We start from the raw sequence: 288,358 nt of genomic DNA, 5'->3' as shown, positions 1-288,358 counted from the left end.
GTGGATTTCATACCAGGGATGCAGGGGTGATCTAACATATGCAAGTCAATCAATATGATACACCACAGAAACAGAATTAAAAACAAAAATCACATGATCATCTCAATAGATGCAGAAAAAGCATTCCAAAAAATCCAGCACCACTTTATGATTAAAATTCTCAGCAAAATCAGCATACTGAATTGGCATACATACCTCAGTGTAATAAGAGCCATCTATGACAAACCCACAGCCAACATAATACTGGATGGGGAAAAGTTGAAAGCATTCCCTCCGAGAATTGGAACAAGACAAGGATGCCTACTGTCACCACTTCTCTTCAACATAAAGTATTGGAAGTCCTAGCCAGAGTAATCAGACAAGAGAGAAAACAAATAAAGGGAATCCAAATTGGTAAAGAGGAAGTCAAACTGTCACTGTTTGTGATGATGTGACTGTTTACCTAGAAAACCCTAAAAACTCACCAAAAAGCTCCTAGAATGGATAGATAAATTCATCAAAGTTTCTGGATACAAAATTAATGTACATAAATCAGTAGCTATTCTATATACCAACAGTGACCAAACTGAGAATCAAATCAAGAACTCAACCCTTTTTACAACAACTGCAAAAAAAAAAAATAAAATAAAATACTTAGGAATATACCTAACCAAGGAGTCGAAAAACTTCTTCAAGGAAAACTACAAAACACTGCTGAAAGAAATCAGAGACGGGCCAGGCACAGTGGCTCATGCCTGTAATCCCAGCACTTTGGGAGGCCAAGGCGGGCAGATCACGAGGTGAGGTGATTGAGACCATCCTGGCTAACACAGTGAAACCCCCTCTCTACTAAAAATACAAAAAAATTAGCCAGGCGTGGTGGCAGGTGCCTGTAGTCCCAGCTACTTGGGAGGTTGAAGCAGGATAATGGCGTGATTCCAGGAGGCAGAACTTGCAGTGAGCCAATATCGTGCCACTACACTCCAGCCTGGGTGACAGAGTGAGACTGTGTCAAGAAAAGAAGAGAAGAGAAGAGAAGAGAAGAGAAGAGAAGAGAAGAGAAGAGAAGAGAAGAGAAGAGAAGAGAAGAGAAGGGAAGGGAAGAGAAAAAGGAAGGAAAGAAGGAAGGAAGGAAGGAAGGAAGGAAGGAAGGAAGGAAGGAAGGAAGGAAGGAAGGAAGGAGGGAAGGAAGGGAAAAGAAAAGAGAGAGAGAGAGAAAGAAAGAAAAGAAGAAGGAGGAGGAGGAGGAGGGAAGGAAGGAAGAAGGGAAGAAAGGAAGAAAGCAAGAAAGAAAGGAAGAAAGAAAAAAGGAGGAAAGGAGGGAGGGAAGGAAGGAAGGAGGGAGGGAGAAAGGAAGGAAATCAGAGACAACAGAAACAAACGGGAACCCCTCCCATGCTCACAGATGGGTAGAATCAATATTGTGAAAATTACTATACTACCAAAAGCAATCTACAAATTCAACACAATTCCCATCAAAATACCACCATCATTCTTCACAGAATTAGAAAAAACAATCCTAAAATTCATATGGAACTAAAAAAAGAACCTGCATAGCCAAAGGAATAATAAGCAAAAAGAACAAATCAGGAGGCATCGCACTACCTGATTTCAAACTGTACTATAAGGTCATATTCACCAAAACAGTATGGTACTGGTATATAAATAGGTGCACAGACCAATGAAGCAGAATAGAGAACCCAGAAATAAACCCAAGTACTTAAGCCAATTGATCTTTTACAAAGCAAACTAAAACATAAAGTGGGGAAAGGGTATCCTTTTCAACAAATGGTGCTGGGATAATTGGCTAGCCACATGTAGGAGAATGAAACTGGATCCTCATCTCTCGCCTTATACAAAAATCAACTCAAGATAGATTAGGGACTTAAACCTAAGACCTGAAACTATAAACATTCTAGAAGGTAACATTGGAAAAACCCTTCTAGACATTGGCTTAGGCAAGGATTTCATGACCAAGAACCCAAAAGCAAATGCAATAAAAACAAAGATAAATAGTTGGGACCTGATTAAACTAAAGAGCTTTTGCACAGCAAAAGGAACAGCCAACAGATTAAACAGACAATCCACAGAGTTGGAGAAGATCTACACAATCTATCCATCTGACGAAGGACTAATATCCAGCATCTACAACAAACTCAAACAAATTCTCAAGGAAAAACCAAACAATCCACAAACTCAAACAAATTAGCAAGAAAAACGCAAACAATCCCAACAAAAAGTGGGTTAAGAATGTGAATAGACAATTCTCAAAAGAAGATAGGCTGGGTGCAATGGCTTGTGCCTGTAATCCCAGCACTTTGGGAGCCTGAAGTGGATGAATCACTTGAGGTCAGGAGTTCAAGGCCAGCCTTACCAACGTGGTGAAACCCTGTCTCTACTAAATAATACAAAAATTAGCCGGGCATGGTGAATGGGCACCTGTAATCCCAGCTACTTGGGAGATTGAGGCAGGAGAATCACTTGAACCTGGGAAGCGAAGGATGCAGTGAGCCGAGATCATGCCACTGCCCTCCAGCCTGGGTGACAAAGCGAGACTCTGTCTCAAAAAAATAAATAAGTAAAATGATAAATAAATAAATAAATAAATAAATAAATAAATATACAAACACAAATGGCCAACAAACATTTGAAAAAAATGCTCAACATCACTAATGGTTAGGGAGATGCAAATCAAAACCACAAGACAATACCACCTTACTCCTGCAAGAATGTCCATAATCAAAAAATAATACATGTTGGAGTGGATGCATTCAACAGGGACCAATTCTCCACTGCTGGTGGGAATGTAAACTAGTACAACCACTATGGAAAACAGTGTGGAGATTCCTCCCTTAAAGAACTAAAAATAGAACTACCATTTGATCCAGCAATCCCACAACTGGGTATATACCCAGAGGAAAAGAAGCCATTGTACAAAAAATATACTTGCACACACATTTTTATAGCAGCACAATTCTCAATGGCAAAAATGTGGAACCAACCCAAATACCCATCAATCAATGGGTGCATAAAAAAACCGTGGTGCACATATATATATATGATGGAATACTACTTGGCCATAAAAAGGAGTGAATTAATGGCATTCACAGTGACCTGGATGAGATTGGAGACTATTATTCTAAGTGAAATAACTCAGGAATGGAAAACCAAATATCATATGTTCTCACTCATAAGTGGGAGCTAAGCTATGAGGACACAAAGGCATAAGAATGACCACAATGGATTTTGGGGACTCAGGGGGAAAGGATATAAAGTGGGTGAGGAATAAAAGACTACAAATTGTGTGCAGTGTATACTGCTTGGGTGATGGCTGCACCAAAATCTTGCAAATCACTGCTAAAGAACTTACTAATGTAACCAAACACCACTTGTTTCCCAATAACTTATGGAAATAAAATTTTTTTTAAAAAAAATTACAGTAGATGTTTTACTTACTTATTAAAATTAGTTTTAATCCTGAACTGAAAGTTTCTGACAGGAAGGGTGAGTGAGGCAGTGAGTTGGAAGAGCATGAACTGGAAGTAGGCGATATTGATTTCCAGTGTTGGTTCTGCCTTGGACAAGACTTAAGGCTTCCCTGAGACCAAGAGAGGGACTATAAACCCTGCCCCTGTGCCATGACTTTAATCCTCATAAATTTACGTTTTCAAAAGTTTCACTATTCAATCATATATAGTTAGATGACCATAATCCTAGAACTTTATATTTTATGTTACCGTTACCAGTGTCACTCCATGTGTGCACATGTGTGTTTGTACGAGTATGTTTCCTCATACATGGTTAGGAGGAAATAAGATTGTTTAGGGCCTGAGAGCAGATGTGTTACTGGAATTTAGGCACCAAAATTTTTCTGAGCTTTCTGAGGGTCAAAACCAAAATATATTAAGCCATAATTGTTTATAATTATTATTTTCATTTCAAGGAATATTAACACACAGCATTTTCTTCTTACAAAGGAACTGGTTCTGTGGGACGTGTTACTCCATTCTGCAATCTTTCCTGACCAAATGTTTGAGCTTATTTAATTGAGAACCTGGATCATCCATCAGTCACTTTGCAGCGCAAGTCTGAATTCATAACACACACGAGTGTAGGAGTGTAGAGGAAATCAGCCATGTTAGGGGTTTTGAAACTGTCAAAGACTGATGTCCACAGAACACTATCATTAGCATTTTATTCATGTAAGCTCATCCAATACTTGATAAAAAGAAAATGTGAATGTGAGTGTACACAATATAATTATTTCAGAATCAATATGCTTTTTCTATTAGCTTTTAAAATCTGTTTGTATAAAAAGTTTCTTTTCCAATCCAGCTCCTCTGAGGGTTCTTGTGGAGAGAAGTGACTGGGGACATGATCTTTGCAATATTTAATTTTGTTATCTCTTATTATTACATGGTGGCCCAGAGCATGGCATGAATAAAGCTGTCTTGTCATCAAACTGCATTCATTCATTTAACAAGTTTCTGAAAATAATGGAACGGTTGCTAAGCAATGGGGAAATTATACATTCCCAGGGATCTGTGAAGATTCTAAAAGCAAAAGTAGTTCTGGGAATTGGTATTAATGTCTGTGGAACTCATCTAAACAAAACCAAGAAAGTGACATGCTCTACCCCATAGCCAGGAGGCAGCATCTTTTTATTTTTTTTCCTCGTTCTGACCTAGATTTTCAAAGTAATTATATAGGGAGAAAGTTTCCTATCAAACAGGAATCTGTGACCCTTTATGAACTGCTGATACCTGGAAAGTCTATCTCACATTTATCTTACATGAATTGTGGTATGAAAGAACATATTCTTTTAACTAGAAAGTACATTTTATTTTAGATAAAATAATATGCTAGTTGCAAAAATACATGCTTAATGTGAAATACTTAAATAACACATAGACATGCGTTAAAAAAATTAATTTTTTTTTAAAAACTAAATCACCCATATTCCTACCCTTCCCAAAATAGCCAATATTAATATTTGGGATATGTTTATCTTCCACATTTCTAGAGATATGTAAAGTTACTATTTATTATTATTTAACACATTTTACACGCACACTACACATATACACTCACTATAAATGATACAGATGTATTATCTTTTAAAAGATTTTTGAAAATTTAGGTTGTTCCTAGTAGATCACTATTATAAATAACTCCTAATTATCCTGCACACACATTAAAAAATTTAAGAGCTTTTGTATTGCAAAATTAATGCATGTAGAGAAGCATTTCTGAAATGGCAAAGTAAGAAACTGAAAATCTAATTCTCCAATCAACAAAAACATGGGGAAAAAATGTCCAAAAAAATACGTTTTTAAAGTTCTGGAAATTAACCAAAAACTTGGAACAATACAAGTGATCATTCAAGAAAAAAGGATGAATCTCAGTGAGGATCTCAGCAAATTTTGTGGAATTTTAACTTGCACTATTCCTATCTCCTCCTGAGATCTATGGTGAACTTGAAAACTAGCAGTCTCACAACCACAGATGCTGAAAACCAGCATCATAGCAGCCACTGGAGAGAGAAAAATGGTTTTGGAGCTCTCCAAAAACCATGTTTACAAAGATTGTCACTATTTGACCTATCTGGCAGTTCATTAAAAAGTCACCCATTCATAGTGTTTGTCCTTATTTGAACTTACTCAGGGCTTGCTCAATAAGGAAAGGCCTGTCCCCAAGGTATTTGTAAAAACAATTAGTAGAAATTATTTAGCACCACTGCTGTCTCAGTCAGCAATATCATTTGGAGCAAAGAAAATCTGTCCAAAGAATTTAAAAGAAAATCTGGAAATAAGATGTTCATAGTGCATTTTGAAAAGATCAAATATGTTCCTGGGGACCTAAAAGGCCATGCACATTTGCTGGGTTGTACAAATGCCTAGGAAACAACAGAGAAGGTCCCAACAGTTCACCTCTAGGTAACCTTGAAGCTCTATGCAAGCAGAAAGTAAAGGCTAAGACAGAATTGTAAGCTGTTAGAGCATTAAAGGTGTTCCTCATAACAAATACAGAGCCTACCAGAAGAGGGTGGGAGACTCACTAGTTCAAGTCATATAAAGAAATTTCTGTCAAATCCTTAGCAGTAAGCTAGCAAATCAGAGACTTCAGTGGCTATACAGGGTGATTACAAATTTTACAAAATTAGTACAGGAAAGCCACTAAACAAACTAACAAAATAACAGCAACAAATATCAACAACATCAAACTCAGGGAAGGAAAAAAATCTGATTTTCAAAATAGCCATATATTGTTATTTAAAATGTAGAGTTTTAACAAAAAATGTAAGACATGAAAAAATGGCAAAGTATGGCCCATACATAGGAAAAAATTGTGTCAATAGAACCTGTCTTGGAGGAAGCCCTAACATTGAACTTCCTAGGCAAAGTCTTTAAATAAACAATTATAAGTATATTCAAAGCACTAAAGAAAACAATGTCTACGTAACTAAAGGAAAGTATGAGAACAATGTCATATGAAATAGAGAATATCGATGAAGAAAGAAAGTATAAAGATAGCTAAATTAAAATTCTAGAGTTGAAAAGTAAAAAAACAAAAATTTTACTAGAGTGACTCAACAGCATCTTTGAACATGGTGAAGAAATAATCAACAAACTCAAAGATAGGTCAATTGAGACTATCCATTCTGATAAACAGAAAGAAAAATTAAAGGAAAATAGATACTCTAGAACACCATCAAACGAAACAACATATACATGGTGGGAGTCACAGAAGAAGAAGAAAAAGAGGAAGGGGAATTGAAAAAAATACTTGATGAAACAATGTCTGGAAACATTGATCTCCTTAGCCAAGAAGCTCAACAAACTCCATGTAGGATAAACTCAGAGATCCATACCTAACTATATCATAGCCTATTAGTCAAAAGACAAAACAAATAATTTTGAAGGCAATGAGAGAGAAATGACTCATTACATACAAAGGATCCTCAATAAAATTAATAGCTAAATTCTCCTCAAAAACCATGGAGACCAGAAGGCAGTGGGATGATATATTTAAAGTACTGTGTGTGTGTGTTGGCAGGGGGGTGAGGGGGAAGTTAACTGATAATTCCATACCCTGTATTTTTTTTTCAAAAAATTAACAAGAAATTAAGATACAACAGGGAATTCATCAATAGCAAATTCACTCTACAAGAAATACTATGGGAAATTCTTCAGACTGAAATGTAAGGACACTACATAGCAACTCAAATTCACACGAAGAACTAAAGAACACTAGTAACTATATTGGTAAATATAAAAGATAGTATAAATGTATTTTGGTTCTATTTGATTGAAAAAAAATGACCACATTAAAAAAATCATAAAGATGTTTTAATGGGCTTAATATATAATAATATAATTCATGTTAAATTAATAGCATAAAAAAGGGTAAGAGTATAGAGCTTTATAGAAGCAGAGTTTTTGTATACTATTAAAATTAAATTGGTATTAACACAAACTAGATTGTTTTAAGTTAAGATATTAAGTACAATCATATGTCACATAACATTTCAGTCAACAACAGATGGCATACATAGTGGTGGTTCCATAAGACTATAATACCATATTTTTTACTGTACTTTTTCTATATTTAAATGTGTTTAGATATACAAATACTTACCATTGTATCACAATTGGCTACAGTATTCAGAAAAGTAAGATGTTGTACAGTTTTGTACCATAGAAATAACCAGCTGTACCATAGAAATAACTTTTGTACCATAGAAAAACACCAGCCTAGGTGTGTAGTGAGCTATACCATCTAGGTTTATGAAAGTACACTCTTTCACCCTGAAGTTAACCTAAGCCCTATCATAAAATTTCATATGCATTTGGGACATTTTATATTTTACCTATGGATATATGTGTTAATTAACAATATACATTTTATGTAAAGCATACAATATACATGGTATTTAGCATTTGTTTTTTAAAGCCAATATTGTTTTTGAGATCTACTACTTATATTAATCAAATACATCCATTTTTTCTCTTTTGCTGCATCATGAATATGCCACAGCTAACTTCTCCTGCCCTCTGCTGAAGAACATTTGGGTCATTATCAGCTTTTTCCTGAAACAAACAATTTTCCAATGAATAGTTCCTCATCCTGTTCTCTTGGTGCATATGTGGAAGAACCTCTTTGTGATATATACCCACAAGTGGAGTGGCTAGCTTGTAGGCTTTGCTGGCCTTTAATTTTACTACCTATTGCCAAATTGCTTGTACAAATTCACAGTCCCACTTGAACAGATGAGGCCCCTGACCTTATGGAGTTTGCATTCTGGTATGTGTCCAGCGGAGGATGAGAGATTGATAAGCCCTATCTCGCATCCTTGACCACCTTAGCATTTTCAGACTCTTTAAGCCATTTTGTTATTGTTTTAATTTATTTTGTAATTACTAGTAAGATTAAAGGTCTCTTCACTTATTTACCCGTGAATTTTATTGATTTTAAAACATAACTCCCACTTTTAAACATATATCTTTATGATTTGACACCATTCTAAATGAGCCAGATGCATGGATCCAACTACAGGATAAATATATATTTTATAATAGTATGAAATAATATTAAATACTTTGTCATAAACCAAGAGTAATTTTTTAAATATCTGACCTTATGAAATAGTAACAACTGATTAAAAATAAAGAACCGAAATTTTTGATTAGGAAGACAATTTAGGAAATTGATTTCCAAAGAGTGGCCTACCCTTTGGTTCCTCTTTCACTGAGTGGATTTTTTTAATCAAATAAATTAGCCTATTTAATTCTGAAAAATGTTCTTCCAGAGGACTTTCTGCATTAAAAATTCTTGTTATTGAGAATTGGAGTAGCCTGGGTAAGAGTTACTTGGGTACAACTGGGGATGTGTAATGCACAGTCTACATAATGCAAGCACCACTGAGCATGTCCTGGATCCTCATGTCTTTTACAGGGGATGGAGAAGATAAAAATTTCCAGATAAAACCCCTCAGACTCAATTTCACCTAGAAAGTATTTTCTCATTTGAGCACTAAACAGAATTCTGCCCAAAGCCACTTAACTAGCATTCAGAAAGATCTTTAATTTTAATCTATTTCAAATAAATGGACTAATAAATTAGTGGGACTCAGTGCATAGCCCAGGACACTATTCACATCTTATCAATTGTGACTTAGTCATGATTTATTAGAATTTTTATGACAAAATTAAACTGATGGATTATAGCAATTATAAAGCAGTGATCACAAAACATAGCACTATGTTTTAAATGAATACCTGCAAACTTCTTCAGTGTGGCTTCATTATGTCTGGCTATTACATTCTGATAGGTGATATACACACTCCACTGAAGTTTTCAATATTAAACCCACATTACAGCTGTTGTACAATTGCCTTGGACCATGTAGATATTGCCATTGGACTTTGACCTGTGGCTCTTCCATTATAAAATAATAGATACTCTGAATTTCCTCAACCAGCACTTCCAGACCTTTGCAGGCATTGCTTTCTGCTCCTTCTTGCTTAAAGACTTGCTCCCAAAAGCTCTGCTGAAACTATTTCTTTTCCCCCTAGGCTGTCAACTGCCTGTTTGAAGATCAAGGCTCTCAGAGGATAGAAATCACTTCTTTTGTTCCTCCCAAGAAGCACATACAGAGAGCAATTTATTCTATCTCTCAAAAAAACTAGGTGTTTTTTTATTTTTCCTTAACCCTTGGTATGATTGGAATCTCTCATTCTCACTTTGTGACTTGCCCAGGAGTCCTAACTATTCCACAGCTTGCTGCCAGTCAGGAACATTTTTGCACTGAAGGCAACCAAACTCCCCTACCGATATGGATGGCCAGGTCTCTGGAATCTCAGCCTAGTTCTGCTGTAGTGGATGCTTTTGGAGCCACCCAAATCTCCTCAGATGCCCTTACTGGTTGGGTGGAACCATTCCTCAGCTTCTGTAGTGTTTGCTTCTAGCAGCTCATACCTTCTGGAAACCTCATCAGAGAACCACCTGCTGGTTACTGGAACTGCTTCACCCAGCTACTGAGAGCCTAAAATCCTGGGAGTTAACATGTTCCTGGGGTAAACCCTAGCACATGGCTGACTTGTTGCAGGAGGATGAGAGCCCAGGTCCATGCAGGAGGGAGAGACTGCTCCTGATCTCCTAAGGGGATCAGGCTTGGCTGAGTCTCAACCTGGAATTTCCCCCCTTGCTTGGTTTCTTTCTCTCCTTCCCTTACTTGTTCATCTTGGAAGAACTTCCTTTAAAAAATTATACGCATGAAAATCCTCATCTTCGGGTCTGCAATTGAAGGGCCCAACTTAAGAAACCTGCTTTCAAGAATGATTATCTTTACTTACCAGGATTAATTCACTTAAATATGTACAGAAATCCTACCTTCTGCCAGGCGCTGCTCTACATGCTGCGGATATGTTTTTGGGTAAGGCAGGTACTGCCAGAAACCTCATGAAGTTTGCTTTCTTTGGGAAGGAGGTGATACATTTACTAAAGCATATAAATAAACAAGACAATTTGAGCAGTAAAAGATGTTATAAAGAAAATAAAAGAATGCGATAGAAAGTAACCAATGAGGAGTGATGGCAGCTATCTTAGACTGAGTTGTCAAGGAAGGAGTCTCTGATGGGATATGTGAGCAGTGACCACAGAAATTGAGGGAACAGGTCATACAAACTTTGGAGGAAGAGCACTCCAGGTGGAGGAACAGCAGATGCAAATGGGTAGTGGCAAGCTTGTCCTGCTCTGAGAACAATGAGAAGTTACTGTAGCCGGAATGAGAGTCATGGGGAAAGGGACAGAGAATCAGTAAGGCAAGGCAGAGCCAGGTCAGGTGAGGGTTTATAAACCACATGGATACCTCTTTAAATTTTGATAGAAATCCACTAAAGAGTTTTAAGGGGAAGAGTGGCATAATTTGATGTATGTTTTTGAACGATCATTGAGGTCGCTGATTGAGACTAATTTGTGTATCGCAAACTTGGAAGCTGGAGGATCCAGTAAAAGGCTCTATTGCAGTGACCAAGCCACCTGCCTTGAGCAGAGACACTTTGAGCACATGAGCATAGCGGTGAAGATCTAACAGCGGACTGTATCACAGAGTCTTGCTATTGGGCTTGATGTAGGGGGTCGAAGTAAGTAGTTGCCAGGTAAAGTATAGGACACTCAGTTACATTTGAATTTCAGATAAACAACAAATAATTTTTTGATATAACTATGTTCCAAATGTTGCATGGAGGAAAATAACATGAGACATTCTCATATTTAAAAAAAATATTCATTGCTTATCTGAAATTAAAATTCAACTGGGCATCCTGCTGTTATTTCCTAAGTCTGGCACTCTACAAGTACGGGTTTCCATATAAATGGCCTGAGTTAGCTAACAAGAAAATAGTTGGAATGTGCAGACATCTTTTAAATCTCAGCATCTGTTTTTGTTTTTGTTTTTGTTTGTGGTCTGAGTCTGTAGGCTAAAGTCAAAATGAAAGTATCATGTAGCTAAAATTAGGCATAATTTACAATCATACTGCTTTATGCTAAGATTTCAGCTGCTAAATTAAAACAAAACAACACCACACACACACACACATACACATGCACACACACATACACACACACAAGAAAAGCCCTGATGATCCAGATTCTATACTATCCAAATACGTTTCCTCCCTGACTTTCTGTCCAACAGAAAGTTTCATCATATTTTCTTTATTCTACAAAACGTGATGAGCTGAAAACAAGGGTAGTCCTTTAAAGGGAACTTGTGGAGATGTGAAAATGATCAAACACAGCCTTGGCTGGCCAGTGCACATGAACCTTAGAATGTGCCCAGGAATGCCCAGGTCTCCCGAGAAGGCTGTGTGTCCAGAACAGTTTCTGAATCTGCCACAGGAATCATTCAGCCTCTTCTGGGGCAGGATAGCATTGTGGTTACAGAGCTTGAGCTCTAGGGTCTCCTAGCCTTGGATTTAAATTCCATTTCAGCCATTGAGAATCTATGTGAACCTAAACAAATTAAGCTTAGTTTCCTCATCAGAGAAAAATCAGATTCTCTATAATTTGTAGATGAGATGAAATGTCACATGAGAAAGTGCTTAGCATAGTGTCAGATTCATAGTACAAACTCAAAATTGTTAATTACTGTAGATATTATTAGCCTTTAGCATTTACAATATGAAGGGAACTTTCCTGACATAAAACTCTGAGTTCTACATATTTATATATGTGCCTTAGGGCACATTCCCCAGGAGCAAACCCAACAACGAGGATTTGCATGAAAGTGAGAAAGGGAGGGTGGGAGTGGTGAAGAAAAGAGGTCAAGCTAGGATGTGATGTCAAGCAAAGTTCCACGGAGGATGACTGTTACTTGGTCCCACAGGAGCTCCAAAGACAAGACAGGTCACAACTCAGAGTTGTCCATCTCAGAACAAGGGGGGTGTGCAGTCAGTCACTGTTTATTAAGGGATTCCCCTAGGGGGACATAAGGTCCCATCAGGGAAAGTGGGTTATGGCAGTGCAAGGGCAGCCCTTCCACAAAGAAGCAGGTGCTGGAGTTGGGAGTGAAAATGCATTGGGAGCTATTGTCCAACAGCAACAACACAAAAAGATAAAAGCATCTTCGTGGGAGAAGCACTGACAGCATCCAACACTCATCCCCCCATTCAGCTTCAAAGTAAAGTCCTATATGGGAGAGGAAGAAAAAAGATCTACAGTTCTCCTTCACTTTAGTACAGTATGTGTGCTAAAAAAAAAAGATGAGAAGGCCCAGATATTTTCTGGGATGTTAAGCTGTGCAGGACTATTTGCAAACTTGCATAATAAATAGTAGTTATTAAAATGTAAGTATTAATATAAGCATCTTTGATGCTTATTAACTATGAGACCGAGATGGCTGCCCACATTGTTTCTTCTTTATAATTTATCTCAACTACTAAAAAAAATTACATAGAACACCACCCTGTTATTGACAGCCCCCTAAATCATGACCATTTCAATAAGAAAAAGAGAAATACACCAATTTTTAAAAATTGACGAAGGGCATGAACAGTCAATTTACAGAAGAACAAGCAAAAATGGCCAGTAAACACAGAAGTATTGCTAAAACCCACCAGTAAAAAAAAAAAAAAAAAAAAAAAAAAAAAAAAATTAAATTATGAAATACTAGTTTTAGTCTATCAGATTGGCAAGGATTTTTTAAGTAAGACTCTTACCCAATGCTAAGTTACTATGAGCATAAATTGATATAAATTTCCTAGAAGACAATTTGATAGTATGTACCAAAATACATAAAATATGTGTACCTTTTGACAAAGCAATTGAATTTTAAGAAATATTTTATTTAAGCAATAAGAGAGGGAGGATGGAAGGAGAGTTCGAAATGAAAAATTATTTAATGGATACAATGTACACTATTTGGGTGATGGTTACACTAAAAGCCCAGACTTCACCATTGTGAAATATGTCAGTGTAACAAAACTATACTTTTATTTCCTAAATTTATACACATTTTTTAAATCCTCAGAAAAAGAAATAATCACTAAAGTGCATACAAATTAGTTTCAATAATGTTTACTTCAACTTATAATATTTAATTTATCATATTTAAAATTAGAAATACTACAAATGTTTACCAGTAGAGTATCTGATTAAATGAACAGGGGTATATAAATTACTGTAACCACATAGCAATTTTTAAATGTTACAAAGTTATATTTATTGACAGACGATGACTTTATTTGTATATAATTAAGTCAAAAAAGTTATATTCTAAAGTATTAACACTGTGATCCAACCTAAACAATTAACATATTTGCATATAAACAAGTCTGAAAGGAAATATACTAAACTGTTCCTAATGGCTATCTTTAGGTATCAAAGATGACTTTTAATTTCTTCTTTTTGCTTATCTGTACTTTTCTAATTTTTATACAGTAAACATATGTTGTTTGTGTAATTAAAAATGTTATAAAACAATAAAATATTCCCTCTTTGTGCTTAGTTAAAAGTGAAGTACTCTCAGAGATTGAGCAACAGCAGATATTTTTCCATTTTATTAATTTCCCGGTCCATTAAGTGTATGTAATGAACAGTCTGCCATGACTCCAGCTGGTTGGAGGACAGCCAAGTACTGTCCAACAGGCAAGGCAATAGAAATCATCCATCCCTAGCTCTCACCTTAGCTGACAAACCATGGTCCCAGTATTGAATCCATCAGGCTTCATGTTTAGAAAAATACCTTTGGTCATGTAAAGGATTTATGCCACCTAAAGCAATCCAAAGAGAGGCACTTTTTCTAGTAGTTGCTTCCTCACTGAATTTGGAATGTAAGCAGCGACTTCGCAGTTGTTAAAACCTAGCAAAATGCCCCACATGTGGTAGATGCTAAAGAAATGTTTGGACTGCAACATAATGACCTTTGTTTTAGGAGTGACAGGGTTGAATGTAAAACTAAGACGATAAAATATTTGGCATGTGCCACCAAGGAAGCCATGAAGTAGTCATATTAGTAATGGTTTTATTTTTGCCTAGATTCAAAACGTGTAAGGCAGGCCCTGACTTACAAACTCCTGACTGTCCATTGCTACTGGTTCCCCACTCATGACTGCTTTACTTAAACCAACAACACCAACAAAACCTTAGTGCAGTTGAAAAGCTTTAGGCTGAGAAGCAAAGCAAGAAAAAAGGCCTTGAAGGTCAGAAACAACCACAAACCAAATCCCACGGGCAGAGTCTGAATTGGTCTGTCTATGTGATCGCCTCCTTTGTCCAAAGTTCCCATCTTCCCATCCCCAACATGACACGTGGAGATAGACTGGACACTTAGCCATCTCAGAGTCTTTTTTGTCTGCTATTTTTCTCTTTATTAAATAGGTGACCTTTCATCACTTTCCCTGCCAGGGCCTTTGTAAAATTTATATGTAGAATAAATTGGAGTTGTATTTTGCCCAGTAAGTAGTGGATATCAAAAATAACATCCTCTCCAGCCTATGTGTAATTACATAAGTTGCTTTGAAAAGTGTTTTGTTTACCTAGGGAATCATAATGGAATCCATTAGAGAAAATTTGTATTCCTCCGTAGTGGCTTAACTAATAAATCCCACCACAGAAATATTCTGTAAATGAGGCATCTCATTTTAGCCCCCCCCTTTTCCATTTCAATAACCTGCAGCAGTGAAATAGTCCATTAGCAGGGTGTCTATATGTGGGTGGCTCAGAATGAGTTTTGAGATTTCAGTGACCAATTTTCAAATGGAAAAGCAAACAGAGGTAGACTGTATTACCACCTACGATGCAATTCAGCTGTGACTGTCCAGAAATCTAGGTTAGCAGCCTGACGTGACACTGTGGACACACACTTACAAAATAAATAACACGCATGGTCCATCCCCAAAAATATGAGTGGGGAAATGTAGATGACAGGGGAACCCACCACCAAAAACACTAAATGAGAGAGTATGTGGAAATGTGTCCATAAGCATATAGAATTTTTGAAAGTACATGAAATCAACTTTGGATACTATGTGGCATTGGTTCGAGTTTCATTTGATCTGTGGCAATGCAAAACTGCTCCTCCTTCCTCTTCCATAACCACCTCTTCTCTTACCTGGTTCAAGATCTGTTAGAGAGACTGAACAGGAATCAAAAGATCCCAGAGTGAAGAGGTGCTTCAGAGGCAGAGACAGGCACACACCTGCCTCAAGAAATTTTAGCCATGCCAAGCTGCAGTCTACTAGTGCTATCGCCTCCAGTTTATGAATTTGGTTCACTTACGTTCTCCTGTCTAACTGTCACTTTTTAAAGGAATTGCACATATTTATAAAGTCTGACTATCTGCAGTGAATACTTTACCCTCCATGGCTGAGTTAGCTTTTCCTGCTAGAAAAGGGATATAAATCTGTTGGTAGAAATGTAAATTGGTGCAGCCAGTGTGGAAAACTATGGAAGCTCCTGAAAAAATTGAAAATAGAACTACCATATGACTCAGCAGTTTCACTTTAAGGTATATATCCAAAGGAATTGAAATCAGAATCTCAAAGAGATATCTTCACTTTCATATTTACTACAGTATTATTCATAATAGCCAAGACATGAAAGCAACATAAATGTCCACTGATGAATGAACAATGAATAAAAACGATGTGGTATTTACATACAATGGGATATTATTTAGCCTTTACCAAGAAGAAAATCCTACCATTTGCAACAACATGGATGAACCTGGACATTGTTACCGTAAGTGATATAAGTCAAACACAGAAGGACAAACACTACGTGACACCACTTATATAAGGAATCTAAAATAGTCAAACTCATAGGAGTAGAGAGTGTAATGATGGCTGCCAGGTGTTTGGTGAGGGGTGGGAGGGAAGTGGAGGTATTAGTCAAAAGTGCAGTTTCATTTATGCAAGAAGAATAAATCCTAGAGATCCACTATACAGTATAGTGCCTATAGTTAACAATACTGTATTGTCTACTTAAATTTTGCTAAGAGGGTAGATCTTACGTTAAGTGTTCTTGTCACAAAAATAACAATAAATAAAGACAGGAAACTTTGGAGGCGATGAATGTGTGTATGGCATAGACTGTGATGTTTTCATGGGGGTACACTTGTCTCCAACTCATCAGATTGTATTCTTTAAATATTTAGAGGGGTTTTTTTTGTATGCCAATCATACCTCAAGGTGGTCAAAAAATAAAACAAAATCGCACCAAACATTTCAGCAGAAAAAAATAGTGCTGTCAATTAAGATCTTTCATTCTGTAACATGTCCGTTTATCACATAAAACAGTGGAATATGTAGAAACTCAGTAAACAACAATCTCTTTAAATTAAAACAATCCCCTCTCCTCAATACCACATCAACCTTCTTCATTGTAGATGTCAAATGGTCTGTCTGCCTTCAGGCTCCAAATCACTTGCTCAAATTCAGTTCCACCAAATTTAGGGCCTGGTTTCCAGTACAATATTCTCTAGAAACATGCATAGAGGCTACTCTCACTTTAATCCCACCAAGAGGCTCAGGAACAACTGCTGCTTGGTAGAGTCTCAGCGATAGGAACCGGAGTCTGGCTGATACACCATGCAGAAAGGCGGCTCCCTCATTGGCTCCCACCTCACTTCCTCCAGGAACCTTCCTCTCGGGCAGGTATCTCAGAAGTCCCTGCCTCATACATCATTTACTTTATTAGTGTGAATATCTAGAAACTTCAACTCCCTGGAGAAAGAAAATAGAGTCTGTGTTATCAGGAGTGGACCCTTTTATACCTGATTATCATGTAACTGTCTTCTTGTTCTAGGCAGGACTCCTTTTTTCTACCAGAACTATTTGGCTTATTTAAAGTTCCTTATCTCTGGGCTTTGTGTTTCCAAAAATAGAGAGAAATGAATACTACAACTTAGAAATTGAGATTTCTTTAATTAAGGAAACCATTCTTTCTTATATCTTCATGCAGGGAACCACAAAAAAGAATGACATTAGCAAGCAATATAGAATATTCTTCACACTGTATTATGCCTAGCTTATTTTTTAGATATGTAACTAAGTATTTTATGTATTCTGGTACTTTTGTTAATGGTAGGGTTTATTAAATTTTTCAGTTATTCATTGCTGATAAATATAAAATTTATTTTTGTATATTGACCTTGTATCTTGTGAATTTGTAAACTCACAATGAGTTCTAGGAGATGTTTTGTAGATTCCTTGGGATTATCTCGGTATGCATTTATGCCATCCATGAATACGGATAATTTTGTTTTCTTCTTTCTATTCAAAATGCTTTTTAGTTCTTTTTCTTGCCTTTTGTGTGGACTACAACTTCCAGTACAATGTTAAGTAGAAGAGGCAAGGGAAGACACACTCGCTTTGTTCCAGATTGAAAGGTGAAACTATTCAATCTTTCACCGTGAGGTGTGGTAGATGTGCTTTATCACACCACGAAGGAGTGCCTTTCTATTCCTAGTTTGTTAAGAGTTTTTATAAGAATTTAGTGTTAAAACTTATCGAATGCTTGTTCTGTATCTGCTTCTATGACTATAAGCTTTTTGTTTTGTTTGCTGATATGATGAATTAATTTATTGATTTTTAAGTGCTAATCCAGGCCATCATCCATGGTAAAAAAAAAAAAAAAAAATCCATCTGGTCATTTGGTTTTATTTTTTCATTTGTTCCGAAAACCTCACTCTGTATTGGTATGTTTAGATGACTTTTATTTTATTCAGTTTTATAATTTCAACTTTTATTTTAGATTCATGGGGAACATGTGCACATTTGTTACGTGGGTGTATTGTATGATGCTGAGGTTTGCAGTATGAATGATCCCACCACACATGTAGTGAAAATAGTACCCAATAAGTAGTTTTTCAGCTCTTGCTCCCCTCCCTCTTTCTATCCTTTAGTAGGCCCCATTGTCTATTGTTCTCATCTTTATGTATATGTATACACAATGTTTAGCTCCCACTTATAAGCGAGAACATGTGGCATTTGTTTTTCTGTTCCTGCATTTATTCATTTAGGATAATGACCTCTAGCTGCATCCTTGTTGCTGGAAAGAACATGCTTTCATTCTTTTTTATGGCTGTATAGTATTTCCTAGTGCATATGTTCCAAACTTTCTTTATCCAGTCCACCACTGATGGATACCTAGGTTGATTCTATGTCTAATATTGATATTGTGAATAGTGCTGTAATGAACATACAAGTGCATGTATCTCTTTGGCAGAATAAATGCTTTTCCTTTGGGTATATAAGTAGTAAAATCTCCAAATTGCTTTCCACAGTGGCTGAACAAATTTACATTCCCACTAACAGTGTATAAATGTTCCCCTTTCTCTGTAGCCTTGCCATCTTCTGTTATTATTTTACTCTTTTTTAGATATTGCCAAGAAAATTTTAGTTTTTTTTTTATTTCAATAGGTTTTTGGAGAACAGGTTGTGTTTGGTTACATAAATAAGTTATTTAACGGTGATTTCTGAGATTTTGGTCCATCCATCACTCAAGCAGTGTACACTGTACCCAATATGTAGTCTTTTATCCTTCACCCCCTCCCACTCTTTCCCTCAAGTCCCCAAAGTCCATTCTATCATTCTTACACCTTTGCATCCTCATAGCTTAATTCCCATTTATGAGTGATAACATATGATGTTTGCTTTTCCATTCCTGAGTTACTTCACTTAGAATAATGGTCTCCAACTCCATCCAGGTTGTTGTGAATGCCATTATTTCATTCCTTTCTATGGCTAACATTCCATGGTGTGTGTGCGTGTGTGTGTGTGTGTATGTGTATCCCACAACTCCTTTATCTACTCTGATTGATGTGCATTTGGACTGGTTCCATATTTTTGCAATTGCGAATTGTGCTGCTATAAACATGCATATGCAAGTGTCTTTTCTGTATAATGACTTATTTTCCTCTGGATAGATACCCAGCAGTGGGATTGCTGGATCAAATGGTCTACTTTTAGTTCTTTAAGGAATCTCCACACTGTTTTCCATAGTGGTTGTACTAGTTTACATTCCCATCAGCAGTGTAAAAGTGTTCTCTTTTCACCACATCCATGCCAACATCTATTTTTTTTAAAATTATGGCCATGCTTGCAGGAGAAAGATGGTATTGCTTTGTGGTTTTCATTTTGTTTTTCCTGATCCTTAGTGATGCTGAGCATGTTTTCATCTTTGTTGGCCATATGTATAGCTTCTTTTGAGAATTAGCTATTCATTTCCTTACCGCTTTTTGATGGGATTGTTTGTTTTTGTTTTTTCCTGCTGATTTGTTTGATGGATGAACAGCTGAACTCTATCAGACATTCAAAGAGAATTTGTACCAATCCCATTGGCATGATTCCATAAGATAGAGAAAGAAGGAGTCCTCCCTAAATCATTTTATGAAGCCAGTATCACCCTAATACCAGAACCAGGAAAAGACATTACAAAAAAGGAAAACTACAGACCAATATCCCTGATGAATAAACAAATATCCCGAATAAAATACTAGCTAACTGAATCCAACAGCATATCAAAAAGATAATCTACTATGATCAAGTGGATTTCATAAGAGGGATGCAGGGATGATTTGACATATGAAAGTCAATAAATAAGATACACCACATAAATAGAATTAAAAACAAAAATCACATGATTATTTCAAAAGATGCAGAAAAGGCATTCAAGAAAATCCAGCATCCATTTATGATTAAAACCCTCAGCAAAATCAGCATAGAAGTGACATAGCTTAATGTAATAAAAGCCTTCTACATCAAATCCACAGCCAACATAATACTGAACGGGAAAAAGTTTAAAGCATTCCCCCTGAGAGCTGGAACAAGGCAAGGATGCCCACTCTCACCACTTCTACTCAACATGGTACTATAAGTCCTAGCCAGAGCAATCAGACAAGCAAACAAAATAAAGGGCATCCAAATCAGTAAAGAGGAAGTCAAACTGTCACTGTTTGCCAATTATATAATTGTATACCTAGAAAACCCTAAAGACTCATCCAAAAAGCTCTTTGGACTGATAGATGAATTCAGTGATGTTCCAGGATACAAAATTAATGTATAAATCAATAGCTCTGCTACACACTAACGGCGACCAAGCTGAGAATCAAATCAAGAACTCAACCTGTTTTACAATAGCTGCAAAAAAAATAAAATTAAATACTTGGGAATATGCCTAACCAGAGAGGTGAAAGACCTCTACAAATAAAACTACAAAACATTGCTGAAAGAAATCATAGATGACACAAACTGGATGTGTAAAATGAATGTTGTGAAAATGATCATACTGCCAAAAGTAATCTTCAAATTCAATGCAATTCCCATCAAAATACCATCATTATTCTTCAAAGAATTAGAAAAAAATTCTAAAATTCATATGGAACCAAAAAGAGACCACATCACCAGAGCAAAACTAAGCAAAAAGGACAAGTCTGGAGGGATCTCATCACATGACTTCAAATTATATTATAAGGCCATAGTCACCAAAACAGCATGGTGCTGGTATAAAAATAGGCACATAGACCAATGCAACAGCATAGAGAACCCAGAATTAAACCCAAATACTTACAACCAACTGATCTGCAACAAAGCAAACGAAAACATAAAGTGGGAAAAGGACACCCTATTCAACAAATGGTGATGGGATAATTGGCAAGCCACATGCAGGAGAATGTAACTGGATCCTAATCTGACCTTGTACAAAAATCAACTCAAGATGGGTCAAGGACTTAAATCTAAGACCTGAATCCATAAAAATTCTAGAGGATAACATTGGAAAAAAACCCTTCTAGACATTGTCTTAGGCAAAGACTTCATGATCAAGAACCCAGAAGCAAATGCAACAAAAGCAAAGATAAATAGATGGAACTTAGTTAAACTAAAAAGCTTCTGTACAGCAAAAGAAACAATTAGCAGAGTAAATAGACAACCCATAGAGTGGGAGAAAATCTTCGCAATCTATACATCTAACAAAGGACTGTTATTTCTTTACTTTTTAATAATAACCATTCTGACTTGTGTGAGAGGGTATCCCATGGCTTTGATTTGTGTTTTTCTGCTGATTAGTGATGTGGAACATTTTTTCATGTTTTTTGGTTGCTTGGATATCTTCTTTTAAGAAGTGCCTGCTCTTGTCCCTTGCCCATTTTAAATGGGTTTATTTATTTTGTGCTTGTTCAATTGCTTAAGCTCCTTAAAGATTCTGGATATTAGATCTCTGTTGGATGCATAGATTTTAAATATTTTTTTCTATTCTGGAGGCTGCCTATTGATAGTTTCTTTTGATGTGCAGAGCTCTTTAGTTTACTTTGGTTCCACTTGTCAATTTTGGGTTTTGTTGCAATTGTTTTTGAGGACTTGGTCATAAATTCTTTGCCAAGGCTGATGGGAATTTTCTAGGTTTTCTTCTAGGATTTTATAGTTTACATTTAAATCTTTAATCCATCTTAATTTTTTGTATGGTGAATGAAAGCGTTCCAGTTTCATTCTTCTGCATATAGCTAGTCAATTATCTCAGCATCATTTGTTGAATAGGGAGTCCTTTCCCCATTGCTTATTTTTGTCAACTTTGTCAAAGATCAGATAATTGTAGGTGTGTGGCTTTATTTCTGTGTTCTCTTTTCTGTTTCATTGGTTCATGTGTCTGTTTTTTTCCCAGTATCATGCTATTTTGGTTATTGTGGCCTTATAGTATAGTTTTAAGTCAAGCAGCATGATACCTCTGGCTTTATTCTTTTTTGTTAGGATTTCTTTAGCTATTTGGGCTCCTTTTTGGTTCTGTATGAATTTTAGGATAGCTTTTTCTTATTCTGTGAAAAATGACATTGGTAGTTTGATAGGAATAGCCTTGAATCTATAGATTGTTTTGGGTAGTATGGCCATTTTAACAGTATTGATTCTTTCAGTCCATGAGCATGGAATTTTTTTCCCATTTCTTTGTGTTGTCTATGATTTCTTTCAGCAATGATACATTTCATATAAATATTGATATGATTAGATTTAGGCATAACATTTTATTATTTGTTTCTGTTTTGTCCTGCCTGCCTTTTGTTTCTATGTTCCGCACTTTCTGACTTGCTTTGGATTTTTGTATATTTTGTATTACATTTTTATATTAATTTTGTGTTAAACTTGTAAAATGTTGTAAATTTTGTATTAATTTTTGTATTGGCTCTTCAACTATATATCTTTCCATTATTTTTATTTTTAGTGTTTTTGCCAGAAATTAAATACATACACTTAGACTTACACAGTTCTACTTAGGGTTTATATTTTACCACTGTAAGTAATCTGTGGAAGACTTTCAACCTTGTAGGTTCCTTTATTCTTTTCCCTTATCTTATGGAAGCCAGATACATTGCATTATCAAAACCCTCACTAGACAATATTACACTTTGAATTTTCCGTAGACATATTATTTTAAAGAACTTATGAAGATAAAAATAATATTTTATATTTACCAGATATTTGCTATTTCTTTTGCTATTTCTTTGTTCCTGAAGTTTCAAGCTTCCTTCTGATATAATTTTTCTTCAGCTTGAAGAAGTTCGTTTAGTGTTTCTTTAAGAAAAAAAAATATGACAACAAATTATCTTAGTGTTTTTCCATCTGAGAATGCCTTTACTTTTCATTGATTTCTGCTAGATATTTTTATTGTGTATAGAATTCTAGGTCAACAGTTCTTTGCTTTCAACATTTTAAAGATGTTCCACTGTCTTCTTGCTTCCATGGTTTCTCATGAAAAATTTGTATTCATTCCAATAATTGTTTCTCTATATGCAATGGGTCGTTTTCTCTAGCTGCTTTCAAGATCTTTGATTTTCAGAAACTCTATTACAATTCTGCAGAAACCTTACAAGCCAGAAGGGATTGGGGTCTTATCTTTAACCTCCTTCAACAGAACAACTGTCAGCCAATACTTTTGTATCCAGCAAAACTAAGTTTCATAAATCAAGGACAAATGAAGTCTTTTTTAGACAAGCAAATGCTGCAGGAATTTGTTACTACCAGACCAGTCCTGCAAGAATGCTAAAAAAAAAGAGTTCTAAATCTTGAAACAGAAGGTTGATATGCACCAGAATAGAACCTCTTGAAAGCATAAAACTCACAGGGCCTATAAAACGATAACACAATGAAGGAAACAAAATATCTAGGTAACAATAAACATAATCACTAGAACAACACCACACATCTCAATATTAACATAAAATGCAAATGGTCTAAATGCTCCACTTAAAAGAGAAAGATTGCCAGAAAGGATAAAAAAAAAAAAAAGAAAGAAAGAAAAGAAAGAAAAAGAAAAATCAAAAACAAAAAAAACAAGCCAAATATCTGCTGTTTTCAAGGGATCCACTTCACACATAAGGATTCATATAAACTCAAGATAAAGGGATAGGAAAAGATATTCCATGCCAATGGAAGCCAAAAGCAAGAAAGATTAGCTATTCTTATATCAGATAAAAGAGACTTTAAAGCAACAATAGTAAAAAGAGACAAAGAAGGTCATTATATAATGATAAAAGGATCAATCCAACAAGAATCTATTACAATCCTAAATATATATGCACCTAACTCTGGAGCTCCCAGATTCATGAAACAATTACTGCTGGTCCTATGGAAAGAGATAGATAGACACAGTAATAGTGGAGGACTTCAAGACTCCACTGACAACACTAGACAGTCCATCAAGGCAGAAAGTCAAACAAATAAACACTGAACTTAAGCTGCACTCTAGAACAAATGGACCTAACAGATATTTACAGAATATTCTTCCCCAAGAACTGCAGAATATACATTCTTCTAATCAGCCCATGATACTTAGAGATAGTCCATATGATGGGCTACAAAACAAATCTCAACACATTTTTAAAAATTGAAATTATGTAAAGTATCTTCTCAAAAACAGTGGAATAAAACTAGAAATCAAGTACAAAAGGAACTATCAAAACCATACAAATATATAGAAATTAAAAATCTGCTCCTCAACGATTTGCGGGTTAACAATGAAATCAAGATGGAAATTAAAACATTCTTCAAAATAAATGACTATAGTGACACAAGTTATAAAACCTCTGGAACACAGCAAAAGCAGTGCTAAGAGGAAGGTTTATAGCTCGAAAGGCTTACGTTTGAAAATTCTAAAAGACCATAAATTGATAACATCACACCTCAAGGAACTAGAGAAATAAGAACAAACCAAACCCAAGGCTAGTGGAAGAAAAGAAGTAACAAAGATCAGAGTAGAACTGAGTGAAAATGAAATGAAAAACAAAATGCAAAAGATCAGTGAAACAAAAAGTTGATTCTTTAAAAAAATAAACAAACTTGATAGACCATTAGCTAGATTAACAAAGAAAAGAGAAGATTCAAATTAACTCAATTAGAAATGAAAATAGAAATATTACAATGGATGTCACAGAAACACAAAACGTCATTTGAGACTACTCTGAATACCTCTATGCCTACAAGCTATAACATTCAGAGGAAATGATGAATTCCTGGAAACATACAACCTTCCTAGCTTAAATCAGGAAGAAATAGAAATCCCAAACAGATCAATAACAAAACAGTGATACTGAATCAGCAATTTTAAAAACTTACCAAGACAAAAAAAAGCTCAGGGCCAAATTCACAACTCAATCTTACCAGATATTCAAAGAAGAATTGATACCAATCCTACTGAAACTAATCCAAAAGATTGAAAATGAAGGCCTCCTCCCTAACTCATTCTATGAAGCCAGTATCACCTTAACACCAAAACCAGAAAAGAATGTAACAACAACAACAACAACAACAACAACAAAACAGACCAATATATCTAATGAGCACAGATGCAAAAATCCTCAACAAAATACTAGCAAACCAAAGTCAACAGCACATCAAAAAGAAAATTCACCATAATCAAATGGGTTTCAACCCAGGGATGCAGGAGGGTTCAACCCAGGGATGCAAGTCAAATAAATGTTATTCATCACATAAACAGAATTAAAAACAAAACCCATATGATTATCTCAATAGATACAGAAAAAGCCTTTGAAAGAAATCCAACACCTCTTCATGATAAAAACTCTCAAGAGATTAGGTGTTAAAAGAACATATTTCAAAATAATAACAGCCATCTACGACAAACCCACATCCAACATCCTATTGAATGGGCAAAAGCTGAAACAATTCCCCTTAGGAATTGAAACACAGCAAAGCTGTCCACTCTCACCACTCCTATTCAAGGTAGTACTAAAAGTCCCAACCAAAGCAACCAGGCAAGAGAAAGAAATTAAAAGCATCCAAACAGGAAAAAAAAAAAAAAAAGTTAAATTATCTCTCTTTGCCGATGATAAAATTTTGTACATAGAAAACTCCAAAAACTCCACCAAAGGGCTCCTGGAACTGATGCATCATTTTTGATGAGCAACACCTATTGCCCAAATAGATAGCGGGTCTCAGAGAGATAACCACAAGAAAATATATCCTGACAAGATATCAACAAAGAAGGAATTAAGTATTACAGAGTATATATTCATATATACACATATAAATGTCATATGAAGCCCTTGTTCTCATTCTCTTTGGTTGCCCCTGTGCTGTTTTAGACTTGTGTTGGGTTGTTTTTATTCTTGAATTGGAAAATCTGGGTGTGTGCATTTTGCTTAATAATTGCCCATTGTCTCTTTCTCCTTTATTTTACTTAATGAGTTTACAATGGTATAATTTGTCTGACAGTCTCCTAACAATGTCCAGCATAATAACATTCTTTTAATAATTACCTAGACAGCTTATCTTGTAGCACCTGAGAGTAATAGTGCCTTTCCCATATTTATGACCTGCCAGGAGCATCCAGTGAGCTATGGTTTTTCTAGAAAAAAAGAAAATCAATATGGTTGACCCAATGCCTTTGCTCTTCTTCTCTGGGCTCATGACTCTGTAATTTGTTTGTTCTCCCTTTTACCTTACTACCAAAGTAAGAAGTACATTGGTTAACTATAAAATAATAACAATTTAGAGTGATTGATTTAATAAACACATATGGTGCCCCTGAATCCTTTCCTGAGCTCTTGGGATATATCTGTCAGTGAAAGCCGCCACAGTCCCTGCTTTCATAGGCCTTAGACAACTGGGGGACACAGAGAGTCATCAAATATTGATATAAGTAAATGTGTTATTACTGAAGGAGATGAGAGGTTTGAAGGAAGTGAAAAGAGTCCTGAAAAAAAGAAAAGCCTTCAGGGAAGACTTCCCTGAAGAAGTGATGCTTTAGGTGAGAAGGCTTTAAGAAGGCAAAGAGAGAAGAAAAGATGTTTCAGTGAAAGAGAAGTGTACACTTTTATAAAGGCTTATGATAAGGGAAGGTATACTGAAGGAAGGAAAGCCCAGTGTGTCTAGAACACAGAAAGAGAGAAAGAGGTGTGAAATGAGACCAGATAAGTGAGCAAGGGTCAGACAATTCCCAGCCTTGCAAAGCTTGAGTTCCAGCTCTGCCATTTACCACCAATTTGAGAAGGCCAAATTACTTTAATGTCCATGAGGCTCAGTTTCCTTATGTGTGAAGTAAGAATAATAACAATATTCATCCCACTGGTGGTGTGAGGAAGCCTAGGTGAAACATATGTAAAAATACATGAACATTCAATCATAGCAGCTTAATAATTAAACAACAGAACTACTAGAGGTTATGCCAAACTGGTCTTCCTATTCCTTTTATCCTCTACCATTAATCTTCTGGCCATCAAGATCCTTCTAAAACACAGTTAATTATATACCAGCATTACCTGAAAAGCAATAATCATCCCTTTTTGTCTACAGCAGGAATGCTAAATAGGCTTCAGCTCAAGTGCCAATTCCAAGTCATTAACAGTAGATTTCTGGGTTGAAATGTCTGGGCTCAGAAGTAAGTATTTCTGTAATTGGTTAGTAATATCTGCCATGGGCACTGAGTGGAAAAAATGCACTAGGTGTTTTCATCCTCAGCCTAGAATGTAGGTACTTCCTTGATCTACTGCTTTCCTGTTATTCCAAGCTCCTATCCACCTACCTTCTGTCTTCTCTCCCAATTGCTAACTAAAAACTATGTGCCCAGAACGCACCCTTCACTCCATCTCACCCTGGTGCATGCGGTTTATTTTGTTTAGAATATTATTTACAACTAAGGAGATTCTTAATCATCCATAAAATCCTTAGGTATTCTGTTGGAGAGTCTATGCCTCCATTTCGTTGGACTCTCCGCCAAAAGTAATTGTTCATTCTGTGCATCAAAGCACCCACAATGCTGAGGAAAACTCATTGCACTGTGAGGCTATTGCTTTTAGAATCAGTCTTCCTCATCCTTGCAGTCCCAATCTCTAGTACAATGCCTCATACATGATTGACACTCAGTAAGCACGCGTTCAATTCATTGAAAGAATAAGTGAATTCATGATATGCTATCAGGGCAAAAATATCTTTTTTAGACAAATCAGATTTTCAAAAAAACTATTTCTATGTTGTGACGGTTAATTTTATGTGTCAACTCTGATGGGCCATGGAAGGCCAGACAGTCAAACATTATTCTGGGTGTATCAACTACAGGAATTCTCAGAGTCTTTGATAGTAGATGATGAACCTCTCCAAAAAAAGAAAACGCAGTGAACAGTTTCCTAGTCAGAACCGTTTTGCAAAGATTGTTCCTCAGGACCATGTTTGTTGAAAAGCGTTAAACAAGAAATGCTGCTTTAGCTCACATTTAAAGGGATTACTTCAAGAGAAAGCTGGGAACTGGAAAAGGGAAAGACAGTCAAATTAATTGAGCCTTTGAAGAGACTAAGTAGCAAGGCAAGATGAAAATAAATAGAAACATTCAGGGAGCCTTGAGGCCAAAAGAGAGAAACCCCACTGTGTTGATGGAAGTGTTTCTTTAGTAATGAGGGCATTACTCCTTGGTTCACCTACACAGGCCATGCCCTGAGGTCAAGCAAATAGCTTTCCTTCGTAGGGACTTGTACCTACCTGTTCTGCTCTACCCCCAAAAACGAATGGAACCCAAATATAAAGTTGAATGATAATTGGACTCCTCTTAATATCCCTTCACAAGGGATGTAAAATGGAGAAGAGGAACGTTTGAGGTAATTGCATTCTGCCTAAATCAATTCTGCCTTTGGTTACAATTGGATACTCCTGCCTAAAATTGTTGTCTAATGTATCCATGAATTGTTAAATAGCAAGTGACTTTCATTTCACAGGAAATGGCTTTTGACTATATAAAGCAATCTTTGTGGGAAGTTTATATTTCTCTTTATGTTTCTGAAGTGCTTTGGAACAAAGGTCAGTATAAAATCCAAATTTATTATGACTATTAGCAATAGTAAAAGTGTTATGAAGCCATTTATTCTGCCTTTAATATTGATAGCTGAAAAAAGCTGATTCTCCAGTGTGGAATGGGAGTGCAGTCTCAAATTATAAACATTCATCTTCTCCATGTGCCACTGGCTCCCAACTTCAGGTATGTGCAGGGGGCTCGTCAAGAGTTTTGGTAACTGAGCTCTAGGGTGTGGACTCTGTGCAGCTGACACCCCTGAAGTTGAGCAGGGCTGAAGGTCACAACTTCCTACATGGGGAGCTATGGATATATGTAGAAACTGACAAACACAGTATATCTAATGCTTGTCTCAAGCCATCAGAAGCAGTTTTGATTTGGTGCTCAGATTTACTCTTCTCTCTATACAGATTTAATTTATGTGTCTTCACTAGAACTATCTTAATAAAATTAGCTATAAGCTTTTAACATAGTCCAGAGAAAGAGAGCAAAGAGTGATTTCACTGGCCCACTGGAAATCAGTTTTGGACCATTCTATTCCTCAGGTCTTTTGGGTCCATACCAGCCCCACCATGCACTCTGACAATGGTTTTCTTACCCATTTCTTAGCTTAAATTTTTACCTTTTCCCCATGATCAAATGAGTACTTTCTATTCAGACATACACCATTGAGGAGAAATGGTAAAAGCTAAGCCTTGCAGGAAGGTTGACTTTCCAGAGCCTTTAATTATTCAATTTGTTAAGCTCGTTAATATCAGATATAGGAATAGAAGGATTGCTTCAGTAAATATTAACAAACATGTAAATCTCTGTCCAAGACATCCTAGAGCTCTTAACCGGAGTTAAATAAGTTTGAAAGACACATGTTTTCCTCAAAGTAGAGCATACATTAGCTATTTCAACAAAATAATTGTCCATTATTTGTTGTTGTAGTAAACTAGAGGAAATATCACAAGCCCGGGGGGCATTCAGGGAGACTTGTTTTTAATATGGGAGAAACCAGGATTTTGGGGGGAGTTTTTATGGCAAAGATAAAATTCAGTGTTTTGTTTTGTTTTGTTTTTTCTGGGTAAAGATGAAAGGAAGGAAGAAAGAAGATAAGGAAGAACCAAAAGGAGATGGGGGAAAGGAGGAAGAAAGAGAGGAGAAAGGAAAGAAGTGTGGGAGGGAGGGAGGGAGGGAGGGAGGGAGGAAGGAAGGAAGGAAGGAAGGAAGGAAGGAAGGAAGGAAGGGAGGGAGGGAGGGAGGGAGGGAGAGAGGAAGGAAGGGAGGGAGGGAGGGAAGGAGGGAAGGAAGGAAGTAGGAAGAAAGGAAGGAAGGAAGACAGACAGAAAGGGAGAGAGGGAAGGAGGAAGGGAAAGAAAGGCAACTTCTACATGTTTTGAAATATGCCTAAGAAAATGACTAATAAAGTGGTTAAATGAATTTTTAAGTAATTCAAGAACTCAAACTGCCATGATTTATTATGGTTTTTTACTCATTTTAAAGCTCATATAAAGCTCATACTTGGCCTTATTACTTCTCTTTATGCATCACATTTGTCTGACAATATAGCTTTTTTTACACAGTAGACTATGTCATATATTATTATAGCTTTGTTTCATATGGCTTTTAAAAGATTTCGAGCCATAGGCACTTTGGTGGAAAGATGATGGTCCAAAAACTAAAGCCTATTAAATCATTAAAGAAGAGTCATATTTTGTTAATTAAATTATAATATGTTAGCATGTGGGGGGTTTTTAGTGTCAGAGTCACTTCTTTTTCCCTGGTCCTATATTAGGCATAGGATAAAGGGTAATTAGATATTTAAGTTCTTAACCATAATTCAATACACTGTAATTTTAAAATATAAATGAGCATATTTTTACTCTCCTAACTATAAGGACCTTTTACTTTGGCATGCTTTTATTAAGGAAGTATTTCAGGTTATAGTGATGAGCAAATCACAACAGCTTTGGGAGGTACCTGGGATGGCTGTCATGAAAGCCATCAAAGCAATGAGAAATCTGAGTCCTGGAACTGAAGGACTAGCTTAGAATCCCAAAGCTGAGTGGCAGGGCCAGGGTCCAATCTCAAGATTCCCAAAGATAAGTTTTCTAATTTCTTGTACACTGCCTCTCTGCTCTTGCACTTTAATCTTAAGTAAACATTTTGGCCAGCGGTTTTCAGATTTGGAGTTGTACAGGGTCACCTGGGAAGCCTCTGAAAATGCAGTTTCACAATGCCTACTTTCAAAGGTTCAGATTCACTAATTCTGGAGTGAGGCCTGGAAATGTGTAATTCTGATGTGGCACCCCACGTGGGGAAACTTTGAATTCTTAGAACTCTCTCTTGTTCTCTAAGGTATGTTATCACTCCTCCGAGAAGACCAGACTGTTTTCTCAATACCCTTCACAAATCTGAAAACAATATCGGTCAACTGAGAATAAGTTATGCAAGAGCAACAAAAGACTCCCAAAATTAGTGTCTTGCAAAAGCAGTGTGATTCACTGACTCACGTTTATGTCTGCATGAATGGGCTATGACTCTACTACGTATACTTTTCATTTTGGGACCTGGGCTGAAGAATAGTCCCTATCTAGAATATGCTGGTCTCGTAGCAGAGGGAAAAGAAAGATGGCAGAATCACATGATGCTTCTTCAAGCTTTTCCTAGGAATTGCCGTATGTCACTTCCACTAATATTTTATTGACCAAAGAAAATCACAGGCACACCCTTGCCATCAAGGGAGCAGGAAGCAGTCTCTCTTAGAAATGTACTGAGAGGTAATGCTAATGATTAATATGATTACCTTCACATTAATACAATGAAACACAAAAGCCTTACCTGCAGTCTGGAATAGGATTAATTGTCCATTTTTCCCATACTAACCTCGAGATTTCTCCTTCCAAGTAATTATTTGCTGGGCTAAGTTTAATAGTTTGCCACCATAATTGCCTACCACTCTTTATTTTACTAGGTTTTTCAGGTAATTTTGTTTTCTACCTTATACTGTGTTTTAAAACCTGAACAATTCCGGTTACTTAAACATAGAAGAGCCCAAGTTCTAAATTCCAAGCTTTTATAGTGTTGTTATTATTTCTCCATGTTCAAAAATGTGCTCTAAAATATTTAAAGGGAACTCTGGGTCACACAATGATCCTCTGTGTCTTGTAATGTCTATTTCTGCTTTTGGAGCATGCTGGTGGCTGCTGGCCACATGCTTCAATCAAAGGCAATTTTCCTGTCTCTGTTTAGCTCTGGTTCCCAACCAGCAGAAAGAATAACTTTGAAGCTTTCTCATTTTTTGTGATAAACAAAAATTTCAAATGTCAATGTCCTGCTCATGATTAAAATTCATCTTACATTTCGCCCCCTTCTTGCTCCCTCCCAGGTGATGGTTGGTTCGTGGTGGAACTGAAGTTTCTGTTTTGTCTCTGGATCTACAAAGAATGAATTCGCCAAGTGTAACCTTATTTTCTCTGCCAAGTAAATGGTTGTTAGATTACGTGTGAATCCAATATGTCTACAGAGAGGAGAACATGATTAATACAGCCAGGACTTATGAGACACGGCATCAAATGCGTTCTCTCACCGCAGAGGGACTGATACCAAACTAGAAAGGCAGCTGATGGGGAGTTGATATGACTTTTCAAGATAAGCTACCTTTATTCACAATTTTCTCTTCTTTTTGGGAGGAACTGCAAATTTTATAGTAGCTTTATCATAATAAGCTACATGTAAACTCTGTGAAATCAGTGTGAAATGGGAGTGAGCTGTGAAATATCAATACTTGTTCCCTCTCATTCTTTCTCTCTTTCTTCCTTTCCTCTCTTCTCTTTAAAAACCTATTTTCTTAATAGTTTTATTTTATTTTATTTAATTTTATTTCTAGACAGAGTTTCACTCTTGTCGCCCAGGCTGGAGTGCAATGGGGTGATCTCAGCTCACTGCAACTTCCACCTCCTGGGCTCAAGCAATTCTTGTGTCTCAGCCTCCCTAGTAGCTGAGATTACAGGCACGTGCCACCACACCCAGCTAATTTTTGTATTTTTAGTAGAGACAGGGTTTCGCCACATTGGCCAGGCTGGTCTCAACTCCTGACCTCAGGTGATCTGCCCACCTCAGCCTCCCAAAGTGCTGGGATTACAAGCATGAGCCACCACACCCAGCCTTCAATAGTTTTATTAATGAGCACTGATCTATCCATTCAATCCATAAATATACATTGAATGTCTATGACATAACAAGCCCTCTCCAGGACACGAGGGACACTGAGAGAGACAAAATTCAGTCCTTGACTCCACAGAAAACACTTCTAATGAGTATATTTGTCCTTGGGATTTTCTATTGATAATATATATTTATTTATAATATATTTAATGAACGTTGACTGAACACTTACTGTGTGCCAGGCACGGTTCCAGATGCTGGAATATAGTGATAAATAAAACCAATAAAACTTCTATGTTCATGAAGCTTACATTTAATGAGAAAAACTGATAATAAACAAATTAATAAAACATAAAATATGCCAAAGGTATGTAAGTGCTGTGGAGATAAGTAAACCATAGAAAAATAAATATCAAGTGCTGGGGGTTACAATTTTAATAAGATGCCTGATGGTGATGAGGCGGGGAGTTATGCACGTATCTGGGATGAGAGCATTTCAGGGAGAGGCAGCAGCAAGTGCAAAGACCCTGAAGCAGGAGAGGGCTTGCTATTTTCAAAGGGCAACAAGAGAGTCCTGATAAAGGTAAGAACTTACGTATATAGCAATGACATGTCTAACCCAGCCTCTATTTGTGGTCTAATAAACACTGGATCATCAGCTGGAGTAAAGCAGAAGTGGGCCGACAGCATAGGATTGTAACTGAAATGGTCTTGGTATTATTCCTACCACCTAAAGTAGATACCTGATGATGATAAGGAGATTAAAAGAACGTGACATCATATTTGCATGTCATATATTTGCAAACCATATATATAATAAAGGGTTAATTTCCAAACCATATTAGGAATCAAAACTGAGTAGCAATAAAAATAAATGACTCAATTTTAAAAATGGGCAAAAGACCTGAATAAATGTTTCTCAAAAGAAGACATATGAATGGCCAAGAGGTATAAGAAAAAGGACTCAATATCACTAATTATCAGGGAAATGCAAATCATAACCAAAGTGAGATGTCATCTCACTCCTGTTAGAATGGCTACGACCATTCTTATACCAAGTCAAAAGATAATAAGTGTTGGCAAGAATGTGGAGAAGAGGAAACCCTTCTACACTGTTGGTGGGAATGTAAATTGATATAGGCATTATGACATTTTAAAATAATATTTCATAAAATTTTACATTCCCACCAACAGTATACAATATGGAAGTTTCTCAAAAAATTAAAAATAGACCTACCTTGTTATACAACAATCTCACTTCTGGGAATGTAGACAAAGGAAATGAAAACAGTGTCTTAAAGAGATATCTGCAAGCCCCATGTTCATTGCAGCATTATTCATAAGAGTCAAGATATGTAAATAACCTAGGTGTCCATCAGTGAATCAGTGGATAAAGAAACTTTGCTATATATACACAATAGAATTATTCAGCCATAAAAGAAGAAAATCCTGCTATTTGCAACAACATAGATGAACCTGGAAGACATTATGCTAAGTGAAATAAGCCAGACATAGAAAGACAGAAATTGCATGATATTACTTACATGTGGCGTCTAAAAAAGCCAAACTCACAGAGGCAGAAAGAATAATGGTGGTTGCCAGGGGTTGCAGCATGTGGGAAAATAGATGTTAATCAAAGGGCACAAACTTTCAGTTATGAGATGAATAAGTTCTGGGCATTTAACTTATAGCATAGTTTATATTAATCTATTATTTACTTAAAATTTTGCTAAGAGAGTTGATCTTGTGTCCTTACCACATTCACACACACATACATCTCACACACACACACACAAGCAACAATGTGTGAAGAGTGTGTTCGTTAATTTGATTGTGGTGATCACACAATGAATGCATACATTAAATCATGATGCTGTACACCTTGAATATATAGAATTTTTATTTGTCAGTTATACTTCAATAAAGCTGAGGGGGGAAAAGTAGAAGAAAATGACATAAAGAAATGTGTTTACAACCTGTCTTTCCCTGAATAGCATCCTCTTTTTTAAAAATCTTGCATCCAGATGTTGAATTACAAGATAATTGAAAGCTTTGCCTATTTCAATCCAGATGTTGAAAGTATTTAGCTTAAGAAAGACAAGCACCCTATTTCTGGAAACAGCCAACTTATGTGTTCAGTATTGAAAAAGTACAATGAGTTGACTCTCTTTTCTTTCTTTTTACAAAAGCTATAATTCTCAACAAGCTCTGTAATTTCCTAGGTGGCTTATTCCTAAACTTCTCCCTGTTTTTCTCCATCATTTGTGAAATGATAGAAACAATTTCTTGCAACAATATCCTGAAAGAGAGCTGATTTTATAGCAAATGCTATAATTTCAAATATTATAAAATCATAACTGTGAATATAATTTCTAGCCCTAACAATGACCAGACATTATCATTTCAGTGCTGGAATTCTATATCAGTGCTTTGTGCTGTCTTGTAATAAATATACAGTTTTCATCATGAAGTTGTTAGGAACCCAAGTCTTGCATTAAATAAACTCCTTTCTACTGTCTTCTTAAAAAGACTATTTTCTCTCAGGTCTTTTAGGACTGAGGATAAGCAATAGAATTCTTATAGTTTTTGCAAAGAAGCTAATACAAAAATCAGGAGACCACATTAAATTGTTAAGTGTGTACTTTGAAGATGGACTAGTATTTCGGTGTGGATACTCACACTTACTAGCTGAAGTTTAACCGTGAGCAAGTTACTAAACCCCTCTGATCACGTATAAAACAAGAAAAATAATTATACCTGCTTCATAGAGCTATTTAGAGGAAAAGGCAACATCACCTGTGAGATCCTTCACACTGTCCCCATGCTCAATGATTGTTAGCTAACATTATGAATAAACAATTGGTACATATCTGTACATTTATATAAAAATCTGTCCAAAAGTCATATATGATGGATATTCTTTTTACATATTTGCCTTCTTGATTCTCATCAGGGCCAGAAGGCAAGGAAGCCTTCTGGGTTTCACAAACAGGACATTGAGCCCTGTATTAATTTCACCTTGGGCTGTGATCACGTGAGTCCCGGCCGCCATGTCTGTCTCTTGGTTTTGTCCTCCCAGTAGGAAAACTTGGGAAAAATGAGATTTGCCCTGTTAATAAAAATCTACTTTATCTCAAATCAGAATTCTAAAGTGTATTAGTTTTAAAATAGTTAAATAATTTCTTCAATAGTTTAACTTCTTTTATGCAGAGAGCATCCAAGAGAAGAATCATTATTAAACACTCAAAAGAAAATAAAAGTATCTCAAAGGACCAGCTGTTTAATAAATAATCCATTGAATTCTTGCAGCCCTTTCTTTCAGATAAAAAGCAATAGCAAGGCCTGTAAAAGAAACCCATCACAGCAAAATCCACACCCCACAGAAAATGTCTAATAGAGTGAGATGACAGCACAAAGCGGTAAAAGAAGCTTGTCTTTGTAGAGTGAACAAAGAGGTCTCTGGTAATTAGAAGCATGTTCATCTGTTTTAGCAAAGCTGAAAGGAAAGCCTGGGGAAACTGTAGCATTTGGGGTACCTCTGGGGTGCCCTTCCTCTAAGACATGTGACAGGAACACCTTAGTGGTTACACAAAATAACAATCAAGCCCATTGATTTGATATGGGACTAGTTTAAATACCTAATAGCATCATTGCAGTCTCACTATTTTTATTACCCACCTGCCCTAACGTGATGTCTATTACAAGCATATGTATGGTCATGTGGAGATAAGCCACATTATAAGTAGAAGTCACAGCAAATCCATCTCCCAGGGGTCATCATTTACCTGGCAGGCAAGGCCCTTCAGATCTGAGACTTATCGCTCATTTTAGAGCCACCAGTCTCTGCTTTCACATCTGTACCCTCTGCTGTGGCCAGACTGACCGATTTGGGGAATTCAACGAAGATTAGCAGCTGTTTCCTCCTGCTCACCCACCAAGGTGACTTCTGGCCTGGTGCACTTCTACTACCGGGAGGCCATTCTTACCTCCTCACATGAAGCTTCTTGCTCTCTGTTTTGTCCCCATGTTGCCCAATGCCACACTCTCTTCAGAGCTCAGAACCCTGCACAGCCCCATAACCATTTGCTCGTGTGTCTCCCCGTTAGACTGAAGACAGTCAGCTCCATGTGCAAGATTCAGCACAACCCTTGACACAGAGAGGGCCTCGATCAATAGTTAAATGGATGAATAGAAATGAGTGGATGAAATCCATCTTCATAAAATAATAGGGTGCTTTTGGTTTGTCTTTAGCTTTCCTTAAACTAGCTTTTACCCTAGAATTTCTTAGAGGTAAAAATATATTAGGCTGCTGAGTTTGGGCTATTAAAAATGTTGACAATTCCACTGTATCTGACCAACCTCCTGGGGACAAGCCAGACCATGTTAGAAGCTGCTCTCAGGGGAGTTCTGTGACAGCAGGGGCAAAGCTAATCCTTTCATTTCTGAATAGGATTGAAAAAGGTCATTTGTAAAACAGAATGGAAATCAATCTGGGGTAACTGAGTAATCCCATTTGGTTTGCTGGAAAAGGTGGGGTGGTATATTCAAGTCTTCAATAAATTGATACAAATTACCAAATACACACACACACACACAAAAAAACAGAATTTTAAATATTGCACTGTTACAGTGAATAATTCTGAAGTTATTTTATTTCAAGAATAAAGTCATGAAAAACAAATGATAAAGGCATTCATCCATCCCATCTGTACCTCCCAAGCCCCAGCCTCTGAGAGCATGTGGCGGCTGGTAATCAGACACTGGGCACAGTGATTGGAGGTCAGAGGGAACCCATCCTAAGAACCTGCACTAAAACTGGGAAAGCCATAGATTGCTGTGGTAAAGAGGGACTTTCTTCACATAATCCTTCTTAATTCCAGAGAAAATTATCAGAAAAAGGGACAAGGCTTAAGATGTTAGATCTATGACCATTCTGTTCTTCAGTCCACACAAGCAACTTAATGGTCTGGTATTTCACATTAAAAATACTTATCAGCTATTTAGTCAATATTTGTCCAAATCCAAGGCCTTGTGATGCCACCACCCATGTGAGTTGTCCTCTGCCCAGGAGGGATAGTCATCTAATAAGGAGCGACTGACCAGTAAACAAATAAATGCAGTCATGTGCCCTGGAAATCAATATAGAGTGGGTTTCGATCGCTGTGGGGCTACTAGCGAAAACTCAGATAGTCAGTGGGGGTGGCCGAGAGCATCAGGAAAGGGTTCAAAGAGGAGGTAGCTCTAGAATTGAGGTCTGAGAAATGATAATGATGGTTGCGATGGAACAGGGTTCAGGTGGGAGTACAGAGTGGATGAGGGGTCCCAAGAGGGTAAGCTGTGTTCTCCAGGAGAATATGTTTGGGAGACTTCTTACAGTGGATGCAGCTATAGCACAGAGCAGTGGAAAGGTCCTTGGAGAGTTGGGGCTGGTAGGGTCCTTGGTAGGTAAATGGGGCCTGATTGATAATGCTTTGACATGCGAGACTGGGGGAGTCTGAATTTTATCCCATAGGTGATGGAAGCCTTAAAAGGGCTCAGAAAGGGCAAGATGACCCAGAAATGAAGCAATTTCTTTATGCTTTAATTCACATGTGTTATCTATCAGCCCTCAGACTCTCTTTTGTAACAAGAATTCTAAGCACCAAAATATTTTAATACCTGTAATTCATTACCCATGCACTTGCTCCTGTCATATTTAACCTACTAGAGATTTGTATATTTTCAATTGTCTGAGATATTCGGTTAGCTCAGAACCAAAAGTGTCCCTTTCTGCATGATGAGATGCTCCCCCACGAAAAATTAAGGTCATGGAATATGGAGGTTTATTACCCTTGTTTTGCCTGAGCACTCACATAACCACATGACTTAAGGATCGTTATGCTGAAATCCTACATGATTTCCAAACCCTCACATTTCACCAAATGTAAGTCTAACTTTCTCTATAACGTATCCGAAGCCGTGCACCAGGCCCAGACATTTTATCTCTAGAGAGCACCTGCATCAGAATTACCTAGGCCCCAGTCCAGACCTCCTGAATGAAGTTGATGGATAAGTAGGACCTGGGATTCTGTATTTCCACAAGGTTCCTAGGAAGTTTTTAACCTCATTCATGTATACAACATACTGGTTCAAATTTAGGCAACCTCATGGGAAAACATCACCTCAGGAGTATTTTGAAGGATATTGTCTCTAATTTAATTAAAAGTGATTTAGAGGTTTAAGGAAAATAAATGTTTACAGTTCCCCACAATATAAGGCTCCTAAGCTGAGAACATATTTTAGTGGCTGCTCTACAGGTTTGTGTCATTTTTCTAAATTAAATGATCCTTTGGCATAGTACTTCCGCCTGTCTCACTATTACCACTTCTGATGCTGAGGTTACTGACTTCACACCTCTTCTTTCCAAGGTCAAATCTTTTGCCCAAAGCCTTACTTGAAAGCATCAGGAAAATATGTTGGTCTCTATTCTCTCACCACAAAAGCCATATTCAGAACACTGCCGTGAACTCAATCCTGTCCTCTTGGCACCTTTAAATAAGCATGGATGGGTATTAAAGCGTGGTTAGGATCTGTGAGAGACTGGAGGAGAGAAGAAAAGACCTGGATCTTAGGATAATGAGCTGGAGTTACCCAAGAATGATGAACAGGAATATCAAAGGACTCAGAGCTAGTGCAGTGAGAGGCCCTGTGGCCAGGGATGAATTTGGCAGAGGCAGGGAGAAATACTGACCTTAAAATAGAATCTGGCATAACTGGAGTTAACAGCAAATTTAATATTGCTCAGTGTTCAAGGGAGCCTTTTTCTTTGTGGAGTAAAAATGAAGCAATTTTACTGGCTATAAAAAAAATGGCAATATTTCTGACTGTCCTTGTGTATTTTTAGCTGCTGAGATGAGATGACTATCTTATAACCATAGTTAATGCATGATTTTCAATGGTTCAGATTTTCCATGTTGCAGATTTGAGTATGACATTTTGGGATCTCTTTGTGTTGAGGGAAGATAGATTTCTTCTTTGTTAATGATTTTGAATAATTTTTATCTGAGTTCTGACAGATTTTGTTATTTTAGAAGACCCTTTTTTCTTTTTAAAATGACAAAGGAGGAGAAAAAAGTAAGGCTAGAAGGCATTTCAGAGCCATCTTGTCCAGTCCCCTGGCCCATGTGGGAATGTATTTTCATTTGAGCCATTTCAGACACTAATTTGTTTGGACACAAATGCAGTGACATTCAGACAGAACAAGTCTGGACTGCTCCAGACACCATAGATGCTAAAACGAGGAACACATGAGGTTTTGAGCATAAAACATATGTTAAGTTGAGGCATAAAATCACAAGTTCATTGATTTTAAGGAGTCCATGATTACTTTCAAGAACTTGGGTAAAAGGTATCATTTTGAAAGTATCCATCCAAATGCACTGATCATAATTCGTTACTGCATTTTACAAAAAAAAAAAAAAAAAGATGTTAAAACATTGGGAACGTTTTTATTTTGCAATACGACAAATGTAAAAATTCACACTTTTGACGGCATTTTGGAAGGAGCCAATTCATAGTAGGTATACCCTCACAGGTGAAGGACGCTCATTCTCGGTTGGCAGGAGAATCAAAGGAACAACCTCATGAGACTGTAAGCCTAGCAAAGGTGGAGGCTGTGTGCCTTTTTCACATGATTTTTCTCCAGTGGCTACTACTGCCTAAAAAATACTAGGTGCTTAAGATATTGTTAAATGAATACATGAATCTATAAGAAATTGGTTGTATCATTGGACCCATCATTTTACTGTTAGAAAGTTATTCTAAAGAAATAAAAAGGATGAGATCAAAGTTGTAGCCACTTAGCTTCTCATCGTAATGTTGTTAGTGATGGCCAAAAATGTGTGGAAATAAATCTAAAAATGAGGCTGGGAGAGAGTGGTTGGTTAAATTATGGTAATCCATATAACAGCCTATTGTGAAGCTATTAAAATGTTATATAAAATATCTAATGACAAGGGGAAGTGAAATAGATTGATAAGGAAGTAGGTTACCAATCTTTAATAACTATAATATTTCTCAAAAGTGACTATGACCTTTATCACAGGGTCTTGAAATTAGAAACTATTTTATTTCCTTATTTTTACTGTCTGTTTTCTATCATGAGCATGTATTATATGTTGCATTTGTAGCAATAAGACATTATTAAAAATATAATACAAGAAAAACTCCTATCACCTGAAAGCTACACAATGATACCTGAAATTCTCAGAAAGTTTTATTCTGTATAATCCTCTATTGATTAAGCTGCTCAGGAGGTCATTAGTAAATTTCTTGGTCATTGTTAGTTTTTGTTTAGTTTAGACAAAAATTCAAAGAAGGAAAAAAACTGTAAACAAAGCCTCAGAGTATTAAAAAGGTATGAAGGGGTAGATGTTTTAATTTATATGAAAAAATGATATTTCAGAAGCGAGTTAGAATTTTGGGTGCCATTAGAAAAACATAATAATTAACCACAGCATAATCAAACAGAAGGAAGTTTGACAGTAGCAGAGAACTCTGGGAAGGAAAAACTTCACTTTGTGTGGCATGACCTGAGAGCACTGTCTGTGGTCTTCTGGGGCTTTCAATCCCTACCCACTGAGAGATGCCTTCAGATGTGAGACGTGGCTGTGGAGATTCCTGAAAAGATGCCAAGCGATTATCAGGGAGGAACTCTGTGCTCAAACCATCAAAATGATGCCTCAGCACCAATGGCCATCCTTTCTTTTCAGTTGATGTCAAACTCACTGATCCCATAAACTGAGTGGCTTAAACAGCAGACATTGCTCTCTCACAGTTCTGGAGGTTGGAAAGACCAGAAGCAAAGTGCTGACAGATTTGGTGTCTGGCAAAGCCCTCTTCCTAGTTATCCACATAACCTTTTAGCCTTTTAGCCATTATCCTCATATGGCTAAAGAGAGGGGCTCTGATATCTTCTTTTTATAAGGGAACAAATCCCAGCATGGGGGACCCACCTTCATGAGTTCATCTAAAACTAATTACCTCCCAAAGGCCCCACCTTCTAATACCAGTACAGTGGGGATTAGGGCCTCAACATATGAGTGGGGCGAGAGGCAGCAGGGGTGCCCATACATTCAGTCCAAAGCATTCGCCCTTGATATTTGCTAGATTCTGGTCAACTGTAGCTAGAAATACGACTCTAAGGACAGACTGGATGCATTTTGATGGCACAGCAGGCACAGGACAAAGCCCATGGTGTGTAGCTGGCCTGTGTCCAGCAAGGAATATGGCTATGTGTTGGGGAGGAAACCACTGCCAAGAAAAAGCAGAAAGAGGTGGTATTTACTTAGAACCTTTCAGGTTCCGAGCACTGCTTCCCCCATTATTTGTCCCAAACCTCACAGGATTTCTGTGAGCTGGAATTGTGGTCCACATTTTACCCATGAGAAAAGAGAAGCTCAGCCAAATTAAGTCATGTGGCTAAGAAGTGGGGCAGTTGACTTTAGAGCCCAGAGCTGTCTGGCTCCAAAACTAGTGCCCTTTCCACTTAATTATGTAGATTGCTGGAATTTCATTTCTATAAGAGCAGGGATCTTTGTTTCGTTCACTGATGTATCTCAAGGAATCTATAAGAGTTATATACATGTAACAAGCATTCAGAAAATATTTGTTGAATGAATGAATAAATGAATTAATCAAGATGAAACTACAAGGTGCATGGAAACCTCTAAAGTCTTATGTCTTTTTTCTTGAGCTGAGTCTTCACAGACATTACAGACTGAACTAATTAAAATTGGGTTGGCTGTGTCTTAGTTTGCAGGGTGTTCAGAGTGGCAAATCACATGTCTCAATATTGTTCACAAATGTAATTAATTGCTAAAAGATGACATTACTAAGAAATATTTACTCTGGTTGGTGGGGTCATTTCCAACCGGCAACAATAAATTGCCACCTTTGCAGGATCTTTGTCTCCTGAGGCTGCCCATTCAGACTTTCACCTGTCCTCACTGTAGCTGCCCATTGGGACTGGAGAGCTGCCAAGTTGAGTCGAGACCAGGGCAAGCTGCCATCAGCTGATGCAGGCAACCTGATGTCTTTCTCCTTTGCAGCTGGCTTTACAATTTTTATTTCAGCCCTGTCCTTGAACATAGTTCAAGTGAAGTGGTTTAACATTTTAGTCAGTCCCCAATTCAGCACATTCCCAATTCAATTTAAATGATGCCAAACAGCATTTATAGTCATTGCACATAGGCATTCCTCAGAGTAGTTTCACTGGAAATCCTCCCCTATGCAATTTCTGTTACAGACTTTATTTCAAAACACCACCCAAGGCCTGTAGAAATGATCAGAATTGACTGGACTCTGATAGATTTGTTCTTACATGTGGGTGTCTAGGACAGGGTTAGACCTTTCAGCCTGTGTACGTTTGGTTTTTGGTGCCCGAAATCAACACCAAGAGCCAATTTTCTTTATGCTTATGGGTGCAAAACTACAACATAATTTTGAACAAAGCATTTGAACTCTGTAAGCTTCAGTTCCCTATTCTGTAAAATGTGACCAACGTATCCTATAAAATTATTGTATTAAATAAAATAAAGCAGTGCCTGGAGACCCTTTGTTTACAGGGACAGGCATCAAGACCCTGAAAAGCCATGTCACTTCCTCCATTCACACGACTAGTGCAAGGCACCTCTGGAATCAGTACCCAAGTCTCCCAATTCTGTGCTCATTAGTCAGGCTGTCACACCTGCTGTATACTTCCCAATTTAGACAGGAATTGAAGCACATTTGGTATCATAACCGAGCAACGATTTTAAGTCCAAAAAGACAACCTGGTATTTTTTTAAAGGGAAGAACATTATATAAATTACATTTAAAATGATTTCTAGTTCTTCACTCTTAGGTTTTTGAGATACTTTATTCTCCATTTGAATCATTTTGTTGGTCTTAATATGAGCTTGGAGTACAATTATTACTAGTTATTTATGGACTAGAAACTTCCCCTTAACTCAAAAAGTAGGTGTATAGAATTTTTTAAAATTTTTCTACAGAAAAACTAAGCTGTGATTAAAAAAAATTTTAAATAAACGATTCCCAAATTTGATCCTGCATCAAGGTGAATTTGTACTGCCAGACACTTTAGTAAATATTTAGCTTCAGTTAAAATATTACTCTAATACATTCACAGGAAATGCATAATAGTTAATAATAAAAATAATCTATTGACGGTTATTCAATCTCGTTGATGTCCAACTTCATTGCATAATTCCCAAATGGAGTACCCAGTCACTTGATGTTTGAAATCACCGGGAGATCTCAAGTAACACAGAAACAAGACAACCATGAAGGCAGTTGCCAAGGAGCCTTGTACCTTATATCACCTATCCTGACCCCTTAATACTGCTCACAGTTCAGCTGAGTGTCTAAATACGAGATTAACTAAGCATTTGACTCTCTAAATAGTGTCTTCTATGACATTTCTTCATCCTTAAACGAATGTCAATCTTTGAACCAGCAATGGAGTATAAGCATCATGACTCTCTCATTCTGACTTTTGTCACAATATTAGGTATAAAGAATGTGTTGCCTCCTCATTTTGTACATAAGAAGTGCATCATTATTGTATTATACCTGACAACTAGCCTATTCTGAACACGCTGGAGAGGGGCTGTCAGAGTCTCCGGTACTTTCAGAATCAGTTTAGCACCAGGATGCGTCCCTCACAGTGTAGGGACTGAGGACTGGCTGAACTCATCAGAAATGGTACTTGCAAGAAGCAAATGCAATCATTTTCTAGGGCTCTGGAAATCAGCCAAACTTCCTCTCAAAATTGTTTAGCATTTAGAAAAAATAATAATAACAAAAAGGAAAGATCTTCATTCTACTGTGCAAAAATGCTATTATCTATCCCTGTTGAGGAATGGTAAGGCCTTACGCTACATAAAAGATGTTCCAGTGGGTAGCCTGCTTCAATTTGGAGCCCAGCAGTGTCTAGTTTGACCACAGGAGTCTTCCCCATCTCTTCTCCCCAGGAAAAAGGTAAAGATATTTGAAAAAACATATTGTGTTGAGATTTTTCTTGATACATCAGACTGAAATGTCTTACTGAATTTTACAACTCCATAAAACCTGAATTAAAGTGTGAGTACTACATGCTCACTATGTGATCCATCTTCCTGGAGAAGCACAATATTTTATCTGGTGATTTTAAAAGTCTGGTGTTTCGCCTGCAATCTAATTTGGAAGCAGTGATTGTAAACAATCAGTAAGAATTAGACCTTTGTGATTCTGGGTCCAGCCACACAGCCATTGCTCACTCTGGCAGCTCAGCATCCATCAAACAGAAGCTTGTGGAAGGGTGACCATTAATCCCCACAGGGCTTCCTTTTCCATAAACTTTCAGTCCTGGCGCTAATGTCTTAGCTCAGGATATGGTATGCAGCCAGCTGGAACTACCAGACTAACCCCTGCAGGGTGAGTTCATAGTATGTCTTTGTAAAATACACTCCCCATTAAGGTCGAATAAAATATTACAAAGCAGAGCTGTAATTTTATGAAATTTAACAAATATTTGATTGTTTCTTTCTAGCTCTACTCTGTTACCTATTGGATGTGAGAGCATTTGGGAAAGTTACCCAAATATCTAACAAATATTTGATTGTTTCTTTCTAGCTCTACTCTGTTACCTATTGGATGTGAGAGCATTTGGGAAAGTTCCCCAAATATCCAAAGCCTCAGTTTCCTTATCTACAAAACAGAGACTATAATAGATATCTTCATAAGGTTCTTGTGTGGTTTAAATAAGATAATACATGTATATGGATCAATATTTATTAGTGCTTAGAATAATGCTTGGCACAGGGTAAATGACACATAAATGTTTATTCATTAAATAAAATGCTTTCGCCCAGCGCCTGGTGCATAGAAAGTACTCAATAAGTGCTTGATGTAATTGCTGATATCACTGTTGCCATCATCATCATCACATCAGGCACTATGCTAGCCACAATGGCGGGGAAACAAAGATCTAAAATGTGTAGTCTTTTATTTCAAGGAGCTTACCTTAGTGGAGGAGAAAAACATGCACTATGTGGGAAAGTGTCCTGCTGGTCTCTGATCTTGAGAGCAGACCCAGAAACTCCAATAGTCTCTCCTTAATCCTGTCACTCCAGAAAACACCAGCTTTTAAGTGTAATACAATGATGGCATCCTTGAAAGCACCAGTCCAAGGGGCAGGAATATCATTCATAGCTCATTGTGATAAAAGAAATACAAAATGTATTAGACATGGAAGGGAGAAAGAGATTAATTCTGGCTGCAATTATCAAGAAGTACTTTATAGAAGAGATAGCATTTAAAAGGGTCCTTGAAAAATAAGAAAGTTTAACACAAAAAAGAAAATACTGGGACTTCTATTTCTAGCTATGATGGAGTAATTGGCCCTGGATTAGACCTTTCACTAAAAACTACCAAAATATATGAGGTAATTGTTTTCAGACACTGGTTAAAAGGCAGTACAATTCTGTGAACCATTAGGGAAGGGAAACTCATGAGGTGAGTCTCATGATTATCCCAGACATCTGCTTGGGGACAATTTCCTGACCACAACACAGTGAGCTAGAGTCCAAGCAGAGCATGGCAATCCCACTGAGCTGTTAAGAAAGAAATCACAGTTCCTAGAGGTACAGGAACCAACCCCCTCTGATCGCCAGAAGCCTGTTTGAGAATTTCCAGCAAGTCTTTGCCTGAGGATGGGGCTGCAACTGGGTAGCATCGACAATATGATGAGGCTTACTAGCTGTCACAGAGTTGAGATCAGAACAAAGGTAAGAGAGGATCCAGCAGTGTTGGGGGACATTGGAGTTTCAGGCTAGCCAGAGAGGATGAAACTCATTAACACCTCATTAACATCCCAGACATCCAGCTGAGATACCAGAAAGTCTGAGCCAGAAGAATAGAGACCACTCCATAAAATAAGGCATAAGCCTACTACAATAACAAAGCCTAATGCCAATCCCTGAAAGATCAGGAAGCAGGAGACAAAGGGAGGGGAGACAAAGTTTGGAAGCTGAGTGCCACCATGTTAGAGTGGCCAGGGAAATAACTGGACTTTCCGTGGATCCGCCCTAAATAAATCATAAAACCAAGTCTACCCAGGGTGAAAGTGGTTCATCAATAAGTGAGCTGCCTAGTAGAAAAAAATTCACAGTCTTCAGAAGAAGGTAATAGATTCCTGAGTTTCTTAAATGTATATTTGACAATATCTAATATGCAATCAAAAATTACTGAAGAGACAGAGAGAGAAGAAAAAAATGAAAATGTGTGACCCATACTCAAGAAAATGTGTGACACATAGTCAACTCTAGATGTTGGATTTACTAAAGATATTAAAGCATTTATGATAAATATGTTTGAAGAATTAAGTGAAAATATGTTTAGAAAAATTAAAGAAATAGTATTTTCATGAGTGAACAGGTAGGAAATCTACTTAAAGAAATAAAACTTACACCAAAAAAAAAAAAAATCTAGAACGAAAGAGTGTATTAATCAAATGAATTTTTGACTGGGTGAACTTAGCAGTACATTAAAGATGGCAAGAAAGAAAAATACTCAGTGAACTTGAAGACAGCACAATCAAAATTACCCAATTAGTTTTTGTCTTTCGTTTTTCGCTTTTTTTTTTTTTTTTTTTTTTGTCACTACTGCACTCAGTATTTTTCATCTCCTTTACTTTGTTCTTCCTGGTGAATGTGTAGTAGCATCCCACTGTGGTTTTAACATGCATTTTCCTACAGACTAATGATGTTGAGCACCTTTTCATGTTTGTTGGCCACTTGGTTATTCATTTTCAAGTAATGTACAAGGCTTTTCTTCACTTTTCTCTTGAATTGTCTTTCTTATTAATACACTGTAATACAAACACAAGGGCCTAGTGACCCTCTACCCACTCACCCCCACACACCCCAATCTACTTAACAAGCGAGTATGAAAACAAGTCCAAGGTGAGCAAAGAATGCTCTGTAGATGTAGGGTGCTTCCAGTAGGGGCTGAAGTCCCCTACTCTTCTCAAAGCCAGACTCTTCTCACTGAGACAGAGTGAGAAGAGGTGTTGTTTCCACACAGTGAGTCAAGTCTACACTATGTTCTGAGCAGTGTTCTGGGGGTTGGAAATTCTGCAGTGAACAAGACAAGACAGACCAGTTGTTGGGAGCCCAGATGGTCACTTGAACATGATAATGGCGCTCCACCCTTTCTCTTCTGGAGCTGGGCTGAACTTCCTCACGCAAGACTCTAGAAGTGATGAGTGCCCTGGCTAATAACAACAATAATAAGCTACGGACACTTACTGAACACTTCTATGTCCCAGGTGTTATGCTAAGTACTTCCATGTGTTAAGCCCATGGTTCTCAAACTTCAATGCACATCAGCATTGTTGCATTGTCTAGGGGGTGTATTAAACACAGACTGATGCTGGGCCTGCCAGTTTCTGACTCAGGGATCCTGGAAATTTTCTTTTCTAGCAGATTCCCAGATAATGCTAATAGTACGACCATTTAAGTCATTATTGCAGAGCAACCCTTTGGGGTGGGGACTGTCATAATCTCTGTTACCCTATGATGCCACTGAGGCACAAACAAGCTAAGCAATATCTGTGCCTCTGGCCACACTGCTAATAATTGGTGGAACTGGTATTAGAACCAAAGCAGCATGACTTCACAGTGTGCATACTTGTCTATTAACTACACCACACTACGCCCCAAGGAGCTTGCTTTTAAAGGCGCTCATAAACAGTCTAGCTTAACAGCTGAAATAACAGCCAGGTATAGCCTGTAGCCTTTATTCCCATTAAATAAATCTGTCATTCTTTTTTTTAACTCTTCCATAAGTTGTTGGGGTACAGGTGGTATTTGTTATATGAGGAAGTTCTTTATTGGTGATTTGAGAGATTTTTGTGCACTCATCACCCAAGTAATATACACTGCACCATTTGTAGTCTTCTATCCCTCACCTGCCACCCACTCTTCCCCCCAAGTCCCCAAAGTCCATTTTGTTATTATTATGCCTTTGAAACCTCATAGCTTAGTTCCCAGTTATCAGTGAGAACGTATGATGTTTGGTTTTTCATTCCTGAGTTACTTCACCTAGAATAATAGTCTCCAGCCGGGCTCAGTGGCTCACACCTGTTATCCCAGCACTTTGGGAGGCTGAGGCGGGTGGATTACCTGAGGTCAGGAGTTCGAGACCAGCCTGGCCAACATGGTGAAACCCTGCCTCTACTACACGCCTGTAATCCCAGCTACTCGCGAGGCTGAGGCAAGAGAATTGCTTGAGCCTGGGAGGCAGAGGTTGCAGTGAGCTGAGATCATGCCACTGCACTCCAGCCTGGCCGACAGAGCAAGACTCTGTCTCAAAAAAAAAGAATAATAATATTTCCAATCTCATCCAAGTCACCGCAAATGCTGTTAATTCATTTCTTTTTTTATGGCTGCATAGTATCCCATCATCTATCCATCTATCTATCTATCTATCTATCTATCTATCTATCTATCTATCTATATAAATAATATACCACAGTTTATTTTTCCACTCATTAATTGATGGGCATTTGGGTTGATTCCATGATTTTGCAATTGTGAATTGTGCTGCTATAAACATGCGTGTGCAAGTATCTTTTCGAATAATGACTTCTTTTCCTCCGGGTAGATACCCAGCAGTGAGATTGCTGGATCAAATGTTAGTTCTACTTTTAGTTCTTTAGGGAATCTCCACACTGTTTTCCATAGTGCCTGTACTACTTTACAGTCCCACCAGCAGTGTAGAAGTGTCCCCTGTTCACCTCATCCACACCAACATCTATGATTTTTTGATTATGGCCATTCTTGCAAGGGTGAGGTGGTATCACATTTGTGGTTTTGATTTGTATTTCCCTGATTATTAGTGATGTTGAGCACTTTCTCATATGTTTGTTGGCCATTTGTATATCTTCTTCTGAGAGTTGTCTATTCATGTCCTTAGCCCACTTTTTGATGGGATTGTTTGGTTTTTTTCCTTACTGATTTGAGTTTGTTGTAGATTCTAGATATTAGTCCTTTGTCAGATATATAGATTATGAAGATTTTTTCCCACTCTGTGGGTTGTCTGTTTACTCTGCTGACTGTTCCTTTTGCTGTGAAAAAGCTCTTTAGTTTAATCAGGCCCCAGATATTTTTCTTTGTTTTTATTGCATTTGCTTTTGGGTTCTTGGTCATGAAATCCTTGCCTAAGCCAATGTCTAGAAGGGTTTTTCAAATGTTATCTTCCAGAATTTTTATAGTTTCAGGTCTTAGGTTTAAGTGCTTAATCCATCTTGAGTTGATTTTTGTATAAGACAAAAGATGAGGGTCCAGTTTCATTCTCCTACATGTGGCTAGCCAATTATCCCAGCACCATTTGTTGAAAGGGGTGTCCTTTCCCCACTTTATGTTTTTGTTTGCTTTGTCAAAGATCAGTTGGCTGTAAATATTTAGGTTTATTTCTGGGTTCTCTATTCTGTTCCATTAGTCTATGTGCCTGTTTTTGTACCAGTACCACACTGTTTTGGTGACTATGGTCTTACAGTATAGTCCTAATTGAAATTAGGTAGTGTGATGCCTCTGGATTTCTTCTTTTTGCTTAGTCTTTCTTGCTTTGGCTATGCAGCCTCTTTTTGGATTTAGAATTTTTTTTCTAATTCTGTGAAGAATGATGGTGGTATTTTGTTGGGAATTGCAATGAGTTTGTAGATCGCTTTTGGCAGTATAGTCACTTTCAAAATGTTTATTCTACCCGTCCGTGAGCATGGAATGCATTTCCATTTGTTTGTGTCATCTATGATTTCTTTCAGGAGTGTTTTGTAGTTTTCCTTGAAGAGGTCTTTTGACCCCTTGGTTAGGTATGTTTCTAAATATATTTCTTTGCAGCTATTATAAAAGGGATTGAGTTCTTGATTTGATTCTCCACTTGGTCGCTGTTGGTGTATAGAAGAGTTGCTGATTTGTGTACATTAATCTTGGATCTGGAAACTTTGCTGAATTCTTTTATTAGTCCTAGGAGATTTCTGGAGGAGTCCTTAGGGTTTTCAAGATAAACAATCATATCGTCAGCAAACAGTGACAGTTTGACTTCTTCTTTACTGATTTGGATGCCCTTTATTTCTTTCTGTTCCCTGATTGCTCTGGCTATGATGTCCAGTACTATGTTGAAGAGGAGTGGTGAGAGTGAGCATCCTTGTCTTGTTCTGGTTGTCAGAGGGAATGCTTTCAACTTTTTCCCATTCAGTATTATATAGGCTGTGGGCTTGTCATAGATGGTTTTTATTACAATAAGGTATGTATCGCGAGTGGTATGCCAATTTTGCTGAGAGTTTTAATCATAAAGGGATGCTGGATTTTGTCAAATGCTTTTTTTGCATCTATTGAAATGATCATGTGATTTTTGTTTTTAATTCTGTTTATGTGGTGTATCACATTTATCGACTTGCATACGTTAAACCATCCTTGCATTCCTGGTATGAAACCCACTTGATCATGGTGAATTATCTTTCTGATATGTTGTTGGATTTGCTTAGTTAGTATTTTGTTAAGGATTTTAGCATCTATGTTCATCAAGGATATTAGTCTGTAGTTTTCTTTTTTGGTTATGTCCTTCCCTGGCTTTTGGTATTAGGGTGATGCTGGCTTCATAGAATGAATTAGGGAGGGTTCCTTCTTTCTCTATCTTGTGGAAGAGTGTCAAAAGTATTGCTACCAATTCTTCTTTGAATGTCTAATAGAATTCTGCTGTGAATACATCTGGTCCTGGACTTTTTTTGTTGGTAATTTTTTAATTACCATTTCAATCTACTGCTTGTTATTGGTCTGTTCAGGGTGTCTAATTCTTCCTGGTTTAAGCTAGGAAGGTTGTATTTTTTCAGGAATTTATCCATCTCTTCTAGGTTTTCTAGTTTCTGTAAAGGTGTTGATAGTTGAATGATCTTTTGTATTTCGGTGGTGTCGGTTGTAATATCTCCTGTTTCATTTCTTACTAAGGTTATTGGATTTTCTTTCTTCTTTTCTTGGTTAATTTTGCCAGTGGTCTATCAATTTCATTTATCTTTTCAAAGAACCAGCTTTTTGTTTAATTTATCTTTTGTATTTTTTTGTTTGTTTGTTTCATTTAGTTCGCTCTGGTCTTTGTTATTTCCTTTCTTCTGTTGGGTTTGGGTTTGGTTTGTTCTTGTTTCTCTAGTTCCTTGAGGTGTGACCTTAGAGTGTCAGTTTGTGCTCATTTAGTCTTTTTGATGTAGGTATTTAGGGCTATAAACTCTCCTTTTAGCACCACCTTAGCTGTATCCCAGAGGTTTTGATAGGTTGTGTCACTATTGTCATTCAGTTGGAAGAATTTTTAAATTTCCATCTTGATTTCATTTTTGACCCAATGTTTATTCGGAGCAGATTATTTATTTTCCATGTATTTGCATGATTTGGAGTGGATTTTCAGTTTTATTTCACTGTGGTCTGAGTGCTTGATATCATTTCAATTTTCTTAAATTTGTTGAACCAGTCTGTCATGGAGAAAGTTTCATATGATGTTGAATAGAATGTGTATTCTGTGGTTGTTGCATGAAATGTTCTGTATATATCTGTTAAGTCCATTTGTTCCAAAGTATAGTTTAAATCCATTCTTTGTTGACTTTCTGTCTTGATGACCTGTCTAGTGCTGTCAGTGGAGTATTGAAATCCTCCACTATTATTGCATTGCTGTCTATCGCATTTCTTAGTTCTATTAGTAATTGTTTTATAAAATTGGGAGCTCCAGTGTTAGTTGTATACATGTTTAGAAGTGTGATATTTTCCTGTTGGACAAGGTCTTTTACCATTATATAGTGTTCCTCTTCATCTCATTTAACAGCTTTTGTTTTAAAGTTTGTTTTGCCTGACATAAAAATAGCTACCCCTGCTCACTTGGTGTCCATTTGCATGAAATGCCTTTTTCCACTCCTTCACTTTAAGTTTATGTGGGTCCTTATGTGCTAGGTGAGTCTCCTGAAGGCAGCAGATAGTTGGTTGGTAAGTTCTTATCCATTTTGCAGTTCTGTATTTTCTAAGTGGCACATTTAGCCCATTTACATTCAATGTTACTATTGAAATGTGAGGTACCATTGCATTCATTGTGTTCTTTGTTGCCTATGTACTTTGTTTTTGTTTGGTTTTTGTTTTTGCTTTTTAACTTGTATTTTTGTTTTATAGGTCCTGTGTGATTTATGCTTTGAAGACGCTCTGTTTTGATGTGTTTTCAGGGTTTGTTTCAAGATTTAGAAACAGTTCTTGTAGTGGTGGCTTGGTAATAGCAAATTCTCTCAGCATTTGTTTGTCTGAAAAAGACTGTGTATTTCCTTCACATATGATGCTTAATTTTGTTAGATACAAAATTCTTGGCTGATAATTGTTTTGTTTGAGGAGGTTGAAGATAGGGCATCAATCCCTTCTAGCTTCTGGAGTTTCGGCTGAGAAATCTGCCATTAATCTCTTTTCCTTTATAGGTTTTACTTTATAGGTTGCCTGGTGTTTTTGCCTCACAGGTCTTAAGATTCTTTCCTTTGTCTTAACTTTGGATAGCCTGATAACAATGTGCCCAGGCGAAGATCTTTTTGCAATGAATTTCCCGGGTGTTCTTTGTTCTTCTTATATTTGGATGTTAAGGTCTCTAGCATGGCTGTGAAAGTTTTCCTCAATTATTCCCCCAAATATGTTTTCCAAGCTTTTAGAATTCTATTCTTCCTCAGGAATACCAATTATTCTTAGGTTTGGTCATTTAATATAATCCTAGACTTCTTGGAGGCTTTGCTCATATTTTCTTATTCTTTTTTCTTTGTTTTTGTTGAATTGAGTTAATTCAAAGACCTTGCCTTCGAGCTCTGAATTTCTTTCTTCAACTTGTTTAATTCTATTGCTGAGACTTTCCAGAGCATCTAGCATTTCTAAAAGCGTGTCAAAAGTTTCCTGAATTTTTTATTGTTTTTATTTAAGCTATCAACTTCCTTGAATATTTCTCCCTTCACTTCTTGTATCATATTTTGAATTCCCTTGCATTGGACTTCACCTTTCTCTGGTCCTTCCCTGATTAGCTAACTAACTAACTTCCTGAATTCTTTTTCAGGTACATCAGGAATTTCTCCTTGGTTTGGATCCATTGCTGGTGAACTAGTGTGATTTTTGGGGGGTGTTGAAGAGCTTTGTTTTGTCATATTACTAGGGTTGTTTTTCTGGTTCTTTCTCATTTGGGCAGACTCTGTCAGAGGGGAGGTCTAGGGCTGAAGGCTCTTCAGATTCTTTTGTCCCACAGAATGTTCTCCCTGATGTAGTACTCTCCCCCTTTTCCTTTGGATGTGGCTTTCTGTGAGCCAAACTGCAGTGATTGTTGTCTCTTCTGGGCCTAGCCACCCAGCAACTCTACTTGGCTCTGGGCTGGTACTGGGGGTTGTCTGCACTGAGTGCTGTGATGTGAACCATCTATGGGTCTCTCAGCTGTGGATTCCAGTGCCTGTTCCAGTGGAGGTGGCAGGGAATACAATGAACTACATGAGGGTTCTTAGCTTTGGTGGTTTAACGTTTTATTTTTGTGCTAGTTGTCCTACTGCCAGGAGGTGGCACTTTCCAGAGGGCATCAGCTGTGGTAAATGGGGAGGAACCAGCAGTGGGCAGGGCCCTAGAACTCCCAAGATTATATGCCCTTTGTTTTCTGCTACCAGGGTGGGTAGGAAAGACCATCAGGTGGGGGCAGGGCTAGGCATATCTGATCTCAGACTCTCCTTCGGCTGGTCTTGCTGCAGATTCTGTGGTGGATAAGGGTGAGATTCCCAGGTCACTGAAGTTGTGTACCTAAAAGGATTATGTCTGCCTCTGCTGAGTCATGCAGGTTGTCAGGGAAGTGGGGGAAAGCTGGCAGTCATAGGCCTCATCTGGCTCCCACACAAACCAAAGGGCTGGTCTCACTCCCACTGTCCCCTGCCAACAGCCCCCAGATGGTTTCCAGGTGGAGAGGTATACTAAGGGGCTTGAAAACCTGCCCCAGGCTATCCGCCTCCCAGTGGTGAAAGAAAAGGGCTTGGTTCTTCTACCGCCTGTGGAGTCTGCACACTGGAATTGTGCCCTACCCTGAGTTCTGATCAGCAGGCTTCTCACCCTATTCAAATTGTTACAAAGTTCAGCTAGAGATTTGCTCCTCCTTGTGTAATTTTACCCCCTGCTCCTCTCCTGTTTTCCTGTGTTGCCAGGCAGAGATGGCCTGCTAGGGGGCCCAGTGACCTCCCAGGGCCTTTCTGTTGCTTCCTCTACCCCTATATTTCACTGGCTCTCCAAATTGACTCAGCTCCAGGTAATGTCAGAAACATCTCCCGCACACAGACCTTCATCTTCTCCAGTGGGGGGTGTGTTCGGGAGAGGAGGAAGGTCTCCCTTTCCCACTTCCCGAGTTGGAGCACTCACAGTTTTGTGGGGGGTCTCCTGGGTTCTGCAAGAGCAGTCCACTTCCATCAGAGGGTCTGTGGGTCCTCTCAGGATTGCTGGTTTGTTCTTGCAGTTGATCTGGAGCTAAAATTCACAATGTGAGCCTCCACCCACTGCTCCCTATGGAGCTGCAATCTAGTCCTGCCTCCTGTCCACCATGATCTCTGTTCAATCCATCTCAAAATTACCCAATTTGAAGAACAAAGGGGTAAAACTTAGGGAAAAGTAATCATAGACCAAGGGACTTGCGAGAAATCATCTAACTTATTAGTAATAGGGGTCCAAAAGTAGATGAGAGTAAAAAATGGTGCAGAAAAAATATTTTTAAAAGTAATAACTGAAATATCCTCAAATGTGATTTTTAAAGTAAACGTACAGATCTGAGAAGTTTAACCAACCCCAAGAGGTATAAACACAAAAACAAATCACATCTAAGTACATTATGTAGAAATACCAGAAACAAAAAATAGGAGAAAGTTTGAAAACAGCCAGAGAGAGGGAATAAAAACAGGCATAAAGGAAAAAATCAAAATGTGAATGATCACTAACTTCTCAGAAACAGTGGAGACCAGGAGTCAAAGAACAACATCATTAAAGTAATTTTTTTAAAATGGCAACTCAGAATTCTATATCCAGTTAAAATAGCCTGTCAAACAAGAGTAAAATAAAGATTTTTCAGGGAAACGGACATTTATCATTCAGCACCAGCAAAGCTGTACTATGGGAAACACTAAAGGATGTTCTTCAGGCTATAAGGAAAGGATACTAGATGGGAACTTGAAATTGCAGGAAAGAAAGAACACCACAAGTTGTGGATAAGTGTGTAAATATAAAAGCTATGACTGCTTTTCCTCTAAAAATTTTTCCACAAAAGAACTAAGTGTCTAAAGCAAAAATAAAAATAAAAAATGAAACACTGCAAAGTGAGGTTTATAACCTATATAGAAGTAAACAATGTGAGAATAGTAGCAAAAAGGACAGCGGCAGTAGTAAATGGAATTATACTATTGTAAGGTTATTACACTTATAAAGCAGGAAGTGGGAAATCAGAAGTGTCTGGTCAAGTAGGAAGTACAAAGTATAAAGAAAAAAATGTTAGACATCAGGTTTAAGTTGCGAAGTAGTTCTATGGTGATTTAAAATTAGTAATATATTAAGCATCTATATTATAATCCTAAAATCAACTACTAAAAGCTGAAAGTAAAAATAAAAAGAGATGCAATTAATCAAATAGAAAAAAATACAATGGAATTTAAAGAATATTCAAAAGAAAGGAATAAAGGAGAAACAGAAGAACAAAAAACAGAAGAAACAAGTGAGGAAAAATGGCACGATGCTAAACTTAAACCAACTATACCAGTAACAATATTTACATAGAAGGTAAGCAAACTAAACTCTTTAAATTAAAGGTAGAAAATGTCAGACTGACTCAAAAATTATGGCCCATGCATTATAAATAAAAAAATACATATAGATTGAAAATGAAAGGATGGGAAAAGATATGGCATGCAAATAGTAATCACAAGAAAACTAGAGCACCTATAAAGACAAAAATTTCAATATCAAGAGTATATTTCAAAAGCTATGATACATTTATGCAAAATAGATTATCAATCACAACAGATATCAAAACAATAAAAGGGGACAATTTATCAGAAAGAAAAACAATCCTAAACATATACATATCATTAGATAATAATAGAACATCAAAGTTTGTGAAACACAAATGAATAGAACTAAAGGGGGAAAAAGAGAAATTGACAATTATAGAGATTTTAGCACCCTGCCAATAATTGATAACAATAGGTATACAAAAATATCAGTAAAGATATAAAAGACATGAAAAACATTATTAACCAATTTGACTTAATATAGAACACTTCTCCCAACCACTTGAAAATACAAATTTTTCAGGTGCACACATGGAATATTCACCAAGACAGACTATCACCTGGACCAAAAAGAAATATTAATGAATTTCAAAAGACAGTACACAATATGGCCTCAAACCACAATAGTACTAAATTAAAAATTAGGAACCTTAATCTGATAAAGAGCATCTACTAAAATCTCATGGCTAACTTCATACTTAATGGTGAAACACTGAAAGCTTTTCCCTTAGAATTAGGAAAAGGACAAAGCTGTAGTCTCTTGTCTTTTGTATTCAACATTGTAATTAATGGGAGTTCTGGCCAGGACATTTAGGCAAGAAAAATAAATTAAAGACCCCCAGATCATAAGGAAAAAGTAAAATAATTTTATGTAGGGGGAAACCCTAAAGAAATCACCAAAAAAAGCAAAACTATTAGAGCTAGTAAATGAGTTCAGCAAAGTTATAGGATATAAGATTAATATACAAAATCAGTTGTACTTTTACACACTAACATTAAACAATGCAAAAAGTAAAATAAGAAAATTTAATTTACCATAGCATCAAAAAGAATAAAATGCTTAGAAATAAATTTAACCAAGACAGTGCAAGACATGTCCACAGAAAACTACAAAGCACTGCTGAAATTAAAGACCCAAATAAGTGAAAAGATAACCTGTATTTATGGGTTGGAAGACTTAATATTTTTAAGATGGTAATATTTCCCAAAATGGTCTACCAATTCAGTGTAAACTCTATTAAAATTCCAACTGCCCTTTTTGCAGAAATAGAAAAACTGATTCTCAAATTCATATGGAATTACATGGGGCCCTGAATATTGAAAAAGAAGAACAAAGTTGAAAGATGCACATTTCCAAATTTAAAACTTACTACCAAACTACCATAATCAAAGCAGTGTGATATTGGCATTGGCATAATGATAAAAATATAAATCAGCGGAGTAAAATTGAGAGTGTAGAAATAAACCCATATCGTCATATTTATGGCCAATTCATTTTACATAAGAGTGTCAAGACCCTGCAGTGGGGAAAGAATAGTACCTTCAACAAATGGTGTTGGGACAACTGGATATCCACATCAAAATAATAAAACCTCTACTTTACATGATATACAAAAATTAAGTAAAAATGAATTATAGACCTAAATGTAAAATTTTTAGGAGAAAATATAGAGGTAAATTGTTATGACTTAGATTTGTCAATGGTGTCTTACGATATCATTGTAAGAACAGAATCATATAGAACAAAAGAAAAAATAGATAAGTCCAACTTTATCAAAATTAAAAACTTTGCTCATCAGAAAGCAAAACAATATCAAACAAGTTAAAAGAAAATATTTGAAAATTATATATCTGATAAGGGTCTAGTATCTAGCAAGATTTTTAAAATCTTAAACTCTACAACAAAAGACAGAGAATTCAATTCTTTTAAAAATAAACAAAAGCCTTAAATAGACATTTCTCCAAGGAAGATGTACAAATGGCCAAAAAGCATATTATAAAAATGTTTAACATCATTAGTCATTAGGAAAATGCAAATCAAAAACCACAATTGAAACAGTGTGGTATTGGCAAAAGAATAAACACAAAGACCAAGCAATTAGAATAGAGAGCCTAGAAATAGACCCACACAAATATAGTCAACTGATCTTTGATAAAGGAACAGAGGTAAGTCAGTGGAGAAAGTACAGTCTTTTCAGTAAATGGTGGGGGAACAACTGGATATCCATATGTAAACAAATGAACCTAGAAACAGAGTTTATATTTTCCACAAAAATTAACTCGAAATAAATCATAGACCTAAATTGCAAAACTATAAAATATCTACCAGAAAACAGGAGAAAATCTAGATAACCTTGAGCTTAGTCACGAGTTTTTAGAGATAACACCAAAAGCATGATTCATTAAAGAAAAAAAGTCAGTAAGTTGGACTTCATTAGAATTAAATTTTTTGTTTGCTGTGAAAGTCACTATCAAGAGAATCAAGACCATGTCCAGTGGCTCAAGCCTATAATCCCAGCTACTTGGGAGGCTAAAGTGAGATGATTGTTTGAGGTCAGGAGTTTGATGTTGCAGTGAGCTATGATTATGTCAGTGCACTCCATCCTGAGCAACAGAGTGAAACCTTATCAAAAGAGAGAGAGAGACAGAGAGAGAGAGAGAGAGAGAGAGAAAATTAAAAGACAAAGTAAAAATTAGGGGGAAATTTTTCAAAATACAAAATTTGATAAAGGATTTTTATCCAAAGTGTACAAAAGACCCTTAAAACCAAAAGACCCTTAAAATAAGAAAACAAACAACCAAATTAAAAAGTGGGCAAAAGATCTGAACAAACACCTCACCAAAAGAGATATACAGATAGGAAATAACCATAAAAAAGATGTTTGGTATTGTATGTCATTAAGGAATTGAAAATTAAAACAACAATGGGATACCACTACACACTTACTAGAATGGCAAGAATCCAAGAAACAAAACAAAACAAAACAAAAAACAACAACAAAACCCTGACTATACCAATGCCTGCCAAGAATGTGGAATAAAAGGAATTCTCATCTAATGTACAGCATGGTAACTATGTTAAATAACGATGTATTGTATACTTGAAATTTGCTAACAGTGTAGATACTAAATGTTCCCACAATAACAACCAAAAAATAACTATGTGAGATATGGATATGTTAGTTAGCTTGATTGGGATTATCGTTTCATAATGTATACTTACATGAAAACATCACATTGTACACTGTAAAGATATACAATGTTTATTGTCAGTTATACATCAATGAAGCTGGGAGGAAAATGGACCATAATGTAGCTCTGAAAGTGATCTTTTTTTAATTGAATTAAAATTTGGAAGTTCTGGTTTAAAGAAAAAGGAACCCTTATTCATTATCAGTGAGAAATCTAAATGACACAGCACTTTAGAAGACAGTTTGGCAGTTTCTTACACAACTTAACATAGTTTTATGTACAACCTAGCAATTGTACTTTTAAGAGTTTACCAAACTAATTTGGAAACTTATATCCACACAAAAATTGTGCACAAATGTTTATAGTAACTTTATTTGTAATCAGACAAAATTGGAAGCAACCAAAATGTCCTTCAATATGTGAATATACCCCCATACAATGGAATGTTATTCAACAATAAAAACAAATGAGTTATCAAGTCATAAGAAGACATAAATGAATCTTAAGTGGATATTGATAAGTGAAAGGAGCCAATCTGAAAAGGCACATACACAATGATTTCAATCACAGTGGATGACATTCTGAATAAGGCAAAACTACAGAGATAATAACCCTATCAGTGGTTGTGGGGGTTCAAGAGTAGGGGTTAGGGCTAAACAGGTGAAGCACAGGGGACATTTATGAGGTAGTGAAATGATTCTATATAACACTGTTATGGTGAATATAGGACACTATACTTTTGTCAAAACAAATGTTACAGCCCAAAGAGTGAATCTTAATGTATGCAAATTGTTTAATTATCTAGGAAATTGGGAGATCCCAAGATAAAATGTAGAATATAAAAAAATAATTAACTGTATTACAAATGTATGAAACAACCTTGCTGCAGGAGTTGGGGGTAAAAGGTGCTGACCTAAGCAACTTTGAAATGAGTTAAATCTATAAGACTAAAGGCAAAAAAATATTGTACATAAGGACTGTGCTGTAGTTGATAAAGTCATTTCTAATGGGAGTATAGGCCAGTTCTGATAGGGTTATACAAGTATACTGGAATTTAATAATTAAGTAAATGGTTTGGTGGATGGTGGGATCCAGGTTTCTTATTGCTGGAGTGAGAAGTTACAGATGAGCAAGGGGAAGAGGCTAGAAGGATTCGTGTGGTAAAGACTTAGAGTTGGAGACATCAGCGTAAACTCATGTTTGCTTCATATAATTACAGATGGCTACACACAAAAAATAATAATAGATAGGTTACACAAGTTAGTCAGTTAGTATACACACATAATATTTCTTTGTTCTGCCTGCTGAGATATAGGAACAGCGCCTTGTAGTACCAACAAGCACACCTAGCATTCAGATCTTAGTTTTTAACTTTATTCTCCATTAAAAGGAGCCAGTGTTCTTTGGAGAAATGACTGATCCTATGTCTTAGTCAGAAAATACACAAGATGAACCTTGAGCATCTTGTAGTGCCAGAATGTAAGAACATGCTTTTTTTAAAAAAACAACAAAAAAGTATACAATGATGGAGGTATTTCAAAAGGTCAAAGAAACCAAATGAAAGAGCTCCCAATGCCCAAGGCTGGAAATTTTGAGCAGCGAGATAAATGAAGAAGTATTGGATTATAACCCAAAGTATAAAATAAATATCTATGAGTACTTACTGGAATAAAATAAAAACATAAGCAAATAAATCAATGGGACAAGAGACAAATCTTCTGTGCAATCGAATTCCACATAACGCATACAAATACTTCACTTTCAAGGAGGGGCAGCATACATTCCCACCTCTTAAGTGTGGGCTGCACATAGTGACTTAATTTCAGAAAGTACAGCTTGGAAATAGGAAAAAAATAATAATTTTATAGTAAAGAATCCCGACACACTCTGCCTCAGCCAGGTGATCAGGATGAACACCAACAGTGATAAATCATGTCGCTGGTATATACCCTTGAAAAGATGTGATTAATATGGCAGTTTACCTCTGTGATCTTCCTTCCAAGAACACATAATCCCAGTCTAATCTTTAGTAAAACAGCAGACAAATCCCAATTGAAGGACATTCTACAAACTATTTGACCAATACTCATGAACACTGTCAAAGGTGCTAAAAATGAGGTAAGTCTGAGAAACTGTGACAGACATGAGGAGTTAAGGAGACACGACTACTAAATGTACTAAATGTAATATGGCTTCCTGTATTGGATCTTGGACAAAGGACATTAGATAAAACAAACGAAATCTGAATAATGTGTGGACTTTAGTTAATAATAATGTATCAAAATTCCTTTATCAGTTGTAACAAAAGTATCACACTAATGTAAGATGTTAATAGAGGAAATTGGGTGTAAGGTACGTGGAAACTCTTTGTACTATTTTTGTCGTATTTCTGTAAATCTAAAACTGTTCTAAAATAAAATGTTTATTTTTAAAATGTAGTACAATTTATAATCACATCAAAACTGTAAGATTCTTAGAAATAACAAAAGATGTGTAAGACCTATACGCTAAAAACTAAAACTCATTTCTGACAGAATTTGGCCTGTACAATCAATATAATCCCAATCAAAATCTTAGCAGGATTTTTAAAAATAGAAATGGTCTATCTCTTTTGTCTAAAGTTTATGTGCAAATTTAAAGAACACAGGATTCTATAACTATTTTGAAAAGGAAGAAAAAAATTAGAGGACTTTTATAATCAGATTTTAAGACTTATTAATTATGAGAATGCGGCATTGGTGTAAATACAGACACATAGATCAGTGGAGCTGAGTACAAAGTTCAGAAATAGACCTACATATATGATAAATTACTTTTTAACACAAATGCCAAGGTAATTCAATAGGTAAGTGATAGTCTTTTTGTAAAACGGTGCTGGAGTATTTATATATTCATATGGAAAAAATGAATTTCAATTCTTACCTTATGCCATACACAAAAACTAATTTAAAATGAATTGTATACCTAAACATACAAGCCAAATCTGTAAAACTTCTGGAAGAAAACAAGAGAAAAAGTATTCATGACTTTGACATAGTCAAAAATATTGTATACAGGACACAAAACAATAAGACGACAAACAATCCAATATGGGTAAATGGTTTGAAGAATACACATCAAAAAAGAAGATATACAAATGGACAATAAATACATAAAAAGATTTTCAACGACATGGGCAAAAGCAAACTACAATCACAAAGAGATACCATGACACATCCACTTGCGTGACTACAATTAAGACCAAGGCCTGATGGAGTGGCTCACTCCTGTAACTTCAGTGCTTTCAGAGGCCAAGGTGGGAGGATCACTTGAGGCCAGGAGTTCAAGACTGCAGCGAGTTATGAATGCACCACTGCACTTCAGCCTGGGTAACAGAATAAGACCCTGCCTCTATAAAAAAGAAGAAGACTGATAGTTGCAAGTGTCGGCAAAATTATGGAGCAAATGGACCTCTCATATATTTCTGGTGGACATGTAAAATAAAACCATCACTTAAGGGAACAATTAAATTGCTTCTTAGAAAGTTAAACATACGTTTACTCTATGACCCAGCCATTCTTCTCCAAGGTATTTTGTCTAAGAAACACAAAAATATGTTCGCCAAAAGACTTTCGCAATATTATAGCAGCTTCATTTGTAATAGTTCCAAACAAGAAGTCACCCAAATGTCTATCAACAGGTGGATGAATAAACAAACTGCAAAATACAGGCTGAAAATCTGAAATCCAAAATGTTCCAACATCTGAAACCCTTTGAGCACCAGTATGACACCACAAGTGGAAAATGACACATCTGACCTCATGTCTGTGCTGCTTAGTTGTACTGAACACATTGTTTTTCGCTCTATGAATGGTATATTATATTTCTACTGTTAAATACTTATGTGGAAATAAGTGTAAAAAAATAACTGCTTATTGATAGCATATAAATTCAGAGCCAGGTAGCATATAAATTAATAAATGATAATGATGCCAAACACCACCAACTGTCCACATAAGTGGCTGAGATAGTGATACCTTTGCTTTCTGATGATTCAACATACGTGAACTTTGTTTCATGCACAAAATTATTTAAAATATTTTACAAAATTACCTTCAGGCTATGTGTGTAAGATGCATATGAAACATAAATGAATTCCATGTGTAGACATGGGTCCCATCTCCAAGATATCACATGTGTTTGCAAATATTCCAGAATCTGAAATCTGAAACACTTATGGAACCAAGCATTTCAGCTAAGGGATACTCAACCTATATTTATGCAATGGAATACTACTCAGCAAAAAAATAAAAATAAAAAACTATTGACATACACAGCATAGATGACCTCACAAATATTCTGAACATAAGAAGATAGACACAAAAAGTATATACTGTGTCATTTCGTTTCTACCAAGTTCCAGAACTGGCAAAACTAACTCCTTATGCTAAATAACAGATGTATGTTTGTCTGAAAAGGGGAACAACCTGTTGGCTGGAAAGGATCTGAGGAAACTTTCCGGAATTATTATAATGTCCTATGTCTTAATCAGAGTGATGGTTACATTGGTGTGTGCATTTTTCAAAACTTGTACACTTACAATACTACACTTTATTGTATGTCAGTTATACCTACAACACTAACACATAAATGTTTAGAAGTTTCACATGGTGTTAGGAGAGGGATGTCAGTGGCACACCAGCAGGTGAAGGGAAATGCATGGAGACAGCAGTCTTTATCTCTCTTTATGTTCCATGTCCTCTGGCAGGAAAGGAGAATCCTGTGTCAGGCAATCAAATCCGGGGTCTGCCCTCATGGACACACTTGGTAGCGAAGGGTGCAAATAATTAAATACAATGAAAAATATACTCTGATAGGACTTATGTAAGTGTTAGGGGAACACAAGAGGGGCGACCAACTCTGCCAATAGGAGGACTTCCACGGGAAGGTGCCAACCAGAGCTGTGGAGGGAAAATCAGATATGCTAGAGGAAGGAATCCTAAGTGGTGGTAATGAAGAAAAGATAGGCAGAGGCAAAGGAGCAGAGATGAGCAGAGCTAGGTTCGGGAATAAGTTCAGAATGGATGAAGGATGCAGCACCATGGAAGGAAAATGTGGATGAGGGTGTGTGACGTCAGGCCCCATACATCAGGGAATTCCGATGTTTCCTCTGGAGGTGATTGGAAGGCATTAACCTGAGAAGACCGTGGCCAGATTTTGATCTCAGAAAGCTCACTGTGGGAACCATGGGGCATAGAATAGAGGAGAAACAGGAAGAGATGCTAGAGATCATAGGAGTCTAAGACACAGAGGAGGTGTCACTCTAGCTGGGCTCAAAGAATGGGGAGGATTCTGGAGGCATTGTGTGTATAAAATATATATACATGGGCCAGTCACAGCATGATGTCTTGAAAGGGTGAATGCAGTCAGTCACTTATTCACTCACTCACTCATTCATTCTATGTATATTGTTGAATTCTGACAAGGTGCCAGGTCAGTGCTTAGTGGTGAGAATCTGACTGGTACTCTGGTAGACCTGGTCCAGGCCTGCACAGAGAGGTAGGTTAGTGAGCAAGTGTTAAGTGTTAGTCTCTCTCTCATGTGAATACACACACTTGCTTTCAAAAACTGATCTGCTGCACTGACAACTGCAGCCTCTGTGTTGTCCTGACCTGCTGGTTGGTCTCAGGGAGAGTTGGGAGTTTATAGCAGATTAATAGCAAAATGCTACAGAGATTTGCATACGGAAGAGAGAACCACAATCTTCATTCAATTTTTAAATACGAATAAGGCTTTTTCTTTTTCTATTCTTGCTATAACCTGGGCAAGAATCTTCTTAGAAATTGTATATCTCTGAGGCTAATAGCAGGATGTATTTTTCTGGATTTTTTCCATTTATTTCCCAACAGAAAGAAATATGTGTTTCTAAATGTAAAGAAGATCTTCTGATCAGTTATGTATCCTCTGGAAATAAAAATGAACTAGATTATTCTAAGTTGAATGCCATAGTATTTACCACAGTAGAAGAAAAAAATGGTATATAATTTCTCTTTGAGAACCAGTCAGAAAACTCAAAGGGATTTTCATATACTCATACCAATTCTTGGGGCTATATTCCCTCAAATTTGGGTGGTTTTGATCTCAGCCTGATTTTTGTTATAATTATGTTCAACCTCCTGTTCAATGAGTTATAAATGAATTAAATGGTTTATTACTCTTCAAATAAGTGAGCTAAATGAAGTTTTATTTGGAAGGAATGTATGATACGTTTTGAAATAACAGGTGGTTCACCAGAGGGTCAGAGATGGTCAGAGGGTCAGGGGATGTGGGTTTATGGGCCCAGAAGCCCAACCTTGCACCACTGTTAAGGGTAGAATTCAGCAACCACTGCCAGTCACCAGGTCAGGCTCAGGTTGTAGAGGAACCAGCAAGAGACTCTCAGCCTTCATTCATCCAACAAACCCATTCTGAGAGGTCCAGGTAGCCTTTAGTCCAAACGGGGAACAAAAAAGTACCCTGCAGGAAAGAACCTGGAGAAACTCCAAAGGGCAGGAAGCCATGAGAGAAATGATGATGGAGGACAGAGGAGAAGAGCACCTCCCCCAGCCCCAGGGAGGAGGGAGAGGTGTGATGAAAGGAAGAAGGAAAAGGTGATACATAAAGAAAACTCGAAGGGCAGCTAGAAGTAAGCCAGGTGAACAGGGTTTATGACATGCCAGAGAGAAGCAGCAGCATGTGCAAAAATATGGCTGTGAAGTGTGACCAGACATGTTGCAAACTGCAGGTCACTTCATTTGGCTGGAGTAGAAAGGGCATGAAAAATATGGGGAGGAAAGGGGCCTGACTGTATTGTGGACACCTGTTAAATACTATGTTTAACCGTTACTAGGATCCAACCTACAACCAATTCTAGAGTCTTTCTGGGGGAGCCTAAGCAAGTTACTTCAACTCCCTGAGCCTTGGTTTTCTCATCTGTAAAATGGGGATAATAGCAGCACTTCCATATAGAGCTGTAAATGAAATAGTAATCAACACAATGTACATCGTTTTGCCTTCATGGACTTCACATTCTGGTAAGTAACACATGTAATATGCTTGGCCCAAAAAAAGTATAGTGTAAGTACTTAAAATATTCTAACTGACCCATCTTTTACTTTTGGACACTAACCTCATTATTATTACTCTTTGGTTTATCTCAAGAGAGAATGTTCTTCCTACCAATCTGCATTCCCTGGAGATCTCACCCCCACAAACTCCATGTAAAAGCCAATCAGATGATTCTCGCTTTCCTAATTTTCACACTTCATGCCCCAATGTGAAATATTGCCTTATGTGACTATTTCAGTGATAAATAGAAAACACATTTATTTATCTTTTTTATTACTTTGTTCAAGAGGATAAATCATTACACGTGACAATAGATGATACACATACTTCATTCCCATCTATAATTTTATTTGGTACCATTAATCAATTTAGATCTATTCCTTAGGATGTGCCAACAATCATCTTTATAACCAATAATTCCATGATTTCCCTTTTAATGGCAAACTTCAGGTCACAACAGTAACCATCAGTTCAACTACACCAAGGTTTCTGAAGACAATGGCTTTTCTACCCAGAAGATTGTAAATAAATTCCAAATAGAATCTGGCATCATCCTGAAGGAATCTAACTTCATGCTGTTGGGGAAGTTTACCGGGATGGCTTCAGAGTAGACTAACTTTACAGAGAACATTTTTTTTAAAGACACATTTATTCAGCGTCATGTCAGACTATTACATTTAGCAATCAATAGCTTGGGTACAAAAACAAAAAATCTACATTAAAACCCTTTGTTGGAATGCTTTATACTTTTCGCAGAACAGAAACTAAAATCACTGGTTATCTGATTAGTCACAAATGCAGTCCTTGAGATTTTTGCCCATACACATGAGTATTTGTCTAAAACATGTCTTATTTGTAGCAACTAGGCCCTGCCACCACGGTGCTTGGCTGAGCTCACAAATCTGTTGTAACCTATAGCTTCCCTGTCGCTTCTCTGACTCTCCTCTCCTGCTAAGCTGTTTCCTGGCAGTAATGAAAATATTCAGACACTGCCACAGCTACTGCTGCTATTGGAACTGGCATAGTCACCTTGGTTTTGTAGTTTGGCAAAGTATTGGCATCTACCACCATAGGGGCCAGACCTTCTTCCTCCAAAGTTTCCTCTCTTTATGGCTCTAAAATTTGAAGACTGATCGTTGTAATTGCCAAAATCATTGTAGCTTCCGCCACCTCCAAAATTGCTTCCATCATTACCAAATCTATTACAGCCATCCCCACTGCCACCATATCCACCACCACCATGGCTACCACCAAAGCCACCACAACCACTGAAGTTCCCTCCATGATCAAAGTTGTCATTCCTGCCAAAACCACCTCCACGACCACCACCAAAGTTTCCATATACACTTTGACCTCTTTGGCTGGACAAAGCACTAACCATTTCTTGCTTTGACAGGGCTTTTCTTACTTCAAAGTTGCAGCCATTCACACAAGATGGTATTTCTGAATGACAATCTTATCCAGAGTCATGGTCATCAGAGGTTACAAAGGCAAAACCCCTTTTTTTGCCTCTGCTTCTGTCAATCATGATTTTAATCACTTCAATTTTCTCATACTGTTCAAAATAATCTCTTAGGTGATGTTCTTCAGTGTCGTCTTTAAAGCCACCAGCAAGTGTCTTTTTTACAGTTAAGAGGGCACCTGGTCTTTGAGAACCTTCCCTTGAGACAGCTCTCTTTGGCTCTGTGTTTCTTCCACCCACCTTTTGTGGCCTTGCATTCATGGCTGTATCCACTCCTCCTCCACAGTGGCATATATGACTAACCCAAAGTCCCTAAAGCACTTGGTGTTTGGATCCCTCATTACCACACAGTCCGTGAGCATTCCCCATTGCTCAGAATGGCTCCTCATATGTTCATCAGTTGTTTCAAAGCTCAACTCTTTGATGGAGAGCTTCTGCAGCTGTCAGCCTCTTTAGGAGACAATGACAGTGGGAAGAGGGACTTTAACAATATTTCCTCAGTGGCATCCACAGGCAGAAAGCTGTTTCCCTTTTAAATGGTAAATGGTAGACATCCCATGGGGAGAGACATTAATTACATACAGAGTAAAACCATTTGTACAAGGAAACTGACCCCTATAAATTAACAAGGAAACTAAATGAACTAGAAAGAACTTCCTATGTTTCCCCTGAGTTTCAAAAAGGAGTCTGTCCATCTGATACTAACCAGTAATAAATAAAATATTAGCAAATGGAGTCCAGCACTTAGTTTAAATAATGAAAACTGATGTTAATGGCAGAATGGTTCCATATTAGGAAATGCATTAATATAATTAATCACATCAATATATGGAGAGATAAAAGGAAATGACAGTTTTGATCATGGCAGAGTAGCTTCCATTGAGTGACTGAGATACAAGCTCTGACTGCAGTGAGCCCAAGGGTGAATTAGATGAGGAAATGAGACAGCAGTTATAGAAGAATCTTTCCAGGCTTGTAGGAAATAGCATAGGAAAGAGAGAGATGGGGTAGGAGCTGAAGACAGGGCACGGGGACAAAGGATAAGTTAGGGTATATGCCTTTTGAAGGTTTAAATATTAGAACACATTTATAGCCTGAAAGATAGGTGTCAATGTTGGGGGAATGTGTCAATATTAAAAAAGGGGAAGAGAGGGGAGGGGAAAGGAGGAGAGAGGAGGGGAGGGAAGGGAAGGGAAGGGAAGGGGGTGAACTTTCCAACTCTCAGGGAGTCTGATAAGAGGTTAAGAGCACAGACTCCAGAGCCAGACTGATGGGTTTGCATCCTATCTCCATCATTTACTAGCTGTGTGACCTTGGGCAAAATACTTAACTTCTCTGTGCCTCATATCCTCCTCTGTAAGGTAAAAATACTAATGATGCCTTCCTCATAGAGTTGTTACAGTATTAAATGAATTAATATTTTATAAAGTGCTTAGAACAGTGTCTGGCCATATCTGTCAAATAAAACAAATAAAATATCTGTCTTCTACTAAGTAACTCTTTGTACTACTTGTTATTAGTACCACCGGGTATAGAAAATGTATTATTATATCAATTGTAGAATAGAAATTATTTCTGACTGGGCACAAAGAAAAGGATGGCAACAGGAATTGAAAAGAGGCCAATCAGATCATTAGAGGAAGAGCTGAGATCAAGTGTTGCCCATGCCACCTACACTCGTCATGGAAGAGAGGCTGGGTTCCCCAGAGTGCTGAAGGCCATGAGTCAGTCAGAAATCCCCAGATCCCACTCTGCCCCAGGATCATGTTGGCCATTGTAACAAGACAGGGAAGGAGCATGAAGGAAGAAGGAGGCAGAGCAGAATAAAGTGGCATCCGGAGTGAAGAGAGAGCCCAGGAGAAGAGCCAGGTGGTTAAAGAAGGACCTCCATGTTTGCTCCTTTATGCTTCCATATTATTTGAATCTTTGATAATGAAAATGTGTCAATGTAATATTTAGTCAGCTAAAAGAATTAATAAAGTACAAGATGTAACTATCCAGGGAAAGCGAGAAAGGGCACACAGGAAGATCTCCCTGTATTGTTTGGTACAACTGCATGTGAATCTATAAGTGCCTCAATAGAAATTTCAATTTAAAAAAATGATAAGGAAGAGTGTGCTTGGGGGAAAAAAAAATCCCCACACTGTCCTCCTCACTGTGATCCCAGCCACCACATCGGAGGGACAGATGAGTATATATTTTATATGTAGAAATTAAAATTATGACAAAAGGCACATTTCTGTCTGTGCGTAATACATCATGGACCAGGCAAAGAGACCAAAGCAAAGGATATTCTGACAGGCCCTTGACAGGGAAAGGCGGGCAATCAGCCCCTCAAGGGCCTGTGAGAATATCTTTTGCTTTGGCCTCTTTGCCTGATTCATGTTTTTGTTTGTTTGTTTCTTTCTTTTGTTTTGTTTTTTAGCTCAAAATATTGGTGTTGTCAGTGTGCTAAGAACTGAGCAGGCTGCAAAGGTGGACAAAAAAGAGCCCAGTTCACAGTATCAACAGATGAACACATTTGTCATGTGTTCATGACAGCGCAACCTAGTCACAAAGAACAGAGGTTTTATTAAAAGGCAACCTTTAGATTCAAATCTCTGTACTGCCACTTACTACCTGTGTGGCTTTGGCAATCTTCTAAACCTCTCTGGGCCTCTGTTTCCTAATCTGTAATAATTAGACTATTACTGTATCACCTTACTTGGAAGAAGAAATATCAGGAGACTTCATGATAAGCATGGCGATTAACATGTATGTCGATACTGACTACTTTCAAAACTTTTTGAAGGCAATAGTTAAGGAACAAAGGATGTATTACATGCAAGCCCAAAGAAAACAGAGTAAGCAAAAGGGGAGAGTGGCATCAACAATATTTTTAGAATACAGAAAATTGCTGAAGGAAAGTAGCAGACCAGACTGAACAGAGGAAGTTGAAACCTAAAAGTGTCTACTTAGCCTTTCTTGTAAAATCCAAGTATAAAAGAATTAAAAGGTATTTTGGTAACCAAGTTTCTCCCTTTAAAATGGGACCTAAGACTCAAAGAACAGCCACTTGCTCAGGGAGACGTGGTAGCAAGAAGCAGAGCTGGAACTAGACCAGATTAGATCATGACGCGTCAGAGAGAAGCAGCAGTATGTGCAGAAATGTGGGAGCAAAGTGTAACCAGTCATATTGCAAACTGCAAGTCACTTCATTTGGCTGGAGTAGCAAGGGCATGAAAAGTACGAAGAGCAAAGGGGCCTGACTGTACTGTGGACACCTGTTAAACACTGTGTTTAACCATTACTAGAACCCAACCAACAACCAAGTCTGGAGTCTTTCTGGGGGAGCCTGAGCAAGTTACTTCAACTCCCTGAGCTTTCTTCCTGGTCTGGCTGCTGATGACCTAAATCAAATCCTAATGCTTTAACTTTAGGCATTTCTTCTTCCTTGATTTGGTATCTAAGCAGGAAAGTCCAGTGCACTGACCAAAGTCAGGATCTTCTGTTTTTCCTAGTCTGGGGCTGTAGAAGTCTGCAAGAAGTTTACTGAGTTGGGAAGAAATGAAGAGGGAAGAAAGGAACCAGCAGGAGCCCTTCAGCATCTCCACAGCCAAACAACCTTGGCAGACTGATTTTTCCAGAAAGTGTCTGCAAGGGCAGAGATGCACTACAGAAGACAGCGACATGAAGGAGGCCACTTTTTATATCTTGAAACTAGTGGAGGTTCAGAATGAATTTGCTGCTTCTCTGGCCCCAGGTGACAGCGCTGTTGGAAGCCTGAATGGAGTTCAGCAAATTAATCTTGCATATTTTATGGGTCCTGAATGCTGCATTCCTGATGTTGATTACCGACTCCACCAGTGCAGGGGGGATTTGTTTTATGGTGATTTCAATTACAGATAACGGTTACACCCAGAATCACACAGCAGCTGCTTGTAAACCAGAACTTGATATGAACGCAGGCTGTTGAAGGCCAAAGGCTGCCCAGAACATGCTTTTAATTTAAAGCTGATGAGAAATAGCTGTTTCTAGAGAAAGAAGTTCTGTTCTTTTCATGTTTTGTGTGCTTTGAATTCAGCATAACACAGAAATGAAATATGACAGCATTCATGCTTAATGCGCCTTTCTGGTTTTCTATTGGAGATAACCGGGATTTTAATATTGTTATCTGGTGGTCAGAGAGAAATGACCTGGCAATCCTGACACCCCCAGCGTGGATTCTCTGCGTTGTAGAATAGGTTCTCGACTTGCTGCAAGGGACTCGGGAGGATGCCTATGCGTGACACCCGGAAACACCAGGGGGCGCTGCAGGGTGGCAAAGGGCCGTGAGGCATGCAGGCTGTCTAGGCAATGAAGGCCTTTTTCCTTGTCATGCTTGGCGACTGAAAGACAGCCGTCCTCTGCTTAAGCCACCAATGTGTGCATAGCCAAGAGCAGCAGGCTGAGCATCTCCATTTGAGAGACCAAGTCTTAGGCAAGTGGTAGCCCCATCGCGGAGGCCTAGAACATCACAACTGCAAAGGAGCAGGCACTTAGTATAACCTGGCATTTCACTGAGGGAAAACTGAGGTTGTGGGGGCAGGTCAAGGTAATAGGAAATTGGAATCTCACCTTGCACTAAAATCAGACTTCAGTGCTAAGTTCAGAAACCCATTATTTTCATTTTCTTACTGATTCGTCATATACCAGTGTCTGAAAAGGCAAAATGTTTGAACCTTCTATCTCTTACATTTTCCATCAAATCCCATCTTGAAGAATGCCACCCTGTTGGGTTCTCTTTTCTGTTTTAAAAACCTGGTCGTCAGCCCTGTAGCTATCCCGCCCCAGAAACAATGGTTTACAGTAAAGGAGAGTGACAGAAGAGACTCAGCCCTGTCACCCTCCAGTGTGTGTAAGTGTACAGAACAAATTTGTTTCCCTGCGTCTACACTTGCATAGGTTTGACCCTGTGCACATAAGTCCTAACCCCTCCCAGCCTTCTTCTTTCTGGTACAAAGAGTACTCCCTGCATTTTCCATTCCACAGGCCTGGCATGAATCCCACACACTAATGTAATTAATTTTAATTTTTGTAAAGAAAAACAATGTATTGTTGAGATTTGTGGGGATCCCCATGGAAACCAGGAATCCATATCCTCACAATCCCATGACACAAATCAAAGTAACTATTTTTTTATACCTAAATGATTAGCACATAAGCCCCATTTATAGAAATCTCTCTAGCAAATTTCCAGTAATTGCTCCAGGCTCTTCCTCTCAGACTTCCTTGTCTGGCCAGACACAGCTACTTCTTCTTCCTGGTCTGGCTGCTGATGACCACATCATCCCAACTTTGGGATGAGGACATTTTGCTTTTCAATTCCTCATTGCACAGCTGTGATGTTAACAAGATGGCACAGATTTAGGGAAGCATAAGTCTTCCCAAAAGGCAACCCTGTTCTCCTGGAGCTGGCCATTCCAAAGGCCCATGGGCTCTGCCTCATGCAGAGTGTGTAGAGAGGCTGGTCCTTGTGCACCTCTCAGCCTGCCCCCGATGGCAGGACCTGACTCATCGCCTCCACCAGGATGCTCCAGACGTCTTCATGTGCATCATCTCCCAAGCCCCACTGCACTCTTGGCTCCAGATTAGGAACATAGTCCTTCTATACCCCCTATCCAATGCCAGCAACTCTCCTGCTCTAGAATTAACTTCTTCCCAAGTTGACAGTGGAAACCTCTACTTCCTCAGAAAGCCACCCACAAGTGCACCCTGGAAAAGAAAATCATAAAACTCAACAGTATCTGGCTTTTTACTATAGCAATAACAGTCCAAAGCTGGGCATAGTGGCTCACGCCTATAATCCCAGTAATTTGGAAGGCCAAGGCAGGCTGATGGCCTGAGCTCAGGAGTTCGAGACCAGCTGAGCAACATGGTGAAACCCTGTTTCTACAAAAAATTAACCGGGCATGGTGGTGCACACCTGTAGTCCAGCTACTTAGGAGGTTGAGGTGGGAGGATGGTTTGAGCTTGGACGGCAGAGGTTGCAATGAGCAGAGATCGTGCCACTGCACTCCAGCCAAGGTGACAGAGCCAGACCCTGTCTCAAAAAATTAAATAAAATAACAGCCCAAGAACTATACCAATGGTCCAATCTACCCTGTCTGAGCTTGACCCTGGTCCTGTTCATACTCTTTCCTCACCAGAAAGAGATGAGTTCAGGCAGGTGCCCCTCTTGCCCTTATCTGGTCCTAGCTCCCTTCTTCTGTCTGCAGATGCCAGAGTGAGAACATGCATGTGTATTCTAACACTGGGTATGAGCAGGTCAAACACAGAGGTAAGAGCAAAACAGAATGAAACTGAACCGGCTCCATCTCAGAGAGGACACCCTGCCAGCATTACCAGCTTTCTTTTCAGAACAGAACACTCAGAATCTCGGTGTGTAGGACTTCCATTTTGTTGTCTGGTACATGTGGGAGCTTCCCCAAGAAAAACGAGGTGGTTTTTATTTACCAAACATCTTCATGACTGAAAGGCCCCCCACCCCCCCCCCCCACAGAGAGAGTGCTTGTGGAAACGTAGGAGGATCTACCCCCAAAGACAAATTGCAGTGTTCATTCAAAAATGTGGAAATTGCCTTCAACTCCCCAAATGGCAGCATCTCCAACTTCTAAAAAATACATAGCACCTGCCAGACGTCCTGATGGATTCAGAGGACCCCTCAGTGCAGACACCAACATGGATGTTTCTGGGCTTCTTAATCCACAAGGGGTTCTCTGCAAATGCAGCTATGTAAAAAAAAAAAAAAAAAAAAAAAAAAAAAAAAAAAAAAAGACAGGGACACAGCATGATCAAGTATTAAAGCACAGTTTTTGGTAAATTGAAGCCTTTAGAGGAAAATGATATAACATGATGGCCCAACTTAGCACATCACTTCTTTGAAAATACTTCAACTTTTTTCTTCCCAAATGAAGAAATGGACTTCCGCACCCAAATTAGTAAGAGATAAAAACCTAATATTCTATTATGAACATCAAAAAAAAAAGGGTGAGTTCTGCATTCAACAATGCTCAAACTATTAAAAGGGCGCTTACTTAGTTTCTGACATAGGAGAGTAGAATCTCACCACTGAGACCACACTACCCTGTGATTTGAGCCAAGGCCACCCTGTGAGCTCCACCTCTACTTCCCCCAGTGCCACCATTTCTCTGGGCAGCGCCGTACTACTGGACATATCAGTGGCTCTGAAGGCCCCAGTGCCAAGCCCAGATCCTGCTGCTCTCTGAGAGGTCCCTGGGTGTTCAAAATGACAAAAGATCATGAAGAGGTGTGTGGGGAGTGGCATGGTTTATATGCTCTTGGAGGCGGGGTTCATATGCTCTCAGAGAGGCCCAGAAACAATGCTCCTTGGTCACCTCCCTTAGAGCCCCCTCCAGCAGCCTGCTCACCACAGACCTCAGTCGTCCATCAAACAGAGCCCAAGATCAGTGATAAACAAGGAAAAAGGCCTTTTCATTGGATAACACTTGATGCTTCTCAAGTTTGCCCTGCCTGGTTCCTCTGCCATTAGGATAAGCTCTCCAGGAGGCTCCTTAACCCCTGGTGCAATGAGAATTTTGGCTGGCTCACTTCTTGATCTAATAGATACACCAACTTGTGCCTGATGCCCAGTGGGCATTAAGCTCCATGCCCCCCAGACATAGATGACACACCAGCCTGGAGGGTAGAGTTACTAGTCTGCCCTGTGCAGTCCTCCAAAATGTGCCCACACTCACTGGCATCCTACTTCTCATTTTGGTACCCATTTCTATCTCAAGGCAAGACATCTGTTGGTGGAATTGACTGTTGTTTAATGATAAGGTTCAGAACTCAGCAACGAGGATGGCCAAGAAGATGCCAGGCTACTGGGACATCAGCCAGCTGTTGGGACTGCATGCCTTCGGACCCTCTTCAAAGGGAGGACGAGAGCTGCTCATTCTCTTACTCCTCTCTACTGATTCTCTGTGAGCCACAACTTAAATTGGTGGCTGCCTTGGGAAGAGCTGAGATCCTACATGGATCACACATCCTATATGGATCCTCACCTATATGGTGAACTGAGCACAGTGCCTGGCACACAACAAGCCCTGACCCAAGCATGTCCACTTTCCAACGTGTCCATTCATCCAGAGAGCTCTTGAATTTCTTAAGCCCTCACAGGTAACATATACGTGCAGTTCCAGGCTCAAGGAACTTAGAATATAACAGATACGCAGACAAAGCTGCAGAAACCCTTATTGAGATAAATATCAAGAAGACATCTTCAAGGAAAGCAACTTCCAGTGCAGTCAGAATATTCTCCTTAGTGCAAGCATAGCCGAGATCCTGGGCATGTGCTTTCAGACCCTGCTTCATCCATTTCTTTGATGAATTTAATTTTGCCCCTTTTATTGATGGGACCTGGGTGCACTTTAGTTTCTGCCTGGGCTGACAAGGAAATGAGTCAATGAGGTATAATCTTCCAATAAAAAAAGTACATATGGCAGCATATGTTAGCTCCATAAACCAACAATCTCCATTGTAACCATTGAATGATTATTTCCTATCTTTCCTCAAATGCTCCATGGGGAAGCTCCCAGCAGGAGGGACAGAGTGAGAGGATGGAAATCAGCCCTGAGTCAAAGCAAACACTGTCTTTCTTTGCTTCTCTTGTCAATGTCACTAAATTTATAGATGGCATAATTGGAAAGTTTGGCTTCTAGCCAAGTGTTTTCTGAAGGGGCCAGGGGTGGGGGAGCCATAAAAATGTTAATTGTTCTACATGTAAGCTCAAGGCCAGCTGCCCTCTGCTCCTATGCCACATCAATCATTGCAGCCCCTAGTTCTACCCGGAGATGAGGCTTCCCTAGTAGAACTCCCAGTAAGAGGAATAATCCACACTGACCTCCTCAGGGGCCTGCAGCTCCCGACTGCATGATTAACATTTACAATGTGGGCCTTATATTATTTCCAAGGCTCTGGAAACTCCATTCTCCAACTCTGAAACTTAGGGTCACTCTTTTTCTGAGAGTGCAGAATGAAACAGTGTCGGACCTACTAAAGCAACAGTCCCACAAAGACAGAGACTCCCACCTGTCACTGCTGGATCCTGAGCCCCAGGCACTGAGCAGAAGCACAGTAAATATTCATGGTCTCTCCCCTCTGGCTACTGCCTTCACTTCTTCCCTCATCCCTCTACCCTCAGACAAATACAGAGAAACACAGATACACACAAAGATTCAGCCAGACACCTAACAGCACACATGCACACAACATAATACAGGCACACACACACATACACGTTCACACATACCCCCTCCCCTCACTTCCCCATGCACACACACACAGAGACAACTTAACCTTAATAACAAAATGCAGGGCTAGAATCACCATTACTTATCTCATCAGTTCGACGCTCCACTTTGCTAGTGAAAATACAGCAATTTATACCGCGTAGGAGGTTGAGTATTTTGTTTCATTTATCTCTCAGCTGCATTGGCCTTTAGAGTTTTCTAAGGCCAATCTCTTCATTTTAAAAATGGGAAATCAGAGGCCCATGTGGGGAGGGAGGCTCCTTAAGTTGAATTAGAGATGGTCAGGAATGAATATGGTTCTTTGTTTCTTAAGCTAAGTGGTCCCGAGTTCCTTCTCGTGATGTCTCAGCCTTTGTGCCCACCTTGGTCAACCTGATAACAAAAGGGACTACCATTTATTGTGTCCCCCAATTGCCAGACATGGGACTAGGCCCTTGGCATGTGTTATCTCTAATCTCAATGTCAACACTTCAGGTGACATGTTATCATCTCCATCTCAGCACTAAAGAAACCAAGGTTCAAGGAGGCAAAATATTCAGATGAACCACATGAATCTGTCAATATTCATCATCATCCAACAGAAATGGCAAATTAGTAATTTCCCACAAGCCTCAGAGCAGGTAAGTGGCTGAGCCACATTGTGCCTCCAGAACCCTTTCCCCTCTCTTGCAGCCTCCCTGGTATACAGACCAGACTCCAGCTCCTCTGACCCCGACGCTGGCCTGTGAGCCAGGCCTGCACACTCTACCTCCTCACCTTGGCAGACCCTGCTCATGGACCACTCCATCACAGCTGTCTCCTGTCTTTCCTGTTTTGTTTTGTTTTGTTTTGTTTCTTTTTTGGAGACAGAGTCTTGCTCTGTCACCCAGGCTGCCGTACAATAGTGCAATCTCTGCTCACTGCAGCCTCGACCTCCTGGTCTCAGATGATTCTGCCACCTCAGCCTCCTGAGTAGCTGGGACCTACAGGCATGAGCCACCATGCCTGGTTAACGTTTTAAAATTTTTTGTAGAGATTAAGTTTCACTATGGTGCCTATGCTTGTCTCAAACTCCTGGCCTTTAGTGATCCTCCCTCTTTGGCCTCCCAAAGTGCTGGGATCACAGGCATGAGCCACCGTGCCTGGACTTCCCTGCCTTTTCTGATCTCAGCTTCCTCTGCTTTGGAACTTTTCCTCTCTCATCAAGACTCTGACTGTTGCTTTGACTCTTCTTTTATCCATGAGGACAGCTTGTGCCCACACCGACCCTCCCCTATCTACGCAGGTCAGACAGCTTCTCTCCTTTCCTGGACTGTCTCTCCTGGACTGTCAGAGCCTCTTAAACACTAATGCTTCACATTTTTGAAGTTTACTTTAAGCATGGACACTGCCTTGGCTTTAAAAATATGTCCAAGTGATTTGATATTCCAGCTTTCAAGAGGTGAAGTTTAACTCCCCTCCTTCTGACTGTAAGCTAAACCAAGTGACTCGCAGGCCCACATAGTGAGAAACTGAAGGTTCTTGCAAAGTCACATAAATGAGCTTGGAAAAGGAGCCTCCAGCCTAGTCAAGCCCCAGAGACTGCAGCCCCGGTCAACAGCTTGACTTGAGAGATTCCAAGTCAGAACCACCCAGCTAAGTTGCTCTTAGATTCTTGACCCACAAAAACTGTGACTATTAAATGTGTGTTGTCATATATTACAAGTGCACTCCTTCACCAATTTTCCGTAATTACTCTCCACACAGCCTCCTGAATTAAAACGTGGCATTTATGTGCTCCCTTCCTGGTGTCCTTTCTTGCCAGGTGCCCGTTACTTCCAAGACATAAGCTAATGGGTATTTTCAGACTAACTTGCTTTTAGTTCCACTTAGCCAAAAAGCAAACAAACTAATGAAAAGTGAAACTACAACAACAAAATTTCCAAAGATATGATATCCCTGTCTGAGATGAGTATAAGAGCGCCTTCAAAATTATTTACATAGCTGCAGCCCCACTCAAATAAATCACTGCATTGTTCTTGATCTCTGATGTTGAGCTATAAAATGAGAATTTTCCAGTCCACTGAAATACATGCTGACATTAAAAACATGTCAGAGTGGAGACAAAGACAAAAGACTTCAATGTCTGAAAATTAAGTTCAATTCTCAGGAATGTACAACTTACCCTGTGTGGACAAATTATTTAGAACATTTATGATGGGATAAAATCCCACAATTGTGAACACTTAATGTTCTCATGGGTTATTTGGTGGGCATGGAATTCTACTGAATAGAAGTTGATTTAATGGAATTGAACTTTAAAATCCTGTTGGGAATTCAGAGGCTTTTTACCAGAAGAGTGCTACTGTGATAAGGCAGCTTGTGTTTTCTTTAGACCACTTAGTGGATGGACATGGCATTTTCTCTCTCATTCCCTCTGCTCCTTCATCTCATCCCTGGCTCACACTCTCTCTTCTGAGTGTTAAGCCACTCCAGTCTTTTCAGAACAGTTAGGGACAAGTGTTATTACTTGTGTCAGGTCAACCACTCTGGGACCCAAGGCATTATCCTTTCCTTGTTTGTAGTATGCTTGCCACGTCTTTAAATTGACTTGGAACAATATCATTTCTAACCTTTAGAACATGGACAAAGAAATCAAGTGGAACTTTCCAGCTATTTTGCAAATATCTCATAGCAAACGGCTTTGGTTGTGGATTCCATCGCCCCTCATTCTTGCTTGATTGTATGCCCCAGCTCTGCCTGCTCCCAAGTGAGCACCTTATAGTTTTATGCATCTTCAGGAGTCCAGGATGCTGAGTGGAAGTATGTGTTAAAGATCTGCTCATCCTTGGAGCTGTTAGGCCTAAACATTTTCTTACAATAGGAGCACACTGAGTACACTGCCTGGCCCCAGAGTTTAGCCTCTATAGTTTGACAGACCCAAGATCCATGGCTACCAAGATGGAAGGTTGTCCTATAAAAGAGGTGACATCATCTAAGGTGAGACAGAGCTAAAGGAAGTCATGTGAAGTAGATAAAAGCATACCTTAATTAGAGACAAAAATAAGCCTGTTAGATTTGCTTTTGGAATTACAAATAAGGGATTTCAAAATACAGCCTGTATGGGCTTCCTCCACTCGTCAATTCCACTGACTAAATGGATTTCTGAAGCAGCCAACTGGAAATGTAATCTGTATTTCAAGAAAGCAAAATCTGCTTTCACCACTCAAATTTGGCGGTTTAGTGTCAGCACACAGGCTAAAGCATGAAAAAGAGGAAAGCAATTTGAGATCAAAGCCTTAAAGCACATGGATGAGAGAAAATGCAACTGGGCCCCTATCAGGGGCTCCCTACAGTGTCCCAATTGTTAATAAACTCTGGAATCCAGCTGCGGGGTTTCAGTTTTGTTACATAACCTTTCTGGGCCTCAGTTTCATCACCTGTAAAATGGAGCTGTTAATAGAATCTTCCTTGTAGAGTTATTATAAGGATTAAATAAGACCATATGTTAGAACAGTTCCTGGCACATAGAAAGCACTCAACAAATATCAGCTATTGTTGTTGACATTCCTTTTATGATCATCCCTTACTACCTCTGTAGGCAGAACCACCTGGGAGAGCCACATCATCAGAGTAGTGTTGTTGGGTGAGCGTGGGGTCTGCACATGGGAATTAATCCAATGTTTAAAGACACAGCCAAGAAAGCCTGTTGCCCCATTTCTATGGTATGGGGCAGGTTTTACCATGGGGCCAGGATAGCCTGAGTCTGGTGAGGAAAGTTTCTTTCATTCTAATCAGATGAACACTGTTTGTGCATCTTTTTGCCTTTCTACTCTGCTTTTCTTTCCTTTTTAATAAATCAAACATTCAAGACAGTCTTTCTGAATGGAAAATCATTGTTTCTCCTTCAGGTCTCAATCTTTCTCTGTTATGACCAGGCTGCATTGATTGTAACATTTTCCTCTGGAGGGACTCTCTTACCTCCTTCCCTCCCTAGTTCATGGTGGGCACTATTGCCCCCTGACATTCACTATCTTTCATACTGACAAATCTTTTGCCTGCAAAAAAAATTTTTGAAAATCTGTAGAATTATCCAAAGAATTCAACTGAGATATTTCACAGGTTCTTCATAGTCTGGTTCAATATCCATCTTCAGAATTTGGTGAAGACAGTTTGCCCTGAGGTTTAGTATTACTGTTAATTCCTACTTAAAATGGAATGAGGGAGAGATCATCCATAATGATTTATTTCTAAGGAGACTTGGAAATATATGGTCATTATTATGTACAATTCCGCTAGAGCTTAGGCTGATCATGGGGCATTACAGCACAATTGCTCAAGGAATCATAGTTGAGATTAGCAAAACCAATGGAGCAGCACCAATCGTAAGAGCTTTATTTTTCTACTGGCATTTTTCATCATTTTTTAAAACTTTCCTTATAAATAAATAGAATGACCCAGTTAATTGTATCCAATGGACACTTCAAGCCATTTCAGATTCCCATACCAATTGCAGACAACGAATCCACTTTCTCTGAAATGACATCCCAACATAAATATAGTTGATCAGGCCAAAGATTCCTGGCTAATACTGGAAGAAACCTTTCTATGTGCCAAATACTTTATATGTACTGCATCATTAAGTTTGTACAACAAACCTTTGAGCTAGGTATTATGTGAATGAGGCAAAGGTCCATTAACTTACTCAAGTACCAGAACTAGGAAGAAACAGATTTGGTGTTTAGGGATTTTCTTGAGCCCATAATTTAATCTTAAAGGCAGAAACCACTCTAGACACTTCAAGTAGAGAGAGATTTAGTACACAGAATTAAGTTACAAAATCGTCAAGAGGGCTGGAGAAGCAAAGGAGAGGTCATGGTATGATCCATAGATGAAGACTACAGGAAATCACTGCCCACCCCAGAGCCTGCACTTTTCTGATCCATGCCCCTCAGCCCCTGTGCTGCCCAGGTGGCTGCTGCAGGAGACCATAAGCCTCCACTGCTGCCTTCACGGGTGTGCAGCCATCTGCTGGTGCCACTGCTGCCAGGGCTGAATGAAGAAGTCCATTCCTCCTTGTCTGCCCCTAAGTGCCCAAGCATTGTCCCATGGGAAGAGCCCAAACCAGATCTCTGCTGACAAAGTCTGGAAAATGTAGTTTACACACTTTCAACCCCTGTGGTACAGAGGACTATGGGGATGATGGATAGAATTCAGGGGACTCATGATCTGAGATGCGGAAAACAATAACATCATCATTTTCACTAACATCTTGCTGAAATTTAGCATATATTTCAATTACAGTATAGGTCACTATTCACAGAAGAATTAACAATAATTGTGACTTTTTTTACCCATAGAAGTTACAGGTAGGCATTAATAAACATATACATTATTATATCACAAATTTATTACTTTATACGTTTTCATAGCCAAGATCATTGGTTTCCTAAGAAATCTATTTTATTTTAGCCTTTTAAAAACATTACTCTCAAAGGGGTCTATGGGCTTCGCCAGATGCCAGAAGGTCTGTGGCACAGAAACATGAATTACCCTGGGTCTAGTAGGACAGGGCTGATTCTGAGAGCCAGTACACAGAATCTGAGATCTGAACCCCTTGCTGTCAGACTTCAGAATCTGTGCTTTAATCATCCCACTCTACTGGGCTTAGAGAGTTAGAGTTATCCTTTTAGGTTTTCTGGATGCCATACGAGAAAAAACAAAACAAACAAACAAACAAACAAAAACCCAGAATATTCCCAGCTTGCTTAGCATTGACTCAGCCTTGGGAATTCTCAGTGAACACCACAGAAGTAGTGTTTTCCATCCAGATCAGTCTTTTTGCAAGGGGTGGGGTGATTATTATCTTTCATCATCTTTGAAGATTTTCACTCTACATTCCCACACGTTGCCTTTTCATTTGCAAGGTGCCTATTGCAGTGACTTCATTAAGCCATCTCAGAACAGCATAACTGACTCCTTTTTTCATCAGACACAATAATGGCATACATAAAGATTAAATATTAGATGTGCTTGGAAGAAGAAATAAAGGTGTTTTTCCAAGACTTTTTACATTAAATATCCAACTCAAAATGTGTGTGTGTTGTATTTTATTTTCTGACAGGGCTCCCATCATCTGTGAGTATGGCTAAAAATTTGGATAATCATTTTGTCCTCGTGCATCTAAGAATGACAGTGCTGGAAGAAACCTCATTTAACAGACAAAGAAACCAAGAGAAATATTGTGTAGTCATCAAGAGTTCAACTGTAGATGCAAATGGACCTGAGTTTGAACCCTTATCTTTTTATACTATTTGTGTGACAATGGGCCCAAACCCTGGTTGGAGAGTCACTTAACCATGGGTTCCTCATCTGTGAAGTAGGGGGATGTTACTTGTCAATATATTTTCTTTTTAAACAATAAATAAGATAAAATATGCAAGATGACTAGCACACACAATGAATATTATTAGCACAAACAGAGACAAGACTACTCAAGGTCATGGGATGCTACAGAGCCAGGTCTAAAACTCATGGATTCTGGCTCTTTCTGAAGGTTCTTTTCTGCCCAAAGACCTTCTACGTGACTGCTTTTTTTTTTCTTCTAGGACATAGCTGAATAGCTGGTAAACTCCTTGGACCCTTTTCATCTTGTGCTAAAAGAAGGAAATAAAAATAGCATGTTTATATAATAAGCAGAGGCCCCATAAGCAACACTTGGTTTTTCCATCACCAGAAAATGAAAGAATAATACTGGACCAGCCAAAGACAGATGTCAACGGAGCTTTTAATCTTGTACCTGCTAGTAATCTGAATTTCGGACTCTAAGTTCCCTATGATAAATTGGCTGTTCTCTTTTCACATCTCTGTCATCCATTTGCAGCACATGCTCAGCCAAGTCTTCTGTTCAAAACGTAATCATCTTTGGGAAACTCATTTCCAGGAGATTCAATAGACTTCTGAGAGATGACATGTTCCAAAGTTGTCCTGTCATTCACACAGGGCACTCTACTCCTCCCACTGTGCTACACTGACTCAGAGGAGAGCATCTCAGAAAAGGTCCATGTCCACAAGAATCTCACAGTACAGAGAATAGTACATGCAGTGTGCAGGCAAACAGGTTGCCACAGGATAAACACAGGATTCTAGTGGAATATATTGCAGCAGGTCTAATCTTAATGGAAGAGGCAGTCAGAGAAGGCTACCTGGAGGAAGCCACTTACACCGAGGAGTAGTCTAACAGGTAAAGAAAAGGAAGAGGACACTTAACTCGGGAGGCGGAGGTTACAGTTAACCAAGATCGCGCCACTGCACTCCAGCCTGGGTGACAGAGTGAGACTGTCGAAAAGAAAAGAAAAGGAAAGGAAAGGAAAGGAAAGGAAAGGAAAGGAAAGGAAAGGAAAGGAAAGGAAAGGAAAGGAAAGGAAAGGAAGAAAGGAAGAAGGAAGGAAGGAAGGAAGGAAGAAGGAAGGAAGGAAGGAAGGAAGAAAGGAAGGAAGGAAGGAAGGAAAGAGAGAGAAAGGAAGGAAGGAAGGAAGGGAGGGAAAAAGAAAGGAAGGAAGGAAGGAAGGAAGGAAGGAAGGAAGGAAGAAAGAAAGAAAGAAAGAAAGAAAGAAAGAAAGAAAGAAAGAAAGAAAGAAAGAAAGAAAGAAAGAAAGAGGGAGGGAGGAAATTCCAGACCAGGAAACAGCATATTCCAAGGCCCAGAGGTTAAAGAAGCAGAGGGTTTGAGAAACTAAAAATACTGCTTCAAAAAATCAACAATGGCAAAAGCATAGAGACTGATAAGAAATTGCCAGAAATGAGGTGCAGAAGTAGGTAGAAGTGAGGTCCAAAAGATGTTAGTGAAGGAATGTGGATTTTTTCCTGAGGGAAAAGGAGTGCTATCATTAGGCTTCATGCAAATAAAAATGTCAGCCTTAAGAGGAATAGAGTGCTGGGGAGAAGAGGAGCTTCAAACTTGGGCCAGTTTGGATTGGAAGGCCAACCCAACAGAGCATTTGGATATTCATGATGGAGTCAGTCTCCCCTCCCTCTTAACTCTTAATTCTCTTCTTCCATCTACTGAGCTCTAATAGTTTCAAATGGTTAACTAAGGTCCTCAGCACATCAGCTCCCTCTCCTCCCTCTTCAATGATTCTCTGCCACATGCCAAATGCCTTGGCATGCTTGGCAGATAAGACCTTCATCTACCTGGTCCCACCTCTTTTTGAGCCTCATTTTGGCTCATGAATCCTATGCTCTTACTGAACTTGTCCCCTGTTATTTTCTTGCCTCCATGACTTTATTCCTGTACTACCTCGCCTAGAATAAACTCCAATGCTCCCAACTCTACGTGGGCCATTCTTATCCATCCTTCAAGACTAGCTCAGTGTCCATCTTCCATGAAAACTGTATCTATCTTTCTCTGAACCTTCATAAGCATACATCTGAACCTCTCCTGTAGCATGTATCTCATCTTATCTTGTATATTTATTTACATCCTGATTTTCTGCCCCCTGGTAAATAGTTAATTCCTTTATACAAAGGTGATGTCCTTTGGCTCAGGGCCATTTGGGATTCTCCCCAAGACTTTGGACAGACAAGCTACCCCACCAATTTGAAATTTGAGTTCTGTGAGGTTCTGCGACTGGTGGACATTCAATAAAATCTTTCATCTTGGATTTTAAGTTTTTTTCTTTTTCCTTTAATGTCCTGATACCCCCAAAAAAGTTGTTTACTGTTACACTGAGATGGAGCCATTTTTCTCCAGAACAAAAGGGCCATCCTTGTGGGCCTCTGGCATAGTTGAGAAAGCAGTGATGAGCACCCACTAGCTGCTGGGGTCTGTGTGAAATATAGTGAGGGCCTTTCAAGAAATTGCTGAGCTGGGCCTTGAGCTGGAATGGCCTCACTACAAATTTATTATCCAGTGAGATTGAGCCATACAGGAAAACAACAGCATTCCCACTGATGGTGCCTCCAGTAGACTCCCTGCTGGAGGCTTTGACCAGAGGTGGGGCTAGATTTCGACTGAGCCATCCACTTAGTCTTGCAAAAGCTCTTGCTCGCTAAAGGCAAGAAAGCAAGTCAGGATTTGTTGATTCATCCTAGGGTGTCAACTATTCCAGTTTGCCTGGGCCTTAGGACTTTGAGGAACACGGAACTTTCAGTGCTAAATCCAGTAAAATGACGGACAAACCAAGATGAATTGATCACCCTAGCTCCATCTAATACAAATGCACCACTCTGTGCTGGGCCCTAGTCTAGGCATCAAAGACATGAAGATGGAAAGGACAAAGTTACTGCCCTTGAGAATTTTACAACATAGTGGAAAAGAGAAACATGTAACCAAAATAAATCCTGGGACCCCCATGCAGCCCTGTCTTGATTAAGTGGTGAGTTCAAAGAAATAAGTCCAATGACTAAAAGTAATTAAAACGGAATTCTAATCTCCATTTATGTCTTTCAGAAAATATCAAATGTTCTGAAAATTTGAATGTGGAATTCAGTTCATTACCCACATTCTTTTATTTCTTTAAATCTCCTTTTCTTATATATCTCTCTCCCAACTTGTGCCCAAGGCTCTAGGGCTGTCCTTGTACTCAACTCTGTCCCCAAGGCTTCTCTGCCACCCTACCTATAAAAGATCTTCTTCCTTCTCTCGTCCTTGAACATGCAACATTATTTTCCTACCCCAAGTGCCTGCTAGAACCAAACCTACTCCTGGGCCATTCTGGGAAGGCTGGGGAGCCCAGCAAGTCCATGGCCCAGTCCTCCCTCTCTGCCCAGAGAGGAGCCCCTGGGAAGCATAGTCCTTTTCTCACTGTGACTGAGTTTCTTGCAAGAGATTTTTTTGCAAGAAACACCTTATTTCACCACACAAGCAGATCATTTCAAACTGCTCTGCTAAGTGCTGTGACAAGGATAATGTCCCATGCCCAGGGAGGTGTATAGCCACAGAGGTGGGCACTTAGCTCAGGAACAAGCAGACACTTGATTGCAGCAGTCAAAGTGGTCTCTGTTGTATAGACTTGGGCTTTCTCACTGTCCCAGGCCCACAGGAGCTCTAACTGTGGAGGAGGGGACTTTTAAGGCTCCATCCATGCAACCCACAAGCAAATGAGTTTGAAAACAAAGTGAAATGCATAAACCAAGCCCGTGGTGTTCTCTTTTCTGAATCACCACTCAAGAAAAATAGTCTCTTAAAAAGAAATCAGGGGCAGGGGTAGTTAGGTCGGCAGGGGATCATGTATTTCATCACAGAAATGTGGATTAATTCTGTCCCTAAAGGAACATAAGACCTTGCCATAAGGGAGGAGACCACCCCTCATATTGTCTTATGCCCAATTTCTGCCGCCAAAGAAAGAAGAAGTAAAAACTAAAAGGCAGAAATGGAATCCACAGGCAGACTGCCCAGCACCACTCCTGGGCCTAGTAGTTAAAAATCAACCCCTGACCTAACTGCTTGTGTTTTCTATAGATTTCAGACATTGTATGGAAAAGCATCATGAAAATCCTTGTCCTGTTCTGTTCCGTTCTGATTACTGATGCATGCAGCCCCCAGTCACATACCCCCTGCTTGCTCAATTGATCACGACCCTTTCACGTGGACCCCCTTAGAGTTGTGAGCCCTTAAAAGGGGCAGGAATTGCTCATTCAGGGAGCTCAGTTTTTGGAGACGTGAGTCTGCTGATGCTCTCGTGAATAAACCCCTTTCCTTCTACAACTCGGTGTCTGAGGGATTCTTGTCTGTGGCTTGTCCTGCTACAGCCACAGTAAATGCTAGCAACATTTCGGCTAGGGGTGTGGGCCCTTCTGCATTATATTTATACCTCCTCATAGCCTTTGCCATTGTCATTTATGGAACATCATTATGATCATGAGGCTGCACAGACTAATACAGAGCCAGACTGCCTGGGTTTGAATCCACTTGCTAGCTGTGGGGATCTTGAACAAATTATTTCACCTCTCTGTGCCTCAGTTTATACCTACAGAAAACAAAGAATCCAATTACCTACCTCATAAGGCTGCTTTGAAGATTAAATGAGGTAATATCTGCAAAGTGCTTAGAAAAGTGCCTGATACATAGTAAGCATCACATAAGTGTTTGTTAGATGACAGTATCATGTTAGGTACTGTTTAATTTGCACTTACTTTATACCAAGCACTATTCTCACCAAAGTTTCAAAAAGCAGGCAGTTTAAAATCATTTCTGGCCTATAGCCAGGGAAACTGAGACTCAGGAAAGTAACTCACCAGATCACATGGTTGATAAATGGCAGAGTCAGGAGCTAAATCCAGGTCTGTCTGGTGTCAAAGCTCATACCCTTGGCTCTTTTGCCATCCTGGCCTGCCAACCCAAGTTTTGGAGAACTGTATCTTGGAAAGTTTGTCTAAGACCTCACTTAGTACCTACCTTCCCATAAAGTCCCTCAGACATCTGGGACTGTGTCTTGTAAGAACCTCTGGTGCCGCAGATGGTCTGAATTGGCCCCAGACATGGGGCTGACTAACCTCCACCTGGTTCCTTGCAGGCAGGGTCTCAGGCCAGATCCTTATAAACCAAAAATAAAATTCAAAGTGTCCCTACAGTCATCTGAATGGCCACCCTCCTTGGCCAGGGCACTCTAAAATTTAACCTGAAAGACTGGTTCAAGCCACGACAGGAAGTGGGGGTCGGACATGCCTCGTTCTACCCCTCCAACTCGAACATCAACACAGACTGACAGGAAACATTTACAATCTATTCTCTCTGAATCTTGCTACCTGGAGGCTTCATCTGCATGATAAAACTGGTCTCCACAACCTCTTTTCACAACCCAGATTTTCTTTCTATTGATAACTCTTTCAACCAGTTGTCAATTAGAAAAATTTTAAATCTACCTATAACCTGGATACCTTTTCCCCCTTGCACCCCCACGCAACTACTTCAAGTTGTCCCACCTTTCTGGACTGAACCAATGTATACTTAAATGTATTTGATTGATGTCTCATGTCTCCCTAAAATGTATAAAACCAAGCTACACCCTGACCACTGTGGGCACATGTTCTCAGGGTCTCTTGAGGGCTGTGTCATGGGCCATGGTCACTGATATTTGTCTCAGAATAAGTCTCTTTAAATGTTTTACAGAGTTTGGCTCTTTTCTATGACACCTTGTTGCCTAATAATCAGCCTAAGCCCTCAGTGGAGTATCCACAGGGAGCCAGCAGTGTCATGTCCACTGAGGCAGTCTGCTGCCTTCCAGTCACACTTCCAATTGCTCACAAGAGGCCTCCCTGGTAAAGTGCTCTCTGTCCTTATTGCAAAGTGACCAGGAAAGTCTTAGGTCCCCAGAGCCTGTCCTCCATCTGGCCAGCCCTCCTCCCAAGAGGAGGGATGCCACCTTTCACTCTAAGGGTAACTCCAAGGAGAGGCTCAGGCCCAAATAGAGGACAAGGTGATGCCCCAACCTAATCCCACAGCTGTGTCTGATCCACAAAAAGAATAGTAAATGTAAAAATGAATGTAATGTCATTTTAATGGAAATAGGAAGTCACATAAATTGTAGGAATAACGGAATATAGGGTGCCATTCTAAGCAATTTACACACATATATACTCCAGTCCAGATACCTGTTGCCACTCCCCCTATGTGTCTGGATAAACAAAGGAATTGTTTTCTTCTCAGGCTCCACCCAGAAAGTTAAGTGCAGATATCCTCTGCTCCAGGTGGTCCCCAAACCTACCTGGATATGCTATCCATTGCCTCATACATCCTTCCTAGAACTCAGCCTTGAGAGCCATGGGACCGTTTCTAAGGTGATCATTTCTACTGCCTTCCCTCCAACTCTTTTCCACCAGCCCAGGAAGCATTTTATGGAGCAAAAAAATTTGGAAAATAAAATACTTAAATGTAAAATAAAATATTTTTTAATGCGCCAAATTTTCCAAAGTTTTATGGGGGTGGAAAAAAATCTCTGACTGATCTTATATTCTCTAGATCCTATTCCCTCAAGGCAAAGACTTTTGGAGTCCCGAAGTCCTAACCTCATAGAATCCTGAAGCCTTTTCTTTCAAACTATTGTCTACAGGTTGAGTTTTCAAACATATTTTGAAACTTAAAAGCCAAGACCTGACTCTTACGTCTTTCTGTGTTCTGCTGTAACAACACGTCCCTGAGGCAAAGAATACCTAAAGGTCTGGTTTGAACAGGGAATGTGCCACAGGACAAAGAAAAGAAAAAAGTAGGAACTCAGAGTAGTAAACACATAGAAAGCGTATCCCACTTCCTCTGTTAACTTGTCTGATTTTCCAACAGACCCAGCTCTCTGAAAGCAATTATTTTGTTTCAGTAATGCTTGCTATGTGTACAATGAACGTAAGCTGGAAATGTAAACTGAAAAAAGTTACAAAATCTATAAATTTAGAAAGGAGAGCTTTATTTCTGACGGAGGATACCACAACCTGCAGGTGGGAAATGGACCCTCTGGTTGAAGCACAAAAGAAAGAGCCTCGAGGGAGGGAAGGAAGAGGCAGGAATGTATGCTTAATGTGTTGGCTAAGTATATATATTTCAGCAGGTTATGGGGGAGCTATGAATATTCATCATGGGGAGGCACACAAATGCATAATAAGCTAACATGTATGTTACATGCATCCCATGTTTGCTTTGGGGTGGAGACTGAACATTTCAATGTATTACAATTAGACCCTATACATTAAAAGGTGAAGCCGAAGATGTGAAGACCCTCAGTGCACAGCCTCCATAGACTGGCCAGAACTACTCTGCCGCCGGTGGCCTTCTATCAGGAAGAAATGTGGTCAGTTGCTGTTTTGAAACGGCAAAAGGGAGAGGCATTGTCAGGCAATTGGTTGAAATCAGTGGTGGAACAAGTCTTTCAAAAAGGCTAGTTTCTGTTTAATCTTAGGAAAGAAAGTTTGATGGCAGTTAGCTTAATGGCAGTTAACGAGGCGTGTCCGACCTCCCAATCAGTCGTGGCCAAGAACTCAGTTTTTTAAGGTTTCTCTGGAATCCCCTAGGTGGAGAGGAGGGGTATTCAGTTGGTTGAGGGGCTTGGGATTTTATTTTTATTTCTTGGAAATAAATGAAATGATTGACTTCTGCTCACAGTGTTTTGAATTTCAAGGAATAAACAATACAGTGGATGATTAAATGGAGTTTTAGTCAATATTATGAAGGGCGCAAAACTCCCTGGAAAAGCTGTCAGAATGCTGGAGCCAATAGAATGACTATCCTGGATTCTTCTGCATAACGTTTTTTTAAAAAGCATTTATCAAGCAGTTACTATGGGTCAGGCACTGTCCAGTGATTTCCATACATTATCTCATTTAACTCCCACCTTAGAAAGGAAAAAAATGGAATGGTTCAGCTATAATAGCGCTAGTATTTGGGGCTCACTTTTCCCATTATGAGATTGGAGGACTCTCCTTCTCCACAGACTGGCCGCCACACTCAAAGACTTGTCAGGTCAGGTAGCACAAGACATAGGACATGGGAAGTCAGAGTAGCTGAGCATCTTTCCTGGCATCTGTGGCACTGACCCCTTTAAATCTGCAAGCGAAAAAATCTGGGAACATATTTATCATTTTATTTCATGTTTCGTATGATCAACTCTTGCACTGAGATCAATTCATGGAAGTTAATTTGGGGAAACTGGTAATAATTTCAGGGAGGCTCTTGGAAACTTCATATTACATTTGCCCTGAGGCTCATAATTTGACTTTCAATCAACACAGCTGAAATATGTGGCATGAAAATTTTATAGCAAAAGAAAAGTGTGTGTACCAGGAGATAACCTTCTTTATGAGTTAACTATTTACTTTCAGATAGAAATATTGCAACATAAATCACAGGTCCATCATTCCTAGATTCTGGTTGGAGTATGGAGATGACTATGCTCTCTAAAGCCAAATGTAGTCATTTATTCAGATTCATACTGAAGTGATTGCTGTCCAGCTATCATGACAAATTGGAAAGTAAGGAAGAGGCAATTTGGTGCAAGGAAGTAACTACTAGATTTAGTCAAAAACCTCAAGCTCAAGCCAGGACTCTCTCCCTCCTTACTTGCAAAGTCAAACCTGTCTTCTCAATTCTCCCGTCAACCCTACCTTGGTCCTCACATGGTTGCTGTGAGGATCAAATCCACTGGTGCATGTGAAAGAGTGTTGTGAGCTATAAAACACTATGTCCATGTGAAAGGAGAGAAGGCACTCCGACTCCCAGGCATATGCTTCCTGCCCCTCCTGCAGAAATGATGAGATTAACAGCCAGCACTTCCACATACCAGCACTGCTCTGAGTGGTTACAAGTGGTAACTCTCTGAAGCCTCAAACAACCCATTGTAGAAGGTACTATTATATTCCCATCTTAAAGATAAGGAAACTGAATCATGGAGGCACTAAGTAATTTGCCCAAAATACTAAACTGTAAAGCTGGGATTCTAACCCAGGCCCTCTGCTACAGAATATTGGCTCTTCATGTCGTTGGCAAGGATGTCTTCCATCCACCTCCAGCCTCCCCTCAGACATCTGTAACCTCTGATCTGTTGTAAAGCCATACTGCTTTGAGTCATTAAACAGCTGAAAGAAGTACATTACTCCAAAACCGGTCTCCCTTGGGATTTGGCGCCACTACCCCACTTAGAACTTTATTTCCAGGTCCTATAGAGATATAACTTCTGCTACTGGTCCACTCTGTGCTCTCTGGGGTCATGCAGAGCAAGATGAGTCCCATCCACATGGGGACAGTTCAAATGCTGAAGATAATCCTCAAATCCTCTGTGAGCCTTTCAAAGACTCAACTTTTTACCTCATGGGATGTTCCTAGAATTGTTCCAGATGTTCACTAACCACCTCTGTGTTTCCTTGATTTTGTCACCTGGGAATGGGCTGTCTATGATTAGACGTACAACCACAAAGGCAGTCTATCTAGGACAGAGTCCAGGACTGCCATTTCCTGTAGCCATGGTGCATGTACACCATGCACCACCAGCACAGCTAACAATCATGCTTAATTTCACATACTGCTGTATCCATTTGAGTTTAACTTTCTTCGGACCTGGTGTTTGAAAGCTGTAAGATATGGATGCCCAATTAGGAAAGTAGAGAACAACCTTCCTAATAGAGAAAGGCTCAGCTAACTTCCATCACCGAGAGGTTGATGATTATTTTTTAAATTACTCTCCCTCCTCATCCCCTATAACCTCCTTGATTCTTCTCTTCTCCTTCCTTTAGACCCCGTTTTATCAGCGTCTCTAGTCGTTTAATCAATTCATTTATTCAACAAATATTTATGGAGACTTCACTAAATAACTGGACACCCAGCTGGTCCACTCCAGAAATGGATGTCAGAAGATGTTAGAAATGTTTAAGAGTTCTGAAGAAGGTGAAAATTCACTATATGTTATTGAATGCTTTGGAGAATTTGCATAGATCTAATTTATCCAGGCATATCTTGTGCTTATCACAGGTGTGATACTACTTTCACCTATAGTAAGAGCTCAATAAGTACTTGCTAAATTTAAATAAAGGTACATATATGTATGATGTATATGTATATAATGATTTGTAATGTTTCCAAACTCTTGTTTCAAAGACAGTAATGGAGACATTTACCCACCTTACTTTGTGGATCCTGTATTTATGTTTTCATCTTGAACTGCTCTAAGAGAGAAACGAATAGTTTATTTTCAAAGAAATGTTTAAGTAATTAAAGTTATTTGCCAATTTTCTCAAGAATATCTTTTATTCTGGCTTAGTTGTTGACTTTAGGAAAATGTTGGGTACAAATGGATTTGTTTTAATAATAATTTCTTTAGATTAAGGGGTTTCTTCAATTTCCTTTGCATTCATAACATAGTTTCCTTTGTTAACAAATTATTTGACCCTCAGCCAAGAAAAAAAGTGGAGTTGTTAAGTCAATCTATACTCTTAAAAAGTTATTAAAAAGTAAATCATTCTTTTAGATTTTAGCACAGCTTTCCTCTCCTTTGATGTACTGTATCGCTTATCTATCACTGCATCACACACCATCCTAAAACTAATGACTTAAAACAACAGCCATTGCTCCCAATTACGTAAGTTGTCTGGGCTCAGTGTGGATGGCTTGTGTTTGCTCCACACGGGGTTGGTTGAGACAAACAAAGTTGACAATAGAAGATCCAAAGGAACCTCATTCACAGGTCTGGAAGCTTGCTGCTGACAGCCGACTGGGGTGCTTCAGTTCTCCTCCAAATGGTCTCCCTCTCCAAGTGGTCTTTTTGAAGCAGGATTGCCTAGATTTCTTTACATAGTGGATGAGTTTTGAGAGCAAGGGCTGAACCCGCAAGGCCTCCTAAGGCCTGGTCTGACAATTTCAGAACATCACTTCTACTCCATTCTCTTGGTCAAAGCAAGTCCCAGGATCAGTCCAGATTCAGGCGGTAGGGAAATAGACTTTACCCCTCAATGGGTGAACAGCAAAGTCACACTGGAAAGGGTTATAGACAAAAGAAGGCATAATTCATTCTGTGCTATCCCCAATGGATGTAATTACTCGGATGAGGAAAAGAGGCATTCTCTCCTCCAAATCCAGGTGAAAGGTGATCTGGAGAACTTCACAAGCCAGAGTCTGGGTATCAGAACTCAAAGATCCAGTCAATTACATCAATGGATGTAATTACTTAAATGAGAATAAGAGGCACCCCACCCCTCCAATTCCTGGTGAAAGGTGATCTACACAGCTTCACAAGCCAGAGTCTGCCTATCAGAACTCAAGAATCCAGGCAAGGAGGACTGGAGAAGGCACTCCTTGAGGGACACCCTGCATCTAGTGAGCAATGCTGGTGAAAGGAAGGACTTTCATTCAAAGCCCAGTGCATGGGCTTGGCAGCCTGACACACCTGGATACAAATCCCAGTTTTTCTACTTCTAGTCTTGGGCAAGTTCTCAACCTCTATGAGCCTTTTGTTCTCAAGCCCAAAATGGGTGAAATACTATTAACACCATTAGTGAAATACTATTAGCCTTACCAAGGCTTTGGTGAGAATTAACAAAGCATTTCAGGTAAAGTGCTCAGCACCATACCTGATCAGGAGTGAGTGCTCCCTGTTTCATCTGGAGTGGAGGTTTCTTCCTCTGATGAAAATCCTCCTCGTATCTCGAAGAAACCTGTTGTTAGAAGACAGGCTGGGCACTTCTTGGTGTAGAGAAAGCAAGAGTGAGATTCCAAATATGTAATAGCCTTTGTAGCTCTGGACCAGCCACTCAGAACTGAAGGCAGTAGTAGGGCTGGTGGCAAGGGGGGAACCTGAGCCCTCTTGCCATGTTAAGCATTAACCCTTGAGTTGCTGATTTTGGGGAAGCCCAGGAGATCCCAGAGGACAGGTCGGGGCAGGCTGGGTGGCAGAGAGCCTGTGAAAGGTTTGGAGCAATATCTATTTACCAATAGAGATATTTCAGTTTTATAATCCCAAATATGGCCATACATGTGTGGACCAGCGAGAATAATAACCCTACCTGGGAGCAAGAAGTAACAAGGCCTTGTGCAGGTAATTTAATTAGTGCAGCCAACCTGGAAGGGAGGAGCCAAAGCCTCAACCCTCCTGTCTGAAAGAGTGATGTTTAAAGAGCAATTGATAAACAATGATTATTCAAACCAGGGAAAAAGAATACAATCCTGCAATTTTGTAAGCTCCCCACACCCTGCTTATAATAGCCTAAAAGCTAGCATTTATGCCACTAGAATGGCATAAAACTAGCAGTCAAGAAACAAGTGAAAACAGGCATCAAAGGGAGCTGGTGAGGAGTATCCAAAGGCTCTCATATGGATAAAACTTAGGAAGTGCAAACACAAAGTACCAGAAGCCAGGTCAAGCTGAGGAGCTAGAGTTCTTTAAACTGCATAAATGAACAGGGAAGGAAGATTCCTTGGGAAACATTCACACAATCACTTCCTAGTCCAAAGGTCTGCGCTTACATATGTGGGGGCCCAGACAAGCGAAACCTGAAACCACTCCTGCCTTTGAGGAGCTCTGGTGCAGAAAACTGGCTGCTCCCAGCCTTAAGTTGGGGTGTCCAGGAAGGCTGAAGGGTGGCCTCCAGTTAGGAAGGGCAGGATGGAGGACATGAAGGTGCTCTTGGAAAGAATATAGGAAGTGCATGAGGAGTCTGCCTTGGCTAGACCTTGACACCCTGGGTAATCAGGGCAGCTTGTCCAGGAATTAATTCACTGAGTGGCAGGGGTGAAAGTGTCCTAAACCTACCCCATAAAGTTTATTCCCCAAGCCTAGCAGTGAAGGCCTTCCACAATTCGGCTTCCATTTATTTTTACCAGCAGCATCCCCCCCAAAGTGGAAATTCATGGAATAGAGAAAGGAATAGTACATAATCTAGGGAGTACTTATGAAGAGTAAGAAAGTTAGTATCTGTGTGAAGCACTAACATAGCCTGGTCCATAGTCTGCACTTGATAAATGTGACAGTTTCTACTGTCATGTGCAGTTGGGCAGTTGTACACGGCTCAAAGTTGCTCAGTCCCTCCAAGCCATGTTCCTATGAGGTGTGTCTGCCCCTGGAGGTACCATTTTCTGATTTCCCAAAACCACTGTATAGGCTAGCAGAGCTCTAATTACATCATAAAGTTTTGTAAGAATTAACTGAGATTATGATTATTATGTACTAAGTACAGTGTTTGACAAGGATGGTGTTCAATAAATGTCCATCATCATTACTTTACTGTTGTTATTGTTCATGATGTTTGATCTCTAACCTTCCCCCACTAAAAAAAAAACCCTTCTTGTCAAACCAGTTTGCCCATTGCCTACTAAACATGGAGTGCACATTGCCCCTCTAAGTTTTTGCTCAGCCTGTCTAGTGCCTCCTCTGACTTCCTTTTGGAGTAGCTAAAGCTTTCCCATGCTCCAGATCTCTCCTCAGTTCCTGCATGCTCTGTAAATCCTTCTCTGACAACACTTGCCTTCCTCTTTTGAACCCGAGAGTATTGACTGTCAGCATAATTCACCTGGAAATTAATCAGGCTGTGCCTCATCACAGTTCCCTTATTGTAGTTGAACTGATTATGTCCACCTGTGTGTGCACCTGCCTTGCTGTTTTTGTATGACCCTCCCCCCAGCACCTAGCCCAGTATCTGGCACCTGGGAGCAGTGAGGTGGATTCATTTGGAGAATCACGAGATGTGTTAGTGACTTCCAATTAAGAGCAAAGTGCCTATGGAAAGTTCTGGGGTGATTATGAAGAAACCTGGAGTAAAAAGAGAATTCGCACATTAGTTGATTAAAATATCCCCTTCGGGGTGCTTGCATGGGCAGAGTCTGAGTGGCTCATGCCTATGTGTTGCTCACTTTCCAGGCTGCTGCAAAATGAAATGCAGCGTCCCATTGAGCCCCTGTGAACTTCACAGTGCAGCTCTGAGGAGCTGTTTGTGAGCCAAGGGACCACAGGAGCCTGAGGCCTGACTTAGTGATCCTTTTGAAATTGGAGAGAGATGAACTCTTGCTTTGCGCTTTGTGTCCCCTCCCTCCCATGGAATAAGCCTCTGCTGACTTCTGACAAAGTACAGAAGAGAACATAGGGCCAAGATAAATGAGTTCCAGACCCCGACCTGCAGGGAAGATGTGTGCACGTGAGTAGATTTTTGCTCAGCCAGCGCAAAGCGCCAGAGCCCCACCTACATCAGCTGCCAAATGTCAATGAGGGCAACGAGGAGAAAGATGGTCCAGGTGGACCCCCTTCTCCACACCTATCCCTTTCACCAAGAAATTGTTCTCCACCTCCAAACTCAATTGCAACTCCCTCTGAAGCTTTTTCTGGATTTTCCAACCTCAGGAACCACTCCCTTGTTCAGATCATTCAGCCCTTTCTGTCAATTCCAAACTGTCTCACAACGTATTGTGCAAGGAGGTGGCAAAAATCCCACCAAGGTTTGCTTCTAGTTTCATAAGATGCTGGAGTGAATGTGAGCCTGAGCATGCCACCAGACCTTCCAATTTCAAATATTTATGTTCACAGAAGTAGCCACGTGGATCAACTCTATCATTATAAGTGAGTAGTATAAATAGAAACGTAAGATCCATCTGTATCAACACATGGTCACTTTTGTAATTGTTTTAAAATGTGTGAGCTCTGGTTTGGAAATGAGTCCCACTGCTAAAAACAAAACAAAATACAAGTTTGAAAAAGACTGTTTTCTATCACGCATCTGATAATTAACTCTAATGTCCTCAAGAACTGCTGGCATTCTTGTCTAGTATTTTCAATATATGATGACAATAGTATTAATTATTAACTGTGGTAGGTTTGTTTTTTTATATTTTAAAATTTTAATTTTTTGATTGTTTTAATATAGGGGAATTGAGTTCAGTTGTAGAAGCAGCAAGGAACTGAAGCTGTAGGCTCTGTTGTTTTGAGAGAGGAGTTCTGTCTTTTCTAGCTTCTCTAATTTGAGGAATTGAGCCTGTTAACTTCAGAGGAGTGTATACAGAAGGTGGGAAAAGTGTTGACATCATTGTCTAAGCTTTTACACAGATGATGCCCACCTGCTCTGTTCCCCTAATCCATCCTGACACTGATAGAATCAGTAATTCTAGAGAGGTCACTGATGTTTCACCTTCGCAGCTGAGATAGTGCTTTTGAATCAAGCTGGTGTTACAGATCTCCTCCTCCTAGGGAGCCTGCAGTATTTTACCCAGTTTGTGGAGTTCCATTTGAGGATTGCTGGGGGTTGTGGACCATGCAGAGTTCTTTCTATGGTAGAGATCAAGCATCATGGGTTGCCATGATCTATTGTCAGGTACGTTTCAAATCATTAAGAGGTTGTTTTGTAAGAGTTAAATTACTGAAAGGTAATTTAGCATAGAGGATAGGCACATTCTGGAATTAGACTGATTTTTATTCCTGGTTTCTACACTCACTGCTGCACGACCTTAGGAAAGTGACTTCACCTCTTTGAGCTTCAGTTTCATTTGTTAAAAAAAAAAAAGATAATATAAATACCTGCCTGTTAGGAATTATGAAGATTAAACAGGACAATAGACACAAAGCACTCAGAGAGAGTATCTGGCAGTCAATAAATGTTATCTATTTTTCTAATTAGTAATGTTTATAAATTGTTTACTTTTATAAAGTCAAATTAACAAGGCTTTACTTTCATTAACCCACATTCTAAAATGCTTTCTGAAATGATAGGGAAAGGTTGGGGTTGTAGTTAGGCAGGGGAAATTGTTCACAATCTTGGAATACCAGATAGAATCTGTGCACACATCCACATCATTCATCATGTGCTGGTGGTGGATGGGGAGAGTCAGACATGCTTCTCTGGGTAAACCCAGAGGCATTGCTCCACAAGGAATTCTCAAGTTACAGCGGTGATTTTCTTTCTTCCTGCCTGCCTGCCTCTTTTCCGTTCTTCCTTCTTTCCTTCCATCTTTTTTTTAAAGTATAAGGACTCAGAGATCATGTCTAGGGTTCAAAGACGCCAAGATGCTCAGTAGTAAGAAGGTATAAACCTTGGAATCAGATTAGATATAGGTCAGAACCTAGTTGAACCACAAATTATGTGATGGTAGGCAAGTTACTTTCATCAGTCTTATTTTTCTCTTCTGTAAATGGGGCAAATAATAGATACCTTTGTGAACTGTTATCAGGATTAAGTTAAAATATGAAGCACATAAGCTGGGTTTTTTTTTTTCCTACATGACACTAAGCAAAACAACCTCTGAACATTGATTTCCTCATGAACTTGAGGATTAAAATCATCTCTTGGCGTTTTAAAGTACTTTTATTGAGTCTAGTTGATATATGATACACTGCATCTGCCTACAGTGTACAATTTCATAAGTTTTGACATGTATACACTCATGAGCCATCTTTACAATCAAGACAATGAACCTGTGTACATCTGTTCCCCCAAAGCTACCTTCTGCATCTTTGTAATTCTTCTCTCTTACCTATGGATTCAGGCAACTATTGATTTAGTTTCTGTCACTCTATATTAGTTGAATTTCCTAGAGTTTTAGATAAATGTATTTTATCTAAAGCTTTAGATAAATGTATTTTATCTAAAATTTTAGATAAATGCAATCATACAGTATGTATGTTTGATTTTTTTCACTCAGCATAATTATTATATTTTTAGACATCTTAATGGATATCCATAGTTTATCATTTGTATTGCTGAGTAGTATTCTATTGTATGGATATAGCACAGTATATTTCTCTTTTTGCCTGTTGATAGATATTTGGGTTGTTTCCACTTTGAGGCTATTCCAATAAAGCTGCTTTACACATTTGAATTCAAGCTTCTGCAGGTATGTACATTTATTTTTGTCATGTAAATTCTACTGCTGAGGGCAGAATGGCTGAGTCACATAGTGTAGGTGATGTTTAACACTTGAAGATGCTACCAAACAGTTTTCCCAAGTGGTTGTACCATTTTACATTCCTACCAACAGTGTATGAGAGTTTCAGACCCTCCCCATCCTCACCAACGTTTGATATGGTCGGTCTTTTTAATTTTAGCCAGTTATAATCAGTGTATGGTAGTACCTCATCTTGGTCTTTATTTTCACTTCCCTAACAATTCATTATGTTGATCATCTTTTGAAGAGCTTATTTTGCCATCCATATAGCTGCTTCATCAGAGCGTATGATCAAGTCTTTTGCTGTATTTTCTTATTTTTGAGTTTTCAGAGTTCTTTATATAGTCTGGATGTAAGCTCTTTATTATATACAGGCTTTGTAAATATGTTTTTCTCAGATGTTTGTGTATCCTTTCATTCTCTTACAGTGTTTTTCAAAGAGCAGGAGTTTTAATTTCGATGAAGTCCAGTTTATCAATATTTTTCCTTTATGGATTATGCTTTTGGTGTTGTATCTAAGTCATGTTTGCTTAATCCAAGGTCATAAAGATTGTCATCTATATTTTATTCTACAAGTTTCATAGATTTAGATTTAGGTCTGTAATGCATTTTGAGTTAATTTTTGCATGTAGTGTGAGTTAGGATCAAAGTTGTTTTACTTGTTTGTTTTTGTTTTGTTTTGTTTTGTTGCATATGGACATCAAATTGTTCCAACACTACTTTTTGGAAAGGCTGCTGTTTCTCCACAAAATTATTTTTGCATCTTTGTCAGAAATCAGTTCTCCATCTACGTGTGGGTCTTTCTGGAGTCTCTATTCTGCTCCGTTTTTCTATTCGTCTGTCTTTGCATTGATACCATAGTAGTTCTATAGTAAGTCTTGAAATCCGTAGTATATATTCCACTGGATTTTCTACAAAGATAATAATGTTATCTCTAAATAAAGACAGCTGTACTTTTTATCCAATATAGATACTTTCATTTCTTTTTCTTGCCTGTTTGCAATGGCTAGAATGTCTAGTACAATGTTGAAAAGATATTATGAAAGTATGCATCCTTGTCTTGTTCCTGACATTAGAGAGAAAGCTTTGAGTCTTTCATCATCAAGTATTTTCTGGTTGAAGGGTTTTTGTTTTTTTTTCCCCCCCCAGACAGAGCCTCACTCTTGTCACCCAGGCTGGAGTGCAGTTGTGTGATCTCGGCTCACTGCAGCCTCCGCCTCCGCCTCCCAGGTTCAAGTGGTTCTCCTGCCTCAGCCTCCCGAGTAGCTGGGATTACAGGCACACGCCACCATGCCTGGCAAATTTTAAGGTTGGAGGGCTTTTTGCAGACACCTTTTCAATTGAGAAAGTTGTGTTCTATTTCTACTTTGAGGAAAGCTTTTGTCAGAACAGATTTTGGATTTTGTCAAATACTTTTTCTCATATATTAGATTGTTCATGTTTTTTCAGTTTTAGTTTGTGAATATAATGAATGACATTAATTTTTTAACATTAAGCCAACTTTGAATTCCTGGGATAAAACCAACATAATCATGATGTATTACTCTTTTTATATATTATGGGGTAATAATTTGCTAAAATTTTGTTTGAAATGGTTACATTTCATAAGCATGTATATTCATAAGCAGTTTTTCTTTCTTATAATGACCTTCTTTGGTTTTGCTATCAGATTAATGCTGGCCTCATGAAACTTCTTAGAAAGTGTTCCCTTTTATTTTCTGAAAAAAATTGTGTAAAACTGGTAATGTTTTTTCTAAAATTTTTGGTAGAATTCATCAGAAAGACATTGAACTTTGACTTTTATTTATATTAAAGTTTTAACCTAAAAATTCAGTATCCTAGGTAGTGGTATTCAAGTTATCTGTTTCCTCTTGAATGAATGTTGGTAATTTCAGCACTCAACTTTCTTGTTGAATGAATGTTGGTAATTTAAACATTCAACTTTCAAAGAAATTGTCCACTTCATCTAAGTTGTGAAGTTTATAGGCACAAAGTTATTAACACTATTCCTGTACTCGACGTTTAATATCTGTAGATTCTGTAGTGATGTCACCTCTCTTATTCCTGATACTGACAATGTATGTTTTCTTCTCCTTCCCACTACCATAAGTCTGGTTACAAATGCAATATTATTATTCTTCTCAAAAAACAAGCTTTTTATTTCAATTTAATTTTTCTCTATTACTTTTTTCAGTTGCAGTGATTTCTGCTTTGAAATTTATTATTTTCTTTTTTCCTCATACATTAATTTGATCTTCTTTTTCTGTTTTTTTTTCAAAGTGGCAGCTGAGGTCATTGATTTGTAACTCTTCTTTTTTTCTAATATAGTGTTTTACTGATACAAACAGCACTAAATTTATTTAGCAGCATCTCACAAATTCTAACACATTGTGTTTTCATTTAATTCATTTCAAATGCTTTCAATTTCTCTTTTGGTCTTTGCCTGATTCATGTGTTATTTAGAAGTATGTTAGTTTCCAACCATTTGAGTATCTTCAAGAGATTCTAATTTAATGCCATTATGATCTTTGGAATACTTTTTTTTTTTTTTTTTTGAGACGGAATCTCGCTCTGTCGCCCAGGCTAGAGCACGATCTCGGTTCACTGCAAGCTCAGCCTCCCGGGTTCACGCCATTCTCCTACCTCAGTCTCCCGAGTAGCTGGGACTACAGGCACCCGCCACCACGCCTGGCTAATTTTTTGTATTTTTAATAGAGACGGGGTTTCACCGTGTTTTGCCAAGAGGATTACAGGCATGAGCCACCGTGCCCGGCCTGGAATACTTTTAAATTTACTGAGACTTGTTTTATGGCCTAGGTATATAGTTTATCTTGGTAAATATTTCTGTGTGCACTTGAAAAAGAATGTGTATTCCATTGATGTCGAGAGACTAGCTGTATAAATATCAATTAAGTCATGTCGGTTGAGTGTTGAACAAGGCTACTATATCCTTGATGATTTGTTGCCTATTTGTTCTACTGATTATTGAGTGAGGCTATTAAAATTCTGACTATACTTATGATTTTGTCTATTCCCCCTTGCCGTTCTATCAGTTTTTGCTTCACCTATTTTGAAGCTGTGTTATTAGGTAAATAAACATTTAGGATTATGTCTTCTGGATGTGTTGACCTCTTTATCATTATAAAACTACCTTCTTTATTCCAGTTAATATTTCCTACTCTGAAATATATTTTGTCTGAAATGCTAATTTCAGAGTGAAAAATATTAACTCTGTCAATTTGGTACACCAAATGGAATTTATCCTATCTAAGATGCCTCAAAAATGCTTCCTTAGTCTAGCTAAATGTACATAATTTTCAGATGGTTTTGTTCTATTGTTTAGCCTTTTCTAAGAGTTTTAGAGTACACTAAAGTAATATTAAAGCAAAAAGGAGAAAGAAAAAGATAAGGAAAAGAAGGGAGAAGACAAAGGAGAAAAAAGGGAAAAGGAGGAAGACGAGAAGCGGGAGGAGGAGGAAAAGAAAAGCCCAAATGTTCAGGCTTTATGACTTCATTCAAGATCTTAGCTTTACACATGTAGCTTCAGAATACCCCTGCAATCATTCTTGGTCTCTTTTCACAAGTCTGCATTCAGTCCTTTAGAACTGCTGAGAATGAGTCTTCAGATGCACCAAGATAGCTAACATAAGAAAAAACTTTCAAAAATGCCTTTACTGTGGTAAGTCATCATACAGACTGGTATGGAAATAACAGAGCTCGATCTAAAAGAGAGCAGAAATAATTATGTTTCTAAATTGTATAATTTTTCTGTGTCCTTTCTGAGCAAGAGGAACAAAGTTATAAATAAAAAAGTCCTCTAAAAGGGTTTCATGAAGAACCCATTCCTGTCTGCTGGTAGAGACAACAGCTAAACTTGGGCAAAGCAACATGATTTTGGCAAAGCATTGAATCCTGCAACAGGCAGAATAGATGCAGATGGCAGACAGTGGCTTCTTGTAACACTGTTGATGCAGATAGGCCTCCTCCTGCCACAAACTCACAGAAATGCTTGGTAAAACATTCTTCACAAAATGTAATCAAAGCTAAATGTAAAGGAAAGAAAAGGAAATCTCCAAATGCCAGAAACAAATAGGCAGAGCAGAAGGGGAAGCTACTGCCAGGGTCAGACAAGACACAGCCATTGTAGAGATACAGTATCGCATGGGACATAGCCTTCACAGGCACATGGGTTCACATGAGACACCTCCATCACAGGGGTATAGAATCCCTGCGGTATAGTGTTCCACGATATAATTAATTTATTTGACTGTTCTCTAGTTGATAGATATTTGGGATATTTCTGGTCCTTATTAACACAGACATTTCTGCTATGAAAAGTTTTAAACAAGCCTCCTGGTACACAAAATCAATCATTTGTTTAGATTATATGTCTAGGAGTGAAATTGCTAAGTCATAATATACTATAAGCTGTGTATGAAATATGATATTTTCATGCTATTAACAGATGGATGAAACATGCATTTATTGCCCTTTTAACAGTTTTAATTGTTTAATTTTACTATAGTCAGATGGAACAACCTTTTCTCTGTAGTTTGGAGTTTTTGCTACCATTTTAACAAATACTTTTCTACTCCAAGATCATAATCTATTTTTCTATTTTGTCTCCTAAACTGTTATGGTTTGAACTTTTCACCTTAATTTTTGGTTGGATTTTTGGAAGGAATCCAAGTATATATACTTAATATGTAAATAGTCCCAGTACCATTTATTGAAAAGCTCACCCTTTCCTCCACTGATCTGCAATTACAACTTTGTCTGAAATTCAGTTTCCATGTATGTAAATCTATTTCCGTTTAGATCCATTGGCCTATTTTTCATCCATCTATTAATACCTCGCTACTTATTTCTTAGCTTTAAAATAAATCTTGATATCTGTTACACCAATCCCCTCCATCATATTTCTTTCTTTGAGATATTTTGAGTTGATTTATTTCCTTGAGATCATCAGCCTTTTACTATTCTGCACAAATTTTAGAATTAACTGAATTCCCAAAGCCAAGCAAAACACACTTCTTACACACAAAGACACACACAGAAATATGTTTTTTATATTAAGTTTAGTAAGAAAGATAATGAAAGAAAATGCTAACAGAAAGGTGGTGTAATAATATTAAAGTATACTACAGCAAAATGTATTTTTAGGGATAAAATAGGGTCTTAATGTTGAAAGAAAAAATTTCACCAGAAAGATAACAGTCCTGATCCAATATAAATGCAACTACACAGTCTCAAAATATGTAAGGGAAATTAGAACTGAGAGAATAAATTGATGAGACAGTCACTGTGGGATACTTTAACACTTTTCTCTAGGAAACTGATAGATCAAGCCGACAAAAAAAAGTAAGGCAATAAAAGATTTGAACAACAAAGTAAACAATATTGATCTAGCAGATATATTGAACAAATAGAGTAAACATTCTTTTCAAGCACACACAGATAATTCTCAAAAATTGACAATGTTCTGGACCATAAAAGAAGCTTTAACCAAGCAATCGTTACCAAACACTGAACTCTCTAACTACAAGGCAATAAAATTAGAAATCAATGGCCAAATGACAGCTTTTAAAAATATATACATATCACTCTCAGAATTTTTCACAGCTTGCCAAGCTCTTGGAAAGAGACCCAGGAGATGACCCTCCCCCTAAGAATAAATAAAATACTTAACAATGTAGGCTGGGGAGCCAAGCAGACCCCAATGGGGATGCCAGTTCCATTACTTACTTACTGGCCATGGGACCATGGACAAGTGACTGGTTTTCAGTGCCACTGTGTGCTCACATTTAGGATGGAAAGTGCCTTTCTCACAGAGCTGTGTGAGGGGTAAATGAGATAATACATAGCTCTTGGCATAAAGCATGGCCATACAGAAATATCTAATATTTGGGGGTGTTTTAGGTTTTAGTTTTATTTAGTTTTTTAATTTAATTTTGTTTCATTATTATGATCATATTAACATTTGTGTCTCTACACCACAAAGTGAGTATCTGTAGGGTTTTCTCTCCTAGCACATGCCATCCTTTTCAAATCTGAATCGTTAATTCAGTTTCAAAGACAACACTGCAGTAGAAGTGGCTAAGGAAAGTAACTCTCCCTGAGTTACTTACACTTGGTTTCTTTAGATCTTCATGACCCCAAGGAGATTCTTTTTCAATTCCCCTGCTTAAAACATCCAAAGAGGTAGTTCAGATTTGGCCACCTTTTACCAAAGGGGTGAACTAATGATTTTTTGGTTTCTTGCTTGAAATCTTTTTTTTTTCCCCTGAAACAGAGTCTTGCTCTGTTGCCCAGGCTGGAGTGCAGTGGCACCATCTTGACTCACTGCAACCTCCACCTCCAGGGTTCAAGCAATTCTCCTGCTTCAGCCTCCCAAGTAGCGGGAACTACAGGTGCGCACCACCATTGGCTAATTTTTGTATTTTTAACACAAACGGGGTTTCACCATGTTGGCCAGTCTGGTTTCTAACTCCTGAACTCAAGTGATCCACTTCCTTTGGTCTCCCAAAGAGCTGGGATTACAGGCATGAGCCACTGTGCCCGGCCTGAAATCCTTTGAAGTCTCTTGTGGATGGGTGTGGAGCTGTGGATACGTGGAGTACCCATGAACTGGCAACAAAATGGCTTGGGTTCAAATCCAGCCATTCCTCATTGAGTCACCTGGTGACCCTAAAGAAGGCTAACAGGGCAAGCCTCTTTTTGCCAGAGAAATGCTGAATACCACTGGGGTGCAAAGGAATGTGAAATGGCTTTTCCCTGCGCTGGCTGAGGCCTCAGCTCCTCCTCTCCTGCTCTGGCCCTCACACTGTTTTGTGCTCCCTTCATATCATGGCATAAAAATGTACAGAGAGAAAGGGAAAGAAGTGCTTTATGAAGCAAAGTTCAAAAAGATGGAAAGTGTTGCATACAATCAAATTAGCAGGAATTATGGAGGAGGGAGAGCATCCAGGGAACTTGAAAAGGGCACAGATCATGAATGCACCATATGATTTATCCAGGCACCTCTGGCAATAATGCCAAAGACACGGGTGAAGCATCTAGACAAATGCCACATAGGAAAACAGTTAAAATATGACATGCATGTTCACATAACAAAATACAGTTTTCCTGGTCAAAATCACATCCTCGGTGTATGATGTTCCCCTTCCCGAGTCCAAGTGATCTCATTGTTCAGTTCCCACCTATGAGTGAGAACATGTGGTATTTGTTTTTCTGTTCTTGCGATAGTTTGCTGAGAATGATGGGGCCTATTATGGGGAGGGGGGAGGGGGGAGGGATTGCACTGGGAGTTATACCTGATGTAAATGACGAGTTGATGGGTGCTGATGAGTTGATGGGTGCAGCACGCCAACATGGCACAAGTATACATATGTAACAAACCTGCACGTTATCCGCATGTACCCTTGAACTTAAAGTATAATAATAATAAAAAAAAAAAAAATCACATCCTCACAGATTTGGTGAGGTGGGAGGAAAGCTTGTGATAAAATGATAACTTAAAAAACACTGTAAATTGACAGTGGGGTCTCATCATTGTTTCCTTCTTTATTTCATTCTGTATCTGTCTCATTTTATTCCATAATGATGTGCTACTTCTAGCGTCGTAGGCTGAAGTCAAACTATGAAGGGTTGTGACTGTCAAGGTTAGACACTGGAAGGGTCTGTGGTTCAGTCTCCTCTATAGGATCGTGAACTCACTAGGGAGAGAGGTTGTGTCTCGTTTTGTCTTTGTATCCCAAGTGCCTATCACAGGATCTGGGCTTAGAGAGTGCTCAGAGAATGTCTGCCCAAGAGAACAAATGATTGTATGAGTATATGAGTGAAGGAAGAACTGAAGAAGACCTTGAATTTGCTGAAGGAAAAGGTTCATAAGCAAGAGAACAGTATAATGAGAAACGTGTTACATACAAAATTTCAGTGCCGCAAAAGAAATAGCACTCGAATATAAAATTTGCTTTTTAAGGCCGGTCGCAGTGACTCACGCCTGTAATCCCAGCACTTTGGGAGGCCGAGGCGGGTGGATCACGAGGTCAGGAGATTGAGACCATCCTGGCTAACACAGTGAAACCCCGTCTCTACTAAAAATACAAAAAATTAGCGGGATGTGGTGGCGGGCGCCTGTAGTCACAGCTACTCAGGAGGCTGAGGCAGAATGGCCTGAACCCAGGAGGCGGAGCTTGTACTGAACTGAGATCGAGCCACTGTACTCCAGCCTGGGCGACACAGCAAGACTCTGTCCCAAAAAAAAAAAAAAAAAATTTAATTCTTAGCAAGGCAGGGTACTTCTATAGAAGGATGAATCCTTTCAGATGGAGCAATGGTGAGCGCACGCTTGGACAAGGGAGGGGGAAGGGGTTCTTATCCCTGACGCTTGTGCCCCTCCCCCACCACCCCCGCGCCTGCCCCCCTCTTCTTCCCCACTTCCTCCTCTCCTTCCCCCCCACTACCCCATCTTCCTGCTGTTGTGTCGTTCGCCTATTGGCTAGGGTTAGACGCACAGGGTAAACTAAGTCCAATTGGCTAGTTTAAAGAGAGTGATGGGGGTGAGTGGTTGAGTGGGAAAAATGGTTATGACAGGGCAGGTAATGAGTCAGGGTGGAGCAGGTAATCGAAAAAGATTGCTTTATGAGGAAGTGAAGTTTAAAAATAGAAGGTAAGAATTGAACATACTGACATATTCTTTGAAAAGAAATTTAGAACTCATATCTAACAATGTAAACTATATGTTAGACAAGCACTACTGGTGGGATGTGACCAAAAAGCACTTCACGTTTTCCTCCCACTGTTCCTCTGATTTTTTCCCTTTTATAGCCTTATTGAAGTATAATGACCTAAACTGCACATAATTTGAATCAAACAATTTGACAAGTTTTGAGATATATATGCCCCCATTTTATCGTTGCCACAACCAACATAGTACACATACCCATCACGCCCCCAAAATTTTCTCGCCATGGCCTCTAACAGGCTTTGTGATTGAGCTCCGTGTGGGGTTTATCCAGGAGTGCTCTCAGAAGCACCACCTGTGCAGGAGTGAGGGCAGCAGGCCTGGAGAGAGGGAAGAGTTGGTGTTGAATTGCGAAGCAGGTACAACAGAGGCTCTGAGCAGGCCCAGCCCATGTGAAACACTGTAGCTGGCATTGCACTTCAGAGTTGCCCGACATTGAGACAAGGGGGTACAGCCTTTGTATCCCCAAGTCCATTAGTCATGGGATAGGGACATTTCCCTGGGGAAACCTAAACTTGTCAGATCCCTTTGGCCCAAGGCAATTCCTGGGGAGGGACTCAGCTGTGAGCTTCCGCAGGTGCCACTACAGCAGCTGTGGACATAAGAACCTGCATCCTGTAGAGAGTCTGGGTGGGCCACCACATCATCCTCCTCCAGTGTTCATGTAAAGGGGTCCAGCAGTAGATGGGCCTCATCTTGGCCCTCATGGAGTGGGGAAATCAACAGCTTCTTTTTATAAAAAAGCATCCAGTCCAATCAAACTGAAGTTTCTGCCTACATTGTGCCGTGCACTACACTTTATGTTCCTCACCTCATTACCACAACCACCCAATAATGCCCAGTGTGGCAGATGAGGCACTGAGACACAGAAAGGTCACATAATCACCCAAGGTCAAATCATTAGTGAGCTCAGACCCAACAACCAAAACTCCAGGCAGCCTGATCCTACTCTACATTTTCAGCTACTACAATCTGCTGCCTCTCTGAGCTTGCATTTCCACTCACCTTCTTGTATTCTATTTTATATTGGGTATGTTATCTTTTAAAAGGTACTATTTTTGCCTGTTATATTTAAAATGTGAAGATTGGCAGTGTAGCACACACTGTTTCTATAAATGACTCAATGCCTGTATTAGAAATTACCAAAGTAACATTTGCAAAGTTATGTGTTATTTTGTCACTACATTAGGAAAAGCTATCATTATTTGCAATTGTTGATGGAATGAAAACACCATCCTACAATTAGTCTGACTCAAAGAAGTTAGAAATGAGAAACATATATGTGTGTGTGTGTGTGTGTGTTACATAAACATATATAATACGTGTGTGTGTGCATGCAAGCTCCACCAGAAAGAAGAACATAAAAGCCAAGATACAGAATCCCATTTCTTATTAATCAGGAAAAGGTCATCTTTTACTGAATTAACCTAGGAACTGAGAGATTCCAAGCTTGAGCTATGCAGATACTCTGATCAAACTCATTATCTATTCTATCTGACAGAATTCACTCAGAGAAGCAAAACCACCAAAGCAGATTGATATGCTAAGAGATGCATTATAGGGATTTGACTTTACACAATTGGTGTAGCTGGTTAAATAGTCTATATGAAGCTATGCCACCTGTTTCTGGTACTGAAGCCTGCAGTTCTCAGACAAGGCCATTAGGAAGAGAAGATGGATATGAAATGGGGGAAGGAAAAAAGGGAACCTGTGAGGATGAGCTAGAAAGGACTGGTACCCATTGCCTCCTAGCCTTCTATTTCAATGGAGGTGTCCTGCAGGGGACGCTGGCACGCTGAATCACAGAACTAAGCACACACCTGGTCCAAGAATGAGAGAAGCAGCAGGCAAAAAATGCAGCAGGAGCTGGAGGTGAGCCAGCAGATCAGCTGCTGTATGGGACAGCATGTCGTGGGGTGCAACAGCACTGCATGACCTGCCCTGACCTTCTGGGCATCTGGAATCTGGCTGCTGCTTCCCTTCCACTGCTACATCTCCTGCGAAATGTCTCTTGTGGCCCAACTGACTTAGAATTCCACAGGGAAAGAAAATCTCCTAAGGGCAGATCTAGCACAAGAGGGAAGTGACCAGATGTCCTGCCTAAGAAAATGTCACCTCAGATCTGCTCAAAGTAGCGATTGATATCATATAGGCAAAGACTTAGGATTTTTCCAATGAAATGGTGATCATTTACTAAGTACCTGACGCTAGGTTCACTACTTTACATTCATGACCCCAGTTAACTGCTAAGGATGGTACTATGATTAGGACCCCTCTTTTGCAAGTAACTGCACAGAAGCTTAGAGACATTCATTGGCTTGCTCAAAGCCACACAGTAAGCTGCAAATCTGAGACTGATTCCATAGTTCCTGTCTGTAACCAGTTTTCTCTACTATTAGTGATAAAATGATAAATTTTAAAATAGTAAATAAATAAGAGGTATAATCTTTTTTTTTTTTTAATTCCAAAACCTAAGTGCTCCTGTGGCACTAGTCACAGAAAATTTTCTCAATCATCATCACCTTTTATGAGAATGTGAGATAAGCCAGACTCTTCATTGCATTAATGCAGCCCTACCTTTTCCTGGGTAGACACTGAAAGAGACTCCGAGACCCACAGAGAATTAGATCTAGAAGGGAATCAATAGATGTTCCCCCCTCACAAATGAGGAAGAAGTAGGGAAGAGAAAAATATGAAAAGCCCAGAAAGAAATTGAGAGAAGAGAACTACTGGCTTGAAAAACGGAAACGTTGTGGCCAGCAAACATATGGAAAAAAAAAAGCCGGCATCACTGATCATTACAGAAATGCAAATCCAAACCACAGTGAGATGCCATCTCATACCAGTCAGAATGGTGATTATTAAAAAGTCAAAAAACCACAGATGCTGGCATTGTTGCCCAGAAAAAAAGAACACTTTCACACTGTTGGTGGGAGTGTAAATTAATTCAACCATTGTGGAAGACAGTGTGGTGATTCCTCAGAGACCTAGAGGCAGAAATATCATTTGAGTCAGCAATCCCATTACTGGGTATACACCCAAAGGGATGTAAATCATTTTATATAAAGATACGTGCACATGTATGTTCATTGCAGCACTGTTCACAATAGCAGACATGGAATCAACCCAAATGTGCATCAGTGATAGACTGGATAAAGAAAATGTGGTACATATACACCATGGAATATTATGCAGCCATAAAAAGAACAAGATCATGTACTTTGCAGGGACATGGATGGAGCTGGAAGCCATTATCCTCAGCAAACTAATGCAGGAACAGAAAACCAAACACCTGGCCAGGCGCGATGGCTCACACCTGTAATCCCAGCACTTTGGGAGGCCGAGGTGGGTGGATTACCAGGTCAGGAGATTGAGATCATCCTGGCCAACATGGTGAAACCCCCTCTCTACTAAAATACAAAAAATTAGCTGGGAGTAATGGCACGCACCTGTAGTTCCAGCTACTCAGGAGGCTGAGGCAAAGGATTTGCTTGAACCTGGGAGGCAGAGGTTACAGTGAGCCAAGATCATGCCACTGCACTCCAGCCTGGTGACAGAGCAAGACTCTGTCTCAAAAAACAAACAAAAACAAAAACAAAAAGGAACCCAAACACCTCATATTTTTGTCACACATGTCCATGTGAAGAGACCACCAAACAGGCTTTGTGTGAGCAATAAAGCTTTTTAATCAACTGGGTGCAGGCGGACTTAGTCAGAAAAAGGAGTCTTTGAAGGGAGATGGGCGGGGGGGTGGGGGGCAGTTTTATAGGATTTGGGTAGGTAGTGGAAAATTACAGTCAAAGGGGGTTTTTCTCTTGCAAGCAAGGGCAGGGGGTCACAACAGGGGGTCACAAGGTGGAGAAGTTCTGAGACTGGTTGTCTAGGAGAAGGAATGTCACCAGGTTAATTGATCAGTTAAGGTGGGGCAGAAGCAAATCACAATGGAGGAATGTCATCAGTTAAGGCAGGAATTGGCCATTTTCACTTCTTTTGTGGTTCTTCAGTTGCCTCAGGCCATCTGGATGAATACGTGCAGGCTTGGGCTCTGAGGCCTGACAATTTCACTTATAAGTGGTAACTGAACAATCGGAACACATGGACACAGGGAGGGAAACAACACACACTAGGGCCTGTTGAGGGAGGATTGTTGCAGGAGAAAAAGCATCAGGAAGAATAGCTAATGGATGCTGGGCTTAATACCTAGGTGATGTGATGATATGTGCAGCAAACCACCATGGTACACATTTACCTATATAACAAACCTGCACATCCTGCACATGTACCCTGGACCTTAAAATAAAAGTTAAAGGGAAAAAAAGTTTTTTAAATAAAAATCATAGGCTGGAATTAAAAAAAAAAAAAAAGAAAAGGAAAAGGAAATGTTCTTCAGAACAAAGGTGGGAAGAAAAAACGTGTGTGAGCAGAAGAAAAGTACACATGCATTGTCAAAAAAAAAAATTGTCTGGAATCATGAGCACATAAAATGAAAGTTAGAAATTTTACTGAAGGCCAGACACAAATCTCACATCACTCAGTCAAACCTCTGTAAATGTGCACTGTCATGACCAAGAGGGCTTTAACATTCCCCCATTTCCTAAACCTTGCCGGCTTCTTCCTGATTCTATTGCCCTCCTTCCCTTTTCTTAGAGCATTTACTTTAGAAAACTTGTATTTGTAGATCCTTTCTCTGCTCCTTTGAGATGTAAATCTTTTTGAAAGCTTCTTACCAGTTTTACAACCCTAGAATGTCTTTCTCAAGGAGCCGGAAGCCATCTCTTTGAAATGTAAATAATCCCCTACTTACTAGGTTTTCACTGGGATTTTTTGACTTCACTACAGTGGGAAAGCAATATGCATTCAGAAGAAACCATATTTCGAGTACCCATGCAACCACTCTGCTTTTCACTTTCAGCACAGTATGCAGCAAATTACATCAGTCAACATTTCATTATAAAACAGGCTTCGTGTTAGATGATTTTGCCCAACTGTCGGCTAATGTAAGTGTTCTCAGCACATTTAAGGTAGGTTGGTCTAAGCTATGATGTTCTGTATGTTAGGTGTATTACATGCATAATAATATTGTCTGTTATATTTAAATTTCTTCAGCCGTCCCCAAAATATCTTTTGTTGCTTTTTATTTTCTAATCCAGTAGCCATTTAAGGTTCATATACTTTCTGGATTGTTCTGCCTCTTTTGTCACTTTAAACCTAGGCAAGTCTGCATGTTTTTGTATATTGTCTGCTTTTTATGACACTTTTATAAAGACTTCAGGCCTATAGAATAAATCAGATTCTAGATACATGTTATTTTTCTCACTAGATTCAAGTTTCCCATTAACTACACAATGCATATTCTTTTCAAATACACTTGGAGCATGCATCACGCTAGGCCATCTGTGGAACCATTAAACAACTATCAAAAATGTCAAAATCATGCAAAGTTCCTCAGAAGTTGGTTATGATGCTATGTTGAAGATTTTGTGAATATAGTGGAAAAAGGAATTAGTGACCCAACAAAGGTTTTAAGACCTGCTTTACTGGATGCTGCTGGGGTGGCCTCTCTGTTAACTGCAGCAGAAGTTGCAGTCACAGAAATTCCTAAAAAAGAGACAGGCCCTGGAATGTGTGCAATGGGTGCAATGGTAGGTGGAAGGGAGGTGGCATGTTCTAATTCCTAGAACAGGGCTTTACCTTTATTAATGAACTGTGGCAGGAAGCCCAAGGCAGTGTGCCTCACCAATAGCTTCAGAGAAGTCAGTTGGAGAAAATGAAGAAAAGGCTGGCTGATGTTTAAGAAAATACTATACCCATCAGTTACTGGTTTCAGTTGACAAAATATATAATGGCTTACCACTGTCATTGTCCATGCCTACAGATAATTTATTTTGTATTTTTGAATAAAAAGACATTAGTATATCCCTGGGAAAAAAAAGTCAAAAGATTAAAATCTTATGGAGGATGTTCTCTGACCATATCAGTATTAAATTAGAAATTAATAGTAATGACTGGGCGCGATGGCTCACGGCTGCAATCCCAGCACTTTGGGAGGCCAAGGTGGGCAGATCAAGAGGTCAGGAGTTTGAGATCAGCCTGACCAACATGATGAAGCCCATCTCTACTAAAAATACAAAAATTAGCTGGGCATGGTGGCACGTGCCTGTAATCCCAGCTACTCAGGAGGCTGAGGCAGGAGAATCGCTTGAGCCTGGGTGGCGGAAGTTGCAGTGAGCTGAGATCAAGCTACTACAAGCCAGCCTGGGCAACAGAGTGAGACTCCGTCTCTCTCTCTCTCTCTCTCTCTCCTCTTTCTCTCTCTCTATGGATAGATAGATAGATAGATAGATAGATAGATAGATAGATAGATACATACATACATACATACATACATAGATAGATACATAGATATAGATACAGATATATTTACATATATATTTTATACATATATATATAAAAAAAGGTATCTAGAAAATATCCAGATATTTAGAAATTAAGCAACATATATAAATAATCCGGAGGAGGTCAAAGAAGTTACAATAAAAAAAGTAGAAAATAAACTGAATGATATTGAAAACATTTCAAAATTTGTGACATGCAGCCACACACTGCTTAAAGGGAAATTTATAACTTTGATATAGTCAAAAAGAAGGAAATGCTCAAGTCAGTGAGCTAAGCTACAAGTTAAACTCAAAGTAAATGTAAAGAAGAAAATAACAAATATGAGTAGAAATTAGTTAAGGTGTGGAATATCAAATATGTCCGTTGTAAAAGTACATTTTTCTTTTTCCCCCACCTGGAACGAAAGAGAGAAAACCAGCAGTAAAAACTTACTTTAAAAATTAATCAGATTGATAAACATTCACTGAGACTAGTCAACGAGAAAAAGTAGACATAAATTACTAATATTATGAATAAAAAGGGTGCCCAACTAAAAAAAATCTACTTATGCTAAGAGGACGATAAGATAATATTATGAAGATATGTCTATTGTAAAAGTACACTTTTCCTTTTACCCCCAAATAATCTCTCGGGGGATACTTGCAGACCACATAAATATCCTGTTCTGCAACAACCTTTCACCCAATAGTTTTGGCATTCACTGACCATTCTTGTTTGGATCAATTATACATTAGTGTTGAAAATGCTAATTTTATAATTGTGTTATTCCATGTACATTTATCAGCTAGCATTATTTTATAAAAAGAGCCTTTCTCCTCTCTGTCATCTTATTGCTGTGAATTCAGTTTTTACTCAATGTGTTGTCATCCATTATCATCATTCTTTTTGATGTGTAACTTGTCCCAAGACAGCTTTTCTATTTTTCTTTTTAATGAACCCATTAGTCTTTGTGCACTTACTTGCCTTTTGACATGAGATTTTTCAGTCTTACCTTGCAAATTCCCTGCTCTGGGTCTGGAAATAGTCATTTTTCTAAGGAGTACTTTAGTAGTGAGTAGTATTTAGCAATCCAGATCTAAGTGCCAATTATGCTTGCTGCAATTAAAGTGGCATTGCTTAGATGTCCTTTCAGCAGACAGAGCTAGGAGGTGTGCAGATATGTCTGTGTTGTCTATCTCTCCATCTATGTATGGAAATCTCATCCTTATCCCTCTGGTTGAAATACAACCCTTTGTAGTTTGTCCTCACCTGTGAAAGTAAAAACCCTTCTTCACCAAAACATCAGTATATTTACACATTTATTTTATCCTCTTAAACACAGTTTTAGATGTATACCACCAATGCCACTACCAAGAACAAACCTGCTAAGTAGATGTCAGTGGTTATTTGTGTTTCTTTCTGACTTTATAATATATTCTACTGAGCATGTAGTCAAAGCCCTGTGCTCAAAAGTTACTTGACTCAATTCTTTTCTCTGTGTGGTTATTATCAACTGGCTATGCAGTTGAGTTTGTTTTTTCGTGTTTTTTTTTTTTCTGTTGATGTCCAAGCTTAGTGGCTGTCTTTTCATCTTTGTATTGTATTTTTGAATATTTAAAATATTTACATGGTTCAAAATTAAAACTATATAAAAATAGTCTGCTAAGAGAAATCTCATGTATTCCTCTACCCTCTATATTGTCTTTACATACCCTGTAAGTAAATATTTTCATTAATTGCTGGTTTATATTTTCTGTTTCATTTTCTAAGAATAAGTAATTTCCCCTTGTTTCTCACATGATCGATAGCCTATTATGTCCACTCCATTGAGACCTGCTTTACTTCATTAAACAATATATCCTGGATTCACAGAGAGCTTCCTTATCCTTCCTTCTGGGCTGCATTATACACCATAGTGTGGAGTATAATATTTAATTAAACCATTCTCCTTTGGGTGATCGTTTAGACTGACTGCAATGTTTTGTTATCACAAAGGATTTCTTAATGAATAACCTTGCACATATGCTGTTTCATATTTGTGAAGCTGTATCTTCAGGGAGCATTTCTAGAAGTGGGCTTCCTTGGTCAAAAGGTCAGTGCATATATAGTTTTGTTAGATACTGTCAAATCCCTTGCAGAGGGACTGTATTATTTTGAATTCCCAAGAGAGTATGAAGGTATCTAAATTTCCACAACCTTGACAAGTGTGTTATCTAAATTTTGAACTTTTTGCCAATCTGGTAGATGAGAAATGGTGTCTTCCTAATGTTCTAATTTGTATTTTACTATGATTAAAGCTGAATGTATTTTCTGTATTTAAGAGCCATTCCATATCTTTTGTGAACTCTTTGGGCAGCTTATTCCATGTTATATCCTATTTCGCAGTTTTCTCTTGATTTTAAAAAAAGGTTTTATTTATTGGAAAAAATAGCCTTTTATCATAAGAGTAGTATCCTGCTGTATCACTGGTCTTTTGACTTTGCATGTGGTGCTTTTGTCATGTAAAAATATTATTATTATTTTTATGTAATTAATATTATCAGTCTTTTCTTTTGCTATTTCCAGATTTCGGATTATAGTTTGAAGGTTTGTTTCTCCATGCCCAGTTCGAGAAAGAAATCTCTCCTGTTTTCCTCCATGACTTACATGGGTCATCTTTTTACATTGAGCTGGTTCATTTGCGGTTTGTTCTAGTGATCGGTACAAGACATGAAACTACTTTTTTTCCAAATGAGCATCCAGTTGTCCCAACATCATTTACTTTTAAGCCATTTTTTCCAAAACAGATGGAATTTGAGGCCTGGAATTTGTTCTATGTGTGATGGATGAGCTGAGATGCCAAACGGGAAGCAATGGGCCAATCTACAGATTGGCAGTGACAAGAAACCACCATTACCTCTAGGCTAAAGTATCCAAGGGAGGAAAAAAAAGTTCCTGAAGTCCTGGGTTTGGGACCAGCAAGCAAATGCTAAAATCATGGTAGTCTATCCAATGAGATCAGAAGCCATAGCAGAGCTACAGTGGCTTAGCTGCCTATGGAGAAAGGTGTACCTCCTTTCCTCCTGCTCACCAATCTCCCACTAATGATTCCCATTGGCAAAACCCAGATGGAAGCCAACTGATAAGGGAGCCTGAGAAATGTGTCCTACAGGGTTTAGCCTCCTTGCAAAATGTAACAGAGATGTGGGGAAAAGAGAGGGGATTTCTCTGAGGGCAAAGGACCAGCAGAGCACCCAACAAAAAATGTAAGAAGAGCCAGGCACCATGGCTCATGCCTGTAATCCCAGCACTTTGGGAGGCCAAGGCGGGTGGATCACCTGAGGTCAGGAGCTTGAGACCAGCTTGGCCAACATGGCGAAATCCCTTCTCTACTAAAAATATGAAAATAAGGCAAGCTTGGTGGCAGGTAACCATAATCCCAGCTACTCAGGAGGCTGAAGCAGGAGAATTGCTTGAACCCAGAAGGCAGAGTTTGCAGTGAGCCGAGATCACGCCACTGCACTTCAGCCTGGGCAACAGAGTGAGACTCCATCTCAAAAAAAAAAAAAAAAAAGAAGTGAGAAGAGTGTTCTTCATCTTTTTATTATAGGAAATTCCCAAAAGATATCATGCAATTCATTAACACTTTAGTAGAAAAATTTCTCTAAGTAATTAAGAAAGGTATATATTGGTTTAAAGATAGACTGTAATACAGTCTTCCCATTAGTTCCAACCATCTCTCCTGGAGATAATCTGAATCTGTAAGACTTTTATTAAGTGTATTTCTTTGATGAAGAAGGATTGAAGAAACCTAGAGTGTAGAGATAAACTAGGAAGATTTAAAAAAAAAAATAGAATTAGTTCTGCAGAAACCAGAGCATCCAAAAGACTAAGACTCAGATCAAACTAAAAACAATTGTATGAAAAAATTTCAAATTTATTTAAAAACAATTAAAGAAAATAGAAACAAAAAAAATCATATACAATGAAGGCAGAAGGGCAGGAGTTTAGATACTCAGAAAAAAGCAAAATTTTCTCTTTTAACCTTGATGATTTCTTTTTTCTTTCTTTCTTTTTTTTTTTTTTTTTTTTCCAGATTGAGTCTCATTCTGTTGCCCAGGCTGGAGCGCAGTGGCATGATCTTGGCTCACTGCAACTTCCAGGGTTCAAGGGAACCTGTAAAGGAAACCAGTAGCATATCTGTACCAGTAGCATATCTGTATAATCTCTTAGAAAATCAAGGGTTCAAAATCAAACACCTTGCTAGTTTGCGATTCAGTGATTCAAGAACGAATTCTGCAGTTGGAGGATTCTCTAGGCCCTTTAGTGTTCCACTTACTTCTTCTGCTCTTTCCCTCTCTTCTTCTACATGCCAGTGTCCTCTTCTGAACTGGATGGTATCATGATTTTCAGGAAGGAGAGTCAAAAAGGGAAACAAGTCAGCTCAAGTCAAAACATCCTAGTGCACAGGAGGACGAAATAAATAATGATAGTATGTGGGACACCATTAGTCATAGTCATTCTGCATGCTCCAGCACCAATAAAACCATCTTAACCAAACACCCTTGGATAATTGGTTCCCATGACTAATACATAGCCACTGATCCAGAACCTAAGGAGTGTCAGTGACAAACAATATACCTGCTTGGGATAATGTGATTGATTGTAATTCCATTTGAAATAAATGTAACAAACAGCAATGAGCCATCTAGTTAACCGTGCAGCACAACTTAATTGTTAAGGTTTTTCATTTCGTTACACAGTGTCATTTCCCAGAAAAAGAAAAAGAAAATCTGCTCCTTGGATGAGGAATCACTGAATCATTGTTCTTTACCTGATCAGAGGGTTTCCACTTATCACTTGGCTTGTTTTGTTTTACTCTGGCTTCTAGAAAACATGGAGACTATCTATAGCCAGTAGATAGGACTAAGAAAAAATGTATGTTGGCTTAAATCAAGCAACTTTATGTCCCTCTCCCTATTATTGATCTATTCTTTTTCACCCATTTCCAATTTGTTTTGTATTTTCTACATTCCCATAAGGCCATCTGCTGCAGGTTGAGTAATCTGGAAACAGATGCAGAGTTGGAGTTTGTAGTACAAGTTGTTTGTTTGCAACTATCACTGAGGAAGAGAAAAAGGAGGAAGAGGGATTGGGCAGAGGAAGAATGCAGGCCAGATCAAAACTTTGTCAACCTAACAGGGCACTCTAAAGTAACCATTGACCATTAAGAGAGCCTATGCCAAGCCAAAATGCCCAGCATACACACCCTTCACTCAGTCACCAACAGAGACTGCCCCAGCAAGAGTGTGACCTCAGACAAGGTGAGTCTCTGAGCTGAGGTAGGATCTGAAGGAGCTGAACTATGGAGATGATCTGCAATGCGATTACCTCCACTCGACAGCAAATCTTTCCTTGAGGGGGAAGCTGGGAGGTACATCAGAGTCTACCACAGTCCCCTTCTTTTTGGCTTAGATCCACATTTCTGTATGTGATGGAAGATCAGATCCTCCAGATGTCTGGTGTGCCTCTCATCCTGACGGGAGACTTAGAAGACAGATGTTGGTGAGATAAACAGTAGTGCCTAAAGCTGGAGTGGGTCTCAGGGTTCCACCTAATATTCATTATCTCCTTTCTTCCCTAGGCATTTTAAGTTCCATTAACTCTCAGCTACCACTTCTACTGGCCTGGCTGCCTTCTTGTTATTCTGACTCAGACCTTCAGTCCAAAGGACCTGAGTCACTGGCCACCATGCTCCTTGGCTGCAGTCACTGGGCCAGTCAATTTACAGTCAAAATTGGGAAAGGGGGTACTAAGTTAGGAGCAAGTAGATGGGTTAAGTTCTACACAAATTTCTCTCTGCCTCTCTTGTGCAATAATACCACCTCCTCCACCTTAATGACTGGAGTCAATTACCCTGCCAAGATAGTGACTTCTTCTTGCTTTTGGCCTCTGTACACAAGGAGATCAAAGTACCCAAGTGAAAACTAAAGCTTGTAATTCAATGGGACTTTTACTATGTCCTCTTGGGAAAGTGTTATCCACTTTAAAGACCAGGACTGTTAATCTAGCAGAACCCAGGATTACAGGGAAAGAAAACACAATGACCCTCAGTGAGTCATTAAGAGTGATAGTAAATGGGACCACTACTGTTTTCATGCCTTAAGTCCTGTGTTCATGTAGTCTTCCTTCAGGGACACAGCACCATATAAAGATCATTTATTTGATGCAAATGCTGAATTTTAGACAATGGCACTCTGTGTAGAGTATTACCTCTGAGCCTCCAATGCTCTATCAGGCTAGTAGTTTCTGAGCAGAGTATATGATATGACCAATGAATTTTCTGGTTATAGACTCACTCATGAACTTCCTTTGCTATAAAGTACATCCCTTGGTCTGGTGCAATGTTATGCAGGATCCCATGCCGGTGAATCAAATACTCAATTAGCTTTTGGATACGGGTGCTGGCTGAGGTCATTTGGGCAGGAAAGGGAAACTCATACTCAGAATGCATGTCCATTCCTGTGAGACACGTGAAATTAACCACTAACCCTTGCAAGACGAAATGAGCCCAACATTATAAACCTGCCATCTAGAGGCCAGTTGTTCTTCCTGAGTGAGTAATGGTGTCATATTAACCTTGGTCTCCGTTGCTGATATATTAAATATTCAGCAGTGACCATATCTAGATAAGCCTTGGTAAATGGGAGTCCAGGTTATTTGAGCCATGCAAATCTTTCATCATTGCTGCTGTCATTTATGTATCCATTTGGCCAGCACTGGTGTGCCTGATGACAGGCTGGCTGATGTTGGCTGTGCAGGTCACTTTGTCTACTCAGTTGTTTAGCATCACTTCCATGATACATGCTATCTGGTGGGCACTAATATGTGATACAAAGATACTCACAATTTGTATCCATTCACATATGTCTCTTCACATGCCTCTACCTCACTTTCTTGTCACCAATGTTCCATTCTCTTTCTCCCTCCAGGTTTGCAACAAGGTGGGCAGGCCATTTGTCACTGTGCATGAGTTTGTATGAATTTAACCTCAAGTTAGCTCCCTTTCTATGAAAGGAAATAAGCAAGTCCATTTCTCTGCCTTGGGAGGATTTCCTTGCCTTTCAAAGCCATCTCTGAATGAGATTGATTGAATGAGATTTGAATAGCTGCCATTCATTTTAATTTGTACCCAAATACTAAGCCAACCTATCTATATGCCAAACTCAGGGTTTTTGTACTCCTTTACCTTGTGTATTAAGTTCTCCACATAGCCATAGATATGAGCTGAGGGAGGTATGCTGGTGCCACAGTGGTGAGTGCCATGTGGACTGGAGCCCCGTGTTCATGCTCAAGCTTGCTTGGGTTTCCTGGTCTACCCAGCCCACAGTCCTAGATATACCACTTTCATTTTATAACTAATTGTGCATGGACTCAGCTGACCTTATAACATAGTATATCTGACAGGACCCAGCTCATAATGGACAGTTCTAGACATATAGTCACTTGGTTTCTTATGGTCAGGTGACCCACCTCTACTTGGATCCAGTAGCATGCCAGAAGTTGTTGCAAAAGGTGTAAAATTCTCCACTTCAAATGGATGGCCATGCTCCAGAACCTCAAAGCCCACGTTTGATTCTCTCACTAGTCCTTGACCCAAACTATAAATGATATATTTGCCCACCGCTGACAATCCTTTGGGGAATGACTGAGGAAATCATGACCATGTAAAGAATCTAGGGTTCTTTCTCCTAGGAATTGGTCTACCTCTTCAATCCTTTCCAGGTTTGAAAACAAGATCAGATCCACAAACTGGCAAGGAATTATGACTTTTCTAACAGACTATATTTTTAGAACAATTTTGGGGTCACAGTGAAATTTAACAGAAAATACAGAGAGCTCCCACACACCCCCAATCCCCACACATATACAGTCTCCTCTCGTTATAAACACCACACACTGGAGTGGTACATTTGCTACAATCACTGAATCTACACTGACAAATCATTACCACCCAAAGTCCACAGTTTACATTAGAGTTTATATTAGGGTGTTGTACACTCTACAGGTTTTGACAAATGTGTAATGCTACGTATCCTTTTTTTTTTCTTTGAGATGGAGTCTCGTTCTGTTGCCAGACTGGAGTGCAGTGGCATGACCTGGGATCACTGCAACCTCCACCTCCCGGGTTCAAGCGATTCTCCTGCCTCAGCCTCTGGAGTAGCTGGGATTACAGGCACTTGCCACTGTGTGCGGCTAATTTTTGTCCTTTTAGTAGAGATGGGGTTTCGCCATGTTGGTCAGGATGGTCTCAATCTCCTGACCTTGTGATCCACCCGCCTCAGCTTCCCAAAGTGCTGGGATTAAAGGCGTGAGTCACCATACCCAGCCTGTATCTACTCTTAATTATAGTATCATATAGAGCAGTTTTACTGCCTTAAAAATCCTCTGTGATGTGCCTATTAATTTCTCCCTTCCCCCAACTGCTAGCAACCACTGATATTTTTACTATCTGCACAGCTCTCCTTTTCCAGAATGTCATATAGTTGGAATCATACAGTATACAGCTTTTTCAGATTGGCCTTTTCATTTAGTAATACATATTTATGGTGTGGAATTACAACTTTTCATCAGAATGACATCCTCGGCCTGCCAGTCATTCTTTCTTGATTTTTCTACAGGCACAAACTGAATAGTATTGTAGTCAGTTGCCTGTTTTTTCCCCTAGGGGTGCTATGTTCTACTAACCATTTTCATAACTCTGTGAGTTATGTTTCCTTACCCTCCAATCTTGCTCATCATTACAGTAATTGCAACAGTCTGGTTTAGGATGTTGAAGCACCTCCACCTGGCCTCTATTGTTTCAGGGTTCTCTCATGCCCATTGTTACCAGTGAGTAAGTTCTGTAACAGACTATCCCACCATCAACCTTGGCTTAAAGAGAAGAACCATGAATTAAAATTTCAATGATCCTGGTGGACATTTAGTCAGTGCATTTCTGATGCCTTTGGTAAAAAGATGTGTCCTCTGGACCTCATGAACATGATCACCTCAGGGACCTCCTAGCCAAACAGGATATATTGATTCTGGCATCCTCACATCTATAAGTTTTTCATTTCTTTCCTTCATCTTTTGCCATGAAAATTATGTCACTTCAGCTTTGTGTGATGTGAACTATTGCTTTTTTATGTTTCCAGAGACCATCCTAGGAGTAAGTTCACACCATCCCTCAGAACCTTGCCAAGATGTTAAATCCTACAATGGAAGAGAACATTACCAAGTCAATAAACTCTTCACCATCTAATTTTTATTACAGGACCCCTTAGTCAAGCATCCTCATAATCCCATTCCAAATATACTTCCCTGATTTTTTCTAATATATGTTGGCTAGTTCCTATAGCTTTTTGGGGAAATTGTCCCTTTCCTGACTTAATCAGGTTTAGAACATCCTCTGCTATATTATGGGTCTATGGATATTAATGTCAACTCAGACCCTGTGTACAAGTTAACCTTAGTTCAGGCTTTGTGGGCAGGAAGGAAAGTGGTATTGGCCCTGGGCATGCACGTGTACCTAATGGGGGTGAGACCTATATAATGTATTCCAGCACGAGGTGACAGCTGCTAGTTCTTAATATGGATGATGGACCATGTCTTCAGGCTCAGAGGGTTCAGAGGTACAGTTGACCCTCGAACAACACAGATTCTAACTATGTGGGTCCACTTATATGTATTATAGATTTTCTTCTACAAAACATAGCTCAAAAATATGGTATTCAGAGGATGTGAAGCCCACATATATGAAGGGCTGATTTTCCTATATGCAGGTTCCATGGTGACGACTGCAGGATTTGAGTATGAGATTTTGTGTATTTGGGGGTCTTATGACCAATCACTCTAGTGATTGAGGGTCAACTGGGAAACAAAATTTTCTGAGATATCATGTAGATATCTCAATCTCTTTAGAGTTCTGTACTTTCTTAAGGTGATAATCTGACATGACAGATCATCCTTAGTTGGCCATTTCATTATCTATGAAATTCAGTCACTCTGAATATGATTTCCCAGTCTGAGACTTTGACTTTCTATATTCTCCCAACAGAGTTTTTAAGAGCTTCTTTGCCACGAAGATGTCCTCCAGCTTTTACACCTGGAATTCTATTGCCTATTAGGCATCCTCAGCTACTTATCTTTCTGTTGAATATAGGTGGCATTTAATGATAGCTATCCAAAGCCATTGTGCTTGTCATTATTATTTCTCTGGTGAGTTTCAAATGCATATTTCCCACTTACCAATGCATTCTCTTCTACAAGCATAACATCCCAATTCACCACAGGTGAAAACTTAACTGAACCATCACCTTGTTTCATGGGCCATCTGTGCTCCATCTATGACCAGTGATAGGGTCAGTGCCAACTACATGGTGGCAGTCCAGCTCAAACATGCCATCGTATCACCTAGTTTCTCAATTCATTCCTGATATCAATGAATACAGGTTAGGTTTTTCAGCAGTAGACACTGATATAGAGTTTAAGGTGAAAAATATTTACTAGGGATCAACATTTTTAAAAGGAAAAGGGAGGAAGCAGTATTGGGGAGAGGAAGAAATCAAACTATGATAATGCAGGCAATATAGCAGCAAGTCCTGGAAAGAGTATTCTGCATAAGCATGTTCCTGAAATGGTCTGTATTCTCTCACCTTACTCAGTCATAAAATATAGTCTATCCTGCAAAGGGTGTGGCCCAGGTAAGGTGGCTCTTTGTACCTGAGGCAGACCCTGAAGGATATGGCAGCTGGAGGCTATCCGCTGACTGCCATTCCTACACACTTCTTTAATTGAAGGAGGGTTTCCATTCTGACCACACCATCTTAAATCTTTCTTGTGTTTTTAAGGCAGAACATAAATGTCTTAGTCTGTTTGCTGCTGCTGTAACAGAATACCACAGACTGAGTAATCTATAAAGGAAAGAGATTTATTTGTCTAATAATTCTGAAGGCTGTGAAGTCCAAAATCAAGGGCCACATCTGGTGATGGATTTTTTTACTGTGTCATAACATGGCAGAAGGCACCACATGCAAAGGATCATCCCTTGGTGAAAGGCAAAAGGGTAAGCTCAAGAAACAGAGAAGGAGGCTGGACTCCCACAATAACCCACTCCCAATATAAAGGTGTTAATCCATTTATGAAGGTGAAGCTCTCATAACCTAATCACTTCTGAAATGTCCCACCTCTTAATACCATTACAATGATAATTAAATTTCAACAAGAGTTTTGGAGGAGACATTCAAACAATAGCAATGAATAAATACTTCATATGGGTTTCAGTTTGCTTTTGTAAGAAAACTTTAATAGGTTACAAGCCAATTATAGCTTACATAAGTCCTGTAAAAGCATAACCATTGAAATCTGCAAAGTTATAGCCCAAACTGAAAGATGAATAATTTTTCATAAAACACATAAATATGAATAGAATTAAATTAGCATCATTCTTATCATCACTTTGAGACATAGTGCTATTTCCAGTCACTCCCTGTTTTGTAAATAAAAACACAATTTTTCATCACTTGAGAACAGTCTAGAGCACAAAATTTTTCCCCAGATTTTGTGCTCACTCAAAAGAAGCTTTACAGTGATGCTGTCATTAATCAAAATGAGAGAGATCTACTTTTTAAGTGGGTTCAGCATAGTGGCTTCTAGCAATTTCAGCCAGAATTTTTCTATGGAAACTGATTTACATTAATTCCTTAAATCTAATGCCTAAGAAGTCTGCTCAATATATTTCTATCTAGGAGAAAGAACCAGACCTGACTAGTAACCACACAAAGTTGCACAGACTTAAGGAACATTCTGAGAGAGGAAAAAAAGGGGGAATGGTCTCCTAAAAAACTCATTTATTTGAAATAAACCTTCATATTCATGGCTTTGGTTTCTAAAACAACCTAGTCATTCAATGGACAATAAATAGCAGTGTTCCCCCAAAGTGTGATTTATGAATCATCTGCATCAGAATCACTTTAGGTTCTTAAGGAGATAAAGTACTTATTTTTCTAGGGAACCAGAAATTTGTATGTTTATATTTTTAACAGGTTAGTTAGACAATAATGGAGCACACAAAGTCTGAGAACCACGGATCAATAGTATGTTCACTGTTCAGTCACAGGGTGAGTTGTTAAGCAGTAGCGAAAGCTGACATAGGCTGAGCTCTATGTGCCAGGTTCTGCTGTAAGCTCTTTGTGTGTGTTGTCTCATTTTATCTTCACTATAATTCTACAAGTGAGAAACTGTTGTTACTTTCATCTCACAGGTGATAAAACTTAGGGACACACTTGAGGAATAGGAAATTTGGGATTAAAACTCAGGAAATTTGACTAGAAGCTGTACATACTCTTAACCACTAAATTCTACTGTGAGCCTATGTCTGTTTGAGACTGGGAGATGCAAAATTCAAGTCCTTATGCAGGAAATTTACACATCCTCTAGTCCAAAAACGGAGCATCTTCTGAACTTTCACTGTTGATAGTGAAGTTCTAATTACTTCTGTGTTTTATATATTGAAAATTTGATATGGATGCAACATTTTTTCAGATTACAAGTATTTGCCTCGTTGAACCAAATATCTGTGTATGATATGCTCTGGAAATGATAAAGTACTCTAATTATAAGGATCTTGAGGACTGGATCCTTGGCAAAATGTCATCTTATCACTTTTGAAGAGCTGTCTGGCCTGACTCTGACTTGTCTTCAATTAATTAATATATCTAGAAAATAATTAGCTCATTTCTTTTCTCTCTTTTATATATACATAAGTACACACACACATATATATATATATATATATATATATATATATATATATATACACACACACACACACACACATTTGACTGTCATACCATCATTGGCACAACTTTCTAAAATATGGTTTAATTTTTTTAATAAGCTTATCAATATTGAAAACAAGGACATTATTCATGTCAGAGTTTTATGAAAATACACTCTTGGCTGTTTATTAAAAACAGAATATAATGAGACTTCAATTCCATCATCAACTAAAAGCCACAAACCAGTATTCTTTTAAAAGTATTGTATGATTAAGAGTTATCTCATTCTACACTACTTCACTAATCATGATGATGAGGATCCCAAAATCCTTTTGATAATATCAAAAGGATATTATCATTTGTCAGAGCCAATCTTCTAACTTTTTAGTTGTGTAAGACACTTTTATCAGCTTCACATTTGTATTTTGTTCCACACTTCATTGCAATACTAAACAGCTCTTAATTCATTAGCATTTTATTCAAATGCATAAATCTATTTGTTTCTGATTCTAATAAAAAATAAAATTTCTGTATCCTTCAAGCCTGTAATTTTTTTAAGGAAAGTCTTAATTTTAGAAAATTTCTTTTTAGAATGGTATTTTATCCAACAAAGCATAATTATTAATATTGTAAAGCTTGTGTGGAGGCTTATAAGAATAAAATTCACTTATTGCCAGTCTTTGGAGGATTTTGTTGTTGTTGGTTTCTTTGCTCTTCAAGACAGGATCTCACTCTGTCACACAGGCTGGAGTACAGTGGCATGATCTCAGCTCACTGTAACCTCAGCCTCCTAGGTTCAAGTGATCCTCATGTCTCAGCCTCCCAAGTAGCTGGGACTACAGGTTCATGCCACCTTTCCCAGAACTAGAGAACTACCTTAACTTCTCTTGAGCAAGCAGAGGAGAAGAACTTTCAAACTGGGTCGAGCACTGTGGCTCATGCCTGTAATCCCACCCCTTTGTGAGGCTGAGGCAGGAGAATAGCTTGAGCCCAGGAGTTCAAGACCAGCCTAGGCAACGTAGTAGGACACTGTCTCTACTAAAAAATTAAAAATTAGCTAGCTCTGGTGGTATGTGCCTGTATAGCTACTTTGGAGGATGAGGGAAGAGGATCACTTGAGCCTGGGAGGTCAAGGCTACAGTAAGCCATGATTGTACCACTGTGAGACCCTGTCTCAAATTTTTAAAAAATTAAAAGGAACATTCAAACTTACCATGCACACCTTAAGTGTGAGCTCTTTGGAGTTATTTGTATATGATTTTTCAATTAATTATCACCACAACAATTGGTAAAAGATATTATAAACCCTATTGTTACCCACCATTCACATATGAGAAGACTGAGATTCAATGGGTTTATTGTCATGTCTAAAGTCACACAGTTAATAAGTGAATCAAAATCCCAAGGTCTTTTCCCACATACCATGTTATATCCAGAGAAAATACTAGTAGCATATTAATAAACCAATGCAATCTCATTTGGATGTAAAAACTAGAATGGTCACGTGTACATTATAAGCAACTCTTTAACCCTAAGTATTGCACGTGCACACAGCAACAGTTTTACAGAGTGTCAGTTATTAAGCCGTGAATTGATTTCAGAGAATAACCACTCTGATTTATTGGTCAGTTACCCAGGTAGATTGTAGAAGCAATTGTGATTTTTCTTACACAGGCAATATTTCAATTAAGATGGTTTCTCTCCAATGATGTCATTAAAGTACCTCAGTGTTTAAGAATCATAGACCGTTTGGTAACATAGCAATTGGTGAGTGTGGGAACTGTTAGGGAGATGGTATTTTGGATTGAGAATTTCCTTTCAAAAAGTGGAAAGTTGCAAATGAAACCTAATCCTTTTAGTCTTGTTACTAACGTGAGACTTACTCTACCCCACTGAACCAAAATAGTAAAGTTGGAAGATACATCACTCACAGAAGACAAAGTGTGGTGGGTTGATGAGACTTATGAAAGAAAACTACTTCTATCGCTCTTTAGGCTTCTCTAGTTTTAGTTTTCTTTTTAAACCCCTCCCTCTGTAAACACACAGACACAACAGGTAGGAAACCAACTCACTCTTCATTTGTTTAAACCAATGAGTATTCTGCCTCAGAAACCAGAACATGCTGCCTTATATAACGAGGGGTGTGTGTGTGTGTGTGTGTGTGTGTGTGTGTGTGTGTGTGTGCGTGTGTGTGATGTGCTGTTCTGGGACAGAGGAAGGGGCAGGTAGAAATCCTGAGGAGCTATGGTAGGAAGAAAGAGTTGCTACCTCCCTTTCAAGCTACGTCGGGAAGAGGGGGTGGGGACTATACCAACACATCACCACGCCGCATGCCACTCTCACACACAGATGCTTCTCCGTCATGTTCTCTGGGAAATTTCCCCCCGATTAGGAAAAGGACGGTAACACGGTTCTGCCTCGGAAGGAGAGTTTTTACCATTGCAGCACAAAGAACAGCGGAGCGCGCTTTCACATCGTTGCAACTCCACTCACTTGACCAGCTCTATACTTCAGCACCACGGAGAGCGGTACACCCTTGGCTGCCACCCATGGGGAGCCAGCTTCCCGCGACTCAGCACCGGATTCCGGTCATCTAGAGGAGGAACAAGCCTGCGTATTAAACCCTCAATGTAAGCAGCTATGATGGTTCTTTCATATTGATCTTTTTTTCCAGTAGAGGTTGTGTTCTCGCTAAAATATGGAATTGAACTTTTATTTATCAGCTTTCTTCCTCTAGTGCACTGCTTAGATTTTTAGATAGATCTGAGGTCTTTCTTATTTGTTGAGTTGGTAGAAGAAATTTTTTTTTCTTTCATTGAATGTCTAAGTTTTCAAAGCCATTTAGAAATAGACAACTCGTCTCAGTAGCCTATTCCTTTTGTGCTAGAGTAATACAGTTTTATTCCTAGAAGAGTGTGTATGTGTTGTCTCTTCTTTCCCTTCACTACTGACAGCTTTCTAATGTATTTATGTGGTTGTATATGTCATAATATAAATATGGGGTTGAGAGAAGGGAGAGGGTTATATTCTAATAAGCAGCCACCATTAAAGAACTACAGGTGGCAAAAAAAAATATTGTCATTTTTCTTTTTTTCTTGCTGAAAATATGATCTGAGCTATATATCTCCTTCAGACATCCATTTCAAAATAACAAATATGCTCCTAATGAAAGAGGTGTAATCTAGGCAGAGCTTTGAAACTCTGAATCTCCCCTTTAAGTTTGAAGTTGTAAATTCACTTACCTATGATTGAGTAGACACAACCAAAATGCTATTGCTATTAATTGTAATTTAAAGACATAATGGATTCAGGGTAGATTCAGAAAAGGCAATAATGATTGACCCTGCCTGGTGGCACTCAGTGAATTTTTGCCTCAGAATGCCACCTGCTGGTGAGTCCTATTTCTGAAGCACCAGGCACACATCAGATTTATGAATGAATTCACATTAAATCCAGAATATTCATTATGGATGTGGTGCAAATCCAATCTCCAAGATCTTTTAACAATGATATTGATTCAACTATTTAAAAACTTACCAAACTTCTATGTCACAATTACCCTTTCATAAATATTTATTTCCAAAAACACTTGCTCCTAAACTTAGGGGCATGTAGACTAGATAACTCCTTTAGGCAGTAATTAACCCAGAAAAAAATCAGAACTATGTGGAGCCTCGTTGAGGCTAATTGCAGAATGCATGTGGTATTTTGGATAAGAGATACCAGGAGCTCTTGCTTAGTAAAAGCAATCAGCATTTCCCTCCATATAAATATTCAGCATGTTACTTTTTTTTTTAGTATTGTCATTTCACAATATAAGGGTCTCTCTTACTTTCTCGGTAGTAGATGTTTATTTCAGACTCTTATCACAGAGGTCAGTGAAATCATCAAAAGGTTACACCTATCTATTTTATTTCAAGAAAAATCTTTTTAAAACATAAAACTATCAAAACTTGTTTCAGCTCCACCTGGAGCTATACACAATGAGATACAGACATCCAGTTTCATAACTTCCAACTTCCAAAATAGGAAAATAAGGATTTTAAAAGTAAAAAGAAAAATAGAAGCACATACAAAGCACTAGTTATATTTAGATAGGTGGTACCTAGGGCAGTTTGAAAAAACTGAGGATAACTTCTTCTCTAAATGAAAATAAATTACAAATAGAAACATTTATTAGCACTCAGGAACACTAGACAATATTTTTATTCCAAGATGCAATGGAAAAACTATCTCACATTAGTAGAATTTTTTGGGAAGTATATCTTAATGTAATACATTTTAATGAGTAGAAGAAGGATACTTTGCTTGTTTCCTGTAGGATTAACTGGTAAAATGTATGAACTCGTGTATATCATGGGGGTAGTTAGGTGGGTATCTTTTTTTCCTTATTTAAAGTACATATGTTGTACAAGCAAATTATTATCAGTAGCTTAGGTGGGAACTTAAATGCCTTAAAGCCACAATTAATATAGTTGTAATAAGCTAAAATAGAGCTAATAATATGCAATGTCACTAGAGCACTTACAAGGTGATGATAAACAGTTTACGTTCACTATCTCACCTCAACTTCAACAGAAAAAGGAAGGTGATACCTAGAAATAAGTTGGATGCCTTTGAAAATATGTAAAAATTTTCAGAAGTAGCATGAAGAAGTGAGAATGTCTCAATTTTCTGACTCAGTCACCAAAGGGTGTCATATGCCTTCTGATATTAGCTGCTTCATCTAGCAACTTATGGGCCATAATTTATAGTGGAGCTAATTAGAAACTGATTTTACTTAGGAATTCATACCTTATTTTAAGTGTTGTCAGTCATAAGCAGGAAATAACTGTTATAGAATTATATGGCTCCTATATTTTGTGAGAAGGAAGATGCTGGTAAACACCAACAGCTCCAATGTATTGATCTTCTTAAATGACCAACACAGATTCAAATATTTAGGAATGAATTAAGTTGGTTGACCAAGCACCATGTGCCAGGTGTCAGGAGTATAGGGCACCAGGTGCATATACCATATACACGAGTATTCCTTACCCTCAAGGATCTTGAACTCTAATGGAAAAAGTTACAGTCTAAAGAAACTCAGAAAAAAAAAATCAGAAAGACAGAAAGAAGATGGCTGGCAGTGGCATACTAGCCAAAAGCACAGACTTTCAAAGCAGACAGACTAGACCCTTAACAGTGAGTCTACCTCTGGCATGTTGTGTAGCTTCAGAAAAGTGGTTAATTAATCTGACCATCACTTCATCATCTGTTAAATGGGAATGACAATAGCACCTAAACCATGTAATAGTTTGTGAGAACTTAAAATGATAATGCATATTCTCAAATGTGTTGTGTTCGCTATACATTTTAATCATCTTCGGTTAATTATTTATGTACTTACCTCCTTTTTTATATGTTTATATTTACAATTCATTCATCATTATATTGCCATTTGTCTTTACGTCTGGCATTATTGTGTTGAGTACCTATAACATTAAATTTATCTTTATATCTTATTTGAAAAATAAATGAATAAATAAATATAAATGACAATGCACATAAATTACTCAGCATGTAGCTGGTACATGGTTAATGTGAAACAAATGTTGATCACTATGATTAAATAGTCATTCAGGAAAATAGCTAAGCTTATCAGAAGATAATTTATTTAAAACAGTAATTTATGTAAAGCAGTTAGGACAGTGCCTACATGGTAAATGTGTAATATATGTTAAATATAACTATTGTATAGTCATTTAGAAAAATAGCTAAGCTGAGTATATCAATGTCCAGTAAAATGTGAGACAATTCTAATAATTGTGTACTTAAGTGCATTGATAGGTAAGATTTTGATCATTACTGTCATGGACATTTGTATATAGTGTTACGGTATCCAGGGCATTTGGTAGACATTATTTAATCTTCACTGTGCTCCTGAGGAACATGAGGAATGAGCTTTATCACTCCCGTTATTTTGGCAGGAGACCTGTGGTTTAGAAGAAGACTCCAAATAACTTGACTATTTTATCACTGTTGCTCTAGACTAATACTCAGAAAACGTACTCTTGGGAGAAGATGCCCAGAGCAAAGCTGGGTTTTCCTGGGTGTTTGATCTGACTCCTAGATTCTGTTTGGTTCTATTTCCAGTAGGGGAATATTACAGGCTGAATTGATTTTAAGATTGGATAATTTCCATAGAGACCTTTGATACATGTAGCAATTTTAGACAAGAGACAACAAATATCTCTAAAAAGACATTTTGATTAAGTGGCCTTTTTTTCTTCAGTAATTAAGCACAATTTCTGTCTCCAAAAGCCTTTATGGCCATGCTCATGTGCAGCTGGACTTAGGGCACAAGATTCATACTTTTCATGGATCAATGACATCTGGCTTCCTTCAGACTGGCTGATGCATCTGTAAGAGCAGCTTGATAAAAATAGCAACTGAAGGATCAAGAGGGAGTTTAATAATCAGTCTTCCTCTCATATATGGTTTTGTTTCCACTGGAATCCTTCTTCCGAATGACATCAAATGTCAGTTGTATGCACTTCTGGAAAATGTAAAACATAGTATCTAACTGGGGTATTTAATCACTCATTATCTCAATAATACATGCAAACAAATACGTATTTGCGTTCAAAGTTCACTTTTAAGAAAAATACTAAAATAAGGCAATCAAATTCCAAATGCATTTTAGGGAGATTCGTTTTGCTTATCATTGGCCCTAAAACTGTGATAGGATCACCAGAGTTCAGCAGTGGCACATCTGATTCATGAGTGTGAGCTTTGGCCACCAACTACTGTGAACCATGTGACTTTATCTGACACATCATCTTTTGTGGATTCTTTCCAACCCATGTGATATATATAGCTAAAACATGAATATCTGTGATATCAAGATTAAACAGCAAGGATATGGTGGCTGAATATATTCACAAGTGCATAAATGTTTAAAAAGCATCATTAGAGGGATATTAGGGTAAGAGGTAGTCAGAGCTAATAAAAAGCCCACAGTGAGGTTAAAAGGCCTCCATCAATATGTGCATCAATTCTCATGGCTTCATAGTCTATTGTGAAGCCCCTCGCATTGGACGCAATTTCACTGAGTAGCATATGCCATTATCTGCTTATATGCATACATTACTTTAAGGCTCATAAGGTTTCATTTTTAACGCTAAATTCTGCTAGGAAAGGAGCAGAACTGACAATTTTGTGAGCATCCAAATGTGTTTCAAGGCTGAGGTTTTAAAGGCTGCAAAAGAGTCTTGTTTATTTCTTACTACATCTGGGTGTCTGCTTTCAAGGGCATTCAGAAAAATGCATGTCACATGGTGAGGACATTTTAACATCTGCCAAGTACTAGCTATACACATATATTCTTTTCTTTGATAAAACATAGTTATTATAGAAACATCAAGATTTATATGATGCCCTACCGTTGTGCAGAAATTATTTGTCCAAAGTCTTAGGACCTAAGATTTAGTGTTTTCACTTGGCCTACCAGAGTTTCTTCACCTAAAAGATGAGAATGCTAATACTTTGCTTTTTACGTTTTGTTTTGTTTTGTTTTGTAATGAGTGGAATGAATAAACAATGCTTGAATATCCTTTAAGTTTGTAGGCTGCAGTGTCTGTGATATTCACAGGGACTCTGAATTTAGATTGGGTACTTATGTGTTCCTTGTGAAATATTTCTCTGCTATGACTTGGTTCAGTAGTCATTAAATTTCCTTTGAGTTAATCTCTCCATGGCTTGTTGCTGTGTAATAGTTGGGTATCCTTGACCTTGTAGTCTGACCTATTCTCCCTCTTGAGCAGACCTCTAATGGAAAAGTGACGTGGAATCAAGCTGTAGTGCCGGCTTCTTCTTAGACAGCTGCTGTTTCGTATCTGACACACTGCTCAGATGCTCTTGAGTGTAAACTGCTTTTTCTCAGGTTGGGTTGTGATGGCTAAGTCTAATAAAGTGGTTTTGAGAGAAGTAGAAGCCTATCGTAGGACAGGCTGAGTACTTCCATGAAAAAGATTATTATCAGTCTTCCTTGGGTTCAACTTCTACCTGTGTGTGTGTGTGCCCAGATGACAGGCCTTGAAACTAAGTCCATTACATCTCCTGAAACAAAGCCTCTTGGGAATACAAATGGGGTAACTGCTTAGCTTTCAACTCAGTAACTTTCTCTTTCTGAAAACCCTATAATAATAAGTGCCTGCACACTATTTGTGAATCTTTCTCTCCTGTAAATGTTTCTCTGGGATTCCTAATCCACAGTCTGCCTTTGGTACCAATGAACAGACTGTCTCTGGAATGATGGCATTGTTGAAAAGAATGGGCTCAGAAGTATCTCATGAACTTGAATTCTGACAGTCTTTTCCCCAGCAATCTTTTATCAAAGTGCACTTTTAAAAAGTGGACAGTTGCTCTTCAGATGCTCTTCCTAAAGGTGTACAGAGCTCTCGGTTAGGATTTATCACCCACGGTTGCCTTTTGAGGGAGTTGCCCATAATTATTCTTTTTATTTTGTGCAGATAAAGAAGTTAGCTCCACTGTATAATTTAGCAGCTTTTCCCAAGGGAAGTGTGACTCAGCTCCAGGCAGGATTAGAGTACCAAGGTCTGATCCCCATTCTTTGCTTCATACCAAACATAGGGCCCCCAAGAAACTAAAACCGAAAAGGTTTGAGCAGGTTGAGCAGGTCAAAAGGTAAAATGAGCAGAAAACTAAATGGAGTCCCCAATTTAAACATTCACAAGGCTAATTGCATGACTTTTTAAAATCTCAAAACATTGGATTTAATTTTAAAGCCTTTCTCTGTAATCATTTTTGTTTGATTATTTTTTAAAAATGGCTAAAGTGAAATATTAAGTATTGTTTATGCATGAAGACATGATGAATTAAAAAAAAAAAAACAATTCTCTGGGACCATGGAAAATAGTTAAAAACAAATATCCAAGTACTTACTCTTTAAAAAAGATACACTCTTGTTAAAATTTATGCCATTCTAATATTCTCTGAATAATGTGAGTGGAGGTAGAGTAGAAAAGAAAAATAGAAAATACAGGTAGAACCAATTGGAGAATCAACAACGTTTAAGATGTCCAAGTTGGTAAAGGCTTAGGAAACACTTGGTCCAGCCCCTCTATTCCATAGTTATTTGAGATCTAGAAGCTGGGACCTGCTCAAGGTCTCAAGGCTGGCTAGAGATGGCATATCCCCAACTTGAGCTTAAATTACACAGTAGCTGTTATTGTCTCTAGTTTGCTGTTTCAACACCTTGGCAACGTAAGTTTGGGTAACTTACATTGTCCAAGACTGGCAAATGGTGGAGCCAGGATTCCTACTCCAAACATCCTGACTCCAAAGTCTGCCTTTCAGCCTCTCTACTCTTAGTATCTTCATCTGAGGATGATAATAGCACCTTCCTCATAGATTTGATGCAAGAATTACACAAGTTAATACATGTGAAGCTCTTAATATAATACCTGGCATATAGTAGGTGCTTAATAAATGTTAACTGCTATTATTAGTAGCATTAGTATTAAGCTCTACACTAGGCCACTCTGGGAAACAGCAATAAGAAGCGGACCCAGCATGTAAGTTGAGCTATTTCTTCCATCCATGTAAAAATCCAGGCTCAATATTAAGAAGCTAAGGCTGAATTCTCTCAGAAGGGTTGCTTCAGTGGCCATCAGCAAGTGGCAATGATTCTAGTCCTGTTTCCTGCCACATCTTGCCCTTTAATAGGTGCTTAGGTTGCGTGTGGACCAGAAAGCACTGTCCCCATAGAGAATAGCACAGAATGTAGAAAAAGACACGTGTGGTATGCATGCATGTTGCTGCAGTTTTGCCATGGTGCAGGAGCTCAGTCAGGGGGAGACATCTGAACCGAAGGCAGCCGTATTTGTGATGGCCAACTCTTTGGCACAGCCCTTGGAGAGCTGGGCATAAAAAGAGGCAAGAGGGAACAGAATAAAACCTACATTGACTTATATTTTCTACACACAAATTACCTCATTTAATCCTCCTACAGACTCTGCAGCACATGTAAGTTATCCGCATTGAGCAGGTTGGAAAACTGAAGCACCGAGGGGTTTAGTGGCTCTCTCAACTTTATACAAATGGAAATAAAACCAATAGCCTTCAGCCATACCACCATCCCACACCCATCCTCCATCTATTATTAGGGTCCTTCCAGATCCATTTTTCAGCTCTGCCACCCCGTCTCCACCCAAGGCATATAGAGACAGACAACTGAGTCATATTCTACCACTTGAAAGAAATAGTTCAGGTAACCCAGTGTGTCTGAATCTTGATGATTGAGACAATGATTTGTAAGACTGCACAATTCCTCATAGGATTCCAAGCATGATATTCTTTGTGTATCTCAACCATTGTGTGCTCTACTGCTAGGGAATCCGCAGGAAAGTAACCTGGCATCTTTGCCCTGTCCCATAGGTTGGGGAGCAGCACCTTCAAAAACATGCAGCGCCGGCACACAACGCTGAGGGAGAAGGGCCGTCGCCAGGCCATCCGGGGTCCCGCCTACATGTTCAACGAGAAGGGCACCAGCCTGACGGCCGAGGAGGAACGCTTCCTGGACTCAGCTGAGTATGGCAACATCCCGGTGGTCCGGAAAATGCTGGAGGAGTCCAAGACCCTCAACTTCAACTGCGTGGACTACATGGGGCAGAACGCGCTGCAGCTGGCCGTGGGCAACGAGCACCTAGAGGTCACGGAGCTGCTGCTAAAGAAGGAGAACCTGGCACGGGTCGGGGACGCGCTGCTGCTGGCCATCAGCAAGGGCTACGTGCGCATCGTGGAGGCCATCCTCAACCACCCAGCCTTCGCGCAGGGCCAGCGCCTGACGCTCAGCCCGCTGGAACAGGAGCTGCGTGACGACGACTTCTATGCCTACGACGAGGACGGCACGCGCTTCTCCCACGACATCACGCCCATCATCCTAGCGGCGCACTGCCAGGAGTATGAGATCGTGCACATCCTGCTGCTCAAGGGTGCCCGTATCGAGAGGCCGCATGACTACTTCTGCAAGTGCACTGAGTGCACCGAGAAACAGCGGAAAGACTCCTTCAGCCACTCGCGCTCGCGCATGAACGCCTACAAAGGACTGGCGAGTGCCGCCTACTTGTCCCTGTCCAGCGAAGACCCTGTCCTCACCGCCCTGGAGCTCAGCAACGAGTTAGCCAGACTAGCCAACATCGAGACTGAATTCAAGGTAACTCTCCCACTTAGTACCCTGCAGGCAGGTTGCCCAAGGGGCTCTTGCGCGTGTGTCCAGTGCGAAATGGGTTGTCTTCAAATCTAAGAAAGGGGGAAACCTCGGGATCTTACTAGGCAGGCCCAGGGGAGGAGGGGCACACATCTCACCTATAAGAGGTAGGCCTGAGGAAAAGCAGCCCTCTGGGTGAAATATTTTAAACTACATAAATACGGTAAGAAGTGACTTGAGTACAAATCCATGCAGTAAAAGACGAGTGCAGGCAGGATTATGTTGTGGTTCTGATGTCAATGCTTTAGCTCTGTCTCAGGGAGCTCAGGAGTGTCTAGGATACCTAAGGACCTGTGGTTATTTCCTAGTGCAAGGCTTAGACTTCTTGATTGTTTCACCTACGTGGCTTTGATTTGTCTTGTTCACATCTCTGTCTCATCCTGGAATGTTTTGATCAGTCTCAGTCTAACAAGAAGACCTGGCTGCAGCTTTTCTTAAACCTGGGAAGCTCTTGCCATTTTCTTGTCAATGGGCGAGGAGGAGGTTTAGGAAAATAAAAATGAAACTGTCTCTGTAGAGCTGAGTTTGTCAAACTAGTAGATGAGCCCAGGTGAAAGCTCTGTAATTCAATCACCCTGAGAACACCTTGACCTGCCAGGCCAGCCTAGAGGATGGAAACCCATCTCCAAAGTGCATTTTTCAATAGCAGGCCTGTGCTTTGTCAACTGACATTCCACCTGAAAGAGAAAACTTCCTAAAGTAGGAAATTCTTTTCACACAGTGTTTAATAAAAATAAGAGCAATTTTTTTTTTTCCTTTTTTGAGATGGAGTCTTGCACTGTCAACCAGGCTAGAGTCCAGTGGCATGAACTCAGCCCACTGCAAGCTCTGCCTCCTGGGTTCAAGCCATTCTCCTGCCTCAGCCTCCCAAGTAGCTGGGACTACAAGTGACTGCCACCATGTCCGGCAAATTTTTTGTATTTTTAATTGAGACAGGGTTTCACCGTGTTAGCCAGGATGGTCTCGATCTCCTGACCTCATGATCTGCCCACCTCGGCCCCCCAAAATGCTGAGATTATAGGCATAAGCCACTGCGCCCAGCCAAGAGCAAATATTTAGTGGGCAGTTATTGTGTGCCTAGCACTAACCACTTTATCTATATGATCTTATTTAATCTTCTCAGCAACCAGATGACTTGAGTACTGTTATTAGCCTCATTTTATATGAAGGCACAGAAGTAGACAGAGGATCATATAGCCAGTAAATAGCAAAACCATTGTTCTAATCTATGCACTCAGACCCCAGAGTCAATTCAGCCACTTCAGGAAACTGAGGGCCAGAGCCTTGCTTGTATAACAAGCTTTTCAGGTTTCACTTGTTTTTACATGAATGATAGAGGATCCTCCACTGTAGAAGGTATAGCTGGAAGAGTAGGAACCACAACTGGGCTCATTATTTCTCATCCTGCCATTCAACCACAGACTATCATGTGCTACATGCCATACAAAGAGGTATTGCACACAGAGCTGTTACCGCAAGTGAAAACTTCATGATCCAAACTAGATGTCGTTGGAGGAGCTGCCCTGTTTGGCATACAATTATACGGCCAAGAATGGGTACCAGCTCACAGAAAGGAAGGTTCTCCTGGGCTGCATTTTTCAGGGAGGGCTCAAAGGAGATGTAATTGGGTTGGGCCTTAATGAGTAGGAGTGTTTGGGTCATCAGGAAGAGAGAGTAGGCATTTGGAGGAGGTAAGTGAAGATGAGGTCCAGAATGGGTCAGAGCAGGGAGGGTGAGTAGTTCCATGTGACTCAAATACAAGCTTCCGGTAGGCCATTCAGGAGGAATGCTGAAGAGATCAGTTGGGGAAGAATCTCAAAGGACCCAGCAGGTCAGGCTGAGCACTTTTAACGTTGTCTTGCAGGAAAGGGAGAGCGGTGGAAAGTTTGTAATTAGGGAACTAAAGTGATGAGAACTAGAGTTTGGGAAATTAATTTGTCTGGTAAATAAGAATTGGAGAATTTGGAGTGTGAGGCACTGGGACTGAAGAGGGAGAAAATTTTGTTGTATGTAGATGAGGTCATGGAAACCTCTCTGTAGGAAGACGCTCATGCCATAAGCCAGGGACAGAAAGGCCAGGCCAAGAGGAGGTTGCAGGGCCCCACAAATTGGGACTAGAAAAGAATTCTTTAAGAAGTTTACTTTATGTCATCTGTCCTCCACCTGAGACCCAACCACTAAATTGAAGCCACTTCTCTAAATCCTACATTGTTTGGTCTCATCTGAAAAACTTGGTGGATGTAGAGGTAGAGATTACTGAAAGAAACTCTTAAGGAATATAGCCTCTTTTTTCTTTTTTTCTGTACAATAAACCTTACTCACCAACATTAAGGTCAAGGATGTGCTGAGGAAAATTGGTTGAACTTTGCTTGTTGCACAGTCTTCAGACCTATTCTGCATTGGCCATGTGAAAGGAATGGCTAAACTAATTAATTCAGATATTTCAAGCCAAAAAGTTTTTTAAAAATTCAACCCAAAACAAGATTTTTTTGGATTAGATTATCTGGAAAATTGCACAATTCTCTACTGTATCTGGGAGCATGCCAGCCTTGCTAAATAAAATGATACTAAACTAACATTTGGAATTACATCTGAGCCAATTTTTTTTAGTAAAACTCAAATCTGGCATATTTCAGTATTTGCAATATCTGAAACTGGAAGTTCATTTGAAAGCATCTACTATGATATTTTGATTTTAAAAGTAAATATGAAAATTTTGGACAATTTTTTATTTTAAAAGTAAATATGAAAATTATGGACAATTAAGAAGACCAGTAACGTAATGAAAAATCCTTTCTACAATGCAGTTACTTGGAACAAGAGTTTGCATCAATACATTTGCTGGCTATTAACATCCACCTAGTCACCTTTGTTTGAAGTAATGTCTTTTGGATTGTCGACAAATGGCACATTATAAATTAACATAACTGTTCCTTTAGTACTTTATTGCTTATTCAGCTAGCCTTATATGTGCATTCCTGACATTATAAATCTTCTCAGAGGAGAGCAGCTTAGCAGGAAAGAAGTCAAATTGTAATAAAAAAAAAAATAAAGAGCAAGAGAGTGTCTTCTAAAATGCACTATTTCTGAATCCATTCTGCTTTCAAGGGACCACATGTTGCTGCTTGTAGCCACATATTATGGAGATGATCTGATGCCATCAATTGTGTAAAAAACTATCAGATTCTTATTGGAAATGTCATATGTCATCCTCCACATCCCCTAAAATACTCATTCGGGGAAAACCTCTTCCTGACTAGGAAGCATCATCCATGAAAAATAGTTTTCCCAGGCTATTGTTTTTGGAGTCACTTTAATTTATCACCAGAATAGACACTAGTCATTAACAAAAATTGCAGCCAATGTCAAGGTCTTCAGCAAATTGTGGCTGGAGTTAGATGCCTGCTGGCAAGTCGTTATTTTTTGGTGTAGAAATCATGTAGCTGTTCAAGGATTTTCTTATGTCTCTCTCATCTTGGATCTAGAAAGATATTAAAACTCGATGTGGTCACTGGGGCCTCCCTGGTGCCTTGTGTGGCACCCAATAAGCTAGTGAGCATTCCAGAAATACTTGATGAAGGGAATAAAGGAAATCCTAAAAGGATAATCATTTCAACTAATGAAGCACTTGACTCCTTTTCTTTATGGTTTAAACTCTTCCTCCATGGGTGGATTTAATAGCGGCATTTGATGGACATAGTGAAACGAGGAAGCTGTAAAGAAAGTTACAAGCTGGTTGGGGGGACAAAGTCCATACACATTAAATAGCTGTTCCCAATCATTTGCTTCACTGTATGGTGATGGAGGGCAAAGTGTGTCTTCTTGATCTTCCCCACAGTACCTAAAATGGGTTTTGGGAGCACTGCCAACAAATGACATTTTGGTTGATTGGTTTTTCTATGCAGTAAGAGCCAGAGAAAAGGAATATTAGTGTGAGCTGGACTTCTCAGAAGTGCTTCATCCTTGTGGAATATGCGCTCCCTGTGTAGAGGCACCTAGAGTAGCAAGGAAAAATGAAAAAATTGTCTACTGCAGTTGGATAACAGCCACCAAGAACACAGTGTGATGTCTGCAGCTCTCCTGAATTAATCTGCTTGGTTTTCTTCACTGATCATCTTTGTGATAAAATTGCTTAGGGTCCATTTTATTTTGCTAGTCTCCTTTATTTGCTTCCCAGTCAAATTCCTGGGCATTTTGTCTATGCATTTTATTTTTCTGTGGAGCTTTTATTTCAAAACGATTAGAGGAATTAATATTTCTTCCAACTGAGTTATGAAAACAGCAATGCCTGATGGGGCAGAGTGGGGACATGGAAAGAAAAGATGACAAGGGAATATTGTAGAGTGAGGTTTAGGACTTTGGAAGGAAAGAGAAAGCAGTATGGGGTAGGGGTATCTCTCTTGCTTTCTCATCTTTCGCTTACATTTAAAAGCATCCAGTGTGCCCGAATCAGAGACTGTGGAAGCCTCACAAACACTGTATTGCAGTTATTTAACATCTAGTGGTTCTGAAGAATAACAAAGCTACAAGTAAGAAGGCTCTTCCTGTTGACAAAATAGCATGGAGGTTGTGGATGGTGCTTCAGTCACAAGCAATTTATCCTTTGAGACCTCAGAGAGGAAGAGTAGGGCCAAGAACTAACTTCATCCTACTTAAAGTGGTAATGATTTTTCTGTTTATCAATGGGTTGTTAACCACATGTATTATGAAAAATAGATGATGAATTATGTATTAATGTTTGCACTGTCATCTTAAGACTCGTGAAAATTCTCTGGGCCTAAAATACTACAAATTAAAAATGCAAATAACGATAAATAAGACCAATTTGCCACCTGCTATGATCTCTAGAGAGATCACATTGTGGAAGGTAAAGATGTTTAGGTGATAGTTTGCAATCTGCTTACAAACTTATCAGAATAGAAAAGAGAAGAGTGAGGAGAAGGAGTGACTTTGTCTCATTGTGCCAGGGCTTAGAGCACATCTAACCTCTGGCTGTGTGCAGCCAGGGAGACAGGAAGCTTGGGGAAAGGCCCCCACCTGGGCTGCAGGCTGAATAAGCCTATTGCCCCAGCTTTCAGTGTTTGCACCAGTTTCTCAAATACTTTGAATCATTTTAGAATTTTTAAATGTTATAGTCCAACACCCTGGGAAAAATATTATACATTTCCTTGAAGTTTGAAAGCTTGGCTGGGAGTATAAATAAATGCCTGCTTAACATTCAGGAAATGACTTGAAAATTGTTTCCTTTTCTATTGGGAAAATATTTTTTAAGTTGTGAAGGCTGCAGGCCTTAAAAGGATGTTTTATGTGTGTGATGTGTGCCTGTGTGTGTAAGACAGAATCTAGAAGAAAAGTCCTCAAAGCGTGAGCTTATACATTTGGCCGTACCTATCCACAGGTTCCACATCAATGGATTCAGCCAACTGTAGATGGAAAATATTCGGAAAAAAATAAACAAAAAATCACAATACAATAAAAACAATACAAATAAATAAAACACAGTAGAACAATTATTCACATAGCATTTACATTGTATTGGGTATTATACATTCTCTGGAAATGATTTAAAGTATATAGGATATGCATAGGTTATAGGCAAATATGATGCCATTTTATATCAGGGACTTGAGTACCCTCAGATTTTGGTAGGGGGGAAGGTCATGGAACCAATCATCTGCAGATACTGAGGGACGACTGTATACTATCCCTAATCCCCTCAGGGATCTGTGTCCCTCTAGTCCTGTGTTTGAGCATCTGATGATGCAGAAATGTGAGTAGAGGAAAGAAAGCTGGTGGATGTCAGGTGATGAGTTGATGGAACTGCCACTCACTAAGCATACACAGGTGAAATGTAATCAAAGTGTGAATGCCTTTCCTCAGGGCCACACTGGGGCCTGGTCACAGGACCCTATACCTGAAAGCAAGACCCAGGGACTGGCTTATCTCCAGAGAAGGGACAAAGTGACTTCTGCTTATGTTAGCTTTGTTTGTTTTTTTTTTTTTTTTTTCTATTTTTCTTCCTACATGTCTAGGGGAATGCTTTTGCCAGAGCATTCATTAATGAGTCATCACAGGGAAATGAGTCAATTAATGTGTCCTTTAATAACAACTTTTCATTGGGTCACAAATAATGCCTAAAATTAGATGATGTTTCTCTTCTAGGGTCTATGTCATGAGTATCTGCCTCCAAGATACAGGGAGACAGTATGCTCTGGGTGACAGTTATTTGAGTGTGATAAAAGAGACAAGCGCAGAGTGGCAGGTCCTGGAGGGCACCCATTGCACCATGCTTCATCTCCTGGAGGCTGAGGAGTGGACAGTGAGGAGCTTGGCCCTGGAACCAGACTGACCTGGTTCTCTCTCCTGCCAACCATGTAATCTTGGGCATCTATTGGAAGTTAGTTTCCTCATTTGAAAAATGGAGGGTAGGATACAATCATGTATTACTTAATGAAGATATGTCCTGAGAAATGCATTGTTAAGCAATTTCATCACTGTGTGAATATCATAGAGTGTTCCTACCCAAACCTAGATGATACAGTTCACTACACACCTGGGCTATGTGGGATAGCCTATTGATCCCAGGCTATACACTTGTGCGGCATGTTACTGTCCTGAACACTGTAGACAGTTGTAATATAGTGGTCAGAATTTGTGTATATAACATATCTAAATAGGAAAGGCACAGTAAAATATGGTATAAAAATTTTTAATGATATACCTGGATAGGGCAACTCCATTATAATTTCATGGGATCACTGTCATACATACAGTCCATTCTGGAGTGAAATGCTATTGTGCCATGCATGACTGTACTTCAGTTGTAACTTGACCAAAATGGAATGCTTGTTTACTCCACCCAAACATTTGCTGTTACCCTAATCTGTCCAACTCTGTAAGTGACATTACCATTCATCAAGTTGCTAAGAAATTTCTACACTATCCCATTTAACCTCCAGAAAATCCTGGCACATATAGTATTAAGTAAATATTAGCTCAGTAAATAGACAAATCAGCAATCAAATTAATGAATAATGACCTCCCAGGTTGTTGGTGAGGATTAAATGAGATAAAAATTACGTAACTTCTTGCAGAGAAGCTGATATACATAATAAGCACTATTAAGTTTTCACCAGAGAGCTCCATGAGGATCTCTCTGTTTCTCAGCACCCACTGGATTTTCAGCACCACAACTTTTCCTCCCAGTAACATGGATTAAATATCAGCACCTCCTCTATTCAGAGGGTCTTGCTGATTTCTGCTAAGCTTCCCACTCCCATGGCAGATTTTTCCCGCACAAGAAAACAACTAGGCTGTACGTGTGAGCTCCATGGTTAAAAATAGGCCAAGGGAATATTTTCCAATTGAAAAAAATGCAGAACAGTAAAACTGAATAAGCTTAGAGTGCTGCTAACATATTACTGTGGAGAGAGGCGACGTGGGCTGGAAAGACAGAGAAGCAAAAGAGGAGGAGGGAGGAAATGGGCAGGCAGAGATCCTGCCAAATACAGAGATTATTTTTTGAAAAATATCTCCGTGGAAAAGATTCATCACTACACATACAAAAATTGAGAAAAATCATTTCCTACACAAGTGCAACTATCAGTCTGAAATATCAGAGATATGGAGAAAATGGAAACAGTTCTTTGAGGATGTTAGCCAATGAGTAGTAGCACAAATTAAATCAAATGGAAATGCAGAGATTTTTCTCTGAAAAAATAATTACAATGCTATATACATTAATCACAGCAGAGTAACATTAATCAAGTATGCTGCACACACCATCTGCAGGGAGGCACATGTTTTATTAGCAGTAAATTCACACTCAGATTAAATACAGAAAATATTTGTCAGGATGGGGACAAGATCTATAGACTCACAGAATATCAGAGCTAGGCAGGCCCTAGTAACAGAGCCATCTGAAAATTCCCTATTCATGCAATGAATACATATAAAGCTTGTAGTCTGGACAAGGCTCTGAGTTGGATGCTGACATAAAATGAACAATATAAAGTTCCTGCCCTCAAGGACCTTATTGTCAAGGGGAGGAGATAAGTGTCTTTCATATAATCATACCAATAAACACAGCATTACAATTGTGATAGAAAATAAAAATGTAATTTTAATAGAGTTGTCTTAATGGGGCAGCTTACGGCAATGTCTAAAATGAAACCCAATGGAATAAAAGAGATAAATGGACAACAGAGAATAGGAAAGAGGGCTCTGAATGTGGAAACGACACATGAAATAGCCCAGTGAAGGGAAGGAGAAAAAGAAGCCCATTCAGAGAATTCTGAGTAACATGGTCTGGATCTACTGGAGGGAGTAAACAGAAGTGGCAGGTGACATGGATGCTAAAGAGAACCTTAGCCATGGCTTTACCATTAGTGGCCGTGTAAGAAGTTGGACTTCATTGTAGGGTGAATGGCGAGGCATCGGATGTTTTCAGCAAGTGAGTGAGTGACTCATATATGCAGTTTGGAAAGATCTACTCTACCTGCTATAGAAAATGGATTGGAGAGCTCAAGAATGGAAAGAGTTGGAAGGCCTATGTAGGAAGACGAGACCCTCCCAGGATGGGGTGAGTGGCATATGAACGCAGAAGGACTAGCGCATCTCCACCAGCAGGTGCTTCATTGCAGATGAAGCCATAGTGCAGTTGGAGCAGGTGACTGTCTCCTCGCTGCTTCTAGGACCACCGTCTTGTCTTCAAGCTCCCCAGGACCCTGCTTCTCCTATCTCTGGGACCTCTCAGTGCTTCACAGTGGTGCTCCAGGTAGTGGAGAGCCATAGGGACAGGAAGCAGAACAGAGCCAGCTCTTTAACTTATCCTCTAAGACAGGAGCCCAGTAAAATAGAGGGAGAACAGGAGAGTTATGTCAATTCCAATTTTCCACCTTGATCTTTGATGGAAAATTGACCTTGACCTTAGAAGAGAGTGTGTCCCAGGCTCAGCTAAATTGTTCTTTGCAAAGCAGAGGTATTGGAAAGTGGGTTCAGAAGTGATAACGCCAGAATGGAAAGGATTCCAGTGGACTTTAATCTTCCCATTGCATTTTCAAGATTCTAAAAACATCTTTCTCTCTCTGTTGGTTGCATGAACCCAGTAAATTTTTCATTAAAGTAGAGGAAAATGGCTGAATCTTCTCTCTGATTTATGTTAAACTAAAGCTTATTTTAGCATAAATAAAGTTATGCAGTAGACCTCCCCTTCTCCTTTCCTCCAGGGGACTCTGGACATTGAAAATGCCATGCCAAGAAGAGACTGGGTGCAATCAAGGCTTTTCTGGGCACCCAAAATCTCCTTTGGCAAATACTCAATTGAGTGTGGGTGGTTGTTTTAGTTTCTGAGCGCTGCAATAACAAAGTAGCACAAACGTGGTGACTTAAAAGCACAGAACCTTATTCTCTCACAGTACTGAGGGCTAGAGGTCCAAAATCAAGGTGTTAGCTCGGTCATGCCCTCCTTGGAGGCTCTAGAAGAGGATCTGTCCTTGCCTCTTTCTACTTTCTGGTGGTTTCTGCCAAGCCTTTATTTGTCAATGCACCACTCCAGTCTCTGCCTCTGTTATAATGCAGTAGGGTTCTCGCTGTGTTTTTCTATGTTAATTCTCTTCTGATAAGGACACCATTCATTTGGGAGTGAGGATCCACCCTATTCCAATAGGACTCCATCTTAACGAGTTACACCAGCAAATATCCTATTTCCAAATAAGGTCACATTCTGAGGTTCCAGGAAGGACATGCATTGGGGTGCGTGGTGCTATTCAACTCAGTACAGTAGGGTAAGCACCAGGTTGAGATAAACTGGCAAAGGTTGAGACCAGGAATCCAGGAAGACCCCCAGTAGGGTAAACTAGGCCAGAGGTCAGTGACTCATACAGTGGGTCATATATTCTAGGAAGCCAAAGATAATCGTAACTCAGAGGTCAGTCTGGAGGAAACCAGAGGTTATTGATTTCTTGGTTATTGACCAAGCACAAACCAAGCCAGGGATATGGGAACTTCATAAATGTGTGTGTCCATGTGTGTGTTGTGTGTATGTGTATGTGTGTGTGTGTTGTATGTGTACATGGTGTGTGTGTTGCGTGTGTGTATACTTATGTGTGTGTGCGCAGTTGTGGTGTTGGGGAAAGCAGAACAGATAAAAGGAGGGACGACAGCCGAGAGAGGAAACTTGGTGTTGGGGACAGTGCCCTCTCAAGTATGACAAAAACCTTTTAAAGTGTTGGGTTTGGGGATAATAAAAGTAAAACACTGTTGATTGTAGAATTTTTAAAAATATAGAAGAGCAGATGAACAAGAATATTAGGATTAATCATTAATTCCACTATCTAAGAATCTTTTTTTTTTTTTTTTTTTTTTTTTTTTTGGAAGCAGAGTCTCACTCTGTCGCCCAGGTTGGAGTGCAGTGACTTGATCTTGGCTCACTGTAACCACCACCTTCCAGGTTCAAGCAATTCTGCCACCTCAGCCTCCCAAGTAGCCGGGATTACAGGCGCCTGCCACCTGTATTTTTAGTAGAGGCGGGGTTTCGCCATGTTGGCCAGGCTGGTCTCAAACTCCTGACCTCAGGTGATCTGCCCGCCTCAGCCTCCCAAAGTGCTGGGATTACAGGTGCGAGCCACCGCGCCTGGTCAGAATAGTTCATATTTTGGTGTGTTTCCTCCTAATCCTCCCCAACCTCCAGGTAAAAAAGTTTGAATTAATACTATAACTCAGTCGATGGAACATTATCAACATATTTTTACTTCCATTCATACTTTATCCCTACTTCCATTCTTCTTCTCCTCCAAAAAGCATCCTTTTTGATGTATTTGATGTATTTATATATATAAGTATGTATCTATCAAAAATTCAAGAAATACGACTTTTGCATCCACTGTGTTCTCAAGGTTCTAGAGGGTCTTAAAGACCATCAAAACCCTGTAGTCTCTGCCCTCATGGAGCTTACATTCTAATGGAAATTATGAAAAACATGGTTGTTTTGCATGTGTGCTTGCACATGTGTTTAGTTTCTTGCTTCTGTCTGCTGCCTACTACTATATTTCCTGCACCTACGGTTTTTGACTTGCTCACTCTCTTAGTGATAGACACCCAGGCTGCCTCTCACTTGTTGTTGCCACAAAGGAGGCTGCAAAGAACATCCCTATACCCCCTTACAATCCTATTCAAGCATTCTTGTGTTCTAGACTCAGGAAGGAATGCCCATAGCTAGGTTCAGTGAACACAGCAGACTAACCCCCAGAAGACCCGCCCTAGTCTACACTCTTTCAGGGGCTTTGATGTGCCACATGCTGCTGTCTAATGTTTGCCAGTATGAGAAATGTAAAGTCATTTTAATTCGTGTTTCTCTAATTGCTAATGAGGCTGACCACCTCCTGTACTGTTTAGACATGTAGGTTTCTCCTTTCTGTGAATTGCCTACTTTGATCTTTTCTTCACCCACATTTAAAAAAATTTTAACTTTTATTTTAGATTCAGGGATACATGTGCATATTTATTACGTAGGTATATTGCATGTCACAGGGGTTTGGTTTGCAGTTTATTTCATCATCCAGGTAATAAGTACTGGGATAAAAACTACCCAATAGGTAGTTTTTTGTTCCTCACCTTCCTTCCACCCTTCATCCTCGAGTAGGCCCTAGAGTCTGTTGTTCCCTTCTTTGTGTCCATGTGTGCTCAGTGTTTAGCTCCCACTTACAAGTGAAAACATGCAGTATTTGGTTTACTGTTCCTGTGTTAGTTTGCTTAGGATAATGGCCTCCAGCTCCATCATGTTGCTGCAAAGGACATGATCTCATTTTTTAAGGCTGCATAGTATTCCATGGTATTTATGTACATTTTCTTTATCCAGTCTACCATTGATAAGCATTGAGGTTGATTCTCTGTCTTTGCTATTGTAAATAGTGCTGTGATTAACATACACATGCATGTGTCTTTATGGTAGAACGATTTATATTCCTTTGGGTATATACACAATAATGCTTTACCCACTTTTTAACAGGATTTCTGTCTTGAGGTATTAAAAATACCTCAAGTGTTCTTTATGTATTCTAAATACTAGTTCCTTCTCTATTTCAGACACTGCAAACATCTTTTCCCAGTGTGTCACTCATCTGTGTAGGGGCAAAAAGGGAATAATGCCTTTTCCATCACCTATCACAAGGTTCACAGGCAATACCCCTGTAGCAAATGACAGATTAACAAGACAAAAATATAAATTTATTTAACAAAGTTTTACATGACACGGACACTTTCAGAAGTGAAGACCTTAAGACTCAGGAAGAAATGTCTACTTTTATGCTTAGTTTAGATGAAGAACGGACAGCCATGTAAAATGGTGATTGGACAAAAGGGTATGATCTAACGGTAATAGACCAAGCCCTGTCTGTTCAGATTCTTCTCAGCTTCTCTGTGTAGCATTCCTTCCCAGGAATAGGGAAGGACGCTTCCAGAATAAGGATCTTATTTCCTATTTTCTAGCAAAGTAGGTCAGAGAATTTCAAGGCCAGCTCTCACAAAGGCTGGGGAAGGTCAGAATGACCTTCTTACTTCTAAGGCCCTACCAATCTCCTTCAGTTCAAAGTGCCTTGGGGTAGCATTTTTGAGCCTCAACATCAGTTACATTTATCTATCATTCTTTGTTGAACAGAAAACCTCGCTTTTGAATGGTTTATGCATCATCTTGTTAAGAACTTATTTCCCAATTAAGATTATGAAGAATTATTCTATATTACATCTTTTTTTTCTTCTATTACTTTCACTAGCTTTACCATTCACTTTTAAGTCCTTACCACAGCTGGAGCTTGCTTTTGTATGTAGAGTGAGTTTGTTTCAGTTTTTGCTTTTCTCTGTACATTTAGTTTCCCAGTTTCATCCATTAAATAATCTAACTTTTCTTCACTAATCTCTATCCACCTCTATCACATACCAATTCCCAAATACATGTTTCTGTTTCTTTGTTTTCTATTCCATTCCAGTGTTCTGACTATTTCTCCATTCATTCTTCCACAGTTTCATGCTAGGACTTTGTTTTGTGACCTATTACTAAGTAGGGAGATCCAGTTATATTTTCTGTGCATAGATTTGTTTGTCTCAAACAATTGTTACAAGGCTGTATAGTAATTTGGAATCCTGCTTTTCTCACTGAATGTTGTAATTTTGGCATTTCTCCCATGTTATGTTAACACTTCATAAATATCAATTCCTAGAAAATGTAGTGTCACCATCAATAAAACCAAATCTCACAATCCAGTGAGTTTCCACCATAGAGCAGCTTCTGTGGCCCAATATAAGGTGAGGGTAGGCCCCAGGGACTGAGGCAGGGTCAAGTCTGCAGGAGATGGGACAAGGTGTTCTGATCCCTGACTAGAGAGAGACAGATGATGGCTGGGCCCAGACTTGGCTTCCATAGGTCAGCTTCAGCCATTCTTTCCAAAACATAACCCCTACTCCCAGGGGTCAGTGATGATCCATTTAAAAGGAAGAAGAACACTCTCATTTTTCAAGAGGATCCTTCTCTTACACACCCAGCAGTCTGCACCCCTCAGCAGAACTGAATACAGATCCCTGAGATTATTGATGTTCTTGGCCAGCTCTCCAGGATGGGCTTGGTGAACAGAGGGAGGCATGTGAGTTCACATCTATGCACCAGCCCAGCCCTTGGGAGGACCATGCAGGACCCACGCAGCTTCATGGCCTGTTACCTTGATGGAATTTTTACCATTCTTTGTTGAGGTTATATTTCAAAAACACTTAGAAGGCCTGTGAAAAATTACACGTTAGGGGTTAGAAAGGAAGTGGTAGAGTAGGGGATGGAGAAAGCCAAGAAGGCATGACTAAATTACCTGAAAGGCTACTAAAAAAAATGGTGAGGGCTGTTTTTTGTATTTCCTAAGGATCAACAAGAGGGAGCTGGAATTAAAAATTAATGAGAAGAGGGCTAAGATCAGAGACTTGTTCTTAACATGACTTCAGCAACATGGCCCAGATATGCATAATCTATTTCAGGTGAATTAAGCCACAATAAGGGGAGGAACTAAACTGTGCTAATAATCTGAGGTCCCATATTGCCGCTGGATCTGTAACTGGTTGAAAAATTCATTGTCAGAAGCAGGAGCTAAGCCTGGAGCAGCCAAGAGTTCGGTTTCTCTTTGAATTACCTGAATAGTGAGTGTTGTACAGGAATAAGGGATAAATGAAGAAATCATTCATCTTCTTTTCAATTTTTTAATCAAAGGAATATATGATGTGAAAAATCATCCAAATAGGACCCAAAATAGACAGCAAGAAGTAAGCTCCTCTTCCTTAACCCTCTCTTTGCCCCAGTGTCAATTCCCAGACTCAGCCTTACTAATAATTTCTTTTATATCTGAGCATAAATCTTTTATTTTTACATAGGGGTGTGTGTGTGTGTGTGTGTGTGTGTGTGTGTATGTATATGTAAATATATGTATATGTTAATTTATTTACTTTTTGCCTTAAAATTATTAAAATATACCCCACATTCAGTTCCCAACTGATTTTTTCTTTAATTAATAATAAAATCTGGCAGAAATGTCTGTCCATATCAGCATCTCCAAGTCTCCCTCTTTCTCCCCAATAGCTGTAGTGTTCCACAAGATAGATGCACTATAATTTATGTATCATTTTCCTATTGATGAACTTTAGGCTAATTCCAGTTTTCTGTTTTAATAAACAGTTCTATATTAAACATCATTATATATACAACTTTCTGTACTTCTGTGACCACATCTGTAGGTTAAACTCCCCAAAATGGAGTTGCTAGGTCAAAGAGCATTGGCACTGAAAGCTACATAAGAGATTGACAATTGCCCTCCCAGAAGGCAGCCTCAAATCATAAATTTCACAGACAGAGAGAATGAGAGTCTCTTTTCCTTACTTCCTTACAGACAGTGAGTGTTAGCAAATTTTTAAATGGTTGCTGATTTTGTAGGTGAGAAACAGTATCTCAGTGCTATTTTAATTTGAATTTCTTTTATGAGTAAGATTAAACAACTCTTTATTTAATGTTCATTTGTATTTCTTTTTCTGTGAATTGTCTTCTTGTGTCTTTTGTCCATTTTTTCTTGGCTCATTACTGTTTTTACCTAGGGTTTATAAAAATTATTTTTATGAAAAAAATTGATGTTTATCTGTTTTGTGCATTGCAAATATTTTTTCAGTTTGTCTTTTTATCTCCTTTATGGTAATCTTTTCTGAACAGAAATTTTATTCAAATTTTATGCTTTCTTATTTGTGAGTTTTTTCAGTTTGACTTGTACATTTCATGTCATGTTTTAAAAGGCTACTCAACAATTATTTGTATTGATAAATAATAAGTATATATATTTATGGTATATAATGTGATGTTTTCATATGTGTATACATTCTAGAATGATCAAATCAGGTTAATTAACATATTAATCACTTCAAATACTTATCATTTCTTATCATTTCTTTACAGGGAAAATATTTAAAGTCCTTTTTTCAGCTTTTTAAAATATACATTATTACAATCTATAGTCACTATGTTGTGCAATAGATCGTCAGAACCTATTCTTCTATCTAACTGAAACTCTGTACTTTGGGACCAACATCTTCCATTTCTTTATCCACCCCACCTACCACCAATCTACTCTCTACTTCTACAAGTTCAACTTGTTTAGATTCCATATAAATAAAATCACATGGCATTTGTCTGTGCCTAGCTTATTTCACTTAGCATAATTCTTCTAGGTTCATCCATGTTGTGGCAAATAACAGAACTTCCTGCTTTTGTAAGACTAGATAGTATTCTAATGTGTATATATACCACATGTTTTAATCCATTCATTCATTGATGGCTTTTTGGTTTTCCGTATGTCTTCACTATTGCAAATCATACTGCAATTAACACGGGAATGCAGATTTCTCTTTGGTGTACTGATTTCAATTCCTCAAAGGTTATTTTTTTAATGCACCTGAGTTCTCTTCTAGTATTTCTATGACTTTATTTTTAATTTCCTCTGACGATTTATTCTGTTATAAACAGGACATCCTCTCACTTTTGTTGTTGTTGTTGTTGTTGCAGTAGAGAGAGTTTAATTATCACCAGGCTGCTTAGCAGAAGGACAGGAGATATTTGTCAATTCTGCCTTCCCAAGAACTCAGAAGCTAGGGTTTTTAAGAAGAATTTAGTGGGCAGGGACTAGAGAATGGGTACTGCTGACTGGTTGGGGATGAAATTATAGGAATGTCAAAACTGTCTTCGTGCACTGAGTCCATTTCTGGATGGGGGACACAGGACCTTTCGAGTCTGTTTCTTGGTATGAGTCACAGGTCCAAGTGGAGTTAGTTGGTCACCAGAATGCAAAAGTCTGAAAAAGATCTCAAACATTAGTCTTATGTTTGACAACAGTGCCGTTATCTATAGGACCAATTGGGGAAGTTACAAATGACCTCCAGCTACGTGACACCTGAGCAGTAAGCAGTTATAAAAAGACAAATTATAAAACAGCGACTGGTTAGAATTTAACTATGCCTACATTCTAACAGAATTTAGGCCCCTACCATAATTCTAACCTTGCGGGCAATTTATTAGGTTTACAAAGGCAGTTTTGGTCCCTGAGCAAGGACCCTGAGCAAGGAGGGGGTTAGTTTCAGGAAGGGACTCTTATCATCTTGTTTTAAAGTTAAACTGTAAGCCAATTCCTCCCGTAGTTGGCTTGACTTATACCCAGGAATGAGCAAGAACAGTTAGCTTGTGAGGTTAGTAACAAGATGGAGCATAATAGAAACATTCCTCTTCTCCTTTAGGTAGTTATCAAGATTTGATTCCATTTGCATAGTCTAAGACTCCCATTTCTGAAAATATCAATGAAAAGAACTCAATATTATTAAGCAGAATGAAAATGGATGCCAGTGGAAGTGATTACTCATTTCCCCATCAAACCCCAGATAGGTATTTTTCAGCCACAACAGGAAGTCCAAAGCCACATTCGGTTTATTTTTCATTTATCTTTGTGGTCTTTTTTCAGGTTTTGTATTATTTTCGTGTTTGGTTTTTAGGCTATAGTGTGGTAACAATTCATGGCTGTTGTTTTCTCCCATCAGCCCATGAGTTAGAAGCTGGAAAATGCCATTGCAGCCCTGGGATCCAAGATGGGGTCCCATTTAATGCCAATCAAGAAAACTGAAAGTACTGCATTTGATTGAAAAGTGAAAAAATCTCCATCAATCAGTTGTAACAAGCCATAAATCTCACTTGGCATTGATGAACTAAGTGTGCCTCTCTTTCTTTTCCATTTATAAACTAGATGATTAGTACCTGATGTAAAGGTCACACACTCAAACACACTATAGGGGTAAACACTCTGAATATTTGGCTTGGTCTTTCTTTCAAAACATGTCCTGCCTGAGCAATAGGACACTATGTACTTTTTCATCAACTCTCAATAAAGTGGATCAGATGATGTGGTACCATCCGTACTCTTTCATACTCCCTACATGGTCAACAACTGTGGAGAGGTGAGATACAAGCTCTAGTTATCATAGAGGCAGTATGCTGTAAGATCTAAGAAAACTAAGAAAAAAAATGATAAAATTATATGCCTATTTCTAAAATTACAATGATGTAAGGATGGTGTGAACATATTCTAAGTACTGTCAATTTTCAAACAGAAAAGGACGCCCAAATGCTTGGTAGCATGATCATCTTTTACATTACTATGATCTCTCCATCTCCCATACCTAAAGTGTGAAATTTATAATAAAATCCTGTTTTTTTTAGCTCCAGAGTGAGACTGCTAATTACTGATTGGTAAATGCTTTGAAAATTCAGAAGGGCCACACTGAAATGCTAAGTATAGCGGCTCTCAATATCTCTCTCTTTCTCTCTCTCCCCTTCTCTCTCTCTCTCTCTCTCTCTCTCTCTCTCTCTCTCTTTCCATCCCCCCCACCATTCCCTCCCATGGTTAGAATACAATGCACTTACTCACAGTGCAGTTGCTTGGACCTGGGAGGTGAGAGCTCATGTTTGCATTCCTGGGACAGGAGCATGCAGCTGCCAGCCTTTTGCATGATGGGGATTAGGTCTTTGCCAGTTGAGTTAATAGGTCTCCCAGCTGCTTCTACATATTCTTTGAAAACAGTGGTTTGGGCCTTTTTCCATCTCACTTCGGAATTCTAGACCAAGAGTCTTTCTGATGACAACTTCTCTTCTCTGGTGATTGTTAATTTTGTTTGAAGTTTATACTCCAAATAATTCACCCAATGTTTTCTCACAGCACACTGGAAATTTGACATCTTCTGTCCTTAGAACATATTTTGTTTTGTCTTGTTTTGTTTTGTTTTGTTTTGTTGACGGAGTCTCCCTCTGTTGCCCAGGCTGGAGTGCAGTGGCACAATCTCGGTTCACTGCAACCTCTGTCTCCCGGGTTCAGGCAATTCTCCTGCCTTAGCCTCTTGAGTAGCTGAGACTACAGGCACCCACCACCACACCCAGCTAACTTTTGTATTTTTAATAGAGACGAGGTTTCACCGTGTTAGCCAGCATGATCTCTATCTCCTGACCTTGAGATCCACCCACCTCAGCTTCCCAAAGTGCTGGGATTACAGGCGTGAGCCATCACGCCCAGCCCTAAAACAGATATTTTAACATAAACATGAAAGTGAGCTCCACGAAATGTTCAGGAAGAGAAAATATTTTAATTAGGTTAAAAAAATCAGGAGCAAGAGTTTATTCCTCTAAATAGTATCTCCTCTAAGATTGCAAATTTAGAAACCAGACTTGAAGCATACTGTTGAGTCTGTGCTTCACCCAAAGCAAATATTTGAGGAGTTTTCTCATGGTAGTAAGATTTTAGAGGTTACTTAAGGGAACCAAATAGCTTGAAGCCTGGTGGTCAGACTCTCCCCAGGACATGGCCTTTGTCATAGGTGATATGGCATCATAAAAGAAATCCTTCAAGGCATTACTAGGTTGGGGCCTTAATAGGTGAGCCTCCAGAATCAGAAAGGTGGAAGGAAATGGCATTGAGTCAGGAGACCCAACTGCTGTGTGACCTTGGCTAAGTCCTGTCACCATTCCATGGTTCATCTTTCTGAGGCATAAAGGCAGATGCTTAGACCAAATAATCCCTTAATAACCCTTCCTTTCCCTAGCGCTTTCTGTTTCTCATTTCTACAAAACATTTTCATAAACAACATCTGAATTAAAATCTTAAGGAGAGATTTTTATTACCATTTTACAGGTGAAGAAATAGACTGAGAGTGGTTAAATATTTACCCATAAAGGGTAGTCTTCCTTCTGTGTGCCAGATACTATACCAGGTATTAGAGCTGCAGGTGGAAATGAGCTCCAGACCCTGTCCTCAAAGCAAGTAGGGGACTGGAGTGTAAAGAGATTATCACAGTGGAATAGGGTATAAGCAAAATGCTGTGAGAACACATAGGAGAGAGCAATGAACTGCCTGCAATGGGAGAGTAAGTTTCCCAGAGGAGACATTTTAAAATGGTCCTTGAAGAATGAGTAGGAGTTTGGCAAGTGGAGAAGAGAAAAAAGACATAAAGGCAGAAGAATGAGCATGTGGAGAAGTGTGACCGGGCTCAGTGTCCTCAGTGGACAGATGTGGCTGGAGGGAAATTGGGTTTGTGGGAAGGGGGTTGATGTTAGTGAGGTATATGGAGGTTTAATAATAAAGATGCTTGAGTTTTATCTTGTATCTTTTTAACCAAGAGAATGATGGTTTGACATCTGGATGGAAGATGGGACTGTTATTAGTAAACATACCAACCAGTGCAAAAGTCTAGATGCTAAATGATAAGGACTTAAATTAAGACCATGCCTGTGGGTATGGGGAGAAGGGGTCAGACATAAGAGACACTGTGGATTAGAATCCAAAGTTTTTGGTAACTAATTGGCAGAGACAAAGGTGAACACAGGGTTTCTAGCTCCAAGGGCTAAGTGGAGGGAACTCCATTTCTTAAAAGAGAAAGCAGAAGATCAGGTTTGGGTGTTAGATGTAAGCCCCATATGTTCAGCTTGAGGCATGCAGATTTTGAAGTGTTTGCAGGACTTACCAGTGTAGATGAGCACTTGGGAGTTCAAATCAGCTCGTTACAATACAGGTTTAGGTTGCAGGTAAAAGCCTGGGAATCGTCAGCAGATAGGTGTCTGTTGAAGCTGTGGAGATCAATGAAATCACGTCAAGCCTCAGTCTCTTCATTTACAAAGTGGATATCAATTTTACTTCCAAGGGTTATCCAGTAATTCATTGGATAAATCAGTTTAAAGCAAAAAACTGGAATCTGATTGTCCTGATTAGATTTAAACTTATTTAAATGCAATCTCTTATTTGTCTTTTACCTATGTCTCCCGGGGCTTTTAGAAAATTGCTACAGTGATGTATGTATAAGATAATGGGCCTTGAACAGTCAGCCTTGGCTTCAAGGCCATCTCTTAGAGCCAAGAGCCATCTCTTAGAGCTCTTAGAGCCAAGAGCCATCTCTTAGAGCCAAGGCCATCTCTTAGAGCCACTTCTAGGTCAATTCCCTGGTAGCCACATGCTAGCACTTACTTGTTCCTCAGCTTCCTTATAAATAAGATACTTGACTCAGAGTATGTATTAAGTAGTTTCAATTGACACAACATTTATTAAGTCCTGTAGTGTGGTATTCCCTGCACTGAAATTACAAATGGATAAAGTTGATTAATTAAGTATAAGTGTCAAAAATATGGAGAGCACTTTGACAACGCTATTGGACCCTAAGAACAAAATGCTATGGGAGCCCAGAGCATGAAAGAGTGGATTTCCTCAGGGACATGGAAAAGCCATCCTGGAGATGCTTTTGAACTTGTCTTGAGAAGGAGTAGAGTTCTCAGAGGTGACAAAGAGGAGTGTCAGCCCAGGCTTGGGAACGTAATGGGTAGAGGCACCAAAGTGAAATGTGTTGTGTGCTCCTTGAGCAGAGAGATCGCAAGTACTGATTTGCCTAACTTGACTTGTATTTTTTTTCAGCAGGGATCTACATTTTTTAATTGCTACTTTGCCATCTAGCTGTTAGTCCCTCTTAATCAATGGCATTTTCAGCAATCACAGCAATTTTTTAAAAGTTACTTCTATACATATGGTGCTCTTTAATTACTCTTTTAAATGAGTCTCACGCACATTTCTTACTCTGAATCCATAATCAGATGAGTCATGACACAATCCTCTGGAAGGGCATGTTATCTGATGATGCCAATTCTGAATTAGTGTTTCTCTGAAATGTTTTCATGGTATAAAATTAGTATAAATAGGATGCATAGGTCACATTCACTCTGAACCACGTTTTGGATATTTTTTCAACTTGTTATTTAAAAAAAAAAAATCAAATTTTCAGAGAAGACAGCAACCCTGGCCAAGAGAGCATCAAGGGTGGGTATCCCTCTCCAACACTGAAATTCTAGGGTTCGGTGAATTTGATCCAAAGGAAAACAGGCAGATTTAAACATTGTAACATATCTAAAACATTTTTCCAATTATATGGGCAATGCAGGATGACTGTAGAAAATAAATTTGTATAAAAGAAGAAAAGAAAAATCATCTGTAACTCCATCCGACATTAACATGTTAGGAAAATCCACTCCAATGTTTGCTGTCCCAAGCAAGCCACATATTGAGCTCTCACTTTCTCCCTGTACTTTAAATCCTGCTGGTATTAAAATTTCAATGTTTCCATTTCCATCCCTGTATCCTAACCACCACTGCACTTGACCAGATGATTCCAACAGATTCTACCTATCCTTCTGCCTCCAGGCTATGAAACTCTGAAACACTGAAGCTGTCCTCCACACAGGGTCAGAAGGACAGCATGTCGATATAAATCAGACCATGATATTCTCCTGCTGCAAAGGTTTTCATGGCCCTCACTACCTATGTTATAAAATCCAATCTCCGTACGCGAGAATACAAAATCCTCCATGATCCAGCTCCTGTTAACTTCTCCTAACTCATCTTCTGCCACCCTATACGTCTACTTGCATAGTTCCCTGTATATTCATATATCATGTTTTTGTGCCTCTGTTCCTTTACTTATGCTGTCCTCAGCTTGGAATGCCCTTGTTCCACCTCTTGAACTGGGTAACACTGACTTAGCCCTCAAGACTCAGCAACAACTTATTACCTCTGGAGCAACATCCCTGAGCACCCAGATAGGGCTAAGAGCCTGTCTTTGATGTTGATGTACCAAAGCACTGAGCCTACCTTCCTCCCTTTATCAGTCAGTTACTGCTACAGTCAGGCTGTGTAACAAACCACCCCAAAACACAATAGTCTATGCAATTAACATTTATTTTCATGTTCACAATTCTGAGGGTTAGTAGAGAAGGCTACTCTACGTATCTCATTCTGGGGCCCAAGATGGATAAATAGTGGCTACCTGGGCACATTCTTCTCTTGGCAGTGGTCAGCAGCTCCTCGAAGGACAAAGAAAACTGCAGGATGCAGGCCTCTTAAGACCCAGGTTTAGAACACATATGCTATCGTTTCCACCCACATTTCACTGGCTGAAGCAAGTCCTATGACCAAACCCAATATCAATGGGGAAGAAAGTGTATTTCTCTCATAGGGACAAAAAGGAGGAGAGGAAGTATTTGCTAAGCAACTATGAAACCTCTCCTACGGCACGTTTTACAAATAGTAACTCTATCTTTCTAGTTGCTCAAGCCAAAACCTCAGATTCATTCTTGCTTGTTATTTTTTTCCATACTTAGTATTCATCAATAAATCCTCTTGGCTCTATCTTTCAAAGACATTCAGAATTTTATACCCCTCCTCTCCTTACTCAATTCCCTTCTGATCCAAGCCACGTTTGTCTCTCCTCGGGGTAATTGCAACAGCCTCCTAATTGCTTTTCCTGCTTTTGCTCTGCCCCTTACAATTTATTCCATCCCAGCAGCCAGAGGGATTCTCTTAGGGCATAAATCAGATCATGTCAACTCTCCTATTTGAAGCCCTCCAGTCAGTGCCTCCCCATCTTGCCATAGGAAAAGCTGCAGTTGTCACAGTCTGTGCAGGTGCCTGTCAGGGCTCTGATCATCTTGCTGCTGCTGCTCCCTTAGCCTCATCTCTTCCTGCTCCACTCCTACCCACTTTGCACCTAGGGCTGGCCTCTTAGCTACTCCTCAGAAACCCCAGATACTCTCTCTCTCTCTTAGCTTTGCACTCTTCCTCCTCTTAGCACCAAGGACCCTCTGTCTGGAATATTCTTTCCTCATATATCTGGGTAACTCTCTCCTTCACCTCCTTCAACTCTCTATTCAAAATCACCTCATCCGGGAGTTCCTGGCTCACATCTATATAACATAGCACTCTCCTCTCTGCAGTTCCTACACCCCAATAAAATATAAGCTCCATGAGAGTAGGGACTGTCCGTTCTGCTAATGGCTGTATCTCAGATTTAGGACAGCACCTGGCACAGAGTGGGTACCTGGGGAATACTTGGTGAGTGAGTAACTTGCTCTCACTAGGTAATACTGAAATGACTGGCTTGTGTGTTTTTTCCCCCTTGGGTGAGCAATAACCCAGCTCACTCCTCCTAGAATCTCCAGTGCCAGCCACAGTTCTGGCATACACAAGGCTTAGTAAGCACATGCTGAACTGAGCGGAACAACTTTGTAAAAGTGGATTTCTGGAAACTTCTCAAGCTTTTGAGCTAACAGACTCATACCCAGTTACTGCGGCTTACCAATTGGGTTTATTTGGAAAGTAATGTTTTCCCAGGAATAACTATGAAGCTAGATGTAAAGGAACTCAGGTCTAATTTGCACGAAAAGGAGAGTTCTTCATCCCACTTAACTGCAGATCCTTTATCAACTACATGTTCCTCTGGTCTGTCAGCTCCATGAAGTCAAGACCATGCTGGCCTCACTCTCCGTTGTACCTCTAGGGCCTGGCACAGAGCTCAGCACACACTAGATGCTCTATTCATTTTTGTTGATTAAATGAGTAAATGAATGTATACATGAGGTCTTCCCTGAGCCAACCCATGGGCAAAAGTGGCTTAGGTGTGCTTTGTGGATGAAGCTTTGGAAGGATCCAGGTAGAGATAGGGTTTCATTCTGCAACACTGTGTAGCTGTTATGTGTGCTTCAGCTCCAACAGAGCAAAGAAACCCCAAAAATTGGGCTTGTTAAAAGCCGGTGCACTCAGAACAGCAGTCACCGTGCTGCCCCCTTTGGAATTTAGCTGGCACAAGCAATGCAACCTCATCCTGCCACTCTTCTCTCTAAACCTAAGGAATGAGCTGCAAGGTTCCCCCAGCCACTGCTGGGGGGTGCACTCCATAAACCCTCTGCTTACCCACTGATTGCCATAGCTTCTCACCATGAAAACAGTGATAGCATTTGGGGCTGGAGGACCAATCACAGAAAGGGGGTGATGACCTCCGGGTGAGAGTCCAAAAGGGATGTAAGTGGATGGGCTGGCACTTTGCTAAGAGGCTTAGGGCCTTGCGAGAAATAGGAGTGTGTTCCGTTAGGGACAACTCCTACCCTGACTTTCTAATTGCTGACACACAACTGCTGGTGACTTAGCATGGGGTGGACTCAGCTCCCAGAGCTCAGTCAGTCTCGACTCCTGGCTTTCCCTCAGGTGTGGAAACACAGGGTGTTGCTTTACCTAAAGCTTCAGCACTTTTGCCTTTTAACAACAGGCCCTCATCTTTCTCTTCCCTTTCACAGAGAGGTCCTTGAATGCTCCTCCCACACCTGCCCTTCAGAGCATGTTCAGGGTTTTAGAGCACTACAAGGGCAGTCAGTGTTTCTAGCAAATGAGTACTTCCCAGTATTATGATCACGGACTTTGGAGTGAGCTATACCTGAATTCAGATCCCAGCTGCCACCAAAGTCTCTGGGCCTCAGTTCCTCTCTCCATAAGACAGAAATGATGATACTATGTACTTCCTAGGTTTGTCATGAGAATTCAATGAGATAAATATAGAAAGCACTTAGCCCAGAGCCTGGACATAGTAAGCACTTGATAAAGGATAACTAATAGCAGTAATAACAGCAATAGTTATAACTTTTAATATTGTCTTTCATCCTGATGGGTGCACAGACCAATCAATCATGCTTTGGCCACCCTCATGTGGGAGTGGGGCAGGTGGGCAGGGGACACGTGGGGTTGCTTCCATGTAAGTGAGCCACAGGGCTTCCCAAAGGTTCCTCTTCCTCTTTCAACTCACATGTCCTGATGGATTCTCTGAGTCACAGCCTAGAGGAAGCACTCTATCATGGAGCACTAACCTATGGATGATAAGGTGGTGTGTGTGTGTGTGTGTGTGTGTGTGTGTGTGTGTGTGTGTGTGGAGAGCGAGAGAGAGAGAGAGAGAGAGAGAGAGAGAGAGAGAAAACAGGGAATGCAGAGAGAGGGGAGAGAGCCTGGGAGCCTCCTATAGAGGCTGGGTGGCTGTGAGGGGTGGGTTGTGGGGACAAGACAAGTTCATATAGGCAAACCTGCCTCCCAGTTTTACCACAGTTCCAGCAGGAAAAGCAGAAAGATGAGGAGAAGCTCTTCCAGGAGTTCCACAAGAGCAAACCAAGCCGCATCTTTAACCTGGCTAAGGATGTGCAGAAAGTGCACATTAATTCCTTTCTTGGTAAATAAGCATATCCATGCCTATTTAATTATGAGAAATATGTAAAATATTGAATTATGTGCATAACTTACGCATATGACCATGCTGTGGTTAAAGTCAGCTAGTATTCATCATAGTCCACACACGGTTACATGATCTCTTCCTGTTGCACTTGCTGGTCCCACTTCCTGGAATGTCCATTCCCTGCCACCTCCTCTCCTCATACCTGTCTTACACCTGCTAGCTTCTGCTCATCCTCAGGTCTCAGTTCATACAATTTGCCTCCTTTTGGAAGCCCCGTGATACCTGAAACTCAGGCAGCATGCCCCAACCCTGTCCCAAGGCACTTATATCACCCCGTGGTCCTCATCTGGCTACTTGTATTGTCTCTAGAAGGACCCCAAGCCCCTTCAGGGCAAGGCTTTCTTTTAGTAGGTTTACGTTCTCAGTGCCTCGCATACAGTGGGTGCCCAAATATATGTGCTGAATTAGTAGATATAATACCCAAGTTGCTAATAAAATACCTGAGTCGTTTCCTTGAAAGACAGTCTTTGTCCTCAGGCAAGCCTCTGAATCTAACAGAGGGGACTTCTTAAAAAAACAACAAGCAGAGCCATCCATTACTTCTGGGATTTCATAAATGCCATGTCAATGTGCTATGGGCCCTGTACAATGTCAGTAGCTGATAATTAAGTAAACCAAAAACCAGATTGGAGACCAATGTGCCAGCAGAAGCACTGTCAGCACTGCCTGGCTGAGGAAGGTGGTGCACAGTGACCTGCAGACTCAGTGCTCAGTGTCCAGGCGCCTGCACTTGAGGAGTAAGTGAGCAGGACCCTGACCCAATTTCTATGACCCGAACTTCCTCACTGCTGCCTGCACCTTCTACCTTGGACTCACACAGGGTGAAGCTCTGGAAATACATCCAATGAGAAGGTTTGCCAGCTTTGTTAGATGAGGCACTTGAAGATCAAACCCCAAATAGACAAGTTATCTGTGCTTATGCTCTCTGCTAACCTACACACTCTAGGTCATCATCATATTGGTCAATACTTACCACAGATTGTGTGAAGCACCTTATTTGGGTTATCTTTTTCAGTTTGCTCCTTGCAACAACCCTATAAAGTAGATGGCATTATCAGCCCCAATATGCAGATTAAATTAGAACACACAGAGAGATTAAGTTATACACTCAAAATCATACAGCCACAATGCAGCAGAGCTGTGATTCGAACCCAAACACTGACCACCCAGTCATCCTTCTCATGCAAAGAAATGATCAGGCCTGTGATTAAAAATTATAAGATCACCAATGCACAGCCATCTTTCCTGAATGCTGAAACACTTAGGACATAGAGATCCCTTTAGAAAAGCAGGGAGTATGTTTGGGATTAATAAAGGAAAGCCTCCTGCAGAGAGTTTATAAAGTCAGGGAGGCAATGAGTAACCAGTGGCAGAGTTGGAAAGTCAGACCTCTCAGGGGATCATGGAGTCAAAGCACCAGCCCTACCCTGCTCTACCCTTGGGGCAGAACCCTGGACTCTGAGGACCCAGGAGTTGCCTAAATCCCCCTGAGAAAGCTGAGGTGAGAAATGCTGTCGGTCTCTGCACTAAACACGAACCACCTTCCTTGGATCTGCATTCCTAAATGGAGTTGAAATGCGAAAGGGTATTTGCCTTGATCCTTTGGAGCGTGAGTTTATTGATAAGGTGAAGGTTAATGAAACAATTAATTGTATCCATGGAAGCTAAAACGTGGATTGAAGCTTTTCAATTTTCATCTGCCATAATGAGCACTAGGCTCAGGTTCTTACCCAGTACTTCACATCCATTAATTGTTTTAATGATTCCAGTTTTAATTAATAAAAAAACAACCATGTGTGTTAAATCAACATCCAGAGTTTTCTTGCCCAACAGCTGAGTTGGGGATGTGCAGAAAGAAAACACCAGGGCAAGATGCAACTTTGAAGTCCTGTGTTAGCCAAAGGGTACTGAAGGTGACCTGTGCACCCAGCATTGGGCTGTGTGTTTCCCCACTTCACCACATTGAATCCTCTCAACATCCTATAATTAGGTGTTTTAATTCCTCTAAAGGTCCTCACCATGGGAAGCCACTGTCTCCCAAGTCACCCCTCAGAACCTGCATGTGATTCTCTAGAAGACTGTCAGATCCCTTCCTCCATCCTCATACCTTCCTTTTCATCTCCAGATGCTCTCCCATTTCATGCTATGGAAGTCACAGTCCCTCCTCAGTGAAGCACCCCATCACTGAACCCCTCCTCTGAGCGACGTGCCACCTTTTTGCTCTCTCTAAAGACTGGCTGCCCTGAGGACACAGCGTTCCTGCAGCCCTTTCAAGTGGAGGTGGTTTTGCTCCCAATCTTCAGAGCACTGGGCTTGAAGATGGGGTGGGCATCCCCCTTGCTGTTTCTTGCCAGTTCCAAGAAAGAAGTTTCTCTTCTCCTTTCTCTCCTCTCTAAGAACATCTACCTTTGAATTATATTTCAACATCTTATATCACCCATTATCTTTCATTGTTGTAGTCTTCAACAATGGGTCACTCTATCACACTCTATCACAATTTCGGTTCTTGCTGCTTAAATTCTTGGCACTTCAATATATACACAGGTCATCCTTCCAGCACACTGGCTCAGTTTTATGGACTTACCTCCTCTAGTGGTCTTAACCTCCTCTGTACCTTAGTCACCAAGAGCCTATGTGAGCCAACACTTGCCATGATCAATAAATGCAAACCCTCCATTATCTAAGCATTGCACATCACACTCTCTGACTTCAGTTTTTCCATCTCACTTGAATGCCTCAACTCTATCAATCTTTCTCCTCCCCGCAGGTCTTCTAAGCTCAGAACTGATCAAGCCATCTTTTCACTTTCCCTCTCCCCATCAAAGTCCTGTCTTCCTTTCATATCAGCTTCAATTCCATGACCTGTCACTGTGATCACTCCCTCAGGTACACTTCAGCTCCTCTGCCCCCTCTTGATTTGTTGCACTCTTTGGCAAAAACACAACTCTGGTAAAATATAATTCTCTATCTGCTCCATGCTGGCACCCAGGAAGGTGAATGTGGTTAGGGAAAAAAAAAAAAAAAAAAAACACATTAACAGACCTTATTCTAAATTTATGACCACGAACTTCAAATGGGCTCTTATTGTTCTCCAGCAATCACATCTGGTTTTTCTAATCCATCTCTTCTCATTTTCTCCTAAAAGTTATTTCAGACCTACTCTCTCCTCTCCCCAAACTTCCACCACCACTTCCCCTATTCTTACTTTCAGCTGATAATTTTTATTTCTATTGCACTGAACAAAATTGAAGCAACAGGAGAAAAATGTCTACAGGACCCCATCATCCATGCACCCACCGAATAGCATCTTCACCTACATACTGACATTTCCTCCTATTACTGTAGCTAAGCCATATGTGATTCTATATACATGTATTCTTCTACTCATACTGTTACTGGTGGAGGGTCTTGACTATGAGTTGTCCAGGTCCTTGGCATTTTGAACAAAGAATTGAACAAAATGCACAAAGTAGCAGAGGAAAGAAACATGGGAACAAAGCAGCGAAAGCAACAATTTATTAAAGCGAGAAAGCACCCCACAAATTGGGCATGGGCCTGAGCAAGCGACTCAAGGGCCCAGTTACAAAGTTTTTTTGGGTTTTAAGTACTCGGTTTTCGGTTCTTACCAGCTACCCGTTATCTGCATGAAGGATTTGGTCTGTGGCTAATTAAAGACTGATGTGAACTGGTGCCCTGTGCAGATGAAGAGATGGTCCCTGCTTGGCCAGCAGCCAATCCAAGGTACTCTCCCTTTCCATCTGACACTGGTGGAAGGGAGAGGGTTGTAGGAAGAGCACCCTTCGATCCTCTATTACTTGGGAAGGGAGATGGGGTTTTTCCTTTTGGTTTAGCTTTAGGAAATTTTAGGTGTTCTGACCCCAGACCCAGGTGTTTTCCTTTTGATCCAGCTTTGGGAAGTCAGCACGAATTGGCCTTAGATTCCCTGCCCCCAGACCTTCGTGTTTTTTCTTTTAGGAAGTCAGCACAAATTGACCTCAGATTCTCTGCCCCAAGACCTTGGTGTTTTCCTTGATTCAGCACAAATTGGCCTTAAGTTCTCTGCCTCCAGACCCTGTTCTTCTGCCTCAATACATTAAGTTCAATCCTCCTTCATGTATGCTTCTGAACTACTGGATTGATAGAATGATCTACTGATATCATAGACAATGATCAGGATATTTATCTACTAGAAAATTCCCATCAGCATACAAAATATCATAGTTTCTCCTATAAGGAGGAGAAAGGAAGAAAGGAAGGAAGGGAGGAAGGAAGGAAGGAAGGGAGGAAGGAAGGAAGGAGGGAGGGAAGAGAGGGAAGAAAGGAGAAAACAAGCTTCTCTTGACCCTACTTCTCACATCAGCTACTTTTCAATTTCTCTGCTCTCTTTGGCAATAAAATTTCTCAAAAGAGCTGTCAATATCCGTGGCACAATACCTCTTTTCCTGCTCTCTTAGCTCTCTCCAGGCATGTCCTCCACTCTTCCATAACTGCTCCAGTCAAGGTGACCAACGACTTCCAATTTGCTCAATCCAATGGTCAACTTCCAGTCCTCTTATTTAGAGATAATAATACTATCAGTTCTACAGCATAGTTGTGACCATTTAATGAAATATTAAAATGTTTTAAACATTTTTATTGTAAACTGTTAGTGCAACCCTTTCTTAAACAAACTCATCCTAAATGTTAAAAGCAGAAATATCTTCCAGGTTTACAGCTGTACACATCTGCTGACTTAGCTCCACTAGTATTTCAACTGGAGCTTTCCATAAACATTTCTTCCCCATAACTGGATCTCTGAAGGGAGGGAGGGAGGGGGCGTGAATTTGAAGTCCACACTCTTTTAAAATCTAATTTCTAAGGTCTCCATTGGGGAATGAGTGTTAATTATCCTGTATTGTATGGATGTCTCCACAGCATCAGTCTGAGAAATTCATTTAACTTTTGACCGATCAGGGAAATGAGCTTCTCTTTCTCTTCTAATTTAAGTTTGTCAATAGCTTTGAAAAAGTTGGAGAGCTGAAGTTTTTAGTGAAAGTCAAGCAAACTAATAATTTCCTGAAATTGATGTTATCAAAACCATGACCTTAGAATCAAAAGTTAAAGGTATCAAAATGTCTTGATAGATGGTTTGGAGTCATCCTCCATATTAGGGCTAGAAATTCATCTCAATAACAAATAAACTTGGGAGATTTATAGATCAAAAGGAAAGAAAAGAAATTCTCAGATAGTTGAGAACTAAAGAATCTCAGTTGATACCTGTGTTGAACAGAGAACAAGAAATAAATAGTGAATACACTACAACACTGCTTACCATATTGACTACATAAAAAGCTCTGATCCATTAATTTGGGTTAAAAGCCAGCAAAAAATTGTCAGCAGAATTTTGTTCCTAGAAAGAAAACCTTATCAATCTTCAAAGCAATGTAAATGCATGTTTCTGAGCATTTTCTCATCATCTTAAGAAATGCATTTGAACTAGGTGTTTATTCAAGGTCAACAATCCATATTTTCAGACAACATGTTTTTCTATGTAGAAAATCCCAAATAATCTAAAGGCACCAGTAAGTGAGTTTAGCAAGGTCACCGAATATAAGGACAACACACAAAAATGAATATTTCTATATATAATGATAAAAATTGAAACGAAGAAAAATGTTTAAATATTTCCAATAGCTGAAAAAATGAAATACTTAGATATAAATTTTATAAAACATATGTGAAACCTGTATGTTGGAAACTATAAAAAATGAATGAAATAAATCAAACAACACCTAAATAAGAGAAGGTACATATTATGTTTGTGGTTTGGAGAATTCAAAAGAATTTAAATGTCAGACTTCCCCAAACTGATCAATAGATTCAACACAATTCCAATAACAATCTCAGTAGAACTTCTTGTAGATATGAACAAGCTTATTTTAAAAGTTATATATAAAGGGAAGGAATGAGAAAAGCCAAGATAATTTGAAAAAGAAAAGCAAAGTTGGAGGACTCAAACTACCTAGTTTTAAGATAACATAAAGTTACAAAAATAAAGACAGTGGGTAATAGTGAAAGGATAAGCATATAGATCAAGGAAACAGAATAGAGAGTGCAGAAATAGACTCATACAAATGCGGTTAATGATTTTTGACAGTTGTGCAAAAATGACTACATGGAGAAAGAATAATCTTCTCAACAAATGGGGCTGGAACAAATGAACATCCATGTGCAATAAAAGATACCTCAACCTATACCTCACATCATATACAAAAATTAACACAAAATGGGTGATAGATCTAAATTTAAAACATAAACTATAAAACTTCTAGAGGAAAACATAGGAAGACACATTTATGACCTTGTATTAAGAAAAGATTTCTTAATTGTGACATCAAAAGCATAACAAAAAGACAAAATAATAGATTGGACTTTATATTAGTCTGTTTTCACACTGCTGGTAAAGACATACCCAAGAGTGGGCAATTTACAAAAAAAAACAAACAAAAACAAAAACAAAAAAACAAAGAGCTTTAATAAATTCACAGTTCCACATGGCTGGGGAGGCCTCACAGTCATGGCCAAAGGTGAAAGGCACGTCTCACATGGCAGCAGAAAAGAGAAGAATGAGAGTCAAGTGAAAGGGGTTTCTCCTTATAAAACCATCAGATCTTGTAAGACTTATTCACTACCACAAGAACAGTGTGGGGGAAACTGCCTATGATTCAATTATCTCCCACTGGGTTCTTCCCACAACACAAGGGAATTATGGGAGCTACAAGTCAAGATGAGATTTGGGTGGGGACACAGCCAAACTGTATCAGACTTCATCAAAATTAAAAATGTTTGCTGTCTGAACGATACTGCTAAGAGAATGTGAACATAAGCCACAGACTAAGAGAAATATTTACAAATCCTCTCTTAAAAATGAATTGTATCCTGAATATATAAAGAACTCTCAAAATTCAATAATTTAAATTTTTTTTAAGTGGACAAAGTATTTTAATATAAACTTCATCAAAGAGGACATAAAGATGGCAAATAAGCACAGGAAAAGATGTGCAGCATTATTAGCCATTAGGGAATGCAAATTAAAATCACAACGAGATACCATGACACAGAAAAGAAATTGACGCAGGCCATAGTCGCCTGCACTTGCAGTCCCAGCTACTCAGGAGACTGAGGCAGGAGGATTTCTTGAGCCCATTAGTTAATGACCAGCCTGGCAATATAGTGAGACCCAACTCTAAAAATAAAAGCAAAAACAGGAAATAAACTAACAATACCAAGTGCTGGTGAAAATATGGAGCATTAGAATGTTCGTAATTTGCTAGTAGAATGTAAAATGGTAGAACCTTTCCAGAAACAAATTGGAAGCTTCTTACAAGGTTAAACATGCATCTACTATATATTCAGCAATCCTGCTCCTAGGCATTTACCCTAAAGAAATAAAAAACTATGTTCACACAAAAACTTGTACGGGAATATTGGCCAGGTGTGGTGACTCATGCCTATAATCCCAGCAATTTGGGAGGCTGAGGTGGGTGGATCACTTGAGGTCAGGAGTTCAAGACCAGTATGACCAAAATGGTGAAAACCTGTCTCTACTAAAAATACAAAAATTAGCCAGGCGTGGTGGCATGTGCCTGTAAGTCCAACTTCTTGGGAGGCTGAGGCAGGAGAATCACTTGAACTCTGGAGGCAGAGGTTGCTGTGAGCTGAGATTGTGCCATTGCACTCCAGCCTGGACAACAGCGTGAAACTCTGTCTTAAAAAAAAAAAAAAAAAAAAAAAAAAAAAAAATCTTGTACAGGAATATTTATAGCAGCCTTCTTCTTCATTGCAAAATGTCAAAAACTGGATACAATCAAATGTTCTTCAGTGAGTAAATAGATCAACAAACTAATACATCCATATAGTGGATGTGAAATAGAAAAACTGACTATTGATGCATGCAACATCATGGATGAATCTCAAAGTGATCATGCTGAGGGAAAAAACCCAGTCACAAAAGCTTATATACTACATTAGTCCACTTGTAAGGCATTCCGATTTACAGGTTTTATCTGGAGTGGAAGAAAGATGAATCAAGAGTTTATCCAGTATTTTTTGTTTTCCTCCTACCCATGAGCCAGTCTTACTCCCACTCCAGTAATTATAAACCACAAAGGGCAAGAGATCAGGAGTTTGAAATCATGTAGATTGCCATTTACATGCTTATTTTTATTATCAGTTTTTGTTTAAGTTTTTATTTTGTTATTTGTGTTATTTATTATTAACTCTCCTGGGCATTTGACATGATCTTAGTGTTGAATTCTCCAGATGATTGAACAGTGTGTACCTTAGTACAGATGGAAAACTGCTATGCATAAGAGTTAAATGGCTTGCTCCACTTATCAATTTTATGAACAGGAAACTTACCAATTTCACTTATCGAATTACTGGCAAGTAGTAAAATAAGAATTCCAATTCCAGGTCCTTCTGACTGCAAAACCTGTGCACTTACTGACTATACTATAGAATCTATCAGGGATTCACATATCCTTATCCCTACCCACCCTTTGTTTCCCCCAAGTTAGTTGAGAGTCACCACAACTGAGCCTCAAGTGTGCCAAATAGAAGGAAACACGCTGCTCCCCTAAGAAGCAACAGGATGAGACGGAAAGATCAGGATTTGAGTTGGACCAACCTGTTTTGAATCTTGGCTGTATCACCTAGTAGCTATGTCATCTTAGACAAGTTCACTGTTCCAGTTAATTAAACAAGTACTTACTGAGTGCCCACCATGCTCCAGGAAATGTTCTAGGATCTCAGGATACATTTGTGAACGACACAGAAAAAATTCATGCCCTGAAGAAAATTATATTCTAGTGGAAGACATGGACAATAAATATAAAAATAAGTAAAATATATAGTACATCAGGCAGTCATAAGTACTATGAAGAAAACAGAAAGGAAAAGCAGGGAAGGGTAATGAGGAGTGGAGGAGCCACACTTTTTTTAAAAGATAGTCAGGGAAGGCTTAAGAATTGTTCATGTAGATATCTGGAGAAAGAGGAGTCTAAGCAAGGGGTATAGCCAGTGTAAAGGTCTGGTCTACACCCAGTGTGTTTGAAGAACAGCAGGGGCACCAGAGTAGCTGGAGTAGACTGAGTCGGGGGGAGACTCCCAGGAAATAAAATCAGGGAGAAAATGGGGAGGCTAGAGGATAGTGTAAGCAGTGGGTCATCTTCCAGGATTTTGAAACCACCAAGAATAACAACAGCAGTAATGTTGGGAGAATGATGTGAGACAGGAACTAAAATCTCCAAGAAAGGTGAGAGAGTGACCCAGATATCAGTGACTGATGACCCCACTTTTACTTTGGATAGGGAGCCTTTAGAGGAGGTGTACAGAGCAGTCCCAGGATCTGACAACTTTTTCTTTTCTTTTCTTTTCTTTTCTTTTCTTTTCTTTTTCTTTTACTTTCTTTTTTGAGACAGAGTCTCCCTCTGTCGCCCAGGCTGGAGTGCAGTGGCGCGATCTCAGCTCACTGCAAGCTCCGCCTCTCAGGTTCACACCATTCTCCTGCCTCAGCCTCCCGAGTAGCTGGGACTACAGGCGCCCACTACCATGCCCAGCTAATTTTTTGTATTTTTAGTAGAGTCGGGGTTTCACCATGTTAGCCAGGATGGTCTAGATCTCCTGACCTTGTGATCCACCTGCCTCAGCCTCCCAAAGTGCTGGGATTACAGGTGTGAGCCACCGTGCACAGCCAGATCTGACTACTTTTTCTAAGTATTCCTCTGCCTGGTGTATTAAGAATCAACTAGGCAGGATTATGCAGGACAAGGACAGAGTCAGAGAGATTTGGGAGTCTGTAGGGTTAGTCCAAGCAATAGATGATGGTTTGGACCAAGGTAGAAATAGTAAAATTGGTGAAAAGAGATCAGGGTAGGGATATATTTGGCAAGTAGAACTTACAGGATTTGCTACCAAATTATATGTGGGTTACGAAAGGAAAGTAGCAATCAAGGATAAATTCTATATATATATTTTTGTCCAGGACAACTGAAAGAATGGGGAATACTAAATAAGGTAGGAGACTCGATCCAGAGTTAGGAGTTAGTTTTATGAAGTTCAAAATGCCCATTAGACATCCAAGGGGAGATATAAAGTTGGTAATTGGATACAGAGAAGAAAGGTGGGTGAAAGATACAAATTTCGGACTTGCCAGTGTATGGGTGGTATTGAAATTCATAACACTAGATAAAATCAATAAGGCAATCAGTGTAAATGGATAAAAAGAAGAATTCCAATGGCTGGTCACAGTTTGGGGAATTCCAAAAATAAAATTGTAAGGGAGATGAAAATGAATTAACAAAGAATACAAAAAGTAGTTATTCAGAAAAAAGATGAAGACAGAAGAGTATGTTATTCTGGAAGACAAGTGAAGAATATGTATCAAGGAGAAGGAAGTGATCAACTACGTTAAAGCACTTGGTAGGTCATGTAAAATGAGGACTAGGAACCAACCATTGAATTTAGCAACATGAATGTGATTTGTGACCTTGACAAGAACAGTCACAGTAGTCAGTGGAGGGGAAAGCCTTACTGAAGGGGACAAGAAAGGGTACAAGGAGGGCAAAATGGAGACAACAAATGTAGACAGCCCTATTAAAGAGATTTGCTATAAAATTAGATAGAAAATTGGGGTAGTCATTGAAGGGAGAAGTGGAGTCAAGAGAAATTTCTTTTTAAAACAGGAGAAATAACAGCATGTTTGTATGATGAGCAAGTAGGGAAAGGGAGAAATTGAGAATTCAGGAGAGAGAAAGGAAGATTGCCACATCCTTGAGTAGCCAAAAGAGGTTGATATCCAGCACGTAAGTGGAGGAGGTGGTCGTGGAGATGAGCAGGGGCAGTTCATTCACAGCCAGAGGAGGGAACACAGAGTGCAGAAGCAGAGACGCATGTAGGTGTGAACATGTGGGACTTTTCTTCTGATGACTTCTATTTTCTTGATAAAGTAGGAAACAAGGTCCTTATCTGAGAGGAGAAGGAGATATTAGAGGACTGAGGAAAGAAGAATATATGAAATGCCTATTTAGGAGAGTAGGAGAGTAAACTGCCCAGACTAAGGATGACTTGAGGCTGGAGGTAGTGAGTATACAGCACAATGATCAGCTGTGGGTTCTCAGCCACATTCACTGTGCAGAGGCGAGAACACACTGGTAGAGAGTTAGACTCAACCAAGGTCAGGCTTTTATCCAGTGGGGACAATGGAATAAAAGAAGGACAAGAGACCATTTCATTGACCATGAAATATCAGCTCTGCAAGGAGACAGACAGTGACATAAGGTGGATTAAAAAAAAAAAAAAAAAAAAAAAAAAAAAACAAGTGAAAAGGAGGTACAGTCAGTGGCTGTAAGGCAGGTGGAATCAAAGGATTGCTGGAGTTGGGGTCCATGAGGGAGTGAGCGGGACATATAGGAGGTGGTGGTTGGAGAAGGGACACTTGAAGTTGGGGTAGGGAAGGATCTGCAGTTATTGGAATAACTAAGAGAGTCAATGGCTGAATTTGGGTTGAGAATAAGTTCATTAGAAAATGGGCTGTCTGGCCAGACACAGTGGCTCACGCCTGTAATCCCAGCACTTTGAGAGGCCGAGGCAGGTGGATCACCTGAAGTTGGGAGTTCGAGACCAGCCTGACCAACATGGAGAAGCCCCGTCTCTACTAAAAATACAAAATTAGCCAGGCGTGGTGGTGCATGCCTATAATTCCAGCTACTCGGGAGGCTGAGGCAGGAGAATTGCTTGAACCCAGGAGGTGGAGGTTGCGGTGAGCCGAGATCGCGCCATTGCACTCCAGCCTGGGCAACAAGAGTGAAACTCCGTCTCAAAAAAAAAAAAAAAGAAAGAAAGAACGAAAACGGGCTGTCAAGGAAATGAAAGGGCAGGGAATGTGAGGATCATCTTCCAGGATAGTTAAACCATCAAGAATAACAATGCAGTCATGTTAGGAGACTGATATGGGACAGGGGCTAAATATCCAAGGCAGGTGAGAGAGGGACCTAGAGATCAGTGGCTGATATAAGGAAAAGCATAGATCTGCCTGTTACTTTATCTCTCTGGTCTCACTTTCCTCATTTGGAAGTTGGAAATGGTGATCAGCCTTCCATTATGGGGTTTTTATAAGGATTGAATGAGATAATGCAGGTAGAGCACCTGTCACCCATTAGAACTGGCAGACCTCAGTGTTCAGGAATATTTTTTAAAAATGTAAAGGGCACCTATGAAGTCTTGAGGGTGTATCTCATCTTCCAATTACAGTGAGGAGTGTGTCTTGGAAGGCTAATTGAGCTCAGGTTTGGCTCAATAAATTATAATCATGACAATTCCCCAGAGATGTTCATCAATGGCCCTCTCTGTTTCCATTCATGTCCATGTCATCTCCTTCCTGGCAGGCCTAGGTTCTCGCTATCCCCTCTAGCCAACTGCAGACAGCAGAAGGCTTATTGCCTTCCAGCCCAAGTGTCTAATGCAGAAGGCAAAATGCAAATTACCTGCTTTGGCTGCTCTGTTGCCTCTCCTATTGATGGCAGGCTGGCTGAAAGAGCCCAGAGAAGTGACAGTCTCTAATGAAGTGTCACCTTCTGTTCTGAACTGCACTGAACCCAGACACGTGAGGAAGCTCTGGGCAATACAGCCTGACTAGCTCGTAGCACGGGGAGCCTGGGACAAGAGCTAGATCAACTCCTTTTCACTTTATCTCCTATACCCACCCATGACTTCAGCTCTAGGCAGGAGTTTCCATCAAGAAATGAGGTATGTTCTAGCCAACAGGGCAGTGTCTGTTTTACTGGTAACAGGCATTAACATTCAGAGATTCCTTGTTCTCAGAAAAGGGGTAATAAAGTTACAGGGTGGGAGTTGGAAACTTAAGGAACCTGAGTTGCCACAGAGGAGATTCCAGAGTTGAATGGGTCCATGTGGTGAGATGATTCACCTTGTCCATGTTGCTGAGCCCCGTGTACCTTGAGCCTCCTACCTCTGGCTTATCAGTGCTCTGCAGAATATATTAGCCAGGAAAAGATCTGAGCAAGTTTCACTTAGCCTTGTACTTGTGCAAATCTGAGGGTGGAACTCAAGCCTCCTCTTCCTTCACACTACTCAGAGACTTGCCTTGTTCACCACTAATTTTTCATTGTCCGCTACATAGTAGGTTCTCAGTGATGAATGAATGCATTCATGAATGAATGAATGAGTGAATGGCAGATGAGTGAGTGTCAGGGTTGGAGGAGCATAGAGCATGGTTCTTCCAATCCTAACACTTCAGACCAGCTCTGTGCTAGCTACCAAAACCTAGAACCCCACAAGTTTCTTACATGCCTGAGCCGAGAGGTCATTTTTCCAGCCAGAATTTCTGAAACTCCCTTCTTCTACCTAAATTATATATAAAAACGAAGGGCAGCTACTCTCACCTGAAAATATTTTCTTGATCTTTTCCCTTTTCCCAGCAAACAAACACTTACTTACCTCTTTCTCTAATGCAAAGTGACATTTTGATACAGCAACCCTAGAAGGAGACAAGAATCATTAACTCAGAAAAATGGCTGAGCTTCTGCAGTTTGCCAGGCTCCCAACTATTGGCTGAGAACTCCATGTTCTGGAAAAACACAACCACAGTCCTTTTTGCCAACTACTATCTAGCAGTCTGAGGGTTGTTGATATTGATTAACATTGAAAGTGACATTTGGGTCTTGTGTACTTTCCGAATAGACTCCTTTCAACTAAGAAACCAGCAAGGAGGCCTCTGGGGAAAATATTTTTGGGGAGAAGGGGTATGAGGTAACATCAAACATTCTTTGTCCAACATTTTGGATCCTTATCTAGAATGTAAGTAGTTTGTTTAGGGGAAAGAGAAGTCGGCATGTCACTAGGAAAGGAAGTTAGCCTCTCAAAGACATTCAGACAGGAGTACCTAGGGAAAGGAAGAGAGAAATCTGGGAGCAGCTCATTAAAAATATGAAACAACAACAACAAGGTCAAGGGCTAAAAATGTTTATTCAAAAGGCAGGTGATTTAAGGAGCCATGATTTTCCATACAAAAGGTTTTCTAGTAAGAAAAGATCCTGTCAAAGTTAAATTACATTTGATTTTTAAATGTATAATTTACAAGCCGATTTTCTGGCACACAAAAAAGCACACCTGTGCAATTTTTTTTTCCAATTTTAGCATATTATCCACCTTTCCAGTAAAATTCCTGTATGCAGCAGCCACCAATATAGATTGGTGGTAAATAAGCAAAGCGTTATTTACATCAGCCTTAAAAGTTCATGTCCTTATTGTTCCTGCCTCAGAACTGACTCAGAATTGGGCATAGAAAACTGCCGTTTTGAAAGAGCCCAGAATGGGCTGTGGCAGGCATCCACATCATTAGAGAGCAAAGTTAAAAGACAGATTCCTTGGCCCCACCACCAGGCATTCTGACTCAGTAAGTCTGGGGTGGGACCTGGGAATCTGCAACTTTAGCATGCACCTAAGGTGACTCTGATGCAGGTGGCCCATGGACCACACCTTCACACAGGCTGACTTAGAGAAGATGTCCTTCAGGTTGCGTGTCAAGAGAAATTGCCCCGCCTTCTGCACCCAGCACATCCTGCTGCATTCCATAAGTGCAAGCAATGTGCTCCACAAGCTCACATGTGATGAGCAGTTGCTGATCGACACTGCTGTGCTGGGCAAGCCAATCTGCGGGGCTCTGTGTGACACACCCCTGATTTCTTTTTATTCTGTTAGAACGATTACAGGAAGTTATCTATGCAATGCAAGGATTTTGTAGTTGGCGTGCTGGACCTGTGCCGAGACACAGAAGAGGTGGAAGCGATTTTAAATGGTGATGTGAACTTCCAAGTCTGGTCCGACCACCACCGTCCAAGTCTGAGCCGGATCAAACTCGCCATTAAATATGAAGTCAAGAAGGTAAGCTCCCCCATCTCTCCTGGTCTTCCCATCTCACCTCTCTTCTCAGGGCTGCTGGCCTCGCTTTGTGCTCACATGTATTTTATGTTCCCACGAGGTGACCATGATGACACCCAGATTCTCTCTAGACAGGGAGCTAGCCGTCAGCTTCACAGGGCTGCTAGGATTCTCTCCACCATCCCTTCCCACCGCAGTCCCCAGCCCACCAGGAGAGATAGCAGAAGCATGAGTCAGTCCCTGAGCAGACCTTGAGCCTGGACAGCAGAAGAGATCTTCAGCCTCAACCCACTGGCAGGGACAATGTCACCGCGAGGGCTCCTATCAGTTAGCAACCCAGTTTCCAAGTCTTCAAGAGAAACATAGAACTCAGGTCTTTCAAAAGCATTTACTGAGCTTCCTCTGTGTGCCTGAGGACTAATTGTGTAGAAAATGTATTAGTGTACAAAGCTTATGGGATCCAATCGTCCTGGGAGGCTTAGAAGAATTGCACTCCAAAGGCATATGAAAGCCCTAAGGAGGCTCAAGTAGACTTTCCCAAAAGTAAACTCCTGCCACCTCCTCAATAGACATCCAAGTGTCTTTAGTGGCTGTGGTCACCAGTAGCCCTCAGACCTGTAGTGCCTACTCAGATTAAGATTATAAGGAGCAAAAGTAAATTATATTCCTACTTGGGATCTACTCTGAGTTCTTTAGCATCTGCTCTTTTGTTAGATGACATTACTCATCCTGATGAACACTAGAACATTCCAAATATCCACATGTTTAAATATCAATGTGCTTTCCACATAAGTAAAGGAGCTGATTCATCTTTGAGGGGTTTTAATGTTTTCAGCTCTTTCACCTGATCAAAACTGAATGGTATTTTTAAAGCCCCCAGACTGGCCTCTGGGCAGTCCTTCTGTTTCCTGATTATCTTAATTTGTGTGTGTCTTAATCTGTGCCTTCAACAACCATATATATCTGTGAAATTCATCCAGGGAGAGCTTCCAAGTCTGATAAAATCTTCCTGCCCTTTTACTTTGATATTATAATAATCGCAAATTTTAAGAAAAACAACTTTTGCCTAAGACTCTGAGCTCAAAGATAAAATTGATGACCCACGGGAAAGGTGGCCTTAGAGATTAATATTAGAAAGCACAGTGTTGTTGGAAGTTGGGAGAATCGGGCTGCAGTTTCAAGTACAGTACAATCCTATTTACCCAGCTCAGGAAAACTCACCTTTTAGCTTAAACCAAGAGTTCACTGGGACTTTTCACCAAAGTATGCAGTCACCCCCTGAAGCTGCTGAGATATCCTTGCCCTTGGGGTTCAAACAAACCCTGCTGTGGAGGCTGTCTGGCAGTGGCAAAAATGAGCTGGAGTTTCCAGAACTACAAACATTTTCTTCCTTCCTGAAGCCAGATTATCCTCCTGCCTCCCAGCTCATGGTGAGGATAGAAGATGTCTAAAAACCAGACAAAAGAAGATGCTTGGCATTTGCAGATTTATATTCACAGTTTGGGCTAATTATGCACAACTTCAACAGTCCATTGCATGTAGGCATTCACCATTTTTTTGAAACATAAATTCAAATCCCCTAGCAAAACTGACATGGAGGGTGGAGTTACTCAGTTAGTCCAGAAGTCTGGCCCCCACCTCATAACTACGTGTCCTCTTTTGTCAATTACCAAGTTCAAAATGGCCCTGGGGATAAATGAGAAGGAAGAAATGAAGCCCTCCATGAACATGATAGTTTGGGTCAGAATTAAAAGGTTTCATGAGGGATGTGATTGACTCCAGTGGTATTTGCCAATTAAGGAAGTCATAAGGTCTCAGGAAATCATCATGAATGTCAAGTGTCTGCTGTAATCCATAGGTAGGAAGATGATAAATGACCTGCATAAAATGTCAACCCTGCTCATTTCTAAGACCTTCAAATGATACATTTTCTCAAGTCTTGTATGCCATCATGCAACAGCAGACAGACTCATAGCTCTCCTTGACATTTATTCTTCGTGAATTACCAGAAAACTAACCAATATTTAAAAGTCTTATTAATATTACAATGGGCTTCCATTTTTAATTTATGAATTTTAGCATGCTTGCATGAGTACAATCTATCCCTGAGTATTCGAGTTATGAAATAACTAGCACCAAGACCTATTTATAAATACACTGCCTTTTACAACTTAGATAGATAGATAGATAGATAGATAGATAGATAGATAGATAGATAGATAGATATCTCCTGAGGCTTCAGGCTTAAATATAAAACCATAAAACATTTCCAAGATTCTGCTCACATGGCATAAAATCAACCCATTAATTCAGCGACTTAAGAAAACAAGTTGTTCTTAGAAGTTCCATGAGCTGCTAATAGGTGTTACCTTAAAAAAAAAAAGATTTTATGTTCAAATAAATTTGGAAACCTTTAGTTAAACACAGTCAAACAGGTTTTTTGGTTTTTGTTTTCTGTTTTTCTTAAAGATATTACAGAGCCTTTAATATGCATCACAGTGGCTCATGCCTGTAATGCCAAAAATATGGGAAGCTGAGACAGGAGGATTGCTTGATGCCAAGAGTTTGAGACTAGCCTGGGGGACATAGCAAGACCCTGTCTCTATTTAAAGCAAAACAAACAAACAAAAAAAACCAAGAATCACTACTCTAATAGATGAAGGATACAATGTGTATTACATGACCACAGACTGCTTCTTGTGGTGAAACTAGTTTTTCATGTATCAGTCTCTGGGAAACTAATCTATAATCAGCCTGTATGTCTATGAAATGCCAGGATTTGAATGAAGGTGGTGCTGCTCTGTGGCTGGTACTGCACTCTGGATCGTGTCTCTCATTTGAATGTTTGATTATCTTCAGGCACCACCCTAATGTCTGGACCTCTGGCTGGCTAAGTCACAGTACCAGCCTGCATTAGATGAAGACAAGTCACCCACCATGGTTAAAGGGAAGGAATCCTGAACTGGGTTTCTGTTGACCAGGTTTCTAGCCTGATTCTCCCAACCCTGTGGTCTTGGGCAAGTCATTGAAGCTCTCTGACTTTCATTCCCCATATGCAAAATGGACATACAAGCTTTTGCTTCACAGAGGTTTTGTGTGTGTGTGTGTGTGAACTTCCAAATGAACTGATATGAGAGGAAATGCTCTGGAAACTATAAAGTTCTCTGCAGCTCCAAGAGGAAGCATCATTGCTGTCATTCAGTGATGACTCCCTTTCTTGGGACTCTAGGGTTCTTCTAATTCCCTAGCTGGTCCTTTATTATCTCCCCAGAGAATGCTAGAAATGTCTCCCTGGGAAAGGACATCATTCATAAAGCCTAAAATTCCTTCCAAAATACCAATGGTGTTGTGAGGACATGGTTGTTCCCCCATGACTTCTGCCTTAAGAGGGCGCTCAGCCTCCCCAGTAACCCAAGTGGGTGTGTCATCTGAAATGTCAAGTGTGGTTTCTGGGAAGCAGTATTGGAGATGTAGCTGAAAGGTGCCTATTGAAGTCAGTCCCCGGTCTAACCACTTATTAATGGGGTCACTTGAGCAAATTACTCAGCCTTGCCTCTGTCTCACTTTTCTCATCAGGAAAGTTGGGATAATAATGCCTACATCATAGGTTATAATGAGAATTAAATGGGAGAAAGCATTTGTGCCTCAAATATCCCCAGGCTTCAGTAGCTGATGGTTATAAATGAGGCAGTATTAACACATTGCTCACAGTCAATGCCTACATTACTTTAGGACATTTCTCTTACCCACCTCAGTCCATCCCAGTCCCTCTAGGCCACAGTGCCTGAAGAAGCCAAGCTTGCCTCATGAAAAACCAGGGATATGACCCTCCCCCATACTGAGTCACACCTAAGCTCAGAAGGACTCCGCTTATGCTTCGCAGCTAAAGAAACCCAGCCCTCCAGCATCGGCTTGCAGCCTCTCTGCATAAACTGGCCTTGGCCTTCCGCTGCAGAGCCAAACACCTTGCAGTCTTCTCTAGCTCTGTCTCTGTCCTCCAGGAATCATGCCTATCCTTCTCAAAGGCCTTTTCTTTCCACTGCATATCAACTCTAAACATGTGCATAGGAAACTTGCAACCCCAACAACTGAGAACCAACCCAACCAGCCTCTGAATCCCAGTTTAAGCCCAGCTGGGCTCAGGCTGTAGTTATGAAGGGACCCCAGTGTCTGCCATGTGGTCAGTGCTTCGTGATGGGGAACAGAGACCCAGACAGAGTTGTTGGCACTCTATTCAAGTTGTCTAATAGAAGACACACTCTCATCCCTCCCTCCCTCTCCTCTAGATTGCTTCTTCATCTCTGGGCTTAGAGGGATGATCTTGATCTTTTCCCTTCTTTCTCCTACACCATTCACTCCTCCTTCCTGACCCCACTCTACCTTAATGAGGATCAGGTGGGATCTCCTATTCACTGCAAGAGAACTTTGTGCGTATCAGTCCTCTAAGAGAGTGGGGCAAAGAGACCCAGAAGTCCTGTTTTGCATGAGAGAGGCCTTAACTCTACCTATAAAGGAGATGGAGCATCTTTTGGACACTACTAAGCAAAGGTCTGCTAATGGGGGAAAAAAAGAAAATTATGTGAATATTATTTTCCAAAATATATTAGTTCATGGCAGAAAGTACATATATTATCAGGCAGGCATGGCCGTATCACCAACAAGGGTGATTAGTTCCATCTCTCAAATTTTCTGAACCACCACCTATGAGGTCTACTGACACTGAGCTCGGCCTTCCAAGGACCCAAGCAGAATAAGACACAGTCTTACCTTCAAAGAGTTACCAGTCTAGTGAGTGAAACGGTACAGGTGTCTCATGACTGTAATAGCAGCAGCCTTTGCAGTGGGGTGGGGGAGTCTCTTCCGTACTTCACCAGCTGAGCAAAGTCGCGTTCACACCTGTGACTTCCTTCAGACTTGCAGGTGGCCCCGGTTCTAGCATCTCGGGATGCAGCTTGGTTTGGGGGCCTCTGCTCTTGGTGCCAGCCATCTTTCCTTCCCACTGAGGAGATCTCCACCCTCCTCAAAAGCCAGCTCCCACTCCTCCTGAGCCTTCCAGACCCTGAAATGTTGAGGTGCCTTTTCCTGGCTCTGCCAGGCTCCCTGGGTTATTCCTGGCTCAGAAAGCTAGTCTTAAGTACAATAAAGACCTGGGACAGGCCGGGCGCGGTGGCTCACGCCTGTAATCCCAGCACTTTGGGAGGCCGAGGCGGGCGGATCACAAGGTCAGGAGATCGAGACCACGGTGAAACCCCGTCTCTACTAAAAATACAAAAAATTAGCCGGGCGCGGTGGCGGGCGCCTGTAGTCCCAGCTACTCAGGAGGCTGAGGCAGGAGAATGGCGGGAACCCGGGAGGCGGAGCTTGCAGTGAGCCGAGATCGCGCCACTGCACTCCAGCCTGGGCGACAGAGCGAGACTCCGTCTCAAAAAAAAAAAAAAAAAAAAAAGACCTGGGACAGGATCAAGGGAAGGGAACAAAGTACAGAGGGTGGAGAGGACCCACTCGATTTCCTTCACTTACATAGTTACATTTTTCCTTCACACTGCTGCATTAAAAAAAAAAAAATCCCCTATGATTTTTATTCACTCACTCACTGAAAAGCTCATGCTTGCTCTTAAAGCTAAAAACTGAGGAAAGTGAACAAGACCCTGGAACTTCAGAGGTGCCCTCTGGGGTGGGGAGGGCATTTCTGGTAGAAAGAACATGCTCAAAGCATGTTTAAAGGCCCTGTGGCGAGAAGAGACATGGTGTACAAGAGGAACTGAAAGAAGGCAAAGGGACCAAGCTGGGCCTTGGGAGGACTGGGTGTGACTGAGTCTGTAAGGATGCAGGCAGGGGACAGACCATGTGAGCCTTGCAGATCTCCTTAAGGATTTTAACCTTTTTATTATTTTTCTAAAGAACAATGGGGAGCCATTGGAGGACCTTAATCAGGAGTGGTTATAAAGATTAGGATAGATGGAGAGACAGCTCTCCCTCTGAAAAAGCTGGAAAGGAAACAGGGTGGGTGAAGATGGAGCAAGTTTTTTGTGTGAACGGGACACGATATTAGCCAAGATAGGCTGTTACATTGTGTTGACAAACAAAACTGAAGTCATAGAGGCTTTTAACAAAAGTTAAGTTTATTTATTGCTTACCTTATTTCCATCTTGGAACTCAGTTCCCTCAGGATTCCCAGCTGATGGAAGAACCACCCTCTTAAATGTTTCCTGCGTGCCAGAGGGTCATTCGGCTCCGGGAAATTGTACCCCAGCAATTGCATGCTTTCACCTGGATGAGACACACATTGTTTTTGCTTGCTACTCATTGTGAAGAGTTAGTCGTGCCTTCCACCCCTTCACAAGAAGGACCAGGAAGCATAATCCTGGTGCTATTTGGCAGCTAGCACTAATGATTACCATGGAAGAAAAGTTGAGGGAATTCGTATTGATAGCTTCAACTTGTCTGTCAATAGGACACAGAATCACCCTCTGAGGTAGAAGCAGCCTGAAGAAAGTAAAAAAATGGGGGGAAAAAATCTGTGGGAGATGGGAGAGAGAGCTGAACAGTAGGTCTGATAGGCCTGCTAAGACTGGGGATTGAAATTCTTTGGCAACAGACTACATTTTTAACACAAGTGGAAGATCTCCACAAACGATGGTAACGCAGAAAGTCAGTGTCCTCCATAAACCTCAATTCCCTGCCGTCAACTTCAAGATTCTTTCACAGACATGGGCCAGGAGCACACAAAATATGCCCACAGGGCACAGCACTTGGAAAGCTCCCCTCAGAGCAGAATGCCAAGGAGAAAAGGACAAGCTTAGAGGGAAGGGAATGCGGGACCATTTCAACCCACAAGCTCTAAAGTTGGGTCAGCTCCTCTTACTCTATCAGAAATCCCTTGCCTCCTCCTATTCCAAAAATGACCATCTGGTGCACGTTTTACAGTCATGCCATGAATGGGCCCATCTTTCCACCTGGAAAAACTCCTAGCAGATGAAAGTATTAACAGAACTTGTCAGGTAGCAGCACAGTGTTATAGCTGGGAGCCTGACTGCTCAAGTCCTCTGCCTACTAGATATGGGACACAAATTAAGTTTCTTAGTCTGCTGGCCTTCAGGGAGCTCATAGACACAGTGGACACTGCTCCAGTCCTAACGGGCCTTCTGGCCTAAATATGTGCTCAGAGAGAAAGCAATGCCAGCTGGAGCTGCACAACTGGCTGACATCCTCTCCCTAGTGCAGTGACCACGGGTAGGAACACTCAAGAGAGGGCAGATGCCCTCTGCTGGGCTCTGTTTCATTTCCTCTGTCTGCAAAAAGCACAGGCAGGGCCAGTGAGCAAAGGGGACCTGGGGACATCAGGGCTTTCTAGAGGACGCCTGAGAGGCCAGTCAGACGCTCACATGCCCTAAGCAGACATTCTCCTACTGTGTTTTCCTGCTGAGGCATCGTTTTAACAGATGCTTAGACTTAAGAAGATCAGCGTTGTCAGAAACACAGTCTGGCTGGTCAGGCACTACCCCAAACTGCACTGCAGGATGCCCGGTGGTTGGCAAACACTGTTGGAATCCACTGGTGTCAAAAGCATCAATCATCTTCTTCTTTGGGGATTCCTCTAAGCACTTCCGTGGATCTCGCCTGGCCACATGCCACAAAAATCATCAATATCCATTAATCTCCTGGCTCAGAAGGGCTATCTTTTATATGAGGAAGTTTTGCTTTCTCAAGGAGCAAATCTTCAGAAGAGAAAGAATAATTCCAGCATTTAATATGTAAATATGAATCGTGATCCCTTTTCTGCCTGGAGAAACTCCCAGGAGAAGAAACATAGAACCTGCGGGGCAGCAGTGTAGTGTCGTGGCCAGGAGCCCGACTGTGCGTGTTCAAGTCCCAAGCCCTTCACTTACTAGTCATGTGGTTTAAACAAGTTATTTGGTCTCTGGGCCTTGATTTTCTCATCCATATAATGCAAACAAATTACAGTGTCTAATAAATAATAGTTAACACATGCAATGTACCTAGAACGTTAAGTGTATAACGAATTAGCCAATGGAAACTGTTTGCCATATTGGTTTTCTAAGCAGAACTACACTTAAGACTAAGTCAACATTTCTCAAGTCCAGCACCTTAACACTTTGGGCCAGAGAATTCCTTGCTGTGAGGACTGCCCTGTACATTATAGGCTGTTTAGCAGCATCCCTGGACTCTATCCAGTAGCACCTTACCCCCAGCTTGTGTAACCAAAAATGTCTCCAGACACTGTCTCCAATGCCCTTGGAGGAAGGGGGAGGGGGACAAATAATTCCCTGTTGAGAACCTCTTTCAGGATCCAGTCTATAACCTCTTAACTGTAGGCCCTTAAAGCAAGGATGATAGTTATCCAAGGATGTTTGTATCACTCTAGACCACGGGTTCCAAGACTTAGCTGATTAATGAAACCACTTGGGTGCTTTGTAAAAAACAAACCAAAAAAATCACCAGTGCCTCAGCCTCAGAAAGACAAATACCACATGATCTCACTTATATATGGAATCTAGTAAAGTTGAACTCATAGAAGTAGAGAGTAGAATCATAGTTGCCAGGCGCTGGGGAGATGGGGAGGGAGGGAATGGGGAGTTGTCAATCAAAGAGTACAAAGTTTCAGAGAGACAGAAAGAATAGATTTTGAGATTTATTGCACACCAGAGTAACTGTAATAAATAAAAACATATTATATATTTCAAAATAAGAAAGTAAATTTTCATGCCTCACCATAGAAATGATAGGTAAGCAAGGCGATAAATATGTTAATTAGTTTAATTTAATCATAACATATTGTACACATATAACATCCGTTGTACTCCATAAATGTATACAATTATGATTTGTCAAAAAAAAAAAAGAATGCCTGGGCCGGGTGCAGTGGCTCATGCCTGTAATCCCAGAACTTTGGGAAGCCAACGTGGGTGGAGAACCTGAGTTCAGGAGTTCGAGACTAGCCTGGCAAACATGGTGAAACCCCATCTCTACTAAAAATACAAAAATTAGCTGGGCATGGTGGTGGGTGCCTGTAGTCCCAGCTACTTGGGAGGCTGAGGCAGGAGAATTGCTTGAACCTTGAAGGCAGAGGTTGCAGTGAGCCGAGATCGTGCCACTGCACTCCAGCCTGGGCAACAAGAGCAAAACTCCGTCTCAGAAAAAAAAAAAAAAATGCCTGGACCACATGCACAGAATTTGTAATCCAATTCATTTGGGTGGGAGCACAGCAATTAGTGTTTTTTAAATGCTCTTTAATGATTCTACATTTTGCAGAGATGAAGCTCTTAGATGGTGGACTCTTGGTTCATCTAGATCTCTGAAGGCTGGGAACAGTACATGCCCTGCATGCAATGTGCAGCCTCCAGATGGAGTAAATAGATAGATGATGTGTTCAGTGGGAAGCTGGAGGCTTCGATGCTTCTCTAAGTACCTGTAACTCCCCCTTGGAATTAAAAGCCTATGTAAACAATCCAGATTATGTTCCAGGCTGGCCCTAGAGTATGGGGCTATCATCTCCATGTCCTTCATTGCTGAGCCGTGTCCCTTTGGGGTTTGTCACTCTGGAAAAGAGCTATCCAGGAAAGCCCCAACACCAGTTCTGGCCTGGTAGTTGCCCGGTAGTTGCCAAACACTGTTTGAATCCATTGGTGTTGAAAGCATCAGTCATCCACTTATGGTGGTAGTCCATCTCTAAAATTACCACCATAAGCCTGGTTGTCTTAGAGATGAAGCAGAGAGGTGAGTAGCTTCCAGGGTGACCCTGTACAGTTAGGGAGAAACAGTGGGGCCTTTGCCTCCCCAGGGGAGCTCAGATTGCTAAGGGCTCCACAGTGGGTCTCAGGAGTGCTCCCTCCACTCATGAGCCTGAGTTGCTGCCCCATATCCACACCCTGCCAGCTCAGCTTTAGAGGGTGGAAAGGGATAAACTGCCTTATGCTCCTCTTTGCCTTTCTTCTGGCATTCTGTAAATCACCTGACGTAACTTTCTCTAATGTGCAGATGCTACTGTTAATTTGCAAAATATATTTCAGATCCTCAAAGTAAGAGTTGTCACAACAAGACAGAAAACTATTGCTTTTTGCCTGTTTTGCTCCCTTTTGTTCAGCTGTTTCAATACCTAAGTAGTTGCATGAAAGGATAATCCTTTAAAGCATTTTTCTTCTTCTTGGTTACCATGTCTCCTAAGCCACACAGACTTAGCTTGTATAACTATCATTATGTTCTTACTGTGCTGCATTTGCTAAGATAGTCAGAGCCTGAGTATTATTACATCCTGATTTGGGGGCTAATAGGAAGAGAGGAATCTGAGGAGAATTCAAGGGCAGAACATAAATCCCCCAATGCCCCACACAAAATAGTTGCAAATCAGATGCATTTACTAGCCCAAAGTAGAAAGCACAACAAGAGCCATCTTCAAATTGTCGCTTTTATCCCAAAGTCAAACAGATCTTAGAAATTACAGTCTTCCCCAAGGATCTGTGACTAACTCTGATAGTTCAGCTAAAGACCATCTACACATTTCTATCTCATTATTTCTTTACCAGATGCTCATACATGAATTTAGAGTTTTAATGAGCATTTGATCTTTCAAATATTCCTCCCAATATGTACCACATGCATTACTCTTTTATTAACATTCATCTGCCTAAGGACACTTGCAAATTTTCTTGATGGAAGGGGAGTTTTGTAAGTATAATTGCAGATAAAACTTTTTGCTTAATTTATGTTTTAATTTATGTAATCCAAGCCACAGTCATATCTTGCCTGGATGATTGGAATAACATTTAACTGTTCTACCTACCTCTTTCCTCTCCTTTCCCCCTCCTCCTCCTCCTCCTCCACACACACATGCACACACACACACACACACACACACACACACCCCAGTGAATTTTTTTTTTTTTTTTTTTTTTTTTTTTGAGACAGAGTTTTGCTCTTGTTGCCCAGGCTGGAGTGCAATGGTGTGATCTCGGCTCACCGCAACCTCTACCTCCCAAGCTCATGTTATTCTCCTGCCTCAGCCTCCTGAGTAGCTGGGATTACAGGCATGCACTACCACACCCAGCTAATTTTTGTATTTTTAGTAGAGACGGGGTTTCTCCATGTTAGTCAGGCTGGTCTTGAACTCCCAACCTCAGGTGACCATCCCCACTTGACCTCCCAAATTGCTGGGATTACAGGTGTGAGCCACCGTGCCCGGCCTGATTTTTTTTTTTTAAAGTAATCAGATCATGTCATGCCCACAGTTAAATCTTCCACCTAAGCATGAACAAGCCAGGCATAGTCTCTTCCCTCAGGAAGTTCATAGTCTAATAATTATCACTGCTAGAAGTAGAGCCTGAAACAAGGATTTTTTTGTTTCTTGTTTTTATTTGTTTTTGCAAGTGATTCATCAAAAGCATGATCCTGGGGAAAACTTGCATTGAAGGGGCAGAAGCAGAATGGGGCAGGAGAAGAAACTAAGCTAAGAGAGGGTTTCAGAAAAGTCTAACTTCAGCTTGACTTGGTGAGGAGCCTGGGAATCTGAGTAGCACCACAGACTTGTCCCATGTTAAGGCAAGGGGGTTGGCCTTTTATACACTTACACTAGCCACTCATTAGTGGCAGGCTGCCCCAAGGGGAGGGCATTACCTCCTCGGCAATTCTGGGCAAAGTGTTTCCCCTGGCTTTGGGGAATTTGTGGAGATGGGTGTTTCTGTGAGTCCCTAGTAGCTGGAGGTGGGTACACCTTCTTTCTAATGAGGATCTTGGCGGACACTAGCATCTTTTTGCCCCCTAAAGCACTTAAAATCCAACTATTAACAATGGCCTACAAGGTGCTGCATGACCTGGCCCTTGCCTCCCTATCTAACTCACCTCACACCAAGCTCCCTCCTGCTCACTGATCTCCAGCTGCACTGCCTGCCTCTGTTCCTTCAGCACTCCGTGCTAGTAGTTCCTGCCCAGGGAAGTTACTGGTCCCTTTCCCTCAGGTCTCTGCTGGCTGGATCCTCAGTGTTTGAGTCTCAGATCCATAGCCTGCTTCTCAGAGGGACCTCCTGACCACCCGATCCGAATGTGGTCACCATGTTGTCCCCTCCCTCATCAGCCACTGTCTGTCCCAGTGAATATCATTTGTTTCCTTTGTTTACTTGTTTATTGTCTGTTTCCCTTAATTCTGTGGCAGCAACTCACCACTGTATCCCCAGCCTAGAGCATACCCAGGCAAGTAGAAGATTCTCAAAAATATTTTCTGAATAAGTGAAAAATGGAATAAATAAATGAATGTGTAGCACCTGAGTTTTCTTCCAGTTTTGTTTTCCTGAAACACAACAAAATCCCAAATTCAAGATGAGATTCATTCCTAAATGCTGTTGAGGAAACTCACAGAGCTCTCTTGAGGATCAAAATGAGATGAATAGGAAAGCAGCCCATGATGTGACAGTGGATTAGATGTCATTTGTCTCATGCTTGAGGCCCTATGACTATTGTCACTGAGTCCGTGGAAACTCAGAACATGAGTAATGATCTTAATTTACTTAAAAACAGCAACAAAAAAGAAAAGTCATTTACATACAAAATATAGTTTAATTAATAAAATTATTAATAATTTGGTCTCCAAATTGCATCTGAATAAATTACAAATTAATGTTTAGAAAAAGATTAGTATAATTATAATAGTATATTTGGGTAATGAGTATACTTATTACAGAAGTATAAGTATTACAAATTAATATTTTTATAGCTGTTACATACTTAGCATATATGTATATTTGTGCAGTAAGTATACTTATCACAAATGAATTCATCTTTTTATGCTTATTATTCCCTCCTAAACCCATCAGAAGCATCATTGCCTGACTGCTATGCTTACTCCTCTTCTGATAGGTGTTGCTAGGCAGATGCAAGCTTGAAGAAGGAGGGGATCATCCTGTGACACCCATTATCAGCTACATCTGTGGACAATATAAAATAAATAAAACCCAGCCCCGGTTTGTCAGAAACTTTCATCCTAACGGGTTACAGAGATCTGAATCCGGCCCTTTATCAAACAAGTAAGGAAAGACTAATCCAGATGAAAATGGTGTGGGAAAACATGGAACAGGAGGAGGTTCATGGCTTCTGAGCCAGGCCATGAAAGGGGGATCAGAGCTCAAAAGCAAAGGGGAAACAAAGACATTCCGGAAAGAGGAAGCAGTGGGGGACCTACAAAGGTGCGATCACGTTTAGGGACTTGCAGGTGTCCTGCGGGTAGATTTATGGGAAGAAGGGAGCTTGGGAAGAGGAGGCAATTTGAGGTAGGAGAACAGGAACCCCGGGCAGGGGCAGGACGCCTGGCTGGGGAGGCGAGGCCAGCATGTGGGCTGTGAAGATGGCCAAAGGGCTCAGCTCCATTCCATATGGAACAGGGCCTCCAGGTTGTCTGTATTTCTGATTTCACTGCAGTTTGTATTTCTGATTTCACTGATTTTATTTATTGAACAAACAACATTATAAAAATAAGGAAGCTATTTAAAAGAAAAACGATGGTATCCAATCATGTGCCCCATATATCAATTATTTTTATTTGTTGACAGGTTTCCAATTTTTTCCCACGTGCAGAAATGTATTTACATGCATACAGCTATAGGGTAAATAATTTTGTGATTTGATTCACCAAGCAGTAGAATGTAAAAATTTATCTATGCTTCCTATAATTATTTTGTTGATGCTAGCATGAGATTGAAGTACCATTGTTAACATTTTCTCTACTGTTGAGCATTCATTTTAAAATATATTTCTATTTACTTTTATCTGCATACATAAAGTTTTCTTTCCTTCTTTTCTGTTATTTCCTTAAGTTGAATTTCTGAGAGTGGGGCTACTGGGTCAAAGGGCATAAATATTTGCTACGGTTCTTGAAATACATTGCAAAATTATTTTCCCAAAGGACTATATTATTTTTCGGTGCCACCAGTGGTATACAACTGACCTGGTTTCATCAGCACTTTACAATCACTGAGTATTATTAAGATTATTAGTATTATTCCCCCCAATTTAATAGACGTAAAATATTATCTTTGCATATTTTAAAATGCATTCCTCTGGTTACTAAGCAGATGAGCATTTTTGTATGTGAATCCTGCCCCACCCCCAGCTATCCACCACACCACACCACAAATATCCTTAGCATTGCCATACTGGAGCCTTACCACTTTCCATGTCAACTTGTATGATTCTTGTGTGATCTAGAACTTTCTACACATTTGTGGCCAAGTTAATGATATGTTAGAACTGTAAGTAGCTTCACTTCAGTAATACAGTTCTAGTGGTAAGGTTTGATGGCATATACAGGAAAGGGAACTAACTAAAATACTGTTAGAGGTGTCCATTAGGAAGTGATGAGAGCCTAAGGGCAATGGCTGAGTTCAAAGAAGGAATACGTATATCCATACCGTTGGAGGCAGAAAATAAGGCTTTGCAATTTAGGAGACAAATTCAACCTAGATGCTTCTGTGGCTGAGTATGGCCTAACAACCACAGGATAAACTACTCAGATTCTCCTACAGAGATTGCAGAGATTAGGGGCGTTCCCTAGATTACCCTAACAGAGATTTGATTTAGATGAGGGAGGGAACTGGAGGCCATTGAGAAGCCCAGAGGACATGGTGGTAAGCTGAGGCAGACGAGCTCTAGCAGCCCAGAGGAGGCCTGGGCCACAGTGGATGGGGAGGGGACTGGGGCACGGGGGACTACTGGAGCTAAGCCAAGCTCACCCTGCCTAGCAGGCAGCCAGAAGAATTCCCAAGATAGGGAAGGACCAATGAACTGGCAGAGCACAGTGTTCTTGTCCAGTCCACAGATAATATCAGAGATGCTAAACCTCTCACCAGATCCACAGCCAGCCCTCCTTATACATTTTTCCCCAGATTATTTTTAATAAAAGCAACATAATACTTGTTTTTCTAATAAGGACCTTCAGTCAGTCCTCCAAGCACTCTGGAATGACCTGCATTTGGGGGCCCATTTTGGGACCTTTATTCAAGGTCCTTATTAGAAAAGGTGAAAAGGACATGTTAAAGTGTTGGCTAATTTGGAAGAGCTGCTTGCAGTAACCATCAGGCTGAAATTCAGTGAAATTAAAACCCATTAGGGAGGGTTTACAAAGACAAAGTTCCAACAAGCAAATCTATTAGCATCAGTTACGGATCCTTAGCTGATAATAAACCACTGCCTAGAGAAATCTGACTTCTTGTTATGAGGGCAGGGTACACATACACATATGTCATATTCTATCACAATTGTAACTGGTTATTATATTTACAGATGGTGCACAAATATCCTGAAGGTCCCTTACATGGTTGTTAAAGATTTCTTCCCAAATTAATTGACTCCTTCCCAGACAATCAAAGCCTGTGTGTTAAAAAACAGACCTTTCAGCATGATGTGAGCGAACAGCCCTGTGTGGAGTGGTGGTTAAGAATCATCAGCTTGGGCAAATTGTTTAACTTTGCTTTTCCCTCATCTCTAATGTGGGGATGACACTACTTGCCTTATAAAGTTCCAGTACATAGTAAGTACCGGACAAATTCTTCCAGGAATTATTCTGATCCATAGCCGGCACTAGTTAGGGGACCAGCTGTGTATCACCTGGGTGGCAGACGAGGCACAGCCCACTCCATGTTGTTACACTCTATTACTAGAAAAAAAAAATCTCTATTTCTAACCTTAACCTGTTCTGTCAAAATTAACATTTTATTATATTATTAAAATGTTATGTATAATCCATATATATGTGTATATATAGCATTAAATGTGTAATGACTGGAGAAACAGGCATAATCAGCATGAATTTGCTTTGTGCCTCTTGCTGGTAAGATATCTCACATATTAACTGCTGCTTGGTGTAGTTCAAGCTCTGAAGTAGGCATGTCTGGGTTCACATCCTGGCTGTGTGACCTCGGATGGGTTACTTAGCCCTCTGCCTCAGTTTCCTCCTTTGTAAAAAAAAAAAAAGATCTAGTGATTGTGCTAATGATGGAATTGTTGCAAGGATTAAATTGATCAATACATGAAAATCATTTAGAACAATGTATGGCACATCATATCCAATAAATGTTGGCTCTTAGCATTTTAAAATTTTTCTGAACTATATGAAATCTGGCTCAGTGTCTCCTGCCCAGATTGGAAGGAACTTTGGTCTCAGTCACTCTGGGAGCACCTTTTTCTGTGTTGTACCACAGCCCTGAAGACTCACTTGTGTATCTAAAGGAGAGCTCTTGGTCTATGCCCTTCTCCTATGGACACCTGATGCCACCAACAAGTGCTGATCACCACAATCTGTTCTAAGCCATGACTCCATCTTACTCATTCAACAAAGGGTTTTTTCTTTTTTTTTTTTTTTCACCCGTTGTTTTCCTGACACTATAGCAGGTGCTGGGAATAAAACAGAAAAACAAAACAGAAAAGAAGTAACCCTTTCCTCCTGGAGCTTCAAATGAAGCAAGACCCCTCAGTCAGGCTGGTGCTAGGGCCCTCTTCAGGATTTCCACAAAGAAGACCCTTGTCATTTGGTCAATCCTCTCAGCGCTCTGGAATGATCTGCATTTGGGGGTCCATCTACCTCCAAGGCAGGGAGTTCAACTGGACCTTGATGCCTGCCATCCCACGGAAGACATTCAAACCCCACTCCCCTTTCCTGGTCTCAGGAAACATCTCTCCAACACCAAGGACTCTCCTCCAGACTCTCCTCTTCACCAAGCCCCAATCCCCCCAAAAAGCCTGCATGTGATATTCAAAACTATTCCTGAAATCTCAAGAAACTATTAACTTCTTCCTCAGCTACAACCACCAGAACACAGAGCCCTCCTGGCCACCTCCTAAGGAGGTGGAAGGCAAAATGTCACTCATTCTTCTATGATGAATTTTCAGGCAAGAAAACAAGACAGGCTCATCTCCCAGGAAGGTTATTCAGACACCCAGACACACAGATTGGGTCCAGGGAGGCGAGTGTTCATGGCTTAGGGAGCAGTAGGCGGCATCTGGACCACAGTGCTGTCAAAGGGAAGGAAGATACAGAACAGATTTGTGTGTCTGGCAACCAGAAGGAAATTAACAAGATTTTGAGACAGTAATTTCAGCAGAGTTTAAGAGCCAGATTTCAGACGGTCAGGAGGCCATAGGTAAGTGCAGATAACAACACAGGTAAGTGCAGCTGTTGTTTGTGAGATGCTTCTACCTCTGAGAAGGGAGAGGAGCAGAGGATGAACGTTCAAGGCAGAAAGGAGATGAAGACCGAGGAAGGAGTTCTTGCCCCACAGGCCCATGGAGAAGGAGACAATGTGGAGTGCTGAGAACTAGAAACTGATGGGCGGTGTTCGACTTATCTTTTGGTGCATAAAACTTGGTGGTTTGGAAAAGAATCAATCATTTTATTTACTCACAATTCTGTAGGACGGGAAATCAGGCAGGATTCAGCTGGGATGTTCTTATGCTAAAATCATTTGTTCAGCTGTATTCAGTTGTTTTGACTGAGATGGAAGATGTCAGAAGGCTACACCCACATTGCTGGCACTTCAATGCTTCTTTATTTTGTCTCTTTCCCTGCACATGGATATTCTGAGCTTCCTCATAGCATGGGGGTCTCAGGGGAGCTGAACTATAGCATGGCTTCTAAGAGGTAGCTTTCTCAGGAGATACTGAAGATGTCTAAGGCTCAGTCTTGGAAAGTATTGCAGCATCCTCTTCAAAGTAAGTCATTAAGAGTTATCCCAGCTTCCACCACAGGGATTTAGACCCACCTCTTGATGGAGGATTGTCAAGGTCTGATTCCAGAGCATGTGGGATGGGAGACATTGTTGTCACCATCTTTGGAAATGCCGTTTACCTCAGGAGGAGAGAGGAGTGAGAGTTCCTACTCGTGGGAGTACACTGTGGAATCAAAGAGATGAGTTGTGGATTCATTTATAAATTCGTGCATTCGATAAGTATTTCTTGAAATTATACTATGTACTGGACACTGTTCCAGGTAGTACAGGTGCAATGAGGCAAAAGAAAAAGTCCTTGCTCTTATAAAGCTTATGTTCTAGTACAGAGACAGACAATAAATACTTAATAAACTCTAGTGGTTGCCAAGTGATATAACAAAGCAGGGTTAGAGGACAGGAGGAACCGAGCAGGGGGCACAAGGAAGGCTTCTATTTTGGGCAGGGTTGTCAAGGAAGGCCTTGGTGCATTTCAGGAATACATGGAGGGGCACAGAGGCAAGAACTGGACTATCAAAAGCCTTACAGGCATGGGAAGAAACGTGAATTGTTTTTTCTAAGCATAGTTAGCAGCCATTCATCTGGTCTCTTGTTCAGCTGGGAGATTAAAAAATCTACCATCGGCCTTGCATCCTTTGACTCATCCTCAGGCCACTGGGCTTCCCTTCTAGATCCTTAGAGTCTGAGGGTAGTGTCTTTACTATAGGTTTGACATTATAGTGGCTAGAAGCCATCCAAATTTGGTCTGGAAAAAATGTTTAAAAAATCCTGCATAGCTCCAGATGGCTTTGTAAATTAAATTAGACCCACACTGGCCCAGGAACTTTCTCAATCATAATTACATTAGTGATCATTAACATTTAAAGAGGCTGCAAACAGAATACTGGATATTGCAATAAATTATCATTGTCCACTGGGCAGGTTCCATGAATCAAGTGCCCCTGGAACCTTTTGAGACTATCTGATGCTGCAATTTAAATGGAGGATGTTGTTCTGCTTCTTTGTACATGGGAGTACAATGGGGGCAAGAGTGAGAGCAAGTGCATGTGCAAAAAAAATCCATGCTATGCATATCTGGCCTGTATGTCCAAACTAAAAGTCTGTTACAACTCTACCTGGCTCCCAAGGCACCGTACTTTTCCAAGTCATGTTTAGCCTTCATCTTAGCATGACTCACAAGACCCATTACTCCTCAATGGTCCAGCCACCCTGAGCTACCTACATCTCTCCTAATATGCCAGGCTCTGAGGCTTCGGTAATAACAGCAACAATAACAACAAAGTTTTAAGTTCTTAATCTGTGCCCTTTACCATGCCAACAGCTTTGAATATACTCATTCAGTGTGTCATCAATATTGTCATCTCTGCTTTACATATGAAATAGACACAGATCAGAGGTGAAGTAACTTGCTCAAGCTCACACAGCCAGTCACAGGCGGAGGCAAGATCTAAAGCAAGCACTGACTCTGGAGCCCAAATGTTTTGCAGCCTCTTCTCCTCAGCGTGCCCTTCTTCTCTCGGTGGCCTGGGTATAGCCTTCACAACTCAGCACAAAAATCCTTCCCTCAACAAGGCATTCCTCACTGTCCCTCCACATTCCTGCTTAGGCTGGGTGCCTCTTCTCTGCTGTTCCATGACACCCCTGGTTAACTCCTGCTAGGGCACTGTTGGAGCTACACTGAACTTGCCTATTTAACTGTCTCTCTGACAGGCATTGAGGGCAATGAGAGCCAGGACATTACCATCAACTTCTGTGTCCCCAGTGCCTGGCTCAGTAGATATTTGTTGAATGAATGGATGCATAGATAGATTTGAGTGTAGGTAGATGTGGCTTTAAATATATCACAATATCCAATGGGAATCAGTTTTTACTTCTAAAACATATTAACATTCTGGGAGAAAGAGATTTTATTTGCCATAGGTTGATAAAAACCAACACTCAAAGTATGACCAAAATTGACCCAACTCATTAAGAAATTTACATAGGTGTATGAATATTCACACACATGTGTGCACACACATATCATGGTGTAGAGGTTGGTCCGTCAATGACAAAGGGAGCAAAAAACAAACACAGGTGCCCAGGGTACCTTACCCTTGAATGCTGAGTAGTCATATCCTCATCTGACATCTGAGAATAGAAAATCAGAGGTCTCCTGCATGACCAGAACATGCCCCTTACCAGAAATAATGTTTCCCAGTTTTGAGGTATGATGAATTTCCACATTTCTCGGATAAGTGAAGACAGCAATTGAAGTTGTCCAAACTGAAGCCTTGGGTGGCAGAGTAGGCACAGATAGCACCAAGAGGGCAGAAGTATTCGAGCGTAGGAGTGGCAGGGTGATAAATGGAATTAGGTGATGCCCTTTAAAAGTGCTCTGTGCACTCTACACGTGAAGAGTTACAGTGTTTGTTGGAGGAGAGTGGATGTCCATTGATAAGCACACCCCATTGTTTGCATAAGGCCCAGAATCACATGAAAATGAACTAGAACTTTGTCCACATGGGTCTTTGTTGGTCAGGTTGGTGCTGGGAAATGAAAGGAGAGGAAATAAGGTTAAAAATTCCCAGAAGTAAGAAATCTGGTCAAGACCTAAGTGTGAGGAATGAGCAAGGGTTCTGAGCTCAGACCCCTTTCACCTCCCTTCTCACAAACCAAAATGAGCTATGTGCAGGGAGCTAAGAATACTGGTTCAGGATTTTACAACTCTCTTCATCCTGCCTTAGTGGGAGGCTAACTCACACTCAGATGGAAGTAAAATTAACTATGACAAGTAATCCTCATCTTGGAATTATCAGAAGTGGATTCATGCAGGCCTGGAGCCCGGGAAAGAGAATCTGTGGAACAATGAAAGGCATTACTTCACTCTGGGTTTTACTTCCAGCAACTCTGTTGGGGGACTGCCCTTTTAGAAAAGATGGGCATGAGAAGAGACAGGCATTTCTGGGGAAAACAGGCATTTCTGGGAGATCTGGAGACAGGAGCAATGAAGAGCAAATGAGATAGGAGCAATGGAAAGCAAGCAACTGCCTTTGCAAAAAAATCAGACACCCCACACACCAAGGAGGCATCAAGGTCCAAGGAACCCAGCAACTTTCACCACGTGGGCCCATCAACAGAACTGCAGGAGAAAGTTGGCCCCTGAGGACACAGCAGAGGGCAGAAAACTGGTCATACAACAGCTTGTGTCCCAGGAACTGGCCTGGCCCTGCCCGGGGCTCATTCAGGAAGGGAGGAAGGAGGAGCTGATGTCCTACACTTAGTACACTAAGTGACAGGTAGAGTGACTTGAGTAGGAATACATAGGAGGCTATCATGAAACAATCCCCTGTCATCCAGCCTGGAAAGACTCAGAACCATCAAGATTAGGGAATTATCAGGCTTCCCAAGGGCAGGGACCGTAGCCATCTTGTTCACTGTGTCCTCCATTCCTAAAAGTTCTTGGTACCCGGTAACAATAGGCATTTGATATATGTCTGGTGGATGGATGGATGACTGTCTGCCAATGGTATTAGGTTTGTGCTAACCAGGTGCCAAGACCTGGCACATTTGGGTTACACACGTTATTTCTAATGCTTGAGCCAATGTCTATACCCTTATTTTGAATATATGTCTCACAATATCAAAATACTGGTAATAAGAATATTTATAACTTTAAGAATTCAAAGGTTAAAATTTAAAATTAGTAACCCTAAATCTTGAGTGTATTTTGAGTATAAAACAATACACAAAGGAAAGCATCAAGTAAAAACAAAATATGGGCAAAATAGATGTTATACATACATGAGCATTATAATATAAATTCACAGGAGATAAACTGAATTTTAAAGTGTCATTTTAAAATAATTATGTAAAAGTAAAATATAAAATGTGATTCTGAAAAGTAAATAACTCATTACTGAATTACATTCACATTTCTCTGAAAGAGAAATTTAGAAAATTTAGAATTATAAAGGGATAGTTCTAAGTAAGCTCCAAATAGTTCCCTCTGATTCCTTCATCTGCCTGCAATTGACCTAATATTTTATTTGATAATATGAGGGAATCTCTTTGAAAAATGTATGACCACCACACCCCATCCCAGTTCCATCAACCTAGGACCACCATTTTTGTACTGGTCAGACACAGTGGCTTATATTTAAAGAAAGCATTCCCACTCTGTCTTTTTCCATTTAATTAAATATAAATACAGATTCCCATGCAGATTTCCTGTATCAATATTAATACCTTTGGGTGTGTGTTCTCCTTGTTGATAAAGTTTCTGAACTACAGTAAGAATTATTCATGCAAGAAAAACTGCTTTTAATGATAATCAAGTTTCTCTACTTTAAAGTCACAGAAAGTGGATGAATACTCTGTAAGTGAGCACATCTTTAGTTGATTAAAAAATTTGATGCATGATATAAGCGATTTGTATTTCAGAAATATTATACCAATTAAAAAGCAGTATGTTGGTAAACAGAAGTTTGCTGAGTTTAAAAATTGCACTGTAAACCAAAAACTGGAACTGCATTTTCTAAACCCTTGAAACCTCCCTTGAGTTAGTCATCATTATGGACATTCCATAAGTAGAGAAATTGAGACCTAAGGAATTAAGCTACTCAGTTCCTCAGTAATCAGTGGTGGAGCTTGTATTGACACCTGGGCAGGCTGACCCAGAGCCTGTGCATGTTCCCAACCCCATGAACGTTTGCAACCAAGGCACAGCACAGCCACCAGCAAGGCCTGCAGAGTTGTGGAACCAACTTGGGAATATTATCCAGTCAGAACTCAGGCTCAGGGAACTGTTGCTCTTCCTAGTAAGATGTCAGTGTCAGGTAGGATTTTGTCATGGGACTTGAAATCCTAATTAGGTCCTTCAGCAAAGTGATTGTTTAAATGGAGTTTGTACTTTTCAAGGCTATAAATCTGAGCTTGGGTGGCCTCCACATTAACCTGGGTCCTGACAAAGAAGTGATCAGGCACTTGAGCCATCATGGAATCAGCTGCTTCTATTCTTCTCTATATGTAGAAGACAGAGCCCAGGATGTCATCTTTAGCAGGATGAAGTTATCAGAAAAAGTGGCTTCAAGCCCTTCTCCTTGTGTATTTCTGATTTTTATCTCTACTGAGACTTGGCTGACCAACAGGCAGAAGGGCAGAGAGAGATGAGAGTTCTAACAGCATCTCAAATGGTGAGTCCCCTGGCCTTTGTGGAGTTGGAAAAATCACCATAATCCCTTGTGCTTTGGTGTTTCAGTCTGATTTTAAATCTACCTTGAGGAAATATAGGGTAAATGTAGTTCAAAATGCTATCTTTGATGTCAGACTGGCCTGGGTTCCAGTCCAGGCCCTGTCATCATAATCACTTTTGTGACTGAAAGTAGACAAGTTACTTAATCTCTCTGTGTCTAATGCCTCCATATTTAAAACAGAGATTTACCAACCCCACCTTAAAGAACTGATGTGAGGGTTAAATAATATAATGACTGGTAAGCACAGGGCCTGACATAGAATAGTGCTCAACAAATATTAGTGATTCCTTATTATTAAATAAATATTTTCTGGGTCGATGTCAGTTTACAGTGGTACATGGCATACATAAAAATTAAATAATCCTCATCTAATCCAAGAGATAATCTTCAAACCTTATTTTGGACTCATATTTCAATCTTTTCCTACACAAGAAGATGAGTACCTGGTTTAGCTTTTATGCCCACTTCCTGCCTGCCTTTTAGTAAAGATGTGAAGACACTTAAGTGTTCATCAGGCCCTGAGTAACATGATTTGTTACATTTAGAAATTATTCTAGGATGATGAGAAAATCATGGAGAAAATCTTAGGGGATTCAAAACACTCAGTTTATCAATCACTCAACAGAAGTTTATTGAGCACCTATTACATAAAACATAAGGCTGCACACTCTTGGAGATACCTAGACAGTTGGTTCCTTCAAGATTAAAAATAACAGAAAAGACCAGATGTAGTCATAAGAGTATGTCTATCCACAACTTGACCTATGAACCATGATTACCAAGTGAGTGGGCTACAGAATAAGACCCATAGGTGTCCAAGATGTCTTTTGGGGGCTAAGGAACTTGGTGGGACTTGGAGGTAGACAGGAATTGGAGGTAGACAGGAAGTTGGGTGTTCTTTTTTTGTTTGTTTGTTTTTGACGGAGACTTGATCCATCACCCAGGCTGGAGAGCAGTGGCGCAATCTCGGCTCACTGCAGCCTCTGCCTCCCGGGTTCAAGCAATTCTCCTACCTCAGCCTCCTGAGTAGCTGGGATTACAGGCACCAGCCACCATGCCTGGCTAATTTTTGTATTTTTTTGAATTTTTTTTTTTTTAGTAGAGATGGGGTTTCACCATGTTGGCCAGGCTGGTCTTGAATTCCTGACCTCAGGTGATGCACCCACCTTGGCCTCCCAAAGGGGAAGTAGGGTCATGAAGGTTGCTAAGGCATTAAACCAGAGAAGAGCAGGATGGACCTTCTTTGAACATAGACAGGGGGTGGCTACATATGCCATGTCTGGGAACAGCATGTCGAGCAGCGTGGCTAGATGGTAACGCTCAGGAAGGGGAGGAGTTGAAAATAATCCAAGAAAATTTGCTGGACTTCCACTTCTTTGATTTCAGGTTAAGGCATAGCCTCGGGTAGGGTGGAGAGAGTTGCTGCCAGGTATGGAGGGTGGCCTCTTTGTGACACTGTGAAAGGGCAGAGGCAGTCATTTGGAGCCAGCCAGAAGCTGACTCAGCCTTCCATGGGACTCTGGCCATGACAACATAACCAGACTGGAAACCCAGTCACATCAGCACCCTCTGAGCTCTCTACTCTGAGAAGACTTCTGGTGAGTGCAGGAAAATGCTTCTACCTCCAGAAAGCCCTGCCACAGCTCCTGCCTTCACACCTGCACTCAGGAAATGGCTTGCCTCCAGCTCTGGAAGAAGTCCAGGCACCCTGAAACTGAGACATAGGCTAGTTCATTAAGGACTTTCTTCATCAAAAAATCATTCTCTGGTCAGAGAGATGCTGCTGAGTCACAGGCACAGTCCTCAGAGCAACCCAACAATTAAGGGCATTTGTGTAAGTAATCTCTGTTGGTGTAGAAAATTGGAGGTTTGCTTAAAGAGAGGTGGCAGATAGTTTTTTTGTGTCCTGCTGTCCCTGGGATACAGGAACAGAGAGCTGTCTTTGAGAATAATGGAGCAAGAGACCTAACGTAATAGTTGATATTGAATATCCATGGGAATGAAGAGCCTGCAGAGAGGCCCGTCTCCTTTTGCTGCCCAGTGGACTTCCAGAAAGGCTCAGTCAGCAACTGCTGGCAGAACCCCCAGCTGTAGAAATGACCAAGAAGCATTCCAGAGTTAGCTGGGATCAGGGGTGCACACATGGAAGAGGAGTCAGGGGAGGGTAGAATCGAGTGTCAGACATCTATAGAGGCATCAAAATAGAATCTCCTAGCAATCAAGGAGCTATGTGACAGATGCTCAGGTGACAAAAAAATGGGAAATTCTGAAGGCAGTGCTGCAGAAACATGAGTGGGGTGGTGTGCCTAGGCAGAGTGTATGAAATAACCCCAAGTTGTAGCCCAAAATCCCCTTGAGCTTAGTTCCAATCCCTGCCCCTCTCCTTGGTTCATTTCTTGGGGCTCATTTCTCCAGATGATGCTGTGAAATTTTTCCCGGTTCATCTCTTTAAACTCCTAGCTCTACTGCCTTTGGGAATTAAGGAAGTTGTTGTTGTTGTTTCTTAATCTCCTGGCACTTCTACAGTGAAAATAAATTCAGCAGTCATGAATTCAATCATTTATCTGTTCACCGTGTCTCCTAGCAAGCCATTTTCAGCCTCTGGTACCCACATGCCTCTTCCAGATGTAGTAGCATGCAGAAGTGCAGGGAGTCGGCCACCTCAGAGGGGCAATGAGGAAGGAAGGCAATTTTGGTCCTGTGGATGGCACCAGATTTGCAATCTGAAAGCAGAGAACTCTGGCCATGCCATTTACTCAAACAGTGCCCATTCATGAACAACATGCTAACGACCACAGAAGCCCTCCAGGAGGAGTTTTCTCTCCAGCAGGGGATCATGCAGAACTATAAGTACAATGAAAGGGAGTGACTAAGAATTACTTGAGAGAAAAGAGAGACTGTCACCTGAGTAAGGCAGAGTCAGCCTTTCCATTACAGAAAATTCTGTCTCAGTGTCCCCTCCTATCTCTCCCTGCAGGCCCACTCCTCTCCAGACCCTCCCTCACCCAGCTCCTTGGACAGTCCATCTCAGTTACAAATGTAGTTTGATTTATTTTCTCTTAAGAGTCTGCTCAGCCTCATGTGAACTCCTTCGCATATTCTCGGCTCCAGCCATTACAAACTGCCTACTATCATGAATGTGAATCATGTCGCTGGGAAAATCTAGGCAGCCACATCAGTTCTTTCCTTGAAGAATTCTCCTACAAGTGTGCCATGCTCTAGGCAGGAATGGTCTAGGCATAGCTCTTGGTGGCATCCATCCTTTGATCATTCTATCCTTTTGTGAGCAAGATGCCAAAGAAAAAAAGCCCAAGACAACACCAATTTTCTGAGTTCCTATTCTGTTCTAGCTATAAGCTTTTCTTCCATCAGTTCCTCTCTGACTCTGCTTTTGAAAATCCCAGTCACACCCCGAGTTCTTCCTGCCTTTGTTCCTTAGCTGTGTGCCCTTCTGTGTAGAGTTTTCTTTGTGTCCTGTTGGTGTGCTTCATTTGCTACTCTCATCCTCCTTGGGTCAGGGATGATATTTTTTCATGCTTCAAAATCACAGGGGAAAAAAATCTTTTGATACACATTGAACTGTCTTTGAAGGGCTGCCACAAGTACAGAACGGTACCCAGATAGAGGTAAACAGCAATTTAGGCTTCAACTATCCACAACTGTTATCTTATTACATCATAAAGTCTACCTACAAACAAATAGCATGTCTGAAGCTAGGTTGCTTTATTATAGAGGGATAAATGCAGCTGTGGAAATTAGCAAAGGTCCAGTCAGAGGAAGACAGAGCCCCAAGAGACCCCTCTGTTTTAACGGGGACCACTGTCTTCCCCTGAGGCAATCAAGGGAGACTGGGGAATGGTCGCCACTGTGTTCTCTTTCAGAGCTTCTGCTCTTCTGGCCTTCTGCCCAATCTGTGGTGCTGACCTGTCTGCCAAGAAGCAGCAGCAGAAGCATGAGACAGGCTCTCCCAGATACAGACAAGAAGCAAATGATGGGGATTGCGACAGGTGTCCTCCCCAGGCAGCTGTAGTGCAGGGAGCCATAGAGTGAGTCAAATACTCATCCTCTATTTCACAGCATGTGTCGTGCCTTCTAATCAGACTATGAGTTTCTGCAAAGCAAGGCCATTTCAGTATCCACAGAAGGCTGGCAGTTGAAAAACAAAAGTGACTGCACCCCGTGCTCACCCACCACTCCCTCTGAGACTGTGCTATGACTAGACCCTGAGAATTACAGAAATGTCTGCGTGACTTTCCATGGCCTGCTCCTCTTCATTGTGAGCCAGAAAGGGCCCAGGATGTCTTATGATCTGTGTCCTTGGGGTTCCTCCCTGGGCTGAGGATAATCCACGGCTATTCTTGGAGACAAAGCATAGCAGTAATGCCACAAAGAAAAGCCAGTAATGCTACAAAGAAAAGCCTCACTTGCATCTAATATTTCAAGTAATGGTATTGTCAGGGGCTGTAGGGTCAAAGAAACCTTTGATAGTGTCCTCAAAGATTATGTGGCTGTTACTGTGAGTTACTGTGAGTTCACAGAAACGGGAAACATGTTGTCACTTACATTGTGAATTTTAAAATAGCTCTATTTATATTGTTCTTGTAATGAAAAGGGAATGTTTCACATTTCCCAGGAATCGTTGTATATGTCCCCTTAATACTCAGGGAGGCAAATGAGATGAAAATCAGCACATGACGTTCCAGGGTACTCAGTTGATAAGTCATCCCTTTGAAAAATGCCCAGTCTATCTTCTTTAGTCCATACTGCCCAGCCATGCTCTGGCAGCACATGGGTATCCTGAGTGGGGCCAAAGGGCAGACCTGTCAAAAGCAAACAAAGGCTTCCTCCTGTCATGGGGCAAAAATAAGCTAATATTTTTTTCAAATGTAAATTTTATTCCCATAAATTTTGCTTAAATATTGCCTATTACCAGTTTCCAGTTGACCCTGACTCAACTAAACAAATGGCCAATCAGCAACTACTATTTGCAGAAAAGGGATGTTCTGGTGGCAACAACTAAAGCCAATATGCTGGATCAAGCAGAAAACAAAACATTTTGTCTGTGAATATAAAAGTGTCTCATGGACCACATGGGTAGAGTGGAGCTGGGCCCTAAAGAGGTCAAACACTAGTTCAGCCTCTTTCTGCACACCATTCTCTTTCTGTTTTCAACAGACTTGTTTTGCTACTTAGTCCACAAAGTGGAATATAGCTGCCCAGACTGTCCAAGGTGACATGATAACTCTGCACTAAATAAATAGATTGCCTCTCTCAATATAGTCCCAAACACCCAGGAGAGAAAACTTGATGGGCCCAGTTTAGGTCAGGGTTACACTCCTAGTCCAATAAGCTGAATCCAGGGGTGAGGGCAGGACATGGTCACACAATAAAAAAGGGTCACAAGAGGTCTGTCTTGTAACCTAGGCATTAGGGTAGAACAGTTCCAAGAGAGAGAAGTGGTGGTAAGAAGGGTGCATGATGTCCCAGAAGGAAGCTGCTCTGTGGAGGATCCAATGTAGCGATGCTCCATCATGCCACAAAAAAACTGGATTCAAGCCCAACACCACTGGGATCCAGTAAGAAAATACTGAGGAGTTTTAACACATTCTTTGGAAACACTGTAAGCATTTTTCTTTGGACTACATAGGAAAAGAGAGGGGATTTTTTATTTTTTACAATATCATTTAATCCTCCAAGACAATGTGATAAACTCTGTTTTGCAGATAAGAATATTAAAGCTCAGAGAGGTTAAATAACTGTCCCAAGGTCACCCAGCTAGTAGGGGGTAGAACAAAATTCACATCCATGTCTGACTCCAAAACCCCATTCATTCTCCATCCATTCCTCTGTGTTCCTTCCCAAGTAAACTCTGCCCGGAGATAAGTCTCCCTTGGTCAGCTGAACAGCCTGAATTGAAGACAAGCATGTACCCAAAAGCTGACTTTCATTTTCTGTGCCTGAGACTTTTCTAGGCCCAGTTTACAAAGTGTGAATTCAACCAGTCTTGCAAGGACTCTGGCCACAGCACAAAGCTCTTCAGCATCCCCAAGTCAGAAGGCCCCCTTCCTACGCCTCACCCCCACCCACTGCAGGTTCCTCAACCACCCCCAGGTGGAGCATTTCAGCCCCCAGCCACTCCTAGGTTGTATACTGTTCAAGTGCTATCGATGCCATTTTCCTGTTTGCGTTTTGTTTTTGTTTTTGTTTTGTTTTTACAGTTCGTTGCTCATCCTAACTGTCAGCAGCAATTGCTTACCATGTGGTATGAAAATCTCTCAGGCTTACGTCAACAGTCTATCGCTGTGAAATTCCTGGCTGTCTTTGGAGTCTCCATAGGCCTCCCTTTTCTCGCCATAGCCTATTGGATTGCTCCGTGCAGCAAGGTACAGACTGCTTAAGGTGCATGTCGTTTGCGGTTATTTCTTCTCTCTTCTTAGCATGATCTGAAGTCCATTTTATTCAAATTAGCAGTTGATTTTTTCCCATATTTAAAGAAAATATTCCTGAGATGCCCAGTGAAAGTAGGAAACCACATAAAAGGAAAAATGTTAAGACGTGCTTTTTTAAATCTTTTTTTTTTCAAAGAGAGACAGGAGTGATAAAATTTTAAACATGAGAGGCATAATTTGAAAGGATTAATAACAGAATTGAGAATAAAGATACTTTTCTTCTTCTAATTATGCAATGTCCTAAGCATGTCCTCCAAACCCACAGTATAATAATTGTAATCATGGTAATAGTAATAGCCAACATTTGAGTAGTTTCTCTTCTCTAAGCCCTTTTCATGGAATATCTCATTTCACAGTCTCAATTACATTGTGACATGTATGCTTTATGAAGTAGGTCCAGAAAAGAGAAATGACTAGTAGGCTGGAAATCAAACACAGCTCATGCTGGGGTACTGCAGACCCACTGCAAACATCTTCCTAGTTTCCCTGGCCCCTTTGATGAGGTTCTGGCTCACATGGACAGCTAATTAGATTGCAGGAAGGAAAAAGGCAAAGGAAAGAGAAGAGCTCAAAAGGAGTGTTATTTCCCTGAGGGGGAGGGTCCAGTGCCCACCAGTGATAGAAGGAGTGGAACCTGCAGGTGCCAAGCTGCCCTACTGCCCGCTCCACCATCCCCACATCCCAGTCACATGGGTCAAAGCCACAGAAAGTACCAGTACTCCAGCTTCGGGGCAGAGTCAGTGCTTTTAAGACCAAACCATGCAGAAATTTTGAAGTATGTTTCATGGGTTTAAGATTGTCAGTAAAGGTTCTAAAGCTGCATTTACCTAGTGATACATTTAAAAAGGAATTAAGCTTAGGTAATCAACATTCAGTAGGAGAAATATGACTGCAGGGAGATTAGTTCCACAGGCAATTTGATCAGGTAATGTGGTTAATAAAACTGTCACCAGTGAACCGACCCTCTTGTCAACTCCGCTTAGGAGTAACTCATACCAGAATGACAGCTGTGAGACTTCGGGGCTGCTGGTGAGGCCACCTAACCAGACAATCAATGAACTGACTGCCTCAGAGTAGGTGCAGGGTCTCAGAGAGAGGTCAAGCCCCAAATCCTTCTTCTGGAGAGTAGTATTAAAAATGGAAGCCCTCTTACTGAACTTCTACAGTATTCAACCTTATATCTATTGAGGATTTTGCTTCTATGGCAGTCTATAATGCCAGGAACTTTCAGATCAGAATTTCCCAAATAATATAAATGTAGGTAAAGGCAATTTTTTCTCTCCTTCATTATGAGCTGAAAAAACACAGTGGGTGAAAAAACTAACCAGATTTAAAGCTGGCTTGAAGCTGGTCATGGGTTTTAAGCACAGTCTGTATTGTAAGTTGCCTTCACCCAGAGCCCCAGTGAGTAGGGACATTTAACTTCACTCTCTCTGAACCCCAGAACAAATTCTAGGCTGTTCAATCATTAAAATAACAGCAACTTTGTGGAGAAAGTGCTGCCAATCCTCACTTTTCTGCAAAGCTAAATGTGACAGCTTCCAGGAACCTGGGACTAGCCAACAGGAACAAACTGATTTGCCTCTGACTGCCTAGTGGCCTGAGAAAAGACTCAGAAAGAGATGATGTGCCAGTTGCTGACTAAATTGTTTGGAATTCTGGTAGCTCTGAGAAGAATCTTGGTACACACGCAGATGTGATCCCATTAAAGTGTGTGGTTGCAGAGAGGGATTTCTAGAATTTCTTGGGCCTAGTAAATCCAGGAAGCTAATAGCACCTGGGACACAGGGGTCAGACCTATGGCAGTCTTCTGTAACACTCTGGAGGAAACAGTTGCAAGGAAGTTTGACCCATAATGGGGGTTTCCTCACCTCTGTTTAGATACTCGTTTGATTGACATTTGGTGCCCCCAGAAGTTCCAATAAGACTTTAAAAAAAAGAAACTCAAGATAAACATGAGCTGATCATTAAGCCACTTGTCACTTCTATGCACTTTCTAGATTCCAAGTCTGAGCTCAGTGCAGTAGAGGGCATGTCGATAACTGAGTCTGTGGCATGAGATGACTCTTGGTGGCACTGCTCATTACAACCAAAGATTCCCTCATTAAAGAGCTGTCGAACTTGCTCTGAGGCAGCCAAAGGACAGATAAAACAGTCAAGATATTTTTAGTCTTTCCTTTCACCATTTAGAAAAAAATCTTTTCAACTTTGGCAGAGATATTACTGGGAATTACAGAGAGGTCACATCTACCATGTGACAAAACCAGCCCCTCTAAGGGTTCCTGATGCCGAGAAAAACCATGTCTCCCAAAAGGAGGGCAATGGTGAAGTCTGTTAATGGGCTGGCAGCCCTCCTCCTGAGGGGTCACTGTCTTTATATCTGTCTATATCTGTAATTCCAGGAAAAGGACAATGTCATTTCAGAGATCTCCTGTTCTAATGACATTATTACCCCTCTTTCTAAAAACTTAGACCTTGATATTATTTTATAAATGTATTCATAAAATGTCATTTGCAAACTTCATCAACTAATGCCCATCAATTTCTAGTAAATGTTGAGATTTCTGTTTCCAGCCCAATGGTGCATTTACTTCCTAATAGTTGCTGCCCTCATTTAGAGACTATTAGAAACATCAAAATTACTTGATTAGTCAGCCATAATGACTGCATCATTTCTTTCCTATTGAATTATCAAGGCTGTCGATTCTATTTTTATATTAAGTTTCTGAGGGTCCCTAAGAAAGACAGTTAAATAAGGAAATCACAAGGCGAAAGGTGTCAACAGAAGTTCAGCTTACTAATATGTTGGTTGAAGAGGATAACCAAGTCACAGATGGCTACATATAACGATAAATGCAGGCCTGGAGCATGGGACAGGTTTATGTGGGTCAAGAGAAAGAACAGTGATTCTGTTTATCATTTCTCATTGTCATCACCAACTTAGTTGAGCTCAGGCAGCCCACTGGGAGAGCAATGAATTCTAATCCTCATGGACGCACGGCAGTTAGGTCTCTGTTTGCCTAGAGAGTTCTTTATTCTCTCAACAAGGGCTCCAGTATCAAAGGGTCTTTATAGCTGCCTAAGCTGTTTCCATCCTTTGCTATCCTATTCTGATTTGTAATTTAGATTGTCTGCCTCTTAAGATCTCCGAGCCAAAAGAATAAATAACAGTCTTCTTCAAAGGTTCAAACAGTGTCTCTATATGATGTGGCAGACACCAGCATCATGCGAATGCTGAGGAACTGCACCAGTTTTAATTATAACAGGGAAAGAGAAGCTGACCTCATCTATTACGTGTTAACCATAACTGTTCAAGTGTCCTCAAAATTTGCCCCAGCACTCAGGCAGGAGGAACTGTAAACAACTTTAGAATCCAGCCTTATGTCTTTGCAGTGTGCAACCTAACAGTCCTTACAGCCATAATCCTTGCTTGGAGAAATATAAAGTTGTTACCCTCTCTCCAACATCCCAAACACAAACATCTAGTAAGGAAGGCATGAGTGAGCGGGCAGCTTTGAAAGATCTCTGTTTTGCCTTACCAAAGCTGAAATGGCTTGAAAGGGGTCCTCAAACCATGTGGTTCAGGGCCCAACCAGAAGAGTACAGCAACTCCAGAGATCTCTGTTTCTCCACATTTATCTCTACCAGAGAGCTACACTCGATTAAAGAAAGTCACAACACAATTTTTGAAGCATAGCCATGGAGGGGAAATTTGTGTCAGGAAATGCAGCACTGGTGCTCTTACATCACTAATGCTTCTATTCCCAAGTCCAAAAGGCTAGTCCAGCACCTGTCACTCTGCTGAGATAGGATTAAAGAGTGCCGGAAGCTGATCGCTTTCAGACTTAGCCCAGACTGAGCCCTGCAACATTTCTCCCCATCTCTCCATCTATTTCCTACCACAGTTTTTAGCCTGTGTCTCTCCACACTAGAAAATCAGCAACTTTGAAGGGAAGATCCAACTTTTACAGCTTGTTTTATCTCTATCACCTCCAGTGCCCAGCATCGTGTTGCATATAGATAGCGCAAAAGGCTATCTATAAGAGATATCCCAAACAGGCTCGTGGCATAAACACATAAGGATTCCGTGTGGGTCCACCTTTGTGTCAAGTTTCTTTTAAGATTCCTCTTAGGAGAATGTCCTGAGACCCTCCAGTGCCATATATTGAGTACTTCCCATACACCAGGCACTGCTCTAACTGCTTTGTGTGTATTAAATCATTCATTGCTTACATTGACCCTATGCAGTTGGCACTATTTTTATCCCCATTTTATAGAAGAAGAAACTGAAACACTAAGGGATTAAATAACTTGTTTTTAAAAATATATATGAAGCTGTGGTTTAAACCTAGAGTCTCTGGCTCCAGAGATCTGCCCTTAACCGCTGCATGCAAATGCACATGCCCATTACACTAGCACCATTACAACCTTCAACGCCTAAAGTAGACATCTTAGCTGCTGACTAACTGACCTTGAAATGGACTTGATTTAGATCTTAAAAGTTGGTAGGACTTTTTTAGAAAGAAGTCAAAACAACCAGATGACAAACTCTGTCCCTTCCTTTTCTTTCACTGGAGTCCTACTTTGTAAATCCCTCTTCAGCCCCCAAGACAAAGTGTGGATTTACATTGTAACATGTGGAGAAATATCAAGTCGTTACAATGTGTAGATTGACATTGTAATGTGAGAACACTGATTACAGGCACCCAGTAAACACCATCACTATCCCACCCCATCATAAAAGGGAAAAATCCTGAGCCCTGTGTTAGACATTTTGAATAAGAGTTTCAGGGGGAGCATCTTGAGGAATCTGCCTCTAATTTAACCAGGATCTCGCTAACATTTGAGAATCACCCAACATTAAAGCTGTGCATGATTCTTTTGGGAACAATTAATCCAAGTTTGCTTTCACTCAGTTTCTAACTTGTAAGCTAGGCCCTTGCTTAAGACCATGGCACCCAGTGGAAAGTGAGGGTGGTATTTGGTGAAGGAGTCTGTCATAAAAGACTAGGAAGATGCTGGAAACCTTATCTGAGTGATGTACCACAATCACAGTCACAGGCCTATGTTGCTGGGATGTGAGGATTCGCACATCCAGGTCCCACTTAGGTGCTTACACTTGTGGGGGCTAAGAGCCCAGTGGCATGGAACACGGACTTGGTGCTGACCAGTAAACGCAGGTGCCCACCCCGAGGGTCCATGAAGGCAGTTTGTTTAGAGCCAATACAGGGGCACTATTCAGTTGCTTTGACATTCATATATTTCTCAGAGCCAAAGAATAGTGGCCAGGAAGCTTGGGGTGAGCCAGAGACTTCAGTTCTACAAGCTTTTATTTCCTGACGTGTTCTCAGCTCATAAGGTCCTAGTAATGACTGAACTGCTTTAGACCACATTTTTGGGCTCCTCAGTTCTGCACTCCAGGCACAGTGGGCTAAGGCCCACATCTTCATCTCTTTTTACACCTAATGCTAGTACCTGACCCAGCTTTAACGATTCTGCAGCTAAGAGCTGCTGGCATGTATTGGTTGACTTTTCTCCTTTCTTTTGGCTCATCTGGTGGCCTTGCAAATGGAGGAAATTTTCCCCAAAGGTAATTTACTTCAAAAATTATCTGTGTGAGTCAAATAGGGAATTTTACAAATAAAGAAAAAGGAAACCATTGAAATGACTGGATCTCATTTGACCTTTATCAAAGTTTTACCAGATAAAAAGATGCATTCAAACCCAAAAGTATAGGAAAAGAACATCAATTCCCAACCTCACTTTTCCTCCCTATGACCTAGATCAAGTGGGAACTGAGCCCAGGGTAACTTTCCATCAAATCACCAAAAGACATTATCAGGACTTTTTATTATGGTTTATAGTAAATATAATAATTTTTGCAGATTCATCTTCTTCTAGAAAATAACAGCTTGAAGGAGGTAACAAAGAGAATATTAAATTCCTTAAACCAGGTCTGGGGAAACCCAAAGCCAGCTTGGGTGCAGGTACATACAAATTCCAGCAATCAGGTGCCTCACCTGGGTGAGAAGTTGGAGAGGGAGAAGTTGGAGAGGTATACCCCACATCCTCATCCAGATGATCACTGAATATACTAGGTAAAGCCCACAGATAAAGGATGGGGAAAACTGACCCCTTAAGAGTTGTGTCTATCTCAGAGTTCCCCAGCTTTTTCCAGAGTTCCCCAGCTTTTTCCAGAGTTCCCCAGCTTTTTCTATTACTCTTGAAACCTTGCTGGGATACACAAGACCTAGTGTCCCTTGCCCTCTCTTCAGTTTCCCCTCTCCTCACGCTCTAGTCTCCTCCCTGTAGTCATTCTCCATCTCCCTTCACCTCTCATCACCAGCTCAGTCAGGACACAGTGACAAGAAACAATGTGATGACTACCTAAGGCTGTCTCCTGGATACGCCAAAACATCCCAAAGTCCTGGTTGGGAAATGGGGCTCCAAGATGCTAACAACATTTGCTAAAATGCCAAAAACTTCAAACTAGCTATTTAATATCATATAAGTCAAAAAGAGACATAGCTTAATTCAGTTTTGTACTGAATTTATATAAAATATACTTGTCCTTACATTTAATCTCTGCATTCTATAACTAGCACATCTGTCTATTGCCAAAAATAATCTAAAGTCCCTATTTTTGTAAGTAATAGACAGTATACAGAAATGTTACTGTAAAATATTTGTGGGAATATTGTCAGATAAACCTCTTTTTTTTTTTTTTTTTTTTTTGAAACGGAGTCTCGCTCTGTCACCCAGGCTGGAGTGCAGTGGTGCGGTCTCGGCTCACTGCAAGCTCCACCTCCCGGGTTCACACCATTCTCCGCCTCAGCCTCCCGAGTAGCTGGGACTACAGGCACCCGCCACCACGCCCGGCTAATTTTTTGTATTTTCAGTAGAGACGGGGTTTCATCGTGGTCTCGATCTCCTGACCTTGTGATCCACCCACCTCGGCCCCCCAAAGTGCTGGGATTACAGGTGTGAGCGACCGCACCCGGCCAACATCTCTTTATATTTCTGAAGTTATTCCTAGTGTCATATGACAATACGCAGATGAATTCTAACACAAGCAGGGATTCCTAATGTTTGAATATTTTTTTAAATCCAGATTTTTAAAAAGATAAAAACTAATACTTTATTTTAATAAATGGGTTCTGTAGCATCAGAATCATAATAATGTTATGCTAATAACTACAATAATTAAAGTGGATGATTAACATACTGAAGCACATTAAAAGAACATTATCAAATCATCTGATTTATAAATGTTGTGTTGAACATAGTCACAATTGGGAAAATTCTACTTAGAGAAACCCCTGTAACTGATCTTCTGTTGAACCAATAGTCTATCTCCTGGGTAACATTTCACTCTAGGACTGCTGAATGAGGCAGAATGTGAAAGTCAAGTAATCAGTCACTGGTTATAATTGAGTATCTACCTTGGAAAAGAAACTGAGCTTCAGAAAAGATGTTCCTCTTTGCTCTTATTATCATACCTGGATGAGGGGTAGGATTTGGTGCTTAGATGAGGGCAATGAGCTGGAAAAGTCCCAACTGAGTTCATTAACAGGAGGTTGGCAAGTACTCAATGTGCAGCCCTCAAGTCGATCCCAAAGATCCAAGTGGCCTTTGGATGGGGTGTCATGAGATAGAGAAGATGTGACTAGTATTTGCTCCTTAATAGGGCATCTTTTGGACCATTTCCAGCTTGTGACATTTCAGGCACTAGGCCAAAAGGAAAACTTCAATGAATTTTAGAATACTATCATAGAGGCTATGTTCTATAAAGATGCTGCAATAAAATTCAAATTTTTTAAAGCAGGGAGAAAAAAAGTCCTCTGTGTCTGGAAATGAAATAATCCTTGAGTTAAAAATGAAATAAAAATATAATGTATAAAATACTGTAACTGAATGTCAATGAAAATGCTGCAAGGGAAAATTTAGGAGAAGGCAGCTAAAGCAGTACCTAGTGAGAAATGTATAGCTTTAAATAAATGTATCAACATACAAGAAAGGTTGAGAACAAATACTCTAAGAATGAAGCCCAAGTGAGTAGATTAAACAAAAACTGAGCATACTCAAAGCACATTTTTTAAAATTGTGAACTTTATGCATACATTATTTTTTCATATTCATGCAGTTGGAGGTATCAGTGCAATCAGATGTAACATGGTGATTGTCAGGTGTGTGCTATCAATTCTCTTAGCCCCTCCCACTAAGTCTTCTAAATGGGAAAATATTGACCAAGTAAGTTTGGTCAAGCAGCATCTCACATAAAAGTTCAAGAAAAAATGTTATATGGGTTCAGTTAGCAGTTTCTGTCCAAGATGAAGGATTCTCTGGTTAAACCTTGGTGAAAGCGATGTTTTAAAGAAAGACTTGCATCCACCTAGAGCCAGTTTAACATGTCTTGCACATGTTTTCTTTCCAGCTAGGACGAACCCTGAGGAGCCCTTTCATGAAGTTTGTAGCTCATGCAGTTTCTTTTACAATCTTCTTGGGATTATTAGTTGTGAATGCATCTGACCGATTTGAAGGTGTTAAAACCCTGCCAAATGAAACCTTCACAGACTACCCAAAACAAATCTTCAGAGTGAAAACCACACAGTTCTCCTGGACAGAAATGCTCATTATGAAGTGGGTCTTAGGTAAGCAAGTCACTCTACTTTTATTCTCTCCTTGCTAATTATAGTAGGACATTATTAAACTCTGACTTCTGAACTTCTTCCTCCCCTCTTCAGTGTACTCTTGATAGACAAAATGGTGAGTAGATTACCAACAAGAAAGTCATAGTCATCTTCTGTCTTTAAGATACACAGACCTGTATACAAACTCCAGTTTTGAAAGGAAATGTTTGGGGTGGCGGAGGGGGGGCCAGAAATTTTTTAAGTACATACATTGAACATTCATTATACATATATTGAAAGTAGTTTCATGGGAAAACATATTATTTTGATCATTTAAACATAGTCCATCGGAAGTCTTAAGAAAACAAGTTCAGATTTTTTAAAAGGGCATAAAATTGCATAGCTTAAAAGATATTTCTGTTATCACTAAATATTGGTATATAGTAGAACTGTGATAATAAATATACATCTAAAAACTTACAGGAGTAACATTTTCTTATTATTTGTGTAAGTGGGTGTACTAAAAAGCTATGAAATTCCTCTTGTAGTGGTATTTCATGCTGCCATGGTGTGCCACTGGAGCTGCCAAGGAAATTGTTCCCAATTTCCTCATTGATTAACTAAGAAAGGCTGTCTTTTACCCAATTTATGAGAACCATTACTAGAAGGAATAATCAAAATAAAATAAAACTGGCAGTGACTAAAATTGAATGTGGCAAAATGTGTTATAGATTTTTCTAACAATGAGAGCTGCAAAATCGGTTGATTAAAAAAAAATCAGTCTTAGTAGGAAAAAATTAAAAATTGCAAAAACTAAAATCAGTGACTCTGTATATAAACCTTATCAATAAATTTTAAGATTTTCATCAAAAATATGTAAAATGAATTTGATGGGAATATTTTAAGTAAAACAAGCAAAACAGAAGATAAAAAAAGACAAAAAATCAATATCAAGATTTGACCAAGTAATTCAATTGGCTTAATGGTGTTCACCTCAGATTTTGCTTTCTGGACAAAAATTTAATATTGGTATAATTTTCATTATGTTTATACTCACAATGAGTCAAAATGTATTCAGGGTCAATGTGTCTGTGCCATCAATCAACAAAATCACAATGGAACAAACACCTGAAAAGGTAACCTAACATATGGCCTGTGCTAATTAAATAATATAGCCCAAGAGTGCTACAACAGTGGAACCACTAGAGAACATCCTATGGATGCCTAAGCTGAGACCAGTTGGAAAAATGGTCTCTAAGTTGGATTTCTAAATAGGCAAAGGAAGATGAGATGAACAGTTTTATCCAAAGGGCATAGGAAGGATAACCCACCAGGCTTTCAAGGGACTTTATAAAACCAGCAACCCAGCCAGGCACAGTGGCTCACACCTGTAATCCCAGCACTTTGGAAGGCCGGGGGAGGCGGATCACAAAGTCAGGAGTTCGAAATCAACCTGATCAACATGGTGAAACCCTGCTCCTACTAAAAACAAAAAATTTAGCCAGGCATGGTGGTGTGCACCTGTAATCCCAGCTATTCAGGAGGCTAAGGCAGGAGAATCTCTTGAACCTGGAAGGCAGAGGTTTCAATGAGCCAAGATTGCGCCACTGCACTCCAGCCTGGGCGACAGAGCAAGACTCTGTCTAAAATTTAAAAAATAAATAAAAATAAAAAACCAGCAACCCTGTGACCAAAGGCTCATTTAGTAGAGTCACTGGCACTAAAGTTGTGAAGGGACATTAAAGTTTGTTACAGAGTGAGTTCTGTGGCCTTACCTTCACAATTCAGAATCTATCCCAGTTCTCCCTAGTACATATGCCATTGTTTAACTAAATTGAGCATTTTAACATAGGCGCTTAGAAAAAATCTCACATGTTGGATTTATGAATAAAATTTAAAGTATTTACAGCACCAATCACCCACCCACCCCATTTTCCCACTTGGACCCCAGGTAGAAGACTCTGGTAAATGCAACCGTACTTTCCCTTGAACAGGTGTAGCTACTGTTAATGGAACCTCTTGAACAAGGACTTCCTCCTGAGTCCTCATATTTCTCTTCCTGGGTGTCAGAGCATTATTCCAATAAGAGGGATGTATCTCTAGCTATAGGATCCCCAACTTGTATAGCTTAGTCCCTGCTTCTGATACTCAAAGCAGAGTTCAAGACTGTTAAATCAGAAGTGCTGTAGAGGGAAGAACTTATTTCTCATTGGCCTCTTTCCAGAAGGAAGATTCTAATTACTTTTTTTTCCCTAGAGAATGTTTTCAAATTTTTTATTACAAATAATTTTAATGAAACGCAAAACATCAAGAAAAGAGCATAATGAATTCCATGGATCTATCTCCCACGTTCAACAGTTAGCAATTCATGGCCAATCTTTGCTCCATCTATACTTCCCCCATCTCCCTTCTCTCTAACCTTGAATTATTTAGAAACAAACCCCAGTTATCATAAATTTATTCTGTAAACATTTGTGTACATCACTGAAATGAAACATTTCTTTTTCCTTTTATTAATCTTTTTTCTTTCTGTGCTTCACAGTCACTGATGTTTTTTTCCTGTGGTTTTTGTGATTTTAATTCCAATCAGTGGGTTTTTCATTTCTGATATTATATTTTTCAATTATTAAAATCTTACTTGGTTCTCTATCTCCCATTTCCTTTCTCATCATTTTTGTATTTTCCTTTAAATCCTTGAACATATTTACAGTAACTGTTTTGAAGCCTTGACTCCTAACTCCACCATCTCTGTCATTCCTGGGTTGATTTCTATTGACTAATCTTGCTACCTAATTATGGATGACCTTTTCCTGCATCTTGAAATGTTTGGTAATTTTTTGTTGAATGATGGGCACTCTGCATGTTATGATTGTGAGCCTCTGGATTTTGTCTTCCTTCAAAGTTTTCAGCATTATTCTGACAGGCTGTTATGTCACTTGTGACGAGTTTGATCCATGTAAAGCTTTCTCATAGTGGATCTGGAGAAGACTTACTGTAAAGGCGGTTTATCTTTGTACTATAGAGACACACTTCTGGGGTCTCTATTGAATGCTCTGGGTAATCAACAAGGAGTGTCAACTCTGGATGATCAGAGCTCAAGTATCTCCCCACTCTGGGTGAGCTCTGAAAACTGTTTGGCTTACAGCTCCTTGGCAGTTGTTTGTGGAGTTTCTCTCTATGAATTCATGACTTAGTTTTCAGCAAACATTCCAAAGAACCCCTATTTAAATTTGTGGTGTCTTTTGTTTGTTTAGTTTTATTTGGTTTGTTTCTTTGCTTGCTTGTTTCTGCATACTGCCCTTCTCTCTGGAGCTCTGCCACACAACATGTAATCACCTCAGCCTTCCAAAACCCCATTCTGTCTCTTCAACTCAGTGAGACTGCCTGCTACGCTTCTGGGATCCCTCTCCATGCACTACAGACTGGAATGTGCCTCCAGAATGCTAGCTATGGTGGTCATATGGCTTGCCTCACTTGTTTCCCTTTACTTAGGGATCACAGTCCCATGCTGCCTATTTCCAATGCCTAAAAATAGTTATTTATGTTTGCTTTTGTTTTGTTTTTTTTTTAACCTGTTTGTTACTCCATCCAGGCTAGTAACAGAAATCAGAACACTTTTTCTAAAAGAGAACCAGAAAAACATTATCAAGCCTAAAAGAAAATTAATAATATCTTAGTATCTTCAAATATCCAGCCAATAATCAAATTTATCTCATTGAGAGAAGTGAGTTGAATAAATATCGACATGACCTGCTTCCCCTCCTGCTTCAAATCACTGTTCAAATTTCACCTTATCAGAGTAGTTGAGCAGGTAAGAGCATGCCCTCTTATCCCGCTACTCTGATAAGGTGAAAAGCATTCCAGGCAGAAGGAATAGTATGTGTTTAAACCTGGATTCAGGAGCAAGCTGGACGTGTTCAAGGAACAGCAAAGAGACTAGTGTGGCTGATGTAGATGAATGAGGAGAAGAGAAGTAGAGATGAAGTCAGAGGAGGTAGCCTTTGGAGAGTTTTCAGCACAAAAGTGACATCATATGACTTCAGTTTTTAAAGGATCACTGACTGTTATGTAGAGAACAGGTGACTGTGGGATATGAACAGAAGTAAGGAGACCAATTAGGAGGCCACTGCAGTAATTCAGACAGGGAGGAAATGGTCAGTTTGAGGAGGTGGCATATTGTGATTACATTTTGAAGGTAAAATCAATAACACTTACAATTGGATTGTGTATGAGACATGAGAGAAAGAGAGCAGTCAAGAACAATTCCAGGTGTTTAGTTCAAGCAATGGCATATTAGGAAGCCATTTACTAAGACAGGAAAGACCAGAGGGGGAGCAGTTTGCAGGGGGAGTAGAGATGGAAACCAAGACTTGAGTTTGAGACACATATTTAGACATTCATGTGGAAATGCCAAGTAGCAACTGAATATACATGCCTGAAGTTCACAGGGGAGAATGGGGATGAAAACATAAATTTGGACATATCAGTTCATTTAAATGATACAATATCATTGTAACTATGAATGTGAGCAGAGAACTGAGGACCAAGCCCCAGAGCACAACAACGTTCAAAGCATGGGAAGATGAGAAGTATCCAGCAAAGAAGGCTGAAGTAAGAGAAGAACCAAGAGAGTGCTGGCCCAGATGCCAAAGTATCTGTAGCAAGAAGCAGGGAGTGATGACAATGTCGAATGCTGCCAATGAGACCAGAGACCTGACCATCAGCTTCGGAAGCAAAGTCCCTGAGTAGGCAACAGGAATGGGATTTAGTGTGGAAGTAGAGGACTTGGCCTTAGCAGGAGTGTGAACACTTCACTCACTGTAACGGGAGAAAAGGTGAAGTTGACAGCACAGTGCAGGTGGACTGGGAGATGCAGTAGTGGGAACATGCACAAGTTATTTTCCGATATTTTCTATTTTCTCAATTTTTTTACTCAATAAATATTTTCTAGTTATTAGGCACTATATTATATATCAGGCACCGTGTCAGGTACTAGGGAAGCAGCTATAAATAGAATTACATTATCTTGTTCTTAATAGCGTCTGGAGCTCTTTAATTATTATAAAAATAATAATAACCTTTGAGAGACAGATTTGAGCACTGTGTTTATGAGAAGGGTCTTTGTGCTGGTGCATCCTGAGCTCCAGCATGTGATCCACTCTCTGTTCAGATGTGGAAAGGTATGAGGTAGCATCAGGCCTCTGCTGATGAAGACTTGAATTCTGCTCCTAGGCACCCCCAGGAAGGCCTTGTATGAGCTGGAAAAACAACAGCACAGTTCTTTTCTCCCACGACATACCACATTCATAAATGAAGTACTTTGAACAGACTGATTATAAAGACACCCAAACCATTACTCCCTCTTTATCAGAAGCAACTCTAGAGTTGGAAAGAACCTCAGGACCCTAACAAGTCCAAAGTACTTTCAGGAATGGAGAGTTTGGCCACAAAGGGCTGAATGTCCCTTGTCCAGGTCTCCTTGCTGCGTCCCTTCCCAACCCCATGACTTAGTCTGTTCTCAAGGCAGGAGCTAGAGTGATCCATTTAAAATGTAATTGAATCTTCTCATTGTTTGCATCAAGACTCCAGTGGCTTCCCACTTCCCTCAGAATGACAGCCAGTGTCATTATAATGGCCTATGATGCTCTCAGCTCTCCACTCCATCTCTATGACCTCCTCTTCCATCACTTTCCACCTCACTCACTCTGTTTCGGCCTGCTGGTCTCCCTGCCTTGCACTGCTTCTGCCTAAGAACCTTTGCCCTGGCTGTTCCCTCTGCCTGGAGAGTTCTTCCTGCATGGATCTACATGGCTCACTCCCTCACCTCCTCAGGTCTCTACTCAACAGTATCCTCCACAGAGGGAGGTCTTTCAACCCAAGCTATTTAAATTTGCAAGTCCTCTCACCCCTACTGTCCTCCTAGTCCCTCTTTTTTGTTTCTCTGCATAACCATTAACGCCTCTGACAATACCATATGCTCTATTTTGTTTCCTGCCTATCTCAATTGATACTGATATTTCTGTAACCACATAGATTTGTAGCTGACTCCTTTCATCTTCTGTTTAACTGTAACCCTCTCTCCACATGGTCATCTGGTTTTCCCCATCACCTCTTTCAATGGCCACTTGTGTTGACAATAACTTACTTCCCAATCCCCTCATCCTATGGGGCATTTGGTTGTTCCTCTTCTGATTTACAGTTCTATAGGAAGGCGAAACCCAATTGGAAATACATTCCTCCTGTCCTCCACATACTTTGTCCAGTTAACAGCAGAATTTTGAGAAAATTCTAGATTACCATTCCAGGATATTTAAGGTATGAGCAGAGAAAGTGAAAGCCACAAGGAAACTAAGAAGACAGAGCCAGAGAGGCAAAGAAAACCCAGGAGAATATAGTGAGGAGCAAGACTGAGGAAGGAGGGACAAATTTGCTGGTAGACATGTATAGCCTGGAGAGCCATCAGATGAGGAGAGGACTAAATGAACCAGTGACCATTGCTTCTTCCAGCCTGGAGAATCTCTAACATCCACACATACCATAGGAACCTGTCTTTGTTGCTTGCATTATAAGCAGTGATTCCAGGGTAACTGCAAGAATAACAAGCTTATAATAAGCTTTTCTACTGGAGATTATAGCACCAGAGATGTTCATCTGAGGACTGTATAACAATTCTAGTAGTTCCCAGAAAGCTGTCAGAGGCTTGGAGGCTAGCAAGCCTCTCCATAACGCATGTGATTTCTCCATCTAGGAGTAAATGCCCAGTATGGTAGTAAAATACATTTAAAATGCTAGATAGGAGAAGAGCTTGGGAGTGTGTCCCTTTCTCTTTGGTGGTTTTGCCTCTCTGAATGGTGGTTGGCACAAAGGTGGAGCTCAACAATGTCTGTTAAGTGGGTGAATGAGTTCCTAACCAGTGAGAGTAAGCTTGTTCCCAGTGGAGGGCAAGGCAGGAGACAGCACAGTGGACAACAAGGCTCCTGGGCTGCCTGTGTGGCTTCGGACAACTTACTTGCCACCTCCATAGGTGAGTTTCTTCATCTGTAAAGTGGGGATAATTACAGTAGCTATCTATCAGACTATTATGAAGACTTAGCATTTATTAAGTACTTACAAAGGGCCTGGCACCTACAAGGTGCTCAATGATTGGGGGCTACTATAATTAGAAAAGAAGAGGAGGAAGAAGAGGAGGAGCTTTGTTAGAAAATTTTTGAATCTATTAATATCATCCTCTTGCCTGAAAAACAAATGAACCCTGAGTATGTCTGAGGCCCAAATTTGTTGCAAAGGACCTCCTATTGAGATAGTGTTTTGATGTTAGGACTTGTGGGTTCAGAGTCACTATGCATATTCTCTCTCCTGTGAGTTCAAACTGGGGACCAATGGTGAGAAGTTGGCCTGAGAGAACACAGAGGCAGATGCAATGCCCTGGGACAGCAGCCCCTGGGGGCCAGGACCATTTAAAGAATGTGCATACTTAAGTCTCACAGGACTTTGAAGGGGGAGCCCTTCTGAATACCATGTGAGGCAGGGATAGGAGTGAACTGCCTTTTAGCTGTCAAGCTCCATCTCTACAGCCCGCAGGACATTACTCAGAACCTGCCTATAAGAAGCTACTCATTTCCCTTGAGGCTTTCTGGCACTTCCCAGCCTGTTCCGCTGCCAGGAACCCCTTCTTTATTATGTGACCTTGTTCTCTAGGCTCCAGACAACCCTGAGTGAGGGAATTTTGCCTGAAGGAGGCTCAAGAGTGGGGAGGAGGGTGGAGGCGCATGCTTACCCCTTGAGCCCTGGTCTCTAAACACTCCTCTGATTGGCATACTGGAAGCAAAAGACCACGGGGCTCAGCTTGGATATAAAATGCTGAACTATCCTTGGCACTTTGGAGGCAGGGGGCTTAATTTCACTCACTGAAATACTTAATTTCACACATTTCCTTTTTCATTAAGCATTCCTGCTGTCCAAACCCTTGGGCCCATGTTACTTTTACTTATGGCCCTAGAATAATTTAAATTCATCTGGGTGAATTAATATTTAAATCTAAGAAGACTCATGCAGACATTTGACCATGGAGGAAGTGATTCGCAATGCCCAATGAGAAGCTACTATATGGGTCAGAAAAGTTAGTTTTCTGAAAATAATTTGCATTTCAGATTCATAGAGCTTTTAGTACTTGAAGTTACCTCCAAACTCCAAATTCATTCATTTTAAAATATAGAATCTAAGACCCACAGCAAATCAAGGGACTTAGCCAAAGTCATACTCCTAATAAGTAGCCAAGCTAGAACTTGAACCCAGGGCCTCCTGAATTAAAGCCAATCATTCAAGTTACAGCCTGTGACTCTCCTAGTGCCAGGCTAAAAGCAGTTCCATTCAGACATTGAGAATTTTAATATGGGGGTAGAGGAAAGCAACAAACACTATTTTTCTATCCATTAAAAATGGGTTTTTTAAATCCATTTTAAAAATATATGTTGCACAGTCACAGATGAAAGCACATTTCAGTGTTAAGAAATTACTTCACTGAATTATCACAAAAATTTTGATACGGTATACTTGAGACATAGCTTTGTTAACAAAAAAGGAGGGGGCTGGTTCTGCCCTACCATTATAGGGTAAACATACCTGCAATTTTTTTAAATATTTCCTATTGTGGGAATTCCAATTTGATACAAATATGCAGATTTTCATTAAATAAAGCCATGATTCTTCTCCAAACAGCTGCTCTCAAATTACTTTTCTCCTTAGAAAAACATTTCAGGCCAGGCGTGGTGGCTCATGCCTGTAATCCCAGCACTTTGGGAGGCCAAGGTGGGAGGATCACGAGGTCAGGAGTTTGAGACCAGTCTGGCCAATATGGTGAAACCCCATCTCTACTAAAAATACAAAAATTAGCCAGGCATGGTGGCATGTGCCTGTAGTCCCAGCTACTCAGGAGGCTGAGAGAGAAGAATCGCTTGAACCCAGGAGGTGGAGGTTGCAGTGAGCCGAGATCGCACCACTGCACTCCAGCCTGGGTGACAGAGCGAGAGTCTGTCTCAAAAAAAAAAAAAAGAAAAGAAAAGAAAAATATTTTAAATCCTTCTATTTCATGGGCCATTTTCAACAGAAAGGGAAATTTTCTGATTAAAATAGTCCCTGGGCATAGTCCCAGACAAGTAAAGGTGATCAGCTCATCACTCAAATGTGCCCACATGTGAGCCTGTGAGCAAGTCAGTGAGGGTCTGACCAGGGCAGAGCCCTCATTACTGTCTACTTCCAGCATTATCTATGATTCCAGGCTTTTTCAGCAGTTGGACCCTTAAAGACCACTGTATTATGTAGGCATCTGTGAGTGTGCTTGGATTAAGGTCTGGGAAAAAGAAAGGAAGAAACACAAGCAAATGGTTGGGTGGAACTGCTGGAGGACTGTTGGGTGGGCCTGCTTTGCTAGAGTACAGGGTACATGAAAACTGTGGAATATCATAGGAAGGAATGATAGCCTAGCTTTCGAGTCTGGACTTTATCTTGGTATTATGAGGAATACACCACAGGTATCTGAAGAGAGAAGTGACCACGATATGACCCAAACTTCATGAGGTCAGAAAATAGAGTGGAAGACTAAAAGAGCAAGATGGATCTGATGTCCACTAGAGGAGGATCTGCAGAACTGCAGTGATCCCTGGTGCCAGTCAGAAGAGTCAGGAGTGCAAGAGTGGGAATACTGGGTAAGGGTATGACACAGTGACGGTGGGAGGGACGGGGAGGCCAGCTCGAGGAATGTAATACTGGCACTGAAAAGACATCCACTAACCCACTAACAGTAGTCTCTCTCTATAGGGGGAATTCAGCTTTGAAGTTCTTAAGGAAAAGTAGGAAGATATTCATCTGTGAGACATATACAAGGAAATGAAGGACAAAGTTTCAGGTCTTACTTGAGGTCAGAGGGAAGAATGGGAACAGCCAAAAACCTGAAAAGCTGCAGCCTTTAAGGAGTGGGCAGAGTTAGAAAAGCAGCAAAGAGGCCAAGCGCAGTGGCTCAAGCCTGTAATCCCAGCACTTTAGGAGGCCGAGACGGGCGGATCACGAGGTCAGGAGATCGAGACCATCCTGGCGAACACGGTGAAACCCCGTCTCTACTAAAAAATACAAAAAATTAGCCGGGCGAGGTGGCGGGCGCCTGTAGTCCCAGCTACTCGGGAGGCTGAGGCAGGAGAATGGCGTAAACCTGGGAGGCGGAGCTTGCAGTGAGCTGAGATCCGGCCACTGCACTCCAGCCTGGGCGACAGAGCGAGACTCCGTCTCAAAAAAAAAAAAAAAAGAAGGAAAAGAAAAGCAGCAAAGAAAGCTGAAGAGGAGCAATGGGGGGGGGAGGGGGCAGGAGGTGCCAGGGAAACCTGGCCATCATGTCTGATGAACACGGCTGAGGGACTGCCAAAAGAGGCTATCGGTGTTAGCCTCTAGGGAGTGTGGTCACTGAGCTGGAATTGTTTCACTCACCGACCAGCTGGTGATTCTTTTACCACGTGAATCCCTCTAAATATACAGGTTAAGTGTAGCACGGTTCCACATCAAAGCTCTCCGAGATGTGAGTAGTCATAAGACTCTTTGATGACATAAAATGTTCAAGAGTCTTTTCTACACATTAACTGATTTGAGCCCAGTTTTATTTCCTGGAGAGCCAGAAGAGTATGGCGGTCAAGAACATGAACTCTAGAAGCAGACCTTCTGGGTTGAAATTCCAGATCTCCTGCCTCCTAGCAAGGCACATTACAACCATCTGAGGCGCTGTTTCATTAGCTGTAAAAATAGGATAATAGCAGAATGTACTTTATAGGGTTGTTGCAAAGATTTAAGACAATATATATATACACATGGCAGTGCCCAGAACATAGTGGGTGCTCAAACTGAAACTGAATAGTTACGTTTTAATACAGGCATACCTCAAGGATAGTGCAAGTGCAGTTTCAGACCACTACAACAAATCAAGTACCCCAATAAAGAAGGTCCCAGGAATTTTTTGGTTTCCCAGTGCACAGAAAAGTTATATTTACATTATACTGTGGTCTATTAAATGTGCAATAGCATCATGTCTAAAAAAAGTGCATACCATAATTTTAAAATTACTCTATTGCTAAAAAATGCTAACAATCATCTGAGCCTTCAACAAGGCATAATCTTTTTGCTGGTGGAGGATCTTGCCTCAATGTTGATGGCCACCGACTGATCAGAATGGTCGTTGTTGAAGGTTAAAGTGGCCATGACAATTTCTTAAGACAATAAAGTTTGCTGCATCAACTCACTTTTCCTTTCACCAAAGATCTCTCTGTAGCATGCAATGCAGTTTAATAGCATTTGACCCAAAGTAGAACTTCTTTCAAAATTAAACTCAATACCCTCAAGCCTTGTTGCTGCTTTGTCAACTAAGTTTACAGAATATTCTAAATCCTTTGTCATCATTTTAACAACGTTCACAGCATCTTCACCAGTAGACTCTCAAGAAACCATTTTCTTTGCTCATCAATAAGAAACAATTCCTCATCCATTGAAGTTTTATCATGAAATTGCAGTAATTTAGTCACATCTTAGGCCCTACTTCTAATTCAAGCTCTCTTATTTCCATCACAACTGCAGTAACTTCCTCTACTGAAGTATTGAACCCCTCAAAGTTATCCATGAAGGTTTGAATCAACTTCTTCCATTTAATGTTGATATTCTGACCTTCTACCATGATTCTCTAATGTTTTTAATGGCATCTAAAATGATAAATCCTTTCCAGTAGGTTTTCAATTAACTTTGTCCAGATCCATTAGAAGGATCATTATCTATGGCAGCTATAGCCTTATGAAATGTATTTTTTAAAATAATAAGACTTGAAAGTCAAAATTACTCCTTGATCCACGGGCTGCAGAATGGATACTATGTCAACAGGCATGAATACAATGCTAACCTCCTATACATCTCGATCAGAGCTCTTAAGTGACCACGTGCATTGTCCATGAGCAGTAATATTGTGAAAGAAATACATTTTTTTCTGAGCAGTAAGTCTCAACAGTGGGCTTAAAATATTCAGTAAACCATGATGTAAACAGATATGCTGTCATCCAGGCTTTCTTGTTTCATTTATAGAGCACAGGAAGAGGAGATTTAGCATAATTCTTCAGGGCCCTAGGATTTTTGGAATGACACGTGAACACTGGCTTCAACTTAAAGTCACCAGCTGCAGTAGTCCCTAACAAGAGAGTCAGCCTGTCCTACGAAGCTTTGAAACCAGGCACTGATGTCTACTCTATAGCTCTGAAAGTTCTAAATGGCATCTTCTTTCAAGATAAAGCTGTTTAATCTACATCAAAAATCTGTGGTTTACTGTAGCCACTGTTATCAATTATCTTAGCTAGATCTTCTGATAACTTGTTGCAGCTTCTACATCAGCACTTGGTGCTTCACCTTGTACTTTTATGTTATGGAGATGGCTTCTTTCCTTAAACCTTATGAACCAGACTCTGCTAGCTTCAAACTTTTCTTGGGCAGCTTCCTCACCTCTCTCAGGCTTCACAGAATTAGAGAGTGAGGGTCTTCCTCTGGTTTGGGCATTGGCTTAATGGAATGCTGTAGCTGGTTTAATCAACCACTCATGAGTTCACTGGGGTAGTACTTTTAATTTCCTTCAGTAACTTGTTCTTTGCATTCAGAACTTAGCTGTTTGACACAAAAGGCCTAGCTTTTGGCATATCTCAGCTTTTGACACACATTCCTCATTAACCATAATCATTTCTAGTTTTTGATTTAAAGTGAGAAATGTACAACTCTTCCTTTCATTTAACAGCTTAGACACCACTGTAGGATTATTCATTGGCCTAATATCAATATTGTTGAAATACTGGGAATAGGGAGGCCCGAGGGGAGGGACAGACAGGAAAATAGCAGGTCAGTGGAGCAGTCAGAACACACAAAACAGTTATTAAGCTTGCCATCTTATATGGGAGTGGTTCATGATACCTCCAATCAGTTACAATAGTAACATCAAAGATCACAAAGATCACTGGTCACAGACCAACCGTAATGAATATAGTAATGAAAAGGTTTGAAATATTGTGAGAATTACCAAAATATGACATAGAGACACAAAGTGAGCACATGTTATTGGGAAAATGGCATCAATAGACTTTCCCAACACAAGGTTGCCACAAACCATTAATTTGAAAAAAATACAGTATCTGTGAAGCACAATAAAGCAAAGTGCAATAAAAACAAGGTATGCCTGTAATTTAAAATAATTTAAATAGTATTAGTAATAATTTACTAATCAGTAAATGTGAAGGTATAGAATAGCGTTATTCAACAGAAATATAGGGCAAGCAACAACCATGAGCTATACAGATAATTTCAAATATTCTAAAAGCCATATTATAAAGACAGGTGAAATTAACAATATACTTAACCTATCATATCCAAAATATTAATCACTGCAACATGTAACTGATGCAAAAAATTATTGAGATACTTTACATTCTTTTTTCATAGTAAGCATTTGAAATCTGGTGTGTACCTCACATTTACAGCACATCTCAAACTGGACCAGACACATTTCAAGTGCTCAGTATCCACATATTACTGGTGGCTATGGTATTGGACAGTACAGGTCTAGAAGGATACTCATCAACTATTAGCTCAGGCTACCTCACAGGGATAGCTTAGAGCAGGAGTCCTCAACCCCTGGGCCGCCAACTGTTACCATGTCTGTGGCCTGTTAGGAATCGAGCTGAACAGCAGGAGGTAATGCTGGCAGCATTACTGCCTGAGCTCTGCCTCCTGTCAGATCAGCAGTGGCATTAGATTCTCATAGGAGCCTGAAAACCCTATTGTGAATTATGCATGTGAGGGATCTAGGTTGCCATCCTATGAGAATCTCATGGCTGATGATCTGAGGTGGAACGGTTTCATTTGGAAACTATTCATTTGGAAACTGTGTTAAATTGTCTTCCATGAAACCAGTCCCTGGTGCCAAACGGGCTGCTGGCTTAGAGGAAGGCTGGGGGAACTAGTAACATTTTGTCTGTATATTTCTATATTGTTTAATATGTAACAATGAGGACATATATCTTTAAAATCCAGCAAGTTATGAAAGAGTAAGAAAAAATCTAATAACGCCAAATTAATGCTCATGACACAGAAATACAGAAGCATTCTAATCTGGGATTTAAAAACAAAACAACTGGGTTCTATGTCCAACAAAACCATAGTTCTAGGTTCTTGAGGCATTTGGGCATTTCTGTAGAATTTCGGGCATCGGGGGGACCTTCAAATAGCCCTTTACAATTCCTGGACCTCAGTTTCCCTATAGTTAATTTAGGACTCATTGATTCTTTAAGACCTCCCAGTTCTTAAAGTGTATAAGTGTCAGCAACTGTATTTCTCCTATATTCCCTCCAAGAATCTATCAACGAATGAGAACTCTCTCCTCACTTCCAGAGACAGTGTGTTTGTAAGCGCAAGGCGAAGTCTCGGGATATCCTGGGTAAAATCTGTCTTTGAACACACATTTCTGTCTGCCTCTGGCTATCGATGGTCCCAGTTCCAAAGAGCTGATATTTACATTTGTACTCTGCTTCCCTCCATGACCTCATGCAGAGGAACTGAATGCTAAGAGAACAGAAAAATGAGCCTGGCCTTCTCCTTCTCCCACAGGAATGATTTGGTCCGAATGCAAGGAAATCTGGGAGGAGGGGCCGCGGGAGTACGTGCTGCACCTGTGGAACCTGCTAGATTTCGGGATGCTGTCCATCTTCGTGGCCTCCTTCACAGCACGCTTCATGGCCTTCCTAAAGGCCAGCGAGGCGCAGCTGTATGTGGACCGCCACGTGCAGGACAACGCGCTGCACAATGTTTCACTTCCGCCGGAAGTGGCGTACTTCACGTACGGTGAGTCGGAGGGTGCTTTGCCTACTCCATTCTGGCGCTTCTGGGACATGGCCTTGGTGCTTCAGTGTGGCTGGAATTTGTAACGTCATTTATAATCATGTGATCCGTGATTTGTAATGCAGTCGACTTTGGCAGTTTCACTGTCAGTGCAGAGCATCCTTTCCACCTCAAAAAGATCCTTGGTCCTGGAAGTGTAGCCAGCAGAATAGAACATGGAATTAGTGACTTTGAGAAATCAATCTTTTTGTGTTAAGGATGAGTTTGTTTCTGAAAGGCCCTTGGGAACATTTCTGTAGTTTGTTTTTAAGAAACGTCTTGTTTCTGATATGCATCCAGGAGCACTAAAGGAATATGTATATGCAGAGGAATTTTCCTTCTATATTGGATCCCTGTGTTTTGTGCAAAAATAAATCCTGCTTTCCCAGTTATTGCTTCGTGGCAAGATAGATTGTTAGAAGATAACTTAATTCTTGCAAAATACAAGGCCTTACTGTTTGATGTAGTAGATCGAGACTTTAGGAATACTAATAATAGTTATAACATATGTTTATTGATAACTTACTATGTGCCAGAAACTGGCAAGTAGTAGACATTTTATACACACAATTCTAATTCTTGCAAATAGCCCGGCAAAAAAAGGCTCCTTCTTTTGTCCCTATTTTAAACATGAAGAATCAGGTTTTTATAGCAGGGCTTTGTGTAGGATTGCCTTGTATAGCAGGGAATCCTGGCCTGACATGATTTGAAAATCATGCTGAATGGCAGAGTAGTTACGTCCCCAAGCTTTGGCGTAGAAGAAACCTGAATTCAAATCCTAATTCAGTAGTTTACTGTGAGATATTGTTTACTTAACTTTTCTGAGCTCTGTTTTCTCATATGTAAAACAGATAATAATATCTATGTCAAAAGGTTTGTTTTGAGGGTTGAATAAAATAGTGTGTGTGAAGTGCTTTGCACTCTGCTGTGAAAATAGTAAATGCTCACTTAATGGTAGCAGTTATTATCTGCTTATTTTAACAGAAATTATGTCTTACTACTACCTTTTGGGTCATTTTCTTGTTCAAACACTGTAATTTCTGTACTGAAACAGAAAGATGTTGAAGGTTAAAGGAACAGTAGATACTTGTTAACAGTAAAAAGCAGCTGGACACTTAGTAGGCATTTATTAATGGCAGCTGCATCATCTTGAAGGGATTGAGTGTTGAATGTCCCTGTTACATGAACCCAGATGGCTCCGGGACCACAGAATCTTTGCGGTAAGATACAACAATGATTCTGTGGTCAGATACAACAATGATCTGCAGAGGGTTGTTTGCTTAACGCAAAAGCTGAGTAACTGCCCGTTTTCAATGTAGATTATGTTACATGTAAATGTGGTAGGGAACTCACCACTGAGAAATGGAGAGTCTTGTAATATTACAAATCATCCACCCACCCAACCTCTGCCATTTTGGGGTTTGGCAAATTCAGACTTTCTTAAAGCAAAATAGCTTGGATATTATCCCCTCTGTCTTGTTCAGGGTTCATCAAGGAACGATGAGAGAATATTGATACTGCATTACGTGCTTTTCTTAATGCCATGATTCAGGCTGCAGTACTGTCCACTTCTGACTTCCGTTGCTTTTTGGGTTGTATTAAGGGTCTTACCCAACCCAAAGCATAGTACGTTATTGCTCTTGTTTTTGTAGTTCACCCTGTGCCCTTGGAAATCCTTTGGATTTCTGGCTTCACTTGTGCTCCAGTTACAAGACAAGAGAGCCCTCTTGTGGCCAGCTGGACAGTGGATCTTTCCAACCTCTACAGCACCAAATGGGCAGATACCAATTTTTCAGGTTGTGATAGGGCAGGGCAATTTTTCTCATGGAAATAGCTCTAAGAAGAAAACCCCTTTGTCCAAATCATCACAATGCTGTTCATTCTACGCTCATCACAACTCCTTACAAGTCAGTTCAAATGTAATATTTTTCAATGAAAGTCCTGACCTGGTCATCAGGATCTGACAACAGCTAAATCTATCTGAGTAGATTATAAGAGTGTCTTGTTATTGTGACTGAGATATAAGATGGTAAGTTAGAGGCTGCAGAAAAAAGAATTCCTTTTTGCCTTCTGTTTAATGGGAGAAGTTATGTTTTATTTTATCTTATCCAAATATTAATCCATAGAATATGACAGATATATTGGAAAACATGTAATTTATTCTGCTTACTAGTCTTTCATGGATTTTTGAGGTATGACCTTGATGAGAACACAGAATCTGTAATGTTATTGTATTTCCAAATGCAATTTAGAATCACTCCGTGAAACTTTGTGGCCTGGCTTCCTTTACTAAAGGTTTCTTACTGCTCTCTATTATTATAATTATTTAACAGAGTCTAGTTTTGCAAATAAAGAATAAAAGCCTCCCTCTTCAATCTCCCTTGGAATGCCACGAATTGCTGTGTAATATCCTTTCTAGCTGCATTTACTGGGCTCTGAAAAGGACCCCATACCCTAAATCCAATCTTAAAAATGGCAATAATGATATCTACTCTACAGGGCTGTTGTGAAAATTACAGCTAATGTAAGTGTAAGTGCTAATTTAGGTTTCTCAATATTTCTCAATTAATGTTTCACTCACCGTTTCTCAATGGGGACACTATTATCTTTTCCAGCAGGGCAGTTTTCATGGTACAGATCTGTCCAGGGCATTGCAGGACATTAGCATCCCAGTAGTACTCCTATTCAGTCACTGTGACAACCAGAGACACCCCAACACATCCTCCATGAGAAAAGTGCTGCCCTCACTTGAGAATCACTGACATATAATAGACAGCTGATTCATGACAGATGCTGCTCCTTGTACCATTAGAACTGCAATAGGAACACTTTGCAGGTTTGCTCTGCTGCGGAAATACCCATAGGGCAGCTCAGGTCCTTGTGGTCACAGTGACCTGTGGATCAGTCCTAGGACCCTTGCCTACCTGGAACAGGGCTGTCGTGGCAAACCTGCCTGACTGGTCACCACTTTTGGGGACTTAGCTTAATCAAGGAGCAAATATCCCAGCACACAGTGTACCTGGGAAACAAAACCCAAGAGTATTTTCTCAGGCAAGATCCTTTAGATTCCTGGACCCCATGTGAGCTTATTTGTTCTGACCTGTGCCTGGTCTAAACATGTAGTTAAAAGTTTATCCAGTCATTTGACAAACATTTATCCATACCTGCTGTGTGCCAGACCCTGTGCTGAGCACTTTACATGTGTGATTTCATTTCATCCTCTCCACAGTCCTGTGAGATGGATATTATCCATAATTTGAGATGAGGAAAATAAAGCTCAAAATGTTAGTTAATTGTCTCTCAGAGGCACGTGGCCAGTAGGTGGATGGGCCACATTCAGTCTCAGGGCTGTCTGACTCCAAGTCCATGCTCTTGCCCATCTCTCTCCTCGCCTGCCTCCCCAGTGAGTGGGACAGCTTCTGAGCATGGAGCTAAACACTGGTGAGGGAGACAATAGCAAGTGGCCCGGTGAGTGCGAAGACATGGAGGGTGCACAGCATACCATGAGAGCACAGACGGAAACTGGGAACCTGCCCAGCCTGTGGTGGGGGTAAGAGGGATCACAGAAGGCTTCCTGAAAGAGGTGATGCCTGAGCAGAATCTTAGAGGAGGATTTGGAATGAATCATACCTCGAAGTGAGAGAAGAGTGTTCCAGGCAGATGGTCCAGCACATTCCAAGAGGGAGGGTCCAACTTCTGGGTATTGGGATTAATTTAAGGACAAGGACAAGAATGGCAAATGATACAGTTGGAGACCTCTAAAGATGCCTAACTGCTTTCTCTTCTAGAATAGATCCTGTGGCTTAATGAGTAACCCAGATTGTTTTCTTTTAGCCAGGGACAAGTGGTGGCCTTCAGACCCTCAGATCATATCAGAAGGGCTCTATGCGATAGCCGTCGTGCTGAGCTTCTCTCGCATTGCATACATCCTGCCAGCCAACGAGAGTTTTGGGCCCCTGCAGATCTCCCTAGGGAGAACTGTGAAAGATATCTTCAAGTTCATGGTCATTTTCATCATGGTATTTGTGGCCTTCATGATTGGGATGTTCAACCTGTACTCTTACTACCGAGGTGCCAAATACAACCCAGCGTTTACAACGTGAGTATCCGAGGGCTTTCCCTTGAGGTTTACCCTGGGCTTCCTGGGAATCTTTGGGAGTCTCCTGAAGGTGACTTCTTGCAGAGACTGCTGTTTCCTTGCTATTTCTCAAGGTTAAAGGCAACTTTATTCAAGGGTGGCTTACAGTTCAGGTTCTAGAGTTGAACAGAAGAGTTGAGTTAAATCCTCACTTTGCCACTTACATTCCATGTGTCCAAGAGTATGTTCCCATTTAGGAAAAAAAAAAAAATTACCTGTAGGAATGCTACGTTTTCTAGGATTTGACATTTTCAACAATCAGGAATTACTGTACTGCATAAATGGAAAGACCACTACTAAAAACAGAATGCCATTAATAGAATGTTGTCTTTTGTTTCCAATGTTTATATACTAGAGTGATGTGAAAATAATAAAAGCAAGATATTTTGTGGTAAACTTTGGAGGCAGTTAGGACTGCAATCCATGAGTTATCTCAGGCTAAACGATGCAGCAGCAAGCATGCTGGCGAGTATTCTTGGGGCAAAGGGGAAATGGGTTAACATTTCTGAGACTTCATTTTCTCATTTTTAAAATGGTGATAATAACAGTACCCTCTTCATAGGGATCGTGCAAGGATTCAGTGAGATGATGTAACTCACATGGTAAACTCTCAAAACATGGTAAAAAATATTATTACTATTATTATTGTTTTAGCCTGTGTTACCTAGAAAATAGAACTCTGGGTAAAACTTGCATGCTAACACTTTATTAGAGCAAGGGAGTTGCGATCTCAGGGAAATAAGACTGAAGGAAAAAGGAAAGTGAAGAATGGGAGGAGGCAAAGCAAGTACAAGGTGTTGCTGCATGACAGGTGTGTGAAGTGAGGATGGGGAAAGCAGATCCAGGCAGCTGCCCTGGCCACCATCCACCAGAATACACAGCCTGGGCATGATGGACCTCTCCAGGGGGACTATCTGGAAATACCACATCTCAGAATAGCCCATCAGGCTGAGAAATAGAGAATTTATCATCCAGATCAGTCCCATCTGCTGTCTCTCATTAGCCACTCCATAGGACATTAACTCACCTACACCTACACTTCCCGGGCAGCCCTGGGGAACCATATCCACACAGCATGGGAGGCAGGTCTGTGAGCAGTTGTGTCACAGCTCTCCATGCCTGGCTGGGCAAGCCAGCTCTTGTGCGTGGGCACCAGCAAGTCCTGCAGTATCATGTGCCTCTGCAGCAGGAAGGAAGGCCCATGTGAGAGAGGCAGGAGGCATGCAGCCTGAGCATGAGGCAAGACGCTGAAATTGGGATCCAGAAGTAGCTGCTGGGGGTGCTCCAGAAAGCAGGCAGAGTAACACAGTGGCATGCCCATCCCCCCACGGTGGAAGTGGTGATGGAGCTCTCTCAGCCTGTGTCCACAAAGATCCAAAGTTCCTCCCTTGGAGGTGGGGGCGGGGCAGGATGCCAGGTAGTCTCCTGGAGCGCCAGCCATCAGCAGCACCGAGAAGGGTCGAGTGGAAGAGTGTGGAAGACTTGAATATACTTCCTGATGCAGGTATATTCTGGCCGGTGAACTTAAGTCATTTGATTTATCTGAGTCTCTGTGTCCTTGTCTATAAAATGAAAATAAGATTTCCCACCTTATTCACAAATAACTTTGTGGATAAATGAGGATGTTTACATAAAGTGCCTGAAACACAGAAGTGTTTCCAGTCCATGTCCTGCCCCAGACCCACTCAGCTCCAGAACTTCTCCTTGCCTTCACCAAGCTCTTGCCCAAAATCTTGAAAGGAGGATAGTCAGGTTTTCAGCCTTGTGGAATCCCAGCACAGCAGCCAGGATCAAAGGGACTAAGCACTTCCTGAAACTTGTCCCCAGGAAGCCCTGAGTGGCCTAGAATGTGTTTTCCAGCTAGTGGAAATAGCTCTGAGCCCTGCCACTCAGACTCCCTAAGCAATTTCCAGGTTGCTGCAGGGCCTCATCTTACTCTTCTGGAGAAATCACCCATTAAGGTAAGATACATGTCTCTAAGAACCAAGTACAATGAACTCTGTGCCACTCCGCTCAGAATCATGAACTGCGCTACCCCACCCAGCTGAAACTACCTAACAGAGTGGAACTCTGGTGCTGCTGAACCATAGAAGCTGTTACTCCCTGAAGCAAAGAAGTAGTTTGTGTGTCACAGAGAATAGGTGCCAGGCCCAGTGCTGATAAATGCACCTGAGAGGGGCTTGGCTCTGCTCCTTAGCCCACAGGCTATGTTGGAACCTCGGTACCCCGTGGACAAACAGACTAGGTTTCAGTCTGAGCTCGGCCTCTTACTGACTTTGTGGCCTTGGGCAAGTGCTTAAATCCCCTAGGCCTCAATTTCCCCAGCTCTGAAATGAGAATACTACGAGAGCCAATTTCACAGGATTGTTGTATGGATTCAATAAGAAGAAATATGATCAAATGCAATACTTGGCATAAAATAAGCCTTTAATAAATAGTAACAATGATAATGGAGATGGTGAATAATTTATCCTCAGGGGAGAATAAATTGCAAGAAAAGACACCTGAGTACTGAATTGATCTATAGCACCCTTTCTGGGCAGTGGCCTAGCTTACACACTGTCCACCAGCACAGGCCCAGCACATTGTTGAATTAGCTGGACTACTTTATATCACTCTGATACTTAGTGATTAACTGATGAAGGAATAGCATAAGTTTCAATCACCCAAAAGCAAATTTGCTCTAGATCTGCTAAAGGTAAAACTAAATGTATCCATTCCACATGGGATGCATTGCTACTGAACATGGAGAGGATGTCAGCCAATAAACGAAGGTTCTTACTCTCTGTGGTCAGACCCTGGTGTCCCTCCTGTGTTTCTAGCCTAGTATTGGTGCCTTGCAAAGGTTGTTTGCTCATTAAATGCTTTATGAACAAAAATGAGGGAATAAACAGGAGAAAGGAAGCCAGAGTCAAGGTAGTGAAATAAACAGTAGACTGGGCATTTGACAATGTGGGCTTCTGTCCTGTTCCTACTGCCCAGAGTATTCTGTGCAATCCCTCTTCCCCCTCTACAGAAAGCCTGTATCACCAGTCCACAGTCCCTTACTCCCTCAGAAGATCAGTGCCATGACACACAGGAAAATGACAAAGGGGCCAGGTGTGGTGGCTCATGTCTATAATCCCAACACTGGAAGGCCGAGGTGGGAGGATCCCCAAGAGTTTGGGAGCAGCCTGGGCAATACAGTGAAACCTCATTAAAGAAAAAAGGAGGAAGAGGAGGAGGAGGGAGAGAAAGGAAGGAAAGAAGGAAGGGAGGGAGGGATGGAGGGAGGGAGGGAGGGAGGGGAGGGGAGGGCGAAAGAGAGAGAGAGAGAGAGAGAGAGATTATGACTTTAGAGTAGGGCTGACCTGGCCACAATTCTCAACTAGATGCAGCACAGCTAATCCATAGAGGGAGGAAGGCAGGTGGCCTGGGTTGGGGGTCTTTGGGATTAGGAAGAGTCATGGGTAAAGGCAAACTGAATGAAGATTTCCTAGACACGAGGGATCCAACCAAGAGGACCCCAGGCCTTCCAGGATAGGGAAGAGGAGAAAAGGTGGGGAGGCAGCAAGCACAGTGAAGAAAGGACAGGAGATTTATCGCCTTGGCAGTTCCTGAAATGGGATGTGTAGCTGTGAATAGGATTTGATTGAACAGGAAAACAGTCAATAGAGCAGTGAAGTGGAGAGAGAAAAGAATGGATTTTTGTAAATGTCATCTTTTACTTTTTGACTGCTCTCTGGAGCATGTCACCCCCAAGAGATCTTCTTTGTTAATTTAAAAAAAAAAAATCATGTGAGGATAAATGAGACTCGTGTCTTAGGAAACTCAAAGCTGTTCTGAGTGCCAGCCATGCTGATGATGAAGTCAAACAACCTCACTCAGGCGAATGTTTGCTCCAGAGCTGCCCATCCCCAGGCCACCCTGCCCAGCTCACGATCTTCCCTTTGACCTACCCACAGGTGAGTGGCCTGTTCTCTGTGGAATTTTGAGCTTGTAGGGTAAGGCAGGAGTCCTCTCATCTGTTTCTATAGACTCAGCAGACCCAGTCTTACAGAAGGGAAATTTGGGTTGGAGCACACTGCAGGTATCCCCCCAGCCCCACTCTTGACCTCCCCCCAACCCCATTCCTGCCATGTCCAAGGGCAGTTGGAGTCTCTAAAGACTATTCAGGAGTCCACTTCAAAAGTGAGCTGTTAGGAACCTACAGAGAGCTTTTTCATATGAGCTCTGCTCACCCTAGGGGTGCAGTCCCAGGCCAGCTCACAAAAACCAGTCTCACCATGTTGTAGCACTGTCCCAAGGGGAAGAGGTAGGGCAGGCATTCTAAGACAAAGGGAAAGAAAAGAAGAAAGACTTCTCTACCAACTGCAGCCCTCAACCCTCAACCAAGCCCTGCCCTATCTCCCGGTGTATTCCAGTTCTAAAATCACATACCGCCCCCCTCCAGCCACTCCCAAATTCTCATTTTCTCCATCTGGCAGACCTCAATGAAGAGGCTAGAAGAAAATGGATGGATTAAATTGGTTTAGCCCAAGGTGTGAATAAATACACAGTATGAGCAGCTTTAACAGATCAGTGGTTCTCAAACCACATCAGATTCACCTGGGGAGGTGGCTGAACGTGGGACTTCCCAGGCTCTTCCTCTTAGAGAGTCTAATTGCAGTAGTTCTGGGTAGGACCCAGAAATCAGCATTAACAAGCCCCTGGAGGATTCTGATACAGCTGGTCTAGGACCACAGTGTGAGAAATGCTCATCTGATCCAACCTCATCATTGCGCCAATAGGGAGATGGAAGTCACCCTCAGCTCTGTGTACTTCAAAAACAAGGAGCTTGTTAAGTGAGTATCTTATTAGTAGGATTTCAGGCTCTATGCAGGCATTTTTTTTTTAAGCACAAGCTACTGAAGAGGTAGCCAGATCCAGTGGGAGCAAGCCCCAGAGTGCGATCCTGTGAGTAGTTCCCAATTTTTCAGCCTCCTTTCGCTTCAGAACCAAGAATTTTCTGAAAGGTCTGGGTTGTTTTTCATAGCCACTTCTGTGTCCAGTGCTAGCCTGAGGGGAGGAGCATGGGTCACTGGTTGGTGAGCTGGGGCCTGTCTGGGCATGACAGATAGTACACCTGCTGGCAACTCATTATCTCCAAGCCACTTCTATTAGAAACTGCAAATGACCACAGGCGAGGAAGAAAAAGTGTTCAGACAAGGTTTATGCTCTCAGAGTACAAAATCGAAGTATCCCAAGACATGGGTAAGGAAGTGGAGAGAAAAATCGCCTGAGAACACACTTCCTTTGATAAAGTCTTTAAGAAAAGTTCTCAGTTCAGACTGTTAGGAATTTTGTGATTGGGGACATATTTTTAACCTTATCATAGAAGTCAGTAGACAAATAGGATTTGCCTTTTGGAGGTTTGTTTTATAGCCAACTTTGCTGAAATGCACGTATTCCATAAAGTGAAGACCTTCTGCTTATGTTGTATGGAACTCTTGGGGTCCCAGCACTCTGGTTACAGGGTTACAAAAAAAGAAATAAAAGGTCCATGGTTCATATATGAAATACAGCTGAATGACAATGCATAGAAAAAGGGTACCTAGGCTGGGCGCGGTGGCTCACACCTATAATCCCAGCACTTTGGGAGGCCAAGGCAGGTGGATCACTTGAGGTCAGGAGTTTGAGACCAGCCTGGCTAACATGGCAAAACCGCATCTCTACTAAAAGTACAAAACTTAGCCGGGCGTAGTGGTTCGCGCCTGTTTTCTCAGCTTTCCTCAACCTTTCCAAGTGGAAGGTTGAGGCAGGAGAATCAGAATCGCTTGAACGTGGGAGGCTTAGGTTGCAGCGAGCTGAGATTGTGCCAGTGCACTGCAGCCTGGGTGACAGAGAGAGACTATGTCTCAAAAAAAAAAAAAAAAAAAAGGAAGGGAGGGAGGGAGGAAGGAAGGAAGGAGGGAAGGAAGGAGGGAAGGAAGGAGGGAAGGAAGGAGGGAAGGAAGGAGGGAAGGAGGGAAGGAGGGAATAAAGAGAAAGAAAGAAAGAGAGAGAAAGAGAGCCTTTCTTGTACCGTAGCTGGTGACTGTGATGGGAGAGCTACACAGAGAATAGGAGGGGCCAGAGGCAATGAGGTGGTCCAGAGTAGGAAGTGAAGGATGCTCTAACACAACCCATGGTGGGCCCCTGTCTCCCCTTTGGGTGAACTTGGCCTTCCAGACTTAATCCTGATTGGAGACTAAATGTGGGTTCTGTTTCTCAAAAGATCATCTCAACTCATCTTTTCTATAGGCTGTTGTGAAGTTAGCTTCATAGCATAGCTGGGTTGAGAGTTTTCTAATCAAAATAATACCTCTATTAAGGTTGTTCTGTCTCCCCAGGAGTCATTTTAATGGAAGTAGCTTCAGCAATGCTAGGCAAAATTAGAAACTTCTATTTTCCGTGACACTTATGGGAAATTTCCATACTTTATAAGGGAGGGATTCAGGAGGCACTGATTCAGCCCCACCCAGCTTGTCCTTGCCATGCAGAAGCCAGATTCCCCTTCCAGCCATGGGAACTGCAGTTGAGGGAGAGGATCCTTAAGACTCTGCCCACACACCCCCACCTGCCACGGACTGTCCCAGACTCGAGGCTGAGCTTCACATACTCGGCTTAGAACTGAAATTGAGGCTTCAGATGATCCTTTTGAGCCAGTAAAGAACAGGAATAATAATAATACAAAATATCAAATTGTTGACCAACTCATGACAAATATGTACCTGCTTTCTCATTTAATCTACAGTGGAATAACACAAATACTACTACAGGAAACTGAGGCTCAGAGAGGTACCAGACTTGCTGAAGATCATAGAGCCAGTAAGAGAATCTGAATCCAAATTCACATGACTCCAAGCCCATCCTCCACCTTTGGCCTAAAATTTCTATCACTCAAACTAGGGCCTACACTTTGAGATGGATGCTAAGACTCTAAAAGTTGAGTTGCTCTCCTATGGTAGTAAATTCTGAAGAAGAGCGTTCTAACTCAGATTTTGATTACCATTGAGAACCTGCTGATTCTACATATCTCAGCTCTAATATGCAGACTGTGATTCTCCCCTGGAAAAAACAGGTTTCTATTCCAAAGTGAGCTCCCTCATTTGACAAACATGTATGGAGCAACTACTCTATGCCAAGTGGTATTTGTCCCTGAGGCCATAGAGATTAATAAGACAATTCTGTCCCTAGGAAACTCATGGATGAGTGGGGATTCTGCAGGGGGCAGAAAGCAACAGCTGTGATCCCATCTGATCATCATCAAAGGGTACTTGAGTAGCACAGGGAGGAGGAAGTACTGAGCCCTGCCTGGCAGTCAGAGAAGGCTTCCTGGAAGGTGTGGCTCTAAACAGAGAGTTTGGGAGGATGACTGGAAGGGCACTCTGGCCTGTGCGAGGCATTTTTGGAGAGCTTCATGTAGGAAGGCATTTGGGTAGACAGCAGAAGATTAAATCAGAGCATCAGGTAGGAGCTAGATTGTGAAGCACTTCGTAAGTCCTGATAGAGTGTTAGAGTCTCCGCTAAGTCCTTTGTAAAAGGAGGAAGATGTAATTGGGTCTGCTTTCGGGAAAAGTGCTGTGGCAACTGCATGAAGGGTAGGTTGGAAGGGGTGAGAATGGAGGCCTAAGCTGGGTGCTGGGATTCTACTGTGAGCAAAAGCAGATGTGGCCCCTCCCCTCATGAAACTTGCAGACTGGTTGAGAAGATAGATATTAATCAAATAATCACAGGAATGAGGGCATGTTGACACATTGAGAAAATGTTCTGAAAGACAGGAACGTGAAAGAAAGGCAGCCACAAAAGGAGCTGAGCTAGATCCCCTGGGAGGCTCTGGCAGGAGCCCCGTGAGAGAGGGTGCACTGCTGCATGCAGGGAGTAGTGGGATGGAGAAGCGGGGCAAGGGGTAGAGTGGCAGGCTCTGGCTTCAAAGGGGATCCTGCTGAGGCTTCCCAGGCTGAAGTATGTTGTAAAACTCATCAGAACCAATGACATATTGAGAGAAATCCAGGGAGGGGTCACCCTGAGGCACCCTAGGAGCTTGGTCTACTGCCAGTTTCCCTGTGCAGAGTGTGCTGAACGTGTTTGCAGATGGAGAACAAGGAATGGCATCAGCCTAATGGGCTTTGTGAAGGACCCGTTTTTCCCAGGATCCTGGGTCAGTGTTGAAATATGGGCATCTCTGATCCAGAAGCTCCACAGGCTGTTTCACCATCAGACTTTATTACATTGTGAAAGTTACAATCTCCACCTTTCATGTTATAAATTCAAGTCAGGACCGGCTGGGCACGGTGGCCCACGCCTGTAACCCCAACACTTTGGGAGGCCGAGGTGGGTGGATGGCTTGAGCCCAGGAATTCGAGACCAGCCTGGACAACAGATTGAGATCCCATCTCAAAATTTAATTAATTAATTAATGCAAGTTAGGCATAGGGTGTTTGGGGGGATGAGAGAGCTTACTGAACCCACTTTCAGATGGAGAAACCACCACAGAAAAGTTCTAAGACTTGACGGAGAAGGCAGCTGAGGTCAGTGTGGGGCCCAGTTCAGGCTCAGAGAGGCTGGGGACCTGGAAATGACCTTTATGTGTCAAAAAAAGATCGTTTGGGTCTAATATAAGGTCTTTTTCTTTGTATGACTCTCCAACAAGTGATTAAAATGTAGATCTTTTCCTGGACTACTTTAGAAGAGTTGTTACAACAGACATTCTATCATAAAATGTTTATGGATACATTTCTTCTCATGTTTATTTGTGACATAGATTCTAAAAGCCTGGGACCTGTGAGCCCCTGGAACAGTCTGAGGGCCACCAAGTTTTGAGGAAAAAGACCTGATGACACACAGAAAATGTGCTCCTGGGGATGCTGGCTTCATGGCACCCTCTCAGGCACTGCCCCGGGGCCCTCCATCTGCTTCTCAGGCTGATGGTTACTGTCTGACAGGGGAGAGGGTCCTACCTTTTTATGCGCTAAAATTCAGTTCTAGGATGATAATATGGTTTAAACTGCCATTCCTCAAAGTGACAGTGGCAGGAAACTGCAGTGTCCAGGGTTAGCTCGAGATGTTACCAGCAGGGGCAGGTCTGAGGCAAGGTGGGTAAGGCCAAGTGCCAGATCACCTTCTGCCTCGGTTGCCCAGCATTCCATTGTCCATTGACAAAAATGTTCACTGACCCGCCCCCACTTCCCCCAACTACAAGCTGGACACTATTCTGAGTACTGAGGACAGAGTGGCGAAGGTCAGCAGGGCCTCTCAGCATGGAGCTCACATTTCAGAGAAGAAAGAGGCAAAAAGATAAACAAATAGGCAAGTAAGATAGTAATAGATTAAGTGCCGGGAGCCAGAGAAGTAAGACACTGTACAGAAGAGTCATGAGGGAGGGCCTCCTTCAGACAGGTCGTCAAAGAAGGTCTCGTGGAGCGCATGCTGACTGAGCCTGAAGCCTCAATGAGAAAATGAGGAGGAGCAGCCAGGCACAGAGAAAGGGGAAGACATTCCAAGAAAGAGCTCAGCCAGTGCACCCAGGCAGAGTGCAGTGACTGCAGGGAGAGCCAGCCTCGGGCTCCAGGAGGCGGGAGGAACCTGACTACACAGGGCCTCGAGGGCCTGCGCTGGGTGATGATGGGCTTTGTCAGCCACAGGGAAAGCCACGAACGGAGAGGGGCAAGATCTGATTTCTGTTTTTCAAGGACTTTTCTGAGAATTAATCACCGGACTCCATAGTATTTCAGCCAGATATTGGAGCCTATGGCAGTTGATGCAGATTGTGTAAAAAACGAATACTAGGAATAAAATTAGTAACATTAATTGAGCAATTAGTATGTGCCAGGCAGTAATTTATGCATTTCACAAGCATTCCATTAACTCATTCAATTCCTCACAACAATTCTATGAAGTGGAGATTACTGTTTTCCCATTTTACAGCCAGGAACGAAGCAGTGCAGAAAGACTAGGCTATTTGGCCAAAAGCATATACTCAAACCAGGTTTGCCTGGAGTCAGAACTTGCACCTCGATTGTTTCATCATCACCTGGACTCAACACTAGGATCAGGGAACAGGAAGTCAAAATGTGCATTAGGGATTCATTCATTCGTTCATTCAGCAGACTTTGAATTTGTTGAATGCCTCCTGTGTGCCAGGCTCTGATGAGGTTTGCAGTTTCGAAGATGAAAAAAACACAGCTTCTTCCCTCAAAGAGTTCCCAGGCTGCACGGGATACAGTGAAACCCCTCAGTATAAATAAATCTAGGCCCCACAGGCTTTACATATCCCAGTTCTTTGGCATCAGTTCTGTGGCCCCAGACTCTTCTACTTCTAGACTGTCTAAATCAAACTCCTTATTTAGGACCTAAGGTGGAACTCAGAGGTTATTTGGAGGACAGAACTTTGCAGGGCCAAGGAGGGGATGAGTTCAGATTTTCTCAGGCATTTAACCATCCTTAAACCTGGTCCAACTGCTTTAGTCTCTGGGTCTGGGTATTAGAGAAACACAGCCTCTGAGAAGATCTTTATCCATTCCAAACACCTTCCTCCATCAGCCCAGCTTGGATGACAGGTGAGCATTATTCTCCTTCAGCAGAACTCTAGCAGAGTGCCAGCTATTGTCTGCTGAGCTTGGGAAACAGCCTTTTTCAATTAAAGGCTGATCCTCCTGCTTAATTTTAGCCTGCTATGTGCTGATTTGAGTAGGTAACTGAACTGAAGTATTCAGTGGTAGGGGCTAGGAGTCCTGGCACTGAGGAGAGAGATATGGCAGTCTGAAGAAGCAGCAATTTTCCTGTCACCCCAAACCCTCTCCTTGTTGATCAGTTTGTTCTCTGAGGCCTGTATACAACTGCCTCTTCAGGCAACCTGTTATTAAAGTCCTGCTATCCAGGCGAGACAGACCTGGTGGAGAACTGCTTACCTCATCCCTGCTTTCTGCATGACAAATCAGCCCCAACCTTCCCACACACCCACATTCTCCCCCAGAGAAGGGTGAATCGTGGCCTATTCAACATCACTCACAGGCACTTTTCCTCTTTTACTTCATTAGGAGTGCTTCTTATGCTGGGGTGGCCTATTGACTAACTTCAGTCCCTTCCACTGCAGGCCCAGAGTCAAATATAAAAAGACAGCATGGCTGGAATAATCAGAAAGAGTATTTGCATGAAATCAAAGGTCTGTGATGATCTTTGAAGATTAGAAGAAAAATGAGGCTTGTTCAGAAAACAAGCAGCTGAATTATTGACTCCATTCAGCCCTGTGTGGAAGCACCTGAGGGGCTGAGGGGCTGTATGTATGCTGGGAAGGGCAGAGGCAAACCGAGCCTCCCTGCTTACAGTCTCATAGCCTTCTTTTATCTTACTGGGCTTACTTTTAGACTGGGACCTCCAAAAGGACAGAAACACATTTGATCTGGGCACCTGTGAATCCTCATCACCTGGTATGGTGCCTGGCACATAGTCAATTCAATAAATACATGAATCAAAATAATAGCTGCTATTTATTGGACTTCATATTTCGCATAGGTTGCCCATTTAATCTTCATATCAACTGAACAATAGAAGCATCATGATGCCAATTTCCTAGTTGGGTAAACTGAGACTCAAACAGGCTTTGTCCCATGCCCAAGCTCGTACAGCCACTATAAGGCATTGCTGAGATTTGAACCCAGGCATGCACCCTGGATCTTCTCACTCCTCCAGCTCCGTGTCATCTCCTGTGATTGACACAGTTGAAGGAATCTGTGGCAAACTCTATAGCTAGCTAGGGTGGATGGAAAGAGGATGTAGAGCCAGTAGTTGCCATTGCTATCAGTAAAGAACCTCAAATCTAGTCTTAAGACCAGCTAGTTCACAGTGGGGCTTTCTGTGAGACAACTAGCTTTATGGCAAATAGAAACCAGCCTAATTCCAAGATATTTTCTTCCTGAAAGCCAGCCCCATTTCTCCCAAATGACTGGCTTTCTACCCCATCCCCTGGGTTCCAGAGCTCATGAAAATTGTGGATGATGATTAATATATAACTCAGAGAGCCTCATAACCTCATAGGGCATTAGGGCCAGCTCCAATACCTGAGCCCGTAGGATAAGTGATTTACTATTGACTCATTCCAATGCCAGCCTTCTCTCTGAGAATATATTACTATGTGTGCCCAAGGTCAAAGCAACACAAGTCTTTTCCCACTCAGGGTGGTGAGGTCAAGTTTCATTCATTTCCTACCACATGTTAAGTTGGAAGATAACACAACATGGCATCTTAAGTTCATTGTAGAGCTCTAATCACCATAAAAAGCATCAAGTTTTCACTGAAGATTTTTTCCTTTTTTTCCTACCAGGATGTCTGTCATTTTCATATTGATTTATCAGCTCTTTGTGTAAGGATATCATCCATTGTTTGTCTTACGTTTGCAAATACCAATTCTTTTCTCAGTCTTTTGCCTTATGTTTTTACTTATTATGTTTTTCATATGTACAAGTAAAGTTTTGTGTGGTCAAATCTCTCAAACTTTGTAGTTTCTGAAACTTCCCCCAGCCCAAAATTATGTAATAAAATCTCACCAATACTTTATTCTAGTGTTTTTACCATGTAATTTTTTTTTTTACATTTAACTCTTCCATTCCATTCAGAAGTTATTTAGTTATATGGTTTGAACTATGGATAAAAGATTGTATTGCTTACAGTTTAGCCCAGATAATTGGACATAACTCAGCCCATAAGGTGCCCTCTAACAACAACAATTAGAAAAAAAAAAACAGCAACATAATTAATCCATTCAGTTAGTTCACTTGTCTTCATGACAAGAACATATATGTACAAATGAAAGACCCTAGAGCCTCAAATGGTGAATCTAGCCATACTGGGTGAGTCAAGCCAATAGGCCCACCTGTCTTTAAAAGAAGATTTTATTACCTCATTAATTTTGCTCCATGAAAAGAGAAAGCAAGGGCCATAGATGTTCTCCCTTAACGGCTTAGAAGAGATCATTAGAAATGCATAGTTTAGGGTCAGACACGGTGGCTCACGCCTGTAATCCCAGCACCTTGGGAGGCTGAGGCGGGCAGATCACGAGGTCAGGAGTTCAAGAACAGCCTGGTCAACATGGTGAAACCCCGTATCTACTAAAAATACAAAAATTAGCTGGGCATGGTGGCGCGCACCTGTAATCCCAGCTACTCTGAAGGTTGAGGCAGGAGAATCGCTTAAACCCAGGAGGTGGAGCTCGCAGTGAGCTGAGATTGCACCACTGCACTCCAGTCTGGGTGACAAGAGTGAAACTCTGTCTCAGAAAAAAGAAAAGAAAAGAAATGCATAGTTTGTCTAAGACCCTGTCCTGCCCAGACAGATGCAGCTGGTTGTTGCTCTGGAGGCGTGGCTCCCACTCTGGCAGTCCCAGTGAGTTTGGGTGTCTTGTAGAGCCTCCTGGAGAAATGGCCAAATCCAAGTCCAGGAGTTACTCCTTCAACTTCAGAATAGAAATAAAACAGATGTGCGGTACTGAAGATTGTCTGGAAGACAGACAACAAATTGAACAGATCAGCATTCCAGGCCAGGTTAATTGTCCTGAGCTGTGGGGGTCAGGTAAAGGAGGGACAAAGGCAAAGCCTCGAGATTTGTAAATATTACCTTGCTGGAACACATACTGCTTAATAAGCCAGGCCTGTTTATTCAGATTATTGACACAATACCTAAGACAAGGCACCAAGGATAAATCAGGGCTCAGTGGCAAAATTTATGGCAAGATGCAAATGAGAAAAAAATGGAAGCTGAATGTAGGCCCACTTTCCCTAGTAGAAATTCAGAGGGTTTTCCCTGGATGTGTTCTGTAATTACTCACTTCATTTGTGTCAGCCAAAGGTTTCTGGGTTGTTCCAAGGTAAGAAAGGGAAGATGAATTTGGGTAAAACCTCTCTCTATGGCAAGTATGATCCATTCCTTGGTTGGTCCATGGCAAGTGTGTAATCCAAGATCAGCCCTTATCTGCCCAGCCTCCCCCTCAGACACTGTGTTCTCCAGTTTTCACCTGATCCTGCCAGGAAGGGAGCAACTCTAAGAGAGATCACGACCTACTGTCACCTTCCAGTTTGGAATTTAGGGTTCATCTGTTGGTTTTGGAATCTGTCTGTCACTGTTCCCTTCCACGAGTGTGATAACTGAAAGATTGCTTCGTAATGGGACACAGTACTGCAGTGAATCACAACACAGGGTGGATGACATCTTTTCCACACAAAATGCTGCATCTCACATGAGAAAAACAGTTCTCCTCCTTTCCAGAATAGCACCAGGAGCTGGAGCTCTGCTATAAGGGCTTAATACCCTGTTGTTGCTTCTAAACCCCCAACTAAATTATTTCTCACTAATGCTAAAATGAATTCAATGTTTCAAACTCACAGTTTTAAAAGAAACCAAAAACAAACACTGACAATACAATCCCACTTCAAATATCAGTTTTTCAGACTCTGAAGGGTGTGCATAGGGAATGAGCCAAACAACTGGGTAGACACACACACATGCACACACACACACATACACACCCCACACACAATCACACTCAGGAGAGCTGTAAATTCATGCGAGTCAAGAGTTGGATTTTTAGCCCAAGTGACGAGTACCAGTATTTTTGTACATCTTGTCAAATAAATACCAATCCTTGAGAAATGCTGATATTTTTAAAGATCTAGCTAATCCTGGCCATTTGTGGGTGAGCGTTGAAAACCTGAAATGTTAAAGAGGAAAAAAAAAAGTGCTTTCTCATAGTGGTACCAAAAATCTGGATGAAAACTAAAAGAACTACGCTTAACCATTCAGAAGTTACCAGATACACTTGCATGGTCTAAACCTCCCAACCAAAATCCAGCTTTCTTATTCAATCCCAGGTCATCAACCTGATGCAGGGTCATGGCCATAGAGTATGGACTATGAAATGCACTTGGGTCTTATTCATAATACTGCTGTATTTCAGTTACTTCGTAGTCTCAAAAGGGCCAAAGAGCAGTGTCCTTAAAGCCGAGTCTAACCTGAACTGCCCTCAAGACACGTGCAGCATCTAACCTAAGTGAGCCGTAAGGTGAGGTTTGGGCAGTCACCTGGTGATTTTGAACCATGTGGGCACACCAGAATCTCCACTCTCATTCTTGATAATTCAGCCCCAGTTTAGAAAACTTAATACATGTGGGTAGCCTCAGCTCTGTGTCATGGAGGTCATATGAGAGCCCACCCAGAGCTGCTCATGAGGCTTAAGTTAGCTGCTCTGTGTTGAGTGCCTAGAAGTGTCAAACTCCAGGGACGCCATCCTGCTGTGTGGACACTGCCCACTTTCCAGGTATCTGCCATCACTCCCCTTCACGTGGGCTGTGGAGTCTGAGAAGAAATGGTTAGGGCTTAATGGAAGGAAGAGTGTACTTTCTGGAGCTCATAATGCACAAGAACAAACATTTACCTAGGTGTTTAATTTTAAATGTTTAAGTTAATTACAGTAAGAGAAAAGTGATACCACAACCAGGAGTCCTGATAAATGGATTGAATAAAAAATAGCCTGCCATTTTTAATATTCTTTCAAAGTCTTCTTAGAAATATGAATGTCACATTATCTCAGAATGCAGGCGCCACCAACCAGCCCAGCCCCACTCCAGGATAACTGAGCACTCCAAGGTAAAGCCTGACCAATGGCAACTTTCATTTTAAAAGTTCAAGCTGGCCAGATGCAGTGGCTTACATCTGTCATCCCAGCACTTTGGGAGGCTAAGGTGGGATGATACCTTGAGCCCAGGAGTTTAAGACCAGCCTGGGCAACATAGTGGGATCCCATCTCTACAAAAAATAAAACAATTATCCAGGTGTGGTGGTGCACAGCTGTAGTCTCAGCTACACAGGAGGCTGAGGCAGGAGGATGCTTGAGTCCAGGAGGTCAGGGCTGGATTGAGCCATGATTGAGTCACTGCACTCCAGCCTGGGTGACAGAGTGAGACCCTGTCTCAAAATAAATGAATAAATAAAATTTAAGCTGATGCAAACTACATGAAAGGACTGTCTGTTTCTTTGCAGGGTTGAAGAAAGTTTTAAAACTTTATTTTGGTCCATATTCGGCTTATCTGAAGTAATCTCAGTGGTGCTGAAATACGACCACAAATTCATCGAGAACATCGGCTACGTTCTCTACGGCGTTTATAACGTCACCATGGTGGTAGTGTTGCTCAACATGCTAATAGCCATGATCAACAACTCCTATCAGGAAATTGAGGTAAGGCCAGGTCACCGAAAATGCTCGCTGTCCCTCATCTATTTACATTGCTGTTTTCAGCAATGAGGGGAATGATGTTAGAAGGCCATGGTTGTTAAATGTGTAGCCAGAACACCAAATAACAGGCATTCTTCCTGGATTGCTTCTAGAAATACTTCTGGTCAGTCTGCCCCATGGCCTTGCTGCTACCACCATGAGGCCCAGCGAGAGTAGAAAGAACTGGAGTCATGAGTCTTCTCTCTTTTAAACTTGTCTTCTCAGGACATCGTGCAGATGACAATGGCAATCAATCAGAATGACTGTCTTTTAGCCCCCCCAGCCCCTTTTGCCTCTCACATGTTATTTATTAAGTACCTACTGTAAGCCAAATCTGCACTAGGCACTGGTGATACCAAGATGACTAAGACACAGTTCCTGCCTAGAGAAACTCATAGTCCAGTAAGGAGATCATACAGGGTGATCAACAAATTCCAATGCCCTGGGGCCAGTGCAGTCAGGTTGTAGGGGGTGGTGTGGGGACAGAGACAGAGATTGACTGTGGGGGAAGCTTCCAGAGGTGATGCTGGAAGGCCATTTAAAATGAGAACAATTTTGCCTGACAGAAAACGGGGTTGAGAGAATGTATCAGGAGGCAATTTATGAAAATCTAAAAGGCATGAGCCATAAGCTATTGATTGCAGCTTTGTTTAGAATAGCAAGAAATTAAAAACAAACTAAATGAGCATTAATAGGAATCTAATTAAATAGACTATGATGCATCTGAAAAATGGGATGCTGTGCAATTCTATTTTAAGAAGGATAAATATGTTCTCTAGATGCTGATGGGGAAAGACTTTCAAGTTACAGTGGTAGGAGATAAAAATCAAGTTCCAGAACAATGAATATAGTGGGCTTTCTCTTGTGTAAGAGAGAAAGAAAAGGGAATGTGATTCATTTGTGATTGTATAAGCATATGGAAAGAACAAACCTCTGAAAGGTCCACAAGAAGGACACCACGGCGTGCCTGTTGAGAGGTGGGAGTGGGAGGCATGGTGGGTGGAATTCCTTCTCTTTATACTTTTTGTCCTTTATAAATCATGTTGTTGTTTTACCTACTATAAGATTAAATAAATGAGCTAAAGTTAAAACAAAATAAAAAGCACTGACCTATTGACACAACAATTCCAATTCTGGGAATAGATCCAATATGATTTTACACAGATGTTCGTTAAAGGAAAAACCTGGAAATAGTCCATTGATAGGAGAATGTTTAAATAAACTGTGATGTAGTCACACTTTAGAATAAGGTGTAGGATACTGTACATCGACCATGAGAAAGACCGTTTTGTACTGACATGGGAAAATCCCTAATACATTATTAAGTGAAAAAATGCAAGTTGTAGAAAAATACATATAAGGGAATCTAATCTGCATAACACTACAAATGTAAACATATAGAAAGGAACTCCAAGGAGGCGACAGTGCTCTTGACCAGGCCTCCTCTGGGGGAGGGAATGAAAGGAGAGAGAAGATCTGAAATGGGACTTTCACATTTCCTGGGGCACCTCTGTCCTTAAAGTATAAGAAACAATGTTTATGTACTTCTTATACAGAAAAAAGTAAAGATCCCTGTGTATTAACTTGCTAGGGCTTTCCTAAAACATACCACAGACTGTGTGGCTTAAACATTAGGAGTTTCTTCCCTCACAGTTCTAGAGGTCACAAGTCCAAGATCAACATCAGCAGGGTTGGCTCCTTCTGAGCCTCTCTGCTCAGCTTGCAGATGTCCACCTTCTTGCCGTGTCCTCACACACCCTTGCCACCAGTCCAAAAAGAGGGCCCCACCCTCGTCACCTCATTTAACCTCAGTCACCCTTTAAAGGCTCCATCTCCAAATATAGTCACCTTCTAACTTAATGGGGGTTAGGGCTTCTACATAGGAATTTTAGGGGGCACAATTTAGTCTATGTTACCCTCCCCGAAAAAGAGTACTCTATACAGTAGGGAGCACATGAACCAAGGCAGGGAGGGATGAAGCAGTGTGGTATGCTCAGCGCTGCAAGAGCGTAGATTGAGCGAGGAAAAAAGGCAAGAGGTGAGAGGAAGAGGTGAGCCTGGCCATGAAGCCTCAGCTGTTGCCCTCCAGAAAAATACAGCACATCATGGATGGACAAACAACACATATATTTTTAAACCATTTTACATACTTAGTCACCAGTGTGGATAATGAGCTCTTGTCCACTAGTCCTTCCTGCCCTTCTTGGCCTCAGTTTCCCCCGGTGTAAGAGAAAACCAGATGGTGCCTGGAAAAACTGCAGGTCTCTGCGCCACTCTCCCCGGCAGTCTGCCATATCCTAACAGGCATGTAATGCTTTGGCTGAAATGACAGTAGCATGGGAAACCTCGCGGTTGGCTGTGAGGGATGCCCACTAGCTGAGGGCAGGAGCAGGCAAGCCCACGGCATGTGATGCCAAGTTATCCCACCACGGACAGGGGCCCCGACATGCAGAGAGTGTATTACAGCCCCACAACTCCCCTCTGGGCTCTGGACTTCTGGGGCAGGTGAGGGCACATGTTCTCACCTCTCTTACTGGACCATGGAAGGTACCACTGGAAAATGCCAGGCGTTCATGATCACATGTAGTTTTCATGATGCAAATATTTGTAAACCCTTCCATGAGAACACTAATTTATTGGCTCAGTAGATCTTAAGCCCCTGCTGTCCAAATCCACAACGCCTGCCCCTCCATTCAACTCCCCCCACCCCAGCCCCCTGCCTCTGCAGGCAGCACAGCCTTCTCCAGCAGAGAGCTCTGCCCTGCTCCATTCTGCTCAACCCGCCTCCCCAGCCGCTGCCACTGCATGGCACCCTGCCTGCCTGTGTCTTCACCCCTCTCTTGCTACCTAATCCTTCCTGTCAGCATTTAAATAAGTCTCTTGATCTTAAAAAAAAAAAAAAAGAAAAAAGAACTATGAAAAATCCTCCCTCTATCTTACTTTCCAGCTCCCAACCTCTTTCTCCCTTGTTCCTTACTGCCAGCATCCTCAAGTTATTTACACTTCTCACTGCCTCTTCCACGAGTTAATTCTTACAAATTCTCTACTCCCCACCCCACCCACCCTTGACCTTGTTGAGGACTGCTCACTCCTCGGATCTGAACCCAAACACCAGCCAGTTTTCCCTGACCCCCAGACTGGGTCAGTGGCCTCAGTACCTAGACCCTCCTCCAGCTCTGGGTACAACAATAGGTAAAAGACTAACTAACTAGCTGTTGAACAGCTGCTTATAACCCTGTACTCTTGTGGGCCTCTCCTGGGCCCTTGCTGGGCTCACATCATTGGCCAGACTGTGTGTTCCACCACCGCATGGATTGTCATGCCCAGGGCCTCCCTAGCACATACCAGGTGCATAGCAGGTGCTTCATCAATGCTAAGGGACTGAAGGTTGACTGCTAGGCCTATGCTAGGCTATGGAGATGAAAATCACATTTGTTGAGGGCTTACTAAGTGTCTGGCACTGTTCAATGTCATCTACGCATTAACTCCTTTAATCCTCTCAGCCTATTCGATAGGTATTGCTATGCTTATGTTACAGATGAGGAAACTAAGGCCCAGAGTGATCAGTCACCTGCCATGGTTGCATAGATAGTAAGGAGCAGAGCCAGGATTTAAACCCACACAGGCCACAGAACCCATGCACTTTGCACTATACCACACTTCCTCTCAGGATGGGTGTCCCTGTTACAACTGTCCTGTACAGCGAGACCAGGAGTGAGCCCTGCCCTCACAAAGCTTCCAACCTAAAAGATCCTTATAGGATGTCCCCAAGTGAACCAGGCCCAGTGTCGATCCTCAACAAAAGCAAAGTGGTCAAACCTGCTGGTTATAACCCTGTACTCTTGTGGTATATCCCAGCAGCCTCTCCTGGGCCCTTGCTGGGTTCACAGCCCCTCAGAGTGTAGTCACTGTCTGTGGAAAGAGGAACCCACTGCCCAGGGAGCACATACGCACTACTGATCTCAGGGCTATGTGAGGGAAGCAGTTTTATCTCCATAAGCTCAAGACACTCAGCTAAAGTTACACAGCTAATAAGGGATTTTGAGCCCAGGTCCATCTGTTTACAAACCCCACACCTCTTTTCTGGTCTCAAACTGCCCTCCTAGGACAGAGGTTCGAGGAACCTGTCTAGACAAAATACACCTGCTCCTCTCGGGGACCCACTCAGCATTCTGGCATTGACACAAGGTCTGAAGGAACAGAACCTGGGTTTAAGTCTAACCCCACTGCCCCAGAAGAGAACACAGCTGGATCCCCTCCTACAAACTACACTCAGGCTTTGCTCCCCTTGAATTACATATGTAAGATCTATAAACATCCTCCCTGGCAGCACTCTGACCAATAAGAAATATACTGTGCTGTCCAATGTGGTAGCCACTAACCACATATGCCTATCAAGCACTTAAAATGTGGCTGGTCCAGCCGGGCGCGGTGGCTCACGCCTGTAATCCCAGCACTTTGGGAGGCCGAGGCAGCCAGATCACGAGGTCAGGAGATCGAGACCATCCTGGCTAACACAGTGAAACCCCATCCGTAATAAAAACACAAAAAATTAGCAGGGCATGGTGGCGGGTGCCTTTAGTCCCAGCTATTTAGGAGACTGAGGCAGGAGATGGCGTGAATCCAGGAGGCGGAGCTGGCAGTGAGCCGAGGTCGCGCCACTGCACTCTAGCCTGAGCGACAGAATGAGACTCCATCTCAAAAAAAAAAAAAAAGTGGCTGGTCCAAATAGATGTGCTGTAAGGATAAAATTCACACTGGAGTTTGAAGACTTAGTATGAAAACAGTAAGGTAAGCTATCTTAATATTGTTTTATAATGCTTACATGTTGAAATGATATTTTTGATCTACTGCATTAAATATAATATATTACTAAAATTAATTTCACCTGTTCGATTTTACTTTTTAGAATGGAGCTAGTAGAAAATTGAAACTTACCTATGTGGCTCATCTTTTTGGCTCACAATATATTTCTAGTGAGCAGCACTTCTTTAGAGGTTAACAAATACAGTAACGCCGTGGTGGCTGGTGAATCAGCTAGCAGAGCTATAAAAATTAATGACTAGCCAGATTAAGTGGCGGTGAGAAAAGTTCTTTGGCTAGCTGCATGTGGAGAATGTTGGTAAAAGTACCCAGTGTAGAACAGGGGTGGTTAGTATGAACTGGTCGAGGCTTCTCAGTCATGAGTCCGAAGGACAGAGGCGGAAAGAGTGACCATTGTGCATGGCTTTAGTGAGAGTAAACTCCCCTTCTCTGTGCCATCTGTAGACGCACCAGAGTCCTGCTTAGAAGTCTGCTCTCCGAATGTGTAGGCTGTGTCTCCGCTCCTCAGGATGGGCTCCGTTGTTAAATCGCGGCCTTCGAGGGTGTGTTGTTGTTTCCCTTGTTCCACAGGAGGATGCAGATGTGGAATGGAAATTCGCCCGAGCAAAACTCTGGCTGTCTTACTTTGATGAAGGAAGAACTCTACCTGCTCCTTTTAATCTAGTGCCAAGTCCTAAATCATTTTATTATCTCATAATGAGAATCAAGATGTGCCTCATAAAACTCTGCAAATCTAAGGCCAAAAGCTGTGAAAATGACCTTGAAATGGGCATGCTGAATTCCAAATTCAAGGTAGGTAGCCTGTGGTTTATGGGGCTGGAGAAGGCAGCAGGAGGGGGCGGGCAAGTGGAGTGTGTTTGAGTCATATGGCTGCCCTCCCCCACCCCATGCAAGGGGGGCCAGGGGCTGGGAGGGCCGGTACTCTGTAGAGTCTGCCTGGACACATCTGAAAGCTCCAATGCCAGCAGAGGCTACTGTGATACCCCCCTTTCTCCTTGCAACCCCTTGGAGAGGTGCCCTGCTGGGGACTTAGCAAGCTGCCTGGCTAAGCCGTGACCCCAGTGAAGGGAACACCTTAGTGGACTTGGAAATAGAACAGCTTTTCTCAGAAAGTGTCTGGAAAATGATCTCTGAGAAAAAGGTTTCCTTCCCATTCTCTGGCTCTCCTGGGGATTCTCAGTGTTTGTTAGTATGTTAAAACCCCTGGAGAAGAGACATCCATCTAACCTTAACTCAGTGCTTTCCAACCAAGTTGACTAAACAATATTCTGTAACCCTTATTAACGTCCTACAGAGCTAAAGGTCCTAGAAACAATGTTCTAGGAAGCCAAGCAGCACCGGGTCAATCAGCTTTCAGAAGCTGCCTCACTGAGACAGCCCCGTATGTGGATACTGTTCAAGTCCTACAAGATATGTAGGGATGCATGTATGTTTTTGTGTGTGATATGTGTGGGTTTGTTTGTTTTATCCAGAAGACTCGCTACCAGGCTGGCATGAGGAATTCTGAAAACCTGACAGCAAATAACACTTTCAGCAAGCCCACCAGATACCAGGTAACCACCCCTTTCCCAAGCATCCAAGCATGGGCAGAAGTAGACTCCACTAAGACACAGATTCAGTCCCATGGCTGTGTCATCCCCCAAGAACACAGCTTCATTCCTTCCTTTATTGCACAAATATTTATTGGGTGCTTACTATATGTCAGGCACTGTGCTACTTCCTGGGGATACAGATAGAGATGTGGTTCCTTCCTCAGTGGCACCTCCAGTCTAGTGACAATGGACAATGAACAAGTCAACACAGAGATAAGTGTATGCCCTCAAACTGATGACAGTGACAAAAAGAAAACAGGAGGACTCAAAAACAGAGAAAAATAGGGAGCTTCTGCTTAGATACGGTTTTCAGAGGGGACATCTTCAAGGAGAGAACAGTCAGCCAAGACCACTCGGATGCAGGAGGCAGCCATATGTGACCTTCCGGGCAGAGGAAGAGAAGGGTGGCAGGTCCAGAGCAGCCTGGCCCTATGGAAGCAGAGAGCGGAAGGAGGTGAGGTCAGAGGACCAGACCACTGTCAGGATGGGGGAGAAGGTAACTTTGCCCAGGAAGGGAGATAATGAAATTGTATTCGTGCTTTAAGAAACCACCTAACTGCTATAATGAGAGGAGACAGGTGGGGACAAGAGTAAAAGCAGGGATTCCAGTGAGGAGGATGTGACAGTCATTCAGGTACAAGGCATGGTTGCTTGGATTGGGGTATGATCAGGGTGATGGAGAAAAGCAGACAGATGCAATACACTTTCTGGATGTATAGCTGCTGGGCACATATGGGGAGGGTGAGGCACACCCAGCATGGCTCCCAGGTTTCTTTCTTAAGTAGTCAAGTAGATATAGGTGTCTTCAGACTTGGACTGCCAGCCTGCCAAGTCTGTTGTCAGAAAAATTAGAAAAAGAACTTTTGTGCTTCCAATCCTTGCATTGCTTTTGGAAATGAATGCCAGATCTCTGTATCCGTTTGGATCAGCCCATGCACCAGTGATAAACGATAGCTACGGATAATCAATTATAAAAGTGCAGGCCACTCCTTTCCTGCCTTCCACTTCTCGATGACCAGCAGTTTCACCTATGCTGATCGCTTCTTATCAGATGTAAATTTTAAGCTGTCCTGAGCATGCCTTTGGGTGGAGGTGATGTGCCCCTGGTGCCACCTTCCCACAGGGAGCAATTACAGACTTAGATCTTTTAGATATAGGTCTCTAATTGAATCTCTCCAACCATATTTCAGAAGCCAGCTGTGCAGTTAGGAGGATTTAATTGCACAATTAAGAAATGGCTCATCCCTCAAAGAGCTTATAGTTCTGTCAGATGACAGGCGAAAAATTAGCAATGGGCAAATCTTGTGTTTAATCGCGCACAAAATTGGGACTGACTGGTTTGATCTGCTTTGAGCTATTTTACAAAACAAAGCCTTTGGTCAGTGGAAGGATTTTTATTTCTCAGCTTTTCAGAGAGAAGTGTAGATTATCTGTGTCACAGAAAAGATAGATACCCAATGGGTTAGGGCCAAATCTCTCCTAGGTTTTGAGCAGAATCCGCTCCTGAGATACAGGAAGATCAATTCTGTGTGAATGTCCCATCCCAGAATGAATCCTTTCTGAAGGAGACCATTTCCTTTTATTTATTTATTTACGTACTTATTTACTTTATTTATTTATTTTAGACAGAGTTTCACTCTTGTTGCCCAGGCTGGAGTGCAATGGCACAATCTCGGCTTGCCACAACCTCCACCTCCCAGGTTCAAGTGATTCTCTTGCCTCAGCCTCCCGAGTAGCTGGGATTACAGGCATGCACCATCATGCCTGGATAATTTTGTATTTTTAGTAGAGATGGGGATTCACCATGTTGGTCAGGCTGGTCTCGAGCTCCCGACCTCAGGTGATCCACCTGCCTCGGCCTCCCAAAGTGCTGGGATTACAGGCGTGAGCCACCGTGCCTGGTAGGAGACCATTTTCAAAAGCAGTCTCAGAGCAGTCCCCTCTCTGTCTTCCATCCTCGCTGGTTGAGTCCATACTGCCTTGAATCTCCCCAGGAACTTCCTGCTGTGATTACAGAGATTGGTCGTCTACAGCTTCAGGCAACTGATGACCTCGAAAAGCTTTGCTCATTTTGTAATTTGTGACTCCACAGAAAAAGCCTGAGGCGACTTACTCAAATAGTTGTCACAGAAAAGAAGAAACAAAAAGCCAGCCAGTAGGCATCAGAGGAAAGGGACTGAGGGAGCGTAGTCTTTGCACATCGGCTCTTGGCTCCACCCTGCTAGGCTGCATGGCATCGTCCTGAGTCATCATCTGCTCACAATAGGAGTAAACCCTGAGATGTCACTAAAAGACACCTGGATGCAGGCTGGACACTAGCTCAGGTGTAGTCGCCCATATTCCTTGGAGATGGGCACTGTCTTCAACCTCATGTAACAGATGAGGGAATTGAGGCTCAGTGGCCAAGGCCACAGAAGTGACTGAACTGAGATCTCTCTCAGAGGGCCCCCCTCTCTCACCACATCATGCTGCCTGGATACTGGCCTATTATTTATCTTCATAGTGTTGCACCAGCACCCTCCTCAGAACCTGTCTTGCCTGTGTTTGACAGTCACCAGGAAGAGACCTATCTGAGCCTTCCAAGCACACAGTGAAGAGGCAAAGAGCAGGAGAAGGCACTGGGGCACTTTTGCTATCACCAGCAGCAAGGACAATTTGAGTGGGGATCTGAGTACGGCTCCTCTCTTTCCTTGGGCCCACCAGTGGTCTTCCAAGTAGCATTGCTTTCCTCCCACAGCAGCTTCCAAATGTGCAGAGAACATTAGCAGCCCAATTCACCCCCTCTTTCTTACAATCCAGGCCCTAGGCAGAGCTGCTGTCACTGAGCACATATTCCATCAGCCTCTCACATGTTGTGGCTCTGAGAAATCACTTAGTGTTCCCAAGAAGATAAAAGCACCATCATTCACACACATTTAGTTACTAAGCTTGCTACTTTTTTGTCTCTTCATTCAATTTCTCGACTGTTAGCGTTTCAGGTGTTTATTCTGCTGTTTGTCAATGCTTCTGCTTTTGTGAGGTCTTTGTTGTAAGGGAAGACAGCTCCTTCAGACTTCAGAGGCTTTCTGTGTTGTTTCCTTAGACTCCAGGGTGTCTGGATTGTTATTTTTCACAAAACCATTTTTTGTAATGTGTTTTCCAGTCTGGGCTCTGCAGACCTGAGACCCAACAATGGAGCAAAACCATGATACTGGTGAGATGGCCAAAGTATGCCTCCTCCCCAAGCTCCCTGTGATCTGTTCCAAGATCCAGCTTGTCAGTTTGTTGGGGCAGGAAGTATACAGACCCACATACTCACTCTGAGAGGTATATTTCTTTATGGTGAAACTAAACAAGTGATATCCCAAATAATAGATAGAATCCAGGCACATCCATCTTTCACATACACGCCAATCTTTATGCTGCAATCTGCTCCCCAAAAGCCAGTGGGGAGTTCTCTTTTCCATCTTCTAAATGGCCTTTACTGAAGAGATCAAAGCAAAGAGGATGGACAACTTGCCAGTGCCTATTTCTTCTATTCTTGTGTCTGATAAACCTCAGTTTAATGAATGACTTGTCCTGTGATCCATTTTGTCCACTCTCTTCCAAATGTTCCTCAATTTCTGTTTTCCTAGGTGACCACATTGCTTCCCTCTGGATCCTACCTCATTGGCCATCATCAACATACAGTATGTGTTCTCTCCCTTGCTTCCTTATCTGTGTCCTCATCTTCCCTGGCTGTGCAGGGAGAGTTGTCTCTCTCATAGAAAGATGTCCTGTATTCCCCTTCACCACCAGCAGCCAGAGGCCATCTGGCCCCTTGTAGTCTGGGCTGGGTCTGGGCTGTGGGAACTGTGTGCCTTCCTCTCCAGACGCAGGGCTCTGCTTGACAACTGCTGTTATCCATTGTGCATCTCATCTTCATCCTCCTGAGTATTCTTTTCCTGAGTGATAGCACTAAATATACTTATCTCCAGTACTTTCTAATGCATGGGGCAGGGCAGGGAGAGTAGACACTACCAGGGACATAGTAACTTGGAGAAAGCTTATTATCTCCATGAAGTGAAAGAATTCTATGGAAGATAGCAAGGAGGTATCTCATACTCATCACAAAACATACACACACACACACACACACACACACACACACACACAGATACACACACATTTCCCCCACATAGTGAAAGAAGGGAAGCTTTCTACGTCCATCTTTTCTATTAGGTTGGGGCAAATGTAATTGCAGTTTTTCCATTTTAATGAAATCAAATAGAAATAGATATCCTATCAAGGGAACCAGCCCCCAGTATTTCAACGTAGGTTCTTTCTATTTTCCATAAGCATCGGCCGGCTGAGAAACAAAGAGAAAGAGTACAAAGAGAGGAATTTTACAGCTGGACCTCCAGGGGTGACATCACATATCGGTAGGACTGTGATGCCCACCTGCGCCACAAAACCAGCAGGTTTTTATTGAGGATTTCAAAAGGGGAGGGGGTGCAAGAACAGGGAGTAGGTCACAAGATCACATGCTTCAAAGGGCAAAAAGGAGAATAAAGATCACGTGCTTCTGAGGCCAATAAAGATCACAAGGCAAAGGGCAAAGCAAAGATCACAAGGCAAAGGGCAAAATCAAAAACTCCTGATAAGGGTCTATGTTCAGCTTTGCATGTATTGTCTTGATAAACATCTTAAACAACAGAAAACAGGGTTCAAAAGCAGAGAACTGGTCTGACCTCAAATTTACCAGGGTGGAGTTTCTTCCCCACCCTAATAAGCCTGAGAATACTGCAGGAAACCAGGGCGTATTTCAGTCCTTATCTCAACCACATAAGACAGACACTTCCAGAGTGGCTATTTGTAGACCTCCCCCCAGGAATGCATTACTTTCCCAGGGTCTTAATTATTAATATTCCTTGCTAGGAAAAGAATTCAGCGATATCTTCCCTACTTGCATGTCCGTTTATAGGCTCTCAGCAAGAAGAAAAATATGGCTCTATTGTGCCCAACCCCACAGGAAGTCAGACCTTATAGTTGTCTTCCCTTGTTCCCTGAAAATTGCTGTTATTCTGTTCTTTTTGAAGGTGCACTGATTTCATATTGTTCAAACACACATGTTTTACAATCAATTTGTACAGTTAACGCAATCATCACAGTGGTCCTGAAGTGATGTACATCCTCAGCTTACAAAGATAACAGGATTAAGAGATTAAAATAAAGACAGGTGTAAGAAATTATGAAAGTATTATTAGGGAAGTGATAACCATCCATGAAATCTTCACAATTTATGTTCCTCTGCCGCAGCTCCAGCTGGTACCTCCTTTCAGGGTCCCTCACTTCCTGCAACAATATCCTCTGTGCCATCCATGTTAAATAGAACTTTTGGCCATTTCTCCAACCATTTCAGGCTTTCTGGTGGCAAAACTGGCTTTTGAAGGTATCAAGTTGTGCAGCATGCACATAACAGAAGGGAAGTTAGGTCTCTATGAGGACATGAAGTTTTTTTGGTTTATGAGACAGAGTCTCACTCTGTCACCCAGGCGGCAGTGCAATGGCACCATCTTGGCTCACTGCAACTTCTGCCTCCAAGGTTAAAGCAATTCTCCTGCCTCAGCCTCCCAAGTAGCTGGGACTACAGGTGTGCATCAACACGCCTGGCTAAATTTTGTATTTTTAGCAGAGATGGGGTTTCGCCATGTTACCCAGGCCGGTCTCCAACTCCTGGCCTCAAGTGATCCACCTGCCTCAGCATTCCAAAGTGCTAGGATTATAGGCATGAGCCACCATGCCAGGCAGGACATGAAGTCTTTAAGAACTGGCAGGCAGTCACACTGCTCTCCCTGAAGGTCCCTGTCACTCTGGGAAGTGCCCTGGAGGTGAGGAGGAAGGCTAAAGTTTCCCGGCACGTCTGCAGTGCTCATCTGGTTCTGCTTCCACAGGAAGCCTTTATAATCCTAATGCACACTGACAGCTTCAAAGTAAACCTTTGCTTTTCTACCCTCTGAGCCCTAGGTCAACAGAAACCCTGGCTCAGGTTGAGCATGCCAGTGCTCAAGAGTGGGTCATGAGCATTCCTGCCAGTGCCAGAGCAGAGACCCCCTTCTTCAAGGGATGACCACTGTATGATGTCACCCAGCCTCTGAAATCTAGTGAGGCTTCCCCCTGCATAAAAAGACTCAGTACCCAGACATGGCCCAAACCCTCTTTGACTAATAGGGGCCAGTTTCCCACATCTCTTTTCCTAAACCATCTTGAGCCTTTATTTTGATGCCCAGATGAAGCCCCAGCCATGGTTTCCATGCTGGTTAAATCTCAGATCTGCCACTTTCCAGCTGTGTGACCTTGGAGAAGTTACATCAGTGTCTGAGCCTCAGTGTCCTCATCTGTAAATGGAGATGACAACTCCCATCTCACTGAGTTTCTTGGAGGAGTCAGTAAGATGACTTTTGTGAGAGGCTGACACAATCCTGGTCTATGGAAGCACTCAATGCATTTGCTTCTTTGCATCTTCATCCTTTCACCCTTCCTCCTGAGGGGCTCCTCTGCATTGAGGGAGACTACAAGCAGGATCTCACCTATCCCAGCCAAATAGGGTTTGAGGGGCACATTTTCTATTACTAGTAAATATACGCCATGGAATGTTCTTAAATACAAAAGGTGCACACCAAACAGGAAGGGCTGCAATTCTGGCTGAACCTATGAAAGGATTTTCCTCAACGTCATTTGACTACCAATCTCTGGCTTATTATTTTACATGAGAAACAGTAAAGCTCTTTAATTGATGGATCCAGAAACTGAAGAACCCTCAATTCCTGAGGTTTGCCTTGAAAAGGCAACCAACTTTAACTAGGTCCCTTTAATTTTGTGTCAGCCTGAAAGCTTGCCGTGGAAGAACACTTCTGAATTTCTTATTCAGTAAGAATGACAGATACCTAGGTGTCTGTTTTGTTATGTTGTTTTTTTTTTTTTTTTTCATGAGAACTAGTTTGGGACAAAGTTTTTGTCTTGTTTTGTTTTTCCAACTCAAAGTGAAAGCAGCATTATTGAGTCTCATGGAAAGGGATATGTGTGTGTGTGTGTGTGTGTATATATATATATATATTTTGTATATATATTTTATATAATCTCAAAAAATATTTTTTGAGATATATATTTTATATATATCTGAAATATATATATATATATATTTTTTTTTTTTTTGAGATGGAGTCTCGCTCTGTTGTCCAGGCTGGAGTGCAGTGGCATGATCTCAGCTCACTGCAACCTCCTCTGCCTCCCAGGTTCAAGCAATTCTCCCTGCCTCAGCCTCATGAGTTGCTGGGATTACAGGTGCCCACCACCATGCCCAACTAACTTTTGTATTTTTAGTAGAGACAGGGTTTCACCATGTTGGCCAGGCTGGTCTTGAACTCCTGACCTCAGGTGATCTGCCCACCTCGGCCTCCCAAAGTTCTGGGATTACAGGCATGAGCCACCGCACCTAGCTTGAAAGGGGTATGTTTTTATAACTTAGATAACTTACTTTATTGACTAGACTATATCCATGAGAAATTCAGCACTGCAGTTTAACCACTAGTAGGATAAGACCCAGGCTTCTCTGAGAAGGATCAGCAGGAAGCAGCAACGGTCAATTCTTCAGCCTGAAATTAGATCACGACTCAAACCACAGAGCCAGTTGGCCCATGAGCCCAAGGGCTGAGGAGGGGCAGCGCTGGCCTGAATGAGCTAAACCCAGTGTTATCCTAGAGAGCCTTTTGGGTTCAGGTGAAGTCTTGGAATCACAGGCCAGGAAGCATCTCTGTGACAAGCTCTTCACGGTTAAAGGGATGGAAAGAACCATAATTGATGATAACAAGTAAATCCTCCAGCTCTTTGCATCCAGTTCACTTACTTTTTATTTGCAAGATGCTTTTCCACAGCCTATGTAGCAAAGCTAGGAACAGAATCAGGTCCCTACAGGTCTCTTCAAACTGGAAAATGCTGCCTCTGTCCTCTTGGTCCCCAGGTGTGAGCAGGTGAGAAGGCCACAGGAAGGGAGGACCAAGGAGCAGGGAAATCCCTTCCTCTCTTCCACAGTGCTCATCTCTTGGAAGATTCAGAAGTCTCGGCTACCCGAGTATTTTTAAATCCTGTGATTTCGCAGGAACCCTGGACCAACTAGCTGGCAAAATCCAAAGTTCACCTCCTGCAGTCTTTCCTACACTTGGCTCTATTCTTGGTGTGTCTTAAGTGTTTATTCATGCCTCGCCTGCTTAACGAATTCGGTATTTGCATAATGAACGGAACTTGAGGGCCAAATCCTTCTCCAGTGTGACTCCGGCAGCACAGTGTCAGGCCTGTGGGAAGTGGTATCTCTGTAAAACCCCAGAGGCCCAGCTGTGTCTGCTTCTGCTTCTGGTAGGAATTTTCCAAGGTACAGTGGACTTATCCTCCAAGCCTGGTCCTAACTTCTGTACCCAGCGGATCTCCTCTCATGAAGCGCACACTGCTCACTGTGACCTCCGAGGGAGGCAGCTCCACCCAGGCAGGCCTGCTAAGTCTTCCCCAGCCCTCCATCCTTGAAATAGAACTGAGGTCCAGGAAAGATGACATGACTGAGTAGGGCAGAGCCAGGCCAAGGCCCCTGGAGCAGAGACGTGGATCCAGGATTTCCGCCACTCCCCACTCCACCCTTTCTCTCTGTCTCTCCCTCTCTGCTTGGCTCAGTTTCCTGCCACAGAGAAGTATCCCAGGTTCAGGTGGACATTGTGTCCTGTAGGGGAGGCTAAACAGAGACTGACCAGGTACCCGCACTGTGCAGGGTACCCCTCCAGAGTGAGGCGCCAGGCATGGGAGGGTCGCCGTGGTTGCTGAGGCTCTTCAAGTGAGGGAGGGGTCCTGCTACACCACGCAGGCTGCCTCTGCACTAGGCCCACCCTGTCTGATCCCTTCGTTGCTTGACATTTCAGAAAATCATGAAACGGCTCATAAAAAGATATGTCCTGAAAGCCCAGGTGGACAGAGAAAATGACGAAGTCAATGAAGGTAAGTGACTGGATTTCCACCTGCGTGGTGATTTAAAATAACACGGGTTCTGCGGGTCTCACCGGCCTACGGCCACAGTGTTGTCAGGGCAGTGTGCTCCTTTCCGGAGGCTCCAGGGAGGCTCAGTCTCCTTGGTCATTCAGGTGTCAGCAGAGTGCATTTCCACGGGGCTGCAGGCCTGTCCCCATTTCCTTGCTGGCCTGAGCTCCAGCTGGGCTGCCCTGAGCTCCAGCACTTGGTCTGTGCATACAGCCCCACCACCTCAGAGCTGGCAGCAGGCATCAGGCACTCTCATGCTTCATTTGCCCTGCCTCATCTTCCGTTGTCCCATCTCTGACCCCACTCCTCTACCTTCCTCCCCCACCTTTTTTTTTTCTTTGAGATGGAGTCTTGCTCTGTCACCCAGGCTGGAGTGCAATGGCACAATCTCTGCTCACTGCAACCTCCGCCTCCCGGGTTCAAGCGATTCTCCTGCCTCAGCCTCCTGATTAGCTGGGATCACAGGTGCATGCCTCCACGTCCAGCTAATTTTTTTTTTTTTTTTTTAGTAGAGATAGGATTTTACCATGTTGGTCAGGCTGGTCTCAAACTCTTGACCTCGTGATCCGCCCGCCTCGGCCTCCCAAAGTGTTGGGATTACAGGCGTGAGCTACTGAGCCCTGGCCCCTCCTCCACTTTTAAGGACTCACGTGATTGAATTGGTTCCACCAAGATAATCCAGAATAATCTCCTTCTGTTAAGGGCAGCTGATCAGCAACCTGAATTCTATTTGCCACCTTAGTTCCCCTTTGAGAGGGAACATGACTTACCCACAGGCAGAACACCAGGGATTAGGACAGCGACATCTTGGGAGTGGGGGACATTCCTCTGCCTCCCACAGCAGTGGTGGCCTTGAGCCAACCTTATGCCTCTTGAGTGCAGGATGGTTGAGAATTCCAGTGCTGTACTTCATTCCGTGGTGCGCGTCCACTGAGCAGATGCACACTGCCTTTAGGGTCTGCCACGTGCTTCTAACTGGCCCTGTCCAGTCTCAGTTCGAGGTTCTCAGCATCTAACTGCCAGCCGTGTTTCTCAAAGTGTTCCCCACCTCAGAACTAGCTGTTAAAATTACAGACTCCAGACCCCACCCAGACTGATGAATCAGCATCTCTGGAGTGGGGCCTGGGATCTGCTTTTGGAAAACTGCACCAGGGGTCTCTGATGCACAATGAGGCTTACCGGCCATCTTATTTTCACTGTTTGGGTTATTTTCCAGTCAATTTTAAGCAGTTACTCTTAGATGAAAAGCAAATTACTTTATACCAGGTAATTAATGAGATACCTATGATAAGTATTTGCTACCTAGAAACAGCCTCATCCACGAGTGAAGTTTCTGTTCTCCTCGCTTGGGCCACAGGGAACTACAGAAAGAGCCTGGTCATTGGGTGACCCTCTGCTTCATCCTGGGGCACCCAGCATGCAGCTTGAAGTCAGCCATGACTGAACTGCCCCTGAGCTGACATGGTTTAGGGGTTGACAACAGCCCACCTACCTACTCATAGGTCTCAAACAAACAATGGCCAAGTGTCATGCCAGCCAGCCTCAAGCAGTATGTAACTGATTCATGTGAACATCACTGATCATAAAAGGTGGGGGTGCTCAGGTGTCATGCCATCTAACTTACACCATGAAACGGGGGCTCAGTGAAGCACCTGATAAAAATAGGGGGTATATCCATTTGTCAAAATGGTTCAAACTGTACCTTTAAGATCTCTACCTTTTATGTATGTAGACCATACCTGAAAAATAGATGAGCAATGTTTCCACAGACAGTGGACTCCCACACAAGCCAAGTGCAGTATCTACAGTATTAGGAAAGATCCTTCTGACACCTGTTTGTGGTTAATAGAAGATTCCCACAGCCTAGACCCATTGGACTTCTAACCACAAGGTTCGCTGTGGAAATAAAAGTGAAGGTCCCTGCTAGGTGGTCCCTCATTATGGAAGGAGGAGGCGGCGGGCATTGTCGCAGCTCCTGTCAGCGAGGTGGTGCTGCTGCTGGTGTGGGCTGAGTGGACCCTGCTCAGGTGGCCAGCTCACTCCCAGGAGGCTGGCCAGCTCCATGGCCACCATGGCTGCATCTGCTGTGCCAAGCCATTCTCTCCAGGGTCCTGGGAGTTTCTCTTCTCTACAAATAACTACGGCAGAACAAAACATAGCATCTTCAAAATCAATGCTCCAGTTAATGGAGTTGTTGTCCAGAGTCTTGAAATCTGCCTTTAAAGACTCTGAAACAAACTTTTTAACAAGTATTTTATGAAACAGGTGCTAGACACAATTCACAGCCCTGATCTTGACTCCTCCTTCAAATCCCTAAGGGAAAGGTTTTCCTGGAACGGGAGAAGAAGGGCTTTCTATGGGTCGATGAGTCCTTCAGCGGTGGAGGAGTTGGGTGGTTCTGGGTTCAAATAGAGCCCCCTTTGCCTCACCTTCAACCCTGGTGGGCTGGCCCGGGACCCGACATTCCGCTGGAAGGATGCACATGCCCACATCCGCATAGGACAAGCCCCCAGCTTCCACCTGCTCAGACTCAGCAAAATCTCCTCTGTCCTCGCAGGCGAGCTGAAGGAAATCAAGCAAGACATCTCCAGCCTCCGCTACGAGCTTCTTGAGGAAAAGTCTCAAGCTACCGGTGAGCTGGCAGACCTGATTCAACAACTCAGCGAGAAGTTTGGAAAGAACTTAAACAAAGACCACCTGAGGGTGAACAAGGGCAAAGACATTTAGCAGCCCACATCGGCGTCTGTGACTTCTACCAGCATTCCAAGGCCAGGGTGGATGCCCTGGCCCCCATCCCTGGTGGGGAGGGGTCCCCAGCCCACTCCTCTAGGACATGAAGGGGATCCCCTGGCTCAGTCTCTTGCAGCATGACTGACATCTCCAGCCCGCTGGCCTGCCTAGACCCAGAACTGCTGTGAATCTAGGCGGTTGGGTAAGAAAAGCTATCACGGGAGGAGGGGAGGAACAGTTCCCTGACGAGTGTGAGACCTTTGGTCCAGCCACAGTGAAACCCATCCCTGTGGCCAGAGCAGGAAAAGGCCATCTTGGGTGCACACCTGTGCCCTCCCACTGCAGGTGGGACTGCAGCTCTGGCTGTGTCCTGGGAAGACAAACACCTCAACCCACAAACTCCTTCTCACTCCCTCCCTGCCACTCCCCAACACATCCAAACAGAACCGGGAGGTGACCTGTGATCTATTCTTAAGTGCCAGATGAGAACACAGCCTAATAGCAAAATAGTTCTATTTGTTTATAAAAAAAAAAGAGAGTTTAAAAATCCTAAATCGAAAACTGTACTGTAGGTAGCACTGTTTAGAAAACAACAACAAAATCCAAATGATGTATTTTTACCTTTATTAAGATTATCTTGTATTTACTATTTTTACCTAAAATGGAAAGAAATAAAATTACCTCATAATAACTTCTGTGTATACGCTGCCGGGGCCGCCCCACTCGCAGGCCCAGTCTGGAAGTGGCCTTGGGAACCTGTGGCCCAGGGACGCTCTGAGAAGAGAATGGGCTGGTGCGATGGGGGTTGAGTGGGGACGAAGGCACCACCCTCCCGAGAGTCATGCAGCCAGGACCCCCAGGAGCTCCAGCCTCCACCTCCAAGCGCCTCCTCCTGTGCCCAGACCTAAGGTCAGGAAGGGGGTAAAGGAAATGCAGAATAAGTGGAAAGTTTCCTCCCACCCCATTCTAGAACTTTCCTCCATGTGAAAGGAAGGGGAGGGGGCAGGAATGAGGCCTCAAAGTGTCCCCCCACCAAGGAAGAGGCTAAGTGTGAGTAGCGAGAGCAGCCACCAGAGGGCGCGAAGTCCCAACCAATGCCTGTTCCGAGCAGGTGTGGGAAGATGCCATTCATCTTCCGGAAGATGAATGGCATTCATCTTCCAGAAGCTTCCAGAAGAGCCCTCTGGTTCCAAGGAAACACTCCTAGGGCTGGCCAGAAGTATTCAGCGCTTGCTGTGTACTGGGCACTGTGCTCAGGGCTTTGCACGCATCAGTCCACCAGATCCTCACAGCAACCCTGTGAGGTGGGTGATGGTTACAAATTCACATGCCTTGCAGACATCCTAGAGGGGGGGAATAAATATATAATAATTATATATATATATTCATGTGTGTATGTGTAAATGTATATATGTATGCACATGTAGAAAGAAGGAGCTTGTGTTCCAAGATATACAATACGTCTTTATCTTCAGGGGCAAATTTTTTTTTACTTTACTATAAGAAAACAGACGATCAGATGAGGCAATAAACAGAAGTGAGATTGGTGCCAGCATTGATGGGAGTGACGAGGGACAATAACAGACTGCATAGCTGTGCCCTGCCTAAAGCAGGCTGCAGACACTCAGCTCAGCCCATCTTTGCCATAAAGAATATAAGTCCTGTTTTGTCACATCTTCCCAACTACTGAAAAAAAGAAAAAGTCAGCATTTGTTGGGCTCCTGGCAGTCAAGTTAGGCAGCAGAAGATGAGACATGGCTCCATACCTGGGCCTTCCCAACCCAATCTGCACCACCACCTAGTATTCAAGCAAGACAGAAACAGGCGTTTGACGGGTGCTGGGCAGAGTGCACATGCAGGGGCGCTTGACAGACATAAACTCTGGCCCAGGAGGAGGACCCATAGAGGACCATGGATGGATTTCAAAGAGCCTGCAAGTCCTAAGGTGCCCTTCAGACTGTGCGCCTGTCTTTGCGATGGTGCCTTGTTCTGGAGAGAACACCTGTAGCTTTTCACAAACACTCATCTATGCGCCCCCGGCAAGCCACAGATGGGGAATGACTTTACTCAGCAGCTACATGCTAAGCCCCTTGCCAAGTGCTGGGGACAGAGTCATATGTGTCCAGTGTGGCTCCCTTTTTAAACCCAGACTCTGAAAAGGGAGGCTTAAGTGCTTTGTAGGAAGAGCAATTGATTCATCCAGGGGACAAATTGCTAATGCTTCTGGAAGACTGCCTTTCAGATCCCTCATTTATCTTTATTAGAATGCTAATAAACACTTCTGAGATGCATTCTTCAATTTCTCTATCTGCCTTCAGCCAAAGGCAGTTGGCAACCCCATTTTCAAACCATGGGGCACCCTTTTCCTATCAAATCTAAGTCTCAGATCTACTCCTTATAGAGATAAAGGAAAACCAGTCTCACTGAGTAATTAAAAACTGGGAGAGAAAACTGGTACCATCCATTAGGGTTTTAATGCCATGTCTAGGAGGTAAAGGTAGTCCAGGAATGAATTTGTGGCCGCCAGATGCCTATGGGGAAGGGCAGAAGAGGGCCCTTTTTTGGTGCAGAGCTGTTGGAGAGGCCTGGAACTGATGGCTGGCAGAGATCAGCAGCCTGGAGCAGGGAAAAGAGCTCAGTCATCTTCCAGGCACTACCAGTCTCCCTCACTTGCCCCATCTCTTGGGCCCATGCTGAATTAGCCAGGTAGGGGAAGCAGTGCTTGAAGAAGCCAAACAGGAGGGTGAGGAATGGAACCTGAGAGAGGCCCAGGGGCAGATGGGGAGAAAAAAGGGCCCAGGTCCTCCCTGGAAAGTTCACTATCACTCCCCAAGATGTACACGCTGCCAGAGGCACCCATTTGTCCCCTGCAGCTCTGCACACTTGCCATCATTCTGTCTGCAACTTTAATGTGTACGTTCAGTGTCTGTCTCCACTGCTCCAGGGAAGCTCCATGAGGAGGTCAGGTCTGTTCCATTCCCCACTGAGTACCAGCACAAGGACAAAGAGTAGCCACTCTTGCTGAATTACTTGTGAATTACTGCAGCGCCCTTCTGGTCTCCAGTTTTCTGAAGTTCCTTCAGACAGCATCATTGGGCCCTGAGAAACTCGGTGAGTTTGCAGAACCATAAGCCATCCTCGGCTGTAGCTCAAGCCATTTCCTTTCTAGTTACAGCTTGGAAGGAGGCCCAGCTCCTTGTCCTAACATGGCACACTCTGATGCGGGAGTGGCAGCCCCTGTCCAGGCTTTCCGGGTAACCAGTGGTTAAGCAGTGAGTTCTCCAGTGACTTGTCACCTTCCTATGGCTACTAATAGGACTCGACAAATCATAGTGACACTTCCCATGCAGAAGTCCCCAATTAGTCCTCTAAGCTGCTCCTAAAAGACCATGCTCACACACTTGAGAAAGCGCAGTGGCCGCCTCTGCCCATCAAAGCCTATCTCCTTCCCTCCCAGCAAGGCCCAAAGACAGAACATTGGCCCACACAAGCCAGGCAGGGGGAGATTCCCCAAGGCAGGAAAGCTCTGACCAGACACCTTCATGGGGAGGCTGAGACACCCTACCCGGCTCAGGAGCATGCAGCATCTGGTTACAAATAAGCAGCCTTGAGCCCATCACTTCTCCAAGTGCCCATGACTATGTCTGTAAAGTGCAGAGTCTGAGAGCCCCAGAGGCCGGCAGGCCGGAGGCGCTTCATTTGCGGAGGCAGGCAGGCATGCCTCCATGCTATGCTTATCCCAGCTCTTCCCTGCATCCCATGAAGGGTGGGAATACTAGAGGGAAGGAGCTGCAGGAAAGACACATAGATGTCAATCAACTTAATGATGATTTACACAGGAGTGAAGCCACTTCCGGCCGTGGTCTCCCAGGCACAGCCAGCAGGAGCTTGGCTAATGCTACCTCATCCTGGTCCTGGGAGTGGGGCCCATGTGGGCTGGATGGCATTGCGGAATGGCAGGTCCAGACACTCACTGGATTTCACCATTGTTTCCCCATTGTTTCCCCAGTGCCGTCAAGCAGCTAGGACAACCCATGCCTTTTGCTTCAGGGAAGGAATGACACAGAAAGCGGGAAAAAATAAAGGTGTGCTCATTTCCCAGACCTGAGGTTTTTAAAAAGGGAGAGGTCAGATGAGGAGAGAATCAAAATTTGAAAGAAAGGATAGCTGAGAAGCATGGGTTCTCCCCTACCCAGATTGGAGCAGGAGAGGAACGAGGCAAGGTGGTGAGAACAGAGAGGTCAAGGTGCTGGACAGAGACGGTCAGACCCCAGAGGAAGGGGAGTGCTCCCATGCTGATAGAAACCGGGGCCTGGCTGGGTCTGCCTTCTGCACTGCCTGGCCTCCTCTAGAACGAGCAGGGACCAGCCTGTTGCCTCCTGTCAGCCTCTCCCTGCACTAGGAGGGAGAAAGAGGAAGGAAGAGGCTCTCCAGGGCTGAGGCAGGGGCAAAGTGTCCTCTCCTTACAATAAGTTTTAAAAGTCCTGATTTCATGTCCTCAGAGTATCTGAGTCAGAAATAACTGGGCAAAACACAGCCCACTCTGCCTTGACATGGATGTGGCATAGCTGTGCCACTGACCAAAGAGGCCCGAGTGTCCCGTGGAGGCTGACATGCGGAGGCTGCTGCCAGGCACTGACCCCACACCCCACCCAACAGACAGGCAACATGCTGGGGAAAGAGAAGACAAAAGAAGACAATTAAATATGCCAAAGAAAAATTTAACAAGACACTTTTAGGTGTCTGAGGGCAGGTCCAGACATTGGTAGGATAGACAACATTTTTAACTTTGCCACTTCCACCCCCACCACCCCAGTGATGGTGAATATCCAGGGATAAGGCAGAGAGATGGCCAGCACAGAAGCCAGAGAGGAGGGGGTGGCTATGGAGCATGTAGGCTTGGTGCTGGCTGTGACCCCCTCTTTGGCTGGTAACAGATCTCACTGTACCCCAGACACCATCTAGCACCTAACCCCAGGACAGCCAACCAGAGCACCCACCTCCTTCAAAATCAACAGCAGACCCAAACAGAGCTGATCTTAGTCCTTCCTTGGTTTTATACATAAGTAGCCATGGGAAAGAAAAGTCCTTCTTCAGCAGGGTTGATGAACAGGAGAATGTGAATTTGGGACACCAGTGGACACCCCTCTACCACATGCAGAGGGACTGTCTGCAAATGAAGTCAAAGAGATGAGAAACAGAGACAGGGGAGAAGAGGAGACAGGGGAGGGGGATAGAAGAGAAAAGGAGGGAAAGAGGGAAGCAGAAGGGGTGCTGTTGACCTTAGGTGGGGCCCACCCCGAGGCCCTGCTTCCTGCAGCTGTTCCTTAGGGCTACTGACCTGTTCCAGAAGTGACCTGTTCTTAGCTTCCCCACCAAATGGATCCCATTTTTGTTTAAGCAAATTTGCTTTGGGTTTCTGTCATTTACATCCTTGGGGTTTTGATGAACACAGAAATGATGTGACGACTTCTCCACCCTTCCCAACCCTGGGGCTGGTTTTGAGCTTCTACAGTTGAAGGAGCGAGGGCCAGAAACTGCCAGGACTGTTTTTCTTGAGATGTGGTGTGGTTCTGTTTAATGAGCGAGGGCCAGAAGCTGGTTAAACTGTTTGGGAGAGAAGCTTCGAGGCCATGGGGCGGAAAGGCCTGCTTCACAGCCCAGGGCATGTGTACACCTCAGGACCAGGGAGAAGAGTCTTTCTGCTCTGCCCAGCCGCCAGCTTTGAAAAGACCTTGAAATGGCATGTTGGGCATTTCTGCAGGGACAGTGATCCCAGTGAGACATATCTCAACATCTATGGAGGCAGCAGGTAGCAGAGAGGTGAAGGGGGAGCAAAGCAGAGAGGGCGACAAGGCAGCCAGCATGGGGGCCACCATTACCACCCTTGTTTGTGGGGTCACCCCTCGGAGACTCCAGAAATAACCAGTACACACTGTGGGCAGGTCCAGCTTCTGGCTGGTGAGGATGCTGCTATAAATAGGAAATATAGAGCCTTATTCTGTAGGTAGAGGATGGTGAAGTGGATTATTCAAGTTACATAAATACGACTTGATACTGGTCTTGGGGACTTGTGCTGCTTTCCGTGAGCATAGATCATTGAGAGCAGCATGAGCCCCAGTAGCTGTACAACTGACTCATAGGGTTTCCAGACCACTGATGCCAGCGGGGAGCAGTGACTGCCCCAGACCTGAGCAGGGTCAGTCACTGAGAGAGAGGAAGTGACTTTGGATCATCTCAGTGATAGAACAGAACATAGCCCCGGGGTATCACGCTCAACTCCAATCAATCACAGAATGGGCACTCCAGCAAAATAGAGCTATTGGTGCCTTACTAACCTGCAGAAATCTATTAGCTGCCCCCAGGCCAGTTGAGTCCTGGTGAAAGTGAAGATTCGATCTGAGAGCCGAGGCTGCCTTGTAGACTCATCATTACATAAAGATGCTTGCAGCATTATCACTGTCTGTCACCACCAGCATGAACAGAATGTGTATTCTGTGCTTCAGCAAAGGCCATCGGGGTGTCTTCTCATGATATTTTTCCTTCAAAGAACACAGGTGTTTTTGCTGTGTCCTGGGACTTCCGAGCCTAATGTCCCCAAGCACCAGCACAGAGGTGAGCTGTTTCCATTGTGCTGAGGCTGCAGGAAGAGGATGGTATGGATCAGTATTCTAGTCACTCTGGACAGATTTTCAATCTTTCTCCCAAAGGGTAAACACAGCATTTCCTGATTCTTAAAGACCTTCCAGTCTGTGCTCCCCCTGCATACATATGACATGGAAGACTCAACACGAGGTGAAACATAAGGGATACTTTCTGAAACAGGGATCTAAGGGTGTGAGACAAGAACACAGATATATGAGGAAACCAAGGGAACTGTCACTTCCCACACAGCCTGTGTGCACCCACCCATGTGCTCATGGCTCAGACACCTGGGTAACTCTAAAGAGACTAAAAGTGTGCCCTAAGCCCACCCACGGGGTGTTTCTGGTCATCCTTGGTGCTCCACCACATAGGAAAAGACAAGGAGGGGGATGGAGGTAAGAATGGGACCTGGGCAGAAGTGCCTAGGCACACAGACACAAGGGAAGAAGAGGAGAGGGGTAGAGGGGCCCCATGCTTGCTCCCACAAGGGTCCACTTTGTGGCAAAGACTTAGAGGCAACCCAAAGAGATGTGAAGGAGATGTTGGTGTCTTCATCATCAAGGATGTGCAGGACCTCCCACAGGCCTCACAGAGGCCACCATCAGAAACTCATGTGCAAGAGGCAGCAACTGCATGAAGCCACTCTACTCCCAAGGAAAAATCAGAGAAACTGCCCTCCTGCCAGGCCTTGGAGCCTCCTCTTCCCGATCTGAGGTCGCCCAGGGGCATAGACCACCACTGGCACAGAGCAGAGAAGTCTGGGTCTGTGTAACCTCCCCCAGGTCACAGCACAGGCCACCACACACAGGAAACAGCAGGGCCAGTAGCACTGGGTCCCAGTAGAGATACATAGTACTGGGCAGATGGTCCATTTCCCAAATAGACAAAAATGCCTGGTATGACTGCTGTTCTGTTCTGTAAAGTGTTTGGGTGACTTCCCAAGAAAGAAAGGAAAATACGGTTATGGTGAACTATACCATCCATGGCCCCAGTGAAACATGCTTCCCAGTACTCAGGCCCTTGTGTGTTCCCCTGCCCCATTGATGCTAGGCTTGGTCATGGGACTTGTTTTAACCAATGGAGCATTAGCAAGTATAGCACAAGCAGTGGTTTGATAAGCCCACGCCCAGGGTGGCTTGTCTTACAAGCCAGCCCTTGTAAAGGATCTCAGCTAGGATGCTCAATGTTGAGAGGCTGTGTAGAGAGAAACTCTGGAGGCTGAGAGGCCTCTTGTATTTCCAGCCTAGCCAAGCTCCCAGCTAAGTGCAGCTGCATAAGTGATTCAGCTATGTGGAGCAGAAGAACCTCCCAGCTGAGTTTTGTTAGCCACAAAATTATGAGAAATAATAAAGTGTTGTTGCTTTAGACCACGAAGCTTTCAGGTGGTATGTTACCCATTAATAGCTAAAACAAAGGAGCTGAGGAAGGATCCAGGAACTTTTCACACCATTTTTAGCCTATCTGCAGGAGAGTAATCAATCCCACCCATTCATCCCAAAAGAATGATTTACTTCTGAATCATAAGGCCTGGTGCCTCAAACAACAGCAGCCTATGAATGCAAATCAGCAGTTGTTTAAGAAGCCACAGTCAGGGTTTCCAACCTCCCCAGGTTGGCTTTGCTCCACTTAAAAAGAAACCCTGTGTCTGGACACTGATGGAAACCTCCCCACATCCCCCAAAAGTAGTTCTGGCCATCCAGCAGAAGGATGCACGTTTTGTTGAACAAGTTAAATACAGCCAGTCAACTCAGTCATCACCTCAGTTAATGTATTGTAATGTGTGAAGGGCTGGAAGGATCCAATGGACTCCAACTCTGAGGGGTTTGCAGTTTCACTGAAGAGAAAAGAGACAAGCCTGGGAACAGGTAAGCAGATTTGTGAGCTTTTAACAAGAGTGGTGGGCAGTACAGAGGAGATATCACAAGGCAGCTGGTGAATCGTTGCCTGATGGACAATAACATCCCTTTTGATTTCTAATCTTACAGCTATATGATGAGCACTTTCACATCCCTTATTTCATTGATTTAAAACAACAGCCCAGTGATGTGCATAGGGCAGGATTCAAGATCCCCTTTTCCTAGAAAAAGCTTAAGTAGAGCATGAACTGGAAGTTCAGTTCCTGGGGTCCTGGGCCCATAAACTGGACTGAGCATAGAATGAGTGGCAATGAACAGAACTGAGTGGGAGGAATGCACTTAAGCTAGGCAGCAAGTGTAGGGGCACTGTCCCTAGCAGGCAGCCTGGGCAGGAGGGACATTCCTTATGGGGTATTTCTCCACACAGTCCTGGGACCTCCTCCCTGAGAATCCCTTGACACAGACTGATAATGTAGATTCAACAGCTGAGGGCTGGGCCTAGGAGTCTCTATTTTAAGAGGTCCCCAGGCAACTCTGATGATCAACTCTATTTGAACACCTGCCACAGAGTTCCCCTTGCCAGATGTCATGGTTATCAGGTCACCTGACTGGTGGGCACTAGAGATGCAACTGGCCCCCAGGCCTGGGCCAGTGCTCTAGCTAGTTCTCTGATGTTCCCTAAGGTGGGACTGATCCAGTTTTGGAAGGACATGTAAGATCTGGGGCCAGGCACAGCGGCTCATGTCTGTAGTCCTCGTACTTTGGAAGGCTGAGGCAGGAGGATCATTTGAGTCCAGGAGGATCACTTGAGTTTGAGGCTGCAGTAAGCTATGATCTCACCTTTGCTCTCCAGCTTGGGCGACAGGGCGAGATCACATCTCTGAAAATAAATAAATAAACAAATAAATAAATAAATAAATAAATAAGTTGGGCATGCAGACAGATAAAGGATAAAGCATTGAAGGCATCAAGGAAAAAATAGGGGTGAACAGCTCAATTCCACCCTTTCCTGTGTTGCATCTCCATGACTCAACAGCCTTGTTTTTACGTTAAAAACTAATAGTAAAGGGACAGCCAATGCTAACAAGGGTTTGGGGTAATAACCCCAACTCCAGGGATTGCCCAGTCTCAATTTTGTCTCCTGTTTCTTGGAGGTAAGGAAATGTCATTCTTGAACTGGGGCGTGGGCAAGGTCCGCTCCCACTCTGTCCCCAGAACTGAGAACTCACCCAGTGTCAGATGGCAGAGCACTGAGGGGACAACCTGCCCAGGACAGCAGGCTTCCAGGGTGTGCTGCCATTAGAGTACCAGAGTGGGGCGGACAGGGCCTCATCCCACATCATGCCAGCAGGTTCTGTGGACAAAGGTGGCAGGGAGAAAAGCTCCAGCCAGGCTGAACAAGTAGGGAGTGTGTGTGTGTGTGTGTGTGTGTGTGTGTGAGAGAGAGAGAGAGAGACTGTTTATTAATTTATTAATATAAGAATAGTATTAATATTAATATAGATATTATACATTAATATTTGTTAACATAGATAATAAACAGAGCCAGAGATAATGAAAGAGGAGATGGGGTGGGGCGTCCACTCCTCTTCCCAACCAAGCCAACGTGGGGTAAGGGCAGACAGGGAGGAAAACACACAGGGCAGTGCGGGGGGCGATCCCTCACATTTGAGATTTATCTTTTATTTCTCTGTGACTGAAACTGAGCCACTTCCGATCTGTATCAGGAGGAAATGTGCTGCTTATGCGTTCATAATTAGACCCAGGTAATTCACTCTTTAATAATCAGCAGGCTTCTCCCACCAGCCCACTAAACCTCCCCTCCTGCCTGCTTGCTTCTATTTCCATCCCTGTCCCCTCCCAGGTGGGGATCCCTTAAAGAGGCCTGGCTGGTTTGTCATCCTTTTCCTTTCTTTCCAAATGGTCCTACTGGGGCCCTCGCCGGCGGGCCTTTCCCTTCGTTGTGATTCAGAGTAAGGTTCTGAACCAGGGCTCTAAGAAACCCGAGAAGCCGATTCCAGGAAAGGGCATTATTTCAGGAGCTTAGACGGTGAGCAAGCCCAGCCCACTCGCCCTCTGGCTCAGCAGAGCCCAACGGGACCCTCCCACCACAGGGAGGAGACCATCTCCAGAAAGCCAAAATGATGAGAGGGTTCTTTTCCTCCTGTCTCTCCAGTGGGCGCAGGGAGGATAGAAAATTGTCCTTTGAGATGTTATTGCCGCTGTCATTGTGAATCGAGGCCCAGCGCTCCAGGACTCCCAACTGAGCACACTGCCTCCATCCCCTCCAGCCCCCAGCCCATCTCTCAGCCAGTGCCCAGGCCTCTGCAGAGGGGACTGAAGGAAGCAAGATGGATGAGGCCCTTAAGGAATGAGGGCCCAGGAGACGGGGGAGAAAAATTAAAATGCAAATTACTTTTGCTGTTTTGTTTTATATTGTTTCTTTAAAAATATTATTCTCATTACAAAACTAAACCATGGTCACTGGAGAAATTTCCAAAAACCTCAGCGTTTAGAAAAGAAGAAAATGAAAATCACTGTTAATCCAGCCACCTAGAGATAATTACTAGGAGGTATTTGCTTGTGGTTCTCTTTACATATTTATATAAATCTTAATCCACAAACTCAAGTGAGTAAGAAATGAAAGATTACCAGTCAGTCTCTGTTAGGAGCCCCCTGTCCCTCATTCCTCGGAGGTGGTAGAAATCTCAGCTCAGTTCTGAGTCCCACACCCACTTTTCTGACCCTGTGATGAATTCCGCAGGCTTAAGGCAGGCGATCATCCCACCCACAGCCCTCTCTGCCTGCACTGATGTCCAGCAAACCTGTGTTGTCTATCTGCTTCCTAAAGGTCAGTCCTGTGGGTCGCTGCTGCACGGAACCTCATTCTCATCAAAAAGACAGCTGCAGAACGCCTGCTTGCCTCTTTCATGCCCTTCTCAGAGCACTGACTCAGAAGCCCTTCTGTCTCCAAATCATTTTGGAGCTGGAGGCAGCTTGCTGTGGCCCCTCAGCACTTCATGTACACTGAGGTGAGCTTGCAGGCATGTAGGAGGTGAGCTTGCAGGAATGATCTGAGGGCTTCTGCCTCCTTAGGGCTCCCTAAGAAAGGTATTTACCATCTCCCTCTGCACGCTGATCCCCCAAACTATCTGGTCTTCTGTCATCTCTCTCCAGGCAGAACACTCCTCTACCCCCTCTCAGAGACCTCCTCGCATCTAAGGCCTCCTTGTGTCCCCATGAACTCTCTTCTCCTCACCTCCTGCTCTACCTTGCCCCAAGATGAGGGAGATTCTGTTTTAACTTCAGAGGTGGGAAAATTTGCTTTTATGCAGGATTGCCATATAAAGTTGAGCAGTGTGTGCACCGCACAACAGGGAAATTTCACATGCCATGCCCAGGGAAAGGGCACCTTTTTGTAATTCGCCCAAAGGTACCATGTGTGTGAGCCACAGTGCTGCCCTTACTCATCATGTCTTGTTCCAAACCTATACCCGGGCCTAGATTTTGAAACTCAAAAGCTAATAATTTGACTCTTTTGTTAGCCGAGTTCTGCGATGCCCTCCCTTCCCTGAAGCAATTAATATTGAGCAGTCTGGCTGCTGTCTGGCTGCAAGGAAGGACCACAGGTGTCAGGAAATGCAGGGGGATGCCTTGGTTAATACTTGACAATAGCATGCCCAAATGTATATGCCCATTCGCAGCTCCAAATGCTAGGTTCAGATCTTTGGGGTTTGGGGGCAAAACTTGAATTTTTAAAAGCATGCCAGGTAATTCCGAAGGGGTTGGGGAGAATTCCCATGAAAAGCAATCGAGACCAGTCCCTGGAGAACTGCTGTCCCCAGCCCTTCAGCTCCCAGTGGGGAGCCGTGGGTGAGGCTGCTTTCCTCACCTGGATGGGTGAATTCAGGGGTTGGGGGGCCAGGCTGGAAGGCAGCTTTTCATATCTTAAAATGCCCTAAACAACCTCAAGTATCTTCTTGCTTTCCCTGTTTGGTTCCAGCGGAGATGTTGAGACCGTCCACTCACTGGTGAAGCCCAGCACCACTTCTGGGGCAGTGTCATCTTAAAGGCTTTCTCCAAGAAGGGGCAAGATGACTCCAAGCCATCCAGTCCCCTTCTCCCATCCACAGGCAGCCCACAAGCAGCCTCCTGGTGGGAGGGGGTGGGACAAGCACCTTCCCCAGCAGAACTGGGGTACAGAGAACCCCATATGCCTCCTCAAAGGAAGCCTTCAGGATGGAGACAACCTCACGTCTGACCTGGGAGCCTGACAGGAGCATGTTGAATTTCTATTGCCTCAGCATAAAATGGCAATGCTAATGTAGTTTCCAATTTAGGTTTTAAAATGCCACTTTAAAGGACAGCTTCAGTTCTCTCACTTAAAACTTTTTAAAAATAATCACATTTCCTCATGAATCAGGACATGGGCATATTCATCCCTTCCTCCCCATCAAGGACTCACAGAGCATAAGGCATCCTCTTCCACAGACCTTTCATGATCCTTGTGTGCCGATTCTTTGGACAGGGGGCTTTCTCTGCCCCGACCCCAGATCCACAGCCCCTTCTGCCTGGGGCCACTGAGCAACCAGTGACACTTCTGCCACACCCCGTGAAAGAAGACTTGCTGCCCAGTGACAGAGCAGGAGGGAGGACTGGGAAAGACATGAGAGCTGCCCGGGCAGCAGCCAAAGGCAAGGTTTGAAGCAGGGGGTGCTTGATTGTAGGGAGGGACTTATCCAGACAAGAGAATGGAGATCCCTGGTAGTTTTATCAAAAAGAAACCAGGTAGTTGGGTTTTCTTTTAGAACTTTGGGAGGAAAAGAAAACATAATTTCACACCCTGAAGAAATATATGCCTGAATTTCATAAACTTGGATTTTCTTCCTCTTTCTAATTAAGGGTAGAAATTCTCCCTACCCTTTCAGTGCATGTGGGGGGCAGGGATGGGCATAAAGAGAGAATGTTGTCCAAAGGGTGTCTCTCCTATCCCAGGCTCCCATTAATCTCGGAAGCAACCTCAGGATTTATGCCCAGGAAGACAGGGCCCCTCATAGGAAAGAGCTTTCTCTAGAGGACTGGATTTGTAGGCTTGACCTGGTGTTTGGGGAGGAATGGGGTGAGTGGGAGGGGGTGCCTGTCCTTGCAGGGCCAGGAGTAATCCCCTGAGAGGGAAGTCAGGCTTCTAGCTGCCCACGTAGGTCCCCAGCTCAGGAGGAGAATCTACAGGCAAAGAGCTCAAGCCTGCACGACCTGCTGCCGGCTCTCCCAGCCCCAGTCCCTCACGGGCTGGCCCAAACTGCTGACTCCTGAGGATGCAGAGAGCCAAGCCTGCACCTCCTGCTGCCGGCTCTCCCAGCCCCAGCCCCAGCCCACCACAGGCTGGCCCAGACCGCTGACTCCTGAGGATGCAGAAAGAAGGCAGGTTCCCAGTCCTAGAGCTTATTGCTGACTAAGACCAGTCTTTCTAGCTGGTCCTGCCCTGAGCCATGGGTGGGGGTTACAAGTCAATGGGGCCATTCCCTGGCCTCCCAACCAGCCTGCTCCTGAACCCTAGGAAGGTAGAGCCCGATGGCCCTTCCCAGTCCTTCCTTTGTGGCCAAAAGCCAATCTGGATAGTTTTGTTGTGTTTTGTTTCATATTTTGAATCCTTGTCAGATTTTTAAAAATTTCAGTTCATTTTGATTCCATTTTTCATTCTAAATAAATATTCACTTTAAAACCTAATGATTTGCTCTTGTTCTCAGAGAGGGCTCCTAAGATGTACAAGCTCCAGATTTCAAAAGACCTAGAACCGTCCCTAAGGATGGACGACAGGGTGAGTGAAAGGCAAGAGGCTGCTATAGTCTCAGTGTCCAGCAATGGGGCTCTGGGCCTGGGCAGTAGCCAGCCCTGTGGAAATATTGATGGCAAGGGGAGGGAGAAGGCCCAGCAGAGACGACAGCCCAGGACACACGTGGGCCTGACGCTGCTGACCACAGACATGAAGCTCTAGCCACAAGGGAGGTCTGCTTGACACCCTGGGCTCCGACTTAAGCCCAGACTCAGAGGTCCAACCCCAAGAATGAGGTTCACTCTTTCACTCTCACCCTGGGAAGACTGAATATGAGGCACACAGTTGAGACAGGCAGTAATCAGGTGGGGACTGCCTGGGTCTCATCTACTAAAGAGAGGGCAGAAAGGAAGGGTTAGTTGGGGCCAAAGGCTGGGAGAGGGGGCTTCCTGGGAGGGTTGAGTCTTGCTGGCACTTCAACCTTGGTACCTGCCCCTTCCTTTAGGACCTGACAGCCTTTTGCAAAGGCTCACTAGCCCCAACCTCAGCAGAGGAAAGATGACTCCATGCTTGGCTAGCAAGGGCAATAGTGCCACCAGCTTCATATGTCCCACCTGGCAGGGGGCTCCTAACAGGTGGGGTTTGCTTAGGAATTCCTTACAGCCTGACTGAGACACTTTCAGCTTGAGGCTCTTCTTACCAAGTCCTTTCTTCCCTCTCTCTCCTCTCACGGGTCAGAGCAGTACTGTGACCTCAATGCTCTCCCTGATGCCTCTTGTTCATGCCCCTTTTTTTTACCCATCACAGCTGTTTCCTCTAATACATCTTCTGCATGTGCTTCTTGGAGGACCTGAGATGACACTGAGCCAGACTGAATTTTTCTTCTTGCCATAATCAGAATAATTAAACAGGATTAAAAGACAGAATCTTTGTCGTTGTGTGATTCATGATGTTTAATACTGCACCCATGCACTACTTAAAGTAATATGGCATCCCACTTGAAGTATTCATGCTGAATTTTGGAAAATGCAATCCTAGACAAAACCAAACATTTTCTGAAGGAGCTCTTTTGCCCTGGCCTCACTACCAAGTTCCAGACTTTTCCACGAAGCAGTCCTGCATCAGTGCCATAGATGAGTTGGCGCCTCTGAAGTGATTAAACACACCTGCTCCCTGCCTTGCTACCTGTCTCCATTTACGGGTCTAAGGCACTCCTTCTGGCTCCCAGTCTCTCCATAAGTGTAACCACAAAGGCCAGGCCCCCTATCCTGGAAGCCCAGGGACAGGGACCTGAGGATGCTAGCCAGACTACCAGGGGCCCCTGAGCCTGGCAACTGATCCTAAACAACAGTCCTGTTCCCAGTCTTTGACCATATACCGGCCCTATCCCAGCTTTAGTCTCCTTGCCAGTCCTTGGCCAGAGTGACAGCTCATTCCTTAGCATGCAGCGACCCCACCCATGACCCCAGCCAATACCCCTAATTGAGCCCTGGCAGCAGGAGCAATGCAGTTTCACCATCATGCAAACCTCTGCCCTTCCTAGAGAAGGCAAGATGATTGGGTCCAGGGGGTGACAATCAGTCTATCCGTCCCA

At 41.3% G+C, this 288,358-nt stretch overlaps 1 protein-coding gene across 2 annotated transcripts; it reads left to right on the top strand.

Annotated features, from left to right (window-relative positions):
• Positions 1-131,376: 131,376 nt before the first annotated feature.
• TRPC7 (transient receptor potential cation channel subfamily C member 7) lies at positions 131,377-273,181 on the top strand. Of its 2 annotated transcripts, XM_005557853.4 has the most exons (12): positions 131,377-131,671; positions 139,482-140,259; positions 180,760-180,942; positions 210,115-210,279; positions 218,780-218,996; positions 233,640-233,873; positions 237,744-238,008; positions 254,077-254,272; positions 259,703-259,924; positions 260,605-260,685; positions 269,646-269,721; positions 272,318-273,181. In XM_005557853.4, coding segments are annotated over exons 1-12 (2,589 nt in total). In that variant the 5' UTR covers positions 131,377-131,669; the 3' UTR covers positions 272,488-273,181. The 2 variants fall into 2 exon arrangements, with proteins under 2 accessions (XP_005557910.2, XP_045250223.2); XM_045394288.2 differs by lacking the exon at positions 210,115-210,279.
• Positions 273,182-288,358: the final 15,177 nt, after the last annotated feature.

This window comes from Macaca fascicularis, chromosome 6, assembly GCF_037993035.2.
Source record: "Macaca fascicularis isolate 582-1 chromosome 6, T2T-MFA8v1.1".
NCBI lineage: Eukaryota > Metazoa > Chordata > Mammalia > Primates > Cercopithecidae > Macaca > Macaca fascicularis.
This window is presented reverse-complemented; position numbering and strand designations above follow the sequence as displayed.

Coding starts and splice junctions, on each gene's coding strand:
- TRPC7 (XM_005557853.4), top strand. Junction 180,943..210,114: donor TTAAATATGAAGTCAAGAAG/GTAAGCTCCCCC, acceptor TTGTTTTTACAG/TTCGTTGCTCATCCTAACTG. Junction 260,686..269,645: donor GCAAGCCCACCAGATACCAG/GTAACCACCCCT, acceptor TTGACATTTCAG/AAAATCATGAAACGGCTCAT.